Source organism: Fringilla coelebs (assembly GCF_963513975.1).
Source record: "Fringilla coelebs genome assembly, chromosome: 1".
NCBI lineage: Eukaryota > Metazoa > Chordata > Aves > Passeriformes > Fringillidae > Fringilla > Fringilla coelebs.
This window is the reverse complement of record NC_140028.1, coordinates 102,304,285-102,568,765: the sequence shown is the minus strand read 5'-3', so window position 1 is coordinate 102,568,765 and position 264,481 is coordinate 102,304,285. Positions and strand designations below refer to the sequence as shown.

The window sequence follows — 264,481 nt, the reverse complement described above, 5'->3', positions numbered from 1 at the left end:
TTCTGCTTTCTCTAGAGTGTCAGAACCTTTTCCTTAAATTCTATTTTACTTTAATTGTACCTTAAAAACTATGAATACCATGGGGGAGCTATGCCTGCCTAGAAGGGCGAGCATGATTTCATAGACGTCTCTCTATCCTTTCCCATATTTTTAGCTCCCCTGGCTCACCTGTGAGTCACAGCAGACAGGCAATTGTGGGCCCAGGCACAGTTTTCTTAGTGTCACAATCAATTCAAGGAGCTCAGCGACTGCCACCAGTCAGGCCGGTTCATTTCCTTACACAGAGGTTCCAATTGTCAGTGATGGAGAAAGATGGGGATGCCAACTCAGTGATCAGAATCCAATTTTTTTGTGGGATACAAACACTTATATACTATTTTAGGGAGACTAGTAATGTGTACTACAATGATTAGGTTAAAATCATATACACACACTTATGCATATAACAATGTCTCTCGCTTGCAGAATTTAATGGAATTTGCTTTTTCCAGTAAACCTGTCTGATTGAATCTTCCTGCAATCTATGTCTAATTTTCAAAGTTCCATTTGCTTTTGCCAAGGCATCCTGTTATCAAATCTCTTATGTTTACCAGGTCCAAAGTCCATTTTCTATCTTGTGTCCCAATATCCCAATACTCCATGGATCCCAACTATATTCTGTTGATTCTCTCCAGCTGGTCTTCTGGGTGGTGAGCGTCCTCCCGTTATAGGTAATTAATGAGAAAGACAAATTAATAATAATAAGGAAAGATTTTATATCCGTGACCGAAAATATGGTCCTTGATAGCCATTGTCAAAGAGACAGCGTCGAGCGTAGGATTGGAGCTGGGTGAACCTCAGTCTGACCTCTATTGCATCAGACCTCCCTCTGTTCACCGAATGCTGTCTCCTACAGGACTGGTTTTATACAGTTTTTTCTGCCTGAGGCAGAGGTGCCCCTATTCTTTTGTTACTCTGCATATGCATGAAGTCTTTTCTCTGTGCAGGGCTGGACAATGCTATTTCTGGGAGGTGGCAAATGTTGATTGAGTTATGGGAACCTGGTATTCAGATGTATGTTCCTGATGACTCCAGTTATCTTGATTGAAGATACTTATCAAGTGTTCATCACTCCTGGGTGTTCCCAGATAGTCCCGGGAAAGGCCAATCTCTGCCCCAGCCACGTCCTTTTGCTTGCTAATTAGGCTTTCTTTCCTTGCTGCCATCTGGAGTTTCACAATTTTGATGGGCAATCTGTCTCCTGAGTGCCAGTGGTCTTAGGCTTTTGAATTTTTGTTACATACACAATTTTATTTACAATTTTGTTTCTTATATATTTCATATAAGCACAAATTATCTCACGCCACATATTACACCCCCAAAAAGGATACAATCCAGTGGATTAATATATGCTTGGCTGGGTGGGAACTCCCAGGTACCTCCCCTGGGGGGAGTGTAGTTTGACACAGTCTCTTGCAGTGGATTCTGGGTGGGTTGCATCCCTTTGCATCATATGCAGTGCTGTGGTGCATGGCCTCAGAAATAAGTCTGGGGGGGACTTTGATGGATTATGATCCAAGTTGATCTCCTCAGTTGCCTGTCAAAGTCGATCTCCTCAGTTGCCTGTCACATGAATGTCCTGTGGATGAGGCCTGTGGGGCTGGGAGTTTCACAGCTGGGCTGGTTTGTGCACAGGAAGATGGATGTTCATGCCTCTGACCAGAGGTTACACCACACCGCAAAGCCTCTTCCTCCCTCCTCAGTTGGGGGAAGTCTGTGTAAACCTGGTCTCTGCGGGCTGTGGTATCCCCACATCAAAGCCAGCCAGGGATGATTTTCTGCTAAATTTGTCTTTCTTGTGGATGCATTCCTTTTCCTCAGCCTTGTTTGTTTCTCCCTATACCTGAGATGATTGAACAATAGCATCTGGTGAAAAATGAGTATTTTATGACTAGCTTTTCACAAATATAAAAATAATATTATATGTGTTATGTTAGAAAGTTATGCTGTGTTAATTTTCTTAAGTAGTGTTTTAAATACAGTTTAAGGTTATAACATAATGTTAAAATAGAAACTATGCTATGTAAGATACTTCTTTTAAAGAGAGGACTCACACCGAGATAGCAGCCACAGGGCACCTAAATCTTTCAGAGAAAAAGAATTTATTGCTCCCTTATCAGAAGAAACTAACTTCTTCCCACCTCGCTCCACCCTGAAGATACTGTTAGGATTCAGAGGAAGAAGTTGGCACTGACCAGACAGAATCCTTTGTTTAAATGGAATTTATGCATCATGTATGAGGTGTATGAATATGCAACAGAATATTGCTTTTAAGGGTTAATGCTCTGTTAACATGTGTCCTTTTTCGGGCTTATTTTGCCCAGAAAGAGGTACCTGGACTGTTTGTAACTCTTAGTTTTTATTGTCTCATATTGTCCTAAATCCTAATTGTCCAAATTTTTATTACTCTAATTATATTACCATTTTTATAACCATTTTATTGCTGTTAAGCTTTTAAAATTCTAAAAACAAGTGTGGTGTTTTCCACAATCCCCTTAATCTTATTTGCTTATCTCACAGTCCAAAGTTTGAGTCAGTCCCTCCCACTTCAAGGAGGGATCGGCTTCTGTGATTGTCTTTACAAAGTTTTTGCTATAATGGATGAAATCCCTTCATAACAATGTTTAAGACATAAACCATTCCAGTCACTCACAGAGAACAAATACACTTTTTTTCCCCCGTGTTTGCACAAAGCCATTACAATTTCACACAGCAAAAGGACAACAGTTTTATGTATCTAGATCTATCAATTAGTGCTTGCATTCAGGACATATGAAAGTAACAGATCTGTAAGAGCACCACTTTCAGATTAGAAATTTGTAGTCATTTAAGATAATATCTGGGTATTGCTATATTGTTGCTTGAGTATTGGCATACTCAATTCCCTATTCCTTATACTTTTCAATGAAATGTTTTGCAGGGAGATGTTTCTCACCCTCCCTTTTCTAGCTCCCAGGATTAACTACAAATTTTGCCACCCACTGAATAGGGTGGAGTATCCAGTTGAAGAAACCAAAGGCTTCAAGCTTGAAATTCCTTTCATGTCTGATCTACTTCAATAAGAGGCCCATAAGGGCACTTCTAAATAAAGAAGAATAATTTGTCTTTCAGTTGAAAATGGAGAATACTGCATTGTCACCATCATATTTTCTGAAAAATCCTTTGCCCAGGATTTCTTCTCCTGGGAAGCTGAGATGCCTCAGAGGAAAATGAAAACAATATTATCTCATTTGCTTCTCCTGTGTTTTGCTGCTTTGGAATGTGGTTGGAGATTGTTTATCCAACATATGAATGGTTTTAACTTAATGATCAATCACAGTCAGGCTGTGTTGGGACTCTGGAAGAGAGAGTCACAAGATTCATTAGTATCTTGTTAAGCCTTCTGTAAGTATCCTTTCTCTATTCTTTAGCATAGTTTTAGTACAGCATTCTTTAATATCATATAGTAACATATAATAATAAATTAGCCTTCTAAGAACACGGAGTCAGATTCTCAATTCTTCGTCCTGGGGACCCCGAAAATACCACTCTTCATCACCTCTCCTGAACTATAACAGAATCACAGTTATTATTCAGTATTGATTAGCACACATAATATTTGGCTTTCTTGAAGTGCTTTATAAACAAATGTGTGGTAGGTCTGATGGCATGCCCATAAAACAAACACAAGTGATTGTACAGGTGAGTAAAGTAAGTTCTGGAAACCTCAAGATATTGCACAGCAGCTTAGTGATGGCAATGGAATTGAAGTGTGGACTATTTGATACTGTTCTCAGATTTATAATCCTTTACCTAGAAGACACTTATGTAACTCTGTAAATCCACAATGAAAATAGATGCTTCCCTTGTTGCATTTTCATGCTATTTTATCATTTCTAGGAGCTCACCTGTACATAAGGATGACATGCTTCCTTTTTATTCTCCCCCTTGTCTACAAAGAAATACTGCAAATGGAGAATCTTGAGATGTGAAAATCTTTGACTTGGAAAACATATTTAAAAGGAAGCAATTACCGAACTGCTCAGAATGCTCTAGGTATGTGACTCTGTGTTTTGGTATCAAGACAAATTTCATGAGAAAACTCCCTGGAATGAGCATCTCTAAAGAGAAAGGACTTTATTAACTCCCTTTTACTCTGTCATAGAGAAAAATTGATACCAGCATGTGGGGGGGAAAAAAACCAAACCAACAAAACAACCAACTGTTTATTAACAAAAAAAAAGAAACAAAAAACAAAAAACAAAAAACAAAAAAAAACCCAACAAAAAACAAAAAAAAAAAAAAAAAGAGAGAGAGAGGAGAGAGAGAGGGAGGGAGTGCCTGCAAGGCACAGAAAAGGATTTCGATTTCAAAACCTTAACCCCCACCCCCCACCAGACTTCATGGCCATGAGGCAAAGAAAGATGGTGGCTGCCCCTCTGTCTCAGGGAAGGAGAGGAAAGAGTTCACAAAGCAGCTGGGAACCTGATGGATTTCTGGCATGGGTCTCCTCCTTGCAGCAGGCAAAGTCAATAGAGTTTGATGTCCTTTTTCGTGTTGGTTCAGCTTCTCGGAGGTCTTGGGTTTAGGCCAGCTGCCCCCTGGCTAGCTGCCCAAATGGACTGAAGGTAAAAAAAAGAGCCAACCTGAAAACAAGAAAAACCAACCAAACAAACAAAAAAATCAACAAAACAAACAAAAGGCCATTGAGAGGATTTGCTGGTAAAAAGCCTCCAGGCCAGGGCAAGAAAAAATACCAGAAGCTCCTTGCCTAAACTGACAAAACCTAATCCAGCGAAGGACAATCTGTGCTGCACCTGACCACACTGGGGCAGGAGAGTTTGAACACAGGGGTTCTCAGACTCCGGCAACTGGCTCATCTTAAAGCCACAGCAGCCAATTTCTGGGCATAAAGCAGATGATTAGGGAATAGAGTATCATCATAAAATTACCCCAAGACATTACCCACCTTCATCTTTTACCATGCACTATTTCAAATTAAATTAAAATTCTAATAGTCAAACTGATCTCTCTCGGAGTTTGCTCATTTTGTCACTTTGATTCCATACTCCTTTCTCACACATTGTCTTTCTCTGCTTATACAGAAAATGCCAGAGATATCAGGTTAAAAATCAGGTACAGCGCACAGAATAGTTATGTTTAATTGTTAATATAGAATATAACATCTTGATTTTCTAATATAAAATGTTACTTATTGATGAGTTCACCTATTAAAATGGAATACATAATTTCGAAGTAGCAAGGTTCCAACAATTTAAAATAAACTCTGATGGCTGCAATTGAAGTATTGCGATTACATTTACACAAGAAAAATAAACACTTAAAAAAACCCTTATCACCACAAAACAGTGAGGAGTCTTCACACAAGTATTTCCTCTGGTAATTTCCTTCAAACCGCTTGAACTTTTCCATGACTCTTGAAGGGGAAGGTGGCTTAACTTAAGGGTTTCAATTACACAGTTACCAAATTTGAATTATTCTATCAGATTATTCTATTATGAAAAACTAGGCTCACCTCAACTTGTCCTGCAGCACCAATTCATTTGCAACAGCAGCTTTGGGAGATAAGACAAAACAGATGCCATGTTGATCAGGATTATCTCAGTATTAAACTGTATTCAGTATATTTGGGTCAGACAGAGGCCATAATCAGAAAGTTCAGCTCTAGAAAGATACTAAAAATTTTACAAGTTTTTTTAGTACTACAACATAGACTAAGCTAGCCAGGCATAAAAAGAATAAAACAACTGTGTTTTATTGCTCTGTCTGGCTAAATAAAATGATTTCTGGCAATTTCTTTTTATACTTTCATTACTGTTAAGTCCTTATGAAACCAGGAACCATATTGGGAGCGTCTCAACTCTGATTTAGCAGGAATTTGCATGCAGCCAAAGAAACTCAGAATTATGATGGAAGTCACTGCTCACTGAAGAATTTACAGTATGATTTCTACTCTTGTGATTCTTATCTATTAAACATGTGATACTACTTCCTCACAAAAATGCTACACTGAATTATTTACCAGAGATTAAGACCAGACATTCTCAAGCAGGGAGGCCTGCTGTGGCTTCTTGAATCAAAATATGCAGAACTCATGGACACACCAAGATGTAGTTCTGTCTCCTACCAGTAATGACTAGAATAGTCTTTGAATGGTCTCTGATATACAAATGTAAAGTGTTATTTATTGTTCTTCTATTATCCTGCCTTATTCAGTTCATCCCTGTAACTATTCAAAATAGTTACTAATGTTATTACTGTGCCATGTAACTCCCTAGACCCCTGTTCACCTCATTCTTCAATATAAAGTGCCACAACCCAAAGCACAAAGATAATATTGCTGTTGGCACACCAAGAGAAAAAGATTATTATTATGGTGAGAAAAAATGTTGCTAACAGTTAAAATTTCATGATCATACTATAAATATGCCCTGAAATTCTTAAAAGGAAGGCATAACTTCCTTTTGGCTCTGTTCAGGAAGAAATTTAAGTCTTCAGATGCTCTCATAATGCATTAACCAGCATCATGTATTGTAATGAGGGGGAGAGCGCGTCTGAGACAGAGACGAACCCCCGGGTCTTCATGCGACAGCAGTGTTTTTTATTGTTCTTGCCTTCCTTAAATAGGAAGATATGAATCTCCCAGAGCTCATTGGTCTGGCTGAAATACCACCCAGCTCCTGTGCCAGTGAGATGTCTGCAGCTTAGGGTGAAATGTGATAGGGTGAAGTCCCTGTATGTATTTAAATCCAGTTTATCATAGCTCAAACCAGGGGCTGGTTTATGGAACCAGGCTGGGTTTTGTATTTGTAACCAAATTAATTTCCTAGTTCAAGCTAGCTTGTAGTGTAACAATGTATTATATAATTCTTGTTCAAAATGTATCCTAATGGAAGCACTAGAAATGTATCTGCATTGTTTTCTCCTCTTCCTCCACGTACTAAAAACTGGTTTATTTATGTTTATCTATATAGGCACAATACCAAGTATCACACATTCACTAATTTTATTATTCAAAGTATTTTTCTGGATAATTTGTTCTTTATAGTCTAGCAGGCCAGACTTTTGCTAGTCCATTGGAAACAAATAAGCAAATAACATACTGCCTTGCTTCTTGCCAACTGCTGTCAAAACCTTTTAATTTCTTACAGGTATGAACAATGTCATAAAGTCTCATTGGGTAATACAGTACCTGAAAACTCTGTGGGGCTTGGGGTCTTCTGGTATAATCCATTTACCATGCGCTCAAGCAGGAGCCATGTGGGAGTGTTACCAATGGACAGTGCATCCACAGGGATTGAAGAACAGCCCCACAATTTGCCAGTGGTATGTTGCAGAGGCACTTTAAATAGTGAGAGAACAATTTCCAGGGGCATGCTGTTATCATTATATGGATGACATCCTAATAGCAATACCAACCAAAGGAGGCCTTTAATAAATATGGCCAGAATTGACGCAGGCACTGCAAAATTGTGGCTTACAAATTGCACCAGAGAAGATACAACAAAAACCACCATGGAAATACCTGGGAGTCAAAATATTAGATCAAACCATACAACTGCAAAAACTTCAGTTTTCAATGAAAATTCAGACTTTAAATGATGCACAAAAACTTTTGGGTACCATTAATTGTGTAAGACCTTATTTAGGATTAACCACCCCACAACTGGCACCTTTATTTAAAGTCCTTAAAGGTGGCCCTGAGTTAACCTCATCAAGAAAATTTATGCCGGAGGCAAAAACTGTGGTTGAATTAGTAAAATGGGCCATAACAAACAGACAAGTGTATCAGATATGCCCAAAGGTTTGTGTTACAGTATTTGTTGTTATTGCTGATTTACATCCGACAGGTATCATTGGACAATGATACAGTGGTCAGACCCATTACTTATTCTGGAATGGGTTTTTATACCATATCAACCTTAAAAGACAGCACCTTCCCTATTTGATTTAATTGCTCAATTAATTATTAAGTGTCACCAAAGATGTATACAATTAAATGCCAAAGATCCTGCAAAAATTATTATACCTGTTGCACGGGAATATTTTGAATGGTGCTTTGCAAACAGCACAGCACTGCAAAGTGCTTTACAAAATTACTCAGGACAAATCACCTACCACCTACCTAGTCATAAGCTGTGCAATTAAGTGGGTCCATTGCATTGTCACTGAGACCAGTACACCATTGGAAGGTCTCACTGTCTTTACTGATAGTTCTGGGAAAATAGGGAAAGCCATTGTGACCTGGAAGGAGGACAAGGGGTGGCAAACACTTGAAGGTCATGATACTGGACCACTCCAATTGCTGGAGTTACATGCTATCACTATGGCTTTCCAACCGTTTCCTCCTACTTCCTTAAATATTGTAACTGATTCTGCCTATGTCGCAGATAGACAACACAAAGATTAGACCAAGCTTTACTGGAAGAAAATAATAATGCTGCACTATTTGAACTGTTGAAAGGTTTGTGGCATACAATCAAAGTCAGAACATGTCCTTATTATATTTTACACATTTGGAGTCATACTAATTTGCCTGGTTTTATAGCAGAGGGTAATGCTCAGGCTGATTGGATAGCTAGCCCTGCCTGGACAGCACCTCAACCAGATATGCTGACACAGGCAAGAGCATCCCACAGCTTTTTTCATCAAGGTGTTAGAGCATTACAAGGGCAATTCTTACTGACTTACTTGGCACTTCTTAAAACTCTGGAGTGTGTTTCGCCACACTGCTATTCCTCATTCCCCTATAAGACAGGCCACTGTTGAGTGTGCCCATGGCGCCTTAAAGTGAATATTTTAAAAACAAAAGGAGAGAATATGTGGTGAAACCCTACAGAGTAGGGTAATGTATTGGTTTGAAAAGATAGGTGTCTCTTAAGGAAGACAGTAGCCTCCTTTGAAATGGAAAATGTAAACTCTTTCTCTCTAAATTTTTATAATTTTGAAATTAAGAGGCTCTCAGACAAAGATATGGGAATAGGAATAACAGTCTTTTACTAGGAAAATTAAAAATATAAATGCAGTAGTACAAACCAAAAAAAAAAAAAAAACCCACTGACAGAGTCAGAGTATGACCTGACACCCTGTTGGTCAGGCTGTCAGTAGCAATCCGATTAAATGATGGCTGCAGTCCTCCTGGAGTGAGAAGTGTGGTTTTGTTGAAGCAGTGATGTTATAAAAAGGTGTAATTTTCTTCTGAAAGTCCAGTGGTGGTGTAGATGGGCCTGGTCTTCCTCTGGGAATCCAGTGGAGAAGAAAACTGCTCCTCTGAAAATCTAATGGGAAAAGGCTGTCTCTGGTGTTGTAAATCTCAGATTATATCTAGGTAGGAATGCTTGGGTGGAGCATCTCACAATGGAATGATGTAATTTTATTAGTCATGCAGTAAGACTCAATGGCCATTAACAGAACATATTTCCTGGAGAGAGGATTGGTTGTTGAAGAGATAAAGAAAACTGCTCAATTAACAGAAGATCTTTTCTAACAGATGGCAAATAGAATACTCATCCTTAGCTACATCTTTCAACTTAAAACAGGCAACTAAGGCATTTTACGCTTTAAATCACTTAACAGTACCTGCTAATTCTCAGAATCCTGTCATTTAAAATCATTTGTTATCAATGCAATCTTCTAGTGATGGTCAGTCACCCAAACCTAAGGTATTGGTAAAGAACCTCCTTACCAATAAATGGGAAGGTCCCTAGGACATTGTCACTCTGGGGCGTCGGCATGCCTGCATTTCCACAGAGGTTGGCATCCAACAGGTGCCTGCTTGGTGTGTGCATCCTGCTCTACGCCCTGCTCAAGATCACACCCAACAATGTCTCCCTGACAATCCCGCAGCAGATGTTGTAGAGCAGTAATTGGAACGACACTTTCACACCACTGTAGGAAGATGTGGGACCAGCGGAATGACAGTCTACCTCTACCTCTAACTTAGTCTCAAGAAAACAGACATTTTGGGAACAAAACTGGACTTGTACCTTTCAATGGAAATCAACCAGCAAAGTGTTACCTGTAACCGTTTTTAAGGTTTGACAATTTGAAAATAATTTATGTGTTTGTAAATTGTTACCCATAGTAGTTTTTAAGTTTTAACAGTTTTCTAAGAAAGTTGGTGTTTGTCATAATTGGATTTTGGTTGTGAAGGGTTTGCAGCATACCACCCTGTGAAGCTGTTCCTGATGGCTCCCGGATTATATCATCATGATTGTTCTGTACATTGTGCTGTGCTTGTCACCCTGTCTGCAAGGGCCCTGCAGAAGATGGCAGACACTGCCTTTGTATTTAAAAACAAAAAGAGGGAACTGTCACAGCTAACAGCTGGCCTGGAGCCTTACAGTTTTAATTAATCCCAATTATAATTTTATAACTGAAAGGTAAGTGATTAAATAATTACCTTAATTATATAACTTGACTGGTCTGGGCTATTGGGGAGCAAGTCTAGGCTGATGGGGACACGGGCAGCCATTGGCCATTTAGCTGGGTGGCAACTAACTTAGCCAATTAGAAATAACTGACTTATAGTGGACTTTCAAAGCTATATAAGGCGAACAGCTCTCAATAAGTTGGCCATTGTTGCATGAATACGAAGTTTTGTATCATTGCTTCTGTCTCAACTGCAATGGGGCCTTTTTTCTTCTTTTTTAAGAAAGGTGTGTTTGTTTTTTGAGTAACAACATTTAGATGGAAAGACACTTTTTTCCTGTTCTAGGTTATACTGCAGATATTACTTCTACTCTTATCAACAACAAATTATGAGAAACACAACAAGTATTATGTAGTTCAAATCAATTAACCCATTAAGTTGCATTAACCCATACTTCTATGTTTAGAAAGCAGTTTTTGTCCTACTGGTTACTCTTGGTACAATTTTTTACAAGCAACCCAGCCAAATGTTCTTCCCATAACATAAAAAGTAGACAAATTAGATGCAGAACTGGTTTTTCTAAAAATAAGCATGGCTGTCTTGCTTAACAGGAATTGAGAACTATAATATTGCCTTCAGGAAACAGGCAAAGCTTGAAAAGTCAGTACACATCTTACTTATATTGGTCTGGTGTCTATTTGATTTTTTTCTCAGAAGTTTTGATGTAAAGCAGCAAAGCAGACATGGAGAGTTAGGAGAATACCGTCTTCGAAGAAATAACAACCTAACAAAAATAAATGGTTATGTAAGCAATTGCTTGTCATTAGACACTGGGACATGTTTTAGATTCTGCTCAGCCTCTATCAGTTTTAATACCTAATTTATTAGCATATGATGTTCTAGTTTATATATTTTGCATGTATCTTTATTTTATACATAAAATCAAAAGTTACAATTTCAGTGGGTGATTTGAAGGACTTTTGAATTTGTGATTAACCCATTCTGTTATTTACAAATCCTCAAAGTTTTTGTTGTCAGTCTTAAGTGATTAAATAAACTGATGTCTGTAACAAAGTAACAAAGCTAAGTTGTTGAATAGAAGCTTAAGATGTGCTTCCACGTATAGCTTTGCTCAGAAAAACTCTTATAAAAACAGCATTAAAAAGGATCCCTATTTATTTTGCCTTGATTCTGACATCACATATGCTTTCTGTAGTCATGTGGAGAGATGGGATTTGGGTTTTTTTGGGTGTTGTTTGGAGTTTTTTTGGTGAATGAGCAGGTATTTTTTTGTTTTTTTTTTTTTTTTACAGAGAATACTGCCCGACATACAAAACCAGCCTTGGCTCCTTTAATCACTCAGCATAATTTCTTGCTCCCATCTCACTTCCTGTAACAAATGTCCTCCCTTACAAAACACTATCCTCATTACAGCTGTGTAATCCCATTTTTTAAAAGTATGACTTGGGTGACATCTGTCAAAGTTGAGCTCTGTTGCAACCGTCTCTCAAGTGGATGCTTATAAACCAGTCTGCACAATCCAATTTGTGTGTGCTCTCCCTCACTTTTTAAACTGAGCTAGTCGGAACAGTACGTGTTCAAAATATTCAGGCATGAATCATCACAAAAGTTACCCTGTCTCTCCTTTCAAATTCTACAGAAGTGTTAAACAAGACTGTCATGTTGCGTTTCAGAATAAAATCATGTCAGGAAGTAGAATTGTCCAGTATATACTTAGAGTGACATCTTGTTTTTATAGTGCTTTTAGCTTTGTCCAGACTAGAAAGAGTTGAAGACAGATTCTTCCACTTGTCTAATCTATAGCCTTCTTTATTCTCTTTCAATTGGTTTGACTTTTGCTAATATAATTTGAGAAGTCTCACAGAACTGCATAGGTATTACGCATAGGTAAAATTTAGGATGTCCCTTAACAATCATGACTATTTGCAAGATTATCTTAATAAACCCTGAAAAGGCCAAACAAAGTCTCAGAAACTGAATATAATATTTTTTTGCTCATTCATCAAATACAGAGTTCTACAATATTAGTTTTAGATCAGAACTACACATTACATACAGAAATATAAATATTTTCTTTTTGCTTCTGGCTCAAAAAGGTTGAGCTGCTATCACCCTCAGAAAATTCAACACAAAAAATTCAACTCAAAAAATTCAACACATAAAGATAAATTTGCTACAAAATCTAATTAAGGAAGTATGTTCAATCTCTAAAATGCAATGTATATTCAAAGAGTATTATCAATTTAATTTAGTTGAATTAATTTGTTTAAATGTTTAAATTATTTATTCACTTTTCACTTTGACCAATATGAAAGTTACAACTAGATATTTGGAGTCTTCTGGTAGCTCCATTAATTTCATTGAAAGAAAGATCTACATATTGTCATAAGATTACAGGTGGATATGCTGTATTAAAACTCTATATAAAGTAAATTACTTAATTAAAGACAAATTTAATCCTGCAATATTTTACAGGTAAGTAAGACATGGTTTAAACTGTATTTAAATTATTTTTTAATTATATGTTTTTAGTTAAATTAATGAATTTGTGAACTTTTCACATTTTTCTTCTCCCTCATTGATTCCTAATGCTTGAATTCTATCAGCTCTTCATTTCTCTAAATGTTCTAAATTCTAAATTCCCTAAAATGTTAAAAATATAAACTTACCTTTAAAAAATCCCACAAAAATCCAAGAAACATTTGTATAGCATGATAGCTCTAAAATTTCAAGTGTTTTAGCTATTATCTTCTCTAATATGACCTGCAAAGCTGGTTTTGCATCTGGGGTGCACATGCCTTATAGACAAATATTACTTCATTCCCAGCCTTCTGATTTTCAGTTCAGCAAATAAAATTATTAAACTAAATCTGCCTATTTGGAATGGACAGTTTTTCTCAGGAGTGCTAATCATCCTCAGCAGCCCTTGACTGAAGAGGCAGCAACTGCTCAGGAGCTGGTGATTAAGCATAAAAAAGAAGGTACAAGGTTACCATTGACTCTGTAAGCAATAAACAGATTGGACAATCTGAAAAGTACAGTTCAGGCCCTGAAATTTAGAATTTAAATTTCAGTGTCCTTTTGGTTCTTCACTTTAACAGTACTTGTGTGAAGGAAAATCCACCTTCTCATTCAAATGATGACATAAATTAGTGTTAGACATAGACCAACAGAGAAGTGAACTAAAGCTGCAAGCAGCAGCATAGTTGCAACTCTAATGCAAAAGAAGCATCTCTCTCTATCTGGCTGTCAGTTATTCCACTTGGTTATTTAAAAAATACATTACACAGCATCAGCTTTGTTGCTGGAGAAAATGAAGGTTTAAAGAAAACTATTTTTGCCATATGAAGAATCTATGCATTTGAGATTTTGGAGAGCACTGTAAAGGAGTGGTTGCTTCACGTAGGAAGAAAAATAGGAGCATTTAAATTTTTATTATATTTTCTAAAAAATGCCAAAAAATCCATAGTAGATATGTCTCAGTTATGAAGAATTTCTTTATCTCTGCATACCTGATGGGAACACTGCAATAGTGAAGATAAATTGGGTTGTGGGGACATCAGGCACAGAAGAATTATGATAAATGTTCATTAGATTTTAGTGTGTTATAAAAATATTAATCTATCAAAAATTTGTATTTAAACATTTCATTCTAATGACATTCCTAAAATTTAAAATATAATGGGAGTCAGAAAAGTGGCAAAGAAAAATGCATACATGCGGAAAGATCCACGTTTACTCACACAACCCAGTGACTGCTTTTAAGTTTTACAAACTCAACAAAACTATGTAAGAGCAAGTGATTTCCTCAGTGAGGCCTGTATGCCATCAGTAAATTAATTAACATTTACACAATCTCTCTTCAGGATATATAGCACACATAAGATAGATAGACTGGACTTCAGATTGAGTTTTCAAGAAGGATCTTAGCATAGGAAATTATCAGCACTTCTATATAGACCAAACAGAACATAAAGACATCTGGAAGTATGTCTATCAGGTCTGTAAGGATGATGGCACTTGGGTGTCTAGCTGGAATGGAAAAGTTTTATGTAAAAATTAGATATACTGCTGTGTAGAGTATAAACATCTACAAATTTTAAAATAAAACTTTAATTTTAGAAATATTATTTTAGAATATTGTTTCATATTTTTCTAAAAAATCTTCATCCACAAGTCTTGTTAAGATATTTAATAATTTACCTTTATCTAAATGGGATGATCAAATAATGCATCTTCCCCGTAATTCTTAATAAGCAGTTGATATTGGAACACTGTTCAGAAATTCCAGTTCTTAAAATTTTACTGTATAATCATGATGTTGGAGGTTAGGTTTTTTTTTCTTTCTTTTTTCTTTCAAGGATTTTTTTCCCATTTGTTGCCTAAGAGATGATAACAACAGTACTTAAGAGAGACAAAAGATGTAGTAGACGAGGAGGAGGAAGAGTGCAGTGTGCTATGGAGCTGGTGGGCTTTCTCTTTGGAAGTGCAGAGATACCATGAGATTTTGGCTGAGGGGTAAAGGCTCAGCTCCTCACTCTCTCGCTCTTGGGAGCAGGGGAGGAGATGGTGCTGTTGCTGCTGTGGAGAGAATTCCCTGCCACTGTGGAGTTCCATCCTTTACTGCTTCTTCCTTACGGTGAGTGAGCCTTTGGTCCTAAGAGCGACCATTGAAGGGAGACCTTATTAACACCAGCTCACCGTCTACACAGGTGCCCCAGAGGAAAACCTAGGACCCCAATCCCTTCCCCTCCTCCACCAAGAGAGTGTCTCACAGCTGTTGGTGGGAGCTCAGCTGCTGCTGTCCAGTCCAGTCTTTTCTGCTGCTGCTTTGGGTTTTTTGCTACTCTTTGAGACCCCATGTCTTCCCAAACACCCAAGGCTCCTGCTATGGTTGCAGAGTTTCTGCTACATTTTGTTTGCCACCCCGGGATCTGTTTGCTTCTGCCATTCCATCTTGCTGCTCTGAGGTACCCGCTACACCCATTTTGCCATCTGGAGGGGCCCTGGGCCCAGCCACCTCCCTTGAGTTTTCAAAGGAAGCCCCTTTCTCTCCTTTCTCTCCTTTCTCTCTCCTCCCCGGCAGCGCGGCCATCAGACACCGCAGAGGCGGCGGGGCTCGTGCCACAGCGCCCCCTGCAGCCGCGGGGGAATCATCGCACCCGCCCCGCCCGGCCGGGAGCCAGCAGCGCCCCTGCCGGCTGTGAGCGGCACTGCACCGAGGGGAGAGCGCCGCAGCTGAGAGAAGGCTCTTAGTGGGTTCTGTTCTGTTTGTTCTTGCTGCTGTTGTAGTTGTTTTTTTGCCTAGTTATCTATCTATCTATCTATCTATCTATCTATCTATCTATCTATCTATCTATCTTTATGTATATACACACACACACTAGTAAAGAGCTGCTATTCCTTTTCCCATAGCTTTTCCTGACAGACCTTTAATGTCAAAATTATAATAATTTTGAGGGGAAGGGGATCACATTTTCCATTCCAAGGGAGATTCCCACCTTCCTTGGCAGACACCTGTCTTTCAAAATGAGACTCATGGATACTGATCCATAGCAATTTTAAAAAAAAATCCTAAAACCACATTCTAAATATAAATCACATTATTCTAGTGCTTACCTTGTTTCTGAAAGACTTTAAAATACCCCAAATACAGAAATAAACGAACATACACACAAAAAAATTGCCAAAACAGTGAAAATCTAGAATATCAAGAACATTCTGTTTTCAATTGTTTGGTCAATTAAATAATCTGTGTTAAAATGGAAGTTTTCTAAAAAAGATTGCATCTACTTTGTTGTCTAGATTTTTTTGGCAAACATTGGAACACATTTTTTTTAGTTAGCTCTACCCACAGCTATGCAACACCAACTAAATTCTTTTCCTGCTGAGGAAGCAATGAATTGGAACTGAATGGAAACTCATGTAGTTCTACTGCTAGAGAGCATCCCCATCAAAATTCACATATATGTACATAATTCCTACTGTGCCCTACAGATTTTCCTAGTGCTAAAGCAAATCAGATAAAAGGAAAAACTAAACCTCACTCATTCTGCAGTGCCTAGTGTTATGAGTAGAAAAGTTGCTCATTTTTTTAAAAAGGTTGCAGACTTCACAAGTTACACCAATTGCTGCCAGGGTGGAGTTCTAACTCTGTTGTCAATGGTTTCATGTTGTAATCAGGTGTTGTTAACAGTTTTTCGTTAACTACCTGTTGTTGATGGTTGGAAATCCCATTTTGTCCCCCCTTTGTCGAGTACCACCCTGCTGCTTCCCGGAGGATGGCACCCCCAGGGACAGTGAGGAGGAGGGGACAACCGGGCTGCAATGCAAATGACGAAACCCCTCACCAAACCTAGCAGGAAAAACCTCTAAAAACAACGAGCCAACAGGGAATTAAGAGATCAAAGTGATGTCTAGTGAGGAACAGAATCCAGTGTCCACTGAGACCCTTTTTACCTTTCATCCTAACCTAAAAGATGTCAGCTAGAAAAAGAATCCCGAATGTCAAACTAAAAAAGCAGGAATCTCCTGGTGCTCTGGTGAGAACGGATGCCCCAGCTCTGCCTGCAGACCAGCAGGCAAATCTGCACTTTTCCTCTTCCTCCATGCCACTCCTGGAAGCAACGGCAGCATGAGCATGGACCCGTCGGTTCTTCCCCCCTGAACTGATTTTTAATAAAGGCATTAAAAAGGAGAAAGGTCTCCCGCCCTGTTTATTTCACTTAGCACTATCAGAAAATTTGTAGTCTCTAATAACAGCTATGAAATGTGCATATGCCTGCAAAAAAAAAGATGAGAATTTTGAACACTTTTTTTCTTCCCACAATCTGGTGAATGTTATATGTATGCAAAAACGGTACATGGAAAGTCTGACAATAGTCCCTCTATATTCCAATAAATTCTGTGTAAGATTAGAAGGATTTTGTAGAGATATTCTAATAATTTCTGAGCTAAAAAATTGGGGGAGAGAAGATCACATACAAAAGGTCACCTAAAATAAGGCATCTTTTGTGCTTCTTTTCCTCTTGAAATTTTAAAAATCATATCAATGCTGGGATTGAAAATACTTATTTTATATGTATTTGTGGCTGTATCTAATGACAGAAACGTATCTTTAGTAGAAATTAAACTCTTAAAAAAAGGTGATGGAGGACAAGACTGAAAGGGCCTGGCAGAATCTCCTGTACGCACACCCAATAATTGTTTTGAAAAGCAAAACAAATAAAAAAGCAAGACTTTCTCCCTATGTTACAAAAGCAGTTTACACTTACTTTCCAGTGTAGACATAAAAAGTTGATTTTCCACCTGTCACAGGGGAGTATTACAATGTAGCAATGGGGAATAAAGACACACAGACCCCTTGTGCATAGAAGGAAATTGCTTTATTGTAGAAAATGTGAGAACTCAGCACATCGCTCCAGATGTCCAGAGCTACCAAGAGAACCCTTGAGGGGCTCAGAAGTCTTAGAATGTTGCCAAAAGCACTTGGTAGCTTGACTTTGATCCCTCTAGGGATGTGCCACCTGCATATGAAGATATGAGAATCACTAAGGTTTAAACAGTGTAAAAACAGTATATTTACAAGGTGAAACACAAGTTTTAAAGTTTTAGTACAAAGAAGTTATGAAGACAAGATTGAAGAAATTAGGTCTATCTCATAGTTCTTCTTTCTTCTTCTTGTCACCCATTTTCTATGCGATGTAAGCACTTGTAGATAAATTCTCAGTGAAAGTACACTTGTTAACAAAGGTGAAAAGTATTGAAGATAAAAAGTAAATATGATTTACGTAGTTTTTACTATAAAAAGACACGACTGCCCTGTGGGCGGCCAGAGTGCCTTTAGATGCCTTGCTGGTCAGATCCCAGCTAGGCAGAAAGAAAACTTTGTAGATAAGAAATAATAAACAACCTTGAAGACCGAAAATCAGAAAGTCCAGTCTCGTCCTTTGAAGCCCAATCTCAAACGAACCCATCTCATGCGTGTCTAAGCAGAGACAGACAACAGCCGACCCAGACCAGAAAACACCTCCTTACATACCTTTAGCTCCCACTGGACATAGGTAGAACCTAACAGAAGGGCACCCATTGGCTGCTTAGCTGCAGTGCTGCTGCTCCATGCATCTCACCTCGCTCAGTGCTGCTGTTCCATCCATCAGCTTCCTGCTCACATGCTGTCCATGCCTCTCTCCCCACAACTGCCTCTCATCCCTCAGCTGACCTCTAGCCACCCAGCCTGCTGCTGTGCTCTCCCACAGGGCTTTCCGGTAAACAGAACCATTATCACCTTTTAACAAACACAACTCCATATCCCACATCTGGCTCCTTTTTTTTTCAAGTAACAGTGATAATAGTAACCGTAACAACTTCTCAAAAACTGCAACATTCGCCTATAACATAGCAACTGCATCAGAATGGTGTGACAAAACGTTGCACACACTGTGATGGAACCAACTGCCTCTCACATGCAGTCTTTTCCATCTCATCCTGATGTAAAAATTGAGGACATATAGAGCTTTTAGCTAGCTTGGTGTCTGTTAACTAGAGGCAACAAAAATATCCCCCATACCTAGCTAGATCTTATAATTAAAAAAAAAAAGCATTGCGTGTGTTGAACTATCAGAATGAAGGAGCATTTCGTAAATGTGCTGAATTTAAGAGGTGGCTTTATTTTCAGTCTTGTGGCTCCTAATATAATTTGGGGGGAAAAGAAGAAGCCAAATATGGTTCTAGATAGGAAAGGTCTCTTTTTGTTTGGTTTGTTTGTTTGTTTTTTGTTTTGGTTTGTTTGTTTTTACAGAAAGCTGTTCTTATTCTCTTATTCTGAGGGATTGAACACAGTGTACTATGGAAATAATTACCACTATATGTCCAGATGGGGCTTGCCCGGGCTTGTCTGGCCTTTGCTGCTTGGCCGAAAGGCAGCAACTGCAGTGTTCACCCAGAGATGCCTCTGGCTGTTGGAAGCTGCAGCTTGCCCTAGGGACATGCCCAGACAGGCAAAGCTCCGGTTTTACCCCTGTGCAGATGTTTTAAGGCAAAATGGTGAAGGAAAGGAGTGGATTCTGCTATAGAGTTCGATCCAGAATTTATTCCAATGGCAGGCTTCTGAATCCCGTAACAGCTTCTAACAGAATCCGAACCATGTGGTTGCTAGCTCTTTTAACCCTGAGGAGAAGAGGAGGGCAGGGCTAGGGATCCCACCAGCCAGGTGCAAGGTGGGCAGGTCTCAGGTGCAAGGGACAACTGTGTGGGCCAATGGCCCCCAGGGATACAGGGCATCTTTTGAACTCTGCCAATCACTCAATGTCCCTCCGGAATGCCAGAGCCAGACAGCACCAGCAGGGGTGGGGAGAAGGAAGGTGACTGGCACCTGGGAAAAGACAGGTCTACCTGAGACCAACTATGACATCACACTGCTACAGTGTGCAGGGGCAGTTTTAGCTTCTGGGGCTAGTTGTCAAAGCAAATGCAGATGGGGGTTTCTTCTCCACACTTTAGTAGGACCTAGGTGCATTGAAGATGTCATAGTCTTTTCAGTGGGATGCAATGTTGACCTAATCACTGCTTAGTTTTTAAATACTGCCCACTATGCATAATACCACTCTCTTGGGCATCCAAAATTGCTATCTACTCCAAACTTGCAAAGACTACACAAGAGAACTCAGGGATCTCTGACTCCATGGCTTATGTATAAGGGGCTTCACAATCTCTCAATGAAAGTTTGTATGACTATTGGACACAGCACTAGAGGCACCAAAATGCATATTTGACAAAATTTGCAAAATGTGAAAATACTATGAAACATCATAAACACAAATTAGAGATAAACTATTATTTAGAAACCAAGAAGCTTGAACACAACCATTCCTGCATAGTTGTTATCGTTTTTAATCTTTTGTAAACCTGTGTGGGACTCAACTCTGTAAAGAAAAAATGCTTATTAATATGCTTTAAAGAGGAAAATTCTAAATGGGATACAACATTGGCAGCATATGAGGAATTAGTTATGATGGTAAGCAGTTCCTGTGAAAATAACGGAAAGGCGCAGCAGTCAACTCTAAAATTTGCACAGAAGCATCTTTTAATATTAATACTCTCTTATGCTACAGAGTCACCTCCATGCTAAACTACTGCAGCTTTGTTGGTTTTGCTGGATGTGTCTGTAGAAACAGTTGGTCTGTCCACAGGGGTCAGGCTGCAGTCGCGTTTTGCATACAAGAGGAGGTTACCCCCCTCCAGCCCTTTGCTGAGGAGGGGGGTAAATTCCCTTTTAAAACAACCCCTGGCCCACGTGTCTGAAACTTAGAGGTCCTGGCAGCAAGCAGCACCAGAGTGCATGAGCAGTGCAGAAAAGTGCCACAGAATACGGTCCAGAAGAGCAGCTACAGGAACGCTTTTAAGATGAAGTACACAAACACAGTGGCACGCACCACATCATAACCCTGCAGGCAGCAGTGCCTCAATGTTGTAGAAGGCTTGCTTCAGCTGTGGCAGTGATACTCTTGTACCACATTGGCCTTGCCACCATTGTCAGCCAATGCCATCCATGTGCCGAACTATGTGAGTGCACGCTGCAGGACTCTGCTAAAAGCCGAACCTGCTCTGCTGCTCATCCAGCGACAGCTGTGGCATGGCAGTGCCCATGTCTCCACCTGGGACACTTCCACTTGCTCCAGTAATACCTGCACAACCCAGATCTAGCGCATAACACAGAGCAGATCAGTTCGTCCCATCTAGGAATGCCTGTAGCTCCTCCATGGCTGCCTCTGTCCCTGCACGGGCCCAACGCCTGCAACCACGTGAGCCGGCGCGGCTCTGCCCCAGTCCACTCTGTCCTGGCGCGGTGTCCCATGGGGTGCACATGTGGCCGCCTGGGGCCTGCTGTCCCCTGTGCTGTGCCAGCCCCAGCGGGAACGCAGCTGCCTGCCCACCGCTCCTGCACTGCCGAGCCCCGAGGAGCTGCGTCGGGACCCGTGTCCAGAGCCATGGCAGGACCTACAACGCCAGCCATGGCAGGCACCAGGGACAGCCCACAGCGGCGGTGTCGTGGCAGCAAGGCGCCACTGAAGCAGCTGGCCACTGGGCTTTCTTGCTCCCTGGCTTGGGAACGCCACCCACCCACAGCTACGGCAAGCAGGAACCCGGCAGCCATGAACCCAGCTGCTGAGCAGAACACCCACTTGGTGGGATGGCTGGAGCTGCTGTGCTCGAGGGCATGTGGGGGCCCGGGCCGCGACTATTTCTGCAAGCTGGGCACTGGCTCAGCACATTAACGACCGCTAGGCTGCCTTCTGTCATCACAGCTTCTCTGCTTTCTTGCATATGCTGGACTACACTGTCGCCATTTTGGGCTGTTTTGGTGGGCTTCATCAGCAGAGCGTGGGCTCTGCCATTTTGGGACGAAAGCGAACTGGCTGCTTGCTCTTGGCACAGGAATTTCATGTAAAGAGACCAACCGCAGAGGGATTTCCATCAGGGTAAGACAATTTTGCAGAGTATGGGTTAATCTTTGGGTTGGATATGGGTTCTGGTGGTGCTGAGGGCTTGGGGGAATTGGCTTCTGAAGCTACAAAAGGGCCAACATTCAAGCTGTTTTCTTTAATGGCTGCCATGATTGTTCTCCATGTGGCGAGAAGCTTGTACCTTCAATATCCCCGTCCCTGGCAGTATCAAAAAGTCTCTTTGGTACTCCCTGCCAGGCTCCTACTTTTAGAGGACCATTGAAGGGAAAGTCTTCAACGTGATTAGACACCCAGCCCAGCAAGTTGCTCAGTTTCACATCAGCTGTATTAATTGTCCGCTGGTGCAGGAGCTGTTTTATTTTGCTCAAGTTCCTCCTTTGTTCCAGGTATTTTTCTCCTCCCATATTTGCTCCCACTGGTCTACTCACTTGACATGTGAGGTGCGTGCACTTTTAATTCTTGGGTTCTTTCCCAAACTCTTCCCAGATCCTTCCTTGGACTCTTCCTGGCTGGCCAATTCCTTGACTTCAGTGTGAGCTGCTACCAGAATGGTACCTATACTGTACCACCTCTAAATGTCCTAGTTCTGGCAAGCATTTGTAGCAATGGGGAACAAAGACAGATGGACCCCCTTGTGCATACAAAGGAAATCGCTTTATTGTAGAAAACACCTCCCTTACACACCTTTAGCTTCCACTGGACATAACCACATGCTGTCCATGCCTCTCTCCCCACAACTGCCTCTCATCCTTCAGCTGACCTCTAACCGCCCAGCCCGCTGCTGTGCCCTCCCACAGGGCTTTCTGGTAAACAGAACCATTATCACCTTTTAACAAACACAACTCCATATCCCACATTATAACACACTTTTTATGGGAAAGGGTGAACAAACAATTACTAACAATACATGGAATCTCCAAAAGAGGATCTACTACATCTGGGGAGGAAAAATAAAAAAATAAAGTATGTTAAATTGTGTCAAATGAATTGCTGAGTGATGGTACCTGAACTGAGGAGATGGAAACTACTGGAAAGGAAGGACACAAAATAGAAATGACAGAAACAATTTGATGAGGTTGTCAGAATTTCTTAAAATGCTCTTAAATAAATGAGTCTTCATCAGTAAACCAATCTACCAGTTAAATTAACACCTGGAAGTTATTCTTTCCACAAAGAGAGGGTGGCAGGGATGAGAGAGAAAGAAAAATAGGGAGGACACAGAAGGGAAAATACAGATTGACATCAGAAATTAAGTTACGCTGTGATCCTAAATGTATGCCAACACTAATACATTCTTAATCAGAAAGTGCAATAATCATAAAGCAAAAGATTTAAATTAGAAATGCTAGAGTGTGGGACCAAAACACCAGATATTCCGAGCTGCACAAAGATGAAACATTGCAGAGGTAAATATATTTTTTTCTCTCGTAGAAGTTGTTACAGTGACAAAATCTTTTAAAACTGTACACATATTATTGTAGGAAGTTGACATTGTTGAAAGTATTCAATTTAACTGATTTACAGATTCATCCTAGAAATAATTTCTTAGGTGACAATCACTCTGAAAATGACTAAGTAAGAGTCCACCCATGGAATGCCTTAATTGAACAATAAACAGTTTTATAGAGAGATTTCCAGAGAAAAGGGAGACAGTAAATCAGCAAGTTCAATTACATATGGTAAGGAATCTTTATTAACCTACTGTATAAAACAACAACAGTGAAGAGAAAAAAATAGTCAAAGGCAGTTCCAGTGACACTTCATTCATTCATTTACTTATTTTTAGCTGAAACTCATTATTAATAGAGCAAACTTTAGACTAGCTTTAGTAATAATTTAAGCAAGGCACATTCATAAATAATTGATCATTTTGTAACTGCAGTCATTACATAGTAAAAACTCAAACATAACTTTCATTTTCTGGCTTCTAATTTAAGATTTATAATGAAACATGTTTAGCAATTCATTAAAAATGCTGAACTAAGAATTGCTACTGTGCTATCCTGTACCACTGCCTGTTTTAACTGCACTGTACACTTTTCAGTCAAGTAAACAATTGCTCTTTCAAGTGACAAAAATGCATGCCTGCTCTCAAGGAGATATGCATTTTACTGCATCATTAAAGAAAAATGTGCAGTCTGTGATATCAAAACACTAGCAGTATGAAAAAATCAACACTTCATTGTTGAATGTACAAATGTACAAATGATTGAAAAAATTCCTCTTTAACAGGAATACATTAATAGAGATCCCATAAAGACCTGGGACATGCCACATTTCAGAAAGCTGTCCACAAACCCTCTACTCAGGAATGAACAAAAGACTCCTCCCACCAGCTAGGACAAACCAAAACAGCCCAAGATGCTTTTAATGATGATTCCCTACAAAGAGAATCTCTCAGCAGGCGAGTCCTTCTGCAAGAATAAATGTCAAATAAAAATGAAGGCTTTAAGCTAGTACTTCTTCTGGTCTTTTCTATAGATGGTCCATGAGAAACTTTTTACTTCACCTCCCTCCAGTGAGATCATCCTCTATTACTACAGAAATTTATGTGATGTTAAAAATAAGGATGGTGAGGCTATACTCTATGATCAGATGAGGAAAAAGCCTGAGAGAGTGTACGTTTTTCACACAGAAAATTTTAAAATACTAATGAAACACAAGAAATGTGTTATACATCTGCTTTAATAGATCTAAATCACTTGCATATCCCTTTTTCTTTACTTTGTGCACATCCACTTAAGCTTTAGTAAGACATTTGAACTCTGTCTGTGCATGTTTTTGAGTCTTATCTATATGCTTGTCATTTTAACAGTTGCTTTTTCATTTCCATGTGATTTCCAACATACAAAATGCCATCTCCTCTAATTATCTCTACACTCTTAAGAGACACCCTGCACTTATCTACAGAGGTGTTGGAAAGCAAACTACTACCAGTGTGATCCCAAATCTATCTCACAGCAGAATCTCATCAATTTTCATGACTGTTTGTGTATAAACCACAATATGGTACAGTAACGGTACAGAAATTTCTTTTTTACTTGTATTTTTTCCTTAGGGATTATGCCGTATTTAAATTTTGATATTACAGAAGTCTGGTCGTGTTTAGGCCAGTCTAAGCGAAGGTGCCAATGTTTGCAAACGATTTTTCTCATAAACCTTGTCTGATACCTATGCAGTAAATTTTCCGAAACGCTCTTGTGCCATGTGGAAGCGGTGGAAACCGGGCATACAAACAAGCACGGCGACTCCCAGCGGCCCGGCCGAGGCTGATGCAGGCGAGGCGCGCTGCCGTTCTTTAGCGGCGGCCACGGTCTCCCGGAGCTCTCGCATGCCCGTTCCCTGGGGAAGGCCGATCAATAAAAATAAGCCCTAGCTAAACCCGGGAACGAAGAACAAAGCAGGCGGTGTCACACCTACCTCTACCCACCACAGCACTGAGTCAGCCGACCTGCCCGATGGTAAGGGGGGGGGCGAGGCGGAGAGCGGGCACTGCAGTACGACACACTACAGAGAACGACGCTCCCTCCCTTCGCTGCCTGCTGAGGAAAGGAGACCAGGGCGAGAGGAGGGCGCTGCTCCTTCGGATCGTCTCCTCGCCTTCCCTGGGCTGAAAGTCCGCCACAGGGCGCAATGACCCACGCCGGCCCAGAACCCGAGTAGTCCATCAGCCGCCGGGAAGGCGGCCAGGACCCTGGCAGCGCAGCCGGGCGGGGCGGGGCGACGCGCGGCCCCGCCCACCACTGCTCACCGAGGCCCCGCCCACCACTGCTCACCGCGGCCCCGCAGCCGCGCCCGCTCTGCGCACGCGGGCGTACCGCCCTCCCGCCCTCTCCTCCGCGGCGCCTGCGCGCTTCGCCCCCTGGCCTGTGTAGGGGCCGGGCGAGTGCGGTGGCTGTCGGTGCCAGCGTGGGTCGCGGTGTCTGCTGTGCTTCGGCTGTCGGGCGCTCTCTCTCTCTCACTCTGCTCAGCGCCGGCCCCTTCTTCCTTCCGCAGGGCCCTGCAGGCGGTTTGAAATTTACCGCAGTCTCTCACCCGAGTTCTCGATGTGGCCGTAAGCGCCTGGCGCTGAAGGGGAGGAGGCAAGAGTGCGGGGCGGGGAAGAGGAGGGCGGCCTGGAGCGGAGCGGCTTGTCTGCCTGCAGCTCCGGTTCTCCCAGCCCCTCACGGGGAACGGTTGGTAGGGGATGGTGGAGAGGGTTAAGTGAGTTAGCAGTTCCCTTGTGGCGGCCCGTGGACGGTCCGTGTGTGGCGGGCACTGTGGTTGCCCTAGGGCGGCTTTTGCCACTCGTTCCCTATCTCTGGGCGTAGGGAGTGAGGGAAGGAAGGAGCCTGAAGTGATTCCGGGATCCTCGGGCCCCTCACACCCCTGGAAACGGTGGAGGGAAGAGTGAAACAATTCCCCCCTCCCTCCTGAGGCGTCCCGGTTGTGCGGCAGGCTGGCCCGCAGGTAAGACTCCCTGGGGCCCAGGCAGGGTAAGGGCGAGGGCCGGGAGGAGGAAGGGTGTCATAGACACAAAACTCAGGCGACGAAGCGGGGCGGGAACCCGGTTCTTCAGGTTTGGAGGAGCGGCTCAGCCGGAACTCGTTGGTCGGCGAGCAGAAGGAGAAGCTTAGGGCGGCGGTGTGCGGCGTGTGGCCCTTCCCTTCCCCTTCCGTGTGGCCGCTGTCGGCTTGGTGCGGGCGGACCAGGGGAAGCCGTGCCCGGCCTGGCCCGAGCCCTTCCGGCGGGCTGCTGCTGCTCGCCGGGAGCGATCCCTCCTCCTGGTCCGCGGGAAGCTGCCGTGCGCCCCTTGGGGGCTGAGTGGAAACGGCGAAACGAGGGAAAAAGGAAGGTGTGCTGAAATCACAGCGGTGTGTATTTCGGTGCTTTTCTCTACTTCCTCGGAGCACGTTACCACGGCTTCGATGGTACCGGAACAGTAGGGCGTGCCCCCTCTTCAGCGAGCTGCGTTGGGAGTCGGTCTCTCTTGCTGATGCTTAGTCGTTTGGTTTTTTTTAAATTTATTTTGGAGCACGCTGTTTTATTTTTAGCATACCCTGTTGCTATAATTATAAAGACGTTGTTGAGGGTGATAAAAGAGATGAGCACGTTTATGAGTTTGGGAGGAGCCCGAAAACAGCTCCGGACTGTGATCTGCTCAATGTGTTTTAAGTGATTTTTCGGTTTAAATCCTAGCGTGACTCTTTGAAGGGCAGTGTTATGTATTTCACTGATAATAAAAATATTTTGTAGATTAAGTAGTACTGTGTTGACTTTATATGATATACTCAGTGATTTTTGCATTTTAAAGAGACCTTACAGGCATTTTTTGCTTAAAATGACGAAGGTGTAGGATCAATTTTCTCCCTTCAAAGTATCATTATTGGGGTGAAACATCTCTAGAGATGTGGGGCAGGAGGTTTGCTACCAAGTGTAAATATTAAATCAATGTTTGTCTGAGCTCTTTAAGCGTTCATTGTGTCTTGATTGTGAAATGAGGTAATTAAATGTACTGCGGCCCAGAAACAGTTACCCTCTTATATACATCTGATTCCTTGGTTAATGTAATTGCTTAGTAATGATGTAAGAATAGATAAAAGGTGCTTTAGCAGTACAAAATTGTTTGATGTACATGACATAATTTTCCTATTGTTCCCTGTTACTTGGGTTTGGAGGTATTTAGCTTACTGGGAAGTCAGTCTTACCTGAACTGAATTCTTGGCTGTAACTGGAAACTTGTGAATAGAAGACGGTTGTGTGAAATGTGTCAGGTGTAGCTTGTTGACCTAAATACCAGTATTTCTTGTGAATTGACTCCAGAGGAGATTTTTTTAAAGTCTCATTCTCTCAGAAGATGGCACGGTATTTTAATACATGTAAACTTTCAGAAAGTGCTGTTTAGACTCTGTGTAGTAGGGATCTGTAGAGTTTATTGAGGTCTAGATTTTCACATAGCACACAAGTTGGCATGTGCATGTACCAAAAAAACCTAGATCAGTATCATACATAATTGAATAGCTCTGGTATATAATGTAAGCAGAGGATAAGAAATAACGAATAGATTTGATACTGTGTTGTTGTTTATAAGATCCTAATGTGAAGATGTGTGGTGATAGTAATGACTTAGTGTAGTCCAGTAGCATTACAAAAAAATGCTATAACTACTTTCTGAGAAAATAATTAAATTTTATTATCTTAATATCTGGAAACTAGGTAATGTGTAATTGTAGGTAAAGGACAGTTTGTGTTTATGCATTATGTGCCCTGCAAAATAGTTTATGTAAATAACACTGTCTGCTTGTGAAGGTGATATTAAAGTTCACATTTCCTTGAGCTAAGATAGCAGTGTTAGATCTGCTTTAAGGGAAGAGGTGAAGGGGTATTTACAAAAGAAAGGTCAGGTGGACATAAGTGTTTCTAAGCCTACTGACTTCGCTACCATAGCAGAGAACTAGTCAACAGGAATGATGTCAGCTGGTAGTTTCCTTCAACTGCTGTTTCTTCTAAGGGGTACCCAGGACAATTTCTTTCCTTTGCTGCAGTAGCTTTTCTTCATTGTAAGCTTTATGCTGTAACTGTAGCACAAGTAGGAAAGAGTGTAGGAGTGTAATAAATTGGTGGGGGAAAAATATTTTAAATAGTTGCAGCTTGTTACAGCATGTGGGTTGTTAACATGGGGCACTCCATTTAATTTAAAAAAAGTGGAGCCTCAATATAGCAGCAGTGTTTGGTTTTTTAATGAGCAATGAATAATTCTTTTCCAAAATGACAGAAAGGATACTTATTTTGAAAAAGCTGACAGTATAAAAATGATGGTTGCTTCATTTTAGAGTAAACACTTCTGGAAGATCCTTTTTTTTTTTTTTATTATGCATTTTCATAATTTTTTATTGTGCTCATTTTAGTGCTGTCATCCCCTTATGTTTTAAAGTTCCGTATGAATTCTTAGTTTATTCCTGGATCTTTAGCATTTGTAGTAGTACTGATTCTAGAAAAGTCAATCCGTGTTACACTGCTTTTCTGAAAGTTATATATGTTTTCTATTGTGCCCCTAGAGATCCTCTGGTGAGTCACCATTATAAGAGCTTTCCAGATGCTGCCTGTAACTGATGGTATTGTGTATGTAATGTACTTTTTGCAGTAATGGTATCTCCAGTTCCAGCTGTTGGCAACTGACTGGCAGAGAACTCAAACTTCATAAAACAAGTTGCCACCACTTGAAATTGCAGGACATTGTTTTGGTAATTTGCAAAGACTGTTGAAGGTCACCAAAGATATCTTGGTAGGTCTGGAGATGTCTTGTAGTTCTACAGGGTTGCAGGATGCCTTTAGTACATTGACTGTCGTGCAATGCTTTATGTGTGCTTCACAATGCTAGTCAGGCACTGTGACACTTCATGGATTCATCCGGCACTTGCAGACTCTTGCAAGCTGCATAATGGCTTTTTGATTGTTTAAACTGGGGACTTTCTGTTGGTCTCCAACTTCATAACACCAACAAATGGAGGGATTTCAACTCCCTCTAAGGAATTACAATTCTATTGTAAATACCATGAACTGGTAAGAAATTGTATTTCTCAGATTTTAAAATGGCAAGTAAACTGCAAATATACTGCATTAAGGGGGTGGATCATGCAGTTGTCTAAAGAGTAAGTTTTTTTCCTGAAAAAGCTGACATAAGCTTGTCCACTCAGAGCAGAAATTTTGTGCTAACAGTTTTTAAAGTGGGCCATGATTAGAGATGAACAGCTTCTTAAAACAGAAACACTATTCATCAGCTAGAATAACTTTGCCTCCAATATAGTGGTAAGCACTGTAATCTTTTGGCAGATTGTAATTATATGCTTTTCTCAGTCTTTGCATTTTCCCTTTATTGTTAGCCTCTTTCACTCATAGTAGCAGCTCTTTTTTCGCAATAGTTCTTGTTTCAGTTAATATTCTGAACAAGGTTATTCTGAATGAAAATTCCAAATGAGTCCATAAAATTATTGCTTTAAAACTCAATCTATTTCTTTATTAGTGCATAAAACCTAATATATTTCTCTCTCTTCCTACATGCCCCTTTGTTGGTCATGGTCGCCCTGTGATCATGCAGCCCTTTTTCTTGCATGAGTGGTTTTGGACCAATGGTCAAACATTAATTGCAAAGAGTACCCTTGTATGAGGTCTTTCTTCTGAAGAAGACTCTTGTGTCTATCTTGCATAATTTAAAATTTTTCTATGTCTATTTGCTTTGTATCCTTTGAAGTTTGCTTGAACAAAGATTGAAGATCAAGCAAACAAGATTGTGGTTTCCAATATGATTTTGCTCCTTCTCAATTATGAATGCAACTTTTGCATTCAGATTCTGTTTCTCAAAGACATTAGTTCTAGAACAGTGCTGTTCTTCTCTGTTGTTGAATCAATTATATAGAGATGGTGTCTACACAGGCGAATTTTTGTGATCTTGTAGTCTTGCTTGAAAGAAAAGGGGAAGTTTTGGTCTGTTATTTATAGCCTGTTCACACTAAGATATCTGGATCCTATGTATGTAATGCCAAGTATGTTGGCATACACCCAGGCATTTAGAACAGGTGGTGCCATTGGAGGAAGTGAGTGATAGGCCCTGAACTTGTACTGTAGCTTATTTTTTTTCTCTAAGACAAATCGAACGTTTTTCTAGGAAACGAAAAAGAAACAAGGAGAACCTTTTGTCAGAAGGTAAAATGAAGAACACTAGACAGCAAAGACTTGTGGAAGAGAAAAATGTATATATGCCTGAAGTGAAGACAAATAAGAGGGCATTTGAAGGATTTAATCTGAGGTCTTCTGTTTTGTTTAGACTTAGACACTTCCGTGTTTTGGAATGAAATGCCAGAGGATGTCACTTCATCAGTTGTGTAATACAATGTGTTACCATGCCTATAGAATTAGGCATGTAATATATGTGCCTCAGGAATTTTTAACTGTAAATGCAGCAGATATTATAGTGTTCTTTCCTTTTGTATCTATCTTTCAAACCATAAAAGACAATAGCAAATTGTTCTTTATCTGTTTTTGTTTTGGTGTTCTCTTTAGTTATTTTTTATGAAAATTCTAATGTGACGACGTGTATTAAATTCTTTATACCGTGCTGCAGCAAAATTCTTTATCCCATGCAGGAAAAGAACTTTTTGTGTAATCAGAAAGTTGTTGAAGTGAAACATCTCAAAAGTATTTCTGCATCTATGTGAAATATTGATATCTTATATTTTCCTGAGAAGTAACATAATGATATTTATAATATTAGACTAATAGCATATTAGCAATATATCTAGGTTTCTGTAGTACCAAACTTAATAACAAGAAATTAAATACTCTGACATACATCAGCCTAATTAAAAGTTAAATGGAATGGAAGAAATTGTGACAAGACCCTTGAAGAAATATTAAAACATCTAATTAAAGAAAACTTATATTGAGGTGTAGTTTCAAATTTGAGAACAATAATGAGTGTAGAACCATATATTTTATTTTAGGAAGATTCTTTGGAGGTCACCCTTTGCCCAAAGTATTGTCAATTAGAAAAGGTTTTCCAGAGCCTCGTCTAGTTAAGTTTTTACCATCTTCAGGGATGGACATTTCACAGCCTCTCTAGGCTGGTGTTTAACTGTTCTGTTCCTCAACTCCAGCATCCCCTATTTGCACGTGTTTTCTCCTGGAGATGTGGACACTCTAGATTTGTGTGTATCTGTGCTGTTCTATAATATGTGCTGTGCTATGTCCTGATGCATATGCCAGTGAGACCATACCTAACAAGCTCACATTCACACACTTAAGTGTGTACTGACCCTCCCTGTACTGACCACCTGCTAGCTGGAGTGCAGGATCTTGCATCCACTGGGGGGGATGCTGTATTGGTTTAGCCTGGACAGATATCATGCAGTCAGTGGGGTGACTTCTGACAGCATCAAACTGGGGGTTGACTGAAGCTGTTATTCCTCCAAAGTTACTGCTCAAATGTCACTGTTGATTTTGGTTTTATTTCCAAGAGGACTCCTTTACTTAAAACAAGTGCTTCTGTGTAATTTTCTAGTTTCTGCTTAATGCAACTGACAAGCCTCTTGCTCTGTAATGTGACCAGGTTTGAGTCTGTACCCTGTCAGACAGTTTTGCTTATTTGATTCATGCACACAGATTCCCATCTTCACATTTGTTATTATCCAGACCATTCTGTCAAGGGTGGGGCATGGCAAGCACCCACCACTCTCACCTGTGTCACTAAACGGCCCTAAAGTTTTCTGACTGTTTCTTGTGTTCCGATGTCTTTAGAATAGCCTTTCTCTTCGTCCTTATCAGCCTTTGCTTGTTTTGGCTTCAGCTGAGCTTTGATTTTCTTAATTCCTCCTTGTAGGCAAAGGTTTACCATCTGGGTAATCTGTCCTGTTCCGTCTTGTGTTTGGGCTCAGTCAGGGTTCCTGTGCTTGTTCTAGGTGAGAAGCATGGTAGGTCACTGGCAGGGATGCCACACTTGCCTTCCTCCACAGTGACTGAGATGTAGTGTTTTCCTCATTTAAAGCAGCATATCTAATTTTTATGAAATTACTACTCTGTAAATTAGTACTTACTGTAAACTGAACATAGGTATACTAAAATTAGCTATATTTTAGCTATAAACCATTACATTCCCCAAATCAGAGCATTTCATTGAGTCAACAAACCAAAGTTTGTTGTGTATTAGAAATGGTACGTTGTTTAGAGGATGTCAACAAATGCAGTTCAGGACTATGGTATGTGCAGTTATTCTGGTAAATACTTTTAAATGAAATATGGACTTTAATATGTCAATTAAAATAATTTTACACTTAGTGACTTTTAGTAGATAAATAAGATTTCTGTTCTTATTTGAACCTGTTTATTGTAAAAACATTTCGTGATTTTTCTTGTGGCTAGTGTATAACATTGTTAAAATCTTCTGTAGTATGGGTATTTTTATTTTGTGTTCATGCTACTTTTACTTTGAGCCCTGTCTGGTTTTAATATGTGAGGTCAGCCAATAAGAATTACTGAAAAAAGATGCAGATATTTTGAGACATTCAGAATGTGGACTGCAACTTGTAGTTCTGAGCTTAAACCTTTGCTACAGAGATCGCCAAACTTTGTGCATATATTTGTCTAAATTTACTTGAGCACAAGTCATAACTTTACTTGTTTGTTTTTAAGACTAAAAATACAGACTCTTACCAAATAGAACAGCAGTGGCAATATTGAGCAGATGAAGAATAGTAAAATACCTGTAAAATTTGAAGCAGAGTAGAAAAATCTTACTGCTTGCAAGGAAAAGAAAGCAGTAATAGTATAAAGTCATTAAAGGAAGGGTGATGAAAAGGTGTAGATGCTAAAATATAAGAGAAAAAAAAAGTTTGGGGTGCTACTTGGTGTCTTTTAGTGCCAGAAAATACCCCAATATATTTTGGATTTGTGATTGCTGTGTAAAAGTAATAAAGTAAAAACCCTGCTTGTATAAAAGTAGCTATCACTTTGGAGTTTTTTTCCTCCTTCCTTTTTGACTAAACTATAATCAATTACTGAGTCTTTGCTAGTTAGATCCAGTAAGAAAGGTAGTTCTTGTACCAGTTGAGTTTTAAAAGGATAGCCAATACTAGATACCTTTTAGATCTCTTCTTCCTGCAAATAGAAGTTTTTTATTATAACTAAGGTGTTTTCTCAGATCCTGTGTAGCATACTTACCTTGTCAAATCGCTGGACTACCACCAAATTCTAGTCTAACATTTTAGAGGATATGGATGTCTGGAAGTAGGATTTCTTTAGGATATTAAAAAAAATTATATAGTTGTCTTTTTTGAGGTTTTTTTTTGTGTGTGTGTGTGTGTAACATTTTTTGATTGTGTCTGTATGGGCTATGTTATGTTTTGTTGGTCATTTTTATATGCTTGCAAATCATAAGAGATTTCTGGTGGAAAAGTAAGGGTATATGATAGTAGTATGTTTCTTTCTTCATTTCCCAGTTTGAGAATCTTGTTAGGCAAAAGAGTGTTTTTTGTGTAAAGGCATCTATTCCTGCTATAGTAAAACTTTTGCTTTAGAGGACAGCAGTTCAGTTGCATGAGAGCAGCTGCATTAAAATGTAAGTCACATCTACCCACTAGGATACTTAGTAAAGTTTGTCTGCTGAGTCTTTTCTGTGTTGAGGGGAACTCTAATGATCATGCAAATTTAATTCTTGAACACTTTGTTGTCTGTAGGCGTTTTTTTTCAACATCTGTAACTTATTGGATATATCTTTTCAGGAGTTACATAAATTGACAGAGAATACACGCATTCTTTTTTGAGCCAGGAGCAGTTTACAGTTGTGCCTGACTTTGAAGCTATAGGTAAACTGATGAGTTCTGTTCAGTAGATATGTGCACCTTGAAGGATGCAATGATGTTCTGTAATGCTGCCATAAGCTTTTGTGATAAAGTTTTACCATTACATGCCAATTGCCCATAGATGTCTTGAGTATTATGTAGCTGAAGATTGGAATATTTACGACATTTTGGTGTGTAGGTTGGTTGATTGTTTTTAATTTCAGGTAATTATTAAAACTGAGCTTTGTCCTATCTGTGTTTTCAAATACAGATTCAGAGAATAAAAATGGGAACTCCTGGATCAGGACGGAAGAGAACTCCAGTGAAAGACAGATTTTCTGCAGAAGATGAAGCTCTAAGCAACATTGCCAGAGAGGTTTGCTCATTTTAAAGTGTCTTGAATTCAGAAATAGGGATTAAAGTAATCTCATTATCTAGAAAAAGTTAATTTTTTATAGATGTGCATTAAAAAGTGTAATTAGCCAAAAATATGACAATTAATATAAGAGAATTATTAATCAAAAAATCACATTAACTGAAATGTCAGCATAGTGAGATATTAGCTGTATGACTAGTGTAACATCATAGATTTACACTTGAGCCTAGCACCTATTTCTACAGATACTTACATGCTTAAAGATAAATGAAAAATACAGCTGCTATCTCAAGTGTGAAACTAAAAAACATACACATTTATCCTGTTACAGTGTGTAGTATTCTTAAGACGGTAAGTATAGTGTATTAGTATTGAATGGGTAGTAGTCACAAATAAATATATTTGTAATAGTATCTGTTTCAAATGTGAGAAGTCAAATTTTTTCCAAATAAGCCTTATATGTACCAGGAATTCCACCACCTAAAAAAAAGAGGGCTGGAGATAACCAGCAAAAAGTGCAATTAACAAGAAGTTGATACAAAGGGGAATTTTGTCCCATGCGATTCAGGCAGTTGGAATTTCAAGTCTTAGAGAAGTCTGTTTGGGCCAGAGTTTTTCTAGGTGGAAATGCTGTGACTAGGGAACAAAAGCATTAATACTGTTTGTATACAAGTGAATCCAGGTTCTTTGGGGCTACATTATCTACAAAGCTGCTTGCCCTAGCTGACATGAAGGAATGCAAAATGCAGATTTTAATTGGATTTGTAATGTAAATAGTTGTCTGTATATGTGTATGTAAGACAAAGTAGGTAGGTGATAGGTCTCTGAAGAGAAAGCTAATTTAGGCATTTTCAAGTGTAGCTATCATGGACTGTAGGCAAAATATATGCCTTGTCATAAAAAAAAATTAGTTGGTAACTTTTCAGAAAGCTATGTTCTCAGTCATGTTCTAGTTCTAATGGAAGATCTCATTCTATCAGCCAAGCCCTGTGTGGGACTCTGGATCATGTATGATCTCACTCATCAAGTTCCATCACTCATTTTTTGGTGAAAACAGTGAGTAAAAAAGAAAGAATATGGCCTTAAATTTCTTTCAGTATATGCATGCTTCCATAACATCAACTTGTCGTTTAACCTAGAAAAAGATCTCAATAGTAACAAGTAATACATAATATCTTACTTAAAATTACTGTTGGGTTTAGTTCTCTTACATCCCAGCTTTTTAGAAGACATTACTTACTGGAATTGAATTGTATCCTGTAATCCATGTGCCTTCTGTGGAAAATCTTCCTAAAGATGTTCTAGGTATTAAGGGATGGTAAACAGAATATGCAGAAACAAGAGGCTGCACTCAGGATGGTCTGTGTGGTGAAACTGCATAAAAGTGCTCTAGGATTGAGAGCTGTCACAAAATGGCACTAGGAAGTATTGGAATTTGTAATACAAAGAACTATAGTAAAGTGACTCTAATGTAGTGTATGACATTTCAAGGTGTTTTTTCTCTTAAAGTTGAGATTTCAGAAAGTGAAATCTGGGAAATCTCTTATTCTTTGTTACCACTTTTAATTTGATAAAATTGTGATTTCCTTGTTCTAAGGCATGTGTCAAAAAAAAAAAAAATCTTCCTTTTAGTACCAGTAAACATTGCTTTTTAGGAAATTTGCTTTAAAAAATTCTTTGGCACTGATCCACTAAGTTCATTTCCATGTAGTCATTTTTCTGCGCTGGTTGAATCTGATGTCATTTTATGTGAAAATATTTAATGGAAGATAAGGGCGCTATTGTAAGCAAGCATCTGAGGTATCTAGTCAGACTGCTTCCTCTTTGATATTTCTGTGATTTTTTTCATCTTCCCTTCACATCAGAAAACTTTTTTCTTTTGTTGGCTGTCCTCTCCCCGTTTATTTCTCGTACTTAACTTCCGTTACATAGAGAGCTTTTCCACATCTTTTTCTTGGTGTGACACTATGCACTGAGACAAGCATTTTTGCAATGTTTCTGTGTTACACAAATATGCTAAAACATCAATACTAGAGTGAATTTCTGCCCTATTCCAATAACTTTTGAGTTGCTAAACCTCTTTCTTAGGGGCCTACTTTTTATGCTATGATGTGTTATTTTTCTTGGTGTTGAATTTCCTTGCTCACTGGTACTGAGGAAGAGTAAAGGTGATGTACATATCCAGGGACAGGGATTTATCTGTGCATCCTTTCTTGGAAGCAATGCACTCTCCCTATTTCACAGTGTCTGAAGTAAGATCACTCGCAGTTGATCAGTTTGGCAGTCTTATCCTGGTACAACAGTTTATCATGCTGTGGCGGGTTTAGTTTTAATGCCAATTTTATGTGGTGGTTTTGGTTCGCCAATTTGAGATTTCTTGGCCAATGCACTAATTAATGTAGTGGGTTTAGTGCTGGCTAGACACCAGTGCACTTACTAGAATATACTTACTTATTTCCTTGTGAGATAGGATTAGGAGGAAGGCAGAGCAGGCTCAGAACTTTAAAAGGGTGTAAAAAAACCTTATATTTACAGAAATGAAAAGAACAATAATAAAAAAACCTTCAGAACACTTCTTCCCCCCCTCCCTAACACTTTCTTTACTACTGATAATGTAAAGAGACAAAACTTAAAACACACATGCTTTTTTCAAAAGCTGCAGGAGCAGGTCTAGATATATTGTCCATGCGTTCCCTGCAAGGAAATAACAGAACTGTGGGTTTAAAAGCACCCAACTACATTAAAATGGAGTAGTGACAAGTGTATTCTAATTTTGGCCAAGGTTAATTAGAAGTCAGCTTATCACTTAAAAGAAAAAAAAAAGCATATCTCCTGAAAATTTAGCATTCCTTTATATTACCTTTTGGTTCTTTCTCTAGCTTTTGTAATGGATTCTGAAAGTGTTAGCTTTCTAAGATTGACAAAGAATAAGTCACCTGGTGTAGAAGACAGTTTCATGTATCTTATGCAAAGTTTGAGCTTCCCAAAGTACAGGTGATGATTGTCTAGTGTAACTTCAGGCTCCTGGCAACATTATATTCTCATTTGTTAAACAAAAATACTTAAATGCTTGGAAATTGCCATGTAACGATATAAATGGAAATTGAGGTTCATATTTTCAAGGTTATGTTCACAGTCTACATTGAATACAGCTGATATGATCTCAAGATGTTTTCCCTGTGTTTTTGTTGCGGGGATTCTCTCCTTATTAAATTGTTTTGCGGACAGAATATCATTAGCTGAGTTGTGCATCACTGCTTCACTTGTCTGTATTTTCAGACAAATGGTTAATTTTAAATATTTAGCAGTAACCTGTCATCACCACCTTTTAGGATTGCATGAGACCTCTTTCTCCAAAACCAGTTTGGTTATGTGAGAACAGAGGTTTCAGCCACTTCTGTGTTGTTGCATTGCCTGTGGTTCATGCTCAGATACAATGAATATCATGGCAGAGTGATAAGAGTCTGACACATATCATCTCACAGTCCTCAACCTGCTTAAACAGGAGTTTGAAGGCACAATCAGGATTTACCATTCATAGTCTTTTTTTGGGTGTTACCATCAGCAACTCTTCCATTCTTCAGGGCTGTGTAACTAGGTCACGGAGAACTAGAGGTTGTGGACAAGCAGCATTGCAACAGTGTTCACTGGGTTTCTGCCTTATAGAATGCTGTCTCTGTGTTTTGGTTTGGTGGGTTTTTTCTCAGGAATTGTTCTTGTGGCTATTTTCGCTCTATAGCAAGAGCGTGGAAAACTCTTAAGGTGTTTTCTCATGGGAGAGAATAAAGATTAATTTTGATTTAAAATTCACTTTGTAGTAGCTCAACTGTGAGTAGAGTGCAGTTGTTCTTACTTTGCTAGAGATGTAATGTTACTGAATTGCCATGATAGAAAAAGCTGAGTTGAATATTTTTAAATGTTTGAGGGCTATATCATGAATTTAGAAACAGTTAACAACAGTCTTTTTCATATGAATCTATTTTAAGTTTAGTACATGCTTTACTCTTAATGTAAGTTCAGCTTCTGTTAAGAAAACAAGCAAAGTCCCAAAGAATTCCATCCTCATGGATATTGTCTTTGTAGATGCTAGGTGATTTTTAAATTTTATTTTGGTAAGAGGTCACTAAATATTTTTCAATTGGCTGTTTCTACCTTAGTATTAATTCAAAGCCTTGTTTGCTTTTGTTTTTAAAAGTGGTTAAGGATATTTTATAGGATATAAGATATTCTAGAGATTTTATAATATATATGTGAATCTGTACAATAAATGAAAGAAGAATGAGACATCAGAAATAAGGACTCTTAAACCTTTAAGTCATGTTAAAACGGAAGATTTTGTTGTTTGTAGGCAGCTGGGGCAAAGACATGAGAAGTAAGTGGAAAAGAGATTTCTGAGGAGCCATAAGAAATGTGCTTTTGGCACATAAGTGATGTTGTTCCCTTGATTTCGTGGAGATAAGGGCAAAAAGCATGGGAATGAGAGTATAGAAAAATTGAGCAAGAGAAGGAATCATAGTTGAGCTAAAAGTTGGAATTGAATGGGACCTTACAGATTGTCCAATTCCAAACCCCTGCCATGGGTTTTTTTTTTTTGTGTTTTTTTTTTTTTTTTTGTTTGTTTGCTTGATGAGTAAAGGGGAAATGATCTTGCTATATGTAGTTATCTATTAAGAATTACAGTGAATGTTTTTAAAATGCTCACCCTGGTGCTTAGCCAGAGCTGGCAGGGTGTCCTAGTGCCGTTCTGCACACCCGTGGCAGACAGGGAGTAGCGGGTCCTGCAGCAGGGGCAGTCAGCGCCCTTACCGCTGCCATCTGGTGGAGGAAGTAAAATGCTCCTCAACCGGACCTCCTGCGTTGGAAACTGCAGGACTGTGTATCCCTTGGCAGAGAGAGAAACGAGTTCTATGTAATATATATTATGCATTGGCCCATGATGACAAAATAATTCCAGTTTTTTCAGAGGTGAATAACACTTTAAGATAACCTATATTTTAACCTTATGAAGCTTTTATGCTGAATCCGAGCTAATTAATATTCTCCAGAATATAAAAATTAAAAATAAAATACTGTTGCTTTCTAGTGAATTCCTTCTTGCAGGCAAAGGAAGGAAAAAAAGCCTATCTACACTATGGAGATAGATGTTATGCTTCTCCTTGCTCAATATGGAGGGAAGCCTCTACCATATAAATTCTATGTTAATATCATACTGCTGGCCTGGGAAAAAACATGGTTGTTGCTATAAAGAGACTAAGAAAAATACATCAGAAAGGAGAGACTTAGTTAAAGTCTCCTCTTTCTTTTCTTCTCTCTTTCTTGCTGAAAATATTTTTGGTATAACTGAAGAACTACATGTTATCCTTGAAAGTTGAGCTAAGTTTTGAAAAGATTGTGGTAGAATACATATTTAAAAACAAAGATGAAAAAATTGAAGAAGTAGAGATGGCTTTTTAAATGACTATAAATAGCTTATAATAATTAGTTTTTAGGTGAAGATCAGGTAACTGACTGTGTCACCTCCTGGAAGAAGAAGATTGTGTTGCTACCTCTGTATTTACTAAATATATGCAATAAAATAAACCAATCAAAGTGAATACTGCTGTAAGGTGCTGCTTAACTGCTTGAAAACAGCCAGGATAATAATCTTCTAGAATGTAATGCTTTTTATGCAGGTACAAGAAAACAATGGGGGTTTTTTTGTTCATGTAATGGTTTTATGTATCTATTTTGAAATGAGGAATTCCAGAACTCAGTGGTGAACAGATTGCTTTGTCTTGTTACTTAGACCAGAGCTAATACCCAAAGAAATACAGGATTGGTTTTAAATCACAAATTTGTCCCAGAGTAGAAGGTAAATATGAATAATATGAGTGTTCATATTCAAAAGAGAATTGAGAGATTTAGTTATAAATTAATAATTTATTAATTAGTCCATTTTTCTTATCCAAGTAAATTCTCAAGGACCTTTTCCTTGTTTTCCTACCCAATTTCTTTTGTTACAAAGATCTCCTCTGTGGTCTTCTATGTCCTTTTTTGATCAATTCTCTGAATAAATTCCATGCTGATTTATTGTATCTTTACCTAACCGCTGTTTGCCCTCCAGATTTTATAACATTCTTTCCATTTAAGCCACTTGTGTAAGTGTACCAGGTTTAAATACCTCTTATCTTATTTCTTCAAGAAAATTCAGCTATCCCATTTCTTGTCTCTTGCTCTTAAGTATAGGGAAGGAAGCCTGAGAGCTGTCCTTTTAGTTAACTTGCCAAAGTTTTTTGTCTTTTTTGAGATTGTGTGCTTTTTACAGGAATCTAGTTGCTCAGGTTAAAAATTAATGTAATATTAAGCCATTTCTTAAAAAACAATCTAAAAATATAAGATTTTCTTTTTCTTCTATTTCTGGCACCCATTTAGTGACAAATTCACTTGTATTTTATCAAGGGTTTAGTAAATGATAAGAAATGGAGCTTTCCTTTTACTGTAGGAATTTAAAGTTAGGTCTCTGGGTGTACGACTAGGGGAGAGTGGTGAAATGTGAATTGATTTTTAACATGAATCAGTAAACCAATTAACTTTGTATCTTAACAGTATTGTCTTTGTATTAAATGTGTAACTTAACAGTAAAGCCTTGCCAGAGCATAAAGGCCAAATGCATGTATCTGCGCAATTTTATGGACAAAGCTAAACCCAAACTTATCAGCTCTTTGAGTCCTTTTTCTTTCTGTGCTGCATACTTGTCAGTGTGACAGTTTATATGTGACTGAGCAATAATGGGCTACAAATGGAAGTACTTCCTCTTGCATGGCAATTTCCTTTCTTTACTTGTGTGTTATCATCAGGTAGAAAGAAGAGTAGCTTTATGCTGCTCTGAAAAAAGATTACATCATGGCACTTAGGAGTGTTGACACAGCCTTGGAATTGTTTTATCTGCATATGCAAAATTCAGAAAAAATAGTCTTCATGAGTCATTTGGAGTTAAGACAAACTATTTTGAGTAATAAAACTATAGTGAGTCTGCCTTCTGTCTTGTCATTATGAAGTTTTGTGCCTGTAGTCTAATCATAATTTGAAGTTAACCTCCCAAGTTATATACCTGTTTCATTTTCCTGAAGCACAGTAAAACAGTTTTATAGGTTTCCAATGTTTTACATAAACATTTGCTGTGACAGTGGCAAGAGCAAGGAAAAACTCTATCCTTAATCAAAAGCAAAACTCGATTGGATTTTACATTTTAAGAACTTCTATAATTGGTTGGTTGTTAGGAGTTCTGAATTTTTAGCTGCTGCTGATTCTCAAAAAGCTTTAAATTAACATTACATAGACAACTAGACTCTTTGGTGGAAAACCTGTCTTCAGTGGTTTAATATTTAAAGAATTGGAGAGAATTTTTGTCAGCTCATTATTCAAACATGAAAAAACTGAGCTTGTGCTTTTTTCAAACTTTACTATATGGCAAAGTTTATTCCCTCATATTCCCAGGGCTGTTTAATACCTTTATCAATGACAAGTCAGTGGGATTGAGTGTGCCCTCAGCAAGTTTGCAGATCTGTGAAACCGAGTGGTGCAGTTGGCTCAACAGAAGGATGGGATGCCATCCAGGGCCACATGGACAGATTTGGGCCTATGAGAATCTCTTCAACAAGTCCAAATACAACATACTGCATGTCAGTGAGGGCAATTTCAGGTGTGAGTCCAGACTGAGAGTAGTTGTTGATGGCAACAGAGATGCTCAGAGGACTGAAGCACCTCACTTATGAAGACAGGCTGAGAGAGCTGGGATTGTTCAGCCTGGGGAAGAGATGTATTTGGGGAGATCTCACTGTGACCTTCCAGTACTTGAAACAGGCTTATGAAAAACAGAGAGAGTGAGTATTTTATGCAGGCAGATAGCGTTAGGACATAGGGGAATATATGATTCTAAACTAAGAGAGTAAGTTTAGATGTTAGGAGGAAATTCTTACTAGGGGAATGGTGAGTTCCTGCCACTGGAACAGGTTGGCTGGTGAAGTCGTGGATGTCCCATCCCTGGAACTGTTCAAGGCCAGGTTGGAAGGAGCACTGAGCAGCCTCCTTTAGTTGATGGCACCTGATCTGGGTTTTGGAACTAGATGATCTTTATCGTCCCTTCACACCCAAGCCATTCTGTGACTTATTTAATGATCATCTAATTCTTTCGACTAGTAATGCTATCTTTACAGAGTTAGGTGCATATTCTTTTTGAAATTTCATTCTTGATTACTTCCGTATTATGATGTTAAAATCTTAATGTGTATTTGTGAAGTGATTTGAGTACTCAAACCATGATTCAGAAAACTTTTTTTAAACTTTAATTGTTTTCCATCTGCTTGTAGGCAGAAGCCAGACTTGCAGCAAAACGGGCAGCTCGAGCTGAAGCAAGAGATATACGTATGAGAGAGCTGGAGCGACAGCAAAAAGAGGTAGTGTAACTCACCAGGAATTATTGCAAACCTTTACAAAATTTGTGAAGTATTGTATTTCTGCATGTCCGTAAGATTTTGTCTTTTAGCGTAATTCAGTTTTGTGCAAGTATTTTCAGCCTTAGAATTGGATTATACTGAAAGGATTCACAGTAAATACCTGTTGTCAAGATCTTTCTTTTTAAAAAATTATTTAAATGAGGTAATATTTACACATACAGTTGTGTGTTGCTCCACATGTTTCTCCTAAAAAAAGTTTGCATTTCTTGAGAAAAAAAATCCTAGAAACTAGGTTTTCAGCAGTCTGGTTATTGCATAGTTGTTGCATTTAATTCAGGTTTTGACACTGCATGTAAAACACTGAGAATTTATTATTTATCATGATTGCACTCAAATCCATGTAATGCTTATACTTGGTTGTTGAGGGGTTTTTACCTGTGGTAGTAAGTGAAATATGCAGAACATTTTTTTGCCTCAATTTTATATGGTTCTCATGTAACTCAAACCACAGTTTGAGTTTTTGAATTGCTATAATGTCTGCTACTATTTTGATTATTACATGGTAATTAATGTAGATCTCTGAGTTTCAATTTAGGAATGAAATCTTGTGTGGTGACTATAATTTATATTTTAAATGTTTTATTTGGTTTTCTTTTTACATTCTGTAGTTTTCTCAGCATTTATATGATAGAAAATGGGCTCATATCCAGAAATGGATGGTAGGCTAAAATCACCTGTTGTGCATGTTTTTGCCACTCAGAAGAACTAACAGGATTTTGGAGGACGTAATTTACTAATGGTTTGCTGTGTGTTATTTCAAAGTGTCTAATTATGTATTAAAAAAAAAAATATATATATATATATACAGACGTAAAAACTATATATGTATGTGGTTCAATTATATATGTACATAGTCCAGCCCTCCCGACTGACTGTTCCTTTGGGTCCTGTCACTGGTCACCACAGAAGAGATCAGTCCCTGCTTCTCTACTTCCCCTTGTGAGGATGCTCGATACTGCAATGAGGACTCCCCTCAGTCTCCTCCAGGCTGAACAGACAGGGTGACCTCAGCTGCTCCTTGTTCAGCTTCCCCTCCAGCCCCTTCACTACCTTGGTTGCCCTTTTTGGGGGGGTTCTCTAATAGTTTTGTATCTTATATTGTGCACCCAAAACTGCACACAGGACTCGAGGGTGCAGTAGTGCAGAGCAGAGTGGGACAATCCCTTCCCTTGCTCAGATGGGGATGTGGCACCTGATGTACCCAGGACACAGTGGGCCCTCCTGTCTGTGTGGGCACTGCTGACTCACATTCCACTTGCCATCAATCAGGACCCCATGGTGCTGCTCTCCAGTGTCTTGTTCCCCAGTCTGTCAGTACATCCTGGGTTGACCTATCCCAAGTGCAGAGCCCAGCACTTGCCCTTGTTAAACTTCATATATGTTGGTGGTTAGGATTTGTTCAATTTTTTTCTTTCTTAGGGTATTTTTCTCCCATTTGTTGCCTAAGAGACTGGAAGGATGGATATTTGAGAGAACCAAAGGGTGCAGCCTGCTGCAATCTCTTAGCTGGGGGGCCTTCTCTTAGGAAGTGCAGAGATACTGTGACAGTTTGGCTGGGGGGTGAGGGGCTGGGCTTGTCCCTTGCTCTCTCTCACTCTCGGAGGGTAGGCATTTGGGCTGCTGCTGCAGGGAGAATTTTTTGTCAACACAGAGTTATGTTGTGCACTGCTTTTGCTGGTAAGAGCAGCTATTGAACTGAGACCTTTTCAATATCCAATCTCACTGGAAGGGACCCTCACTATCTACTTGGGTGCTGCAGGGGAAAACCTGGGACTCTGATCGCCTCCCCCTTCTGGAGGGAGTGTCTCCTGGGTGCCTGCAGAAAGCCATCTGCCACTGCCCAGTGCTGCTGTTTTCTGCTGCTGCTTCTGGCTTTTTGCTACACTTTAACCCAGCCCCTGCCTGCTGGGATACTCTGTGGCCCCTGGCATGGCTCTGGACTTTTGCTACACTTTTTACCACTCCAGGTGTGCCTGCCTTCCAGCCTGTTGCTTCAAGGTTCCTACTGCAGTCTGTTTTACCATCCAGAGGGGCACCAGGGCCAGCTGCCTCCCATGAGTTTGTAAAGGAAGCCCCATTCTATCTCTCCTGCCAGCTGTGCCACCATTACCCTCCTGGAGAGAGGCAGCTGGGCTCACGCCGCAGCGCACCCTCCAGGTGCGTTGGACTCATCGCATTTGCCCTGCCTGGCCGGCAGCCAACAGGGCCCCAGCCAGATGTGACTGTAACTGCACTGAAGGGGAAAGTGCCCCAGCCAAGTGAAGGCTGTTACTGGGTTTCTGGTCCTGTTTGTTGTCGCTCCCACTCTTGTTGTTTGTTTGCCTTGTTTTATGTGTGTATACATACATATATATGTGTGTGTGTGTGTGTATGTATACACGCACACTAGTGAAGAACTGTTATTCTTTTTCCCATATCTTTGCCCTACAGCCCTGTAATGTCAAAGTTATAGTAATTTGGAAGGAAGGGGGTTGCATTTTCCATTCCAAGGGAGGTTCCCACCTTCCTTGGTAGGCACCTGTCTTTTAAACCAAGACAATATGGTTGGTGGTTGTTGCCCATCTCTCTGATTTGCCATGGTCTTGCTGTGGGACCTCCCTGCCCTCAAGCTCCTCCCATTTGGTGTCATCAGCAAACTTAATATTCCTTGAGTTTCTCATCCAAGTAATTTATAAGGAGACCTGGGCCTAAGATGAGCCTGTGGAATCCTACGAGTAACCTGGTGCCAGTTTGATGTCATCCCCTTCACTACAACCCTTTGTGCCCTGCATGTGAGCCAGTTGCTCATTCATCGTATAGCATTGTTATTCAGCTGTGTGCAGGCCACTTTGTCTAGAAGGATCCTGTGAGTGATGGTATCAAAAGCTTTACTGAAGTAAAAAAAGATACAATCTATGAACTTTCCTAGGTCACTTAGGTGGTTTACTCTGTTGTATAAAAAAAAGAGGTTTGACAAGCAGGAGTTTCCCCTCATGAAGCCATCCTGGCTGTGACCATAGAGTGAGTTTCACTCAGGTGTTTTTAAGTACCTCCTAGGATAGGATTTTCCATTATTTTATCCAGCACTGTAGTGAGACTGACTTAATTGCAAAGTTTCTTTAGAGGGTTCCTTTCGCAAGATTCATATGCCTCTCAAAAGGGTATATGGGAGATGTCAGGGGTTTTTCTGGCTTTTAGGGAAGTGTTCACTGTGGGAATGTTTTGAATCACCAAGATTTAAGTAATACATGCTGAGACTAGCCATCATTTCAAATAGTTAAAACTACAATGGCAGTTAATATCTGTTGAGAAATCCTAAGACTGTCATTAGAATTTTATTTGCAAAGTTGTATTCGCTCTTTATTGTCTCTTTGCCTATCTGATATTTGTGTATACCTTAGTTCTCATGTTCTCAAGATCAGCATAGTTTCTGTATTTCTTGGCAGAATGTACCTTTGAAGGTTTTTTTGCCTGAGATCAAGGGTTTTTAAACATGGTATTTGCGAGGAATCTCACTCAAAATTAATGCTACTCAGCTGAATGCCACCTTCCTTTTGCAGTCCTAAGGGATACATCTGCTGCAGGAGATTTCTAAACAGATGTGCGCCCCTTTCCTGGGTTGAGAGATGTAACCTCTGTATTGGATAACATGCATAATTCAAACTTGAACTTTTAGAAATCAAGCTTGAGATACCAGCAGCACCTATCTGTTTGCAATATGTACTGTAGTGCATAATCCTTTGACCTGAATATGCTGAACATTTAACGCAGGCTTTCTATTTTCTGATGGAAAGTCAAGAAGAGACTTGTTACCCAGCAATTAAGAGGAATCTTATATAAGTAGCAAACTTTCTTCTTGCCTGCTGCAGATGTTACTAAGAGATATTTGTCCATTTAGACCAGAGATACAAAGAATATTTAAAATTGGCAATGATCTAACTATATTGTGTTGAAAAGTTAAATAGCTTGAGCGTTCATTTTAAACCTCAAAACAAACGGTATAGAGAGGAAGACTAAACTGTCATTATGAAATGAACCTACACTCCCGCCATGGCAATTCTCTGGCAGAGTTTTAAATAGGCCTATTGAATACTGAATAGTTGTAAAATAGTTTTAAACAAATTAATGTATCCAGTGAAAAGGCAGATGATAACCATGTGACCATAAACAATAAGGAATCTAGTCTTTAGATACAGATCTATGATCTGGAGACAAAGCCTTTAATTCTATAAATAACTGGCTTGCAATCTTTAGAATAGTTCAGTATATTGAAAATTGTAGGAAATAGGCAAGTTAAGGAACAATTCCTACTTTTAGAACAGTGTTGTAGCCTCCAAATGGGATAGTCTTAAAATTGAGGTTATTCTTACCATGTTTTCATACTGTGAGGTGCTTATGGCATATGCAATATGTTTTGATTTTAAATTAGTTGTGGTTTGTGCCTTGCTTCTTTCACATATTCTCTTGTGTGAACCAAAATGAACATTTTCTCATCTTTAAACAGAAAAAAAAGATATTAAGGTGCCTTAGCTAGTTGCCATCACTCAGATTTTGAGTTTGGTTTATTATTTTCACTGTCACTGTATAGCAAACTAGCTGTCAAACTTAAAACTGGCCAATTTCCTTAAGAGACTTTGTTCCTCTAATAGAGAAAAAAATGCAAAATATATACGAGGCAGGTGAGAATAATTATTTCTCTTAGGGCTCAAATAACTTTGTAAATTACTTAAAATCTGAATGTACCAATTATATGGTACATTTCTTACTAGTTTACTTGAAATTTTGTAAAAGTTCTCTATTGTTACTTTTATGTCTTAATATATATAGTTTTGTGCTTTTTTTCTGCATTAATATATTAACCATAAGAAAGGCTAACTGACTACTGAACACTAAATATTAATTGTATTAACCTGCTTTACTTATATTCCCTAATGTGATACCTTGGCATACTTACCCAAATAAGGTGAAATGAGCTCTTCTGACTTTAGTGAGTTTACTTGCCACCATTTTCAAAAGTATTCAAAATGACACATAGCATTAGAAGTGCTAACAGCATGTTGCTCACTTTGGCTTCCTGGTATTCTGTCAGGGTTTTTATTTCTTCCTTATGAAATAACTCTGCATTTCTTCTTTCTCAGGAAGATGCAGAGAGAGCCAGATACTCTCACCAGTCCAATCAACATTCACATTTGGTTTGTGTTCAAACTGTATACTTTTTCTTTTTGATCACAGCCTTCAGAAACCAAACCAAAGGAAAAAAGGGTTTGGGTTCTGGTTTCTTTTTTAATGGAGAGGATGGCGCTTCAAGTCTGATAAGAATTTGCAGTTTTAGTCATTTTAAGTCATATATAATGTTTGAGTTCATCTGGTGTTTTATATCCATCAATGTTAAAAAGGTAGTTTATGTTTCAATCTTCCAGTCTTTCCTTGCACTTTGACCATTACTGTGTGTCTGTAGTATTTGTGAAAGAAAAGGTATCAGTACCTTAAGATACAATTTGAAGAAGAGTTTGGTATGATGCAAGATTTTCTTGAAGAAGGTGGGAATATATTATTCATTAATGGCAAAATATTTAGCCAAATGATGTAAGGTATCTCAAAGACTGCTAACAGAAATATTTTTTGTATAGGCTCTTTTGTAGCATCTTGAGCCATATATATATATTGCTAAAGAACAGTTTTACTGAGGTTATGGTAACATTTTCCTGGTCTTGGATCTGCCTAGAAATCAGCTGGTCATTGATCTGGGTATACAGGCCAGGAAAGGGAAAATTACTAAAATAAAAGGGTTGGTTTTATGTATTTTGGAAGTTGGAATGAGCTGTTTCTTTGTGTAACTTTAAAAAAAGGTTATTGTCACTTGCTAAGAGGTCTTTGCAGTTAAATGCAGTTTCTGATTTACTGAATTTTGTGTAATGTCGTGCATGCTCTAGTGTTAAGTGTTTCTGCAATTTGTCGCATATGTATTTTTACCAAATAATTTTGAACAGTAAATGCTTTATCAAGAAAACATGTAAAATATGCTATGTGCAACTCTTAGAAACTTGTGAGCTGGTATAGATTGACTCACATCTGCTCTTGTCTTGGCTGACATAGCAAATATGCTAAGATGGAGATTAAGTAATTGGCTGTTGTCTAAACAAGAGGGTTTGAATTGGGCAGATAACTAAGCTCATTTTTGGGGGGGTTTACTTAGAATTTTTTTGACTGCCTTGGTTGTTTTCTGTCATTTAGTGAAGAGTAATAGAATTAAATTTTAAAGTTTATTTAATATCTTAATGTATTTTTATAATTTCATTCTCAAGAGTTCCTCAGATGTCAGTGCATCTCACAGGAGCAGAGCAAGTACCTCCAAAAGGAGAGCTCTTGTGGTGTGTAACTTGGAATGAGCATGCTTTTTACTTAGTGTAATATGTTCACATTGTAACATTTTCTGTGTCTACTTACCAAAGCAGTAGTTTGGTGAAAGCATGCTTATAGAACATAGTATTAATGGAATTGCTGCAATGATTGATGTAATCAAGTACTTTGTGATAGCAAATGTGAGAGCTGAAAGAAAGAACACTTTCAGGTGTGAAGGGAATTAATCTCTTCCGTTGCTCTCTCCCAATGTCCCCAGTGAGAAATAAAATAAAATGGAAAAGGTTGTCCATCAGCCTTGATAGGTACATACGTGTTATTAAAAGTTACAACAGGAGACATTTTTCTCTTTTATGGTTTGATTTTAGAACAACAGACAAGGCTGAAATACAGAAACTTTGCCTTTTCAGTAATGGGTATTTCTTTATATTTGTGGTATTCCTAGTTTACCAAGTTAAACATTTTTTAGTAAACTTATACCTTTTTTAACTATTAACAGTTTAAGTTAATTGTCGAGATAAGTGTCTGAGTGATCTGTCTTCGTTCTCTGATAGCAAGGCTGCTTATTGGAGGTAATAGGGACAGAAATTGTTTTGAAAAAATAAATAGTTAAGTTGATTAAAACTGATCCAGGGATTTATGGGTCCTGTAGGTAATACTTTTAGTAACACACAAAGGACCATAGTCTATAAATTACATTTACAATATTAAAATATCATTTAATATATTGTTAATATTGGATGTGTTGGAACTATTGAGATAATATGAATACACTATGAAATAATATTAGCTATTTGGGCTATATTAACTTATAAATAAATATGTAATCTAAATCTGGGGAATTTCTGGTGTTAATTTGATGTCTAGAAGAAATTTTCAGATGTAACAATAGACAAAAATATTTTTTCTTGAAATCCTCTCATTACCCTTCATTTTGGAAATTATACTGGGCAATACTCCAGCATACTACTACTATATAATGTAATATTTTCAAACTACCTTCAGTTTTTTTTTCCATTGCCTTAGGTTGATATTAAATTTTATATATTATATTGTGCATTACCTACAGTCAGAATATCTGTGAAATTTTTAAATGAACAGGAAAAAAACAAACTTGCTGTGAAAATTTAAATTTTCTAAGTTGAAAAAAAGATGTATAAACTTCACAAATTTTGCTGAGTTACTGAGTGACAAGAAACATGGGACACTTGCTAAACTATTATTACAAAGCTGGTTTTATTTAGTGTTCTTAAGAGTTGCCTACTCTGGTAGACTCCCATTCTCTTTACAGATAGCTGGCCCTTTCATGACACTGTTCCTTCTTTTTCACACATTTGCTCCTCCTGAAAACACTTAATTCCTCTATTCCCACCTTTAATTCCTCCCTGATCACAAAATACTATTTCCCTTTCCTCCTGTAAAGTCTTTCATGCCCTTTACCCCACAGGCAGTGACCTTCCTGAGCCTGTAAGGTGCCATGGAAGGTCATTGCATCATGGTGAGTTGCACAGCTCAGGAGTGGGGCTGATGTTCCTTTAGAGTGCTTTGCCTGTGTGGAGATGAGCCTTTTCCTACATAACCTTGTAAATGTTGTCTCAGCTTAATGAAATCTACCATATAAGACTTGGCTTAATTATTTAAAATTATATTACTAAAATCACATTAAATATTTCACGTAGCATAGTGCTGTCCAAAATTTCTCATTTTTCATAAAATGGGATGTGGCTGGGGAAAAGGATTAATTTTTATTAAGTGGTCCAGACTCAGAAAGCACTTTAGATCTGGATAAATGGATATTCCTTCGTGTTTAAATTTTCATTATCAGTAGAATATGTTTTCTTGTAATTTTCTTGTAAGTTTTTTTTAGTGATTCTTTGAAATAAAAGGTATTTAATTTTTTTAACACTGTGATTTTCACTTTATTTCATTTTCTTTTACTTTAGTATGACAACACTAAGGATAGATCTGCAATATATTTGGTCCCTGTATTAATACTTTGCATCTCTTTGAAGGAAGACTGGTTTTGTGCTTTGTTTCTAAGGTGTAATGGTACTAAGTAGTAATTTTAAATTCTTGACTTTAAAAAGTATATAAATTTGTACTATCACATGTTCAGATGTAGAATAGTTATATAATTCTAACACTTTCTGTAGCCTACACGTGTAATATTTTTCAGGGAGAAAAGACACCTGTCTTACAGCAAGTAGTTTCTAGTATTGTTATTTCTAAACTTTGTAGTGAAGTGTCATACAGATTAGACTTGGAGGACATCCTTGGTGGAAAAAGGGTCTATGCATTTATTTGTATTCTACATTACCTCATAGAAACTTTAACTTAATCTAATGGAAAGTTATTTCAGTCCAAAGAATAAGCAGCTAGTTTGTTTATCTTTGCTTAAAAGACATCTGTCATATTTTTATGAAGTGATAGTAGATGGCATCATATTCTCAGTGGTATTATGCCACATAAAATCTGTGTTTCTTAAGAAGAGGCAAGCATCAAGTACCACCAAAAGGAATATTTAAGCAGGTTAAAAAGCTGTATTTATTTAAATAGCAGTGTTATCTGAATTAGCTAGTAGATAAGGAAGCACAATATAGTGCTTAAATTAGTCTGTATTGTTAAGCTTTTTTAATTTCTTTATTGTTTTAAATTCTTCCATGGGATGTCAGCTCTAGCTTTAAGCCAAGCCTATATTAATGAGAACAGGGTTGATTGTAGTTTCAATTGCCAGGTTTTTTTAACACAATGATAGAAGCATGGCTATCACACTTTTTTTCTAATTAGGTAGTTAGAATTTCCTGTGTTGTTTCTGCTTTAGGTCATAAAACCCTTAAATCCTTATGTCTGTCTTCTTTATATTTTAAGATTGAAGATGCTGTTATATAGTGGTATTAATTCTCTAAATTTCATTCTTAGAGCCATGCTTACAGTTAATCTCAAAGTTCAAAGGAGAAAGCTCTTTATTCCCATAAAGGTTTATTGGGTAGTTTTCTAGTTTAAGATTCCTTATAAATATACTAAGTGTGTAGCATCATGGATAAAATTGTTAGCTTCCTGACATTTGCATAAATGTTTCTAGGAAAAGAAACCCCTCATATTGATCAGATTCTGACCTCCAATTTGTGTTTGAAACTGTTTTCGTATCAGTGCAATACCATCAATTGAATCAGCTGAATAGAAATCTCGTTTTGCTGGAGGCCTGGAAAAGGCTCTTGGAACTATTTAAAGGTGGCACTTCTCTGGATTAAAGTTTATTCAGTTGGGATGGAGATATGTGTTCTATTACTCCCACTTTGTCCTCTATCAGATAGAAACATCTTAAATGTAGATGTTCAGCAGATTGAATTTGCCATAGACCTTGATGTTAATCCAGTGACTTTATTGAGAAAGGCATGAGGATTATTTTGATTTTGTAAAAACCATTCCAGAAAGTTTGGTGTTTAACATGTGAATATAGTGTCAATAAATGAAATATTTTGGATGTAATTTTCGGACAGTTTTTGGTACTGATGAGTTAGCAACTGCATTAGGGGTTGGGGGGGGGTCAGAACAGCAGTGGATGTTTGTGTTAAGGCTAGGCTGAAGTAATTTTGTGTTTACTTGCTATTGTATTACAGCATTTCTCCATGTGCTTTTGAAGGGCTATTTTCCTGTTCCTTTAGTTCCTAAACAAATGAGCAATATGAATATTTCTGCTTTCTGTTGCCTATTAAGATAAGAAATGCTTTATTCTGCAGGCACTACTTTTTGTCATGTTTTTATCTGCCTGGCTTTTCCTTTTTGTATGTGTGTATGAATTTTTGCCTCACATGTCAATATATATGCAATTTCTGTAGAGTCAAAACCCAACAGAAATAAGCTAAAATACAATTGCTAGACTTTTGGTATGTGCACTTGATGTAAAGAATAGTGGTAGGGTACAGGTTATGCTAGCGTCACATAAACATCCAGCCCCAATTCAGTTATTAGGGATTTCTGTCTGTCTCTCGCCCCAAAATGCTTTGATTCACAATGGTATCTAATGTAAAAAAGATAAAGTAAATAATTGTACTAATTATTAGCAAGTCTTTTCAATTATGATTTTCATGTACTTCTTGCTGCACTTGTCAAGCTTTTGGAATTTTTATTTTATTATGGAGGAAAAAATACCAAAATTATTTACTATTTTGTTTGAGCATGGCACTGGAAATACAGTTAATGCTGATATACAAAGTAAATAGCAGTTTTGAGGCTTTTATTATTTACTTGATTAAGAAAGTTAAATGGATTTTGGGTCAACATTAGGGAAAACTTAACAACATTCTGCACAAGGTCTAAGCTTGGGAACACTTGGGTAATGTTAAGATAAAACTTTTGTTTGCAAGATCTACAGATGCAACCTTTGTTTTCTCTCTTCTTTCTTTCCTCACCCCTCAGAGTGGAATTTACTATGATCAAAGAAATTATAGCAGCCTTGGAAATAGTAAACCAGTTCCTTCCTACCATGTTTGGGTTTGTCTCCTCTTTCTATATTAATTTAATTATTTATACAAAGTACATATATGTGGTTTTGCTTTCTTATGCCATATGACACTAACTTATCTCTCTGTGACACATGCAGTTATTACAGTTAAAAGTGGTAACAGTTGTATTTTTTGCTTGTAAGGGTTGTGTTTTATAAAATTAGTGTGTAACATGTGGATTACTCTGTTCTGCATGTGAGGTTTTAAATTTAAAATAACTTCTGTTTCATGATTCTATATGATATACAGAAAACAACTGGCCGCTGTGACAGTTGCTGTTTCAAATTTCTGTCTTTTAAAAACAACAAAAAAGTTAAGTGTTTAGCACTATTGCAGTACTTTTTTCCATTTTAATATAAATTATAAAATATTGATATATCATGAGATGAGTAATATCTTCCAGTACCTGCAGCTGTGGTCATGGCCAGGTTTAAATAACTATCTAGAGAAAACTGACATGTTATTTGAGAACTACTTAATTTCTTCACTCTCTTCCACAAATCTACTTGAAAAAATACTAGACTGGTTTGATAATGTTTAAATTGATTTCAAATAGGTTTTCTTGGAGGCTCTTCCACCCTTCCTGAAAGTTTCTGTCGACTATAGATAGATTAAAATTTAGTATTTAAGTCTTTAGGACTTTAGTGGAATATAGAATATAAATTTAAAAATGTATGTATGCAGACAAAGTATTTCTGACTTGTTCTGTTCTTCACATTATAGTCATCTTCTCTATACAGTGATCCAGTGGCACCAGCTAGGAGTTACAGGGTTAGTACAATGTAAAACAATATCTTATTTATCTTTAGATGTTTGAATGGCCCAATATAAATATAAAATTGCACTTTTCTTCATAGGTGTCTCCTTTAAACACTGGTTTGATAAGAAGTATCTGTTTGTTTTGTAAGCACCATATGCATAGTTGCCTTAAATTTGTGTTTTATGGCCATGAGGTTTGACAGTATTATATGTGCATTTAAAAAATATTTTTAGAGTTGTATTTTCTGTGTATAATTTTCTGGAGGCATTCAGTTTAATTTTCTTAATGTTGTTAAATTGCCTCTTTAAAGTATTTTAGTAGTTGCTGTTTTACTACTCTTTTTACAGACGAGCATAAAGGTGGTGAATGCAACTATGATGTTGAAGAACACTGGGATTAGAATAAGTTAATTCAAGCATACTAAATAACAAGTGCATGTATAAAACCAAACCAGTATTTTTAAAAGTTAAGCATTTGAATGGAAATCAGGAGATTACTGAAGTTTGCGGTAAATACATCTTGAATACTTTAAAATAGGATGCCATATTTAAATTTAACAAACATAAAAAAATGCAATAGCATGAAAACCTAATCTGCGTCTTTACTAAATCAAGACTAGCTAGTAATGCCATAAGAATGGCTAAGGTAGCTCTACAAAAAGTTGTCTTTAAAAACTGGCATGAACGTCTGAAACTTTAAGCTTTTTGCTGCTATAGTAGTTCAGCTCTCTTACTCTGCCATTTAGAGACATGCTAAACCTATGTAAAAAAACCGATCAAATATTATGTAGTATTTTTAATTAGTTAGTGAGATCTTCTTTTGCCCTTGGATTGCAAATAGATGATTTACCTTTTTTGACTTTGTGTATGCTCTCAAGAAAATGTAAAAGATTCAGTGAGAGCGCAGAACAGTGAAGACCGCTATTATGTATAACTCTGATACGTATATAATTCTAATTTCTGCTGGAGGTTTCTTCATAGGGAGGGGCAAAGCAGTATGAAACAGTAATTTTTTTTCTTTTTAAGTTGTATTTCTCAGAGCTGCTTTTATTATTCACTGCATAAATAGATTTCAGCCTTGCACCTTTAAACATAACTCTCTCAGGAGAATGTGCACGAGTAATTGTAAAATAAAACCACTAAGTGTACTGCATAGCTTCAGTTCCCACGATGTGTTAAAACTTCTGCAGGCTTCCGAGCAGTTAAAACCAAATTGCAATTTAAATATTTGATTTAATCATGCAGCTAGTTAAGATTAGTTTTTTTTTTAACTATTTGACTATTTTAAAGGGAATTCTTAGTGACCCATGGAAATAGACATGCCTCGAAGTAATAGTAAATGCTGCTGAGAATCTTAAAAAATTTTTTTTTTACACAAAAAGTTTGCTACTTACAGGAAATACATAAATAGGATAAGAGAGTGCATGACTGTGCATAGGAATTACAGCGTATGAGTGTGGCATGATAATGGCTGAGACTGGATATACATAGTACTTCTTTCTTTCTCAGGCCTTGTTTTGTGGTGCTGGATGACATAACTGAAATAGTGCTTGTACTCTTAGTGTAATAGGCCTCTGGTTGTTTCTTTCATTATCTTTGTTTTCTGCAGACTAAAATCTATGAAAGTTGTGAAAGTGTCCTTCATAACTTTTCTCTAGCCATCTGAATGCAGTTATTCTTCAAGAGCAAGCTCAGTCCGAAGTAGTCCTGTGGTGAGCATTCCTGTGCACGATTTGATGAATGCTTTGGTATTAACACATCAGCAGTTATGAGTATGTCCACTTGGGATCATTTCACTGACCAACACACAGATTTGATTTTTCCATTCCACATAAGAAGTTTTGATTTGTCAGAGATGTGATTTTTAGCAAGATGTAAATTTTTAGCAGTAAGACAGTAAACTGTAGAAGAAATTTGTTTTTCTAAATATCTTTTTAATGTTTGTAATAAACAACCAGTAACTGAAGTATAGCACCTTGTTGGGGTTACCACCGTATGTCATAGATGGGGCAAGCACATGAAACACACTACAGTACATGTGGAAAAGTCTTTCTTTTGGGGAAGAGGATTAATGGAAACTGTTATATCATGCAGTAAGAAGTTTGCTCATTTTTATGATAACCAGTATCCAAAATGATAAAAAAATTGTTTCTGGGTCTGTATTGTATTAAAAGTGTCATTCTAAATTTGGCTCTTTGAGCTGCAAAGTGATTTTAAAGAGTTTTATTTTGCTTCTGCCACAGAACAATTGTCTAAGTTTCATTGATATAGCTGCTCATTTGTCACACCACACAAAACAAGTTATCAGCGTTCTAGTATGGGCTAAATTGAAATGTTCAGTCCATTTTAAAATTTCTCATGTATTAGCAGTGTTATATGTACTAAACAAATAAAACCACATTTGTCGGAAACTAATGTTTTTAGCTACAAGACATATCAGAGTAAATTTTTGAGGGTGTAGGAAAACGATAATTTTGCTGTTGCTTTATGAAGTTTGTAAATGTAACTGGTATTGACATACATATATAGTCTCTTGCATTGTGAAAACGCTACTTGTCTCCTTAGACTTTCTTAACACTGAGATAATTTCTTTAAAGTATATTCCTTAAGATATATAGGAATATATATATAGAGAAGAATATATATATATACACACACGCATATAGAGGAATATATATATATATATATAAACATATGTGTGTGTATATAGATATATTTTTATTTAAAGGATCTCGCTATGTATATGTTATACCAGTCATGCCAAGGTACATTCACTCACACTAGTAAACTAGTAAATGCTTAATAGAGTTCAAAGCATTTGTTTAATGAAATAATCCTGAAAAACAGATGAGGTAAAAATCTTATGAATAATTTAACATTAATTTCCTACTGTTTCTATGGCTTGTATTTTGGTTTTACTCTGGATAATGCATTTGAAGTCAGCTTAGTTCTCTCTGAAAATCAGAAGAGCAAGTAGGAGAGATCTAAAAGGTAGAAAACGCTTGTGAGAAACTGTATGATGCTTCTCCATTTTAAAATTTATCAGTTTTGATGAACCCATTGGGAAAGATACTAGGACTACAAAAAGTATAGAAGGAGGGACAGCAAGGTTTATTAGGTATGTGGACCTCTCAACAGCAAAGAAAAGTGGATTTTGAATGACAGACCAATACTGTCATACATTGTAGCCTGAGTTGTTCTTTTGCTGTAATCATAATAAATAAGAAGAATTCTCTTCAGTATCTCTATACTTTGTGAAATGCAAGTGCAATAGGAAAGTTTAGCCAAATATCCAACTATCAAATTTACCTAGCTAGCTACATTTAATGAAAATTAAGATACTAGTTTATAGATGTGGCTGAAAAAAAACCTGGAAAATTTGTTGTCAGAGAAATAGAACATAACATAGAAGTGACAACAAATACAAATTCTGTAGTCCTAAAATAGCATAATCTGAGCCAGGTGTTCATCAGTAAACTGGTTTTTGCATACCAGTTATATATGTAACTTTTAGACATCTTACTAGCTTTTAATCGCATCCATCAAGTATAAAAATTTTTTTTTTTAATGGTGAGTTTTGAATAAGGACAATATATTTTCAAACTATTCATAGAAGGGTTTTCTTCCTATAATCACTTTCACTGTGAAGATTGTATCTAGTTATAACTTTCTGCCTTTTGAAGTACAATGTTATCAATAAGGTTATGATAAACCCACTCTTCCCATTTAATACTGTGTTTTACATGCATCATGTTTCTCAGTTGAGTATTTCACTTGAATTCCAATGGCAGATGTAATTGTCCTTAGATATATTTTGCCTTTTTTAACAAGAAATGTAGCACTAACATTTTTCTTCGCCTTTTTAGGTGCTAGTCTGACATACATCTTTGGGGAGTAACTTTGCCTTCTAGTGTAAGACGTCTTAAACTTAGCTATGACAAAAAGCCCAGATTATAGCTAGCACTGTTGGATTTGTGTTGATTTGAAAAAAGACAACATTTGTAGAGAAAAATATTTTTTCTTTATCAGTTTATATAATCTGTCTTTTATGATCTGCAAACTTTTTTTAATTTTTGTAGTTTGTGTTTGACCTTAAATTAATACTAAACCCTTTGGTATCTGATTTTGTGGTTTTTTTATATTACTCTAATTGAGGAAGATGAATCAATAATGTGTTCATTGTTTTTAGTGCAATAATGGAGATTTAAGGTAGGATTTTTGAGTTTTTAATAAACTTTTGTTCATTCAGTGGTGTCATCTTCAGTTCTCTTTCACCTTCTCCTTATCTTTTGAAGTTCTCTGATTTTTCTCATCAAAGTGAAACTACTGCTGATTATTTCAGTCGTTCCAACCACAGGGGAAGCATTGTTTCCGATGCAGATTTTGGCCAAGTTTTGAATAGTGTGAGTGTAATGCTTTTATTTACACTGTGGTGAATACAGCAAAACCATGGATTTTCTTTTCATACTCTGAAAGAGTAAATACTGTTAAAGCATTCTAAATTACTTAATTGCAAATTGGCTTATTATGGAGTTGGGGCTTTTTTTCATATAAAAATGTACTGAGTGAAATTTTAAAAAGGATGCTCCTTATTTTAAAGAAGATATTGCCTGTTGCTAGAAGCATGTGACAAGTGTAACACTTCACAATTTTGTGTGTGTGTGATAAGCTTAACAATCTTTTAAAGACCCAAATATTTTACATTTTTTACTTATGGAAAGTAACTGTGTTAGGGAGGTTTTTGTGTACTTTTGGAATACTATTACTTCTCCTAGCGACAAAAAGACTTAGAACTCTGCCCACATTAGTGCATTTTAGTGTTCCTTCATCCCATATGAGATTTTTTTCAGAATCCATTACTGAAGCACTCCTTGCTGGCTATGCACTTGTACAGAATCCCATGTCAATCAACAGATCATTTTATAGGAAAATTATCATGATGGTTTTCCTGTGCAGCTCCCTTTAGGCTGAACATTGTTTATACCAAACCTAGCCACCTTCTCTTTCTTAATGCCATAACTTCTAAAAATTCTTGTTACTTGTAGGCAAAACTTTTGTGTTTAATAGGATGGAGTACAAGGCAAACTTCTCTTCTTAGGTGTATCTTTTGAAGTAGCATTTAGGGTTAGGAGATACAGTAGTTAGGCCGAGAGGCTGTGTTTATTTAGTTGAGCAAAAGGAATGGTATGTGGCGATGAGCAGTGTGTAATTGCTTGCTTAGGTGAGAGCCAAAGTCTTTGTACCCTTGCCAAGCAGTGCAACAAGGGCCAGCAACCTCACAGTGCAGTTCAGGAGTTCAGACCAGACAATCCAAGAAGCTCCACAAGGACGTTATTGTTACAGTCTGCTAGGTTACAGCAAGGCTGCAGAGCCTCTGTGTTCAGGAGCTGGTGACACTTTGACAGATCAAACCACAGCTTTTTACTGTGGTTCTGCTTTCAGTGGGAGACTGAGCTAGACTACTCTCACAATCACTTTCTGTGACTTTGCATTTAGATGATATTTTAATACTGTTACAGTGCTGTATAAGTTGTAATAAGTCAAGTTTTTTATCATCTGTACATTCTCAAATCATGAGAGACTAATTATTTCTCCGGCTTAAACTTTATCACTTTTTTCCCCATAATAAAGCTGACTTTCTGAAATTAATGCTCTGCTAAAAGAAATGTAGAGGCTGAAAGGTAGTTATGCTGCCTTCTCAGTTGCTTGTGTTATCATCGTTATTTATTATTAGATTCAAAATTTATATTTTTATTTAGGTTAATCTAAATGTATCATTCAGATCAATACTGGTAACAAATATTTGCAATCTGTAATTTCAGTACATCATTGGAGGTAGTGAATTTGTCATGAAGAAGCAATGTTGCTTTTGTAGAAGCCGCAATAGGAGGAAAAGTCTTATAAAGTAGCGTTTGTTTCTTCTGTGATTGCAATAGACTTCCAAAACTATTTTCTCTGGCATAGAGAAAAACAGGTGTTCTTTGAGAAGCAGGATATGTGAGACACCATACTAAATACATGTCTAATCCCACTTACTTTGATTCGTAGAAATGTAGGAAATGTGGACATCTACAATACAATGTTGCAATAACAGTTTCCTGAGTAAGAAGGGAGTATGGTAGGTCTTCTCCTTAGTCTTCAGTAGATAAAATATGAATTTAAATTATTTTGTAGATTGCTTTTACTTAGTACGCTTCAGTTATAGGCTTTTACCTGAACCAGTTTTATTGTGATTTAATCACAGGTGACACTAAAGAGGTTGAACGTACAGATGTGTTTTCTGTTAACTGGGGCATTCACCCTGCTGTCACTGACTGCCTGAAGTGTACCTGCATGAAGCTTTGCATCTGTTATGCCATCTAGTATTGTAGTGATTACACTTGAAATTTAAATATTACTTGAAATATGTATTTAAATATACTTAAAATGTAAAAGAGTGTGTTTTGTTGCTCAGTACTGGTAATGACATTTAAAAAAACTTTAAAGAAAGGTTTCTGGCTTTTTTCTTTGCAAGCTTTTTTCTTTACATTTATTTTGCAATTGAGGTAAAAACTGTTTTTTAAACTAACTATTATTTTTCCTGTCTTGATCCTATGCTAACATCTGGAATTTTTGAAATGGTTTCATTTAAAAATATTTCTCAGTCTCTAAACAAAAGATGCCAATTCAGTAGTTCCTTATTATGAAAGGTAATCATGTTCCCTTTTCTCTTTCAGCTGGAAGAAAAGAGTGAAAAATCACATTCAGAAATGTTTTCAAGGGTAAGAATTTTTAATTTTCAGTACTTTTAAAATTATTTAAAGTCAGTGTTCACAAATTGCAAGTGTTGAAATAATTAAAGAGTATACATTCTGTGTATTCTTTGTAATTTTTGTCAGGGTTAGCTTGCAAAAATATTTTTAGATAAACTTTTTTATTGCTCAGATTAGGTGGTTTATGCCTTTTATTTCTTGAGGGAAAAAATTTATTCTTTAGTTTACTTTTGGCCAGTAATAATTTTCTATACTTTTTTTTTTTTTAATGTGAGAAATACTTACAAGGAAAGACTAAAATTTAGCAGTCTAAAGCTATAAAAATCTCTACGATAGCTTCTCATTGTAGGCTTTCTTCTGAATCTCGGATGGCAGAAGTTATAATAGTTAGTAATATTGTAAAAATAGGTAGTAATATTGTTATGTCTACAGTATTTCAGCACTATTAGCCATCTTATGAATATCTTCTGGATAGATGACTCAAAATTCTAATTTTCTGATACACTAAGTCATCAACAAGAAACCAAGATTTTACCAAGAAGAAACACAGGTGCTGGAAAATACTCAATGGAAAACACTGTCTGTAAACTAATATTGAGAAAAACCAGAGAGAAAACGGTTCTGTGACTTTGAAGAAAATTATGAAGAGTGTTATCAAGTATACCAGAAATAACCATATGATTCCTGACACAGTGTTTTTCCCTTTTTTAAGCCCTCATCTCGCAATTCAGTAAGTGCAGCTCCTCAGAGTGGCAACTCATCTAGGAGAGGAAGTGGAGATGCAAGTAGTTTGGTGGATCCAGATGCCTCCCTCAGTGAATTACGGGTGAATTGCATTTTTAGAGAATTTGGAGCTATATAGGAAGATTGTTTTTTAATACAGAACTTCTATTATAATAAAGAAAATGCTATGAGGATGTAATTTTCAATCATGAAGTATTTTTTTACTTTCTTAGTATTTTATGTTTGTTTGTTCATAATTATGGTTTAAGAGTTTAGCTTATTAAGATAAGACTTTATTTATGTCGAATTTCAAACAATTCTGTCTTATTTGAGATGTCCTGGAATTAGGGTTATAAACAAAACCTTAATTTCCGTCAAGTTGTTGTGAATTAATTTTAATTTCTGGGAATTATTGCAGGCGTTGTCATTTGACAGAAGTGCATGTAAACCTTTTAATGCTTTTTCAACTTTAAATTATTTCCCCATACTTCTTATGCAATGGTTCATTCCTATGTCCTGCAGGATATCTATGATCTTAAGGACCAGATACATGATGTAGAAGGGAGATACATGCAGGGACTTAAAGAATTAAAGGTATCAGGGCTCCTCCCAAGCATGCATTCTGAATGGGTGTTTTGCATAATGGAGTTGTCACCAATTTCATTAACATATAGTGGCTTCACTAACAAATTTTTAAATTTCTTTAAAGCATGTATCTAATTTTTAATGCATGAAGAGCATCTGCTTAAAATGTATGAGATTGCATGTTTATTATTTGATTACAGTTAGAAGAGTTAATACTTTTTAATGTTTTTATATATATAGGTGTTTTCTGATAAGATAATGAGGTGTTCAGTTTATATTTTTAGATGTTTGTTAGCAAATAAACAGATATACAAAAGGATAGGTATTAAATGAGGAACAAAGAAATGGGAGATAATTATGACGAAGAATTTAAGAATTAGTCCTCCATATTTCAGCAAATACTTCATATTATAAAGCAGAAACAAAATAATAATTTTGAAAGTTGTACTGCAATTAATTTCAGCAGGCATATTGCTTGCAGGAGAAAATTAATTTTGTTTTAATTTTTTGCCATTTAAAAAAAATTAATTTATGCTGGTTTATATTCCCATTATTTTCTCTAAATTGCAGATTGTTTTTTTCAGCATATAAGTGCTGAAAAAGTGCTAATAAGTGCTAATAAGTGCTATAAGGAAGCTTTCCTGTCTGGCAGTCCTGCATCCACTGTGGTAGTCGTATTCCCACCACCCCAGACTTTCACTGCTGGGAGCAAAACCTTCCAGTGAGTCAATGGGTGCTGCGCTAGACTGGCTACATGCACCATTCTCGCACTCAGTCAAGGTTTTCTTACAGGCTTGGCCACAGGTTTCCCATAACAGAGTCTCAGACATCTGATTTTTCTAAGTACTTTAATCAAGGCAGAGTCACACAGTACTAGCCTGAGATCAAGCTGGGTGCTGCCAAGAATGGACCCTGAACCAAGCAATCCATTTTATATCCACAGCCCATGCACTCAGGGGTGTGGGGTCTTCCTGCTGAGCCACTGGCTCCCGTTGTATCTCTGAGTGGCTGGTTACCCAGCTGGTGCCACAGGTTCCCATGCAGCTTGTTGTGTAAAGGGTCAGTGCCCGATCACTGCTCTTGCTGGAAGCTCCAGCCATTTTCCCCCACTGAGGATGCAATCTGCAGTTTGTACTGCAGCAGCACCCTAAGCCAACTACCTGTACTAGATGTAGTCTTCCACAGGAGATTTGTCTATATTTTGACTTGTTTAAACTAGTATGTATGCCTTTCTTTTTTACATTTTCACACAATTAACAGCGCAGTAAATTTAAAATAATCCTACTTTTCATTGTTTTGTATTGAAGGGATACAGAATTCAAAAAATTATGGGACTTGCAAATCTTTTCCATTGTCTAATTATGAATGGTTTCACATAAAAGTAAAGAGAACTTTTGATATGTTTTATATCCATATAGAGACTGAATTAAATGAATGCTTCTTGTATTAGAGCATGTAACAGTGATGTACTTATCAGCTTACTTGAATTTCTTCAATTTACCAATATATTAGATTATATAGTAAGGGGAAAATATGTAATATGAGCTGTTTAGTGTAGCAAAAGTTATTTCTTCTTTGAAGTATAACTTTACCTTTAAAGGAAACTTTAAACCTGATAACAATATTTTCAGATGAAATATGTTTTGGTTTAGTTATATTGGTTTATTTATATGAATATTAAAAGGACTTCAAAGAGTAGTAGATTACAGGATTATTAGACATAGGCATATGAGGCATAGATCAAGTGTAATGTGAAACTGCTTCATATGTTCAGAATGGATCTAACTCTGATTCTTTATGTGTTTGCCAGTATCTCATGATTACTGTTCTGATTCGTGGTTAATGGATTATTATTTCTTGTAATCCATTACAGTTACCAAAGAGCACAGTGTGCAATAGTAAGATCTTAATGTATGCTTGACTTTCAGAATTGACCTGCATTTTATGTTTTTGCTAATACTGAGTAATGTGTTCCTAGGTTAGTTCACATTTCATAGAGATACTTTTGGGAACCTTTTTTTTTTTTTTTAATTAGAAAGGTACTTTTTCTCAACTTATACTTGATCAGTTTTGTCTTGTGTATGTTACAGAAGAGTTACCAGGATACCTGCTTTACACTGCTTTAAATGTTTGGGTTGTTGGTTTGTTGTTTTTTTTCCAGTGTTGGACTAATGGGGATTTGTAATCACACTACCTTCTGAGCTCTCTGGTTGCCCTTATGCTGCTGAAAGTATGGGTTTTATCTGGCTACAAATATACTGGGTGTCAGTATAAACGGCAGGATGAACTCTAATGTTGCTAGTTCTGGTTTAGTTAGGTCTTCAAATCTTTTGCTGTCTCAGTTTGGTTGTTTTGTTGCTTCTTTATGTATTTCTTTGCATCAGCTGGAAAGGAATTCTGTTTCTTTCCTCAAAATTTTTTTTTTATGCTGTTAATCATCTTTTATGCTTGAATCATCTTGTTCTGCTGAGCAAGCTAATTTTGATAGCACTTTACTGATAAAGTCATGGGTGGAATTTCTTCATAGCTTTAGGTTATATGCAGAGTATTATGTGTTTTTATTCCATCTGCTTCATCCTTAAAAATCCTACAGCCTCCTTCAAGTGTTCAGAAATTATTTAAAATCAAACTGGAAGACTCCCATAAGCTACATGGAATTCTTGAACCATGGGGAACATGTGTAATACTTGAAAAGCAGACAGTTGCAAAGAAGTCTTTGCAATGTTTCAGTTTTTTTAACCCAACAGAGACTTAGACATAACTTAGCTTCTCTCTCAGAAGCAGGTTTCACTCTTTAGTATCCAAATCAATCTATTCCTCTTTTGTAACTGCAGATTCATCCTTCCCTGCCATTATTTTTTTAATTAATGACATTCTAATACAATGTTTTAAACCCCAACCTGGTCTTGTCTTTTAAAGTTGGAGTCCTGGAACACCATGGCATACAGTAAGGGGCTGAGACAAAGGGCTTTAATAAGTCTTGGAGTAGTGGTTGGCAGTATTGTTGCTGTTTTTAGCATGTCTGATGGGAGGCTGTGGAGAGCAGATGGCAGACTTCTTTGCAAGGGAAAGACAAAACAGACAAAAGTTGAGTTGTAGGAGCAGAAAATCTAATTGGAACTCAAGAAAAATAAGTTTTCACAAGGAAAGCAAACACTGGTGCAGGTCATCCAGCAAGTTTGACCATCTGCAGTCTAGATTTCTGGAGATACTTAAAATGGAGATGAGCTGTGAGCAGCCTGATCTCAATTGACCCTCCTTAGTTGGGAGATTGGACAGGCTGGCATTCAGAGATCTCTGCTGAACTAAATTACTACATGACCCCAGTCACCACATTCACAGAAATAATCAAATTGGACTTTTTCCCTAGTTGCATTTTTTTTGGTTACATTTCATACCTCCCTGTGAAATTACTATAGCATTCATTATAATCCTAATATTTCCTTTTTCTTTAACTCTAAACCGGATTATTCTTTGAAAGTCTTTAGATTTGCTAGCTCTAGCATTTTGTTTTTCCAATCTTTACAAGATTTGTTGTATTTACAGTATCACAAAAAGAAATGCTTTCTCTGGTTTTAATCTTCAGAATTACTTGCAGACGGTTATGTTTATATAATTTTTTTCTTTTTTCTTATCCTGAGTCATCTTTGCTGTTTGCTACTACTTCCTAGATTATAATGGTACTTGTCTGATATTTTCACAACTTACACTGTTTTGTTTCTTCTGATATGTAATTATTTTTTCTGGGGTTTCAAAAAATTGTATTTCTCCAACAGATTTCCAGAATTCAGTGAAATAAATATATGTGATTATGATAAAATTTAAAAGATAAAATACATACTCTAAGGACACCTTTCCGAAACTGGAGATTTACTATGTGGAATAGTGTGTGGGAATAGGGAATTTTTTTACTTTCTCATAGCAGAATATTGAACTGTGACTTGGTATTTCTAAAGAGAAGACATGACTATAATTCCAAAACAAAAATGATTGCATAATTTTACTGTTTAACAGATAGTGATCTTAAGTATTTTTTTAGAAAACTTAGATTGTTGCCACCTTCTCTCTTTAATATATTAGTTGTAGTGGTCTATTTTCTGGAAACCCATGCCTTTCCTGTGTTAGTGCTTCTACTGTCAAAATACAAATATTTTAAAATGGAGATAATGCTACTTATGCCTTCAAGGAACAGATTACATGAAGTACAAGGAGAGTTGTAGTAGGGCTTAGATCTACTTGGTCCAGGGATTGGCTTAATAGTTCTTTTCAATTCTAAAATTAGGACTCTGAAAATAATTTTTTATTATTTTTAAATCGTAGAATGTTAACGGGTTGGAATGGACCTTAAAGATCATGTAGTCACAACATCTATATAATGCATATTGAAATAAAGGCATGCTTAAAAGTGCCTGGAGTGATAGTTTTCTGAGTATTTAAATGGTTGACATTTGTTACAACTCTGGCAAAAAAACCCAACTATAACTAAAACATGGTAAATGGTAAATGAGGGAGATTTGTCTAAGAGGCTATAGCAAGGCATGTACACCTTTAGGCAGAGAACCAACTTACATGCTTTTAAAAAAAAATTAGTAAGTAAACCAAAGATAAAATACCTGTTGAAATAGCGAATCCTTTTTACTGGAATAATGTGGCTATCTTAAAGTTTTGAATCTAAGGTCATAGGGCACTACTTAAATAACAAGCATTAAGTTAAAGCTACTCTTGGAATTATTTTTGTGGTCTCTTTTACTGATTTAATTGTCCACGTTCTCTCTGTTAGCTTTATTTCCTCATTCTGAACTGTTTTCTCATGCATGCCTTAAGTAATGAAATTACTGCTAGATACATGGTATTCACTAGAATGTGAAGCTGTGATATTACTACTGTACCCCTGTGAGTTGCTGTGAATGTGGCAGAGTAGAAAATGCAAGTGGAATATTATCTTGTGTTTCTCATGCTTTTGTAATGATAACTTTTCATTGTTGTGTATGACCGAAGTTGAATAATGGAACTAAACTGTTACTTGGTATCTCTAAAGAATATAATTCATAAAAAAAGTGGTTGCATAATTTTAATGTCTAACATCTCATACTTTAACATTATGGTGGTATTTTAACATTGCAACAATGCATCAAAAAGGCTAATGTGAACTTTTCTGCTATCTGTAGGATTCGCTAGCTGAAGTTGAAGAGAAGTACAAGAAAGCTATGGTTTCCAATGCTCAACTAGACAACGAGAAAAACAACTTGATTTACCAAGTGGATACTTTAAAGGATGTTATTGAGGAGAAAGAAGAACAGATAGCAGAGTTCTATAGGGAGAATGAAGAGAAGTCAAAGGTATTTTTTTTCTAATTATAAAGTACAGAAATCTGGACTACTTAGTAAGAACAGTTGAAAATACTTAGAGTAGCTTTACTTGTTAGTATTGGGCTTAAGTCTTTATGGCATTTTTTCTCTATACAGTTTATTAAATAAAATCTTCTGTGTAGTAAGTGTCTGGACAATTTATTTAGACCACTTCAATGGTTTTTTAACTGCTTGGTAGGTATAATTTCTCAAATCCTTGCAGCAATTTCTTACATAACTCAAAATAAGTACAAATAATTGATTTCTTTAATGCAGGAATTGGAAAGACAGAAACACACCTGCAGTGTTCTGCAGCATAAACTGGATGAACTTAAAGAGGGCCTTCGACAGAGAGATGAATTGATAGAGGTATGCTCATATGAGTGGAGGATAGAACCTGTGCAAATAAATGTGGTGTAAGATTTGAATGGGAATCATACACAAAACAGGATTAAATTCTATCTTGCATTTTTAAGAAATAATTTATCTTGTTTTGGTGTGTAGAATTTAAGCTACTGATCCTCCTAAATTTATGAAGCTGAAAATGTCTCTGCAAGGTTTTCAGATGTATTACGTCTTGCAAAGCATTTAATTCTTGTGAGAAATTGTGGTTCTCTCATGAGTGTTCCTAGTATCTTTTCTTTGTTGTGAGGGCAGAATTAATATTTGTGTGGCCAAAATAATTTTCTGTAGCTAAAAGTTCTGGTGCATGGATAATACCAAATGTATTTGGTATTATTATCTATATTTGGTATTATTATCTATATTTGGTGGTATTATATATATTTGCCTTTCCCTAAAGTTTCCATTTCAGTTATTTCAGATTTTTGTGAGTATCAACAATTAAAGTTGCCATACTGAATATTTGTTTGCTTATCAGTCCAGAATAATACGGAGCAATACTGGTCAGCATGTTATAATGGGCCACAACCATGTTGCTGGGTGTGCAGTGTGTTCTTTTCCCCTCTCACCCGGTTCTTTTTCCCCTTTTCCCTTTTGTTTCTGGAAACAAACCCACCCACCCTGAAATCCCAGAGTTATTATCAGTCTTCATTTTAAAATGGTCCACAAAGATATATATATATGCGAATGTATATTGTCAGTGTATATTGGGTGTCCATTTCCCAATTATTTTAGTTGGAACTTGTAGTACAATTATTACATAATTTTCCCACTGTCTCTTCATTGCAGTAAAAATTTATTATCTTTAAGTATATAGGCCAAAGTCTCCTACTGTCATTTTCAGAAGCTGTGTAATAGTTCATTGATCCTTTATTTCTTCACTACATTCTTGTGCTTTCTAGGTGGTAGGTACTGTAACTCAAAATGGTTTCTGAAAAGTCCCAGTTCTGTTTAAGAAGTATTATGCTTTATGAACTGGAGTTGATATGACTTAACAGCAGAAGAAAAGGATTAAGATTATCCTAAGTATCGCATTTTGAGTTAGCATAAATGCTGACAAGCAAAAGCCCTAAAAATTTCTGTTGTGGCTCTGTTGCTTGCTCTTTTATCTTTGATTTTGCTGAGAATTAAAGAACAGCTTTGCATGTTCTTGTTTGGGGTTTTGGTGGGCTTTAAGTATATGAACCAGGAATGTAGATTCATGTATATGAACCAAAACAGTAGATTTTTCTGGAGTGTTTACTTTCATAGGATGTAGCATGTGTCAAATAGTCATAAATACATTCAGTCCCTTTGAAAATTTGACCTGTATTTACCACCTATTGTGTCTTTTCCCCATCTATTAACACTTACAGAAAATCTAGCTGAAACCATGTAGCTTTTTGCAGAAAGACATTGTCTTCTGTTCCCAGATGTAAAAGCAAGTTTGCTCCTTAAGAAGGAAAAAAATTGTCTCTAGCCCTTAAAATTCTTATGTCATCATCATAGCTAAGCATTTAATTATGCTTGCAGGGGAAGCAACAAAATGCAGTGATAGCTAAAAAAGTAGGAGTACACTTGATACATATTCATATAGTATCAGAAAGTAGTCTGCAATTGTCTTTTGCTTCGTGGATGTTTGATTCAAACTCCTTTCTTTATACTGTCAAGAAGATTATTTTATTTTGTAAAAAATTAATAAAATCAGTTGTTAACAATAATATTCAGTTCCAAAAAAGATTTGAAGGTATCTGGAAAGTACAGCAGGGTAATTGTTTCTATCCACAGACTGCAGTGGGAACAGTCACTAAAGAAAAATAACTCTAGCTACAGTAAGTTTTCCCAACAGCAGTGATAGAACAGAATTAAATACCATTCTCTTGCATGATTTAACGAGAAATACATTGCATTAAACTACACACTGTTTCTGTAACTTCATGCTCATAAACTCTTTAGTTGACTTTTATTACTTAGTTTTCTTTATCTGTTTTAATGTTTGGGATTTCTTTTTCCATTTCCTTACTTCTCTTTCCTCTTTTATTCTTCCCTCATCCTATTTACCACAGGCGAATCAACGTATGCAGGAGAATATAGACTCCATAACCAAAGAAGTGTTTGATCTTCAGGAGACAATTAATTGGAAAGATAAAAAAATAGGGGTATGAATGAAATGTGGGAGGAAAGCTTTTTTTTTTTAAATTTAGAAGTAGATGGATGCCCTCTACACCCCAAGGAATTCTGTGTACTCCACAGAAATTAAGGCCACTCCAAACTTAAATGAATAAAATGTGTTGCAGTCTTTCTCTTCTTCAGAAAATGAGCCACACTTTAGTTGAATAATGATCAGAAATACTAATTAAATCTGTAACATCAACTGTTACACATACAAATTTACAATTTTTTTGCAAAATTTTTGATGGCGCGCCTAGCGGTAAAACACATGATCTTTAATTGACTTCTACAACCAACTTGGCATTCCTGTATTGCACTTCTGAACCTTGTATAATTGGTTAGCTTGGATGCAATACTGAACCAAGCTGGTTTTCTGATATGACACATGAAATACTTTGAGTGTTGAGAATTGTAATTGAAACAATGGTTGTAGGTGACCTTTTGAGGAGCATCTGTAAGGTTCCTGTGTAGGAAGGAGGGTGGTACAGAAAGAACTGTGCTGGTACTATGCAGCTAGTGTAGGTCAGGCAGGGTTTGTCAGCTTTGCTTCTGGGCAGACAGAAGTCACACAACTGAGTCAGCCTGGCCATCGGTGATGACTACATGTCTTTGAACTTGTGGCTGTTCTGGAACACAAGTAGATTGCCTGGTGGCAATAGGAAGTTGGAAAGTCTTTGAAAAGGAATTGTCTCCCTCTTGACAGCTCAGGGGTCATTTCTCTCTACCTGAATTTTATACCAAATTTCAATATATGCAGATTTCTTTGAAAATTGTTTCATTTCCTTTAAAGGTGGCCTTTTAACTGGTGGTGGCCAGTTCAAAAACTGTGCTGTCTTACTTTTTTTCATTTTTCAGTCTTTCTCTTCCATCATAAAAAAATTTCATGATTCTAAAGTTTTCTGAACATTCTTCTGAAAGCTTTATATCTTTAATTTACCTTGTCCTTTCCATACTTAGTTCTCACACTTGTGGATTGGACTGTCTCAATTTGTGAAATATTTTTGTGCTCTTTCAAATACATTGCCAGAATCAGCACGAGTATATCTGATAGTCAAATATCCCTACTAGCCAGAATGACAAGAAAGATAGATATATTTTCCTTTAGCCAAAATTGCCATGCAAATTTGTGTTCTTGTAAACACCATAACTGGTTATTTTTCTAGTTAGATTTTTTTTTAATTCTCAGAATTGAACTGTTTTAGAGAAGAAAATGTAAAAATGCTGCTCTTTTCTTTCTCATATCTATAAATATTTACATACTTTTCTTAGCTCACAGTCTTTGAGCGTTTCTCCCTCCGACTGCTAATTTTTACTCTATTCTAGCTTTAGATATCTCTGGGAGGCTTCACAATGTAGTTTATAACTAAATTGTAACCGAAATTTACAATGTATATATGACATTTTAGCTGCTTCAGAAAAAGAAAGGTGGGCAAACAACAAAATAGCACAAGTTTGTTTTACACCTGCCTTCTTATGTTGTCCTGTTTCTACAGTGCTTGAAATTTGTGGTTATATTTGATCTTAAATTAGATCAGTTTGAGGATACTGAGTTACAGCGTTGGGTTATATTCCTGAAATATACAGTTATTCCACTGTTTAGTGGCTCCAAATTTTCATTTAGTAATGGCAGCTCTGAGTTTGGTATTAAAGTTACAAAGGCTTGTGAAATATTTAGAAAAAAGGATTCCAAACATCTCTGGATTCTGGCATATTATCAGATTTTGCTCATATAAGTATGCTAAAATCTGTTTGAGAACTTCGTTGTCCTGATTTCTGTTTCCTGCCCCAGCAGAAGAATTGCAGTAGTAGATTTTGTGCAAAATCTGTGTCATATTAAATTAAACCCTGAGTGTAAAACCACTAGGATTTTTACTGGTTTTGAATAATGATTACTTAGATCTACATAGGTAGAAATACATAGTTGTATCCTCCCCCAAGAGAATTTTCTGATTTCCAACACTTGTGTTATTAGGGGGCAAGGATAGAAAATATGTTTGGGGAAGGTCAATATCTTCACTGTCAAGTACACACAATCTGTGTCTGTGGTTCTGGGCCGCTGTGTCCATTCTCTCAAGTGGTGAGCTTACTTCCCCTTTCATCTCTTCCACTGTTCTTCAGAAATTAAAAAGATGCACGTGTCTTTTAAGTAGAGCGCAAAATTATGTAATGATTAAGGTTCTTCATGCTATTTATAATGTAGTTAGAGTTCTAGTGTGTGCTAAGAAATAAAAGGATATCTTACAAATTTTTAAATTAAGATGTCAGCTACTGTTTTGACACATGTTGAATTGCCTTTATTTTAAATGTTACATTTACATGTGAATAAATCAAGTGCAACAGCGCTTGTCAAAATTTTCTGTTGAAACAGTAATGCTTTAAAATATTGCTCTAGTATACAGATTCTCAATTATTATTAAAATTCAGCATACTGAAGTTACATGAGGCAAGTACAGCACAAATGTATACATTTCTTTCATAGTATCAGTCCATTCCTACATATTCATGCATAGCATAAAGTTTAGTTGGATCATTTTCTTGGCCAAAATGTGTGTATACTTTGTCACTTGCTGTATGGTGAGGATTTTTTTTAATGCATGCAGTGTTGTATGCTGCTTGGTCAAGTAGAAGTGTCCAACTAACTGCCAGGTAACCTCTCCAGCTTAGTTAGGCAAACCTATCTACACCCATATTGCACTTCTAGCTGCCATACTTTTTTGTGCTAAAATAGTGCTGCTAGTGTTTGCTGCTCTTTTTTTTCTCTAAAACTGACTGCTTTGGGTTTAGTAAATGGTGTTGTAACCCTTAAGCAACTGGTAAACTAGTATTCATGAGTGGATACATTCAAGGTCTTCCATGACGTATGATTTCTACTTCTGTACCTTATAAAAGGCAGAGACATTAGTTCAATAGATGTAATGTTTTAGGATCTTTGCCATTTGAGTTTCAGCAAATTTTATTTTTTGCTGCAGAGTGCCTGTGTGAAGAAGAATCACTTACTCTTTTGGTACTCAATTTAGTTTATCAAAATTTAAGAAAAAATAGAATTCACTGAATAAAAAAAACTCTCAAAACATCTAAGACTTGTCTGAAAAACCAAAGTAATAACAAATGCAGTAGGAAGTTAGATATGCAACTTGTAGGAGGCAGTTATCAGAGATGTATGTTACTACATATTTAAAAAGCGCTTTTAATTTCTTTACTTGTATTGAGCTATTTGCATTTACTTGTAGAAAATCTTTCTGCTGTCTGTCATATGCTTTTTCTCTGTGCCATTCTTTTTCTTGCTATCTGCCTGAGCCCAGGCCCTAGAAAGACAGAAAGATTACTTTGACTGCATTAAGAATGAGCGAGATGAGCTCAGAGAGGAGTTGGCTGACCTGAAGGAAACAATGAAGAGAGGACAGGTATGTTTGTAGTAGTTACTTTACAGTAACAAATCCAGGAATGGGGCATGAAATCAAGGTCAGTAAAAAGGAGGAAGAATGGTTACTATTCTTGTGCACTCTGGAAACCTGACCTTAGTGTAGGACAAATGGTCCATATCATTGGAATTGTTTCGCTGAACTTGTAAAGCTCTTTAAAATCTTATCTGTTGATTTGTATTTTAGCACTTCTGTTGTATGACTAGTTTTTTTTTTTGTTTTGTTTTGAATTTTTAGAAACATGGATTAGTTATAATTCCAGATGGCACACCAAATGGTGATCTAAACCATGAATCAGTGGTTGGTACAATAACAGTTGTATCACAGGAAGCTGCTCAGGTCTTGGAATCTGCAGGAGAAGGACCACTAGGTAAAAGTATCCTAGCATACTTTATAGAGTTTTTGAGGGCTTTGTTCCTCTTGTTCATAGTGGGTGATAATTACATTTGCAGATGCAAGCACCTGTGATGCTTCTGAAATATATGCTTACACTACTTTCAGGATTGATTTTAATTTTTTGTTTGTTCTGAGTAAAAAGACAGATGTGTCTATTGAGTAAGAAAAAATATGTGCTTAGATGTTTGAAACTGATTAGTTCTCTTAGTCCAGTTCCTGTTTTAATACTGACAGAAAACGTCTTGCTTAAAAGCGTTGTTTTTTGGATTAGTATGTTTTCCATTGTGTTTCATGAAAACAATTCTTTAGAAGTATACATAATCAATGAAAGAACATCAAATGCAGTCTTCCATCGCATTCATTAGACAAAGAAGTTTTAAAAGCATTCAAAAAATGACAGGGACAACAGACACACTAATTAGGGATTTCAGGGTTAAGTTACTTTAACTTGCTTTTATCTTTAGGTTGAGCAAGTTATTGTATGCAAGGTCAATCCACTATGAAACTCTGTTAACATCTAGAAAAAAAATCTCTATGTAATTGAATTATATTTGTACATAATTTATAATAGTTACCTATTTTTATATTAACAGAAATTAGACTTGACACATATTTCTGCTCAGGGGGGAATACAAATGTTATTATGCTTCATTTCTGTCAAAGTTACAATATTTAAGGGAGCTGCTCTAGTCTTAGCACAGTGTTACTTGATTGTAGTTATAGCTTGTAGTCATTACTGATCTTTTGACTAAGTAGAGATATTTGCTGAACTCTTTTGCTATTTGATAAACTCTGAAGTCTTGCTTTTAGAATTGTTATACTAATAAACAGTGTGAATGAAGTATTTTTCCCTTTTTTCTGCTATTAACTGAAGTTTGTTGTGTTATTAGTGAGATACCAAAGTTGTGCTGTCCCAGTGCTATTAACGTTGATGAGCATTTAATTTGGAATGGAACAAAAAGTTATGAAAAACACATTCTTAGTTACAGATTTCTCTGATTTTTAATTGGGTTCTTTTTTTTTTAGATATCAGGCTACGAAAACTGGCTGGAGAAAAGGAGGAATTACTGTCCCAGGTAAAATAAGTTACTCATTTCAGAAGTATATCTTTGTGTATCATTTTGCAGACTATTTATATATAAGTAATAAACAACTGTTAAGCACAAAGGTGCTTAATCAGATATGTGAGCACTAAAGCAAAATGAAATAGTCAAGTTTTTACCTCACTGACTATCAGGAATTAGCAGTTCCTCTTGCTGTTGTCCTTATCCATAGGACTTTGATCTCGGTTGGTAAAGAAACTTCATTTTACAATCTGGTTAGCTGAAATCTAACTTGTTCCTAACTTTACTATTAGTGCATATCCTTAAAGCTCTTTCTTTTTTCTTTTCTTTTATCTGCATAATTGTCTTATGCAGAAATATTAAAGTCAGTACAATTACACTCTTATAAGCTCAAGTGTCATGCTCTTCAAAATTGCTGAGTGATACTATTTCATTGATCATTTTGGTAACTCAGAGAAAATTACTATTAAAATAATGGTGTTTAAATACAGCTCTGTTTTGAGAAGAAAAGACTCAAGCAAACATAAAGCCATTGAGCAATTATTAAGAAGAGTACAGTTTTTGCTCTTTTAGTTGAAGACATTGTAAATTTAAACCATTGTTATCAACATTTGGGTTTGCTGTGAATGAACCTTAATTATAGTATAGATACTTTTTTGGACTGTCAATAAATTATGGTATTAAATATATATAGATATGCAAGCACATATTTTTCACTGTGTAATTTAAAAAGCATATATTTGATCATATATTTGATTTGTATCATGAATGGGGGTTTTGAAAGTTAACTCACATACTGCTAATCTGTAGAATAATATTTGTATAAGTGTCCAAAAAATAGCTCCTACTTCTTTCATAATGTCCATACGCAGGGCACATAGCTGAGAAATCTATGTTCCCTGACTACTGGAAAAACTGAGAGACAGCTGCTGTAGCATGAAATGGAACTATTAAAGACTAACGTGCACTACAGACTTGCCTAGGACCATTGTTTCCAGGTGGAGTATGAGAGAGGACCCTCTGAAAAAGCCATGGATTATTGTCTGTAAACTCACTAGGATAGTTTTCAATATCTTGGTGTGTGTTTAGAGGGGAAAGATACACAGTAGAAGAAATCCATAAACGGAATTTAATGCCATCTCCTCTTCTGAAAACAGAGCTGTTAGTTACAAGGTGGTCCTGCACTGTGCAGATATCCCTGCAGTACTGACTGTACTGGTGGGCTTGGGTTGTGCATTGACATGCAGAGGGCACTTGCCCAGTGATGGGGATGGACGTCTACAGCCACAGACCTCAGAGACTGACTCCCCTGCATCGCTCTGCTATTCTTGTTTACAGAACCTTCTCAGCCAGTGGCATCTCAGGTCTACTCTGCCTTTTTACCATTGAACACAACTACTGAACTTCTGGGAGTCTTTTTTTCATAAAGAAACGCTTCCTTTTGCAGGTTAGAAAACTGAAGATGCAGTTAGAAGAAGAACGACAGAAATACTCTAAAAGTGATAGCATGAATCCAGATACAATAGACTTGGAGAATGGCTCTGACTTGCAGCTAATTGAAATGCAAAGTAGGTATATGGTTACTGGTCAAAGTTATTCTTCTTGTAGAGAGGACTTCCGATTCCTCTTGTTGTGCATTAGTGGTATTGTGAGTGACTATATTGTTGAGCAGATAGGTTTTTGTTGATCTATGTCCTTGCATGGAATTCTCACTGCAGAATACCTTAAAAATCTGCCTCTTTCAGTGTTGAAGAACAACATTTTGGGAAGTTATTTTTCAGTTGATAACCTTGCCTAGAGTGGGTGACACTACGTGGATACAATTTTTAGACAACAGAATTTCAGATAAGATTTTTAAAAAATACATATTCTATCGGATGATTTTGTTCAATCTTTGATATAGAAACCTAATCTAGAAGACTACTGTCCTGAAGCAAAACATGAAAATTTATTTAACTTAATATTTAGTGTTGCTTCATAGAAGCATAAGAAGCTTTTCATTTCAAGCAAGTTATTCAGCTGAAAACTTGTTTGACAGACTGTCATTTAGTATGCTTGTGTTAATGAACATGAACAAAGCACTGGCAATGTGAGGGCCCAAATGCAACACCAAAGTAATTTGCAAAGCTCCTTAGTTTGTCAGTCAGGCTCAAGCCTTGTGCTCCTTATTCAAATATTATTACAGATGTCTAAGCTGAATGCTGCTGAATATTCGGTCTGGCATTTTGCAGCGTGTGTTGATTCTGTTCTCTAAGGAATTAGTTTGCTGATCTAAACATGTGTTTTAAAAGGTGTGTATCTCATTGGTGCGTCTGAAATTTAACGCACACTTTATAGAGACAGTAGTTGTGTTCTCTAAATAAAAGAAAATTATTCCTTTCCATACTCTTGTAGATTGCTGAAAGAACATTTACCTCTTTGTGATCCTGGATATGGGCTTCTCAATAAAATGGTCTTTTTAATGAATTTTAATTAAAAGGGAAGCTGTTACTTTTGAGAGTTGCTTTGACTAATATATTCATGTCAATTTTTGTCTAGGAGATGCCAACAGACAAATTAGTGAATACAAATTTAAACTTTCAAAAGCTGAACAAGATATAACTACTTTGGAACAAAATGTAAGTGTTTTTTTTCATGTTTGTTATTACACTGCACACTTTTGCAATACTTTTTAAAAAAAAAACTATAAAAGCATATTTCATAATTTGATATACTGTTTGGTATTTAGTTTGCATAGAATGACACCACATTTTTTCCATATTTCCTGCAATTAAGTACCTGTGCACTGCAATTATATACCTATGCACAGCCTAACCATAGGATAAAATCTTACGGTGCTGAGCTATAAAACCATGTTATTGACTTACAAAATGTGATTGTTTTCATAGATGTATAACTCTCACATCAGAGAGTAAATTTTGGATCTTCCAGAGTACAACTTTCCTACAAGTCATTAAGTTACATAATTTGGTTTTCTTGAACTAGTAGCTTCAGTTCTTCTTTATAATCTGCCATACTTTTGTATTTTTAGGAACTTAATTACAGCTTATTACCTAAAAAAATAAATGAAAGACTGTAATTTAAATTGCAGATGCATATCTTTTCTCTTTTGCACAGATTCAGTCTAGTAGCCTATCATGTGGATTTAGGGGTAGCAGGGAGCTGTACATAGAACAATCCATCCAGTGGGTTTTAACATCGGCAGGTTGCAATCTGGATTTGTCTCAAGTCCTCTCCTTACTGCTGAACTCTGTGCTTGGGCTCAAGACCTCTTTCATCATGTCCTGATAACAGTCTGCTTTTTATTTTGCATCTTTTCATACAGTTTCTGCTTTTCAACTTTGCACTTTCATTTTTAATCCCATGTGTTTCCCAATTCTTGATTTTTTTTGTATTCCAATTCTTCTCTCTCTGCTTAGTTCTTTAACCTTCTGTGTCTTCTCAGCTGTGTCCTTAAAAGAGCAGCTGGTGGCAGGTAACTCCAGGTGAAACACCTGAGTATATTCCTTTTGTCTTGTTTGGGTTTACAGATTGGACGACTTGAGGGACAGGTTGCAAGGTATAAAAGTGCAGCAGAAAATGCAGAAAAAGTAGAAGATGAACTCAAAGCTGAAAAAAGGAAGCTTCAGCGAGAGGTAACTGACTTGGTTTCCTTTACAGCTGTATGTTCCTTTCTGTCTTAAGCTGCTCTGATTTTTTGTTATCTTCGATTACATCTTTTAATTGTTTTTTTAAGATGACCTTCAAGTCTCAATATGACATTCAGAAGACATCTAGCATGTTAAAGTAATGCTAACTACGATTCAATGCTGTACTTCCTTGAAAGGAAGCATCTAAGTAGTATTTTTTTCTAAATGTGATAACTTGTAATATTTTAAAGTAGTCCTTCTACAAAATATTGCTAGAGAGATGAATGGTCCCTATGTCAAGTGACAGCCTGGGAATTTTCCAGCTTGGATCTCACAGGGTTCTGGGCAGAAGCTGTATTTAACTGAGCTGTTGATCATTCTTGCTTAAGAGCTGCTGCATCACTAGCATGATGCCTGCTACCTATGATGGGAATATGTATCTGTATGCAAGTAATAATGGTGGAGAGTACTTTACCTTTTTCTAGGTAAATTGCTTTAATGTAATGGGAGGTTGCAGGCACCTAGTTCTAGAATGAATACACTTCATGTTTCAGTTGCTTCACAGTTATTTTTGACAGTTTCATTCTGTTTCATCTACCTGCAATAATGGAAATTATATCTTAACTTCTGTGGCAGTCTTAGGAAACATAATACTTTTCTTCCTCTTATCAAGCTTGAGAATAGCACAAAGTCCAAATAAACTAGAGTGATAATAACTTTTTTTCATTTTATAGTTAAGAACAGCACTGGATAAGATAGAAGAAATGGAGATGACCAATAGCCATTTAATGAAAAGGCTGGAGAAGATGAAGGCAAATAGGACTGCGCTTTTATCTCAACAGTGAAATGGAAATTGAAAATACAATGCACTGCTCCTTGAATAACTAGTCCCTAGCTTGTTTATAAATACAGACTTTCAGTGGCACAAACTATTTGAACACTGAGCTGTTCACTGGTGGTTTAGTTTCATAATTAAATGACATACTTTTTGTAATTTATGAGAGAATGAAATGTAGTTTGAATTCCCATGTGAATGACAGCAGTTTTTCAGTAGTGTTTGATTCTAGAGTCAAAGATGGAGCACAATGCTGTATGTTTTTACAACTGTGGAATCAAGTTTACTCACGATCTCTTTTGGCTGCTTTAATGATGCTTGATGCTCAGAGACAGCTGCATGAATTCAAGACACTGTTATGAAACTAACATATACTTGCCTAAGACATCACACAGCACAAGTGCCTTTTATCTGGTGCAATTTAGTCTTCATTGTTGAAATAACCTTTGAAACCAGAAAGCATTTTATTTTAAGATACATTTGGGGTATTCCCTAAACTTTATACATTTTGAAAATACATTTTTTAAAATATTTAAATTTATAAGAGAAAATAGGGACTGTATATAAAGATCAGCTTTTTTTGCATGGGCACATCTGACTTCTGTGTAATTTTGTCAAATACTAGCCCCTGATACTCTTAGCATTAAGAGCAGAAATTTAAAAACTGAAGTTGTACGCCATCAAATTCTGTCATCTGCTTAAGTGCAAATTGAAATTTTTTGGGGGGAAGAAGGGGGTGAGAAATGTGGCTAAGGAGTTTATTAAACGGACACTTTACTGACCAAAACTGGATGTTTTGTGTTTTCTTTTGAATACAGAGATGCTAACAGGACAGAGCAAAATCTGTAGAATAGTAAGATCTGATCTTCATGTTCTTAACAAGTATATTTCTGCCTTTGAAAGAGTGAGCTTGAATTATTTTTCTTAACGTAGTCTGCTACTGTTTGACAGCACTGCCATGGAGCAGAGAAGCTGCACAAGGAAGAAGGTATTTTCTGGAATGGTGTGGTTTTTTGTCTGTGGCATACTCCCTGTAGACAGTGAATACTGTTAAGAACTTTGACTCTTTGAGCTGGCACATCACAAGTAGGACATCAGTAGCACCTGCAGTGGCAATTCTGAAGTGTTTGAAGTGGCACTGCCCCTGTGTTGAACTTTTCATGAGGCCAAAAGGCGCCTTGGTCTGAGAAGAATCACTCTTTTGGACTTGCAGCAGATATTTTCTGCGTTGAAATTGCTACTTTTCTGGGAGTATTTCTCAAAGCAAGGCAGGTTTCAGGACCTTTCCAATCCTGAGAGTTAATACCTTTGCTTCACCAGAGCGGTTTTCAAGAGCCATTCTTGACAATGCAAAACTAAAGCTTTCTGTCTCTGGATGTCTTCTGGACTTTGAAAATAAAATTCCTTCCCCATTGAGATATCTTGTAAGTAGCAGATCTACTTAGGCCTGTTTATTAAATAGGAGACACACTTCGGTGATCACATTGATCATTGTCTGTGCTGTTAACTCTTTGCTTTTTGTTGTGTACTTGCTCAGTAGAAATTCTTAACTCTTGATTAGTTCTTAATGAGGTATTCTGAAGATAAATGGATACTTTGGGGGTTTTCAGAATGTACAAAACTCTGCTAAAACCTTATTTGGTTAATTCACTTTTCATTCACTTCCTCTAAACCACCCCATTGAAGCTGGACATTTTATGGCACAGGGAAAACTGCAGCTTCAATATGAAACTGTGAGAGTCAGATAAGAACTTTTTCTGGGGTAAAGCATCAGTACATTCTTATTTAAAATCAAGATTTACAGTAGTTTTTTTAAAGAAAAGTTATTAACAGTTCTGTTAGCAGGGGCATATTAACTGAAGAGATTCCAAAGTTCTTGCAACCAGAAAATTAAAACAAATGCAACAAAATATCCAGAACAAGATTCCCAATGAGAGGTACCAGGAAAAGCAATAAGAAGGGAGGAAAAAAAGGCATTATTTTTTTGTCTTGATACAGTAAAGGCATAAAAAAAAAATTGTAAGTAATTATGAGTGACAATTGGCTAGAAATATGGAAAGCTTTTTAAAATTTATTTTTACCAAAGCACAATTTATTTAATCAGAACTGCAGAACTAGTGTATCTGTGATGAGCAAATGAATAGAATGGGACAGTACCAGTATTGTTGGAGACCACACATTGCTTGTTGGCCAAATAAAAGACAAGCATTAGGTGTAATTATGGAAAGCTTATGGAAGAAGTTACTATATTTGATCAGTTCAGCTGGGGTTTAGTTGAGGAAAAAAGGGTAGGTTGTGTTTAATTTTATTACTCAGGTAATTTTATTGGTGGTTGCAAGGTGACAGGATTAATTTTTGGTGGCTCGTGGATGTAGTGTTATACCAAATTACTGGTCACAAAAAGGCATGAGGTTAGTAAAGGTAGGCATAAAGATAACTAACATTGCATAATACAATTTTTTGGTTTATTGAGGGCATGTTTTTTTTAACACTCAGCATGGTTTGTCCTTCCCTCAAGTTTATGTGGTTTTATTTGGTCTGTGGAGGGCTCCTAGGGCTCCGTGAAAGATTTGCTAAGTGTGTTATTAGGAGGCAGACAGCAGCACCAAAAAGGTATGTGCTTGAGTGGCAGTTCAGGGGTACTGAAGTAGCCACTCCAGTTTGAAACAACAATGTTCATTTTTTGATGCTTAAAAATTAAAAAAATAAAAGATAATTTTTGGTTGCTTAACGCCCATCCAATTCCAATGAAGGCACAATTTTTTTGTGTGGAAAGGACACAAAAAATTATCCTAGAGGAAGGAGATCAAAAGCTTGGAAAAGGATAAAAAATACTCTGCTTACAAAAAAAAATATTTTTTGACAGCAAATAAACATCACCACTACCAAACTGATAGGCTCAGTAATGCTGTTTTGCTGTGATGAAGTGCTGGCACTTTGGGGAGAGAAACCAGAAAATGGTCAGTTGGAGAAGGCTCCTGTCCAGCCTTGCCCATTTGTAGTGCCTGGCCATGTTAGTGGCCATGCTCAGAACTGCACCCAAACCTACCAATCAGTTCTCCATTCTGAAAGAGAACAGGATGGCAGGACTAGTGCCCAGGAGATCAACATCCTCACACCTGCAAGGGTGAGGGGAAGCAAGTGTGCCCATTACTGTCTTTTACTACCCACTATGCTACCCATGCAGTGAGGCCAGGTACCCACCTTAAGAGACCTCCTGCTGGAAGAGAAGCTGATCCCAGATGATGTTCTCATCCATCTTGAAGGAAGTGTACCTGCCAGAGTGGCACTGGCAGTGAATCCATTCTGCAGACAGTCACAACACTTCCCAATGCAGTCCAGGTACCAACTAGAATCTTCCTTCAGAAAACAAATAACGAATGCATGAAAATAAATTAAAACCAAAAACCTGGAACCAGTTACAAGGTAAAATGTTGTCACTGTATCACAGGCCTGAGGAAGACTCAACCATTATCTTCAAGGAATAAACCTCCCCACAGGTGGGGAAAGAACTTACCTTTGCCTTTTCCAGCCCCTCTGCAAAGGCCTGGAAAGCAAGCCTGCTGCTGCATGGATTCAGAACTCCTGCCTCTGCTACCCCCAGGGGTTGAGGTTTTTGTCAGACTTCCCCTATCCCATGCCAGGGTGGGTGGTGAAAACTGTCAGCAAGGCTAGGAACTAGCTCCCCTTACACAGCACTCATGCCCTCCCCTAAAAAAAAACCCAAACAAACCTGGCGACTGGCTGAAAAATTAATCCTGCCTCACCACAGCAAAGCAGGAAACCTCCAGTGCTCACCCAGGCCAGACTATGCAATGCCTGGGACCAGGAGCATTCCCTCTCTCACTAGGTGTAGACTGGACCTTGATTTTAACTAGGTGTAGACTGTCCTCAAGGAAGGTGCTGCAACCACAGTCCAATTAGCTTCGCCCTGCTGGTGGCCCAGCCAAGGATGGCTGTGCTGCAGGATGCCACAGTTTTACTCCAGGTTGCAGGAAGACCATCAAGTCAGGGATCTGCAGTGGGGATATTTCCCCTTTTTCTGGTCTGTGGAAACTTCACTGGACTGCCATTCTCAAATACCATGGAAAGTGCTTCACCACTTCTTCTGCAGCTTCCCCCAGGACTAGCAGAAGCATCTCATCGGCTGTGATCCCTATTCTGGGCTACGTTTGCAGAGAAAGAGTCTGATTTTCTTGGCTTCTTAATGCCATGAGATGTGTAGAGCTGTTACTTGCTGGATCCTGCTGTGCAGAAGGATGGATCTTTGCTATCTCTTGGAGTAGGTGAATGTCCTGTAGCCATGAATGGTTGAAAAGGTCTTCCAATGATGGCCTGTCCAAGGGACAAATTTGACAAGGTGCTGGCACTCTGGGGAGAGCAATCAAAAAGCTGCTGGACAGTGATCCCCTCTTTTCAAGGGTCTGCAGTGCCCAGGCTGTGCCCAAACCTCCCAATCTCTGTTTTGGAGAGCAGGATGGTAGGACATGTGCCAGCTCCTCCAGCTAACCATGGGAAGTCAATCTCCATAGTTGCAAGAAGAGGATGCTCATATACCACCTGTAATCTCCTAACACTTTTATTCCTCCTGTGATGCAAACCAGGTATCAGCTCAAGACACCCATGGCAGGAAGAAGATAATGGCCCAGAATAATGTCCTCATCTCTGTTTAAGGGATAGAACCTGCAGACCATGTCATAGGGAGCAGACTGCCCAGGGACCAGATCATCACTGTATGTCCATGGTAGCAGAGGAAGATTATTCTCCCCTCAGGTGGGCTGTACACCTGCTTTCCTGTGAGACACAGATGGAATTCATCAGGTGCACACTGCCCTTGCCTGGCATCCCTGAGGATGTGGGGACTGCACTGGTGGAACACAGTGTCACCTGCTGCCTTCTTGCCAGCACCTGACTCTTGTTGACAAACTTTAGGTTGTAAAAGAAAGCCCCTGATGCTGAGAGGGCAGAGTGAGCCCCAAGAAGGCCCAACCTTATGCAAGGAAAATGCCTATACAGGAGCAGGGAAAACACTGCCTTTTATCTGTCCCCACTCCTGCCTTGGTCAAGAAAAATATCATAGGCCAAGGCAGAAGAGGGGGGGTAGAGCATCACAAGCCCTTCCATGCCTGCTAATTAAAGTTGCCAGCACGAAGTTTTGCAAACACACCTTTGCTAACCTCCACAGGTTGTTTTTGTTGGGCTGGCTCCCATTCTACAAAATCCATCCTCACCCACCCTCCATGAAAAAAGCAACCTGAAGAATAATTTCCACCCCAGCAAAGGCTGCCCTTTTGTGCCTGACCAGGCCCTAGTGTGGGCTCACCTGAAAACTAGGTGCATAGCATGTCCTTTAGATTTGTGCTGCAATGAAGTTGATCAGCTTCACTTCACTGGTGGCCAGGTTGAGGATGATGTTCTCAGCCTTGACGTTGCACGCAGTGCAGGCCCTTGTGGCTGATGTGGGGAGAGCCATTAGGGTTACAGGCCTGTGGTTTTCAGGATCTTCCTTCCAGCCCTTATTGTAGATAGGTGTCATATTTGCCAGCTTTCTGTCACCTGGGACGTCCCCAGTTATCCAGGACTTCTATAAATGATTGACATTGGTTTGGTGAGCTCTTCCACCAGCTCCCTCAGTGTCACAGTGGGCGGATGGGAGTGCCACAACCTTCCCGAAGAAGTGTCTTGAAAAAGGGCACATCTGTACTCACACCGAGTGATTTTATTTTTCCTGTGATACAGGCAATGCAGAAGGAGAGACAGGGTCTTTGTGTGGGGTTCCAAGGAGAGCTTTATTGAGCATCTTCCTCAAAGGGATCCAGGGACAAAGAGCCACTCCAGCAGGGAAAGCAGGAGTTTATATATAGATTTTGAGAGGTGGGGCAGAACACCAGGGCCAATGGGATGAGGGCACAGGTGTGGAGTGAGGGCTAAGGGCCAATAGGATGCATTGAATCTGTTGCAGCAAGACATGCTGGGAGAAGCCTTTTTCCTCGCCCTAACAACAGTAGTTATTGCTTGAGGGGTTTTCCCTCCAGGGGAGAGTTGTGGGCTCTCTCTCCCTGTTGGCCCACCAGCCTCCACACCTCAGTACCCTTGAGTGGATTTCATCTGGTTCCATAGACTCCCGAATGCCTAAGTGGCATACCAGGTCGCTGACCATTACCTCCTGAATTGTGGGCGATTCATTCTGCTCCTGCCCTTCTTCTGTTCCTTCTTCCAGCTTGAGGGGCAGGGTACCTGGAGAACAATGGATATTGCTATTAAAGACTGAGAGAAAAAAGGTATCAAGTATCTCATCCTTTTTAACCATGTTGCCTCCTACATCCAGTAAGGGAGGGAGATTCTCCTTAGCCCTTCTTTGTTGCTGGTGTATTTGTGAAAACATCTTTTGTAGTCTTTTATGACAGAAGCCAGATTAAGTTCTACTTGGGCTTTGACCCTTCTAATTTTCTTCCTGTGTCCTTGTACTCTTCATGAGTTGTTGAGCCATCTTCCTGAGTTCCAGCCAATGCTCTTTTTTTCAGCCAGGTCAGTATTTTTTTTCATGGCTTATCTTTCAGTACATGGGGGATAGCCTGGTCTTGTGCCTTTAAGGTTTCTTTCTGGAAAAATATTCAGCCTTTCTGGACCCCTTTGCTTTTTCAGGATTGCCTTCCAATGGACTATGCCAACCAGTGTCCCAAACTGGCTGAAGTCTGCTCTCTAGAAGTCCAAGGGAGCATTTATCCTGGTCCTTTTCCTTACTTCTCCAAATAACGAAAACTCTATATCATTTTATGATCACTGTGCACAAAGTGGTCTCCAACTGTCACATCACCCACCAGTCCTTCACTGTTTAGAAACAGCAGAGACTTATCCAGTTGGCTCACTTACCATCTTCTTGTAGAAATAATATTTGTTATTTTTCATTTTAGAAATGTCTGATGTAACGATGATTGACCAGTAGGGATGGACTTTCCTATCATGTTCAAAGTGGCGCTTTCATTGCTTTTAAGGGATTTGGAGTGTCTAGGACCACTTGATTCTGACTTTTTTGTGTCTCTCAGGTCTACTTTATATCAGGATTGGTATTTTCTGTTGAAGCTGGTAGTAAATGCATTAGGAAGTACAGTGGAGAGCTGACGGTGAATCTTCTATAGCTTGAGGGGTTGCTTTAAGGGTACTCTGCCAGGTTCTATAGTCCAGTCTGGGCATGGGGCAGCCAGTGCACTCCTTTCCTCCTCTGTTGTGTCTGTGTAAGCACCTGTGCGCAAGGCCCTAACAAAAGGAATTTACAGTGGTTCATGTACCCTGAGTTAGACGCATGGGAGAAACACCAACCAGCTATTCTCAAAAGGTCAAAACAGGACAAAAGTTTACTGGCAAACTGTTTTTCGTCAGGGAATTTAGGCAAAAGATTTTGTACAACATCCAATCAACATTAAACACTGCTCAAAGCATTAATTTGGCCCCTTCGATTTAGCAGATTTTAAACCCGTTCAATGTTAAGTTACTCAAAATGTTTCAAGAAGAGGGAATTAGAAAGCAGAAAGACAGGACATATATAGAAAAGCATACATATGAAAGATCTAGAAAAGCCAACTCCTGCATTCCAGCAGCATTCAGATACAGACTCCAAGAGGAAGGTGTGCACTGGCCTCATTTCATACCTTAAAAACCTCTTGTCCTTCCTGGGCCTTCCCCACAGGTGGAACTTCTGTCATTTGACCACTCAGAAGCTGGGTTAGGCAAGAGTGGAGCACTGCCTCCTGTGTCCTGATGACTGGCAGACACTGGAGCTAGGATACAGGCTCTAGGGGTAGGGGGTGAAGGGCAGTTCACTGTCTTCCCAGGGCAAGGTCTGACCTACCCTGCCTTCCCCCCCATGCATCCCAAAATACCTTGACACATCAATCTTTTCAGTGTATTAGCTAGCCTGTCAGCTCTGACTTGGCTATCCAGCTAGAGCAGAAAATCAGTTGTCACAGTGACAAATGTGGTTTGAGAAAAAGAAGCTGGATTCTGCCATGATTTGGTGCTGGTATGGCTTGCTATGAAGACTGGGAGCTCTCAAAAACTCTGCTTTGAGGCATGGCCCAGGGGGTATTTTAAGGATGGAGCGTTGCAGCAGAGAGCTTCCCTGCTTTGTTCTAATGGGCTTGATGCATTTGTCCCTGATAAAATGTAACTTCAAATCACCAAGGAAGTACCCTCTATTTGTGATTTGACACTGTTAATACTGCAGTAGGTGATGTGTCAGAGGAATGTCTATTAAACTGTTTTAAGGATGTATAGCACTGGCTGGTTTTTATTTGTCTGTCTGCTACTTTTTGAAATGGTGTCCTGGTTTAGGGCAAATTTGGGAGAAAACCTCCAAAGGAGGCCCCTCCAGAAAGCAAACCCACACAGCCCCTCACCCTGAACCGGTTCAGGAAAGATTTCTCAGAGAGAAGTGGAAAGAACCTGTTTATTTAACAGGCACAGCACCCCCCAGCACACAAAATGAGCAATACCAGATGACACCACTCTTTCACCACTCTGAAAAAGATGGCAAATTCAGAAAGTCTCTTTGGGGAGTGGTCACTCTGTTATTGGTCCCTCTGGTGCTGGGAATGGCTGCTGCAGCCACAAGGCACAAACTCTTGGTGTTTCCCAGGTTCCAGTCCAGAGTACATTTGAGTGGTTCCAAGAAAGGGAAAGAGAAACAGTCCAGGAAAAATTTGGACTGCCTAGCTAAACTAACTAACAAGCAGAAGCAAAAGCAAGAGCAAAGTGAAAGCAAGCACAAAAAGCAAAAGCTGCACTATGTACTGCCCTGTCTCTGTGTCCCACCAACTGTTGGGGGAGTGAGCAGACTGATAACTGAAAACAAAACAAAACAAAGCTTCACTCTTCAGAGCCAGTCTTGAAGGCACAGAAGATAATATCCAGCATAAACAGAATTTACGACTGATACAAGCATCATAACGTCACCCTAGGACAAGTGGCTTCATCCAGGCTCTCTTTTCTGCACATGTTCTGTGACTGCAGGATGAACTCAGCCAGCTCATTCTAAGTTAGTAGCTTGCAGGCAAGCTCCCACTTGGTAGCGGTGGTTATGCCACTTCCATGGCTGTGGTTTCATCTATAAACACAGCAAGAAATTCTTCTGGGAACATCCTTAATTAATAAAGCTACTGTCCTATAAGAAAATTGTAAGATAACTCAAATGAGCAAATCAAAAAGAAGAATCTCACCTATTAAGATGGTCTGTCCAGCATGATGCATATGGATCAGAGGCCTGTTCAAAGCTACAGCACCCAGTGTTCCTGCCGTCTCAAGTGATGTAAGATTGCCTATAATATACTTTCCTTATAGTGTTCGTTTTAGTAAATAACACTTCTAATTATAGTTTAGGGAGCCTGAGTATCTCTGTCTCTGAATTGTTACATGCTAGCACCTTCTCATGCGAAACAGAGTGTTTATCCTATAGATAAGGAGGCTATAGCTGGAGTATTTTTCAATTTGAAATTAGGAGTCTACAGTTAGAATTCTATACATCTAACTTCTAATCATACTTGCAGTCTATTTTAGGTACCCTCCACAATGTATTAAAATAGAGTAAGTTCATGCTGTCAAGAGCATTTATCCTGTGGAATTCAGAGGGTCTCATTTTATCAGGAGGATCGAGGCAACACCTTAATAATTAAGGTAATATCTTTGAAAGATAAAAGTCTGCTAAGGAAAGCAGAAACCCTTCTGGAAGAGAAGGAAGAGTCCTCCCTCCAAATTATTGTAACTTTGAAATTATGGGCATTAAAGACAAAAGTATAGAAAAAGGAATAACAATTCTTTACTAGAAAATAGACTAGAACAGAACGCACAACAACACAGTAGCAGAAGTTTTCAAGGCGCTGAGCATTTTGCTCTCTGGGAGTGGTTCCGATTGCCGCCGGGCCCGTGCGGGAGGCAGAGCCGGGGTGCCCGGCCCGGCCGGCGGCAGCACTGGGACGGGAGCGCGGAGCTGCCCGCGGGGCGCGGCTGGCGCCGGCACGGGGCGATACCGGGGGTGCTCTGGCTTTCCAAAGTTACTGCAAACTCAGGCTGGTGGCGGGGGTTCTTAATGCTGGCCGCTGCCGAAAACTCTGAGTCCGCCGGGGGAAAGAATGCTCTCGCCAGCAGCGAGCGCAGGCAGGGGAGCCGGTGGAACGCGAGCTGAGCGGCTGTAGAGAAAAGGAGCCGGTGAGACTGCACGGCTCCCGGCGGCACACCGTGCGACAGCTCCCGGTCTCAGAGCGGAAGAAAAAAAAAAACCCACCAGCTAAAAAAACCCTGCCAAACCCCTATTCCTTTCGTCAAAAGGATTTCGTAAGTATGCCAGGGTTATCAGCCACCTCCCTTAAACTTTATCACCGATCATCCATCCCCGAGGAGCTTCTTCCCGCTTCTTCACGATGGCAATGGGAAAAATTCTCTAAAAAGCCTAAACTCATAATAGGTAATAATGTAGTAGGAGGTCCATTATATCTGTTGTTGTTTTCATTTCAGTAGTCCACTAACACTTTTTTGTGAAGCAGAGAACACTCTTAGTCAAAAGTGATTGCAGAGTGACAAATATGAGAACAAAAGGTATTGTGAGATGAAGCCCCAGCTTCTCATCACTGTGAGTCCCTTACAGTACCCAGCTCCCAGAACCCTGACACCTATACCCAATATATTTTAACTGTGGAGTTAGTGGTCCACTGTGGAGTTAGTGGCAGGGCTTGCTACCTCCTTGCCTCCCAGCAGAGAGCACTCTCTGGGTAGATGAGAAATGTGGTGAGGGCTCATCAGAAGGGAAAACACAGCCAGACATCAATGCTGAAATGAAAAGTATCAGGAACACAAAAGACCAAAGATCCATTCTCCAGAGAGGCTTCTCCATAACGTGAGAGTTATGCTGGACAGAAGTCCTGTGTCAGTCTGAAAGCCAGGGAATGTGACTAGAAGCTCTCTTTTAGCTTAGCTCCTTGGTCTGAGCACTTGCTTTGGCACACTTCACTCTCAGACAACCAATTTTCCTTCTGAAGTACATAGGACAGGCACTTGGACTGTATTCCAGGCTGTGCACCTAGATCCTGAGCACCTAACCCAGGTACCTAGGGTTTGCACTTCCCCTAGTCACCCCCCCAGAAGTAAATATTGTACCAGAGAGCCATCTGCAGAGCAGAGACAGGGGATCAACTGTGGTCTGACACCCCTGGGGTGAAAACATTCAGCCAAGTTGCTTTTACACATGTTCCAAGGCTGTGCTTTGTCTCTACATTTGCAGACTGTTAAATTTCTTATTTCTTTGTCTTGAATAATCCACATATTAACCCAAAGTAATGCCCATTGAACTTACTGGGATGTGGTGTTGTAGGTTAACCAGACAACATTTTCCCCAGAGATTCATGGCAGGAATGGTTATGGAATTTGCTGTGAGGTAATTTTTTAAAAAGCCCATATTGCAGGAAGAAGCAGCTGTCCTTAACACTTCTGTGTTTGATGAATACATGGCTTGAACAGCTTTCAGTGAAGCATTGTAGAGGTAGGACCTCTACAATAGAAACGTGGCCCCTTTCAAACATGCAGCAGCTATTTGTGTCTTATTGCATGTCCTCTGTGGTCCTGTCCTTAGCTGGAAGGGATACATGATCAGGTTTCCCTTCTTTTTGTAGCAGTGATTGGTGAGTTGCAGTCAGGAATATTGTGCCTTCAGCTTTGGAAGAACCACTGGACACTAAATGTATCCTTTGTCACCTTTTAGAGTTATAAAAGTTGATATTTTTCACAGTTTAGTTGATGCATTACCAGCTTCTAAGTGTTTTTTTTTTTTTTTGACAGCACTATCTCATACCTTAATCATATTCACTTTGATAGTTCACCAAGGTTTCTTAGTACTCTTAATGGTGTTGGGTATAAGGAAAAGCAAAACTATTGTTCCGAGTCCTGTGGAGAGCTGATCTGCCAGGAGTCTGAGCTGTCTCTCTTGCTATGCTCTTGGAGATGCTAGTTATTTGACTCCTGAAACCTGACAGCCCTTTGCTTGGTGACCCAGGATTTCACTGGAAGACCTTTGCTGAAGGAAAGATTTTTATTCCTGCCAAATCTTTCATTCAGAAAGCACATTCAGAATGAATGTGCTGTCTGGCTGTTGCTCTGTCCTTAAATTTGCCCAAAGGAGCGTGTCAGAGTTTAGACAATGGTCTTTCCCAAAGCTTACTGAAGGACGTGCATTTTTTTCCCAAGAAGTAGAAGCCTGCAGAAATAGAATTGTCAGCCTGGGGCAGAAGTATTCATAAGCTTTCATGGCCTTTGTAAGCCCATGTGCAAATTCTGTGTATTTTCCCTTGCACTGATGGGTTTGCTTGCATTTATTTTGCAAACTTATGTGAAGACGAGCAGGTATGCTCGGTACCTATTCAAGATATTAATTGTGTATTCAAGATAGATGTTAAAAGCTTTCTCAAGAGGAATTAGAACTTGATGAAACAGCAAGAAACCTTGCAGTGTCTTGGTGTAAGGGTCTTAAAGCTCTGCCTTGGGGTGACGAGACATCAGGACGATGAAGAGTATAATGCTGTGCAGTACCAGTGCACTGCAAATTAAGGTCTGTTTTTGGCACAGAAAATGGAAGGGGAAAAACGTGGTTTACCATAGGACAGGTCATGAATTAAATAATCTACTTAATGGTCAAGATGCTGAGGCTCCAGATACAGTCAGTCTTTCCTGCGTGGAGATTTTTGAAATTTTATGCAGTGGCATGATCCCTGGGAATACTGTAGACTAAAAAGCTAATGACTCAAAAGGAAAAATATGTATTTTAGTTGAACATAATCAGTGATCTGGTTTTGATTGCTGGTTTAATAAGGCCTCCTGGTGGAAACAGTGCTTTCACCAAAAAAGCAAATTGAAAGTGCAGGACATAAGCTGTTCACATTTTTAAGATGAGACCCAGCTTTTTGTTGTGGGTACAGCAGTCAAACTTGAAGATTCAGAAAGTTTTGAAAAACTGTACGTTAATTTTGTAAGTGTTCTCCTTTTGTTCCTATATGTGTGACTGTACTTGAAGGTAGGAATGTTTCTGATTCTCCCTCCTTCTACTCCTTATTTTCTTCTCTGTCCACATGCATGAGCAGAACAAACTGCTGTTCATTACAGTTTAACCAGGTTAATGTTGTATGTGAATTCAGGTATCATTCCTCATATTCCATGTGGTGGCCTGTGACCACCATTGTTCTGACGTCGAGAAGCTGCTGCTTGGGCACTTTCTTTCTGCTGGTCTGCTGTAGCTGTCAACTAAAAAGTGTTGGTTCATTCATCTTTTATGGGTATGAGAAGTGAAATTACATATATATGAATATGTATATGTATATGAAAGTACATGAAAGGTTAGAGACTTAGAGACTTCATAATGAGACTTAAATGTGAAGGGACGAGATATGTAGTCTTGGTTGCTGATTAATCATTCTCCTAGTAGGAAATTCAAAATTGTTCTGGAAGAAGTTTATTCCTACTGTTATTTTACAATTTGAGCCTCAAAATGATTGCTAGTTATGCTATTCTAGAAGTGGAAAGGAAAAATCTCCCTGAGATTTTACTAATAATCAGGGAGATGATTAGTAAAGTTACTAATTCATCAAGCCACATTCCTGCAAGGCAGAGCCTCATGCAGGAGCTGTCCCTGGACACATAGTCCTGTGACCATCTAAGCTTTTTTGGGGGAGCCCTCTGAGCCTCAGTCACAGCAGAGACCTGTATCTTTTTGTAGTGCATTTTGGTTCTGTGTAATTTCCTCATTTTGGGAAATGCTTCATTTATTTTCAGGATTATCTTGCTCAATGCATTCACTTTTCCACAAATGGCAAATCTCCAAGTGGCATAAGAATGAGATTTTCTTTAGAAGCTGAAGCTTCTGATTTGAAATCTTCTGGTGCTCTTCTGGAACAGTGGGTCACCTTTCCTTTTGAGCCCCCCCATTTTCACATATTTGAGACCCCTACCACATATTTGTTGGTTTGAATCTCATTTTTATTAATCTACACTTCTGTAAAAGAAAATCTTTGGGACAAGTTATTGGGATTTGCTAGTGAAGCTGCTAAGAGAGTTTATTAATTAGAAAACAAACAGAATGATTCCCATATGCTGTAGGATCTCACAACGAGGCATCTTCTTGACATGTGTGTATTAGGTTGCCTCCCCATTGGTGTGAAAATACTTGTCCAAAATGTATTCTGTGGTTCCTGAGGTTAATCTCAGGAACTAGGAAGTTACTGGAAATTGTGTTCTCCTTGTGTTCTTATGAGAAAACTGGTAATGAAAAAAGTAGAAGTTATCTGTTGTAGAACTATATTTAATGACAGTTTGGACTCATTAGTTAAAACTTGACAAGTACTTGTTAATTTTCATTTGATTTATTTCCCTGTAACTACCTATAGGTGCAGAGATACAATTGCTTGGACTATTCCTCTGAGGTTTTTTGTGTTCTCATTACTTTCTAAGTGTATGTTGCTTCTCTAGCAGTTTCAAAAATCCCAAACTGAATAGTCTACAATTTGAATGTCTCTTAAAATTTATTAGTGTTGGTACCTAGTATCAACAGATATTAGCTCTTGGCAGACTGCAATCATCCTTATGTAGATCTTTCTCATTTACAGCTACATGAGAGAAGAATGCATGAGAGGGTTTCTGTATCACCTGCTGTAGGTTTTTTGATTGTTGAGAAGTCATTATTCTCACGCATGTGTAAGTAATTGTACCATATAGGACACAAAATTATTGTAACACGATAAAGAATATGCAAATAAATTAATCTGTGCTGATGACTTCTTTGTACTCTCATGGCAAAAGTTTATTGTGTTCTATCTTCTTTTCTTCTTTTCTGGAAGCACCAGATTGCCTGTAACCTTTTCTGTAGTATTTGCATTAATTCTGCAGCTCTATAACAGTAGAGCCCTGTAGTAGTGCTCATACTCCTAGAATCTTGAAATCACTGAGAATTAGTTGTGTAAGATAAGTACTTGAGAAGTCATGTCTTTCAAGCTTTAGCAAAGTCCCAACAAGAGAAGTTTACACTTAATAGATAACATCTAACCCTGTCCTGCACTTAGGACTGCAAGTCCTGCAGATGTCCCGCAGCACTGAGTTGCTGGGGCAGCAATGTTCCCTATGTATCACAAACATGCAGTTAGACCAGGGTGTATCACACAGGGAGTTTCACCGTGGCATTCACAAGTCACTTAGGCATGTGGTTTTCGAAACTTTTTATTCGTATTAAAAGGAAATGGTTTAGAAGCTTACTGTGTTAAAAGGCTGTGGTCTAACTGTCCTCAGCTAATCATCCATTCTCATCACAGCCCACCTCCTCTGAACCAGTTGTGACTGGTTCAGTTTATAGGGTTTTTCCACTACAGAACCAAACCTTCCTGTAAACAAACGCCCCAGCACCCAGAAGCCTTAAAAATCTACTTTTCCTCTTATTTGTGCTAAATAAATAAGAATTAAAATCTTAGTAGGAGCTGTTTATGTTTGCATAAACAAACTTAAGGCACATGTGAGCTGTTGGAAGGTGTAAAACCTGCAACCAAGTATTTGAAAAACCTCTGAAACTGAGAGGTGACGATTTAGGGTTGCATGTAGGCAAGGAGTTTCCTGTGTTTTCTCTCTGTTTTTCTGAACTGCATGGACAATATCTTTCAGTTTTGTGTAGGAGACACAAAGGGTGGATTTGGGAATCGTATAGAGATCTTGGCTCCTAATGCAGTCAAACACTTGTCTAGCAGAGACAGAGGAGATCCATGTAATATCCAGGTAAAATCTATGATGCTACTGAAATCTACAGTTACTGCATTCCAAAAATTCCTTTGTAGCTGTTTTTTTTTCATTTTGATTGGAACCAAACCTTAATAAATAATAGCATGGGATGCCAGGTATTTCTCAGAGTTTAACTGAAAACTACAAATCACAACTTTCTTCACATTGAAGAGCAACACGACATTGAAGGCAGTAATTAGTTGCTTTGGCTTTAATATTCAGATTCTAACATAGCTTGTAAGGAACGCCATTAGTAAAACAGCTGTGGTTGTGAGAACTCAGCCTTGTATGTTTTCTTTCCCTTATGACGGCATGAGCCCTAGGAGGTAGTCCTGTTGTAACAACATTTTGTACATGCCCTTGGCATGGCTTAGCTGTCTTACAAAGATTAGCTTTCTGTTTTATAAGAGAAAAGATGTAACAAACTAGCATTCATTGTTCCATGTCAAAGTGTTCCTACTAACGCATTGAAATGCAGAAAAGTGATGTTTTAAGGACCTTTGATTTCCTGAGAAATTTATATGAACAGAGAAATTAATCAGGTTTTCTAGACATCTTTGTGTACAGGCTCTGGAAATGCTGGAGAACAAAAACAGGCCTCATAAAGACAGCTGGAGGAAAGCTTTTATTGCTATCATCATTACAGACACAGTGAATGTAAATGCTGCAGGGGTTTATCTCCAAAACCTAGGGCAGTGTTGTGCCCAAAACCAAGCAAGTGATTTATCCCAATATGTCTACTTCCTATTTTTCCACATAAATTTGAAAGGAATTGATGTGTGGAACTGGGAGATTAGGAGTTCAAAGTCTCTGAGAATTTTTCCTCCTTTGTGAAAATAGGAGCTTCATATTTGCAGTTTTGTTCAGTTTAAAAAGGTGCCTTTAAACAAGGTCATGCTCATGATCATCGTGATAGTTTTCTTCTTTTTAAATTACAACGTGCAGATTTTCAACTGGTGTCACTGGTGGATTTCTTCAATTTCTGCACGTGTGCACCTTAGAATTGCTTTATTCTCGTCTGACTTCTTAATTCAAAATTCTTTTCTTCACTTTTAAAGTTTTGTTTAATTGTCTATTACAGCATACCACTTCAGAATAATTAATTCCTGACTTGTTGGATACATGAGAGTTGCAACAAGTCACTGAAACTAAAAATTAACCAAACCTGTGAATTTACTGCACAGGAATGCTCCTAATTAAGCCTTAAATGCAGTGACAAAACACATCTGTGCTTTATATGTCAAAAGCCCTGTCACAGCCCCAAGCTTCTGGATGCTTATCTACGTCTGACATGGCTACCTTCCTCATTCTGCAATATGGACTTGCATTATTCCTATTGCCTATCTTTATTCAATATTCAGAAAAAATTAAGAAAACCAGGCTGATATAGAAACACTAGCAGTAAAGCAAAATGAGCCTTTATGCACTAATACCAGAAAATTATTTTGGAATTTTTTTTTTTTGCTGTTACATCTAACACCAAGAGCAGGAGATTCTATATGGATAAGCATACTGCAAAGTAAATTGAAGATCAATTTGTAGCCCTTTCTTAAAACAGCATTTATGCTTTCTTTCTTTGGCGCTTGGTTAAAGCCCACATTCTGTAGATGAAGGAGAGTATGATAATATTGTACATGGAGCTCTTCAGAAGCAGGAAGATGTATACTAAATATGCTGTCCTGTGCATTAACTGATCTGTAACAAATAGAAGAGAGAAAAGTCTTGTTCAATGCCAACATTGTATAGCATCCTAAAAAATTTATAGAAATGGAACAATACAGTCAGTTTTCTGCTGCAATTACCTTGACACCAGTGCACAGCATAAACACATACAAAATCTGTTCTGTTGTTCAAATGGGTTTGCATTGCTAAGGAGTTCTAGACCTAGCGGGCTTCTAAGCGCTAAACTGACTCTCAGTGCCACTGGGTTACACTTCCTTGTAAAGACAATAGCATAACTGTAGTGCTTCCAGCACTTAGTACAATGTTTGTTTAAATCCTTTTGTGTTGTATTTATTGAAGATAACTGCTCATGATTCTTGCTAAATATCATTCTGTGGGAACCCAGGACATTCCAGCAACATGTAACCCAAGACCATTCAAGCCAAAAAAAAATTATTTGTCCAAAATTCTGGGCAATTGCTAGTCTGATGTAGCATCAGCTGAAGTGTTTAACTACTCCAAGTGTTTAAAAACTTGGTGGTGCTTAATGCAGGCTAATAATCTAGCAGCTCAAACAGCATCTGTAACATCTTAAAGCTACCTGATAAAGTAGGAGAGCCCCTTATAAGAAGTTACTTCAGAGTAGTGCTGAAAGGTTTTTGAGTTGCCAACCCCAGACTTGAAAGACTTCCTGCATACTACTAAGAAAGATAATTTTGGTGATGTTCAGATCATATGTAGCAATATCTAACTCTTGCATGACATGAATCACTTTCCCACATTTTAACACATTAAATTACCTCTATTAAAAACTGTTCTGCAGTCCTCTTCCTGAACAGTCTTCACAGAAGCTATTGGAAAGAGAGTTTAAATGCCCCAGTTAGGCTTTTCTTCAATTTTAAGAAACATTAATTGACAAATAGGGGGAAAAAGAGGCTGTACAGGAAGAAGGCTGGGAAAATAGGAAGTTAGTATTAAATCAAAAAATGGAGCCTTAAGATGGGTCTGCAAAGCAGATATTCACAAGATACTCATTTGCAGAGAGAATTTGAAGAGGACAAATCCTTGAAGAAGTGGTTGGGTATTTGTTGCTATAAGTGGGAGAAGTGTCTTTGCCCTTTCAGGAATGTGTCCATTAGGCTGTTCCTTAGCTAAGTCTCTTTTATATGGAACAGGAGTCAGTTTGACCACCTGTCCTTGTCAGTGAATAAGCTGAAGTCCATTTGCCTTCAACCTACTGTTCTCAGAAATGAAGAATAATTTACGTTGGAAGAGACTTCAGTTAATATGTTAATATTTTAGTGGTTGTTCAACAAAAAAGAATAATATTGAGGAGTGTATGATCTTAACTTTCCCTACTGGGAATCTTGGTGCCTTTTTTTTTCTCTAAAATACATCCTTTTTGTTCTTGAAGCAAATTAGAGTTTGTTCTTGGTTATGTTGTTTGTATGCATTGATTCAAACATTTAAGACATTTATATTGCTTCTCTAAATACATCCTCCAACTAAATAGGCTTAAAGTATATTTTTGTCAGAATATATTTTGAAGGTTGAAACATAATTGTTGTTTATGGCCATGCTCTCACACACTGGAGTTAGGTTAATTTACAGCAAGTTAAGCAGAAATGGGTATGGAGAGAAGATTAATCTAAACCAATTTAGACCACTTTTCTTATAGATGATTTAAACAATTTTCATATATAAATGTTTAAGTTAATTTTTCTTTAAAGTTGCATTGTCTTTCAGATTTGGCTTTGCATAATCAATCTTTCCACAATTAAAAACAAAATCTTATTTTAATACATGGCTATTAACTTACTGTTTCTGGATTGTGGGTAGGTAATATTTTTAAACTTGTTCTCAGTAACCTCATTTTTAGCTTAGTTTTTTATAGCTGTGACTAATGTCAGGGGGTCTCAGAGGGACTTAGACCTGCAAGCTATGAGAGGTGATACTGTTTTCAGAAGCTTCTGTAATATGGAAAGTAATAGACATGTTTCAGGGCAGATCTGTTGGACCTGTGCTATTTTACATCTGATGAGGTTCACTACTTTAAAATAACTATTATTTTTCTGTTACAATGGGATGCTTACTTGGGGACCATAACACAGGCTGAGTTACTTTTCCTGGGAAAACTTCTGGTCGTTTCTCCAATTATGTATTTTAGCTATTGTGCCTAGGAGCACAGATGTCTTCATCAATAATAGAAGGCATTATTACTGTAATTGTAAAGAAAAATTATGTTTATAATAGTACACCAAAATAGATTTTTAACACATGGAATTTACCTTGTGTTGGCAGTGAAGTACTTTTCTCTTCATGCTCATATTTGCAGTAGTAGTTCTTGTCTTCACTTTCTGCTGGCACAGTTAACCAACTGGCAATCGAGTATTCATCCTCTTTTGTGGACTGCCAAGGGTCACCTTTTACTACGTTGTTTGTTACCTCCTTTTCGTCTTCAGTCCATGTCACCCTAATAACTTCTGGGTAGAATTTCTCAATTAAGCAAACATACGTTGTCTGATTTTTAAGCTTTTTCTGCAGGATTTCGGAGCTTTTTGGGGGAGAACTTCCTTTTTCTGGATGGTTATTGATGAAGAAAATTAACAAAACAGAGAGTTGGAAGATTAGTAGTGTACAGCCAATAAATACACAGCCAAAATTAAAAATTCTGAAGAGCAACAAAAGAAATGCCTTATTAACAAATATTAATATGCTTGTAACAAATGTAAATGCTCTTTTGAGAAACATTAAGAAACTGAAATACTGTTGAATATGTCAAAAGCTGTTAATGTCACTTAAAACTGAGTTAGAAATCTTCAGGCGGCTACACGAGTGCCTATATCCCACAACTTTCCAAGCAGTACTGCTGCCAGAAAGTGTATTTGACTGCTCAAGTCTCTGACAATTATTGAATAGTAGTAATATTTCCTGAACAAGCTTCATTTATTCAAGAAGAGGAATTTATTATTGCTTTACAATATTTATGCAAAAACAAATACATTAAAATTTTGTCTACAGAATAATAAATACAGACCACCTACCTTTAAAATCTTAGCAGTCTTATGACCCCAGTATAAGTCCCCACTGCTATATAATGAACATCTGCTACATCTATTAATTTTTTTAAAGCCAATATTAATTTTGTGATATTTTTTGGGGTGTGAGGGAAGGGAAGATAACAATGATTGCTCTGGTTTTAAGGCATTCCATGTATTTGCCAGGTGAAGATTTTTATCAAGACAGGAAAATGGAATCACAAAATGCCCTAGACACCAAAGGTTGGCAATGCTATTCTGCCATACTAGATCTGTTTAAATTTGTCATTCTGATTTTTTAAGATTTTCTAAGCCTTCTGATGTTCGCATTCTTGTAACAAACTTTCTCACACACTTTCTGTAAATAACTCATTGATTTGCATTCTTTTATGGAGGAGGAGAAATCTGATGGACTGTTGGTTTGTCCAGTGTCACTGGAGAGGTGGCATGCTCACCCTCTAATCCACTGTCACTTTTAGAAAACTATAAATGTTAGAGTCAAAAAATAAACTTTCCTTTTTCACCTTAAGAACAACAGTGTGTGAGCTTGTGTTGTCTCGTGTCCTATAGTGACAATGATTGAATTAAAACATGTGAAAATTTAAAACTAAACTAAACTAAAGCAGAAGAACATGCTATAGCAGGATAACATTGTCACACCTCAACAGTATATCTAGCCAGACTTATCTGCACAGATGTTGCACTTTGGGAAAAATGCTCAGTATGAATATAGATTAATATATTTAAAATTAAAAGTGAGCTGTTTTCACAAGCTTATTTGACCTAATCTCCATTTCATTTGCCATTCTGGATTAAGCCTGGATGCTCCCTGGATTAGGAGGAGACAAAATCATCCAGATTTTGTCCCCACTGAGATGACATTTTGATATTATTTAAGTGGATAGTAAATTTAAGGGTCCGATTTAGGTAAATGTCAACTTCTGCAGTGAGTGCATAGGCAGTGCTCACAGGCAATCATTTCTGCCTATGCTTAACTACAAGTGAAGGCTGAATACAGTTTTCAAAACTGACTTTTGTTATGTAGAAAGTACTGCTTAAGACTATTTTTTAAGGCAGCAGAGACATTTTAGGTGTTCCCTTATCCCACTTTTTTTCTTGAATTCCTATGTAAGTCTCTGCCACTGAATTTGAGCAAGTAGATGCATGGGGTTTAAGTCACTGTCTGACTGATTGATGCAAATTTAATGCATTAGGAGAAAATACATTACTATAAAATGCATTTTTGCCAAAAAGCTCTCACTTTTCTTTAAATGATCTGGCTGTTCTAGAAAAATCTTCTACATTGCATTCTCCCTGATACAACTTACTGATCCTTTGAAGTATTTCAAACTTGGTGCTTAAAGAGAAAGATTACCTACCTACCTACCTACCTACCTACCTACCTACCTACCTACCTACCTACCTACCTACCTACCTACCTACCTACCTTCCTTCAAAAGGGTGTCTACCTTCCATATATTAAGAATTTCCTTCATTTTAGAGATGCCATTAAAATGACAACATGGACTAAGTTATGTTGGACCAGAAATAAAGTTGATGACAACTTTATAGTTCTCTAACATTAATTTAGGAGTTAATTTTATCTTCTTTATGCATCAGTCCTCCCAAGGATGAAAAATTAAAGTAATTTCTAAAGGTATCTATTTGTTCCGGAATCGTATATATGTTCACAAGATCATGAAGTAGCTCTTGTCTGAGTGATATTGCACTCGGCAAAGCTTCATGAATATTTTAGAGGTTTCTTTTATATTTTCAAAGTTTAGTAAGTTGTTCTAGCTAATTTCAGTATATATAATAGCTTAGTTTGACATTATTCTCTTACGATATCAAGTTTAAAGGGAGAGGCAAGAGAGATTCTTCCAACTGCTAGTTCATCCTGCTCAATTCAGAGACTTCTGTTATGATGGAATAATTTCCACCTCTGGAATTGCCAATGTCATTCCATTTACTGTAAAAACACCCTCGGTGTGTAGCTTACACGAAACACCTAAATCATACCACAATACTGAGGAAACACATTGCTTGAATAATTGCTGCTGTGTGCATGCACTGAAGTGTCTCATGGACATATATGGATGGCAGTGGAGAACTGAAAGAATTGTTTTGCATCTATCTATCATCTATCTATCTATCTATCTATCTAATCTTTTTATGTGAGAAAAAAATCTTCGTATGCATGTTTGTGAAAAGAAAAGGATGAAAACTTGTAGAATTGGCTGTAGGTTTTGATGTATTTTCAGGCTGATCTGCAAAGTCTTTGAAGTCAGCAAGATAGGTGACACTGGCTTTTCTAGGCAAAGTATCTGATCCTTTCTGGACAATTTTCAAGTATTGAATTTGTGCTCCTCTGTCAGTTCTGATTTAGTTAAACATTGAAAAATGTTGTGGTTTACCTTGTTAAACCGTTTTCTAAGGCAGGTTTTAAGGTTTTTTTACACATAAAATATAGGTATGACCGGATATTTCTTAAGCTAACATTTGTCTTTTCTCTCGTGCAACAATGCAACGAGGCTGTAAAACACTGTTCAAACTAAATACTGGAGTTAGGTTCATAACCAATGAGCTATTTTAAGAAATAAGCTCAAAATATATGTTTATATAGATTAGCTGTCAAAACTTTTCTTAATGAAACTCCTCTACAGTTTCTTTATAAGTGCCTATAAATGAGATTTATAAATAAAGTCACCGTGTTCTTAAACTGAAATTTTAATTGTCACTACTTGGATGATCCTACAAAATGGAGTAATTTTGTACTGACACTCAAAGCTCTTCTGTTCCACTCCAAGCCAGTGGGACCTGAAGGCACTCAGCATACTCAGCTCATAAGCAGCATTCTCGTCCTACTTAACAGCGACTTCGGGGATTATAGCTGGTAACGATACAGTATAGTCCTGACCTATGGTGAGCCTTTCCAGATACCTTAAAGAGCTGCCAGCTGTCAGCCTTCTTTCCAAAGCTTTCCCATTGCAAAACTTTTAAAAACATAAGAATGAAAAACTTACTGGAGACAATGAGTTTTGTGCCAGAACCAAATACCAAATTCCCTCCCACACTGGTACATTCCTTTACAGAAACGGCTGTGTGAAGGATGGGATGACATACAAAGGAACCTGGACAAGTTCAGGAAGTGGGTCCATGGGAATTTCATTATGTTTAACAAGACCAAGTGCAAGGTGCTCCACCTGCATTGGAGCAAGCCCTGGTATCAACACAGGCTGAGGGATGAACAGATTGAGAGCAGCCCTGCTGAGAAGGACCTGAGGGAGTTGGTGGATGAGAGGCTGGATATGACCTAGCCATGTGCCCTTGCAGCCCAGAAAGCCAAATGTGTCCTGGGCTGCATCAAAAACAACACAACCATGGCAAGGGAGGGGATTCTGCCCCTCTACTTTGCCCTGATGAGACCTCTCCTGGAGCACTGAGTCCAGCTCTGGAGTCCCCAGCACAGGACAGATATTGACCTGTTGGAACAAGTCCAGAGGAGGCCAACACATTGATCAGACCTCTCCTATGAGGAAAGGCTGAGAGAATAGTATTGTTCAGCCTGGAGAAGAGAAGGCTTTGGGTTGCCTAATTGCTCCCTTCCAGTACCTGAAGGCCTACAAGAAAGATGGAGAGAAACTTTTTTACAAGACCATGTAGTGACAGGATGAGGGGGAACGCTTCACACTGAAAGAGAGTAGTGTTAGATTAGATTTTAGGAAGAAATTATTTACGGTGAAGGTGGTGAGGCACTGTAACAGAGTGTCTAGAAAAGCTGGGGATGCTCCATCTCTGGAAGTATCTAAGACCAGGTTGGATGGAGCTCTGAGCAACCTCATCTAGTAGAAAGTGTCCCTGGCCACAGCACTGGGGTTTAAACTAAATTATCTTTAAGGTCTCTTTCAACCCAAGCCATTCTATGATTTTGGCCAGATTTAACAACTATAATATGAACAACAAGATTCTCTTGATTTGGCTTTGTGAATGTAGAATATTTGGATTCAATCTCAGCTAATGTTGCTATTCACAAAGACCCTTATCTTAAAATAATGAAGAAATGGAGGAAACCAGGATTTAAGTTCTCAAATGTGAAGTAACTACAGCCCTTTTACTCTATTAATGGGTCAAAAGCCTTGGGCTCATAACGACAAAATCCTCCAGAATTATAGTGATGATTGAAAAGAATTTATTTTAAACTGTATATAGGAAAAGCATGGCAACTACCTGATTAGGTAGGTAAGGGTTTTCACTAAAACCAACATGCTTATCATGCCACAGATAGTTCCAGTGAATTATTGGTATGATTTACTTAGTCCTTCTGGCGTAAATCATTATAACAATCTTTGCTTGATATGTTAATATAGGTTTATGTATTAACCAGGCTTAAAACTCTTGGTAGCACTTCTTCCTCTGTCTTGTATTTGTTTAGTTGTTCACTTCAGGATTATGGCATTTAAAGCACATGTGGGAAGTGAGAAAAAATATTTTTGTCTGCTAATTTCCATTAATATGAATATCTCTGCAAGAAAGGCAAAAAAAGGATCACTTCTTCATTAAGCAATTATTAAGCAGTGATTCACCATAATTAATACTGAATAATTAATTAATTTGTTAAGCAGTTATTAAGTAATGAGAAGAACATTTGGAGGTACTAATTTCTTTCTAATGCCAAAGTGCTGTGTACGGGACAAAATACTTATGAACAAGTTATTTTTTTCTAGCCTAATCCAAAAAGATTTTTTGCAATGCTCATTGCATACTGCTCTTTGTATCTGTATTAGAAAAAGGTTTTCTTTTTTCATGCTTAAGTCTCAACTGCTTGATTCACTGCTAATTCCTTCAGTACAGCTGGAGGAATGAGGTCTCTGAAAATTATTACAGACCATTTTTCACCAGATTTCTAGGAGAACTATGATCAAAACTGGCTTGAAACAGGTTCTTTTTCGGCATGTTTCTTATCCTAACCCACTGCATTACAAATACCTCAAGGACGAATGTAGGAATGGTGAGCTGGGAAGGAAAATCCTGCACAAGGAATGGTGATGACTGAGGTTCTAAGTGGGTTGAGTAACCTCTAAGATAGTATAATATTCATCTATATGATCACTCCAAGCCCCTACAGCTTATTGTATGAACAATATACATACAACTTACCTGTGACAATGAGTTTTGTACCTGAGCCAAACACCTTGTTGTAATAACCGATCACAGTGAATAAAGCCTTTACAATAACAGTGCAGCTCAGTTGTGTTTGCATGGCTATGTACTACTCTTTAAAGAAAATCAGATTTGCTGTATAATCAATTTTTAGATGCTAGGAAAGTGAAAAAGGAGCAGTCACCCAAAATAAACTAAAGCTCAAAAAAATGGAAAAAATGGGGAATTTTTGGAGGGCATATAAGTTGTTAAATGAAAGGAATTCATCTCAACTAATTTGAGCCTTCTGAAGGTTTAGGTGGACAGTGCAGATGGAGCACCTTGGCTCCATCTCTGCATTCTGGAAACAGGCAGCGTCAACCTATGATTTATTTGATGAGATGTTGATAAAGTAATTATACACCCCCATAAGATCAGACCCAGAGCTGGTGAACATTATATAGAGATCTGAGGAGCATGAGACTATTGACCAATATTTTTGTTACCAGTAACATGAAGCAAAACTGCATTGATTGGAATCAAAATTCCCACTAAGAAGATACACCATTTTCAGCTGGTCAAAATTAGACCAATTATTTTCATCTCAGATGCTTAGCTGAGCCAAATTACAGGCAAGTATCACGGCACCTAGGTTTTACTTGAAGCAAAATATTTTGAATAGTAGCAATAACTGATAATAAGCAGTTTCTACAAAAGCTAGGAAGAGAGAGCAGCCTTTCAACTCTGCCTATCTTAAAAGGTGCAACTTAGTGTTCAGGGCATATCTGAGATAACTCTCATTTGCATTCATAGTCAGATACAGTCCAAAAAAAAAAAGTTTACCTTTTCATAGAATATGTGTAACACAGAGGTTAGACATATTATTTTCAGAATGAATTAGGAATATCACAAAGGTCAAATGTACATACCTAGAGATAAAAAACATTTTTCTGTTCTCCAAATGCTGTCTTTCCCATATTCAAATTAATTTTTACATAGAAAATCATAATGGGATAAGTTATAGGTCCCTGCTGCAATAGCTGTTGTGTTTCCTCCATTTAATTCATAAATACAGAACAGTTACATTGTGTTCTGCAAATGCAAATGGAAATGCCGTTTAAGGGGGAAATCCTGGAAAGTATTCAGAACAGTTAGAATTAGAGAGATTTAAAATAGCAGAGCACTTCATGCCAGCCAATATCTAGTGGTATTAAAAAGCATTTCAGAAATAGTCAAGTTTTACATTTGGTACTTACTTGAAACTCTAAGTTCAGTTCCACTGCCAAATATTTTGATGTCGTGATCCCACAGTCTTATAATGCTTATCAATATCTCCTGCACTGCATTTTTCTTGCATAGTCTACAGAAAAAGTCTCTCTGGTTTAGAGGCTGGAGATAAATCTGAGTGCTATAGCTGGATTTTCAATATTGACTAGAGTGCCATTTCTAGAAATACCTTAATTTTTGTAGCAAGTAAAAAGTTCTGAAAATTTTTGGTCAGAGGCATGGATAGAAAACATTTTAAATTTCTCTGCAATTCTCCCCAGCAGTTTGCAATTTGAATTAATTATAGCCACCTTGATAATGTCATATAGTTTCTGAGTAACATACTGTTGGCATTGCTATATACTTATACTGAAAACAGCATTCATCCTTTTGATTGCATAGCTTCACAACAATTAAAAATAATACAAATACAAAAGTAAACCAGTTGCTTTCAGTATGGCCAGAACTAGAAATATATTACACTTAGGGAATTTTTCTTCCCAATCAATTTAGACAAGACCACTTCTGTCAATAAGAAACTTTCTCATTTCTCACATGCTGCTCTGGGAATTAACTTTCAAGCAGTTCACTTTTGTTTCCTAGAACAGGATGCAACCATCCCAATATTTAAATCTACCTACCCAAATGGGGTACAAACAAACAAATATGATTTAACAGGGAGAAAATAATTTTCCTCACAGTCTTTCATTTTTGATTGTCTGAGAACTTGAATGATTATCTGAAAATCTGTTCAATGATGATGGTACTTACCAGAGACAATCAGCTTTGTTCCGTTGCCAAAGTATTTGATCCAGGTGCTCCACACTATGTTTTGACTTTACAATAAGCCTGCATGCTCTCTTGATATGTCATTGATGAAGAAAATCCCAATTTTTCCCAGTCATCCATGGGAGTCTGCATGAAGACCCAGTCCTTGGCTGCTGGGAGGTCATCAGGAATTTCAGATGTGCATCTGGATATTCTGCTGATAGCTAATGTCCTTCAGAAAAAAATCTCTTTCCTGTTAGATAATCCTTCCACTTAATGTCTTAGAACTAGATTATGAATTTTCTTTGATTTTAGACAGTAAATAAGAACACAGAGTTCTGCATGTGAAAAAACGATGTACCTTCAGGTGAAAATCCTGCTCTTTACCTGCAGTTACATGATATCAAGTACTACTAGCATGGAGTTAATTTTGATTGTTGGAACACAAAGAGAGAAAGGAGGGAGAGCCAGCACCAAAAGCATTGTGAAAGTGCTTGTGTGCTGCATGCTGTCCCAAGTAGGTGGTTATTGTCTGCCCATCTCTTGGAATCACTCCAGGCTTTGCTACAGCAACCCACTGGCAACTTTTTACACAATAACTGGTGGGAAAAGGAGGCTTTTCCTTGAGGGTTTTTTTTTTATAAAACAGCCCAAGATAACATCAGAGGAGTCACTACTACTGTCAATCAAACAGCCTGCATGCTTAGTTTGGCATTTAAAATAAACTGAGTTAGAGTTTACTTCTGGGATCTCTTGTAGCATACTGACTGCAAAATTATGTTGAGAAATTACTATTTGTGGTGAGAGAGAGGAACTAGAGGGTGAAGGTCTCTCAGCTGATGTAGGTGTAAAAAATGCCAGTGGTCTACTTTGAAATCTTCTGAACAAACATCCTAATCACAACCACAAATCAAGAGCAGGAATGATATAGACAGAAGGACACTGACTGGTGTTTTTCCTGCCACGTCCTGAGACATGCAGTGAAGGAAACGACCTATCTCAGATCTGGCCAGACAGGGTTCATTTTTGCAGTAGACAGGAGAGTGCATGGCTAGGACACTCAAGCTACTCTACATCACCTCACCTTATTGCTGGATGTGGGGGAAGGAAGTCTCTTCTTGGGGAGAAGGGCTTCCTTCTGGTCAAGTACATGTGGCAGAGTAAGCATTTGGGTAATACTGGTTCTGGGCTGGAGGGAGCAGTCAGCTAACAACAGTTTGAAGCAATCACATGGAACTGTTTTGTATGTTGCACACTTCATCAGTAACATTGTTGCTGTTATTGTTTGGTTTTTATCTCATTGCTGTTTCCGGTAAATAGCTCTTATCTCAACCCATGATTTTCACCTTCTGCGCCTTCAATTCTACTCTCAAGCCCTCCACAAGGGAGTAGGGGGAGCAAGAAAGTAGAATGTGGTTTGAAGAACATAATAGCACTACACTGGGGAGTACCATTCCTAAGCCATGACAGCCTTACTTGGTGTTCAAACTGAGTATGAAATGTTGAGATAACAACAGGTCTGTCCAGAGATGGTTAAAACCAAATTTCATCCAGGCATTTATTATATAAAGCATGGAGCCATTGGTTACAATTTTGCTTGCTCTGTTCACATGGTTGTGGTACCTAACCCTGTATATATTCCTTTGTGCGCTCCTCGCAGGGCTCTTTCTCAGAGCAGGGAGAAGGACAAGGGTTGCTTTGCTGATGTATTGGGAGGTATTAGCTAATGACATGACAACATTAAAGTCAATGAGGAACATTTGGGATGTGTATTCAGTGTTGCTCTCCTACCCTTACCTTGGGCACAGCCTTTGGGGGTCTATTAATAATCATAGCCAGTCTGTGGAACGAAGAGGAGAGGATGATTTTCCCAAGATTTTCACCCCCTTTTCCTTCTTCAGGCCTGTTACAACATCTTTTGAGAATTTTGAATTTCTCTTGAGTGTTAAAGAAAGCATGTTCTTGTTGCAAAGTCTGCCAGATCCCCTCAGTGTGGCCCACACCATGTTTAGAGTCAGGACAGAGATATATAGGGAGGTTATTCAGAGATCTAACTTGAGAGTGGATAGTCATGAGTGCCATGAAAGGTAGGAGATAATGGGCCAGCTTTGAAGGATTACTGTTCCAATGTTTTCAAAGTTCACCCCTGACATCTACAGTTTTGGTGTTGAGTGAGATGAAGGTTTTGCTCTAAGGTTGCAGGAGAAATCCCCTTAGTTATGGTGAGCAAAAACTCACCCCAGTTGTTCCCTGGGAATTCATACATAAAATGATTACTAGAAAGTTCTTTGTTCCTCCTATTGTTATTGGGTTTTATTTGCTGCATTGACATTAATTTTCCTAACCCCAGTTTGTGATTGGTCCCTCATATTCCGCCCCTAACCTATCCTATATATATATATATCACTGATCCTACCCTGACCCTAGCCTTTTTAGTGCACCCTATACCCTGTTTTCAGTCTCTGCTCTTTGCCGGTTTTGCTGATTAAAACTATCTCTTATTTTCAGGTCACTAAATCAGGCCCCCTCTATTTATTTGCCATGTGGACTTACTCCGAATAGTCCTGAGGTGACACTCGGACCTGCCATCCGGGCCTGGTGTGCCACGCTGCAGGATGCTGGCAGAGGTGTAACACACTGCCATGTGCCCTGCCTACTCTTTACTGGACATAGTTCAATACCAGGCAGCACGCTTAGGGGCAAGAGGAGGAAAACAGACCAACAGGCACTGTGGCCGCTCAAACTGCAGCTGAATGAGAGGAACAACCCATGCTAGTACAGAAGAAATCCAAGACAAAATCAGTTTGTTTAGTGAGGGATGAAGAATAGGACCCTGTAGTGGTTTGTTAATTTTAGATTTCACTAATTTTGAGATTTTCTGGTTAATGCACTAAGGAGTGTGGTGGGTTTAGTGTTGACTAATCACTAATGCACTCACTTGTTGTGAGATAGGATTAGGAGAAAAGCAAAGCAGGCTCAAAACTTTAAAAAAGGATAAAGAAAAATGTATTAACAGTAATTAAGAGTAATAAGAATCAGAGCAAAACCTTCAGAACACTTCTCTTCCTCTCACAACCTTTTCTTTCTTGCTGACAGTGTTAAGAAAAAAAATTTAAAATTTCAGTCAGCTTACCACCTCTAGAATAGTCTTTCTTCAGTTTATTTAGGGAGATAAGTCCCTCTCGTTAAGTCATAGAGACTTCCCTAGAAGAAAAACAGTTCTCTCATAGCTCTCATGAATAGCAGCCACTTGGGGAAATTTGTAATTGTGAACTCTCTCTCATCTTTTATGAGCTTTTTTCACAGTTGTGTTTCTGGCTATGGGGTACTGATGAACTGTTTAAAGGTAAAAGGTCTCATTATCTATCTCTAAAATCATCTTTATCTTTAGGAACAGAGATCTTGTTTTCTTCTTGAGGGCACAGGACAACTCTTCTCTGTTCAAATTTCTCATAGGATCACAGCTACTTTAGCATCTGCTTGCTTTAGTATGGAAGCTTTTGCTCAATTTGAACATCTCTCTATACCTTTATGTGTTATAGGGGAAAAGAGTCTTTCTCTACAGCTTTTTAAGAGGATTTCAGCCCCAAGATTAAGGCATCTTCTCATCCCTCCCATCTGGGACTTGACTTCCTCTTCACTAACTTTAATGTTTTTATGTTGCTGTTTTACATACTTGCATCTTGTTCTTTTTTTTACTCAAGAGAGGATTAAAGCACTGAAAGAGTTAATATCTCGCTTGACGTTTGTATACAGTCACCTAAACTACGACTAGAAGGGCAGCTAAAATTTAATCAGTCAGTCTAAAACTCAACTAAAGCAGCAACACACCAAAAAAGGAGGGAGGGGGTGTATAGCTTCTCTTTCCCCCTGCGCAACAGTTATACTAGTAGAATCTTATCTGAGCCGTCTAGTCCCAGGCTGCTCCTGGAAGTTAACAGACTCAGCTCAACCCCAGGCTAGTAGCAAGATGTTAGAAATCGCAAGCATAGCCTGACCCCTGGCACTCCCTCCCTGACCAGGGGAGGAGTGGATAAAAAGCCAGTGAGTGCCGGGGGGAGAAAGGTTCTAAGACAGGGGCCAGGGCATGTTACCTCTTTACCGACCAGAAGAGAAAGAAAGTTTTTCCAAAATTTTCCGTATTTAACATGTGTTTTTCACAGAGGTGTGTACAGCCTCCCAGTAGTTCTGGAGACTGTCAGTTACACAAAAGCTTTTACATCACATCTATAGATGCCTCTCATGCAAAACCACTACAGGTGCTCACAACAGGAGGAAGAGGCAAGGCCAGAGATTAGCACTAGTCCCTATCCCAGGTGTGCTGTGAGATATGTGAAGAGATTTCAGCTGCCAGTCAGGAGAGCCCCGGGTGACCTTCTTGCTCTGATGCTGGGAAGCCATGGCCCACAGCATAAAAGTAGATGGTAGTGAAGCCAAGCAGCTGAGATCCTTGTTCGGAAGTCCAAGCATTGGCAAGAGGACAGAAACTTTCAGCCTCTGAGGGTGACTCCTGTCAAGTGGAAGGGAAAGGATTCTTTCATTCTCTCAAAGATGATCCAACAGGGTAGCCAAGTAGGTGGAATACCATGGAAAAAGGTATCCAGTACCTGGGCGAATTAGCTGTACTGAAGGTAATCTTCAGGGATTCAAATAACAAGCAGTGCCTTGTCCAGTGTACACAATGTATATGGCAGAAGTTTGTACGGAGCTTGCCATCCTCGCACACCAACCCTTTGAAATCGTTTTCACTGATGTCAATGAAAGGAGAAGAAACACTGCTTGAGGTGATTACCTAACTCTGACAATATCTTCATATTTTTTCCTCCCTACTGACTTAAGCCTTGGCTGTGGAAACATTGCCCAAGACTCCAGACAGACTCAAAAGATTCAAGCATGTTTGAGAGGAAATGTCTGATGTTCTGCCAGTATGAACCACAGTCTCTTCTACTGGGAGCATGCAGCTCCCTGCTCAAGAGAGAGGTACATAGCACAAGGTAACCTAGAGGTGGTTTTACTTGTATGACTACAGAGAGGACATGAGGAAGCACCTCTGCCCTAGCAGCACAAGTACATGAGTATGCTGGTTTAAAAACCAGCACAGCTGGAAAACTAAACCCCATTTAAGCTTCTCTTTCCCCCACAGCATATAGTTACTGTTAATTTTTCTTATTTTATTCATGTTTTTTTCTCAAGTAAATTGTTCTGAACTCAGAATCTCTGCTTTTACTCTCTCACCTTAGTGAGGAATACCATTCCTAAACCATGACAATCCTATTTGTTTTAACATTAAATGGATGAAGAAGATGGTTATAAGCAGCACATCACCAGCTCTGGTAGGTAAGAGATTGCAAATCTCTAATTTGAGCTGGTGTGTGTGTAATTTTGTGGTAACTGAATTAGGGTAGACAGGGTATACAGTTTTTCCAACAGCTTACAGTTGCTTACATGTACAGCAGGGAATATTACATGGCGAAACTTTTTCTCAAAAGTGCTAGGCAGTGGCAAGCATATAATTCCCGCCATGGAGATATGTCCTTCAGCACACTGTATTTCTTTTCTGCGTACTCTTTCCCATGGAGAAAGGTGGCCAGACTAGAACATTACTGCTTCCCTGTTTGTTCCCCTAAAGACCACCAGAATTATGCCATGGCTGTATAAAAGCACAAAAGGAGCAGGTAGTAAGTGTCCAGTATTTATGTGCTAAGTGTTAAGGCAGTGAAGATTTCCTTTGCCCTTAAAATAGTAGGTGTGTGTTGAAGACAGGACTGCTAATGATAAACCAGACTTTGAGAAGGACATCTATGCGGGGTTACCCACTCTTTTGGAGTAGCAGAAAAAGGCTGGGCTTTTCAGTAGCTCACTCAAATGCAGTGAGAAGACTGGTGGAGTGGCACAGTTACAACCTTGTGGTTCAGATGTTGCGGGTGTTTTTTTTTGCCTTGATGATTCTTGTGTTTCTATCACAGTGAGGATTCCAGTGGGCACAGTAGTAAGTAGCAGCATCATCTGGAATTACATCTTTTATTGTAAGAACACATTGCTTCTGGACAGAACTTGTCTCAGTCATGTATCTGTTTGCTTGAAAGCCACTTTCAACGGTAACTTTGCCTCCTGAAACAAACAGAAGCCTCTCTGGAGCTTCACCCTCTTTCTGCTTATACCAGTGTATGACGATGTCCTCAAAATTTGCCTCTAATGTTTGAATTTCACATGTCATCCGTGCACTTTTTTGGAACTTGGTGATGGATATAGGACTCTGCATGGGAATTTCCTGTGTAAATCCATCTAGGAAAGAGAAGAGGATAAATTATGTAATTAGCTGGAATTCAGGGATTTGGAAAGATGCCTGTTACGGATGCAAAGCCATAGGTGCCTGTGAGGAAAGGTAGGAAAATAAGGAAGTACTTACAAGAGCAAGAGGCTATGGCCACAAACACCACGAGCAGCAGCATGTTTGCTTGTCACGCTTTGCTCTCATTGAGATTTAGAGGCGGAAGAAAGGTACTCCAAATGGAAACCGGTTTGTACGGAAGGAGGAAGTGGCTCTCTTGAACGGTCTTCAGTGGTGAACCTTCTGTGTGCAAGCAGATGGGGTGTCTTTGCAGAAAAACCTCTCCAGACTGTCAAATATTAAAATTGGTAAAAAGGCTGTAGTCCTGTCTGCTTTTTAAGTAAATATGGGAAATAATGATAAAATCCAAGGATTGTGGTGGCCCTATAAAACCCAGTCAAAGTGACTGAGAAAAGGTTGCCACCAAGAGCATGTCCAGATATGTATAGTGGAGTGAAGGTTTCAGCCTCGTTACCCTGGGGGGCAGTGATTGCATACCTCACCTGAGGGGTGCAGAGAGATGCACAGTGTCAGAGCAGGTGAAGATTGCTTTTTGCTGCTTCATCTTAGTCACCTTGATGCAAGGTGCAGAAGTGCCCTGGGTGTCCTGAGCTGGTACTGCCCTCCACCAAAGCTGAAGACCATCAACCTGCAATGACTGCAGAAGCTCAACTGTTGGGACTTGCCTTTGCTTTGGTTTGGGGTGCGGGAGGAAATGCACAGCCACAGGATTTCAGTTTCATAGCTTAGCTGAGATGCAAACAATTCTTGGAAAAAAGGCTGGAAAATAAAAGAGAACAGCTGTTGGAACAGCCATTGCAGAGAGACGTCTTGATGAGTGGGTTTGATGCTGTGGGGTCTCCCCTGGGACTGGTGAGCCCAGCTGATCCTCCCCCACCAAAGGCTATATCTTTCTTGCTTCAAACTTTTCATCTGGTCACAGGGGTCTGGGATACCTGAAGGCCATTTTATGGGTAAATGCGGAGGCAAAGGAAATACTGGGTACCTCAGGTTTTTCCATGTCATACATCACCAGTTTCCCTGCCCCATCCAGCAGCTTTCCCCAGTGTTTCTTTTGCTGCTGCTGTATTTGTAAAATCCTTTCTTGTTCCCCTTTACCTCATTTGCCAAATTAAATTCTAGCTGGTTTATTGCTTTCTTAAGTCCATTCCTGCATGGTTGAACAGCAGCTCAACATTCCTCCTGGATGACTTGCCCCTAATTCCACCTGTTTTATACTTAATTTTTATGCCTGATTAAAGTCAGCAGCTGTTTGCTCACTCTTGAGATACTACGGCTGCCTCTACTTGGTTTTCTAGATGTCAGACTGGACCTTTCTTGGACTTGGAGAAGATTCTTGGATATCAACTAGCATTCCTGGACACTTTTCTTCAGGGTTGTATTCCATGTGGTGTTTCCAAGCAGATCTCTGAAGAACTTTAAAAGTCTACTCTCCTGAAGTCCAGGGCTGAGGTCCAGCCTTTTGCCCTGCTGCCTTCTCTCAGGAGTCTGAATGCCACTGGCTCATAGTTACTGCAGCCAAAGCTGCCCTTACCTTTCCATCCACAACAAGGTCCTTACTGGCTGCCCAATCACCCATGTCAGGAAGTTGCTGCCAACTCACTCCTGAAACCTCCTGGACTGGTTGTGAGGAATTCTCAGATACCACAATACAACAACAAAAGGCAGGCTGGCTGAAGTTATCATCGGAGATCACATGTACTACAAACTATTTTTCAAATGGTTGAGGAAGACAGAAACATCCATAGCAAGATGGTATACACTCAAGTCACATAGAAACTTTAGCAAAAAATCTTCAGAGCCTGTAGAACTATAAATCCATCACTGTGGAGGCATTTGTGCTCATTTTTAAAAGATACTGAACACGTGCACTCCAATTCAGAAAATATGAGACAAAAAAGTATTTCAGTGTTTTGACCTAGCTTTCAGGAAAACGCCAGCTTTCCTGGAACTAGTCTTTGATTGTAGAATCTGATTTCTAAAACTCAGTACACTTAACCCAAAGGCTCTAAGAGTCTTTGCTTGTCTAAGGCATAGCTTGTGGCTGAGGATTTCAATTTATGCCTTGAACATAACAAATGAGGAATTGTGACGATAAAATTAGGTTTTCTGCACTGTTGTAGGACTTTTTAGTGACTGAGATGCAAAGGAAGGCAAAAGAAAAACATGAAGGAGGATGTGCAAGATCAGCTGGTCTTCCCCCCTTCTTTCCTATTCGTGTTTTTTTTTTCCAAGAGAAAATACTGAGGGATGAAGAAATATTGCTCTGCTTGCAGAAACAGAGAAGAGAAATCTGTAACTCACACACAGAGACTGTGTTCACTGTCAGGTGAGTGCTTTCAGTAAAATCTAGCCTTCATTTTAGGAGCAATGTTTCATTTATTTATCTTAAAGTGACAGAAAGGCTTCACTTTCTGGATATAGCGGATAAATCTGAGCACAGAAATTATATATTGATTGTCAACATCAGATATTTAACACTTGTCATAAGACTTTGTTTTTCTCTCCTGCTGCAGAAAATCATGAAAGGGGTGGAATAAGGAAGTATTTGAATTCTTAGCAGAGTTTCACAGCTTGTGGTTCAGAGTGTAAAGAGTCTTTTTGTAAGGCTTATCTTTGCCAAACTAATGCTGTGGTACTCGATACCAGTATGCACAGTAATACATGCCAGAATCCCTCGGGGTTAAAGGATATATCTCAAGATCATATTTGGGCCGAGTAGGATCAGTCTGAACCCGAAATCTGTTTCCATCATTGCTGTCCTCAAAAACAGGTGTCCCTCCAGACTCGTACAGTATCCTCTTTGGCGGCTGTCCGGGAAGCTGCTTGTACCAGTGCACAATGTTCTTCTCTCCCAGTTCACATGACAGGCTGGCAGACATGCCCTTCGTCTTGTTCTGCATCTTTAGGGTTTGCACTGGCACTGACTGCATGTCTACACCTGGAAGTGAAAGCAGAGAAATTGCATGAGGGGAGAAACTCCTGGAGTTTGGAACAAGGCTTATGTTCACTGTAGAGAGGAAGGAGAAGAGGAAAAAGGTCTTACATGGACCAAAGGACCAAAATGAAGTTGCAAGAAGGACTGGAAACAGCAACATATTGCCTGTGCAGATTAGACCTGAAAATGAAATAAATAGAAATGTTATAAAGTGCTTCAGGTGGACAAACCATCAAATGACTGTGAGGAGGAAATTACTCATTCTGCACATCCAATGGTCGTTCTTCAACACACTACCACAGAGGGTGTTAAATTTACTGACAAGCTAAACCATGGTAGGAGCAGCATAAAAAATACTCAATCTGAAGAAAACATCATCTATCTACTACTAGACTTATGTCAGAATTACCTACTGAGCACACTCAAGTTGTTCAGCCTGACCCTTCCCAAGAATGTCGTCCTCTCCTCAGAGACTGCAAAGCTGTCCCAAAAGAATGTTCCACCTTTCCTTAGAACTTTGAAGAGTCACAGAATAACAAAATGCTTTGGTTTGGGAGGGACCTTAAAGATCATTGAGCTCTCACCTCTACCCCATGTGCAGGGATGTCATCCTCTAGGTCAGATTGCTCAGGGCTGCATCCAGCCTGGCCTTGAACACATCACAAGGGATGGAACGTCTAGATCTTTTCTGGGTTGTCTGTTCTAGTGCCTCAAGACTCTCAGAATAAAGAATTTCTTGCTAACATCTACTCAAAAACTCTTTCAGTTTAAAACTCTTCCCCCGTCTTCTATCACCATCTACCCATGTAAAGATTTATTTTTCATAAGTGCCCTTTAGATACTGGAAGGCTTCAACAAGGTCTCCCCCAAGCATTTTTGTGTCCAGGCGGAACAGCCCCAACTAAGCCTTAACTAGGCCTGTCACAAGTAGTGTCTGGCAGGGTTCCATACTGGATCCAAATTGTTTAACTTGTTCGTCAATGACTAGGGGGAAGGGGGAGATGACTCCTCAGTTCACTGACAGCATGAAGCTGGGAGGAGTGACTGATACCCCAGAGGGCTGTGCAGCCCTTCAGAGGGATCTTGACAGGATGGAGAGATGGTCAGACTACTTCCCACCTGAGGGCATCTGCCTAAACAGCGTGACAAATGGTGGGAATTGTACAGTGTTGGTTTAAGCAGGCATGGAATTCATGAGGCTGGCTGAGTACTACATGAGCTGGGCTCTGTGCTGCCCTTACATCTGGCTGGAGCAAGGTCTCACAACCAAAGGATGCCTGGGGCGGAGTGGAGGTCTCACAACACAGGAGGTGTTATTTCAGTGAGGCACAAAAAGCACTTGTGCCTATGCACCACCCCTTGTCCTCACCCTCCCTTCACCCTGAAAGGGGAGCTGCGTTGTAAATCTGGTCTGATGAGAAGAAAAGGCACACAAAAACTCTCCGGAAAAGACCAGACAACAAAGGCTGCGTCAGACATTGGAGGGGGACCAAACTGTTTATTTTACCTTTTGTGTTAATAAATTCTGGTCAAAAGTGACACTCTAATTGACATATTTAACTTTCATGCTCCTTGGAATGCAAATGAAGAAGAATATGTAACATATGTAGGACCAATGTAATAGATGTATGACCCATATTTAACATATTGAAATTTCATGCTCCTTGGATTGCAAATGAAGAAAAACATGTAATATATGTATGACCCCATCTACAGCATGCGATTGTTCCATCTCATTGGAAAGGGCCAAAAATTTATAGTGTAAAATGGGGGGGGCTGGGGGCAGCGTTGGGGGTTGGGTTTTTCTTTCCTTGTTCCTTGTTTTTTTTCCCATTGAGCCGCTAAGAAGCACTGACGGCTGGGCGCTTGAGAGGCGGCAACTCCTCTGTTTTTCGGGGAGTTTCTCGCAAAGGGACAGAGAACAGAGGCAGGTAAAAAGACAAAGGCTGGGGCAGCTGGGAACTCTCTCTCGCTCTGTGTTTTGGAGGAGGATGGTTGGACCTGCAGCTTGAAAAAGGAATTCGCTGCCGCCGCCACAACCCAGCCGGGAGCTTCCTTTCTTCTGCTGCTGGGACGTCCCACAGTTTCCAGCTACCGCTGCAGAGCTCCTGGTACATCTTGTCCATCACGCCAGGATCTCTGCTGATTGCGGCCGCCCCAGCTCGCTGTTCCCAGAACTCCTGCGGCACACGGGCCCGGACGATCGCCAGGCGGATTTGTGAGGCGCAGCCGTGCGGGGGAGCGGCGCATGCGCCCTGCGCACGGCAGCCAGCAGCGCCCCCTGCCGGCCGGGAGCGCGGCGGCACCGAGCGGGGCGGGCCGCGGGCTGCTGCCAGAGCCTTCTGGGCCTGCTCCTCATGGGTGCTGTAATTGCTGCGGTTTGTTTGCCCTGTTGTGCATATTTGTAAAGAACTGTCATTCTAATTCCCACATCTTCGCCTCAGAGCCCCTTATTTTCAAAATTATAATAATTCGGAGGGAGGGGGTTTCCGTTCCTGTCTTCCCTAGCGGACACCTGTCTTTCGAACCAAGACAGGCAGAAAGAAGTTTTGCCTGCTTCAGCTTGATCTATATACTGTGTCTCTCCTCCTCTCCTGAGGGGAAGGATTTGCACCTCCCCTGAGGTGCTAACCTGAGGGGTTAGCTTTGCACCTCCAACTGCATAGGAACAGGCCTAGGAATACGTAATTGTATTTGTCCATCTATGTATCTTAGAAATAAGAGGCAGCTGTTAATTTCACTGTGCATCAAGAATTACAGATACAGAAAATGCCGTGTAAACATTTGGCTGCGCTGACTAGCCATGACACATTTCTTCAGAAGATCTTTGTATTTCTGTTGCATGAAATAAGGAGCTCCTCTGGCAGTCGTGTGGTTGGACCTCTGTGCAAGGGCCTGCCCTCCTTGGTAATGGGGTTGTAGGTCCAAATAGGAAAAATACAGCTGGTGGCCCTATTACAAGACAGCCTCAATGGCTGTCCCAAAACCAAAGTGAAGCATGCATTTCTACCAGAAAGCATGCATTTCTACCAGACAGTTATTTGCTGCCCCTTGCTTTTTCTTGTACTTTCCCCGATTTCAAAGGCTGAAAATGTGCCCTGCAAAGACTCCATAGCAAATGGTCTCCTGGGCAGCAGCCATCATATGTAATGCTCTTTCCTGAGAAAAAAATTCACATTTTCTGACCCAAAAGATAAAATCCTCTGGATCTTTTCTAGGACTTCGTCAATAGCACTGTACACAAATAAATCTCATGTTACAACTCGTACAGAAAGTTAATATTCTTCTGTTATCCTTGTGATAAATATATGAGTTTGTGTCAGGTGCTATAGTACGGATATATCTACAATGAAAGAACAAAAAAAAACTCACATGGACGGAGGTTGTCAATACCCTTGCCACATGAACTTTCACTGCAGCTCTCCTCAGAGCTGACTGAGCTGTGCTGTGTCATCATTTCTATATGTTCCCAGGTTTAATCTAGAGCTTGTCCTTGTAAATGGTCTTCATAACTCTTTCTTGGAACAGTCTTTTCAGGTGTTGCCCAGTGTAATATCCTTGCCTATGAAAGTCGTCATCATAACCACTAAGCTGGAAGTTACTACTGATAAGTATCACCTGTATCTTCACCATCACCTCTATTTGAAGCCTCTCTTTGAAGGCTAGATCTTAAATGCAAATATCCTTCTCCTATGCTCCCTCCCCAATATTTCTTTGTTTTTATTTTCTCAGACTATATTTGGGAAAGTACCTGTATTGTTAAGAGATTATCTGTGTTACTATATAATTTAGTTGGGATGCCATCACCCACAGGAGTGCTCATTTTCCCCAGCACAGAGCAGTATACCACCTAAGTTGTAGCACATCTTTGCTTTTCTTCTTGTTTAATATTCATGTAAACATAGTCAGCATAAACATGTTGGGGTGTTTTAGAGGTAGGAAAGTACAATTGTGATTTTCTGTGTTTGACAGAAGGCCTACCCCTCAGGGCACAGGAAGCTTTCTGTACTGGCTGCCTGTCACTTGTTAGTTCTGTGGAAATGCCAGTAGGCAATCTAGGTAACCTACATCATTTGGGTTAATGTCATTGATGGTGAAAGTGCAGACATTTGTACCTTTCTTTGAAGAATACTTGTTGCTATAGGAATTGTCATCATAAGAAACTGTACTGGCTCCAATAAACAGAATCCATTCTGGAGCCTTGGCAGGTATGTGTCAGTACCAATGTATATATGCATACTGGAAGTCAGGAATACTCTTGGCTATACAGTCCATTGACCTATGAGACCAGGCTGCAGCCAGGGCCAGGAGAGGAAGCAGCAGTATCCTGAGTGCTCTTGCTTGTGTCTGCCTTCAGGAGGAAGTTTACAGCGCTCCCAGCAGGGGCAGAGCACAGCAGCTCAGGAAAGAAAATTATCACTTGGGCCTTTGGAGAGCTTGTCCTGGCAGGTGTTGTCTGAGATAACGCAGCCTGATGGAACCCTGCTAAATTAACAGTCAGATTATGGCTTTACACAAGCAGCACAAACCTCTCCCTCTCTCCCTCCCTTCTGCTCCAATTACCGTAACTCATCTACAAAGTAATTCTGTAGTCTGAAGCAAATTTTACCACTGCTTTTAGACTAGTTGGAAGCTTCTAAACAATGCCCGGACTTTTCCTTGGTCTTTTGGACCAAGGAAATGGACTTTTCGTCAGGTTGGCTGCCAATAAAACATAAAAAAATAAAACTCACCTCATGGAGCGAAATGAATTGGAGGGGTGTGAAGTTACTGCTCATGACACAGATTGAATATTGAAGACCAGGAAAATACACAGCAGACATTTGGGAGCTCAAAAGCAGGACTGTTGAGTTTGTGACTGTTTCTTGTCACAGGTAAGGTGAGATGCTATACCTCAGAGTGGCTTCTCCAAATGCTGGAAAGAATCACAATGCAAAGAAGCACAAATGCTTTACAACCCCCATAGGCCTAGTTTAAAATAAGGACAATTAGGTCAAGCAAAATATAAAAATTATTTTGTGCAATTCAAAATAATTTTTCAGATACAAGGTCCCTTCTAGTTTCCCTGGAAAGAAAATGAAACCAATTCCCCTTTTCCTCTTGTTGTCATGTCATTTTACTTGTTAGCCAGCTTTTTTTTTTCAAGCATTTTTACACAGGTCCAGTGACTGTTGTCGTACAGTTGCACTAGGAATCTGATCTTTCAATCTCCTGTGAAATGCAGCCAGTGCCCCAGTGCTCAGTGTGCTCTGAAGACACCATACTGGTGATTGGCAGTACTGGGTCCTTTGGGATAGGAACACAATGGTCCTGTGACTTATCTATGACTATATCTATATGCCCATAAACAGAAAGAGCTGAAATAACTCAAAGGAATGTCTTTCTCCTTGCAAAAATAAAAACATCTATTCTATAGTTACAGTCTTGCTATGTAGGATGAGAAACCCCACTGAAGTAAATTAGGACAGTTGTGTTTTAACCTAAATGAAAATTTGATCAACTCCAAGAAGAAAACAAAGAGAAAATGAAACCAGATTCTCAAGTGACAAAGAAGTAAAAAATGGGTATATTGCATCTGCAGTCTTGATTGGTACTTCAATTTTATTTTCACTTCTAACTTTCTATTCTGCCACACAAATGATAGAAGAGAGGTTTTATTCCAAAGATGTAGCTTGAAGGGTAGTGAGAATAGAAAGATTTTGTCTGCCTTTAGCAGGACCCCGCTTTTAGCCAAACTTACCATCTTATAAACCCACTCAGAGGCAATCCATCCTGCCCCCCAAAAAATGCCCTTTTTGTTGGCAAAGTGAAATAACAGGTCTGCTGGTACTGGCTGAAGTGTGCATCTGCAAAGCTCAGCAGCATCTTTTGTATCTGGCTGTCTGTGCAATCTGATTCAAAGCTTTTGATCTTTTGGGGAAAGTAGGGTGGCAGTGTTCCTACATGTTATCAAACACTTCAGGTTCTTATTTGGAAGGTAGAACATGTCTTTGTGCAGGTCCCTTGTGGCTTTCTGCTACTGTGCATTCCAACTAGCACAGTAGTACGTGGCAGAGTCTTGCAACGTTACTTTGCTCACTGTCAGGGTGCAGACAGATTTGCTGGGATCCTTCTCAACAGTAAACTTCCCCTCATCAGACTGGTTTTCAAGGAAAAACCTAGAAAACATGTAGGCAATACGCTTGGGAGGTGCATTGACCCTCTTTTGGTACCAGTGAATAAAAACGTTGCTAAAATCATGACTGGAGACAGAGCAATTGATTAGCGCTGTTTTGCCTTCTGGCTTGGTGATGGATATAGGGGTTTGCTGCAAGTCTTGTGCAGAGCCACCTGTGGTAATAAAAGAGAAAAAATAGAGAAGCTGTGAGAACATCTCTTTTTCCACTGGTGACTGTGCAGGCAGCAGGATGAGCAGGGCACATACAATTACAAGAAAAAATAGTTGCCAGGAAGAAAGTGCTCAGCAACCACATCACCACTGCTCTTCTTAGGGCTTCCTTACAGGCACAGGGTCAGGGTCAGCCTCAAGAGGGGGTGAAGCAGATCTGAGTGGCTGAAAAATATCCAATGCCGCTGTGCCAGCTACAGGTCAAATAATTATGCATGAGCCATTTCCTTTTGCTTAACTCTCAAACAGAAGGGAAAAAAACAAAGAGGCAACTTCTCCCCCTGCCCCAAAGCCAAGCCCAAAAACCACTCATCTCCAAAACCCATCCTTGTAAAAAGAGAGCTCACTACTAAGAAAAACTTCTTTTTTTTCCTCCTTTTTTATTTCCACAGGGAATTTGCCTGGATGATGAGTAGAGTCACCTTTTTTTCCTTTGCTTGTTGTACTGTGAGCCCTGCTCTTCAAGATATATTTGCCAGATAAGGTACTAGACAAGATCAGCTTAATTTCTTACCTCTCTTACAGACTGAGGTTATGTAGGATGATTTTTCATCCCATGATGATACGTCCAAAATGTTTCTTTTAACAATTTGTCCTATTTAGTTTGAACAGTGAACATCAAATAGGATCCTGTAATACAGCTTCTACCAGAAATCCCTCTTCCTACAGTCATCTTTTGGAGTTATCCATTACAGCAAAAAAAAGTCCCAGTGTTTTCAAACTCTTACTGATGACTCCAATAATTAAAATATCACAAATATCTGTCAAAAGTATGCCCAACCAGCAAACATCTTTCATTACCTGGCTGGTTTTCACATTACTCAATAGGTGGGATTTCTCTCTGCCTATCAATGCCACTATCTTCATAGCCAGGCTTTTCCCATGGTCTTGTTACCCTTACAAATTTCAGCAGGCTGAAATTTAAGTTTAGCTCTCTAGCTTAAATGGAGATGTTTTGTCGTATAAACTTATATCAGTAGTAATATACTCATTTTCATGTTCTTATGTTTTGAAATCAGCAAAAGACCCCTTTTTAGAACATGCTTTTTATGCATCTAGTGTAGTTTACTATCTGATTTTTTAATCAAAACAGTGATTAAAATTATTCAACAGGTGATTGGTCCTTCCAAAGCCAAATACAGCACATGGGTCTAAGTATTCATATATCAGCTGGCATTAATCAAACAGACCAGAAAAAAAGTCCCTACTGAGATCTGAAAACCTGCTAATGAGCAGCTGTCATACATGGCTATCTGTCATCTCCACTGCTTCCTCATCGAGATAATCTGAAAAAATGTATCATCACAGTTTACCAATACTGTTGCTATTGGGGTTCTTTGTTTTTAAAGTAGAAACAAATTGCTTACACAAGATATAATTGTCCCAGGATAATGAAGTAATTCCCACACTTCCATACTTCCTAATTCAGCTCCCAAATTTATTTGTGTTTCACATTCAAAGTTCAAGGGGTCTTCCTATGTGTCTGCTAAGAGTGTGTATTTAAGTCCCTTGTTTCTGTAAATATGTCTTGTTTGTACTTGACTTTTATTTGATAAATATACCACAGCTTAGCATCTTCTCCCAGCTGCTTATTAATTGTGTGGGTTACCTCACATCATTAACAGCCTTAGAGGGAGGAGTCAACAACCTAGGGAGGGACAGACAACATAGTAGGAAGTAGGATACTTTGTACTAAACTAGTGAATGATACCTCTAACTCTTGGAAAGACTGTGCCTGTATTGAATTGCTCTGGAGTAGCAAGAGGGGGCTGCAGCAGACAGTGCTATGTGGCTCCTATAATAGCCCCTTGGAAATCACAGGTCCCTTCTGTCTCCTGTCCAGGTCTTTAACTGGAGATAGTTTGGGAAAGACTCTCAGTTACATGTGGGTTTCTCTCATAAGGACTCCCCAGCATTTACTTTGCCTTTCCAATTCACACCTGGACATCCTTTTCTTTTTCCATTTCTCTGGGTTTTGCATCTGTAAAGTTGTTTTTCCTGGGGTAAAACTTGGAAACTGCCACGGGACATGTAAACGCAGCAATTTTATCCAAAATTCCCTCTTTCCCCTTTGTCATTTAGGATTGCTTTTCACCCTTCCTCCTTTCCCAAATCTTGGATATCCCCAGTTCCCTTTCAAGCACTTCCTGACATTTCTGGCTGCTGTTTTCCCATGTCTAGACAAAGAAGCTGGGACGTCTCCATGCAAAAAGTTCATGTCATTTCTTGATCATTCTTCTGCAAACACATTACAGCTGCAGTAAATGACAGAGGTTGAGGGAATTGTTGTGGGTGCAGTCCCACACCATGCAGTGAGTGATAACACTTGCTGAGTTGGTTGTCCAGCTCATGCACTGGCAGCATGCAGGCCTCTGTGTGGGTAGATACTTCTTTTGGAGGAAATCTATGATTCCAATTAATATCAGACCCAGAAAGGGTGATACAGACCAATCTCTGTCTATGTAGAGGAGGTCCCAGGTGACATTTGGTACCAGTGAATGTAGGTAAACTGTGACCACCGGTTACTTTGCAGTTAAACTTGGCAGTGTCCTCTGGGAGTGACTGGGCTGTGTGATGGAGGCTGGCTCCTAGTAAAGGGCTGGTAAAGGGCCCAGAACACACCTGAAGGGAGAGCACAGAAATGCAGCAGTGGTGAAGTTCCATTAAGAAATCCCCATTGCATCCTCAAGGAGAATCCTTGAATAACAGGGAGCCCATCCACGAGTAAGAGAGTTTAACATTTACTCTGTGCTTGTGCTGGTAAAGACAGAGGGTGCTGCACCATAGAAGGAGGAAGAGAAATGCAAAAGCTTTTCTCCACTTTTTGGCTTATATTGCTTACATTTCTCAACCATCACACAGGGTAATCAAGGTATTTGTGCACAAGTTATCTGCCAAGTGTTATTTGAACTTGAGACTTGGGTAATAGGACATTGTGGATACTAAAATATACAAGTAGGCTGGGTGACAATGGAAGTGTGATATAAACCCAAGAAGAAATATATTCTGACACCCTTAAGAATAGCTAATAAATACCATATACTTACAAGACCAGAGACAAGATTGGAAGGTTTTAAAGACGCCTGTAATTTTATCTTCTTCTTCTGTGGCTTCTGAGAAAAGGAAGTTCGGAGATACTGAGATCAGCATCTCTGGGTTGAACTGTGCTGAGATAAAAACCCCCCAGATATATACCTTGCCCCCTCAAAAAAATCAAATTAATTGGTGAAGAGACAAGTGATTTTTAAATCATGTCAGCCTAATTTCCTGTTAAAAAAGAGGCACAGAGGCACGTGTTGATGTGAAAACTTGATGATGTCATTCACAAATGCTGCCTGTGCCTGGAAGACTCTAACCAAAACAAGTCACTATGCTGTTGTTTTGCCTGTTAGGCACCTGCATATTTCTCTTCTTTGCCTCTCTCTGCCAGTTTATGGCAACTTCTGAGCTCCCTCATGGCTCTTCTGGATAATAACAGAGAATTGACTGAGGGACAAATTTTTGAGAGCTGGGAAGCACCCACAGAGATCTTACAGGGCAGAGATGTGCTTTATACTCCTGGCATTCAACCAGCAAACCTTCCCAAAGCCAAACTGGCTACATGTACCTTTGTATGAGCACATCCTCCTCCTTGTGCTCTGTCCTTTGCTTGTTGCACTGCCCAAGATTGTGAGTGCTCAGACATCTATGTATTTAGACAGCTAGCCTAGGCATTTTTTAACATACTTAACATGCTTGCAGGTTAGTCTGATATTGTGTGATGACATAACAGTGATAAGGCGTTCAGTGTACCAGCATATGAGTAGGAGTTCATAAATAAAAATAAGACAACGTCCTTTTACCCTGAGAGCAATACTTTGTGCCCAGGGTCTTATCTTTCTTCACAATACCACTTCACTCCTTCCTGTGCATACTTCCTCTCATCATGGGCAGAGAGAGCACAGCTCCAGGTGGCTAATACTGATGTCTTAAGTTTTAGCTTTCATATTTTTCAGATTCTGAGCTGCCTATGGGTGTAACTCTTAGCATCATATTAAGTGTTAGTAGGCTCTCTTCACAGGGTAGGTAGACAAAACAATCCTTTTCCAGCTTGAGACCGAGGACAACTGTTACAACCTTCAAGCCAAAAGGTACACACAACGGGGAACTGAAGAAGAGGCAAACAAGGAGGATGGGACTTCATAACCTGAAGCTATAATTGGACAACTAACTCCAATATGCAAATGGAGCAAAACTTAGAAATGTGTGAGACCTTGTGACCGGTCATCCATTTTGTGACCATTTTTGATCCATCTTGGGTGTAGCCCTTGCCAGGCTTTTGTACTGCCCAAGGTATATCCTTTAAGGCCTTTCAATACATACCTACTCTATTCCTTTAGCTCTGTCTAGTCCCTGTTCCAGGTTCAGCCTCTCAAGGCATCAATACTCCTCCCATTTTATCTTATAAAGCATAAAATGATAAGCAACATGCTTTCACCCCACCCTATTTAATCTCCTGCACCACCCAGTGTCTGGGACATAATCAGTGAACACATCAGTTATGTTTTAGTGAGAAGTGATACAGTTTTGACAAACCAAGGTGTTTTTACAATTTTACAGTAAAACAATGGTGGAGGAGGGTCATACACACTATGCAGCTGTGGTCTCATCAGACCATGTGTTGAATAGGGATGTTTCTCCAGACATCTCCCTCCTTCTGAGGAAGGGCTTAACGATCTGGCTCTTTCCTCCCTACTGGCACAGGCATGCCCATGAACAACCTAGTGAAAGAGCTGGCTGCAGCTCTCTTCACAGAGAGCAGCAGGCACAAGTTTCCCAGGATTTTTCCTGGGGAAGGCTGTGAAAAAGCTCAGAGAGAGAAGAAAAACAATTCTTATCTTAACCTCCGCATCTATTGTTGTGCACATGTGGAATGTGTTATAGGGATTGTTTACCAAAAGGTAGTTTCCTAATTGGACACTGGTGATGGTGGTTTTGATTGATTGACCAGTTAGGTCAAAGCTGTGTCATGACTTAAGGGTCACGGGTTTTTCTTTAGTACAGTATTAGTGTAGTATGTAGTATAGTATAGTATAGCTTAATAATGCAATTGTTCAGCTTTCTGTGATCATGGAGTCAAGGCTCATTATTCCCTGCACTGGGGACACCTTGCCACAATAAAAGAGCCATGCTGGAGCCTGACCTCAGCCCTCTCTCCCTCTCTGCCTACTCCCAGGTCAGTTGCAAAATCTCGGACTTGTAGAGGTGGAGAAGGCTGCAGTGAGCTCAGCTGGGCTGGATGATACCCTGCCAGAAACTTCTCTGTGTTGAAGTGCCACACTTGAAAAAAAAGAGTAATTCTGTACCCTTTCTCTAGTCTTCATCTGTTTTGCTTATTGACTGGGAGCATAACTCCCCAGAGGTAGGGATGGTTTCACAGATATTACTTCTGAAGCACCAAACACAGCAGTGGACCCACTGCTCACTCACAGACAGAACCATGACAGCAAACACAATAACTGAATTAAGTTCCTGTTAAATGCTCCTTTTATGACATGGGGGATTTTGTTTAAGATAGCTGGTTCTCTGTTTTGTTTGGAAAGCAGTGTGGTTCCTGCCTGGAGTACTACTAATGAGATTGTCTCTAGCAGCCTAATGAGAAAGGTTCTGATTGAACAAAAAGAAAACCCTATTTTCATTGAATGATAAAATCAATAGGAGAGCAAAGTTTGGATCTTTTCAGGACTAAGGCAAAATATCTGATCAGTGCAGGCACTACTTACTCACTTGGATGTAGGAAAAATATTACACCTTAAAGCATATGAAAAGGTGTGCCAAAAGCATATGCACATATCTCTAGCCACATTCATAGTTACAGGCAAAGACATCCTGTGTTAACCTGGGCACATTAACAGCCATGAGCAATCATGATTATAGTATGACTGCCAGCTTCTCCATCAGCACTGAAAGCAAAGATATTTAATTCTATCCTCTTCAAAGTGAGTACAAACCACTGCAGTCTTCAAGCATTCAAACTGTATGAAAGAAAAGACTCAGTTTGGAAATCTGTCATGTTAATAAAACTATCACAGCATTTGCTAAGGTGTCACCCCCTGCATCTACCTTTAGTCATTGCATTTTGTGACCATTTGGTAACAGATTCAAAGCAACTGACCACAAAAATAAATCTTTCAGTAGTTTCACAGGGTATGAGGGTTTGTTCAAAAGGTCATTTCTAAAGAGTAAAATCTTTGAATAGATGAAGAAAAGTTATGTAAAGCAGATGTTGTTTTCATCTGATCATTCATGATGAGAACATAATTACATTAAACTTCAAACTCATTCCCCTGCCATTTTATTAGGGAGAGTTTTAAGTCTGTCACAAAAATTGAATGAAGTTGCAAATCATTAAACCTGCTAAGCTCTGCTCAAAGTGTTTAACACTGGAAACCAAGTTACTTCATCAATCCATTCATTACTATGCTGATAGAACTTCCTGCCCACTACCTACCATTTCCAGGGTTGATGGAGACCAAAGAGAACTGCTGCCAGGCCTGACAACTCTAAGGGAAGCCATCTGGAAATACGTTTCTAGAATTTCATCTTCTTACCAGTCTCAGCATCAGTGTTTTTCTTAGCTTGGAGAGGCCAGGATGGCTGGAATGGCTGTCAGGACAGCAGCACTGAGGCTCCAGCATGGAGGTTGTGAGCTAGGAGGAAATGGGGGTACATGGTTGTGGAGCTGCCAAAATGAGGCTGCTGATGATAGGATGATGATAGGTTTTGTTGAGCACAAGACTCGCACAGGCATCCAGAGAGGCATCCCTTTGGGGAACCAGCCCCTAAGGATATTTTTGGGGGGGTCTCTTCTGGCTTCTTTGCCCCTTCTTGATATTTCCATCCTTTGTATAAAGTGCCCTTGGGCACTTTAGCATATTTTAAATATTCCTGGGACTTTCTGCAATGGCAGGGCATGTTACATAATCCTGAAAGATAACTTTTCTTGGTTGTTTTAAAATACTTTCCTGCAACTAATAATTTAGCTACTTACTTAATCACAGGTAGAATATAAAACTATTTAAAGCAGCAGTAGCATGTAAAATTATTTTTCCTCTTAAACCACCATTGTCACTTTGAATCGAACCAGCTGAACAAATTATTTGGTGCAGATTTACCATGTTTGGTAAATATCCTTGAATTTCATACATGTTTCAACATGTATGAAATTCAAGGATATGTTGCTCTAATTACTTGAGCTGCAGCTTGATAAAGTAGTTTTCTGTCTTTGTTTGCCTGCAGATTGAAGAAGCCAGTTAGCATGCATAAAACTGTTTTTTTTTTTTCTGGTATGGCACTAAATTTGCTGTATGTGGCTGCAGACATTAGCCAACTTCAGATGAGAGATATTAATGAAACAAACTCATAGTGGAAGATTAACCCAAATGACAGTTTATTTGGCCAATGCAAATTCTAGCATCTACTACCCTCTGCTGGGTATAAAGGAGTAAAATTCTCAGAAGCCCTTTGTGAGAAGCTGTGCAATCCATAGGCATGGATGGATGCCAAGAATTCCTACTCTAAGATTTTTAAGCAAAACTATTTAACATCTATCTTTTAAATTTGCATGAGTTCTTTTTAGGTGGACAGGAGTGGGATATTCTTTCTTGGGCTAGGAGATACCTAAAGATCCTCAGTATTTGCACAGCCTCTCATGTGAAACATCTTACAGACTTAAAATACAGTGTTCTGATTCTCTGCCAAAGACTATTGGCAACCTCCACTTTTGTGTGTATTTCTATAACACCATGGGAGTTACAGAACCCTGACAGGTCTGTCAGATTTTAGCCATTCAGAGAATTTTGCATGACCTTGTGTAGTGGAGGCTGGCTGGATGCCAGGTACCCACCAAATCTGGTCTCTCACTCCCCTCCACAATCTGGACAGGGGAGAGAAAATTTAACAAAAAATTTTAACAAAATTTATTCCATTTATCTCATGGCTTGAGATAACAACAGGGAGAGATCATTCACTGAATAGAGCAATGGACAAAACAGACTCAACGTAGAGATTTGGATTAAATTTATTACTAAATAAAATCAGACCAGGATAATGAGAAGTAAAATAAAACATTAAAAACACCTTCCCCCTACCCTCCCTCCCTCCCTGCTCTACCTCCTTCCCCAGTGGGGCAGGAAGACAGAGAATAGGGGTTATGGTTGGTTCACTCACTGCTCAGGGAGAGGAGTCCTTCCTGCGCTCTACAGTGGGTCCCTCCCACAGGAGACAGCTCTTTAAGAACTTCTCCAGCATGAGTCCAACTCATGAGCAGCAGCTCCCTGTGAACTGCTGTAATGTGAGCCCATCCCACAGGCAACAGTCCTTGCAAACTTCTACAGTGCGGGCCACTCTTCCATAGTGTGCAGTTCTGGAAGGACAGGCTACTCCAGAGTGGGCTTCTCCCTCCATGGGTCTCCCACGGAGTCACAGCCTCCTCTCAGGCATCCACCTGCTCTGGCATGGGTTCCTCCATGGGCTGCAGGTAGATCTCTCCATCCCCTTGGTCCTCCATGGGCTGCAGGGCATGGCTGCTTCACCATGGTCTGCACCACAGTATGCAGTAGAATCCCAGTTTTGGTGCCTGGAGCACCTCCTCCCCCTCCTTCTCCACTGACCTTGGTGTCTGCAGAGTTTTTCCTCTCCCATACTGTCACCCCTCTCTTCTCTGGCCACAATTAACAACTGTGCAATAACTTTTCTCTTTTCTTCTTAAATCTATAATTACAGAGACATCACCACCATTTCCAACTGGCCCAGTCTTGACTAGCAGCACGTCCCTCTTTGGAGCCACCAGGGATTGGCTCTGCCAAACATGAAGGAAGCTTCCAGAAGCTTCTCACAGAAGGCCCTGCTACTAAAAACCAGGCCATGCAACCCCCATACACATCATAATTTTGCAATTATGTGTTAACCTGCACAGTTAATTCTTCAAAATTATATGTTTTGTTTCTTTTTTCATTCACTGACATACAGCCAAATTCTTCCTTCCATTGCAGGTCGTTTAAGTTAAAAATCTTTAATACAGAAATGTTGACTTTCTTATGAATTAAGTTTGAAAAGCTGGACTATCTTAACCTTCTCCTTTGCAGCATGTATCTTGGAAGTGTAATAATTTAAGTATATAACTACTAACCTTTCCAGTGCGTTGATGTTCTTGGTACAATTATACCTTGTACCTGAAGCAGTCTGTCTAGGCAAATATAAAGGCACTATTAGTGACCGGGGCTTTATCTGATTTACACCAAAGCCTACACTCTGATAGCACCAAAAGAAACCCCAGCCTCTTTTCTCCTCTGAAACCAGGCTGAGGACATAGAGGATTTTGCATTTGTGGACTGTCTTCAGCAGATATGAGTACTATTGCCTCTTGAAGACTCAAGTTTTGGTGGCTACACAGTACTTTGTTATCTGCACTGCATTTAGTGCCTTTGGCTGGATAAAAAGCCAGCATACACACAGAGTGGTACTTCTGCTACTGTCTGGATATTTTCTTTCATGAAGGTTTCCTTTAACTGCTATTTAGCATCTGATATGCAGTACAACCCTCTTATGGATAATTTCAGCTTTTGCAAATTAATGCTAATAAGGAGGTCTTCCTGTTGGTTACAGGAGAAACCATTTGGAAAGTTGTGCATTTTTCCCTGTGTGATGCTTCTGTGCTGATTAAGCAGGCCAGAGTGAAAAGAGGGAAAGATATAGTTGAGATGCTGGCAGAGACAAGATGCACAAAGCATCAGAGCTGAAATCACATCGATGAAGACTGTTGGGACAAAAAGGTTAAAAGTCAAAGAATGGTGAAGATGGTAGATTCCTTCAAGTGAACTTGCAGCTGGGAAAAGTTAGATATTTCAAATCTACTTTAAAAACTGACAATAAAAATAGAATTTTGTACTTTAAACAGCAAACTGTGGTGGGTTTGAGGCTCCTGTGGTACTTATACCTGCTACTTGCCTGCCCAGAGCTGAGGCAACAACCTTGTAAAGTGTTCTTCAATCAATGGTTGCTCCTTCCCAACCCCATCCATCTAAAGTACCCATCATAGTGGCTTTCTTTTGATGCCTTTTTCTCTCTGTCAGCAAGACATTACAAAATTTTTGTTAAGAATGAGCTTAATGATACTTTGATTTATTTAACATCTCTCTGACATTAGGGCATCAGTAATCAGATCATCCTGAAATTGAACACCATGCTATTTGAGTAGGACTGTACACCTCAGCCTCCCCTCCTTCTTCTGTGGCAGGGACAGGTGCATCTAGTGAAGAGATGAAGCAAGATAGGGAGAGGAGGAGGAGAGAAAGGACAGAAACTTTGCTACTTTGCTCAGTTTATGCAGTTTTCATTATTCAGGAAAAGTTGTAAACCAGATAGATGAGCTGCAAATACACAATTTATTTGTTTACTCACACAACATGTTCCTCTATCTTCAGTTACTTTGTCTTTCTTTATAGACCATACAATGAATAATCAGTCTGCAGGATCAAGAGATTGGATCCCTAAATCTTTCAAGGGTTTATTTTATGTAGAATTATAAATCACACCTGCTTAAAAAGGTTAGTAGTGTATGCTCTCTTAGGCATAAATAAGCTTTTAGAGAAACCAAGAAACAATTGAGTTTTACAATCATTCTGAAAGTACAAAATTCAGTAATTTGCCAAATGCAACACTGTGTAAATAAAAAAAAAATCCAAGTAAAGGGAGAAATAATTTTGGGGTTATATAATTTCAGATGGAGTGTAACTCCAGTTAATGCAGTGTAACACAAGTGTATCATGTACAGCAGTACATAGTGGAAAGTATTTCCCTTGCTTGTCCTAGAATAAAGTATTGTAGATCACAGAGAAATACACTTACTGCACAGGACTCACCTCATCAGCTGCAGATATAAGAGTGTATCCTCCTAGTATATGGAATTTTGCAAACAATAATTTTCCTCATCCTTTCTGCAAGACACTTGTGGCTCTGGGTTGTGTATATGAGATGTGAAGACATACTCAATGTCAGAATGGAATGCCATATACACAGTAACCTGCGGCATTTAAATGACACAACATGAGCAATACCACACCTTTTGGAACATTACCAGTACATCTTGTTGCCAACAAATGATGACAGTACCATGAAAGCTCTTTGCTGTAGACCAGAGATCTTTCCTATCTATGTACAATCTTAAGTGTACTTGAAAACCCTCTGTGATTCTGTCCCATTGTGCTGTACCAAGGAGAATAGCAGAGTCAAGACCAAGGGTGTTTGATGTCAATACTTCTAAAACCAAGAGGGATCCTAATAATAGTAACTGCATATAATGGACACCTGGTAAAAGAATACATTTGGCTGATCATAGTAATGCTTTGGTCTGGTCATAATGACTTTAGGATTGGGACTGTCACACACAATGATCTCACTTGACAGTAGGTCCCTTTCAAAGAGGCGGTGACATGGTGCCCACAGGGAAACTGACACTCCATTGTACAGTGCTGGGCTTTTCCAGTGATATGTAGAGCAGCCATTACTGAAATGCAAGTGTTGAGATGCAGTTAAGCAAGAAACTTAAGCAAGAATGTTATCACAAGTATCACTGTAAACCAAGTGTAATAGGTTATTTTGACCACCTCAAAATGGTGTGCTGAAGTCTGGAATCTATCGTAACGAGAAAACCAAAAGTTTTCTACAAGTTTTGTCCTTGGAGAGATTCTCGGCCCTAGATCAAACCTGTTGAAGGAATGAACAGAAAACCAGAGTGCTTTCCTGTAACCTCCTTAGACTCACTGGATATTTCAAATCCAAAATCCCAGCTATCACAACTGAGCCATCCAGCTTCTTCACAAAACACAGCTATCATTAGACTTACCTTTGAAACCTACTGAGAGAGACCCTGAAAAAGAGAAAAATCAACTCTTCTCTTCTTCATGAGGCACAAACCCCCTATTTCTTTAACTGAGATTTAGCAAATTAGGAATGGAGTAGAAACAGATATTGTTTGCATATGAGATGACAAATGTTTAATGAAAAATAACTGAATTCCTAGGAAAAGATAGATATTCCTAAATATTTGCAGTTTCCATGCCTCGGCAAACACAATGGAACAGAATTATAGAAAACTTACTTTCCACATGAAAAAAGCGGACAAGTGAAAAATCAATAAGAGACAGAGATCTTCAGCTGAGTGATGGTTAAATACAGACAAACTCCCTTTCTTACTGGACACATATTAGCGGTGGTCACAGTCGGGAACAGGAAGAGCAGCAGAGAGACGTGCTGAGCTGGGGTTCAGACCTTTTGGAACTCTAGTCACAACTTGGGTTGAGAACAAAAATTTAAAGCTTGCACCTGTTATGCTATATTCCTTTGGAAAAAGAGGTATTAAATTAAGATTACTTTATATGATACATTGTATAAATTATATGGACTTCTTCCAAAACTTGAAAAGTACCACAGAAGAAACAGCTTCTTTGGACCAAATGTTTATTTTTAATGACACAGCACTGGAAAACATAAGTTACAGATGACTTTTTGATACAGGATATATATATATCTTACTTTAAAAGGTTCTGTGAAAGTATGCTGCATAAATACATCTACTGAAAATATATTGTGTTTATTTTTTCTCAGAGATTAGTTCTGTTTCTTTTTGAAAATGTATCCAGCCAATTAAATAAAAAAGTATAGATTAGCATCATAACAACTCCTCCCTCCAGGTTATCTCATTTTAACTACTGCAGCTGGAAGAGGAGACCGAGCCATGCCTTCTCAAAGGTTAGCGGCTTTGAACATGATGTTATTCATCATCTAAGAATGAAAATTTCACATTACAAACACAGATATTGTATCATGTTTTGGCAATGGAGTAGTTAGTTTTGCTTTGAGCAAAACTGTTTCCTGGAATGCCAGACAATGAAAAAGCAATTCATGTACTGGATGATACTACACAGCCAAAGAGCTACAATGAAGTTGTGAAAATGCATATAGCCATATGCACTTATATATACACATATAAGCTCTTGTGTATATATATTATGCATGTCCAAAAATAACACTGAAAAACGTTGCAGTAGTTAACTATCTTTTTAACACATGGAACTTGTAATAGTTTGACCTTATAACTACAGGATAATTAATTAAATCTTCTGCAGTGCAACGGAATACAATACACTTAGTGCAGAGAAGTTAAGGTTTTGGTATTGAGGAAGCTAATTTCAGATTTCTTGGGAAAGGATCAAATACAGGATCACCATAGCTCTGACAAAGCACAAACAAACCTGTCGCCACATACTCGTGAACAAATAAGGACATTTCATTTTTATCTGGTTTTTTTTTTTTTCCCATGTACTGTTTCAGAAATTACAGCTTAACTGTTTCCATTCATGCTCATTTGATATGTTTCAAGTAGCTTTGTCTGGCACCAGTCTGTAAACCATTAACAGCTTAAACAACAAAAAGGTGGGCTCCTGTGTTTCAAAGAGGTTAAAAACCTACTGACTGAGCTTCATACTACATTTGTCTGCCTGGGAGAACTACTCCAGATGGCGTGTGAAGTTCTCTGGGAAAAGTCCTTTATAACTATTTGCATCTCTGTACTGAAGCCACTCGGATTCCTTAATGCCAGTCAACCAGCCAGCCTCCTGCAAAGAAAAAGACAGAGTCTCTTAAATTTTAGGTCTCCCATTCCTCACTATGATCTTCAGATCTGAAGATAAGTCAGGTCTGAAGATTCAGAATAATTCAGAATAACATAGCTAAAGGATTTGGTGTTTTGGTTAAAAAGCTGCCTCTAATTTTGCACAGACCATTTTCTCTGTTCTACCAGACTACAATTTTGTGAGACCAAGTGACTGCAAGTGCATGATACAGCCTTTAGCCCATCTAGGTGAGGGAAGAATAGTCCTGAATCCTAATTTTTTTCCTCTGTGATATTTTTTCTCTCATTCATGTATCAACAGTCAGAAGAAAACACAGTTCTTCCAGTCTCAGGAGTTACTATCTCTAGAAAATATGTAATTCTTTTTCAAAAAACTCCTGGAAACCTAAACCAGGACTTGATAAGCAAAATATCAACAAATCACCAGCTGTCCAAGCAAACAAAAAAGAGATTTCTTATTGGAAAGTACTGGATTCTCTCAAGTGTGATAAATTCTACCTAGAATAAAATAATTTGATATTTTAAAAAATGACCAATCTACTCTCATCTCACTAAGAAACTCTGTATCTTTTTCCTTTAAAGAAAAGGAACTGAAGCAAAGCCATGGCAAACAGAACTTCTAATGTTGTCATATTATTATTGAACAGATCATCACATACACCATCAAATTATGATTGTGGAGTGGCTGTGTGTGCTGGTGGGGGCTCTCTGCCCCAAATAAGCATCATTAAAGTAGATTCAGCTTATCTGTGACATTGACTGTGTACATTTTAGTGAGGCATGTGGAATACCTAAGAGATAGAGGAACAGCAGCTCTTTAGCATAGGCAGTATAGACTGTAGAAAGGAATACACAGTTTTACTGGATAATAACTTCAACACAAGTCTAATGGAAAAAGCCACTGGGTAGGACTGCTTTGCTTCAAATGGAGGTTGATGTTACCAGGTGTATTGGAATTAGGGCTTTAGAGAGGTCATTTTTGAAGGAGAATAAAAAATAACAAAGATAAACCTTTATAAAAATCAACAAAGTACCTGGCAAAAGACAAAAGTATTGAGCTTTATGGTGATGTTAAACATGAAGGGGAAATATGTAATGTGCAATAAATATATGAGAAGAATGGCTTCAGAAACACGAATACATAAAGGTTTACTTTCTCCATCACTGCACACAATTTACTTCAATTAGTGCTAATGGGAATTTCAGTGCACACCAGAAGAATTACATTTCATGGACTCACCAAGCATTATCGTGTATTTAACACCTAATATCCTAGCAAAAGACAGACTAAAGTTAGAGACCATATTTTGCTATCCTTAGAGTAGTGTCCTATTCTGCAAACACTGACAGTGAAATCAATTGAACTTCCCATGAGGTAAGACAGCAAAATTTAAGTAGGATAATAGATTTCATTCCAATAAAAAGAGTTCCATATCTGCTGTAGTGTAAATATTTTGTTCTGAAATAAGTAAAAAAAATCCACTTACAAAAGCCAAGAATTCATACCTTGAATTAAAGAAAGCACAGCTGAGAGGACTGATAATTACCTAACTTTGAACAGAATCAACCAGCAAAACAATTTCAAACACAGTTCTCAGGGCTCATATATGCTTAGGGCATAGTATTGAGGCCTATTTTAAGATATATTCTTCTTTCAGAGCAGTAGTCTTGGCTACCTGATCAGGCAGGATCCAGTCCCCCACTTCTCAACCCCCAAATCAACTGGGAGACTTCTTACCAACACAACAGGCACTAACAGATGCCCATGGAATGGCTGGTGCTAATAATGTACAGTACAGTCTTCTCTTTTAAAGCAGCAGCCAAAATCAACATACTTCACTGCAATTCAATTTAACATATGGAATAGAATTGTTTAAAAATTCACCTGAAATGCAATGTTAAAACAAAATTAGATACCCTAAATTAAAGTATTGTTTAATTCAGATTCAGGCTTCTGAGGGGCAAAGTTATCTTTAACAGAGGCATCTAAAACAGAGCACCATCTCTATACCTTTAGGCTATAGAACACCCCAATTTGTGTGCATTCTCTGTGGGTGAATTAGCATTATTTCTACAAATCACACATAAAAACTGAACATTTAGGAAGCATGTAATCAATTCTACTGGAATGCTGACAAGACAATGTTACAGAGTTTGTAGGTCATCCTCTGCATGAAATCTTTGTGTACCTGTGTGTCAGTATAAAATACAATGTAGCACAAAAAAGCCCTAAAAAATAGGCAGAGGTCAGATTCTGCTAATAACATGTATCTGTGACTTCAGGAATAGTCAACTGTGCCATTTAGTCTCAAATGAAACTACATACAGAGGCATAAGTAAAATCTTAGTGGTTTCTTACAGTAACATAATTTTGAATACACATTTCCATTAACTATAACCTGAAAGAAAAAAAGTTGAGGCAAAGAAAAATGTCAACAAAAGCAAGAACCATGTTTTTACCTGATCAGCTGTGGTCTCAGAAGGAATCACTAGCACAACATCTCCTCGTTTTAAATTAAGCTCATCACTGTTAGCTGCCTCAAAATCATGTAGAACTTCAACCTAAAGAAAAAAACACCACTCATATAGATGTGATCTAAATGAAGACATTTTCTCAACAAAATCACCTGTTAAATCTGGACTGAAAAAAAATTTCATCTTTATGTAAATATATGACTATAGATAAGTACATTCAAATTGTCATAGAATCATGGAATGCTAACAGGTTGTAATGGACCTTAAAGGTCATCGAGTCCCAACCTCCCCTGCCATGGGCAGGGACACTTTCCTCTACACCAGGTTGTTCAAGGCCTTATCTAACTTGGCTTTGAAGGCTGCCAGGGCTGGGGCATCCACAACCAACTCCCTGGGCAACCCGTTCCACTGTCTCAACACTCTCCCAGTAAAAATTTCTTCCTAATATCTAATCCAAATTTTCCCTCTTTCAATTTGTACCCATTACTCCTTGTCCTACAAGGAAATACAGTTCCTGATGAAGAGTCCCTGTAGCTTCCCTGTAGGTCCCCTTCAGATCCTGGAAGGTTGCCATGAGTTCTGCATGGAGCCTTCCCTTCTCCAGGCTGAACAGACCCAGTTTCCTCAGCCTGTGTTCGAGGTGGCACTGTTTCAGTCCTCTTATCAACCTTGGCCCTCCTCTGGATTTCTTCCAACAATTCCATATCCTTCTTATGCTGAGGACATCAGAACTGTATGCAGCACTCCAGGTGGAATCTCACAATAACAGAACCACCTCCTTTGATCTGGCATAAATTGGTAAGAAAGGCACTGATTCATGTCAGTTTTTTATGCATTTCCTTAGAAACAGGGACAACTTAAGGATAGTTTCCTTTCCTGAGACTATCAGAAGAAATTGAGATCCTTCCCCAAGATTACAAGATCTCAAGGACAGATGATAATGCAACATTCCACAAGTCCTGCCTCTTGGACAAGGTCTGACACTGATTTTTCCCATGTAAGGAACTTCCTTCCATTCTCCATTATCATTACAAGATCTGTGAGAGGGGTGGCAGGATTTTACAAATGAAATTGAGAAATATTCTTAGGAACTTTATATTCTCTCATTCTCTTGTTGTGGCCATTGCTGTATTACCCTTCTTGTGAACATCTATAAACAATTGAGTCAGATTTGTAGTACCTGTTGCAATAGATGATCAAAGAGGTGAGTAATGGGAATTCTGCTTAATGATTGCCTTGGAACTCCCACTTACCAACAGATGGGTATGCCCATAATATGCCCAAAATTATCTGCCTTTCAAAGGGGTGAGCATTCAAACATTGGCAAGATCAGCATGTCATTGTAAACAGACCATTTTAAGAAAATGGTTTTATCTCCTTAAAAGACAGCTAGTCTAATTTTCTCAACACACAGACAGCTCCATGATAACTCTGCAATTATGAAAGAAAGTGGCATTGGGAACCAGATTGAAAGCATATATTCTGCTTCTCCTTCTCTATGTCTGACCCTAGAGAGTGGGATGAAAAAGTTTACCTTTACCCTAGTGTTATCCACAAAGTTTGCAGAAAATATTGAGCAATGAGAATAGACCAAAAAGGAACAGCATACTTAGAGAGTGCTATGGGACTAATTAGTCTGAACTATGCAAATTATAGTAGGAAGCATGTAAAGTTCATCCATCCTCAAGGAGCTTTTCTGCTGCTCAGTGATTCTCAATGAAAAGTATTTTCAAAGAACCTTGTGAACCAGGAAACCCCGGGGGCTTTGCCAGCCAAGGAAAGAACTTTCTTATGCCTCATTACATTTTTCTGTTTGATTACCCTAATAGTTTATATTATTACTAAAGTTACTGAATGACATTTTGGCTTCATTACCATTAATTGTAGCCACGGGTTTCAATAGAATCAGTACTTCCACTAAACAGATTTTCAGGCCAGAAAAAAGGCCATTTTTAAAATGATCATAGAATCATAGAATGCTTTGGGTTTGCAAGAGACCTTAGAGATCAAATATATTGTTAGCATATCAGATATATAATTAGCATATATCAACAATATTCTGATTAACTATGTAGCAGTGAAGTTTTAATCCATATATTAATTTTCAGCAGTCGTTTGGTGAGATTCAAGTGTTTTTGTACCTCAGTGAATCTTACAGCTACATAAGGATATGCACAGCAACAAGCATGCAGAAAATGTCTTCTGAGACTTTACTTATGAAGCAACAACACAATATTACACTTGTAGTTGCATGTATTTGTGTGTGCATGTGGCTGATAAACTAAGAATCCTTTGGCCCCAAGAAATCGTGACACTACCTGTGCAGACAGGACACATCCACAGAAGCTAGGGATATCTAAAAGAAGAATGGAGAAGCAGACCTTATAGAGAAAACCAGGTGGCATTGCTGAAGCTGCATCTTCTGCTGGAACAGACTGATCCTGAGAAAGTACAGGCTGGATTTCTTCAGCAGGTTTCTGATCATTTCCAGATTGGGAAGTTTCACTGAGAGAAGCATCAGTGACCTGAGCGCCCATCTCTGTTGTGCCATCTTTGGACTCATTCATGATGACTTCGTGTTCTCCCTCCCCCTCGTTGTTTGATGCTGGATCTATTACTACTTCAGGGATGCTGCTGACCTTTTCCTGGGGAAAAAAACCCAAAAAACAACCCACCCAAAGAAAAGGAATACAAAACTATTTAGTACTTTATTTCAAGCAGGAAAACACTATTGATTGTTTATTGCACAGGGCATATATGGGGATGAGAATTTCTTTTTTTTTTCTCTGCTATGAATTCTTAAGCCAGAAAACACTATTTGTGCAAGAATGTCAAGGAATAATCCCCTCCCTTTTATCACTGCTTCCCTTAGTCCTCCTAAACCTACTTTACACATTATTGCACTAAAAAATAAAAATTCTCTGTAGGTAGCTTGGGCTTCATTTTCAGCCTTCCTGGAAATTACTAGACCTTTTTCCTTCACTCTGCTCTTTAGTTTCAGCAGGTTTGAGTGAAGCCAGTAGTTCCAGTAATCACTGTACTGTTTTTTATTTGGAAATTGAAGTCAGCAGGTTAATAGTGATAGAAGGTGATGAAAGAAGGAAATACGACCTATTTATTTGACTGAAGGGATCTCTCCTGATTTACAACAATGTAACAGAGAAAGCAAAAAAGAGCAAAAAAAAAAGCAAAAAAAAAATCAGCATCTGACCAATCATGCATCCCAGTAAAAAGCATTTAACAAAACTTGTTGTAGCACCCAACCTGAAAAAAACATGTTCACAGATCCTCTTCCAAACCATCTTATCCTGGAGCACAGATGAAATAGAATATGCAATGAAATCAGGTGGTAACTGGCTGCCCAGCTATAGGGTCTGCTGTAGCAGGTGCTTGCCAGCTCCTCAGAGGTTGCAGAGGAAAAGGCAGTAGGCCAGATATGGATACATGGCTTGACCACCGTGACTTACAGGAAACAAAGTAATGCTATTGATAGGACATAATGCCAGGATATAAGAAAAATCTAGTTGTTTCTCTCTCTATTTCTCCAGAAAGCCCTGTCATGTTATGTTATCTCCACAGAGGAGCACAGAGAGACAACAGTGGGGGATAGCCCAACAATATGATGTCCATGCTGCTCACAGGGCCATGAGAGGGCCATCAAGTCCCATCTCCACCAGCCTAGGGGAGTACAGAGACACAAAGGCAGGTACAACACAACATAAAGTAGGGACTAAGAAGAAAGGACACCCTGTGTGAGACCTTCCTAGGGCCATCCCAAGAGAACTTCAATCTTGCTACTGGTTGAACCTGTACTGGTTGAACCTGGGGGCATAGAGCTGCAGTAGCCTTGCCTCTCTCGGGCTGTTCAGTCTGTCCTCATTCCCCTAACACACTCTCCCATGCACTGACAAGAGTTACCTGAGACATATCAGCCTCTTTTTCCTCTCGCGGAGGTTTGTCACCTTCAGCAACATCCTCCTGCTCAGTGGTGGCAGCTCCTGCTGCCACAGCTGCACTGTCTTCTGATGCTGCAGTCCTCTCACCAACAGGTACCACCTAAAAACAACAGAAGGCAGGGACCTTTCAGGATATGAGTTACAGATACTTGCTGGAGAGAACATGGGCCAGCCTCTGCTCTGTGACCCCCCTGTGTGATGCTGACCTATGGTCTTGAGTTCACTGGTGTTCCTCTTGATTTATGGAGAAGAGTAGTGCTGAGGACAAGCTTGTTCAGAAAAAACTGATTAAAAGGTGGGAGAGAGACATTTATGAAACCTCACCAGGCAATATTTAGCAGAGTCCTCAGGTGTTATGAGTGGAGTAACTGTTTGTCAAAGCTATTTTCATTCCTTTGTCTTCCAGCTGTGTTGTGGAAGAAATTTTCCACTGATTTCTGCAGAGGAGGAGGAGCTTGCAAACTGTCTAGGGGTCCACTGTCTAGGACCCTGCTAATGGAGTCTGCTCTTAGGAAGAGCCTTCAAGCCTTCTCTAGCTAGTCACCTACCTCACTACAGACCTTGCCTGGCTTCAAAAAGCTTGTAATCCTAACTTACACATTCCTTTCTAACAGAGAGACTTACAAATCAGTTCATGTCAGGAAAAGTAAATGTATTCTACTTCTAGGTAAGTATCAGAAAAAAATTACCCACAAAGATCTACAGTGATGTCAGCATAAAAAGATGCATAAAAGCCTATTCAGTCTGGCTGTGACTGAATAATTTCTGATCAGTCTGTGTTAAGAAGTTAATGCACGATTTATTCCAACTCATGAAAAGCACATAGAAAAGTACCTGCCTACTACTAGATCAATGTTTCATCCTTCATCCAGCAGGAACCGTTACTTGTTGCTGTGGGTAACTCAAAAGGTTATTGTATTCCCTATCTGCTCCCCAAATTGTTACTGTCTCTTTAAGAGCCTGCAGCTGGAAAAACTAGGGCAGGATGCTGTCGTGGGCATTGTTACAGTCTGCCCTAGCAGGCAGGTTGTCTCCCCCTTGCTGCATGGGTTTTACTTTGCTAGTTTCTTGGTCTTTGCTTAAGCAGAGGCTTTTCCCTTTTTGGGTTCTCTTTTTGTATTTTTGTCTTCTTCCTTGTCTTGGAGAGACTGAAGTTGGAGGCCTTAAGCTGCCTTGGGATGAATTCCACAGGTGCTCACTTGCAGTCAAGGTATTGCGCCGAGAGTAGCGGAGCAGCCCTGGCTCTGGCCCAGGCTGTTGTCAGCCGTGAGCGGCCCTGGCCCGATTGCTTTGCCCGGCCCTGCCTGCCCTGCTGTCTCCTGCTGTCAGAAGGGCACTGACCCCAGAGGGGCTGTCGGGTCTTCATCTACCACTGGAATTGCTCCATGAGCCTTCCTGGGAGGGATCGGATCCCATCTTGTTCCTTTGTCTTCCCTATGCAGTTTTCCCAGTCGGGTGCTATCTCAGGAAAGGGTGTTTCCTGGCGTTTTGGATCTCTCTTTGTTCTCATGGGTTCATAAGATTTAGCTATTTTGTATCTAGCAGTTATTTATTGTTAGCTTTTGCCTATTGCTGTTTCATTTATTAGTAAACTGTTATTTTTCACTTGTATCTACTCATATTTGTTCCTTAGTGATGGAAAGGGATTGGTTGAACCTAAAAAGGGAGGTAACTCATTCCAGAGTTCTCCTTTTAAACTATCTTAAACCAAGACACTTGTAATTCATGCATTCTCCTAACACTTGCTTACAGTAGCATATTAGGTATATACTTAAAATAGATTGATCTTAAGGTTTGGACTGCTGAAGGTAAATGACAAAACTCATTGTTTTAATCTAATTAACTTCAAGACAGAAGTTTTACCTTACAGCAGATGGCTCAAGGATAAAGAAAAAACACTGAAGGAAAACTCTTTTTGAGGTACCAATGTCAATGTTAGCAGTAATTTCTCTGATCTCCAGTGAACAGTCTGATGCTATTTATTTCTTCAGTTTGATCTTTCCCCTGTGGATGAAGCTAACTTCACTACCTGAACTCAGCAACTGTTCAAGGGCACAGTTCAGGCATTATTTAGCAACATTAAATATCCACCACTACTCCTATTTGCTGCTATTAATTGATGTGATAAAGAAATCCTCCTGGAATCCATGAAGACAGAAGATATTGTATGGATTTATAGAAACCACTGGGGAACTTAAATTTTAATTGAAACTGCTGCTCCTGAAACAGGCTCTACTGTAAGAGGAAATAACATCAACAGAGAAGCTCAGATGTTGACATTTTCTCCTATAAGGCATGCAAGTCTGCCACTCATATAGTATTACCAATTTTAGCAGTCTTGGTCCAAGAAGATACACAAATAAATGATGAATGTTAAAGTCCTGGAAGAGGCTAGTAGGAAAGAGTGGGAATAAAGTGCACATCAGATTGATTTGACACCGTGCATTTCTAAGAGCATGCTGCAGAAATTGGTTTTGCTGTCTATTCTGATTAAGATCAACAACTTCTTTTCTGCCTATTGGATTTCTATGGACCATTTTATTTTACTAAGGAGGAGAATACTAATTTACATTAATTGGCTCAAAAATGCCCTGCAGTGAAAGAGTGACACTCTCACAGCATGCAGTCATGAGTCACTAAATGTATACCACAGTTCACAATCACAATCATTTTTCTTGTGTCTTAGAGTACAAAACCATTAAAAGCTAGGTGATTAAAAAAAGCTTTTATAAAAAGGCATGAGGTAGCACAGAATGATCCTCACTATCAGCCTCAAATATCTGATTAGTTCAGGAAAAAAAAAAGAGCAGGAGGTTGAATTCATAACCAGCTGTGCTGAACCACATCCTTGCAGATTCAGCTACTTGTATTACCCTACTTCACACTGAAACCAATCCTACAAATCTCTTTTATATAGGTAATTAATAACAATAGGCAGTCTAATAGTGCTCCAAATTAGCTATCTCTAGCTGTCCAAATTTCAAATTATTGAAATTACACCAAGCACAAAGGGCAAAAGAAAAAGGATCATCCAGTATAAGAGGGGTGCGATAGAACCACTCAACTGTTTTAATCACACAGATGTGAATTTTTCTTTAGCCAGGATGCAGCTTATCCACACAGCTGTACTCTCATAACATTACTGTCAGCTCAACACAATGCCACAGATTCAGCAGTAACAATAATGAGCCCAGGAAGAGAAGGGGTACCAAGCCTGTTGCTGGGGTCTGTCAGAGGGGCTCCCTCAGATACACTCGTCTTCCAGAGGTGAAGTTCTTGCCCCAATGGCTGGATTTAGAACAGGAATGGGTAATTTTTATGACAGCTGGTTATAATCACAGCCAAGCTATCTAATGTCAAGAGAGACCAATCATCAAGCTTTAGGGAATGCATCAGTTGCAAAGTCTTGGAAAATTCTGAAGCAGTACTGAATAATTTGTTATGCAAATTACAGAGTATCAAAGGGACCAGCTCCATTAACAGTCAAATACTGGCTTAGCAAATAACTTAATCTCTCATGGCAGCTCTTCTGCATACAGGAATACTATTTTAAACAGAACACAGGCAAATTCACTCTCAGAGAGTGAACAAGTAGTATTAGAATAAACTATGAGGCATTTCTTGCATATTTCTTCTTGAACCAGACTTGTTGGGAGCGACAAGGCAATGCTCGAGGAACAACACAACACTCTCTTGCACTGAGTCCACACCAAGCTGGGCTTGATCTACCACTCCCAGTCTGCACTTTCTTCCAGTGCAATTCCACTGGCTTCCATGTGGATGTGGCAGTGCTGCTGAGGAATACAGCACCAGTGAATCCCAAATTCACTTCCAAGTGACACTGGTATGCCCTACAGACACAGATAAATCCTTGGCTCTAGCAGACCTAATGCAGTTTTACAGCAGGACAACGAACCTAAGCCTGGACAGCTGAACTTAGCACGTTCTGAAACCAGTTCATTACCTTTTTGTATATATCATGGCACCAAAATGAGTAACAACAAAAAAAGCAGATTGCTAGCATCTTGAGATACAAATCCTAAGTGATTAATAACTAGGAGTTATTTCCCAGTCCCTGTTACTATTCCTGAGTTTAATATGCAGCCAATCCTCTTGTGCTGCCCTCGGTGCACGTTTGAACACATTGTAGTTTCACTTCAGTATACAAGGATTCAGAGTAAGTACTTTTATCACCCCTAAGGAAATATAAGCAATATGCAATCATTCAAGTCCACATATGCACAGCCTAAAGTATGCCACTGAGCTTTTAATTTGCTTTGTAATTTGATTTTAACTGTATCTAATAATGCCAGATTATATTTTAGCAAACTAACTCATAACGTGGTTATTTCCAAGTATCTGTTTTAGCTCAGGGCGTATTGTGCTAGGAGAAATAAATTATTAACCACAGGGTTTTTTTAATAAAGAAATTTACAGAAAGGCTAGATAAACAAATATACAGAAATTTGTAGAAGCTACTGGGAATCTATGCAGCGTATTTCCAAATACCAATAGTAACAGCATTATACCTCCTTTAGCCATGGAGCTGCTTTGTTTGCTGCCTGAAATATTTATCACTCTATACTGCTGCAACAGGCAGCTTCTAAGATAAATCCCACATTGAATGAGAAGTGATATGTTAGAATATATGCCATGGGTGCAGATACATCTGTGCAGTGTTAGACTTAGATACCACAGCTAGGTCGCAGTTGCATGGTATTGGCTGCCTACTGATGACATACAAACGACAAATTTTTTACCATGGTTGAAAATATTAAAGCACAATAATACTCGAGTCTATTCATATGTACCTCGCTTTCCTTCTCGGCAGCTCCAGTCTCCTTATCTCCTACCTCGACATTCTCCTGTATAAAAAGGAAATATGGTCATCACCTTACACATGCTGAAGCAATGGCTGCAGAGAAATTGGTATTAATCAAGCTAATGGGAGCATGCCATGTATGGATGCAATGATATGAATGGATAAATGAGCTAGTATATACCATCGAGCAGAAAGATACTGCCCCATATACTCTGAAGTAGAAGTACTTATGTGCTAAAACAAACCCTTTACATATGTTGTCATCATCCCACTGGAACTGTTAAAGACAATTTTACTTCTACTACTAGTATTCTCATAACAGGACCAGCTTTGAAGAATGTTTAGTAAGGAACCTTGCAGTCTCCACCAAATTTCTGTCACCAGTGACTCAAACTGTTTCCATTATCACCTGCTGCTGCTTCTGTAATTCACTAGGGCCTCCATGTAAACTTCATAAAATACTACTTCCACTCATGTTGGACTGCAGCTCATTTAAAGGGGCTGTTCAAAAGATGTGGGTCACAAAGTTTGGATTTTTTTTTCCATTTTTTTTAGAATCACACATATTCAGTGGTACATGCAGCAGGTGCCTGACATTAAAAAAATTAGACATCAGTGGTTTTCCAAACCTGACAGCCATTTAGGTGTTCAAATGATTGAATGCACTGACCAGTAACAAGCTCCTCCCAGAGAGTACTTGTTACCAACACCAGGTCCTTTTCTACAAAAGGTCAACAGTCAAAACCACTAAAATTCAGGTGGAATAGTTGGAAGTGCTTTTTTAGCTGGTCAGGTTTGACTCTCTGCAGACATGGCTATTTCTAAAGATATTCTCCTAAGCAAAACCAAGTCAGAGCCCCATTATGGAAATCAATTTTGCTAATAAATTTTGACACACCTCGGTCAGATTTTTCTACAGAGCTGTAAGGGTGAAAAGAAGTTATGCAAGCATACTTGGGGGCATGGTATATTGGAGTGTGTGCTTTGGCAGTCAGAAGCCAGGAAACCTCACATACTCAGGCTCCAGCTACCTGCCTTCACACACAACTGTCATGCCAAAATTTCTTAAAGTTTCAGCTGAAATGGTTGCATATTTCTTTTTTAATAAAAGAATGGTGAGTTACATGCATTACATACATTCATATTACTCTTTTTTTTCTCTACTCCAACCTAGCATTGCTTGCAGTCAGTCTTAAGCCCCAAACATACCCAGATGCCAGGATAGGGCAGCTGCTGACAGTAGTGTTGCCAAAGAAACCTCTTACAGCTTTATCCCTGTTAAAATTGCAATGTTATATCACCTTTTAAAAAAATTATTAATTCCTTTTTTTTCTTAAGTTGCCAAGCCTCTGCTATGTGGTCTTCAATTTTATAGTAAGTTTGAGGAGGCTGTAGAGGGTCTTAAATATAAAAACCCAAGTATCAGCAGCAAAATATAAATATTTCACACTCTAGTAATGTATGGATGCACAGAACCACCCAGAGAAATATTTTTTTTTCTAGAGCAGAGCAAACTGTTGCCCATAAAAGCATTATGCCCAACTGCAAGTCAGTACACAGATGACTTCCCTAACTGTACTATTATAAAGTGCTGAATTTCTGCCAGCAGCTGTATTTACAATTTGCCTTCAGAAATTAGTATGATCTTGCACTTCAAAGTCAGGAATGTGTCAGCCTTTTTGATTTTCTTAGTAATTCCCTGGCAATATTCTCTAGTAAGAATCCCATCAGCCCAGCTTTGGGTATCTTTGCGGAATGATTTAATATACACACATGCATATTTTTAAATAAGAACTGTTTTCTTATTAACTAAAAGCAAAATTTTGGTTGGAAAGGTGAAAGTAAGGAGAGCTTCTTTTATTTCCCAAGGCAAGAGGTTTCCTGAAACTAATTTGACTATTGTGTACTAGTCACTTTAGTAGCATTTTGCTTTTCTGATTAGCTGGAAGTTGGGATTTTGTGGATAATGGAGTTTGAGAAGAGAGGCATGATAAACTGTATTACTTTTAGAGCACAAAGCCCTAGAAAAAAGGATGAATGGAATAACATTAGGAAACTAACACCCTGGTTCCAGAGAGAAAAATCTGCTTCTGGAAACTTCAACAGAAAGACACTATTCTAGATCAGTTCTCTCCTGTACAAGAGAGCCATATATTTTTAATAGCCTTATGCTCCTATTTTTCACCTGCACTTAGCTTCATGCTCAGAATTGGGGCACAGCTGACTGCTCTTCTGTATCTAACCATTGTATTGCTCTCACAAACTACACATTCCACCATTTGGGCACTGTGAATGCCACCTAAAGTGGGATAGAACCCTAATTAGAGACGCTTGGTTGCAGGCTGTCCTGTGGCCTCTGCTGTACTCACTCTGTCTGCAAAGAGCTTATCAGAAGGTAGCTTCACGTATGCTTATATATTACTCTGAAAGCCACAACATTTAGCTGAGCGTCTGACTGCTTTAATGGGAGAACATCAGAGTCCAGGCAGGCATCAGACCCAAAGCACTGAGAAGCTTTTTCCAAACTAATAAGTGCTGTGGAAGTAGAAAAGTTGATCTCAAGCATTATGTCTCACGTGCAGGAAAAAAAGAAAGGGAAATAGCAACATTTCATAAGCATTCGCTTTATTATGATGTCCTCATGACATCTTTGCTTGAATGTGAAAAATTGATGTGGTGAGAGGGGCAGTATTATTTGAAAAAGAAAGACGCCAGTGTTTAAGGCATTATATCCTTCAGACTATCCTTTGGATTTATAGTTGCCTTTCTATGTGGAGAATTCCATGCATAAACTGTTTACCATGGTTAACTTTTCTTCTGTTGGCACACATGGTCATCCTGTCTCTTTAATTACCATTTTATCCTCTACCCAGAAAGGATCAACCGTTGAGAGCTACTAATAAAAACTTTATTTGTTCTACGGCACTGGAAATCTGAAGGACCAAGACAAAGATATGTACAGATCCTGGGTAACAGTTCTGATGAGCCCTTCTAATGAAGTTTTGCCACTCTTGATCAGGCAGACTATGAAACAGCAAGTAACTGAATCCAAAATGCCCAGATGGACAAGTAGTACCTTATCCCCTGGACCATTCTATCCATAATTTAAATGAACACCCTACCAGACAATTTACTGTGAAGTTCCTATAATGAGGGATCTATGCCATAAATTTTCTGGGTTCATGGGATGTGACCACAAACTTACCACAGAAAAACTCAACTGAGGACTGGCTGCCACTCAAAACTGGAAGCAATTAAACTCAATAAAAGATTCCCAATTAATATTTTACAATTCTACTTTTAAATGAAACTGTCACTCATAAAGCAAATGAATGTAGAAGTGCTGCAGGGAAATTTCATGTTTTCATCTTTTGCAGTTCAGTGTACTTTTCCTTAGCTTTGACCATATTTGCTATTAATCCTAATCTTCAAAACTCTTCTTTGCAAGTCTTGGAAAACCCCCTCTAAAATAAAAACCTTTCAGAAACAAATGCAGTCACTCCATTTCAGGCATTTTAAAAACCAACACTTTGGGTTTTATCCCAAATTAGTAAGGACAACATGATTTTCAATTAGCAACAAAACAAACCTAATCAAAACTGTTTAACTTCTATTTATTGCCTATGCTCCTCCTCTTGGATTGCTCTTAAATCATCTCTCTCTTGCATTGTTTATCTCTGCCTCTCTTCCAATAGCTGTGCACTTCTGTGACTCAGTCAGAGCAGCTGACAACAAACCACGGACCCAGAACTCCTCAGCAGCAAAATGGATCAACTGAAAAGGTCATGCCAGCCAGCAAGCAAATGCATGGTACTGCAGACAGAGACTGTTTAAGATGTGCAACAGGCTTCAGAGTATAGCTTTGTCTTAGTGCAGATCAAAAGTATTTGCATTTGGAAAAATTGGGAACTTCTTTTACTTTTTTTTTTTTCCAAAATAAAACCACTTTTCTGGCTTCATTAATATCTGTTCTTCCACATTATTCCCCGCCATGCACTCATGGAAAGAGAAGAGCTCCAGATCAATGACCAATTTCCCGTTTCTTCTCTCTCCACCTTCTCTCCCACTTTCTTTATTCCAAACCATCACATTTACATGAGGCATTTTTATCAACAGTCTGACAAAACAATGTGCCTTAGACAGGTGGTAATTTAGTTTTTTGCCTTCCTATAGAGTTGACAATAGGAATTGAAAACACATAGAAGGGGAGAGCCTGGTCTACACAGACCATGAAGCTTTCTTCATTTAGTTATGTTAGTAGAAGGAGATGATCCTGAAATAATTTCCTCCAGTGTGAATCATGGAACCAAGCAAAAGTGAATTAAAATATGAAAAAAATACTCAAAATTCATGCAAGTGTAATCAGAACTAAACCTGAATGTAGTTCTGGGGAAGACACTGTGATCGCTTCCTTCCATAGGTCCAACGCTGCTAGATACCCCCAGAGTAAGGCTGGACAGAGCCAGGAATTATCTGCCCTTTCCCCCAGAATCCTGCAGAACAGCCCATCTAGTCCTGCCCAACTTTCCTCACACAATAAATTCTTTTTCCTGTTAGGAAGAGCTCAGTAGCTTGATATCTGATAATTAGATATCTATCCATGTTCTCTCCTGCCACATTTATAGGTGCATCTACAGATACTTCCCCTTTCTTCAGCTAATTTGCATCTACATTAGCTTAATATTGATATCCATATGGGAGTTATCAAGGGCTTACTGAAAACCACTTAATTTTATGGTCATTTGGATATCATCCTCCCTGCTTAGCAGCCGAAGACACACAGGGTCTCCCCCAAGTCCAAGTGCAGCACAGCAAGCTCAAACCTTCTTTTCTAAGAATACTTATAAAACCAAACTATGCTTGATAGACAAAGAGCATAGTTATATATCTTCCACCAGCTTCTGTGGCAGAGGAACTGACACACAAAACAACCCCTTTTTCCCATCCAGTTTTTCAGTATTAATCTTCATATTCTACCAGCAACTCATTAGAGCCTCTGAACATGTTGCTGTCTTCAGGAAAGCATGAAAGATGTCAGACTACAAAAACAGATGCAGTTTTCCTCCAGGGTTTCTTAGCCTGTGGGTATCATCCACCACCAAGACCTTCTGACACTGGTGTGTTGGATAAAAAGAATATGCACTGAGATACCTGTATAAAAAGGGATGCTAGTCAGCAGGAAAACTCCATGCCTACTGTCTCAGAACACCTCTTAATTTTCAGTGATATTGGATGCCTTGCTTTGTTTCTCATGCAGAGCTGTAATTTCTTCTTCATCTCCTGAATTCTGACATATAAAAAGTCTCCCAACTGATGTTCAGTGTCCTCTCTTTGGCTCACAACTGGCTTCTAAAACTGTGAGCCTTGCAGACCTACTACAATAGCTTTTTAATGGAATTTTCCTGCTCTTATAAGGACCATACAAGATATACATTATCCTAGTGCTTGAAATGAAATGAGAAAATTGCTAATAATGCAATTTTAAAAAGGCATCAATTCTTTCCCATTCTGAAGTTCATCTGACATCAAACAACTTGTGAAACCACAACCACTCAGCCAAACTTGAGTCTAAGATGCCCAGCATAAGAGGAATGACATTTTAGGGCTGAAAGGGGCACATGCTGGAGAGGCATGCTGTGCCACAGAGAAACTATCCATGGAGGATGACAGTGGAAAGGATGGCTAAAATGCAGCAAGCACATTCACCAAAACAAAAAGTGGCTCCGATGAGGCCTGGGAGGTGGCATGGAGGACAGATCACTCACCACAGCCTGCTCTGCTGGCTCAGCAGGGATGGCCTCCTTTTCTACAACAGCAGCAGCAGCAGGGATTTCCTCAACCTTAGGTTCCCCAGGTGGAGTTTCTTCAGCCTCAGTCTTCTGTTATTGATGTTTAAGTAGTTAGTGGAAAAATTGTTGAGGAGCATATGATGTTGGAGAGGAAGAGGGAGAAAGGGAACTGTGCCTGGCACAGTGTTGCTTCAAGCTCAGTCCCCAACAAAAGACAGCACGTAAAGGGCATTTTCATCATCAGTGTTCCCTATGTAAAATGAGCCAGTCCTACATGCCTCCCTCACAAGGAAAGCTTCCTGAGTTATAGTGAGAGGCAATGGAAGTGGGGGAAAAGCACCCAGTTTGCTCAAAAATGCTCCAGAAACTGCTGGCAAGGCCAGAAATTGAAACTGGCACACATGTGTACCAACCCTAGTCTTCAAACATGAGTTTTAAAAATTACCTCCTCCTCCCTGGTTCTGTCTGTTCTCAGACAATATACCCTCCTCCAGTGAGGGTAAGAAGCAATAAACAGAGAGTGAGACTCAAACAGTTTTTATATGCACAAACAATGACTGATTGAATACCAGCAATGAATTCAAGCAATCACCTCTGTTTTCTTATTAAAATGCGTTCTCTCTTGAGCTCTTAATCACCTACAAGGCACTCATTTATCAACCTACTATTGCGGATTTCCACCCTTTTAAATTCTGGCCTCAGGTTGTTTTCCAACAAGAGGATCTATAAAATATCACCAGCCTTGCAACATATTCAGTCTTGTGGCAAAACAGCTCACAGCAGAAGAGTGATCTCCAATACAGACATTACTCTACAAATACATGCACCTAACAAGAGGAGAGCTCCAAGCTGCGCTCAGCAGATTTGATTTATAAAGATGGCTGACTCAACCAGATTATCATAAGCCAAACTGATTAATTTGCCATGAACAAATTGCTCAGCATAATATGAAGCTCAAAAGCAATTGCTTTGCAGTTGATAACACGTTGCTGGCTAGAATGTGGTATCTCCTGTGATAAAGAGACAGCTTCTATGAAATTCTTTAACATCTTAAAGACCTTCTCCTCCTCATATTTTTCAGGGAAAAAAACCCCATAGCCTCTCAATTCTTTGCATATACTCCTTAAGCAGGCTGATTTTTAAGGAAGTACAGAGAAGTCTGCCGGACAAAGATCACATTAAATAACATTAAATATCACCCTGCTGCTATTAAGTAACTATAGCACTCACCCAGCAATGCTGTTATTCTCATCCCTGCTCCAGGCTAAGCAAAGACTGTAAGAGAAGCTAAGAAACTGCCCAGGTATGATCACCTCTGAGAAGATTGTGCCCTCATTAAAAGTAGACTGTGTCCACTATTGATATGGTGGTGAGTCGATAAAATTACAGCAGTTTTGGAGATATGTATCAGCTCCTTGCTGTACACTGGACCATAGTACTCATTCTACTAATTTCTTAAATGCAATAAACGAACAAACTGTTTGACTACACCTTTATAAAATAAACATACCTTACAATGTTCTGGTTTTCTTTTCTTTTGCTCTGTGCTATCCTTGCGAAAGATTGTTTCAGTGAATATGGATTTACAACTACAATGATATCACCAGCTCTTCCAAATGGAAGACTTGCATAAGATGTGATTTAAAGGGCAGAAAACAAAAACAAAACAAAACAACAACAACAACAAAAACAAACAAACAAAAAACCCCCCAAAACCAACCAACCAACAAAAAAAAACCTCCCAAAAAAACCAACTTACCAAAGGCTCTTCCACATTCTCATTTGATTGCACTGTAAATGCAGAGATATCCTAGACATAGAAATGAAAAAGAATAATGTAAAAATATTTGAGACAGTATATTTGCAGGTGTCCATCAAAGACCTGATTTTTTAATGGTTTACTCAGATAAAATCACTACGTACATTTACATAGAATAAGATGGCAAATTAATGGAACTTAAATTATATTTATATTTATTTAGGTTATCTGAGTACTATTAATATTAAAACCATTATTTTATCAGTTTTATATTCAATGTTTCTAAACCATCATTTTTCACCTCACTAAAAGTAGTGAATACATGTGATTCACACCCTTCATTAAATAAATGTGATTTACAAGGACTTCATTTAAGGTGCAATGCACTTCTAAGTTGTAGAACTCTGAATTAGTACATTACACATTGCTGTGCCTGCAGAGTAAGGTACTTCCCTCTTGATCATGGGCTTTTATTTTAATAATAACTATAGCAATTACAAATACAAAATTTTACCTGTGCTAAGTAGAAAAATGGAGGTGTTTCCCAACATCTTGCTCACTCAGAAGCAATTAATTTGCATAATATTGCTGGGCCAAATTATTTTTCTACCACAGAGGAGAGAGAAAATACGTATTTTCTCCAGATAAAAATTTTGCCTTAATTATCAGATCCTTGTGCTTTGCCCCTTCCATCTGGATCCTTTACTACACTAAATGTCCTGGAAATAGAACAGTTAATCATAGGAAGATTCATTTCCATCCTTGTATAAGCTGAGCCATTTTGGGTACTTTTAAAATTTGGTGTACAGGGTGTGCTGTGGTTGAGTCAGTCTCTAAGAGAATGCTGGAAAAAAATGAGGCTCTAGGTATTCCACCTGAAATTTGGGATCTTAATACAGCCCAGGAATCTGAAAGCATAAACACGGTGTGTTTATGTGCTGTATCTCTGTGATGCATACCACAGACTCACCATCAGCACCATAGCAGATAAATACCTTAGGTTAAACTTTGAGAGTAAAATGTATCTGAAGTGAAAATGAAGAAAAAATAAAACTCACTACATATTTACACAGAGAGGTACTGAAAATAGGTGAAACTGAAAATGTGCTTAACAGGATTTTGGGATTGTGAGAAAAATAATCCACAAAAGAGCACAATAAAACAGCTGGACTAGCCATTTTAGGAGAAAACAGCTGTCCCACTAAGGCAGTCAGATGTTTTTCTTTAAAATCAGTCAGGCCAAGAGTCTTAAGGGTATTAGAATCTTTCTAGCAACATCTAAGAATTTCTGACAACAGACAAGGTCTGTTTGAGACAATATGATGTTTCAATGCAGCTTGTCTGTAGGACAGATTTCCTGAATTTTTATAGCCAGTTCTAGTGCCATCCTAATAGCACAGAAAAAATATTATCTCAAAATCTGTTTATTTCTTACCTGCGCAAATCCATTAAATGCTATGGTGGATGCCTAAGTAGAAGTGAAGATCAGAACAAATTATCATTTGTTTACTAAATCTGAACATGAGTTAAAACATTTTTATTTGCGAAATAAAAATGTAGGCCAGACATAAAAAAAAAAAGAACAAAAAAGAAAAAATAAAAAAATATAAAATTAAGGGTAAGGCAGCAAGAAATTTTTACAACAGTGGTATTTGGTAACAGACATCACAGGCTTAAAGAAAATGACAAAAAGAAAAAACAGCATACCTTAAATATTTTTTTAAACAATAATTAAAAAAAAAAAAAAGACCAGGCATATTTAAAGATCTACAGATAAAACCAAAAAGCTGCCAGACACAATTTGTCTTCACAGTTCAATGTTTCATTCACCATTTTGAAATGCATTTTTGTCAGCCTGCTTGAAGGGCTGAAGGGCACCATACCATGAAGAGCTGCATGGCAATTTTTCAAAAAAACAATAGCATGGACTTAGGAAGGGCAGTAGGAAACACACAAATGGAATGTTTATAAACAACAAGCTTATGCATGGCCTAAGGAACTCTTTGTCTAGACTACACTACACACTGGGGTAGGTACCTCTTCTTTATCAGCCTCAATTTCCTGGTACAACAATCCATATCTCCGGTTAGCAATTTCATCTTCAGATAAATCTGAGTTGTTGGTCTCATTGTCTTTAGGACTAGTTGAACTCTCGGTGCTAGCATTTCTGGAATTTCCCGTTTGAAACAGAGACAAGGGTCTAGCTATCTCCTTGCTCGGTCCAGGATTGCTAATGCCTGCCTGCTCCCTAGGCAAATCTTGTTTTACTAGTGTCTCCTGAATTATGTGGCCTGTGCTTGCATCAACTTCCCCCCAGCTGTTATCAGTACCTCCTAGATCTTCTGTAGACCATTTATTACTAATGCCTAACCAAACATTTTCCATGTTACCTTCCTCTGAGTTTTGCTGCGTGGGAAAAAAGGGCCAATTATCCAGTCCATTGGCTTGGCTATCTGACAGACTAGAAAAACCCCAGGAATCATTAGTAACGGAGGGATCCCAGTTTGCCAGCCAGGGCTCTGTTTCCAAGGCTTCAGGGACACCACTGCTAATCACTTCATTGACTGCTGTTGCTGTGCTATCTGTCACTCGGTCATCTGCATTATCTCGGCAAGGATTATCACAGCTTGTGCTAGCAGCATCAGCTGCCTTAGGCAGCAATGCCCACTGTTCTTCAGCAGCAGCTTGACCTTTAGTATCAGTACTACCATTTGGAAGGTGGCTGATGCTATTATCTTCAGTTCCTTTACCAGACTCTTCTGCACTGAATAATTCAGCATCACATAGATCACTTCCAGTATCTGGAGGGTACTTGCCTGTGTGGTCTAGTTCAACATGTGCCCTCGTGTTTATACACTCCATGGATGTACTCTGTCCAGTACCACTGTCAGTTTGACCTAAGGCCTCCTCAAATGTATTTTCATGGTCCTCATCCGAGATACCAAGGACTCCCTCAGGTTCAGAGCCAGTGCTTTCTATAGTCTTACAGTTGTATGCCCCTATTTTGTCCCTACTTTCCAGCCCTGTGCTCAATGATGGTATTTCTCTATCCATCTCCTCAATGACATTGACCTGTTTGAGTTCTTCTTCTGTAGAGTTTTCTAGGTTACCACCACTAGCTCGCCCAGTATCCCCATAATTATCTTCAAATTCATGTAAATTTTCTATCTCTGTGCTGACTAAAATGTCAAGATCTGATTTTGCTAAACCGTTATGAAATTCTGCCTCACTGTTTTCTTTGGTTTCACAACTTTGCTCTTCCAGTTCCTCTGTACCTTCTACCTCCTTGTAGTTAGCTCCAGTCTCTACCTTTTCATTTGGCTTGACACCTGCCCACTCGTCTTCCTCACGCTCTTCCTCTGCCTTTTGCACATCACATGGGAGTGGTTCATCCAACAAGCTATCAGTTCCCAGGATGGGTGCCTCAAAACTGGTTACATTCTCTAAAGGCTGATTGGTCACCACATCTTTCCACACGACACTTTTGGCATCCAACTGGTCCTCCAGTGAAGTCCTCTGGTTTTCGCTTACAGAAGCTGGCCCTGGTGCAGCATCCTCCTGCTCACCTACTGCAGGCCAAACATTAGCAGGCAGAGTACCCGTGGATTCGCTTGAGGTTTGCTCTGCCCTGGGGAAAAGCAAAGAACTGCCTGCAGTAATTTCCTGGCTGATACTGGGTGTGCTAACATCTAGGCCCCAGTTGAGTGAACCTAGATCAGTTTGAGATCTGTTAGTATCTTCTGATGACCCACTGTTTGGGGTTTCCTCCATGATCAGGTTACACAAGGAAAGACTTTTTGAAGAATCAGGCTTTAAGCAGACAGAAAAGCAAAGAAAAAACACAAGATGAAAAAGATAAAGGCGGACTTGATGAAAAAACACAACATTTATATTTTACAAGAGCAATTTTAATCTAAAGAATGAAGTGACTACGTTAAGCAATTTTAGGAAAAGCTATGTGATTTGCAACATCTGAAGGCAATAAATTGTAATGCAAAAGAGCAGCACTGATGCACAAAACCAGAAAACTACGTATTACACCACAGTGATTAAAGAAGTCTCTAGAGTGGTTGTCATTTTGGGGGAAGGTTTGCTTACCGGCTGCACCAATTCGCTGCTTGTCTGTATAGAACGAAGTCATACACATAAAACACAGAAAAGAAGAACATGATTTACTTTGAAACAGCAGCAGTTCATTAATTAGCAGCTCTCTAACCAGATGTGGTCACAAAATCAGAGTGGGGAAGGAGCAGGGAGTCCTTTCCCACCACTCCACCCAAGACTAATTCCAGGCCTGTGAATTTCAAATCTCTGAATTGCATTATAATAAAAGTTCTTAATGTATGTTGAATATTGATCACCTCTTGCTTTCCCCTGTGAGTCACTGACATTTTTATTTCAAATGTTTAGCTATGAGGTACACGGGCATTTTTTAAAAATAGAGCAAAGAGGAAAAAAATTATAATACAGAATAAATACATAATATTAAAAAGCTATAAATAAAACTGCACAAAAAGAAGACATAATAAAGCTATCTAAGTTTAGAGCAATACATTCTCAACATTTCTAGGCTATTTAATGTAGTCCAGATGTTTGCAGCCTTGAAATTTTGGCTAGCCTACATACATGACTGTTTTTATCAAGCTTTATTTAACCTCACTCAATATAAGGACATACACATTTAATGTACATCATACGTGGAATGTGAAAAAAAACTGTGCTGTGAGTCTGAATACATGACAAGCATAAACAGATGTCTGTGCTGGCTGAAGCTACAAAAGGTCAAACACGGACATACCAGGCTCCATGTCAAATCAGCCTAGCTAACCCCATTACATAGAGTCAAAAGAATGCTCACAAAAATGGGTTGTTTTCTTCCTGCAGATCATTTAATGTGATTTGGCACCAGGAGGAAGAAGGAAGGATTCATTCGGTTTCTGATAGCAGCAGTTTCTTTTGTGAGTAACTCCAGTTCACTGTATGCCCACAAAGACAAATTCTAAATTCTGTCTTTACTCCTAGTTTTGAGAAAATGGTTGTCCACTGGGTTAATGGACACTGTCAGGTATTTAAAACAAGTGACTTATATCCATTATTACCTTCTAATAGCTGTACTTTGAGCATATTAAAAGCAACACACTTAGCGGCAGTGATTGTGAATCTTTTAGCCTACATTTCTGACATCATTTACGTTTTGTAGGCTAAGCAACAGAGATTATTTTTTGTTGTTGTTAGTTTTAAAAGATACCCAGTGGCTTCATATTCTTGAAAGAGCTTTTTCATGGTCTGTGAATTCTTTATCTCTGCTTTTGGTGAAAGAACTGTAAATCTGAGTTTAAGTTACAAAATCAGAGGCACAGAAATACTACTAAGTATGTCAGGCTTACCGTCCATAGGTCCCATGGCAATGTCTGGAAAAAGTAGCGAAAAAAAGAGCTGGTCAGAAAAATACCATTCCAGAACAGTATATCCAACATGCCACATAGCAATGCCCATTAAATGAGAAGAGAGAACTTATTTATAAGCATACATATTTAGTACATACATATTTTATATATTAGCACATGTCAATGTGTGTGTGTCTCTATGTATCTGCATAATACTTTTGGGTATAAAGGATGGGAAGTATGCAATGCATTGTGGTATTTCCCACTTCAAAGTAGCTGTTGCTTTCCAGCAAACTCACATTGCTGTGTGCATGAGTAATGGCCAGGTTTGGAGCTGGGGACTGAGTGACTTCCAGTAGGTATACACGCCTCTGCAAGGTGTCAGCTTTAAAGAGCTTATAAAGTTGGGGTTTTCTAGCCAGTTAAAAATGACACAGATATCCACCGAGAATTAGTGGCCTTCCTCACAACACTGACACTAGAAAGGAAAATGGCATACTATTTGGGAAAGGAAATAAGAAAGCTGACCAATATTTCTTCTTCTTGTCAAGTCTGTTAATTAATGCTAGTGACCTCTCAACAGAAGAACTAAAGAGAAAAATGAAAGAAAAGCAGCAGACTTCATGCCAACTATTTATAGCCCACCACATGAGAGGGAATTCTGCTGGTTCGTATCAAAAGAAAAGAGAACCAGACAGGTTTAGGAAGGTCCTTTCTAATGCAGCCATAGAAACAGAAAAACAACTGAAGGAAGGAGAGACCAGGGCTCACCTACTGTGGTTGGATCACCCTGGCAGAGCAGTGGAGGGAGGTAAATAATTAAATTAACAGCAGACAAGTCATGCCAGGCATTCCAAGGAATCATGCACAGATGACTACTCCTGTCTTCATACTTCTACTTCAGCTGTTTGCTGAATGGAAAATATCCATGACTGAAGCAAAAAACTATACACATATGGAAATACCAAATAAGGCTCTCTCCTTAATCTCCCTGCAAGCACAAGGCTCTCCAGCCACAGGTTTCATTTTCTCTATACTGCCATAGTAATGACCCTGTCAACTCCAGGGAAAACAAGACCCAGACTGCAGGGCTGTCTTCCCTTCTAAAATCATGGTGTTCTGACTCATCCACAGCTCTTGTAGATGTGGGCCATTCTTTCTCATATGCCTTTGTTCTGCAGAAAGGTGAAAGGAGTGAGTAAAGGTGCTCAGTGTATTCTTCCTATGCCCCTAGATAAAAAGTTACTATGTTTCTTTTTTAATACAAATTTTCCACACAAAATTCTATTCTGTATTTCATGGCATAGTTGAATATAAAATAACTGTTTTTCACTAAAGTAATAAACTTTTCTACAATCTGTACAATACAATATCAGAACAAATATGCTCTGTCATAAAAGTTAAGTATCTTTTGTTTAATGATACAACTGCTCTAATCAGCATTATTATAAAACAAGCTGAAAGAGTAGTTAGCAAAGTCCCACTCAGTCTTTTCTGTCACTGCTGAATGCTATGGAATGTCATTTGCCTTCCCCTTCCTTTTCTCTGTTTAAAGGGAGAAAAAACATAACAAGTAAAATGCAAAAAGCTTTTCCTAGAATGGAACACAAAGCTTTTGCTAGAATAGAATCTTTTGCTGGAATGGAACTTCTCATAGCAAATCTCAATGAAAAATTCAGCTAATGTTCAGTGTTGACAGTGCCTTCTTTTTCTGACGGCATATACCTTGTCAAAGATCACTATAGATCTCATTACATAACTAGGGCTTCACACTGAATAAGAAATCAATTAACTGAGGTAGAGATCAGCAGAGAATCAGGACCATCTCAGCTTTAAAGCTTCTTGTCTTCTCAATCCTTTCCCAGTGCTGCATTTCTGAACAGCTGATAAGTCTTCTCATGTCTCACAGAGAAAGCCAGATTAATGATAGGTCTTGCTAACAGTGTATTAACGTTGTTTCTTTGTGTACAAAACAGGGATACAGACACACTGGCCGTGAGATCTTCCCTATTTTGCTACCTGCCCTCTGGGCAGTGAGGGTGAATTCTAGATTTCAAAATAGCATGTCCTGTAGGATAAGCCAATGAATATCAGCAACTTGATATATTAGCATTTTTTTTTAAATTTTAGTTTTCTTTTTTTTTTCATATTGCTGCAAAAAGCTACCATTACAAATATTAATATTGAATGTAGACTTTCAATAACACAACATTCTACAAGAAAACACCCTATTCCATACTCTAATTTTCCTTGAGGTTAGGTCTAAAGTAGATCAATAGCAAAGCCACTCAGATCGTACCACTGCTTGATACAGAAACTCCATCACAGTAAAGCAACTGCATGCTGACTCCATGTGGCCTAGGTCCTCTAAAGGCATCTTTCCAGACATGAAGAATCAAAGTCAGATCAGAAAAGTTGTCAGAAAAACAAGCCCTGGAGAATAATACTGTTTACACTAAGAGTTATTCTAACAATGGAAAGTAATAGCATGCTAAAGTCAAGGTCAAGGTACCAGCAACCATTCTCATCAGCAGACATCTTATTTTACCACCTAACAATTTCCTCTCCTTCCAGTACATCATCAAGTATATGATTATTGATGGGGAAGACAGAAGGCTGACTTGTGCTTCTCAGGAAGATAGAGTTTTTCAGATACTTCTTATTAATACATGAGGCAAACCTTTTCTACCAAACACAGTATATTGCATTCCTATGCGTTGACTATGTCAAGGCAAAGAGATACCTGAGACATGGGTGAATGACTAACTCCTGTTGACACAGCTTCTGGCTTGAAAGGGTCGAAGTCCAAATCCAGTAATGATTCCTCTTTCTTAGCTTCAGGTACTTCATTCTTTAAGAAGAGAAATATAACTCTTGAAAAACTTATCTTTTAAAAGCTGCCCTGTACAGTAAAATATTAAAATGATGAAGAAAAAAAACCCAAAACACCCCACAGATTTACTAGCTGTGGTGCACACCAGAAGGGGAGGAAGCTCTGAAGATTTTCCTGAGGTTGGTATAAGTTTTACTTTTATGAGATTCACTCTTATGATGTCTTTGGTTTCTCTGTAGTAGAGCTTTGTCTTTTCAGGCTAAACAGTCACAGTCTTTTCAAAGAAGCGCTGAGTGTGCATCACTTGATGGTGAAGGCCCTTTTAAAGTGCTTTGAGACACACATCAAAGCTAAAAACTACATGAATGACACCCAATGTCCATACATCCTAATAAGTTAGTCTCTTCCCAAACACAAACATTAGTAAAAAGCCAATATGGAAGGATCTGAATGCATTTGAATTAAGTTTTAATTCATGTATACCAATTTACAATTAATGCTGTCTTTAGCTCTAAACTTTAGGAAATATCTGATAGTAAGATACTGGAAGGTTGCCCAGTAAGTTTGCCCAGAGTAGTCATGGATGTTCCATCCCTAAAAGTCTTCAGAGCCAAGTTGGATGGGGCTTTGAGCAACCTGGTCTTGTGAGAGCTATCCCTGTCCATGGCAGGGGGGATGGAACTAGATGATCTTTAAGGCCTCTTTCAACCAAAAACATTTTATGATTCTATGATATGGTCTTATTAAACTTGATTACCATGGTTGAGTCTTTTTGGTTTGCAATTAATAAATTCGCCAAGGCCTTTGAGGTCACTATAAAAATATATACACATATATATGTTCAATGGGCTATAGGTCTTTTCTGCTATAAATTAACCTGAAAAAACTATCAGTGTGTTTCAACATAAAATTCTAATTAGTGTGAAACCATAGCTGAGATTTAATTATCATTAATTGTAAATATTCTAGGCAAGGATCTTGGTCTTGCTAACAAGGCTAGTACTGCCTACTGCTAGTTGTTCAGTTAAACAGTGAGAGAGCTTGTATGACTGGGCAAGTCTACTGCAATATGGCACGTATAAACCCAGCAAAACTAGGAGATAAAGATGATGACAATGATAGTAAAATGAGCAAAGACTTTCTGTTATTAAAACATTTAAGAGTATAAACGTTTCAAATTACTGTTACTGTTGGTAAACAGATGTTCAAAGTTAGGTAATTAATGGCTTCCATTATGCCACAAAACACCTTAACTCTCTGTGTCACCTGCAAACATGGTCAAAAGAGCTACTCAGCTCCCATGTTAGGAATGACAGAATGACCTAGAACTCTTCAGTCTGTAACAGGTGCTAGGCGTTATGTCTATACCAGTGTGAGAGGCACAGGGGTTTGGCTACTCCCTGATTCTTCAGGGAGGCAGGAAAGCAGTTGGCAACAAAGTTCATGAGGGCAAATGTAAAATAAAGAAGTAGTGCTGCTCCATGTGGCACAGGGTCCAGCAGGGGACCTTCTCAGCTTCAGGTAGTGTGAATGTGAAAAATGTACAAATGCTGAAAGAGCGAATAAATTTGTGGCAAAGTAGTCTGCTGAGGCTTACTAAATTGGTAGAAATCATGTTAAGCAAGCCCCAGAGCAGCAAAAGAATGGAGGCTAAGAGACTCTAGTAGAAGAGGGTGTCAGGAGTACCAACATTGCTTGCCTTGATTTATCTTCTTTCTTTGGCATTCCGGCATCACTGGTGATGACGGATAACTGGTCTGATACACTGAAGCCAGCATTATAGTCTCACACTTTAAAAAGTCAAACCTACCACTCCGACCAGTAACCAACATTACATTTATTCTCTCATGCCTTCCATCGAGTGTATCTAGATTTTATCACATATGCTCTTGAGACACTAATACTCATATGGTCGTGAAACAACAGCATTTGCTGACATATAATCAGAACTGGATAGAGACATAAAAGATGTCTTCTTTCACTGTGGTTTTAGAATCAAGTTGCTACCTTTGAGGACTGAATAGAATTAAGAGGAGTCTTACTTAGGCCATAGACCAGATAAGGTATTGAAAGTCACAGGGTACTGATCACTGATAGCAAAGTTACCCATGCCCCTCAGACCAAAATGAAGAGAACACTGAACTTTAGTGACAAAGCCCCAAATAAACATACAGAGTACCTAAGATACCACATTACCACGATATGCAGGCGAAACAGGAACCTCAGGAAATCCCTCAATAAGGGACAAAGCTATGACAGGAAGGTCTGCCAAATATACTGTATTTATTCCACCAGAGCATAATGAAGCATGAATAAATTAAACATTTGAAAGGGGTAGCTGTGGCAGAAGCAAGGCTGTACCTCTCAGAGGTATGTACAAGGAATGAAGAAGACACAAGAAACCTTCAAGGACTACCATAACTGTTACCCTCTCGCTGTACACAGTCTGTACAAGCCTTAAAATAGCCTTAGCAGTTATGGACCATTCACTTTAGAACTGTCAGGCACTCAGACACATTATGTATCTGTAGGGGTCATATAAAGGCCTACAATGTCCAATTTAGTAACTGGACAGTAGGGAGAAATGTGATGTGAAGAAAAGGAGAAATTAAGCAATGAACACACATTTCTGAATGATCCTTTCATCTGGTCAACCAGATATTTCATCTTCTCACCTCCTTCTTTCACTAGACAGTAATTAAGTCCATTTTTGACAATGAAAAACCTGGATGTGTAAGACTATGTTGAATCAGTGCACAAATATTCAACAGCATCAAGCAGAACTGTCTTTCACCATCTTGCACTAAAGCAGCGAATGCATCAGTACTGCTTAGTAAAGAAGGAGGAACAACAACAATTACAGGATATTTGTGTTTCAAGAAATAAAAGTTTGGCCTGTTTGTAATTCCCTCCAAAACACTGTACTAAAGCAGCAAAGCTCTTCTCATCAGTGTGTTGGTTTTGTGCCTCTGCAAGAGCAGTGTCTTTGACACCAGTGGGAAGTCCCTTGGGAAGTCCTGCAGGCTCTGCAGGCCTAATAGCTTTCTCCATACTCCTCAACAAGGGCTTTGGGAGTTTAGGAGGAGCCCTAAACATCAAGAGGAGTAAGTCTCTATTTCCTATGGATTTCATGCTATATATTTTCCTTAACTGGTTCACATACCCTAGGATACAAAACCTATGCATCATACTATTTGGGTATGTCTGTACATACTCAGAGATCTCAAATATAGTAAAGATGCTTTAGTGATGCAGGTGGGTTTTGTGGATGCAGAAGTGCAAATGATTGATGAGAAGGTGGCCACGGAATAGCTTAGGATACTCCCTGGTCATTGAGACTGGGGAGGAGGGAAGGACATAAATCACTTACTAAAGGGAGATCCACTTTCCTTGAGAGACAAGGAAAATATTTCAGTTCTCAGAAGCATTATTATTTATTATGCCATTCCATTTCTATGCCAATTTCTCACAGAAAAGGTTATACGGATTCTGGAAATGTGACTTACACTAATTTAAAGCCTTATTCTGATGTCATCTCTTAATGGAAAAGCAAACCAGTTTCATTTCTGCTTCCCTGGATGGCCTGATGTATGCATGTTAGATACAGTATTTAATGCAAGGGGCCATATCTAGCACAGGTTACACCAACTCTTACCAGTGATTTCAAGGCTCATGCTCCTACAGTAATTGATTCCTATGAAGGCAGGATACAGTGATGCAAAAGACATCTCCCTTCAGAAAGAGTGCCTACCAGCAGCTGCATTCTGCGAGTAGCCTTTAAGTCTTTATTTGTATGAAGACTTAACTATAAATAAATCCTTTCCAAATAGATCTCTATACACAGCAATGCCTGTTTCTCCCTACCATAAGAAAACAAAGCATCACATGTTCAAATTGTATAAAATACATTTTTCATTGCTATGCCTTTGTTCTCCTGTGTTGTCAAATGAGTTAGAAGAAGCCAATGATTCAAATGAAAACAGACATTCCTAAACATTCTGCATAAGCTTCAGGTCTACATACTTCTCTCCAACCTACCAGATGCAGGCTCGGATTTCAGAGTTGCAGTTACCATGAAAGAAAGGGTCCATTATTGAAAAAAAATTGTAATCATTATATTATATAAATATATATAACTATATAAAAGCTGAATACAAATTTTATGGAGTAATTTTGCACAATTCTGGCTTTTCTGTTTATTATGCGCAACTTAAAAATATCATAATAATAAGATTAAATTAATCTTGAACCCTTCTCTGCTGTGCAGCTACTGTTTCTATGAGCAAAGCCAAGTGAATGAAAAATCCAGCTGGTTTTTCTAACTGCAAAAACCAGGCAAGTTTCATTTTTTAAAAATCACTCAACAGAAAAATGGAATACTTTTAAATGAAGGAAACTGAAGAGATTTTGATGAAGGAAACAGAAGTAATGAAGGATCTTTGTAAAGTTCCACTTGAGATGTTTAGCATTAAAAAAAAGCATCGTAGATCAACTCTCAGCTAGTAATGCAACCTGGATGCATTTAAATCTCAAACATGACTGCATCACAGTATTTTCAATCAGACCTCTCAGGAAATTGCTCTTTTTTTCAATATGTTAGCAGTGTTAGCCCTTTTGAGTGACTATGTGTGACCTATTCAAAGGCAAAACTCCATATGTGTAACTCTTTCATGATAAAAGAAAGTGTTAATTGTGCCTCTGCCTTGTACCTTAACCCTCCTCCTCCCTCCCCATGAAGATCAGCCCCCAGGGCACTATCTTGGAGAACTCAGGGTGCTTACATGGCTGGACCCTACACAATTCACTGAAGCTTACCTGTGATGGGGTTGTCACATTGATTTCTGGGACAAAGTTGTCGTCAAATAAGTTAATGATGTTCTCCTGTTGCAACTCCTTCGTGGGTGTGAGTTTAGGCAGTGGTGGGACTGGCGGACCTTTCCTCAGCTAGGCAGACAGCAAAAATGTCACAGACTAGTTCAGGGATGAAAGAAAATCTTTAAGCTAGACCTAAACAAATTGTCTTAAGTTTTTACTTTTTATTACTGGCTGCTTCACCCTAAATAAACCATGGGAATAAGCCTTGTATTGAATGGAACTGTTTAGCTGTTCACCACCAAGTACTTGGAAATAAACATGGGAAGAGCAAAACAACCCTATGTTTCAAAGCATTGAAACTCAAGGTTTCAGATTTGATACAAAAGCAACTCTTGCTTATTTTTGTTCTGCTGCAACAGGCACACAGTGCAAGAAGCTAGCTCTTCTATGCGGCCCGTAGCTGGAAGGGTGATACTGCACAGAAACAATGCCCCTGCAGCTTTTTGGCTTCTTGAGTTCATTTGTGTTTAGCTTTGGGATTTTGTCACTGCCCACCAGTTGCTAGCCTTAGAGTGTACTTAATGCTAAGACCATATCATCTCTGGGACCTATAGCACTTCAAACGTGCCTAGTTCACTATTCCTCCTGCTCTCCACAGATTCACGTAACTATGACAAACTATTTGCTTGGAATAATACCAAAGAGTATTGGATAATTTTTAAATCTATCAAAAATCCAAGAAAATAAATCTACAAAGAAAATCCTCAGGTGGTATAGTGATACAACACCATTGGCACCAATGAGGCTGAGTCCCACCAGCTGAATACTCAGGCAGTGAGTTGTCACATTTTGGGAGACCAGAGAAAATAAGCATGCTCACTAGATACAAAATTAATTTTCTTTTGATGTGCAGACAGCATAGAAACAGCAATCAGCACAGAAGCTATCCCAAATCCAAAAACATCCCAAACATCAACACAAGTCTTTGATATGCACATGAAGTATCATACACAACTCATGCTACAGATGGAACTGATGAATGAATTCTTATTTTACCAATACTAGTGAGAATAGAAGTTGCTCCATTGATTACAACAGTGTCAAACTTCCCAATCAGTGTTTAAAACAACCAATAAGACTAACTATCAGTAATTAGCAGAGCAGTATTTCAACTAGCTTTATTTTTCATTGTTTTAGAGATTGGCCAGATCAGTGATACTCACTGGCTAATTTTTCCCAAGGTAAGCATAAATTTGAAGATGAATGAAGAGCAGAAATATATAATGTACAAAAATTCACAAGGAATAGGCTTTTCAATCTGTCATTGCTGGTATATGGGACCTTAGAGACAATGCAACTTTTTAAGAAGTATTTTGCTTTGTCACCGCAAGTCTCACCAATTCACCAGTCACCTAACATTTTCTTCATTCCCCTAATATAAAAAACCATTTTCTATTCATGTTGTGACTCAGGGATGAACAACTGATGAACAGAACAGATGGCAACAGAACCAGTAGCCTCCCAGCCAGTACTCCCAGCCACCACTCAGTCACAGCCTAGATGAAAAATCCACCACGTGCATCATCTCAGCTATCTCTCACTGCACAACAGGCCAGGTCCCTCTGCTAGGTATCTCCTTACCTGTGTAGGTGACTTAGGTCGGGCTGGTGCCGGAGACGCTGGTGCCAGCATATGATTGGGACTAGCAGTAGGGCTGGGTAGGGGAGAGACCTCCTCTGGTGGAGACGGTGTTTTTGCAAAGCGCAGAGGACCTGAATCACTAGACAGAAGCATAGGAATGGCAAGGACATATATATCTTGCTGACTTATTGCCTTGCAACAGTTGAACTGCATCCCTGATGTAATCTCAGTGACCGTAAAAGAGAGTACACATTGGAGATGAATGAAGCCATTATATAGTGACTAAAACTAAAACTGCAATTAAAGACAATTAAAATTCAGGATCAAAAGAAGTTTTAATTTTGAATTATCTTAATTTTTGGAACATTTCTTTACCTGATCATTGTAACTTGAAGAAAACAAGAGTACCTGCATTTTTTCAGATTCTGTACTTGAAATACCTCTTCACTTATAAATTTATAACTATTATAAAATGTGAAATGGATTTACTGTCTTTATTTCACACGCTTCTTGGAACAGAACACTCTGAAGATAAAAAACCCACAGGAAGGCATAACAATGAATACTGCAAATAATTTTAAAAGCTCAGCAACTTCAGAAAGGTTTCAATAAAACAGAACACAGTCAAAATTATTATAAAGATATCTCTATTTAGAAGGACAAATTGCAACAATTATAAACAAGCAGCAGTCTAGTGACTTCAACAGAGCTCTGCTTATACTAAGAAAAGATCTGATGGAGTCACAGAAAGCATCTGCACTTCCCATGAAAGGACCTGGTGCAAACACTGAGAAAATATTCAGCTACCTAGATATGCCTAAAGCTTGCGATGAGGGAGACTATGAACTACAGTACTCAACAACCACAGTACTCAGCAGAAGCAACTTGTACACACCCTCAGGGAGAGCAGAAGCACTACCTGATTGAGATCACAGCATAAACATGATCCTAATGCTAACACAAGAAAAACTGTTCTTTGAAAGGAAAAACTCAGCTCACACTCACCACCTCTTTCTGTGGAAATATTAAAAGAGAAAAAAATAAGCAGTCATTAACAAATTCATGTTCCAGGGTACAATCTTTGCCTTCAGGACAGAGTATTGAGTAGCACACAAGTTCTTAAGATGTCTCTTTTTATGCAGTTCTTTAAAAGAAAGATTAGATGTTGTACTCGTCTCGTATCAACTTCTCATGCATCTTAAAAGGAAAGCTATTTTATCTCATGAAGACCCACTCAGGAGTCTTCTAGAGTATCATCACTAATAAGGGAAGTCAAAATCTATCCAGATTTTCACACAAGGCTCTGCAAACAGGACAGCAAAAGACAGTAACAAAGGAACTGAAAAAACTGATTTTTCAGAAAGCTTTTTTAAAGTAAGTTCACACTACATTAAATGACATCTAGTAATTTGCAGCATAAACAATTTTGTTGCATAATTCTTATTCTCCCAATGATGGAATGAATAATTCAGTGGGAATGAGCATGTTCATGTTGGACATAGTCTAAAAGACACAGGTAGATAAAATACCTGCTGTTTACAAAATGCACTTGAAATCTTCCAACACTACATTATTTTACATCGCACAAAAGTGATTTAAAAATCCTTTATGGGAACATAGTCCAAATTGTGAGTCCATCCTAAATGAACCAAAGTTAACAGCTCCAAAGGCAATATGCAATATACCAGCATGGACTATCACTGAAATAATCTAAAATACAAATTCTAGTGATGTGCTTACAAAGCAGTTCTGAATTTTGTGTTATGTCAGAAGTTTTGGATTTCCTTCTTTGTTCTTCCAAAGTGAGATTAAAACAAATGGAGGAATATCTTCCATATTTTTGAGGCAGACGTTTTGTTATTTGGTTAGTTTTAAATGTTGCTAATCCACCTCCATCTTGAGGGCAAATTAGCAGTAGCTATGTGAGGAAACAATTTAATTCTTATTTATGCCTCAACATTATCTGGCTTATGCGTTATAAACCGATTTTCTGACATTGGGTGGAAAATTTCTATATGGGCTGAGCAGTAAGACGTGCAGAAGGCGGCTAGCACACACGAGGGGGTAGAGACCGCTGACATTGCAGTCCGTAAGCAGGCAACCCCTTTAAAGAACGGAGACTTCTTCCGACAGACGACCAGGACACACCTTCCACCACCGCGCTGCAAGAGCCTCCCTCGGCAGGCGGGGAATCCCCGCTGAGCAGTGCGAATTCCCCTGAGGAGCCAAAGGCCGTCCCACAGGGAGCGGGCTGTGCAGGGAGCCTGAGCACATTATAGCGTTTAACCGCGCTCCAAGCACACCCCGCTGTCCCACATCCTGAGCCGAGGGGCGCCGCTAGAGGCTTGCTCGATCGGCCCGTGCCCCCTTCTTCTTCCCTGACTCCCCGCCCTGTGCTCATCTGTCGCATCCACTCTTCCAAGCGCCGCCGCCCCCCCGCAGCAGCCCGCCCTCCGCGCCGCCCCAGGGCTCGCTCCCCGCCTCCCACCGCCCCTCCACTGCGGCCATGGCAGCCGCGCTCTCGCGAGAGCTGCGCAGCCGCCCCGGCAGGGAGCGCGGGCCCCACCTGCCGGTGGGTGCCGGCGGTGCAGCGCGGGGCTCTGGCGGCCGCCTTACTGCTGGCCCCTTTTTCCTTCTGTCTTTTCCCTTCTCTGCTTAACTTTCTGTCACTCTCCAGGAGGGACACATATCCTTCTTTATCATTAAATAGTGCTCAGATATAATAATCGCCTCGTTTGTGCTTGATTTTGTCCAATAAATCCGTTAAAAAGAATCTCCTAGAGTAGGATGTGAAAAGCTATAAAACATTGTTCAGATTGCTTCTGACTAGCTGGGATTAAATGGAAGTTCAGGCTTTATATATTAACTCTAAATATCATTGTGTCTTTATAAGTCTCGCTGTTTTACATTTCAGCCTTTTCTGCACATCAGTATTAGAAATAAAATTACGGCAGAAAGGCTACATTTGTTCAAAGTACAGAAAGTACATTTCTGGTGCCAGTACAGAAATACTGTACTGGCATCCACTGACCTTTAGAAAGCACCATCTGATTTTAAATTCCTTTTGGTTTTGTGCTTTAAAACAAGATTTTGCATGGAAGTCTTTAAAAATACGGTATTTTGTGACATTCTCTTTATTTCAGCTTTTTTTTGCTTTTATGATGTACCCTCAGATCTTTACTTTTCCCTGAAAGTAGAAGAGATAAAAGCTGACGTTCAAAGTTTGGGATTCTCACCTAATGATAGGAGCTAAAAACATATCTCATTATTTCAAGGCTTTAAACAAGTTATGAGAGTTAGCAACATAGCTGTAAACTAAGCATCTAAGAATAAAAGAGCTATACACTTGGTGCAAATTGATGTAACAGTCTACAATGAACTTGGCTAAATTGAAACTGCCTTCATTCTTTTTTGTTTTTGAAAGGACTTTCTAGAAAAATAGTCAGTGCGGAAGGAAGCTTTGCATATTTAGTACCGGTGAGAAGAATTTCATCCCAGATACCTTCATCTACCATCCTGAACAAATGATGCTTGTTACCATGTGTAGGTGTTACACATGGTGTAGGTGATTACTACCTATGTTGAAACCCACAAAGCCTACAGCAATGCAATTCATTAAGAAGAAGAAGAAGAAGAAGAAGAAGAAGAAGAAGATTCACCTTGGTGCCCCTTGAATGGTGAAGGCCTTGTCTGCATGCTGATCCCCCAGCTTTGTCATCACTTCATATAGTTTGTGACATAACTGTGAAAACAAAACAGTTGCCTGAATTTATGTGAACAACTACAGTCATGACTAAAAGGACATGATTAAAATGATAAATCTGGTTTGATAAATGATAACTTGATAACTTTATGTTACAGTATAATCACCTTCCAAAAATTCTCAGTGCCACAAAAACCTAAACAGAAGCCCATCAAAATCCATAAAATCAAAGATAATAGCAGTTCTTAAAAAACACGAGCTGTTCTTTAGAGAACAAGTTCATAAGTATAGCTCTGATGAAGGAGGTCATCTGAAGTTTAAAGCAGCATGGGCAACCAAGAAGATCCATGTTTTCCCCTGAAAAATCTAATCCAGATTTTCACAGATCTTCAGTAAAGTGAGTTTTCAAAAAAATTTTGGCTCTAATTTGAAGGTTGCTATAGATAATACACTCCTATTTAGCCAGGTACATTCACAAGATCCTCAGTGAAACTGCTTGATTTGCCTAACAGTCACTGATAAAATATTGCATTGCTGACAATGCATATAGCAGACTTGAAGGGAATGCTGACATGTTTTTTTTTCTACTGATTAAAGCAAAGAGGTGCTTAGCAATTGGACACAGCAAAAATACTGAAGGCAACAGTAAATTATAAAAATAGAAAGTGATTTTAGTGCTACAACTAATAATGCACTGCAGTCCAAAATTCTAGGGGCTGCTCTTTCCTTAAGGACAGAACAAATATGGCAAGTAGAAATTAATATTACGATTATAACACAAATCTGGATCTATGGCAAATTCTCATGTGTGCCTCTGCTAGATTTTTACTATAAGGTATTTTTTATCTGTCATGCATATCATTATCCATTATACATGAGATAGTCAGTTTTACTCACTAATGCTATTTCCTTGTGAAACTTGGCTTCAAGGCTGGATACATTTTTGAAGGTGTTCACATAGAAGCCAATCCGCCTACGAAGGATGGCACAAAGAAAGGAAAAAGAGAATAAAAGGTATGTGTGGGAGGGGCACAAAGGCAGATTAATTAACTGTTTTCTGGACTACAAACAACATTCATGAATATTACTCCCAGCAAAGCAAATGATGAAATGTCAAAATTTCAGACTAATTTGTCATGATTATCTCCATTAGTGTTAAGATATGTGGTTCACACCATCCAGTCAACCAAGTGGAGACTACATCAGATGTCTTCAGCTTTTTCTAAAGAGTGGAAAAGGATGGTCTCAACTACAGCACAAGCACAGGGAAGGCAAGATGCTCTGGGCTTCCATCTCCCGCCAGACTGCACACAACCATTTCTTGAAAAGAGAAAGGTACCATTCCAGCATTGTGAGCCCCTGTGCCCAAATTTTATCACAGCATCAAGGGGATCCAGTTGCATCTTGGGTCAGCTTTAATGTATACAGCTCAGTACAACCCAGCCGTGGGCATCCCAAGCTCAGCTCTGAAACACATGCACATGTATATTAAAGAAAAGAATTTAATATAGACTAGACATTTCTGTGCATGTTGTCAAGAATCTGCTTACTTGGGGTGAATTATTACATACGTCTCCATTTCAAAAGCAGAAGCTGGTTTTTTACATTTTGTTTTATTCTTTTTCCTATTTAAAACTTCCAGGTATAATTTCTCCCAACTTTGATTTACAAAAATTGTCTTTGGAATAAGAATAAGCTTGAAAAATGTCAACTCAATAGATAATTTTCTTCCTGAAGAATTTTACTAACTAAAATAAAGGACTCTGAAAGCAATTGCTTACTAAATTATGTGTATTGCTCAAATTAAATTGTACCTTTCCCTGAGACTAGCTACTGCTTCTTTATACAAAATTTACTGAAGTAAGGGGGCCCTCACTCTAAGTCATTCATATGCAGTTTTACTTTTAGTAGGCCCATAAAACAAATATCCCTAAGTGCTAAGAAGGTTTACACTGAAATAGGCAGAAACACAGCAAGGAAATCCTCTGTTGGTCTGAAATAACCAGGATTTAATTTAGAAGGCAGAGAAGACAAAGGATACTTCACATTTTCACTCTAAATTGTCATTGTTAAAGAACATAACACACTAATGAGATGCTTATTTTTCTACTTCTTTTGCTCTCCCATTCATATTGTCTGCATTTTCTGTATAAACACAATTAATGATTAAACATCTTGACTGAATGACCTATGCCGTCAAATCATTTAACATCACAACCATTTAACATCAGTGCAGAACTATAAAATGTGTCTTCTGGTGTAGTTATAATAAAAAATGACCTACAAGTAGATCCAAATCACCACAGACTACTCTGTGCTCTAGCACAATTATTTACTCACTAAATGGGAATCTTTTTGCATCTAAGAATGAAGACATGCTAATGAATCTTAAGTGCCAAAATACATTGAAAAAAATAAGCATAAATACACTTAGATCACATACATTTTTGGAGCACTTGCATACATTTTTCCTTTTAATATTTCAGAATGAAAAGGAGTGGAATGGATTCAGGATGGAATCTTCAAGAATCCAGCAATCCATTTTCTGCCAGCACATTAAAATCCCTTGATTCCCTTTCCTTACTCCCCATTTAAAGCCTTGCAAACAGTATCTCTCTAGGCTTACCGTGACCACAGCGATGGCAACTCTTCTTGCAAGTCAGTGTTAAACTCTTCAAACACTTTCTGCGCCTTTTGAAATTCTTCTTCTGCCTAAACCAAAATGAAAAAGATGACTTCTAAAATCGCTATGACATAACTAAACCAAAATTATTTTTGTGTTGTTTTCTTTTAAAAAGAAAAGGGTCTTTTAAAATTTTTATTAACAAAGGATGTTACTCTGTCTTACACCATCGAGGCCAATACAGGATTTGCTGTCCCCTCAGTCTCATCAAGAGAGCAAGTTAGCTCCCAAACAGGACTCCTTAGTGAAAGAGGCTGAGCCTATCCCATGAACCAAAGTACTCAATACACATTTTTGCTTAGAGTTATCATTATTTCTAAGGGAGTAAAAGGAAGAGAAATTTTGTGCTCTGTCTCTGTACACAAAAAAATACCACCCAGTCTCCCCAAGTCTTCTGCCAGCATGTTTCTGGTTGTGGTACCTTGGTGATTCTGCCCTCATCTTTTCTTTTTGAGCTCTGCAGGGCTTCTAGATGATGCCTTGCACTGTCGTAGTCCACTAGCTTTCTGCTTCGTTTTGCAATGCGAGTCTGTACAGGGAGAGAAATGAAAGTAAATATGAGGAGCAGTTTTTAAAAAGCCATTTTACTTATGTTGTTAATTTAGTTTTTGATATATTTTGATTCTTCCTTCTCTGTTGTTCATATATGAATTATTGTATCATGTAGAAGAAGCATGGAAATGGTAAAAATGACAAACGAATCACATTATTTTAAATAAGGAATCAATTTACTAATAGTTTGGAAAGGGTTTTCATGGGTATAGGGCTTACAGGCCTTAGAATTGAGGTATCAGTGTTACATAAGACTTTTCACATTCTCTAGAACCTGTTAAACTCATGGTAACACTATATTTTACCCTTACGTATAGTGTGAAAATTCAGCAATTAATGCATTTTTCCTAGAGTTGGAAAAATGCTAATATACACTTCTCTGTATAGTTGTTCTGACACACCAAAGTGTCAGAACAACTATACAGTGAACTCAGTGTCAGAACTCAGTGGAGTTCAAGATATAGATACAGATATAGATATAGATATACTTTGATATAGACTTTACAAAGCTATGCAATCCACATGCCGAGAGGCCATAATCACAGCTTGATTTAAAAGTGAGTTTAGGACTGTGTATCACTAATGTTGGTATTCTTAGATTGTTTTTTCTTTAGTCCTTGATGTAAATTACAAAGGGGATGACTGTGTGTTACCTGCTCAGTTATTAAACCCTCACAGAAAAAATCCAGTTATGCCCATACAGTCATATTCAAATATAAAACTATCTCCTTTCACCTATAGTGCTTCTTTATCCTCACACATTTCATTTATCAGTCATTTCTCTGGAGTGTACACTAGATGGGCATGTGGCAGATGCTAGAATCTGTATAACAGTCTCTTGTGATGTATATTACAAAATCTTTTTATAACTAATTAAAAGACAGGAACCATGGCTTAGATAAAAGATACTCATGAGTGCATCCATCTAGCCAATAACAGAAAGCCTGATTTGCATGTAATTTGTCTGGCATTTTTACAGTTGAAGAGCTAAATGTGTCCTTATTGAAATTGGTTAAAATTATCTCATACCAAAGAAACAGGAGCAGAAAAAAGCATAAAAGTTGCCTCTACAAAGGCTAATTTACTTCCATGTACTACTGCATGAAAAATATTTTTGTCCACTTGAAAATCAAAACTGCCTAATGTCAGGAATTTACTTATGGAACAATATCTTGTGCATTACAGGAGAGCATGACTTTCACCTCCCACCCTTTTAAATTTTTTATGCTTGTAGTCTAATTTTCAATTTATTTGGCGACTCAAGAGAACTTTAAAACTTGTCCTTTATAGAAAATCATTACTCTACTTTGATGTCAGGAAATTGTCCTAGATATGTATCCAGCGTTAACAATGACCCATCCACCAGTTTTTGATGGAAGTCTTCCCAAAGTTCATCACATTTCTGAAAAGGTAGAAAGGAGAAAAATGTACTTAGTACTTTAATGCCACTCTAAACATAGGAGAAATACAAAGGTAATTGGCAAAGATTCATCTTTCTGAAGTTTTAAAATGTTCTTTATGGAAATAAATCAGAGCATAAACATAAGGTGAATGAAAAGGAATACCTTGATATTGAAAGTTTAATTCACAACAAATTAATCTTAAACTTAATTATTAGTTTGTGTTTTCATTATTTCAAATACTAAGTGCTATGTGAAAATAAGGATGTCATGGATTCAAGGTGCTCCTTGGGGTTTCAGGTCCCTGAGGGTCAGTAACACAGAATCTGTATGTGGCATAGCTCTTGTGTCTAAGTATGTTCCCTGATGATGAACCTTGCTCACAGAGAAAGGAAGTACAACAAAAAAATAGAAGTGAAAATAAAGCGTCTTTCTATCTCATTCTTTTTGTGCCATTAAGGTACATTTGATGGAATGGCTGATGCAGACAAGAACTCTGCCTTGTGTTGCTGGAGAAGTGGAATGACATACAGGAAACATCTCAACATCAGCTGGCAAAATAAACAAAATCTGCACCCCTGCCACCCTCCTCTGCCCTGAAGGTACAGTGCTTTTCCCCCAGTTCCCTTTGGAGCTCTGGGCTAGTCACCAGGAGAAACCCCTGTAGTTTTCTGATTTTCATGAACATATTAATACAGCTCATTTGACAAGGACTCAATGGGTAAGATTCCTTATTACAAGCAAATCCTGTATGTATAGACATACAGCACTATGTATAGACATAGTGCTTGAGGTCCTGGATTCTCCACTGAACAAATCATTAGCACATGTTAAACATCCTGTTTCCCTCTTTCTTTGCACATTTCAAAAATCACTTACCATCCTTCCCTTTGATGGGAGGGAGGTTAATGGGTGTAAGCGCTGTCTTGCAGGGCTGTTATCCTCACTGATAAGTCTGAAAAACTGTCACATTTTGTCACAGTACAAGCTGGCTTGTACTGGGCAATTAACTTGGCTGTAAATAAGAAATCCAGCTGCTTCCGTAAACCGGCCCCTGGGATGACAGATAGGAACTTCAACCTCAATTACGTTCCATCCTAAACTGTAGACATCTCCCTGGTCCAGGAGCTGGGTGGTATCAAAGGTCAGATCAGATGGGGTTTTTCAAACCCCCTTCATAAAGAGTGGTTCATATAATAAATGGTCTCTATTGCGACATGGACATCAGAGTGTGTTGTCCCTGCCTCCGACCACTGACCCATGACACACGTGGCTGTCCTGTGTAATAGAAAACTATTCCCAAGAGTTTGTTTTATCATAACCTACTATATGGCATTTAGAAGTGCTGTGTGATGCCAGCTTTCGGTTCATTCATTTCCTACTCTAACAGAGTCCCTAATGAATGATTAGAATCTATTAAACATGTTTAAAAGAAATACCTAATTTATTAACACAGAATATAATCACAGTGGTCTACAAAGCATCACAGCAAGCAACTGCCAGTCTTTGTATCTTGCTGATACATATTTTGAACAAATTAAAATAATGGAGATTCTGAAAGCTGATGGACTCAAACAATATTGCTGAAGGATTCTTTAGGCCATCATCTTTCCTACCATACAGAAGAAGGTCTTTTAAGGGGATCACTTTTGGAATGATCATTTATAACCTAAACTGAGCAGATACATAATTATTTTTTACTTTAGGCTGAGCTCACAGGATTACAGAATCACAGAATTAACTAGGTTGGAAAAGATCTTTGAGATCATCAAGTCTAACCTATGACCTAACACCACCTTATCAATTACAACATGGCACTAAGTGCCACATGCAGTCTTTTCTGAAACACATCCAGAGATGGTACCACCACTTCCCTAGGCAGATGATTCCAATGCCAAATCACTCCTTCTGTGCAAAAATTCTTCTTAATGTCCAGCCTAAACTTCCCCTGACATAGTTTAAGGCTGTGTCCTCTTCTACTGTTGCTAGTTTCCTGGGAGAAAAGACTGACCCCCACATGGTTACAACCTCCTTTCAGGCAGTTGTAGAGAGTGAAAAGATCTCCCGAGCCTCCTTTTCTCCAGGCTAAACAACACAACCTCCCTCAGCTGCTTCTCACAGGACTTTTGTTCCAGACCTTTCACCAGCCTTGTCACCCTTCTCTGGGCATGTTGACATGATCCAGCACCTCAACATCCTTTCTAAATTGAAGGGCCCAGACCTGGACACAGCACTCAAGTTGTGGTGTCACCAGTGCTGAGAACAGGCAATCACTTCCCTGGTCCTGCTGGCCACACTATTGCTGATACAGGCCAGGATGCCATTGGCTTTCTTGGCCATTTGGACACACTGCTGCATCACTTTCAGTCTGCCATCAGTCAGTGCCCCCAGGTCCCTTTCTGCCTGGCCTCTGTCCAGCCTCTCTGTCCTCAGCCTGTAGTGCTGCAGGGGGTTGTTGTGGCCAAAGTGCAGGACCTGACTCTTTGTCTGGTTAAACCTCATATTGTTGGATTCAGCCCATTGATCCAGCCCATCCCAGTTGCTCCTGCAGAGCTCTCCTACCCTCCAGCAGATTGAGATTCACACCCAACTTGGTGTCATCTGCAAATTTGCTAATGGTAGACTCGATCCCCTCATCAGATCATCAGTAAAGATCTTAAGCAGGACTGGGCACATACACAGATCCCTGGGGGACACCGCTAGTGATGGGCCACCAACTGGAGACAGCACCATTCATCACCACTCTCTGGGCCTGGCCATCCAGCCAGTTCTTAACCCAGTGAAGAGTGCACTTGTCCAAGCCACGGGCTGCCAGCTTTTCCAGGATTATTCCATCGGAGACAGTGTCAAAGGCTTTGCTCAGTCCAAGTAGACAATATCCCCAGCCTTCCCCACATCCACCAGGTGGGTCACCTGGTCATAAAGAGATCTGGTTGGTTAGGCAGGGCCCGCCTCTCCTAAATTCATCTGTGGATGCCATGGGACAGAGAGAGAGAAACAGCAAGCGTTTCTCACAGCAGCTTGTGAGGACTTCCAAGAAGTTGTAAGGATGTGATAACTTGTTAGTATAAACAATCTGCAAGTGGTGTTTTTCTACTGTGTCTTTCTGTTCTTCTCAAGGACAGTGTATAAGAAAAGTGTTTTTGTTAACTAGCCAATCAAATAGAATGTATCTTATCACTCTATATAAACCATGCAGCTCTGTTGAATAAAACCTTCTTTTACTCTTTCTACAATACTGCCTCTTGCCTGTTCCTGTGTCATTCTCGGTGACACATCTGGCTGGGTCTGATGCCCAGGCCATCCCTGTAGGTCCTGTGTAATCACACTCAAGATGATCTGTTCCATAACAGTGACGGGCATCGATGTCAGGTCGAGAGATCTGTAGTTTCCTGGATCCTCCTTTCAGTCCTTACAGATGGGTATTACATTGGCCAGCTTCCAGTCATCTGGGACCTCCCAAATAACCAAGACTGATGATAAATGATGAAAAGGCAGTTTGGAAGTTGGGTGCTTTTAAAATAAAAACTCTTTGCAGCAGGGAGGTGTAGGAGAAGGCATCGATAGAGAAGAAAAGCAATCTGTACACTGCTCTGTATTCAGACTTACTGTTAACTGTATTATCAAGGAGGCCTTGCAAACTGAATCCCAGGTGATTAAAAATTTCATCGACAACCATTTGCACTTTCTTCTCACCACCGTCACATTTGCTGACAGACTTCCCCCAAAACTGAGGCTCTTTAAGCAGGCAATTCAGAGCACCTCAAGGTAAATTCCTGCTGTGTTGTCTAAAAAAGCCTATTCTTCTCTAATTACTGGAGGAAGGTAAAAAGCAAAAATAAATAGTGTCCTGAACTCAAATTTGCCTTTAAATTCCATATTCTTCTCAGAGAGAGGTGAGTGTCTTATAAGATATCCTGTTTAGTACCACTGGCTCTACAGTTGTTGCACAGCACAAAAGGATAAGCAGCTTTGATATTTTTTTAACATTCTTTTGAGCTGACAATCCTGACTATAAAATTGCATGTAAGATACCTTTGTACAAACTTGTCAGTCAGATGCTGTCAGGACCAATTCTGCTCACATTGAGTAATCTCAGTGGGAGCTTTTATCAGCTAGTTCATACAACAGACATTGCAAGTGCTGCATCTGGCCAGCAGGAGCTGCATTTCACAGCTGCATTCCATAATTTATAATGCTGAGAAAACAGGATTTAACATGACATGAAGGATTAAGGTCAATTTTGGATGCACACTTCTCCTCAACAGCTCAAATTAATCCATTTGCATCCAAAATACTTTTTCCCTCTTTCCATACATCTTACCTCTCCAATCATTTTTACATCTTCACGTCCATACCAGTCTGGCTCATACACTTCATGGAGAGACTCAGTAAGCTTCTTTGAGGCATCTTGCATTCCTGCAGTTAGATAAAAAGAGGAATATGTAAGTCAAAACTACAAGAAATAGTTGCTAAATATCTTTCTTTTCAGCCACATGTAGCCACTATGCTCTTCCCTCTGGCAAATTTAGAAAAGAGATACCTGAACTTGGGGACAGCACTGTAATGGATGTGGTTTTTTGAAGAGTCTTGTATGGTCACCCAGTAGGTTTAGAAGTTTGTGGAGCCCAGTGCCTATTTATGTTTGCAACAGGGTGGTGCATGCAGAGTGTGAAGCCAAACCGATTAGTCACTATTGGAGCTCTTGCTTTGACAGGTGGAACAAGAACAGGGATTACTGATGCTTATCACTCTGGTTTAAATGTAAAATAGCTTCAGTGACATTATGAGAAAGGGCCTAAATCTTTCTTCAGTGAGATCAGTTTGACTGCAATGAATAAATAAACACCCTCAGTGAAGGCATTGGGGTTTGCATTTTGATACAGCATGAATCCATTAGATTCTGAATATGGTTCTGAATCCAGTGAAACCAAACTCATCTCACCTAACATTCTAAGAGTTCAGAATAAGTAATTTTAAAATGACAACTTGTATTTCAACTTCTTTGGAAAATCTCAATACTTGAATTTCTTACTTAGCATTTTCCTTAAAAAAGCACATTTTTCTTTCCAGTCAAAATCTGTTTGCTATCTTGAAAATATCTCTAAATATGATCTTCAGATTTAATTGCTCAGTAAATTAATTTAGGAATAACATCAATATTTTTGTTTTCTGCACATAGAAACATTCACAAGTAGAAAAGGAAAACTAATTTGAAACTTGAATGTGTAGAAGACCAGACTTGATCTAGTCAGTTGCTATTCCATCATGCACTCCCAAAACCCATGCTGTTAATATGAGAATAAAATAAATACAGGGATGCACACTTAAAAGAAAATAGTAGTCTATGGAATGGACAGGATAGAAAACAGATACTAAAAAAGCTGAAAGAACATGCTAGTTCTGTGTCCTTCAGTACAAAAGAGAGAATGGCATGGGGGAGAACAAGTACAAAGGAAATACTGGTGTTTAGAGGGTACAAGCTTTCACGCTTCAATCAAAAGATACTGAGCCAAAACAGAATATCTGATCTCTTCAGAAATTGTCTTGGGGGTGGTTTTTAATGACAGAGCTCATCTTAGACTATTAGGATAGCACAAGAATTAAGATGTATTTCTTCCTTTTCTCCTTCGTGGTTAATTCTTAGGATGATGTATCTCCAGCTAAGTGTTCTCCTGAATAAAAAGGACTTTTTTTTTTTTTTTTTTTTTGCCTTAGAAGTTACCAAATTACAGAAAAATACACATGATCTTCATGTATATTTTCAGCCAGGACTCATCTAAAATCTCTAATGTCACTGCAAATTAATCAACTCAAGAGATAAGGCAAAACCAATAGAGTATCTCTTTGCTTAAGAAGGTTGCTTCTCTCCAATCAGGGTGAACATACAAACCAGGAGGGTTTGTTCATCCCTGCTCACATTTGATCCTTTCTGATACCTGAACTTCTACCCTTAAGCACTCTGAGTGTAAACCTGTGGCAGAGATTCCTGCAGCAGGCAGGCTAGCATAGGAATCCCTCCTGCAGCTTGCACTCAGCTTGGTCACAGACCATGTTGACACCTTTTCCTAGCCTTTCTTTCTTAAGTACTACAGGACTCAGGCATATATCTGCTTAAGAGAATAAATAAAATGCACCTAATGTGCCAGGCTTGAGTTATATCAAAACTGCACCAACTTTTAAACTTTTTTTCTGTTCTGAGAATTGCATAATCCTTCATTCCACCACATTCCTGTAAAAAACACCAGTCAAGTCCAGCTGCAGTGTCAGGCAAGTGGGCAGTGAAGTATTTGGCTTTTTTACTCAGGGGCTTCAATCTGAAACTTCCAGGCTATCATCCATCCTACTCCCTCTGACTGCATCTATACCAGGTTTACTGCAATACACCAAATGAGGAAAAAGGTAAATACCAATCCAGTGAATTCCCATTCTTTTTCATACCTCTAGATATAAACTTACAGTGTCCAATGACTTTTTGTTTGGCAGGTTTTCACATAGAGTTTTTCCTTACACACTGATACCTTTTATGCATTATTCAGCACTAAATTTAAGAGGATTAGTGTCTTAGTCATAGACTGCAGGCTCTCTCTTGACTGTTTTTAACTGCTATCACTGAGAAAGATAAATTGTAAGTCATTAAAGTACTAAGAAATATGCAAAGTACTAAGAAATGTGAAAATAATTGTTATTGCTGATGAACTGTTTGAAATTTATATTTACTATCAATAGTTTCATTCAATAGTATTTGTTGGTAATTGGGTCCTTTATTTAATAGCTAGAAGTGCCAAAATATTTGAGTCACTTAGGAAAAATGTTGCTAAATCATCCAGTTACTGAAGATTGAGCTTGTCAGATTATATGATCCCTATTTCTATGGGAAAGAGTCCCTGTCCCTGGAACCTCCAAAAAATTCTAGAGGCCTCCTTGTGATAGGGATCCTGGGGGTGGCAGTGCAGAGACATTCCCATTGAGCGCACCAGAGAATGGGGAGGGTAGGAGACTCTTTACCATCACAGTTCCAATGTATTCAAGCTCTCATGGAGAATGAGACAGACCTGGAAAGCATGTTGGCTGTAAAACTCATATACTGTGGGGTCTCCTCACTCCCCTGCAGGGTAATCTAGCCTGAATGATGGAGAAATTTCCATTTTCCTGATGGGGTGAAACATATTGGTCTGGCTCTTAATATTACTTATGTGGTTCTTCAGGGAAATGACCTGCCCTGCCATAAGGGTTGTATTTGTTATTGCTAGTAATCCATTAGAGTTTCCACTGGAACAAGTCAATAATTTCATTATTCATGAATAAATTTTGCAGAAAGATGATGAATAGTTTTATGGCTTTTAAGAAATTACATGACTGATTTTAAGATTTCTGTGTCTGAAGGATATGTGCAGTTCTGTCAGCCACAGACTGACAACTAGGCAACAGAACTGCTTACAGACTGAAAAATCTCCCCTCCCCTTACTGTACACCAGTTATTCTTTTCACTACATTAAGCCCCCTGAAGTGTATGATGCTTTCTTTTCCTCATGCAGGACTACTTGTTACCTCTGTCACCTTGCCAGCTGCATGAAGATCCAGGCTTATTCTTCCCCATCTGCACTGGTACTTGCAAAGCGCTTGGGGTAGAGAATGGGTGACTGATTTAGGGTTTCTGTAACAATTGGCCCATAAAACCATTAAAGTCCCTCACAGCTCTCAAAAGCTTAAAAAATAAATCATGAAGTATAAAACCCAGATACATATTGCCAAGGAGACTGGAAGACACACAAGACTGAGGCATGAGTTGACTAAAGCTATGGGGGATAGCACACAGTCTCATCAGTACAAACACCACTGATACACAGCAGACATTAAACTATCCTGCAGGTGAAATAAAACGTCACATAAAAGCCATTCACAAGTTCCACAGCTTTATGGCATGGTTCCTCTGAGTCCCTGAATAACCAACAAGAAAGACCATAGTCCATCTAAGACTAAAAAACTAAGAGGCGTCAGTGATCAAGAGAAGGAGTCTGAATACAGCAAAAATTCTTTTAAGAATGTGTGATAATAAACCTCAAATTGTGAAGTATATTAAAATGAAGGGATAGTGGGTCATAATAAGGCTTAATTTACTCTTCCTTGCTTAAATCTCTATTGTGTCTACATCTGGAGTCCACAGCACAAGAAAGATGTAGACCTGTTAGAGTAGGTCCAGAGAAGGCAATAAGGGTGTTCAGAGAAATGGAGAACCTCTCCTACAATGACAGACTGAGACAGCTGGGATTGTTCAGCCTGGAGATAGGGCCCTGAAGAGACTTCCTTTTGGCTTGTCAGTACTTAATGGGAGCTTATTGAAAAAGAGGGAGAGCAACTTTTTACACAGGTGGACAGTGGTAGGACAAAGGGGAATGAATGGTTTGAAACTAGAAGAGGAGAGATTTAGATCAGATGTCAGGAGGAAATCCTTTACTCAGAGGGTAGTGAAACACTGGAACAGGTAGCCCAAAAAAGTGGATGACCCATCCTTGGAAGTGTTCAAGGTCAGGTTGGATGGGGATCTGAGTAACCTGGTCCAGCGAGTGGCATCCCTGACTATGGCAGGGGGATTTCAACTAGATAATATATAAGGTCCCTTCCAACCCAAACCATTCTATGATTCTATGAAATCATATCTGGATTTGTACTTCCTACTTCCAATATCAAGTCACTCAGAAGTTATGCAGTAAAATGAAACTTACTACTGAAGTTAAAATCCCAAAACCCTTTAAAATGCACTGCTTCTCTGATACATCCAAGAGTATTAGGATGTCAAGTGCATTATTTTCCAATAATTCCAATATATGTGGTTATATGATTGACCTTTTTTCCTGCAAAATGAGCCCCTGATGACAGAATGACTCCAAGTCTCTGACATCTTTGGTGCAAAAATCCCACTCAAGTTCCTAAATATGAGGGTTACCATGTTTTTGCGCATATATACCTCAAAAATCTTTAAATTATAGCAGTCGTTCAAAGAATTGCAACAAAGACACTGTAGCAGGTGCTTCAATCATCCAAAATCTGGTCTTTGGCACTACTGACCTAGTCATTTTTGAGGAAGCCTCAGCCAGAGCTGTGTATTGTGCTCTACTATCTCCAGTTGTGTCCTCACGCCACAGCAGCAATGTGTGCCAACATGTATGCCAAGGACACCCACTGCTGGCTTGTTGTCTTTGACATTTTTAAGGCTCTCATGAGTGCTTCTGACTGGATCTTTTTTAAGACATGTAGATAATAAGGTGCTAGCAAACACTTCTCTTTCTGACTAAGAATTTCAGTCCAAATTACTTAAAGGCAGCAACAAGAAAACAATGCTTAACAGAAAAGCTTTGATAAAGAGGCAAAACTAAAACAATGGAGAATTTTACACCAAGATAAACACAAAACTTGGTGAAAAAAGTAGTCCATTAGAGTAGAGAGCAAAAGTACCATGAGTGTAGAGTACTAGCAAAAGAAGAGAAGGGTGGAGAAAGAAAATGAAACAGAGAGGAGTGTTATCACCAATAAAGAAATCAAGGCAGCATGTAAACAGTCAGTTTACATGACAGATAAGACATCTAGCAAACAAACAGCATCATCCTACTGCTTCTGAATAACCACCATACAATGTATGTGGGGAAGAGTAAAAACTGTGAAAGCAAAATTAGCATTCAGTGTGTTCCCTGCAAAAGACCGATGCTATAATTTCCTCTAAGAACATTAGCGCAAATTTGTCTGGTATAGAATTTTCCTTGGGCAGCCCATCAAGAAAAAAATAAATGGTCAAAGACAGTAAGCTACTGCTTTGCTTCCCATTTTATAATTTGCATCAAAAAGAGCTTTCTTATTTGCCTGTGAACAGCTGATGATTTTACTATGACAGTGAGTTTCAGGGATATTAATACTCATGTGCAAAATTTTCCCTACTGGACAGGAGCTGGGCAAAAAATATACACACACATACATATTTATCATATATTTGTATTTATATCAAGAAGCTACTGTCTCTCAATCAGTCACCAACTCTTATTCCTTTTCCTTTAGCCTCCAGTTCCTCCAAAGAGCGGTGGCATGAGAAAGAAAACACTTTGCATTCAGTGCTCTGTTGAGTGTGCTGGATTTACAAATGCTAGTAGGATTTAAATGACTGTTTACGTGTCTCTGATATTTAAGCACTGGTTAGTGACTTCTGTTACTTAGATTTTCAATGCAGTATCAAGAGACATCACATTGACTTTTGAACTTTAAAAAAATGGATTAAGCAGCCAGAAATAGATGAGAAATCACATTATCACAGGGAGTGTGGTTTTGGAGGAAGCTCGTCATCCAACTAGCAATAACCTGGAAATGTTACGTTTGTGGAGATCAAGCAATCCCTTGCCTTGCATGAGATACTTCATATTCTAGCATTTGCTAGGTGTGTAGACTTTGTGGGTGATAAAAATGCATGCAACATGAGAATCTGGGGAGTGGCAGATGCACACAAATGTAATATGTAATATAAAGTAATTAATGCTTAAGGGGAAAAATATATAAAATAAAAATTGTAAAATGGATTTCACATCCAATGAGCCTCTGACCATGGACAACCTGGAGACAGATTACCACACTGGAATTACAAAACTCCTGGTGGCAGCATAAGAAGAATGCCCCGTTAATTAATAAAAGAACGTGGGTGGTGCAGAGATGGGCTTCTCCTGGAACCATCAGGGAACCCCCAAGGACAATCAGCACTTGGTAGATACCATCAATCAAGATAACCAAAGTCACCAAGAAACATACATCTGAACACACAACTTCCCCTGACATGATCAGTGCCTGCCACTAGTCAGGAAACAGCAATTGTCCAGCTCTGCACAGTGAAAGAAACCATCAAACATATGCAGGGTTATAAAGGCACCTCTGCCTCAGGCATAAAAAGCTGTATAAAACCAGCCCTGTCGGAGAGGAGACGGCGTTCATGAACAGAGGGAGGTCCGATGCGATAGAGGTTGGATCTAGGTTCACCCAGCTCCTATCCCAGACTTGACCCTGTCTCTTTGACTGTGGTTTTTGAGGACTGTATTTTGGTCACAAAAATAAAATCTTTCGCATTTAATTATTTGGCTTTCTTGTGCATCATTTATAACACAGAGGACAGTCGAGGATGCAATACATGACTCTACATTGAAGGTACAGAATCCCTAGCATTAGGTTAAAGAGAATCTTACTTGTATTTGTCTTTGTATAGCTTAAACAAGCTTACTTGTCTCAATTTTTAAAAAAAGTTTTCTTTATGAAAGCAAGGTATAAAACATAAAAATCACCTTTAATGGCTGCTAAATATCCTCTCAGTTCTCTCTGTAGTCTGGAACCCTCTGCCTGAAAAAGAAGAAAAAAAAAGCATGGAAGTGAAAACACATGTCAGTTATGTTTAATGCCTTGAAACATGCATGCAGTATGTCTAACAACAACTAAAAGCAATTTCAGGATGCATATAATTAATAGTGTCACATGTTGCAAGCATGCATATAAAAAGGAGCCCTGGCAAAGGAGGTTTGCATAGCATACTCTCTAGGCTAGAATTTCTGGGTTTATTTTATCAATCATCTGTACAGGGAAGAACTCTACCCAAAGAAAGACAGGTGTATTTTACAGACAAGGTGCAGTTAAAGTCAGATGGGCCTATGGCCTAAACTGAAACACAAAGTAGTTTAATCAAAACTGGTGAACTCCACTGGAAACCACTCAAATGAGGCCAGTCTAGACCTGAAGAAAGTTCTACCCTCACACAAGTTGTTTACTATATTTGCAAACAATTTCCCAAGTATTCTAAAATTGTAACATTTTGCAAGCAAATAACTATTAAAATATAATAATGTTACCTACTTTGTGTTGCTTGATTAGTGCATCTGGCAATCTACTGTGAAATCTAGACTCTTTCTTTGGCAAATACATCAAAATTATCTTTCTTCCTCTTATACCAACAACCTTCTCAGAACAGAGGAAACAATGCATTTTGGTACTTCATCTCTGACTGTACCACAAGTTGGACTTCACAGTTCCTAGGAGTTGCAAAGAAACCTGTGCTACACACAACTTATTGCTAAAAAGATGCTGTCCAGGACACCTTCAATAGCCTGAAAATATTTGAAAGAGTCCACATTTGCCAGTTTCTGATATTTTTCAAGTAATTTATTTAAGAAGTTGGAAACTACAGGAGTATCAGCTTGCAGTCACATTTTCTCGCATACAGCTACACCATATGGAAATATCAGAAGCAAAATATGACTGATGGCTTCAAAATATAACTGACTGCTTTGGAGTTTCATATTTTCCATGTGAAAAACAGAATCTAAAGGGTGCATGTGAATAAGGTGAATACTTTAGAAGGCAGACGGTATAAGCTGTTATAACTCCTCTAAACTCAAAGGATGTCTGATATCAGTAAAGGATTTGCCATCAGCAACTTCAATGCTCGGAGGATTCAGACACAGATGATCATAAGAAATTCAGTTTGATAGGGGCTATCTGATGCTTAAAATTCATTATAGCTTCAGCCATGTTAAGTCAAAATTGTGGTTCTGAAAAAATACTTGTCTCACCAGTACATAGAATACAATGCAGGTCACACCCACTAAACTCACTTATTTCAGCTTCTTGAGGGGAACTGTAGGCCTTTAGAATGGGATCATCAGCAGCCCCCACCCCCATCTCTCAAATTGTAGTGCACTTTAAGAAGAGAGAAACTGTTTAACCTCCTGGAAATATGAAAGATTTTTTTAGATAGGCCCCCCTGTGTGGGCCTAGAAAGCTGACTGAATTCAGTTTATTGATTCAACAAACAGAAGCTTGCTTTTATACCAACTTAATCTGAAACAAGTCATGCACAGCTCTCAAATCCATTAATCGACTGAAGTCTGAGCACAGGAATAGACCCACCAAGGTGGTATCCGAAAAGCTGCTGGGTAACAGCAGGTATGAAGGAGCAACCAGCCCACTACCCATTCTCTGGTTTGGGACCATATTTGATGCTCCAAGGAAAGGCAACATCTTCCCCTGCTCTGGAATCAAAGCTGCCTATCAAAACAAGGGCCAGACAAGTGCAGGGTGAGTACCAGTGGATTTAACCTCAGATTTAATTACTTATAGAACAACAGAAAGTTCTCGAGTTGTAGCTTGATGTTGTGTCCTTTAAGAAAATATTATGCATACATTTATGCATAATACTTTTGTGTTTAAATACTTTTAATTAGTACACTTTAATACTTTTAGCAAAAGATACTACTCTAAAGTGTCATTACAACACAGTTTTTCATGATACATAACACAACAGAAGCTAACTTCATTCTGTGCTCAAGTGGTAGGCATGGGAATTTCAGAAGGTGTCTGTTTTCCATGGACCAAGGCATTAAGTCATCAGTGCTTCCACGGAGGAAAGGACATTGTACCCAGGAGCAAATTTCTTGATCTCATGTCTGAGGAGGAGGATCAGCAAATACTTGGCAGAAACTAGATGGAAGTTGCCCCTTCATGCACGCCAGTCTCCTCCTCTGAGGATCCCTTGTACTGTGAGAAGTCACATGAAGGCACAGTAGTTATCTTTTAATTTCATACCTTCTTTGGCCTGAGCTATTGTGGTAAAAATGGAAGGTACAGAAACTTGGTTCTTCATCATGTTCCAGCTGAATAGGTGACCATATAGTAACAATTTTTAGTTACTAAAAAATCTCTGGTGTTCTGGGAGCAGCAAACCACAGCTGGAAGGGTGAGAGCCTCCTTAGCTGATTTCATGTCCAGTTTTATTCATACATATGATGTTTTGTCACTAGGACTAAGCAGCACACCACAAATGTCAGGGAAACACATTGCTCAAACACTATGTTTATAACTATACTGCTGCACAGCTTTACAACTCCTCCCCTAAACCACTATTAGATCTGTTGTGCTTGGTTAGCGCTGTGCGTCATCAGGAGCTGCTGTTCCGGGAAATGTGTAAGGAAAAGTCAAAGTAGTAAAACATTATATAAATATTTTGCCATATGTGCTGTTATGAGTTCTGACACTTTATTCAAAATAATAATTTTAATATGGATCTCCCTCAGTGTAGGTTATTAACAAGCCACAAACACCTGAAATATCTAAACATGACAGAGTCATAGGACTTTTCCCTCATTATCAATTGTGTGATGTGATGCTGAAAAATCCATGGGCAAGGGCCAGTTCCTACTAAATTTGAGAAATATTCTCTCAGTTTCAATGGCAATAAAATTAGACCTTTCTAAAAATACCAGAAAAAAAAAAAATCAGCATCAAAAGCCTTCAGCCCTGCAAATTCTGAAAAATGTGCATCTGGTCTACACATTTTCTATAGTAAACTCATTATTAGTGAGGACAGATATACTTTTGTCACAAACAGATTAATGAAAATTCACACGGTGAAAATACTGCATTGCTGACTATGTGCATCTTGCAAACTCTTACATAGAGGTTTTAAAAAGTACTTTTTAAAAGACTGTCATATATTTAATGTTGTCCCTTTTCAGTGTTTACTGGTACACTCCTTCTCCTTCCTGGTCTATCAAATGAAAACATCCAGTGGCTCTGAAACCACTACTCCAAGTACCTTCATTAAAGCCATGAATTTTGTTAAATGAGATGCAGCTTCTTGAGGGAGAATGAAAGGTAGCTGTCCTTTCACCAATGTTGTATCCCTCTGAAATGAAGTTTCCCAAGACAGTGGTGATGCTTCCTTCATAATTTCATAATTTCTTTCATTTATTCTACATAAGTCAGGAAAATGAGTCAGAGTTTCATAAGAGATAAGAAACTCCAGAGGAAAGTGTTAATAGCAAACTTTTTACAACCAGATTGTTTGATAACACTATGCATGTTCTCCCAGACTCCAGCACCAAAAATCAGTGCTCTTAGCTCACCTGATCAAGCTCAGTACACAAATCACCAAAAATCTAGTATGTAATCCTGTTTAACTTTACATAAGAGCAAGGGAGGCATGCCAACAACCCAAACCAACATCCATTTTTGGGAAAGTCAACACAGCTCTTCACAACAATGTCCTAAATAATAGTTTGTTGCTTTGAACAACGTAGTTTATCACCTTTCTACTCTCTGGTCTCATCATACAGTCAGTATTATATAGCTGGTAAAGACACATGCACTCAGTGAGATATGAAGGTTCAGTTTATTAGACCTTTTCAGTACTACTGATTCTTGGGTATGTTTAGTTTCAGTTTTCTTATAAATTTGTAGCATTCAAGCATATCTTAGCACTGGAAGTAAGAAAAAGAACAACACTGTTGGCTGTGAGACTAACAAGACCTAAAAAAGTTAATGATGAAAACTAAAACCCCATAGTTTCTGTCTAACCAGCTCTTGCTTCCTGATGGATTAGGAAATCTGTTGCATCCACTCAGAAATTAAAGACCACCTTGCCTCCACAAAAGTTGTAACTGGATGTCCTGTTTGCGAGGATCACGAATTTACAGCTTTCCAGTCAGAACAGAAGAATTTGATTTTTCTATCATGTCACATACAGGATGTAAACACAATACATCTTTCCAGGGAAGGTCAGCACATGAATGACATACAAAACCCAAATAAATCACTCCAATTTAGTGAGAGGCAAGAGGATTAAAAATATTGAAATTGGAGCATAGGGTAATTAATAACAAATATAATAATAATAACAACAACAATTAAAATTACAATTATTAATGCAGCTCTAATTAATGCCTGAATTCTGTCACTCTATTGTTAAGACATCAGAGAAATAGCTGAAAAGAAAACATTTTCTGTATCATCTGGAAGATATTCCTTATTGTAATGTTTTGCTACTTGTCACAGTGTTGAGCAGTGCTGTCTCTTGTTCATAAACACTTTAGGTACTATTTACTGCTAGGTCTTTTACAGAACCATGTAGTATGAATGAAAATAGCTATTAAATTAAGAGAAGCTTAACATAATATCAGGCTACTTGGACAAATCTGTAATTCAATATAAAATCTATCTTCTTTCCAGAGTACTCTATTTTACCATTTATCAATGTCTTGGTTTAAAACACAGGTGTCTGCAAAGGAAGCTGGGAACCTCCCTTGCAATGGAGAATATGACCCCCTTCCCTCTGAATTCTTAGAATTTTGAAATTAAGGGGCTTTCGGGCAAAGACATGAGAAAAGAAATAACAGTTCTTTACTATGTAGTGCTATGCACTATGGATGTATATGGATAACAAGGCAACAGTGGGAGTGACGACAAACAGAACAGAACCCACTAAGAGCCTTCTCTCGGCTGCGGCGCTCTCCCCTCGGTGCAGTGCCGCTCACAGCCGGCAGGGGCGCTGCTGGCTCCCGGCCGGGCGGGGCGGGTGCGATGATTCCCCCGCGGCTGCAGGGGGCGCTGTGGCGCAGCCCCACTGCCTCTCTCCACACGGAAATGGCGCACGCAGCCGGAAGAAAGGGACGGAGCGTGGGCTTCCCTTCCAAACTCACTCCGCCGATCTCTCTGCCCCCTCTGGATAGCAAAGGGAGCTGTAGCAGGAACCTCAGAGTGGCAAGCTGGAACAGCAGGGATGAGCAAGATTCCAGAGTAGGAAAGGAGATGTATCAGCAGCTCCGCAGCTGTAGCTGGAACTGTAGGGCCTTCCGCCAGGCAAGGGGTTGTGGGGCCATGGCAGGAGAAGCAGGACAGGGCTGGGCTCCCGTGGTGGCAGCAAACTCCGACCCCCACCAGTAAGCAGGAACTCGACGGTCCTCCTCCAAAGCCGAGGCTAAGACAGCTAGGAGCTGCGCCCAGCCCCATTTTCCCCAGCCCAATTCTTGTGGTATCTCTGACCCTCCAAGAGAAATCTCCCAGTTGAGAGGGTAGCCAGCCGCACCCTTCCTGTGGCAACTCCTTTTGTCTCTCTTAAGTATCAGTCATGATGGTTTCTTAGTGAGAGATGGGACAAAATTTCATGAGAGAAAGAAACAAAATCCTAAACCCCAACAATCAGGTTCCTTATAGTCTCTAGAATTGTTTCCCAAATTCTGGCATCTTTTTCTTAAAAAATTCTGGCATCTTTTTTCTTTTTAAGCTCTAATATTTGAAATATTTATCTAGTGCCTCACTTGAAAAAATTTGGTTTGCAACCTTCTCTGGAAATACTGAGGCTTTAGGCATAACAGTATCTTCCAGAAGAGCACCAAATTTGTGACCCAGCCACTAAGAAGGCTCAAAAATAAGATTTTTGTTCTTCTTGCTTCTTTTTAAGTCGCATGTTGAATTGAAGTAAACTGCATCAAGTGAAACAGGCTTCTCAGATGATTTACACTAATTCAAAAAAAACAACCAACTCTAAAGGCAAGAACCAGGGAGCTCTGCCTTGTGTTAGTAGCAATGCCCAGTAGGCAGGTGAGAAAGCTCTGTGCCTTCAGAGACACTAAACCAACACTTTTACTGAACCATTTCTGTTTCAGATGAGGACTGAACAGAAAAATATGTGGCACTCACCTTAAGTGAAATTCCAACCTTCCCTCACAACTAAACCTCCCTCTCCCTAACCATTCTACCTTCACAGTTACTACCTTCACATCATCCTTTAAGTATACTCATGGCCTCATAGTAGGGCCCAAAATAATGGTTTTAATTAAAAATTGGGGTCTGCAGAGGAAGCAAGAATCTACAAGTCCATGGTTAAAAGTAACGTATACACATTTCATGTCAAGCTAGACTTCCTGAACATCTACTTGTGCCTCTCTTTATGCCTATAGCTGCATAGCCATAACAACATTTGTAAATAATGTACATAAGCTATGTATTAACAGATCAGGTAGAAAACTGCCCAGAACTGTTTGCTGTGAACTGCATCATGTTCAGTCCATGTCTTAGATCTCTGAGCTGGGCTGTTAACTATCCCCACGGACAGTTATCCCAAAGGGGTCCTGAAGAAACATATACAGGTCTCCTTGAAAAATAGCCAGAAATAACTTTAAACATTCAACTGCACTGGGGAGAAAACAGTACAGTTATTAAAGCTGCCGAGGCATAATAGTTTATATCCAAGGGGCAATCAAAACTCACACAGTGTGACAATGGTTTGGACTCTGAATTTGGAGCAATCAATGGTCAGAATCAAGAAAAAAAACCATAAAAAAAACATTGCATCAGTTGCTCTCTCTTTTTATACTGAGGAATCAGTTGAAATACATCTGAGCTGTCCATGCAGAGATAATTTTGTAGCATAAAACAGAGGGCCTCACCTTCCTGAATATCTTGCCTGATTGGAAATTAATGAGGTTGAGATGAGATTTAATGGTACTCTATATTTCTTCTTATCTTGGGAAAAACGGCCCTTAAGACATAAGATAATTACTAAATACACATTTCAGGATGGAATGGAATCAGCAGAGAAATCCCTCCCATGGTCTTAAAATACAATGTACCTTTCTATGGATTGCATATATGCATTGTATAGAGTGTATTTGACTTAGAGATCATCCAGTATCTGAAGTACACTTCCAGTTTACTCCAAATGCTTGTCAGACTCAGTCTCTCTGAATGTAAAGACTTATTGGCTCACAGAAAATAACCCTCTCCCTCTAGTCTAAATTGTGTTTTTCAACATGTCTAGTCTAAATTGTGTTTTTCTACTTTGGAATGCTAGAAACACTTGATATCACTTTTATTTATCAAAGGAGCCTCGTATGGACAGAATAGTACTGAACACATAATAGTTGCAGCTTAATAAGTACCAAGAATCCCCTTCACTTTAGTATTAGAGTCTACAGACAACCAAGAAAATTTGAGTATCAGCTAAGGAGAAAGAGTGTCACCCATTCAGAGTAATTTTTAGGTTTGCACTTTTTGTTTACTACCTGGATTCTTTAATCCATCTCAACACCGTGTACAAGACCTTTAAAATGAGGGGGGTCTAAATGGGGGACATAAGATAGGTTTAAAGATGGTCAGACAGATATATGAGATAATTCCTAGAGAAAATAAGATTTTGAAAAACATAGATTGAATTTAGTGTTGTTATTTGTAATACATATTGAAGCTCCCTTTCTCGATCATGTCCTTCATCCAACTCTATATTAAGACACGTATCACTGTCTACATGAGTTGGGTATCTGTTCTTGTCATAGAACCAATGTAGATGTCTTAAGAGCAACTGTGGAGTCCGGAAAGCAATTAAGAAAATCCAATAGTCAAAACCATTCACTCTAGTATACTTATCTAGTGGTGTTTGTGATACATCCACAAATAGCAAACACAGCTGGTCCTTAGAGACCTACCAGCTTTGCTGAACAGCAGCTGGAAACCAGGGAGGGCACACTAGGGCCTTGCAAGTGGCAACAGATGCCAACATTTAGACAACTAACCCAGAACCCACACAACAGTTGGTGGGGTTTGTACCAGGAACCACAAAACCACAAGTGACCCCAGTGGAGGGTATGCCCTCACTGATGAGTGCCATCCTGCAGGGTCTGGGACAGGTGGGCAGAGACAGGGACAGAGGTTTCACTGACAACCCACAGCCTGGTGAGGGATTGAACCAGGATTTGTCTGAGAGATCCAGATGAGAGCAGTAGGTGATGCAGCTGAAACATGGGTTCCCTAGGCATGGGAATGAGTCTATGGTGTAACTTATGCCAAGGGCTGAGCTAAAATGGGACTCCTGGGTCCACATGCAGGATTAGCGGACCCAGACAGGGCTGATCAGAGACATTAAAGCCCACAGATGTCCCCAGGAAACTGATGGGGTTTTGCCTTGCCCTCCCAGACCCTGCTGCCCAGTTGAGCGCAAGCATCAAGGGAATACCCAACTCCTGGAAACACAGACACCCATGTTCAGATATTGCAATCTGGAACTGGATCAGTCTCCAGGCACAAGGTTCAGCTGCCAAAACCCATGTGTCTGTTGCAGCTGGAGATGCCACATGGTACTCAAGATAGCAGGTATAATATGGGACTGTGGTCAAAGCCATATGTCTTTTTCTGAAGCAATATCTGGGGGCCAGGTGGGACACTGTGAGGCACATCTGGCACCTATATGTAGGTGATGAATCTCATCTTGGGTATCTTAATTCTTGAGTAAGTTTTAAAAAATCAGTGGCGCAGCTGTTGCAAAAAAAAAGCACTTTAGAAAATGATAATTACCTCACAAACCAAGTCTTAGACAATGTCTTGACACAGCTGTAAGGCAGCCAAGCATGCTTGTGTGAAAGAAGATTTTGACAGGATAAGCCTTTTCAGGAACCATAACAATTACACCCAATGAGCAGCTCTTACTACTAGGTGCACATTTAGTAAAACAGTCCACAGAAGCAGGTTCTGATCACTCAACAACAGTAAGATAAGGTTCTTCTTTTTCACCTAATTCTATAAACTATCAACAACAGCCTTTGACATTTTGGTTTTTTTCTGACAACATGCCATGGGAAGCTGCTTTTGTAGTAGCAATTGTTATATCTCCTGTGTGTACATATAAAGTACATAATATTTATGGGCTTAAGCACTAAAATATTTTTTAACTGTAGTATGTAAAGTAAAAGAAGTCTCATAACTACATGTAGAAAAATAAAGAGAGGCAAATATGCATAAACATGAAATAGAATGTTGCTCTCCTAGAACAATAACGTGTGACTTTTAATGACTGGTGAGTCATTAAAATATACATGGGGATAAAGGTAATTGCTACTGTAAAAAAAAGAACATGTAAGATGCAATTGCTTGAAAAACAGAATACAGATGGAATTTCTGGTAAATCCTTTGCCTTTGATGATAATTTCACAATAGAAATGAGGGACTTAAGCAGAAATTCTCTTCTTTTCCCCCTCATTCTGAACTTCAGAGTCGATTAAGAGGCTGAGCATATTTACAATTAGCTGTGCAGAGATAAATGTTTAAATCTCAAGAAATTTCTTACAATAAAATGAAAATCTGTGTCATACTGTCATATATGAATTTATATGTTCCACAAGCTTTGATTTAGTGGGAATTTTCAGTTTACAGCTTAAGTGGAAGATGAAAACCAGCTGTATTCTTTGTTTAAAATCTAAATGTTTTTCTGTTGTCATCAGCTGCAGGAGCTTAATGATTTTGATAGAGAAAGTCCTGGGACTCTGCAAAGCAACTGTGCTCTGTTCTCTCTGGACATGGGATGACTCAGTTTCTCCACAGTGATTCATCTGGGTAATTCAACTCTGGGTTGTCAAGTCCAGAAGAGGCTCTTACCAACTGTATTCAGAAAGAGATGGGAATGGATGACTTGGGAATCTAAATTACTATTTTCTCCAGATAGATCTGCTGCACTGCATTGGTTTTGCATGGCCTGGTTTTTGGCAGCCAGAGGTAGCTTCAGTGAGAAGCTGCTAGAAGCTTTCACTATGTCCAGCAGAGCCGATCCCTGATGCCTCTGAAGACGGACATGCTGCTGGCCAAGGCTGGGCCAATGAGAGATGTTGGTAATGCCTCTGTGATAACGTATTTAAGGAAAAAATGTTTAGAAAGTGTGCATGCACAGGTTTTTCCTAGCCAGAAAAGAGGAGGTGAGAACATGTGAAGGAAACAACGTGGAGACACCAAAGTCAGTGGAGAAGGAGGGGCAGAAGGTGCTCCAGACGCTGGAGCTGAGATTCCTCTGCAGGCCACGGTGAAGACATGGTGAAGCAGCCGTGCCCCTGCAGCCCATGGGGGTCCATGGGGGGTGCAGAGATCCACCCACAGCCCATGGGGGAGGCGCTCACACTGGAGCAGGTGGATGCCTGGAGGAGGCTGTGATCCAGTGGGAGACACGGTGGAGAGAGGTGGGCCCCTGATTCCAGGCTGGAGCAGCCTGTCCTTGGAGAACTGCCCTCCATGGAAGAGTGGCCAACACCACAGCAGCTTTGGGGGGACTGTCCGCCCATGGGAAGGAGTCTAGTTGCAGTAGTTTTGGAAAGACTGCTGCTCATGAGATTTGGAGCCATGCTGGAGAAGTTCACAGAGAACTGCCTCCCATGAGAAGGGACCCCATGGTGTAGCAGGGGAAGGACTCCTCTCCCTGAGTAGTGGAGGAAAACCTCAGGTGACAAACTGACCAAAACCCTCAGCTCCCTGTCTCCCTGTGCTGTCAGTGGGAAGGAGGGAGGGGCTGGGGGGAAAAGGTGTTTTTAAGGGCTTATTTTACTTCTCATTTTCCTCCTTTGACTCTGATAGTAATAAATTCCCTTTGTACCTTTAAGCTCAGCCTGTTCTGCTCTTGGAGTGTTTTCTCCTGGTCCTTATCTCAACACATGAAGCTTTCATTAAATTTTTCTCTCCTCTGCCCAACTGTTGCAAGGGAGGGTAAGTGAGTGGCTTTTGTGGGCGCCTGGTCTTTAGCCAGTATCAAACCATGACATGCTATCCTTACAAATAGCCTTCTTCTGAGTTTGGTACAAACCCACCATCTAATCTACTATTCAGGCAAAGATTTCAGGTTTTCAATTTTCTGTTTCCTGGATAATGAGCACTATGCTCTTTCCTTTATCCTTTCAGTGGGCTGAACTGGGAGTCCTCATTTATAATCTTTGGAGAGCAGTAATAAAAAGATTATTCCATACTTAAGGCTAGTTGACCTCTCAAGGGTTGCATGCTCAGTAATGCAGGCAAACAAGATAGACCATTTTCACAGTTTTCAGCATACCAGGATCCCCAGGGCACACACAGCACCAGCTGCAACAAAGAACTTGCAAAGAGACATAGAACTGAAGTGATAGTGCTCCTCAGAATGAACTGACGGTGGGTGAGGTGGCCAGGGAACAGACAAATCATTGGTAAGTGAGATTGCAAGAAAAAAAGTAAAGCTTGGACCTCCTCTCAAACTTCCTCTGCCACGGCCTTGTTAGGTCAGTGACCATCACTGGGACAAATCATCCTGGAGGAAACTGAAGAAGATGGCACAGCCTCTAACAGGGTTGCTCTTGCAAGCTTCCTGAATGGCCCACAGCAACAGTTTGGTGAGCTTCAGCACAGAGACACTTCCACCAGATTGCCTTTTTACTTTATATCTAGATACTCTAATATCTAGAATTTGACTTTTCTTTATCTAAAGCCTCTAGAGTTGCAGAATGAACTTGAAAGCAGGACTGAATGTAAACCAAGAAGAGATGGCTGCCTGAGTTTACAGAAGACAGCAGTTCTGCATGGTATTAATCAGTACGAGTGATAATTCAGACACACATTGTAATGCTTCGTATCTTTGCATTGCTATTAAATTGCAGATCAAAGCATGGACAAACTTAGAAAATTTAAGCTATTTCTATGCTTATTATTGGTGAACATCGCAGAAATAGTGCTTTTGCAGCATTTTCCCTGCTGTATTTGAAGAACTGAGCACAACAGAACTTCTTGAAAGCACAGTAAGCATGTGTGACTAGTTCAGTAAATAGAGTCTCTCTCATTTGGTGTGTCACACACCTAGTCTAATCTGCATGCGACTGTCATGACAACTGTAGTAGTTCCCTTTGCAGTCACCCCTCCCTACCCAATTCTCTCTCTGGTCCCAACTCACATTCGTATTTAGGATTTAGCATCATGCAGTTCCTGCAGAGTCCTTTACTGTTTATTACTGCCTCTATGTTCATCAAAGAATGAGGAAATAAAAAGAAAGTAATGCTAATATCCTCCTTAGATCTAAGCAAGATTTTCAGCTTAAAACAATCATTACAGAAAATTCTTGGTAAAGGTCAGAAAAAACCCAATACTTGAGATATCATTTTGCTTAAAAGGATCTTTTTCCTTCTTTCCTCTCTTTTTTGTCTCAGAATTTTGAACTAAAAGAGAAAAGTACCACAAATTCAGTTTCTTCATGGATATGCTCCATTTGCTCCTACACTGAAGAAACCCCTCAGAGATATACTGTATTTCTACAAACACAGTTACTAGCTGTGAAACAGCTGAGATACGGACAACAAGGATAAGCAACAACATTGAATAATCAAAAGGTTAAGTCAAGAAGACTTGGAAAAGTGGAAAGGGAAGAAAAGGGAAAATATAGCATCTCTGTAGGGTTTCAAAACTTCTATTAAATCCCACCATCTTCCCGACCTCAAGAAATTTGAGGAAAGAACTACCCATCTCAGAGATACAGATTCTTTTACTTCCCAGTATTCTTCTCTCGGGTGGAAAGGAAAGCTCAATAGCTTTTGAAACCTTCCTCTCTTCTACACTGAGAGGAAAATAAAGGCGACGTGACAATAAGATACAGAAGAGTTAATAAGCCTTCTAGCAGTCAGGATGCAGCCTTTGTGTTTACATGGAAAGGAGGAAAGTGCATTCGGTAGAATAGGACTGATTCAGAGGAGAAACTGCAAACACTGACATGAGCCAAATTTTAGATTGTGTAAAATGTGTGGGAGTAGTTCTCACTCTCCAGTTCCTTTCTATAGGAGCTCTAAATAACAGCTCACAAAGACGACAGATATGTCAGTTCATACTTATGTAACAAGACTATTTTCTTGGTGGTATTACCACAGTTCATGGGAGATATTAATTTGTGCTAGAAAGGTACTATGTAATAAATTGTAATTCATCACCTCAGAGCCAAAAAGTCTGTCCAATGAAGCAACAAGTAATTGGGGTTAGAATTTAGGATTGCACTGGGAGTGGATCATAAACTCCTTGGAGCACCTGTGGTTTCCTGTGTGGTGTTTATAACACTAAGAGTAATTAAGCATTGCTGCCTAGTTATGATTCATCAGCACTGCCACCACAGACCTCAGCACCCATGGGGAACTTCACACATGCAGTCCAAAATGATTAATCCGCTCAGTCTTAAAAACCAGCATTATTATATAGCACTGATGAAAGTAATCCACAAAATGAAACCATGTAAATACTTCTCTTCCTTTGTAACAAAGCTGCATTTAGTTGAGGTTGGGTTCTGTTCTTAATTACTGGTGAAAATGCACTGTCACTGATCTCAAGCAGTTTAAGCATGATGATGTTACATATGACAACAATCATCCTTTTATTTTCAGACCATATTTCAGCACTTTGCATGGACAAATACAGCTGTTATCTCTGTATGAAAACTGCAAAACAAAATTTTGTACCCACGAAAGAATAGAATCTTACCTGTTCCCTGCAACACCTTCAAAAACAGCAAGTTAAATATATTGCATTCTTAAGACACAAGTGAAGAAAGTGAAAAACTGACCTCTTGCCGTTTGAAATTTTGAACATATTCTTCAAACTGTTCATCTTTAGTTTCATCTGCTTTTCCTAGTTTTTGAAGAACCTATAGTGAAAGGAATAAGGAATAATTTAGTATTTATGACACAAATCAAAACATCTGCTACTTTTAACATTCTGTTCTTGCAGTTAGACATAAATAGCATTTTACTTTTGGGAGTGTTTTGTCCTCTAAAATTTCCAAAATTCACACAAGAAACTATTCTGTCAAAAAAAAAAAAAAAAAGAAAAAAAAGAGAAAAAAAATGAAAGCAGGAGTGTGGTGTGTGTGTGTGTGTGTTTGTGTGTGTGAAAATATACTTCCAAGTATGGAGTCCTTGGGGGAATGGTTCTTGTTTTTTCAAAGCAAGAAAGAATGAGAGGATTCTGCTGGCACTACAAATTGTCCTCCAGTTCAGACAAAGAAAGAAAAAAACCTAATCAGGTTTTTCTTCTCATTACATTGAACAGTATTAGCATTATTCTTATCTGCATGATTTTCAACATGAAGTCATAAAAATTAAAGAACTGCAAGGCTGATGCCTATTTAAAACATAGCATTCATTTTGCTCCCCTCATTAATTCATAAGTAGATCGTCATCCACTAGATAATAAGCATGCTACAATAATTCAGCAATAAAGGCTATTCAATCAGCAATCTCAAAAGTAATTTGACACAGCTACACTTTGCACTGCATTTAACCACAATAAATGCATTCTATTATTAAATTCCATTACTATTCATTCATTATAATACTGAAGACTTAAACAGAGCTGCAAACAGAGCTTCACCCTACTTTTAAAGCAATACCCAAATCTTTACAGAGTACTTGCTTATAGGAGCGAACCATCCCACAAATTGATTGCTCTCCCATTACAAATTGATCAAACAATCTATTTGCACAGTTTATAACAAAACCAAACAAATTAAAGCAAAACCAAAACAAAACCCAGAAGCCCCACAAAACTGAAACAGTAGCAATTAGCAGATGCTATGAATACACATATAAACATTATAACCTATTCTTCTCAAAACAAAGACTGTACAGCTCCAGTACTACCATATTCTTTCTCAGACTACCTTCTTCTCCCAAGTCCAGCCAGCCTCACAGCATAAAATCAGGCTGCACAAAGGGGTGATGAGCATTGCTACTGTGGAAACCAGAGGTCAAGATAATAATGAAGGTGATGCAATGCCACCTGTGGACATGGTTTTGACATAACTACAGCAGAAAGACTGAAATAATGATATCAGAGAAGAAAAAAAGATATAGACTAGCCTTTTGCTGCCAATAGCTATGTTCATTTTCTGGCACATGTGGGCATTTTTAATTGCTTTTAAGACAGTTGACTAGTCCCAAAAGCCTCCTACACTCTTATCATCAACCTCTTCATAAAATATTAAGAAGTCACACAAAGCATTATAAAGAGAAATCATTTAACATTTTAAATCATCATAGGCCTTCACATTGCTCCTTGTCACCACTGAGCCAAACAGGCTGCCTACAACTGCGGCACAGTTCTGATCTGCACCAGGGGGCTTTCTGAAAATCCAATGTTTTTTTCAAAGAGGTGGTGGCCAGGTAAGCCTCCTGACCACGGCAATGCATTCAAACCACATTTGAAGCAAGAAGCATGTTAACTGTAGTATGAGCATTCATAACATAGATAACAAACTACAGCATCAAAAGTTGTCATGATAGACTCTTTTTCATATCAATGGCACACATCCACATTTTCAAATGTGCACTCAGGCCCAATAGTGCAAGGCTCAGAAGGAAACAACCTCCCACAGCACCTACCTCCTATGGTTTGGGGTTTTTTTATCCTGTCTCAAACTTTCCATTTACATACAGATCTTTAGCTGAATCAAGATGCAGTGTTACAATTTAGCCTCTACAAACAGCAACCCTAATCTTAATACAGATAATTTATAACATAGTTTCTCAATTTTCCCAATGCAAATCAGAGCTATATATACGTCATATGGTTGGATCTAAAAGTTCCAAGCCAGAGACTAAAGGAATTTACCCTCATAGAAGTCCTGCAGCTCATGCCAGGTACATAGATAACTGGAGTTCACTTACTCTTTTGCTAAAAGCAATCCTAATCCCATCCCCACAATTCCCTATAGAGACGGTGGAGCAGACTGGGGCTAAAGTAAACTATTCCTCATAGGTTCTTCTAGATCCCACCCATATAACTCCATGGACTAATGAATGTGTAGCTCAGCCTTTTACAGCCAACATATTCACAAGTTTACCATTGGTAGTCTAAAGAGAAAAGTGGCCAGGTTGACACTTGTAGAAACTGATCTACCTTTCAGCTCTTGTTTGTGCATTTCTGTCTCAAAGTGGAAGTCGCTTGTCAATAGAAGTCTATAGTTTATAGTTTATTTTTGCTCATTTAGGTCAGCACCTATAGGGTGTTTTTGGGGTAGGGCTAAAGCTGGATGAAGGCTTGTCTGCCTTACATGTGGGTTACTCTAACTCCACCACCCCCACCTCATGGACAGGCTGAAATAAATTTTAAGCATCTTGTTCATTTTGTTCTGTGGAATATCTGGGTTAAAGTCAGGGTTTGGTCTATGGCTAAGGTTAGGAAACGGCACGTAGCACTAGGTTTAGAAAAACAGAAAATAGACTTGAAACACACAGGTCATTGGAAAGCATCAAATGGTTCTTAATGGTAAAGGCTGCACTCAGAAGCAGCAAGTGCTTAACCTCCTTCTTAAGCCTCATTTTGACCACCCTGCTAGACAAAAGTAACAGGAATAGCTCAGTCCATTTATTGGTGGCCCATGCGGACAGGTGAAGGGTAGATGGATTGTGTTTCACAGAGGACTTGGGGGGCTCTATGCCATGCTAAAGAATGGAAATCTGGACTGATAAGTGGCTAATATTTTACTTTAGGCCCAAATGGTAAGTAATCCATATTATGGATTTGAATTCAGGTTAGTAGGGGAAAAAAAAAAAAAAGCAGAGGAAAAGATCTTGAACATGTGGTGGCCTGAAGGGCTTGAGTGAATCTAGAACTTGGTGAAGGCAAGTGGCTAGCATTTTTTTTTCTAAGTATACCCATACAGAGAAATAAAATTTGAGGTTGAGAACATCTATCAGTGTGTATGAAAGGTCTGTATCATTTACAATAAAATAAATTTTAAAAATTAAAGAAATGGACACAAACTGAATCTCAATAAATGTTCTTTATTCAAGTTTTTTGTAATCTTCTGAAGACTGTATAAAATGGTTGATGAATATGTTCACCCTAATAAAATAAAACGGGATAAAAGCTACCTCATTTCATATCATTAAAATAACTCAGCTATCACTAAGCTTTCTCTTAAAATGACAGAGAAAGATTTTTTTAAAAGTATCTAAAATGAGTGTCAGTGTTCATCCAGCATGTTGCTAAGAATACATAACTAAATAGTTAAGTCCAATTAGCATTGAGAATGAAGTAAAAGCTAAATTTAATACAAATTAAATTTAGATATGGTCAAGTAAAAACATGTAGAGAGGAATTGCCAGGGAATGTGGTACTGACATAAGATATGGGAGATTCTACACTAGGACACAAAATTTGAGTAAGAACAACAATTATGTCTGATGTAATTTATAAATGTCATCAAGAGTACTTCCATTTGGGGTTGCTGAATCTTCAAAAAAACTTTCAGGTGATGTAAGATTAAACAATATGCCTTTAGTTTTTTAAGTGCCTTTATTTACTGTATAATATATTCGGTTTTATGAGGATCTTGAATTCAACTGAGCAATTTTAGAATAATTGTAATGTGAATGTTGTTAAGTGCGTGCAACATACTGAAGAAACTAATATACTGAAATAAACTACAAATTAGCTTGAGAAAGCTTGATTACACTGAAAACTCTTGTCTTGAGGCAAGAATGAGAGTGTTTCACTACTTACTGAGACTACCACTCTGAGAGGCCTAGCCATCAACTCCTAAAAAGTTTTTAAGACTATGGCAATTCAAGGAAAGAAAAAAAAAAGAAGAAAAAACCCCAAAGCTGAAACTGATTCTTTGATGTAAGCTGTGGGCACCCAGGAGCTGCCTCAAGGGCAGCTCAGCTTCTTGCAGGGCAGCAGCAGGGTGGACAGGAACTGACCTCATCAGACGTCCCAGGATACATCACCCCCAGGCATACATCAGCATTCTTAAAGAACAACCAACATGTTTAAAACCACTCAGGGCAGGAAGATTTGACTGCTCATACAGAGCTACCCAGGAGAAGACTTCATCAGAAATTCACAGGATCATTAAAATACTGAAAAAATTAAGCTAAGCTAATTTGCCAAAAGCAGTACAATTTAGGGCATAACAGAATAACCCCAGAAAAGCGAGACAAACTCTTATGGGAGTTCAAAACCATTGTCATAGACTCTCTGTCCAAATTTTTTAAAGAACAGTAAAGTGCTCTGGATCTCAAGAAATGCAGACTCATGCATCTGTAACACTGTTCCACAACAGTTTTACGACACTATTCCACACCACTTTTTTTTAACCTAATACCATACTCTTCTACAACCTGCAAAAGAAATACTAGGGCTGCATGACTAGTATGTGTAATTTTCCAGAGGGGTTTCAAGATGGTACTTCTGGGCAGAAATTGGTTAAAATGAAAACCAAGGAGAAATAATTTTAGAGTTATCCTAGTGCAAAACATCATATGGATATCAGCAAATGCTCAAAAAATTTAAAGAAGTATTTGGCCAATATAAAATAGAAGCTTTGAAAGGAGCTTCTTATGATACACAACAATGCTTATCTGGCATTTTAAAAAAACAGAAACACAATGGGTTAAGTTTGAAGTAAGCATGACTGTATTTTAAATTAACCAACTACGAAGTAGTATACGTCAACTCATAAAGCATGGCCCTGTTATAAATACATGGCCCTGTTATAAATAACTATGTAGTTATTATCTTTTGCTATTATTAGCTTTTGTAAATTATTTTGATATAGTACAGTTAGCAATCTATTTTCAACTGCTTTTGATATTGTATAATTTGTCAGCCTTTTATGGTTAATACACTAATCCCTGTGAAGACTGTATATCTTAGTGTGATAAATATATATTATAGTTTAAACTTTTGCAAAATATTAAAATAGAGGATATGTACTGTGTATTATAACATTAACTTTTTCAGAAGCAATTGTATTTGTGAAGTAATAATGAATGCCTTAATTTTTGTAACTAACTGACAACAGTGAAATAGCTAATGTTGATTGAAAGAACTTGTAAAGATAGCTAGAATGTCTGTATGGTAAGATAACATGGAACAAACTAGGCAAATAACACCCAAAGAGCAAAAAGGAATCAACCACTGACCCTTTAGCTATCAATAACTGTCAAACCTCAGACCAGGGGGCCTTGTGAGGAAATAAAATAAGACTCTCAAAATCACATCTGCATTGTGCCATGTACTCTAAGAAGATAAGGTCAGGGGTCAAACTAAGATACAGAATTCCCGGAACATGTAAACTCAAAGGAACATTTGAATTTGTATAATCTTCATTAATATGCATTTGACCAATGCAATAAGGAAGTACATAGGAAGAGTTGTTATAGTTAATGGTGTGCTTCTGGCAGCTTGCTGAGCACCCCAGTGCTGGATACTGGCCCTTTAATACTTTATTAAACTTTCAAAAATTTTAAAGAGTGAGCCTTGTTTCTCACAGACCCAAGCTTACCCCAGCCTGACAGTAATTCCAGACAGACAAAAAAACTCCACCCCACCAATCATCTTGCCACAAGCCAGCCATCTCCTCTCACCAAAAAACCCTACACAAGCACCACAAACACCTCCATGTTTAAGAAGACAATTATTTTCAATCAGTGGGATGTTATACAAAGTGTCCAATATCACAAAACTATAAAACAGTGTCAAAGTAGGAATGTTAAGCATGGTCCATGATTCCCAGCTGGTATTTAAGAAGTGTAGGAACCAAGTTTAAGAAAACGTCCTTGCTCCAGAAATAAAAGATATCTAGGAAGAGAACATAAAAAGTATTAACCCCAGTACAGAAATAATTTCAAAACTTATTTACCGACCCTCACTCAAGCATGACAGCAGGGTGTAAAACACAAGAAACAGAATACTCAAGAGTCATTGAAGCCACACAAGATTCCGACCTCCTCACAGTCAGCACATGGGATGCTGAAGTGAAAACAGGGAGAATCATTACAAAGATGCTGCTTAGTTGTTCTGCTGCAAAGAGGGGCAGGAAGAGACAGTGCAGTAGATTACAGATATGAAAGTATTAAGCTTATGGACCTGTTTGTTTAGTCCAGCTAATAATAAGCCTCCTCTCCAAAGTGGTAACATTCATATCTAACTACTCAAGATTTAGTTGGGTGGCATTTAGTTACAAAACCAGTCTTTTTCTCTCATGATGCCTCCATTTCACTTCAGCACTGAATCTCAAAATATGGTCAGTTGAAGAAGACCGGCATTAAAATATTTTTCAGTTCTGTTACATTGTAGGATTAAAAATGGGATGGATTTTCATTATTAGAAAAATAGTAAGATTTTTTAAAAACCTGTTCATTTTTTCTCTAGTGCTGAACATGCCCAGTAAGTATAAATTACCATTTTATGACAGAGTTAAGATTCCTGTGTCTGAAATAGCATAGTGTATTGTGCAGTTTCAGTTCTGCTATGAATATTTTGATTTCTGCACAGGTTTAATGCAACAAGCTCAATGGCTTTTCTTCTCTAAGTGGCTGACTGAATTTCATACTCTCCATACTATACAGTCACACTCTTTCCAAAAACACAGCCTTGCCCTTGTATTCCTGCTCCTATTTCACCATTGCATTCCTGCAAAAACAAGAGCTGACAGTGAAATGTTTGCTGAACCCTCTGTTCTCATTAGTATCAGCTGCAAAGTAGTGGAAAAAAATCCCTTTGCCATTGACAGACTCTCAAAAGCCTGAAAACCTGATTAATACAGAACACTGAGCATTTTCCTACGAAACTTTTACCAAAGAAAATGCAGAAAGACACTACAATAAAGCTCTTCACTTATAATCAATTACTTTGTGAGGTGCTGGTTTCTGTTAGTGATCTTATTAAATGACTGAACATAGCTCAGGTTTCCAGATCAGCTTTAGGCCATCTGTGTTTGCCAGTTCTTTTTTCTGTACATGCTGGCACTACTACTGACATGCAGAACAACTGAATATTCATCAAATTACAGAAAATTTTCACTGTCCTGTATTATTACTGTACTGATAATGGTTCCCCAGACCTCTCCTAGACCTTCTCTTACACTGGGCACAATAATGCTAATTTGTCCACCATTAACAGTTGAATTTTATTGCTCAGGTTTGACACAGTGGATCATGTCCTAGAAGAAAGGCCATCACAGTAAACTGCATTTGGGAATGTATCATTTAGTGGCATAATGCAGCTCCACAATTGCTATCCTAATGTATAACATAGGCAATTTCTGCTGTACAAAGTTAAAGAGAAGTCGTATCCTGAACTGCATGAATGCATGAAATATGGCCCAAGTAATGAAAGAGGGAAGCTGCTAGGTACCAGGCACTCTCCAGTATGGAAGAGCATAAGACAACTCTACTGGTCAGACTAATTGTCCATGTAATATGGATCTAACCTCTAACAAACCTCTTTCCAAACCCCCTCAAAAGAAGATGACTAGGGAAGATACATGACAACTGTACAGTGATGCTACTTCAGAACCTTCTCCTAACCTACTCTCTCTCACTAAAACTGAACTTCAATGAATTGATGTTGTCTCTTCACATTTATAGATGGCTATTGTTCAGCATTAAGTGTGACCCTAAGAGGTCCAGCAGTAAAACTTAGCTGGGCAGTAGAAATACAAGGAGACTGAAGGATGAGCTTTTAAGTTTACAAAGGCCTCATTTTGCTCATGAGAAGGGAAGGAATACTAACAGCTATGTCAGTATACTGTTAGGGACTTCTGCTTTTCTCTTGAGAACTTCACAAGACTTAATGCTATGTGGTCCCACGTGATAAGATGGCTCATCAGATACTCTCTGTCTGTATTCTGAACAGGGCTTATCTCCAATGGATGTGAAAACCCATACAGGTTCAAACAATAAAGAAGCAGTTCCCTAGACTGTGTGTGAGGCTAGCCTATATAACAGAGGACAGCATCAAGGTAGAGATGCTGGAAGAATGCATGGCAGGTGATTTTCATAAATTGTAGCTTAAACAGGAAAACAAAATGGAAAGAACAATAAACAACATAGATCAAGAGAGAGAGAGAAAAAAAAAGTGAGAAATCAAACAAGGAATTAAGTGGGAGTGAAACAATTATGAGAGAACAGACACCAAGCTGAAAACAAAGAATCAACTTTGAGAAATCACTGATTTTATTCATTGCCTTCCCACGGTCATCTCAGATCACACAGGATATCTCAAACACCTCTGTGCAGGTGGCAAACATGACATGGGATGGGAGGATGGGAGCTTGAGGTAAGGCAGGATATAACTCAAGCAGCCTATGTGTGGGTTGCTGAAGTGAGCTATTAATAGCATAGCAACACCTATGCTCCTCAAACTTTTGAGTTTTCTGTTTCCTCACAAAATTGCTTAATACAATAATAGTGCATTTTTTGACCACTTTACCATTGGGCAAAAAAAGTACAGAAAAGGCAAGGAACTTCTACACCAAGTTCAGAGAACTATAATCATATGGCAAAATCTGATTATTCTAGACTAGCATTTTAGCCTCTGGGCCATCCTCCTGTGAATAACAGTACAGAAATCTGCTGTGTTTAGAATATCTGCACTAGAACAATACAGAAGAGAAAGAATGAGACAAAAAGGAATCTTAAAAAACTGCAAAGACAATCTCTTTGCCTTTCTCTGCTTATATGAATTGCTCTCATACTTCTTGAAAAGATTGATTACTTCTTAGGATTGAACAAGGTCAAAATTTAACTGTCGGAATAATAAGCAGTGATATCCTCGGCTGCATTTTTATGTCCTTTACTGCATCTCAAATAAAGCAAAACATTACTCTGCTGAATTTAAAAAAAATAAATAAAAAAATACTGTCATCTGTTGTGTCTGCCTGTACTTACTAATGTAGCTGAAAAGTAACTGGATAGCTTTCTAAAAGTGACCAGTGTGTCTCAGCCTTTGGCGTACTAGCTGTGCACTCAGATTCACACTCTCATTACTTCTTATTTCGCTCCCTCTTACCAGTTCCTCCGCTTTCTTACTACCCTTTAGTTTGTCCTCTACCCTTACTGTTGAGCAGACACTTTCCGTAAAACTGCTTCCTCCAAAAAACATCAACAATAGAAGAAATGCTTTATTCACTGCCTTTGATAGCATTTCAGTTTGTTCATGTGAATTTAATATACCTGATCTACTATCTTTTGAGCTGCAAGCTTTTCAAAGCAAGAGACTATCTGAACTTCTGCCCCTTATAGCACTGAAGACAAGGGGACCATCCTCTCAACTTTTTTGAAGATCCTACCAAAACCCATTAATTATAATTTAACTTCTGATGGCTATATTTACCTGGTGACCAGCTATTTCTTTTGCTGTCTATTTACTTGATACTTCTAGTCCTTAGGAATGAGGGAAAAAAAGGCTTAAGCAGCCACTTGATAAACTTTCTTCCACCATATTTCCAAGGAATAAAAAGCACAGAATCAAATACAAAATAATTGCCATTGACAAAACTTTAATTTGAAACTTTTCAAATTAGATTTGGATTGTTATTTAAAAATTCAGTTGCTTATATAGAACTTCTTAAAAATATGCTTCTGAGATCTTGTCAGAGGAACATAAAAATCACGTACAAAAACACTTAGCACAAAAAACTTTTTAAGCTGGAAGCAGCCACAATGCAATAAACAATTCATTCTCCTGTACAGAACGGCCACTAAGGCTCATTCTTGAGCAAGTCAACTAAGACAGTTTATTGTACCAAGGTCATCTGCAGTGATACCTAACAGACAGTGTGGTAATTCTAAATTAAAATTTCTTTTTCTGAGCAAAGAAGAGATAGACAAAAGTTTCTAATTTATCTGTAGCTACCACAGTTACATTTCTTAATCAAACATTCAAATTCGACCTAGAAAAAGACAACTTTGTCCTTTACAGACTGTGTCTCTAGATTTATCACAGAAATGTGTTGTTCTTGGCTGTGGGCAGTTAAAAAAAAATCAAACAAAAAGCTTTTCAGTCACATGGCCAAATAAAAAGATCTCATTCAATAATTCAATATAACAGACCTTCAAGTGCACATGGATCCTCCCACTGCTTAGTTCCACAGGATATATATAGCAGAGTCTCATTTGTTCAGCTCCGATACCATTTCAGAGGATAACAGAATTTAAGGAAACTAGGCTTTCATTTTCAATAGTGATGCTTTTCAGGCTACTTCCCCTTTTCTCAGTTCCAAGATTTGTGAAAATATTTCCTATTGCTCTTGGTTAAACTAAAACAGAACCAATTTTTAATAAAATAGATGGATTTTGGTACTAAGGAGGTAAGAAACATTCCTGGCAAAATATGTCCTTTCAGTAGAATGATATAAAGTTGGTAAGTCTTATTGATAGTGTTATATGTAGCTCTTGATTACTTCTCATCACAGAAGGCAGACAGAGGTAATTTATGAATTACAACAATTTCTTCAATGTAGAAGAAGAACCAGATAAAATTCTTAAGGAAATTTTCAGAACGGCTGGGAAAAATTATAAAATATATATTTTGATTTGATATAATACATTTTTCTAATGATTTCCTGTAAGACTATAATTAAACACAAAATTACATTACATCAGTAACTATGCAGAAATGATGCCAACTAGAGACAAGATTATAGCCATTCATGACATGGGTAAATTAACAGACCTCACTTATTTCTCACCTCACAGTGTCAATGAGCTAACAGGTTAATTTATTTTCCTTCCACTTACATCACTATTTCTACAGGACAGGCTACCAGTGGTTTTTTTTGTCTTCTCAGTTTGGCTTCTGAATTAGTCCATATGCTCAAAGCAGCAATTCAGATGCCTGATCTTGACTGCCTCCTCCAGTCTGATCTGTGACATTTCCACAGATACTTCTTGGAAAGGAATTGGCTGAGGCTAGAAAGAGACACCCACATTTGATCCAGCATGCACTGAAGTGAAGATGCTGCCCACCCAGAGGCTCCTTCATGTTCAGCAAGGATGGAATTTCTCTCTGCAGACTCAGGTCAACCTTCATAACAGAATTGATATAATGGAGTACTAGGGAAACAAAACCAAATGTTTCCAGCATGGTTTGGTAGCTTGCCAACAACATATTTCACCACCTGTTAAGACAATCTCATATTATACCACATATAGCAATGCAGTAAATGAAGGTATCTTTGTCTAGTGCTTTGCGAAACATTTTCCAGGCTGATGCTCATTTGTTGAGGAATTTATTGTTTCTTCACAGATCATGAAAATATTGCACATTAAATATCAGTGATGTACCTGACATGGCAAAAGTTGCTGATGAGGTACTTTTTACCACTGGGATGCTTGAAAACTTCCTCCTCTTTCCTCATCTGAAGGAAAGCAGTGACACTGATGGAACACTTCCAGATAAATACATTCTTCTATAGATGGAGTGATAAATAAGTCTTTTTCAAAATATTTAACTCCCAAAAGCATGAAAATTTAGATAGAACATATATACTTGGTTCAGATAATCTAACAACTTGGGAAACCTTTGAAGCCAGCCAGGTCTTTCTTCCTTTTTTAAAAATAGCTTTGTCAGAAATGCATTGATCCAAAAGAGATTTATTTCAGACTTATTGGAAGAATTTGTGAAGGCATAGTCTCCTAACAATCACAAATTTCCCAAGATCATCTCCATAAAGAAATAACTAAACTGGCATTATGTGCTAGCTAGCCAGGCATTTCTGAAGAAAGTTACCATATTTCCTTCCCATTGCTTTTCAGAATTATTCAGCATTTTTGCATTATTGAAGGTCAAACATTGTAATGTTAAAATATTCTAAGGCTGCTCAGCTAACATAGTATATTTCTACTTTTCTTGTTAAGTTCTATTAAGAATAAGCTTGCCTGTTCTTAGGAGTTTATGTGTATCATTTCTTCATGCTGACCCCAGGTCATGAACTTTTAGTTATCAAAAAGGAAAAAAAGCACTGAAGTGATGCTGAGATCATCAAGGACTACCAGCAGTAGAGGTGCCAGTGCTCCAGCTTTGACATTTGAGACACTGTAGACAAGCAGGACTTCATCCATGGAGCTTGGGGAATGAAACTCCAGAATTAGCCTTCAGAGCTGCTGAACATGGAAGTAGATGCTCAGATCAGCATCATGCACAGTACATATAGGGTCCCCTTTTTAGAGAAGTCTTTTCTTTGCTAAGGCAACATCAGTCCCCTTCTACTCAATGTGCTGCTGTGAAAACAATGCATTTGAGAGCTCTCTAACAGTCACACTTTCCAGGCAAAAAGAGGTCCAGAAAAGGAGCCTATCTGCCAATGATGGAAAATAAATGGTAGGAGGAACACTGTTTTACTGCAAGAGAAGCAATGTTCTTCTGAGGATACTGTTGATCTGGAGCAACATTCTGATACCTTATTAAGACAAACAGCAAGTCAGAGGAATATACCACAGTGAGAGCAAGATTAAAAAGGAGAAAAATTCAGGTTCTGGACAAAAACCATTTTAAATACAAAAAGAGGACTAGGACAGGTAAGAAAAAAATATCACAAATTCAGTTAGGTGTAAGGAAATTTGGAAAACATCACTTCCATAATTGAGAGAAAAGAAAATAACAGTGGGATGCTGTGGCCTTATAGCCTGTTAGTGCAGTCACCAAGGCATGCTGGAGAGACAGCAGCAGCAAAGACAAGCCTTAGCAACCCTTATCAACAAGTCTGGTACTGCAAGTCCTGTTACACTCTTCAAAAGCAAACTCTGTCCACTGACACTGAAGCTATGTGTCAATGAGCAGCTCAATAGAAATCTCTCACCACACATAAGATGGAAGGAAATTGGCACATGCTAGAGACTTGGAAAGTCACTGGGAATGTGGTACATAGTGAATTCAGCTGCAGGGAAGAGAACGCTAAGTGGATAATCATTTGTACATTAAGTGTCATGGAACAGCATGGGAGCATGGCAAAAAATTCCAGTCTTTCTCTTGTTCTCGTGTCCTACATCCCGTGGCAAAAAATTGGAAAAAATGATGGCCATTCTTTTTTAAACAGTGTTGTCATTTCTGCCTTCGGTCAATGCTTTTCTATACTAGCCAAATGCTCTGACTTCAACCTTCCATTGTGGCCAAGTTTATTTATGTTCAACTCTTTTCTTGGCTTTTGTCTAGACTCTTTCCAGCTTCTCTTATAATAATATGCCTAAAACTGCTCGATACATTTTAAAATCAGAGGTAGAAAGAAATGTGTTAAGCACTGAAAATCAGCTTACATGTGAAAATGGATCAGAAAGTGCTGCCTGACCTGAAAAAAAATATTAAACTACAGCAGTTTGATATTCAGGACTAAATCCTATGAAAAAAACCACTGCACATGTCTAATGAAAAAGTTACACATTCCTCAGTGTCTTGTTCATTTGGAGCTCAAATATACAGTCAGTCTAAATACCACTATCCACCATGACCCCCAGAATAAATAACAGCTGTCCAAGCACCTTTAAGAATCACTTCAGGATTGTTTTATAACACCCTAATTTCTGGAGGAGAAAACTGAGGTACAGGAATTGATTAAGCAGCTGTGCCAGCCTTTAATTAATTGTGCCATATACCAAAGGGACAGCTTTAATGTAGATGTTGTGCATCAACACTGTGCTAAACAACTACTGAGCGACACAAAGAACTAAAAAAGCAAATATAACAAATATATTAAAAGGTCCATATCCCATTTATTTCACTCAAGTAATTAAATTTGTGGATCTGAATGTGTGAGAAAGAGAAGCAGGATTAGCTTCTTTACCACTCCCCAAAATAAACCGATACATATGGCAACTACTACCTAATATTATCTATCATACCTACTTTAACTGTCATATTACATGTAGCAAAAAGTTAAAATTTAAAGATACTGGTTCAAAGACAACTTAATCAAAGCTTACTGGAAATTCTCTAAGTGTAAAGTCTGATTTTATTTTTTTCTTTGGCTCTGAAACTTTCAGCTGTGTAAAATAGCTCCTGCAGCAAGTAATTTCAGAACAAAGACATATTTTAAGTGATTTTTATTAAATTCTGTCATAAAAGATGATTTTCACATAATGAACTATAATGACTTTAAAAGGCAAGTAGAACTGTAGGCATTTATAAATATAAATTCAACTTCTGGCAGCTAATAAAAGATTAGAAACGCACCACAGTCATAGCATTCTGTTCATTTATGTAAATATAAATGAGTTTTTCTAGGAATACAGAAGTACCCCACAGGCGCTGAAAACTGTTAGGAGCACTAGGAAACTCATGATATTTTTAGGTGACTTAAAAAACCTACTGGTTTTGTTATTTTGACATATAGATACATTGTTTCTGACTAACAAAGATGACTGACTTCATGCACTGTAAGAGCACAGAAGCAGGTTTAATAAAATAACTGAAGCTGCAGGGATAAATTGTCTGTCTGGAGGTATTTATCTCAGGTAGCTTCTGGACTCTCTTGACCAAGGAGATGAACCATGTAGAGAGAAATGGTGTTTGGGCCTCAACCCATGTGCAGCAGAATCAAAGTCTGCCAGTCTTGTAGGAGGGACGTCTAGAAAATCAAGTCTTACACCAAAGACTTCATAGTATTCACATTCAGGGTGAATATTCTGATTATCAGATACCTCATGCTGTTGCAAGTTAAGAGGAAAATTAACAACTTTATACAAAAGGAAGGAAACTTCCTTCTAAAACCCACAAAACACAAACTGAAACAAGATAAGAGGCATTGATCACGGGACCATGGGATATTCTTTGCAAATCCTGTCTATGTGAGGAAAAAAGGTCCTCTAGGTATTTGCAGTGATACAGTTGCTCACTCTGGAGGCAGTTTACATTCTTAAGATCATAGATCAGAGATCTCAAAAAGTTGTCAGGCCAGCTCTTTCCTCATGAGGTAAAGGTGCAAAGTGTTGGATTTAATTTTCTCCAATTAACTAATTGCTCATGAAATGAAACTATTGCAGCAGTACTCTGACACCCAGTTTCCTTCAAAATGAGCAGCATTTGGTGCCTTTCTGCAAAGACTGCATCTTCTCAGCAAAACAACAGGTACTTTAGATAGCTAAAAGTTTGCAAACTTTAGAATGGGGTCATTGCACAGATATCAAACAGTGAACTTTCATAGTTTACAGCAAGTCCCTGTTCTAGATCAAGCTGCTGGGATCACCCCTGCTCTGACCTTGCATGTAGGATGGTCTCTGTAATCACAAGGCTATAAATCTGCAAAGACTGGACTGTTGCAAAGGATGTTTATAAGGTCTTCAGAAGGAACAGGTGAGGAAGGAGAGGTGGATGGCTCTGTAGATTAGGAAGAGCTTTGACTGGATAGAGCTCAAGGACAGTAAGGATAATATTGAGTGTCCCTGGGTAAGAATCAGGGAGAAGTCCAGCAAGGAAGACATCCTAAGGGGAGTCTGTTATAGACCACCCAACCAGGATGAAGAGGCAGATGAAGCATTTTATAAACAGCTGGCTGAAATTTCACTATCACTAGCCCTAGTTCTGTTGGGAGGTTGCAGAAAGTTCCTGGATTGTGTGGAAGATAACTTCCTGGTAAGTGAACCTAACAAGGGGTGGTGCTCTGCTAAACCAGAGAAGATGGCTGGTGACAAATGTGGTGGTTGGAGGTGTCTTGGGCACAGTGGCTATGAAATGATGCTTTTTCATTCTCTGTGAAGTAAGGAAGGGGTCAACAAAACCTCTACCTTGGTCTTCCAGAGGGCAGATTTCAAACTGTTCAGGACACTGAGATTCCCTAGTGAAACAGCCTTTAAAACAAAGGGATCCAGGAAGGTTGGACATAAGAAAAACATTGTAGAGGTGCAGGAGCAAGCTGTGTCTATGTGCCAAAAGGCAAACTCTCAGGGAAGACTGGCCTGCCTGGATAGGGAGCTTTTGCTGGAACTCAGGAAAAAAAAAGGCAAAAGGGCAGGCAAGTTAGAAGACTACAAGGATGTCATTAGGTCATGCAGAGAAGAAATTAAAAAGGTAAAAGCTCAGCTAGAACTCATTCTGGCCACTGCTGTGAAAGATTTTTAAAAAATGTTTTTTTAAAATACATTAACAACAAAGTGATGGCCAAGAAAAATCTCCATCCTTTATTGTATGCATAGTGGAATATTGTAATCAAGGATAAAGCTGAGGCACTTAATGCCTCTGTTTGCCTCAGGCTTCAACGGGAAGATGGGTTATCAGCCAGCTCCCTGAGCTGGTAGACAGGGACAGGAGCAGAACAGACCGCCTGTAATCCAGGAGGAATTAGAAAAGTGACCTGCTGTGCCACTTAGATACTCAGAATCTAAAGGGCTGGATGAAATCCACCTGAAGATACTGAAGGAGCTGACAGAAGAGCTTGCCAAGACACTCTCCACCCTTTGTCACAGTCCTGTTTAACCAGGGAGGTTCCAGATGTTTGGAGATTAACCAATGTGATGCCCACCTACAAGAAGGGTCTGAAGGAGGATCCAGGGAACTACAGGCCTGTCAGCCTGACCTTGTGTCTGGGAAGGTTATGGAACAGATCTTGAATGCGATCACACCACACAGGCAGGACAACCGGGGAGCAGGTCCGGTTTAGCCCAGGTGTAGGAAAGGCAGGTCCTGCCTTACCGACCTGATCTCCTTTTATGACAGGTGACCTGCCTGGTGGATCAAGAGAAGGCTGTGGGAGTACCTGGACTACAGCAAGTATTGTAGCAGTCTGTCTCTCACAGCACACTCCTGGAGAAGCTGACAGCCCATGGCTTGGACAGGAGCACTCGGTGCTGAGTTAAGAACTGGCTGGATGGCCGGACCCAGAGAGTGGTGGTGAATGGTGCTGGCTCCAGCTGGGGCCAGTCACCAGCAGTTCCCAAAGACTCAGAATTTAGGCCAATCCTGTTTAATATCTTTGTCAATGATTTGGATGAGGGGATTGACTGCACCATCTGTAAATTTGCAGATGGCACTAAACTGGGCAGCAGTGTTGATCTGCAGAGGGACATGGACAGGCTGGATAGAGAAAGCTAATTCAACAATATGAGCTTCAACAAGGCCAAGTACTGGGTCCTGCACTTGGGTCATAACAACCCCCTGCAGCACTACAGGCTGGGGACAGAGTGGCTGAAAAGCTCCCTGAGGGGAAAGGACTTGGGAGATGCTGCTCGACAGCAATTGAACATGACCCAGCAGAGTGCCCAGGCAGTCAAGAAGACCAACAGCATCCTGACCTGTATCAGCAATAGTGTGGCTAGCAGGACCAGGGTAGTGATTGTCCCCCCGTACCTGGCATGGGTGAGGCTGAGCCTTGAGTACTGTGTCCAGTTCTGGGCCTCTTGCTTCAAGAAAAGACATTGAGATGCTGGAGAGAGTCTGGAGAAAGGCAATGGAGCTGATTAAGGGTTTAGAGAGTAAGTCACATGAGGAGCGGCTGAGAGAGCTGGGGTTGTTTAGCCTGGAGAAGAAAGACTGACACTTCCTTTTACAATGCTAAGAGCTCCATTCGTACTGAAATCGGAACTTTGACATTAAGGAAACGTAACTTCATGAAGTACCACACGAAAACCTCATCTGACTCCATTAATAAATTAAAATGTGGGAAAAGCTTTATTTAATACACATTATAAACTGAAGGAATCAGCTGTTAGTAAATGTAATTTTAGAGATGTAATTCCCTAATTCTTAATAATAATCACAGAGCTAGGAGACAGAGAACTTGACTCACGATCAAATTTGTTGTGATATGAAATAGAAACACACATTAAAATCTGATCCTTCTTTTAGACTTTATGCTGCTGAGTGATAAACCTTTAGGACAAGACTAGACTTTTATATCAGTACTGCTGGTCTATTTATGCCCCCCTCCATGTAATTTCAATGTGACTCACACTAGTGTAGTCCACGCAATGCTCTTGACTGCTATGATTCCTACAGGCCTGCAGGCAGATCCATGAAAATAAGGGCAGGTGGTTATGTGAGATATTCCCAAATTGTGACAGTATTAAGGCAATTAAAGCTGAAAACATGCACCCTAAAGGAAAGGTTGCCTGAATAATGACACTATTCCTCTAAGCATAGTCCTTGCCAAGTTACTCCTATGCTCCTCTTTATAGAAACCCAGGGTTATACATCAAAAGCTGATAGAATGCAAAGTAATAAAATGACAGATTTATTGCTTGTAGCTTTGTGTCTTTTAATAACTTTTATCTTTTTGTTTTCCTTGCGAGAGGAATTTTATGAACAAGATACCTACTAAGGTTGATAACTACAATGGAAATTCTGGATGCTGCAAGAAATCATGTTAGCTGTTTGGTAGATGTTTGGCTATTGCTTTCTCAAATTTAAATTAATCTCAGCATCTCAGCAGATTGTTAGGAGGCAATCAGAGATGTTTCTCTATAAAAGCAGCAAAACTAAATCTTGATAATCTCAGGTTGACAGCACATTTTTTGCAGCAGTGAGAATAAAATGTTTCTGTGAGAATAAAATGGTAGTTGTATTCTACCTTTCTTAACTTTGTCCTTCTCTTCCTGTGCTCATCCACTGTCAGCAGCACTATGGACTGTGATACATTAGCCACATCTTTCAAAAGGAAGTTGCATTTCAGTAGTGCCTGAAATGCATAAAGCACTGCAGCCCTTACAGACAGTAAAACAATATAAATGCAATGCTAGTGATTTATGTAAAACTGTGTAATTAAGTGCTAGTACCTGTGATTAACAGGGCTACAAATACTAGTCCTAATGCTTTCTCTTCCCATAACTAACTAAATTGTTTCTAAATCTGCTCTGAATTTAGGATGAAATGACATTATTTAAGTTTTTCAGATTCAAAGTGGCATGCTGATGGAGAACTTCTCATTCTAACCTTCAGCTACTTATACTTTTGTTTCAGAATAAATATGCATATGTGAATGCCTGAAGATCTCTCTCAGTGTCACAGTGGCAGACTGCTGGGAAAAATCACTGCACATGGATTACAAAGCTGGTCTAAATATAAACATTTCAGGGTCATGTTTGGGTAAGAAAAAAATAGACAGTTTTTCCACAGTGATACTGTGGTAGTATTCCTTATGAATATGGGCAAGGAATATTTTTCCTTACCAGCTATGAAAGCAGCATTTGAAAGTATATGAAATCTATTAAAAATCACAGACCAGAACAAGAATTTCTCAACCCCTTGAAAGAGACGGGGAAGAATACAGCTTGAGTGTTCAGAAATCATATAAATAGACAGACTTGTACTGCTCAAAGCAATAGCCTTCTAAAAACCAACTATCCTTAACAGGAGTCAAGCTTTGTCAATCAAAAAAAATTTTTTTTTTTTTTTAAATCTTAAAAGCAACTTCCTACATCCACCAGGCTTTCCACAGAGAGAAAAAACACTGACAGTTTCACTAAAAGGTTATGTTGCTGCTGCAGGCAACGCTGGGCACCGCTCTGGGCTCTGCATTCACATGACATAAGTCAGAGGCAGCTTTGTGGAGCACAAATCGCTGTGGATTCAGCGCCTTACGTAACAGCATCAAGTGACCTTTCCATTGCTACCTGCTCCCCTCACCCTGCTGAGCAGGAGCCCTCATCACAGCAGCCACAGTCAAGTATTAATAGCACATAGAAAATCCATAGAAAGGATCAGTGGAATGCAGAGAGATCCCAGGAGTTGCTGCTTTCCCCCAGGCCCCTCTCCCCTGTTTTCCCCTTTTTTGCGCTTTTGTGTCTTTTTTCCTTTCTCTTTTCTCTCTTTTTTTCTTTTACTGTTTTTTTTCTTTGCTTCTTTTGGGAAAAGACATGTGTAAATAAGAACAATTTACTGTAGAATTTGGGTTCCAAAATCAAGCACTCTACATCCAGACCACCTAGACTAAATTACCTGTCTCAGATTCAGCCTAAGCACGGTACCCAGATGGGCACTTTCTTGTGAGAAGTGGCTCTTGTGCTGTCCTACATCCTGTAGTATGACTCTTGTGCTGTTCAGGAGCAGTTGGAAAGTGCTGGGCAAATTCCAGAATATGATAACCCCTAGGAAATCTACTAGCCTCTGGTCAGAGAAGATTTTTCCAACAATTCCGCACCTTCCCTTCCTAGTATGCAGTTCATGCTCAACAATATTGTGCTTTGGAGTTCTTTGGAGTTCTTTTTTTCAGAAGGAAAAAAGTAGTTAAGAATATTTTGTTTCATAGTAGTGAGTCTGTTTATTTCAACAAAGAACAAAACCAAACAAACAAAAAACAAAACTCCCAAACCAAGCCAAACGAAACCAACAAACAAACAAAAAAAGAAAAAAAAAACCAAACCAAACCAAACCAAACAAAACAAAACAAAAAAAAAAACAAAAAAGCACCAAACCCAAAAATGCAAAAAGGGAAAAAATCCCTCTGGGGAATACTGTTTAAACTTAAAAGAAAATACAAAACTCCAGCAAATGTATTTTTAGCACAGAGTGGACCCTGCAAAACTTCACCTCTACATCAGGACAACTTGGAACGCCATCATTATTACATTTAAGGGGTATCATAAGAGAATCAATCAATCAATAAATCAAGTGAGCAAAGAGATTAGGAATATGAATGCAACTCTGCCTACATGGTAATTTAGAGAAGAATTTGAAGCAGCGGCAGGGGAATTTACCCTCTTACAGGATAGAAAGTCCAGGAAGGAGTAGAGAGATTAAGTGAAAGAATGAAATATATTTTCCTCAATATGTCATAAAACGTTGAGCTTTAACTTTCCATCACTTTACCTCATCTAATTTCTGCCCAAACAACCATGCAATCACTGCCAGATAATTTCAATGCAATTATTTCTCCTGTGAGCAGATTTTACATTATAAAAAGATGCCAGTAGAGTAAAGACACCAACAGAAAGAGATGAGGACTGAAACATAATCAGACACTTACATAGCCATACTTCTGTGACTTGAAGTTAAGTCGCATTAATAAATATTTAGACATTAAACTGGAAGGTAGCTTAATGTCTAATAATTGACAGAAAAACTTGACCTTCAGATAAACTGGAACCCTTTACCTGTCCAAAAGGTGTAACATGTTCTGCCAGTTTTCTCTGTTGTGAGGTGAATTAATACTCAAAAGGATTTTTCTATCAGTTTCAATCCAGAACATACTTCAGTAAGACTTACTGTGGATAACTAGCTATGAAGAAAGTGAATAGTCTGTGAACAGAGATTTTTCTCAAGGTTTAATCTGAAATAACAGAGCCATCCTAAACATTCACCTTCAAGAAACTTATTATCTGAGGAATTTTATTTCCTTTTCACCATATCATTCCAAACTACAAAACTGGAAACACATACACAGCTTTCAAATAGTTGCAGAACCTTAGAAATAGCTGTGATATGACAGGTAATGAACATTCAGCTCTCAGAGTTCACTTTTTAACTTGCCTAATTTAAAGGAAATAGATATTTCTCAAAAGAGTCACAAGATGTCCACGTCCGGAGAATATCTTGTGCCCTATACACAGCAAGGGATAGGGCAGGAGAAACTCTATCTTGCCCCTTGTTCACCAACAGCACTGTCATTTCTTCCAAGCTTGCAGGACCTAGATCTCCTTTTGCAGTCAAAGTTTCTCCTTTCTCTTTTTGCAAAGTACTGCAGTTCACATAGATCAGATATAAATACGCTGCTACATATCAAGAAATTTACAATCTTAAAAAGACCCCTTAAGCCCAAGGATAGGACAACTTTCATTAAGTGAGAGAGACATGATGGATATGGTACTGTCCTGAAGTACCAACTCACACTGCTTTATTATTGTGTGTTATAATCTTTTTCCATTGGATTCTGAGAGATTGATCTTTGTATGATGCACAGAGGTCATTACAATGACATATACAAATCCTAACTGTAATTTGGGGTGAGAGCTGAGTAATTCAGGAATGACATTCTTTTGAGAACAACAAATCGATTCAGTCAACCAATATAATATAGTTTTGCAATCTACAAAAAACTGAGCAAGAGTCCATAATGAAGAATAATCAGGATTCCCCAATTCAGTGCTGGATATTATTTTCTTTCCTATCTACAAGGCTTACACTTTTGAAGTCCACTTTTATTTAAATCGACCTTTTAGTCAGTAAATGCAGCTTCCATGGGATTAAAACCCATTATAATAAAGGACTTCCTTACTTAGAACAATTTCCAATGCCTTTCAAGAAGCATGTCTAATGTTGGCCTTTAAAATATAATTATTATACCTCATTTTATTAGAATTGCTGTGCCAATAGGGAACTGCATTATATTTTACATTAAAATTCCCCATAGACTTCAAAAGATAAATTCTGATTGAAAAGTCTATTTTATCACCAATGAGTATGACAAGAACTTAATTTCTATAGTTTGGGTTGTGTATATCAATATACTAGTCCTGGAAAGTTTGGTGCTTTTGTTTTCTTGTTTGGTTTTGCCTTTTTTTAAATTTTAAATTGAGACAGGTTACATTGAGAAATATGATGAAAGACTTTGAAAGACTTTCTAGAATTTCTTTCTTGTTCAGATTAGTTCAAATTGATGAGCTTTTCACATGTAGAGGGAGAAAAGAGATACAGGAGAATGTTACTGGAAAACCGAAAACACATCTGGACATACAGTGAGACCTCTATTATGTATTCTCAACATTTACTGGGTAATTTACAGGACTCTTCTTGTAGACCCCAGGTTAGAAGAGTCTTCTGATACATATGTAGTAGTTGAGCTGGTATCATAACAGTGCATCTTAATTTTCTTTATCTTTTCTTTAGATAATCACTTCCCAGATGATACTATAGTCTCTGATAAGAAGATGTAAGTCAAATGTACTCTTGAAAAGGAAATTTTGTTTGATTGAAGCATCTTTTCAGTTGTTTTTCTTTCTTGAAAAATAAGAGGGCTTTTTGTAAATAAACATATTTTCCACAACCATGCTCAGCCAGTGTTTGCTGCTCTGGTTCAGCTCCTCTGCACCAAGCTGTTCTGCTGACTCACCGTGTCCCTGGGCAAGGTGAGTCCCCTCACTGCCAGCTCAGGAAAAGGCTGAGTATGGAAATGGAAATTTACTCACTGTCACTGATTATGGAATCTGTGGGAAGGAGGATGCTGTCAGGAAGAAAATTTATGGGCAGCTGAGCTCAGCTGGAAGCCCTCTCTGAAGGTTACCTGGATCTTAGTTACATTTAGGAAAGCATAGGGGAGCACAAATACATACATATAGTGAGAGCCTCTGTGCACAATGGTATACCAGTGACTCACAGGGTGAAATATTCCCACTGATTTTTGTCAAGAACACAAGAGCATTTTCTTCCTGAAAAAAGGTACTGGCTGTACTGCTAGCAATATGTAGCATTCAATTGATAGTCATCTGTAAACTGAGCCCTTGGTTTTCTTATAAAATAAATCCACTGATTTCTGCCATTGGAAAGACTAGATTGCTGCAGAAAATTACAATAAAATTTATATAATTTTTCTTTAATTGCTTATAAATTGATATTTCAATTGTCCTGCTGTCATTGTGGTTTGACTTAGAGGATTGGAAGCTGTTGCAGCAAAGGAAGGAGGCAGATATAGGGGCTAAATGAATTTCTGGTGACTGATCAAAAAGCGCACATGCAAGGGTGCACAGAGACACCAGACTTGGGTGGGTTTTTGTAACTCTGCTAGAGCCGAAGCTCCATCCTGACTAATGAAATCCTTCTCCAGCTCTGGTGGGCTTGCTTCACGGCTATGCAGCTCTCTGAAACATAGTTTTGGTATCACTGCATTGAGTTTATTTTACTACACAGGCACACGTGGTTACAATTTTGGTTAAATGCTAGCAATAGAAGCACTTATAGAAAGCAGTGGCAAGTGTAAAAAAAAAAAGGCAAATGTAACCAGGTACAAAAAGTCCTTCAGAAATTTTCTGTTAAAACAGGCTTTAAGGAAACTATGATGACTGGGGTTTTAGCAAAGTAACCTTTGCTAACTCAGAAAATTATATTTCAAGGAGCCCTTAACAATACACCACACCAATTGTTTCTGTGAATCACGACTTTATTTGTTAGAAGTCTTATTGACGACAAACAGGTAGTATACAAGGTTACATCAGGATTTTCTGTCCTCTTATAAATACTCCTATGCAAGAGTAAAATACTGCATCAAGCTCCTAAAGATAATGTGAGAAAAAACGGAAACTAGTCAGCATTTCTCAGAGAAAGCAACTGTCACCCTCCCAAATTAAACATGCATACAGATATTAATCAGTGATGGGTAAGGGATGTGTAGTTCTGCTCTCTGCCCCTTTCTCTCCATCTACAGCTCCACTAGCAGTTTCCCTTGAAGCATTCCCTTTAGGTTTTGTTATAGATGAATAATGAGATGGTTGGCTCTTGCAATTAAGAGATAGATATTATGTGTATGTTAAGAGAAGTTTTGTAGATGTATAGTGATGCTATTGTAATATGTACTTCCATAGTCCTCTTTCCCCTCCCCCTTGTAACAGCCTTGGTAGTCAGGGCATTTGGGGAGGGCTGGCTTGTTACCAGGAGGCACAGCATAACAACAGCTGTAAGAAATTAATCTTCACCAATGGACAGCAGAGAAAGAGTTGACTGACAACACTTTGGGAGGGGCTTAGGGTGTAAAAGGCAGAGCATCCATTTTATAAATGAGCACGTGGCTGCTGATAAGGGAGATTCCCAGTGCTGTAATTTTTCCTTATTCAGTCCTTTGTTGTATTTTTGTTAAGGTTTAATAAACTTTTTAAAAAACCTTTGAAATTTTAGAAGTCAGTGTTGTTTCTCACAGGTTTTCACTTTTAATCCTTGTTTTACCCTTTTATTTTGTATCAGCATTCCCAGGATTTCTTGGGACCTTAGTCCAACTCTTCTTCCTTTCTCTCCAAAGAAGTTGTTTTCTCAGCTTCTTTTCCTTTCACCTACTTTGAATTACCTCTTCTTTTAGGATAAGTGCTCTTGACCTCCAACTAAAAATCTACTGCACAATCTACCTTGGTACTACTTCTTAGATCCCTTACTTCAATTAACCAAAAGCTCCTCTCACGATCAGAGACACAACTTTTTAGCTCTTAATTACACATCCAGCTCAATAAACATATCCAGTTTAATTACAGTATATTTTTTCCCACTGGTAATTTATTCTTAATAAGTATTTAAAAGCTGCATGACTAGCTAAACTATTTATTTTTAAAATTTATTTATAAAAAATTATTGTCTGTTTATAGCAAGCGAGGGACCATGGAATAGAACAGAGAGATATTCAATTTGGAGGTTAGCGAACCTGAATGAAAAATAACTGACGATCTTTTTCAAAAGTGCACTAGAGCAATAACTACTTTACAATCAGTTCTAAGACACAAAAGATCAAGAAAATCAGAATAAATTCAGAAATATTCATTATTTCCACATGAATAATTCCTTCAGCTGTAGCTAGACATGTGCTCACGCTTTGATATCATCTCCTGCTACATGGAGACCTCCCTGTGCAATCACAGCGGCCCTAGCCAGCCTCTCATGACTGAGAATCACTCCCATACTGATGCAAGAGTTAAACAGTTTCATATTACTAAGGCCTCTCTTGGGAATAAGTCACAAGAGTCTTTTCAGGAATAGCCTGCTACTGTTTGATCCAGTTAACTGTAAGGAGCAAATCTGGCTTTAGTGCTTTTCTTGCTGTGCATCTCTCACCACACAGTGGAACAACAAAGAAGTTTTTGGGAAGGACAGTGAAGACAACTCTAAAAGAAAAAGCTTCAGCATCAATCTACCCCCAGTATTGATCAACACATTTGATTCTTAATAGAATCAAATAATAACTGCCTGATCTGGGAATTGCATTACAAACTGCGGTGAAAACTTTGTCCAAGAATGGGTTTGCATTATTTTTCATTTCCTGCACCATTCCTTTTTTTTTTCCTCCATCTTTGAAGTAGAGGATATGAATACAAGAATCAAAGCTTCAGGGTCTTTATCTGAACTTAGCAGACCTCAGAATGATCAAGGCACAATGCTTTCAAATTCTTGGTAGCAATATACAGCTTCTATTCTTTATTAACAAGTTATGAAGCACTAATTGCTAATTATTCACATGAAATGTTTATTAGCAGTGTATAAATCAGTCAGGAGGAGTTTAGAAAAAGTAAATAATAATAAATTTTAAAAACCGTTTCATTTAACTTATCTGTTTTCCTGGCTTATCTCAACATTTTACTACCTCACTGCTAAATAACCTAAGTTGCTTCTCAAAAATTCCTTTAAATACAACCTCAAATCCAAGTAAACACAGAGGAATATTTAAATCTATTTAAAAGCGAATTTAAAAATATTGCTGTTTGTTAGTAAGGTGAATAGTTTGTCTATACATTAGCCTTTCACATACTGTATTTTTATAAATATTTTTCATGTAATTACATCTAGGGGGTGTTATAAATAAGAAGCTTGACTAGGCCAATATTCAAGCAACAATCAATTTATTAATTAATTATGGTAAAGTATGAGCAAAACAGCGCTGGGTACAGTGGAGGCAGTTTTCCCTCTGACTGCACACTGATATTTGGGCTTACAGGTATTTATACGGGTACTCAGAAGCTTTCTCAGCAGTTTCTATTTCTACTTGTTTACATCACAATTCTATACACTATTGTGATTTAGTTTTTCTCAGGATGTGTCCCAAAAAAAGAAGTTCCCCAGATGGTGGTGGCAGCCTCCGAGATGTTGGTCCAGTTTCCGCAAGAACAATGACGAATCCCATCTGGTGAAGTCCAGCTCCCCAGATGAGGGTCCCCCTTGTTATCACAAGGACTATCAGTGATGTCCAGCTTCCCTTGAAGTTGTAAATCCTTCAGAGGATGTCCCTCTTCCTTTCTCAAGCTGTTTGTCTCAGTTTTGTTAAGGAGTGAGATAAGCACATTTCCTTTCTATACATTCCAAAGCTATAGTTTCAAGGACACAATCAATATTCCAAAATGATACCTAAAAAGGTTACTGTTACAGCACTCTTTAAGGCCTGACTACAAGCAAAGAGCAACATCCCAAATGCTGTAATTCAAATGCTCCTAAATTAATCCTGCAAACACAGGCTAGGTTCAGAGGCCTTCTTCCATGCTTCACTTTCCTCAGTTATTATTAGAATTTGCAATCGTCCCATGGTTGGTGTCCATACACATTTCCCTTCTGTGCCAGACACAAAACACAGCTCTGTATTTCACAGGGGCAAGTGATCAGTCTTTTCTGAGAAATGCAGGTATGGTTTCCTGGCAACTTTCTACCTTCATGTAAGCTAAAATTTACCAACAAACCCAACAGGAACACAGCATGGTGAGAGGAGTGTCTCACAGGGCAATGCACATATGTTGTAGGTAACCCAAAATGTTATATTCCATATCTATCTGTGCCCAAAAATCATTTTTGTCTCTTTAATACCCTGTTGCTGAAAATTGAAAATGGGGCAGGGGAGGGGTGGTGTTCCACGCTCTCTAAAAGTGGAGGCACCTGGGCAGAATCTCTCGGGTCGCCTCTGGTTTCTTCTTGCCTCTGCTGGCAACAGCAGCACGGCGAGCAGAAGCTGCGTGGCAACCAAACCCCTGTGTCAGAGTGCGCTTGGCTGACAGCGTCTGCCGCACCCCGCGGAGCACACGGCACTGGCCGCGCCGAGTCTGGGGCACCCGGCCGGCTGCTTCTCCTTGGCTGCCGACAGTAAGGCCAACTCCTAGCCAGTCCTAGTCCCCAGCTGAGCTCCAGGCACTAGAGAGTGCCAGTCACATTTGCCGATTGAATTGCCGCTGCTGGTGGTCACTTGCAAAGGTCGCAATCTTGGAAGTATTCATGCTATAAGTAAATATGTGTATGTATAAAACATTACATGAATCCACCGCGTGCCCTTGACCACTCCAGCTGGGAGCATAGTCCCATTCCTATTCAATCAGTTCCCGGAACATGCTAAAGATAATATCAAGTCCTTAGCTTAAGAATGAAGCCTTCCTGGGCCATGAACATCTTCCTTGAGATGATTCAGCCTTTCAGGAGAAACAATGCCGTGAATAGATTACATCAGTCATCCCGAAGCACCGGCACCACCCGAGTACATGTGAAAGAAAGCTATACAGACATCGAGGCTTTCCTTTTGCATATGAAGAAACACAGGGGACATCCTGTTATTCAGGCCTCAGGGAAAATATTGGGGATATAAGCAGACTGTATGAGACGGTCGGGGTGAGCCTCCAGGGAAACGCTGGCCTCTGTCAGTCGGATCCAGGTTCACCCAGCGCCAAATTCTGGAATTGATGCTGTCTTGGCTGTGGCGGATTTTTGACAATTTGTAATTAATATAAAAAAATCTTAGTCAATTTTTTTAAATTTGGCTGCGGATTCAATCATTTATAACAGAAGGTAGAGATACTGCAGCATTTAAAGTTTCTTTTAGTTCCCACAGTGTTTGGGAGATTTAAATTTAGCAGTTTTGTATACAGCAATTATTTACTGTTATTTTTTTGCCTGCTGCTGTTTCTGTTGCTTAAAGTGTTACTCTTTTCACTTATATCTACTGGGATTTTGTTTCCCCTTATTGGTGGAAAGGGATTGGTTTGAAAAATAGGGGGAGAACTCATTGTAGAGTGTTTGTTCCCCTTGGACTTTCTTAAACCAAGACAACATCAGAATCCAAAGTTTTGAGGCGGCATGGAAGAGAGGGTACGGAAGACAGACTTGTGACTCAAATTTATATACTTTCAGATAATAGTTTTGCTTTATAGGAATTTATGGAGGATGTGAGCCAACACTAAAAACGTAAGCCTTTTCTCATCAGTGATGGATTATACTAAGCAGAATATATGGGCAGCTGTGTTACTCCACTCTTATGAACTTTAGCAAACCTAGAGAGGCAGCAGCTGGGGTCTCATCACCATAGCACAGTGGGTTCCCAGACGCTGGTAAAGAGAGCTGGATACCACCATGCACACAGCAGATAACCCCAAAAGCCCTAGTTAACATGCTCTTCCAGTGCAGATGCTACCTCCAAAGAAACCTAGAGACAAAATCACTGCTTTATCATAAAACTCACTGAACAATATTTTAAGAGCCTTAGGAAAAACAATCAAACTGAAATGCAATCCCAAACAGGTATTAGGAACACATTCCTGAAATAGCAGGCTTGGACTCCAGTGTTTGGTAGACACATACCAGCAAAGACCCCTTTGGATATGTGAGGATATCGAAGAAAAGACTGCCATGAAATCATTTGAATACAATTTTACAAATTGTATTTCCAGCCTACTAGAAATGCTTTGACACATACAGAACCCTGGATGGTTTTAAGCTTCTGGAAAAAAATTGATGACAAGGTGCCAGATAATACAACTTCAGGATGCCAGGTGGAAAGAACACGCAAAATGAGGAGACAGATTATAGGAGGTGATACTTTCCTCTTCTGTTTAACTCCACCAGCTTTAGTCTTTGTGTTTTACACCTCTGATTTCAGGCGCAGGAGAACCACAGAGCTCCAGACAAAGCCATACTGCTCACTCAGCGCTGATTCAAGAGTGTGTATCTGTACGTTAAATGCATCCCACCAATGAATTGTTATTCCTGCTTATTTTCCATTGGAGTCTGAATAATCTTGCTTAAAAACATAAAGAAAATCCACATGAATCAAATCAATAAAGACCTGGGCATTTGAAGAGAGGCATACAAAATTCTTCAAACTAGTGGAAAATGAAATAACAAATATCGTTAAAGATAGTTGTTTCAAGATTACAAGATTTTCTTCCTATGAACTCTTTCAATCTGACTCACTTCCCTTTGACATTTACAAGAAGGGGGAGAATGTGGTAAATACTGTAAACTACAGTGAAAATTAACACTATCAATTATATTTCACTTCAGAAAATATATATACAATAACATAAGACTCACAGTGTTTTTATACAAACTACTGCTCAAGGCATAGTTGTTCCAATCTTGTTTACTATTTCCACCTGACTTCTATCATGGCACTTTTATTCAACTCCTTTTCCCATTCAGGAGGAGGTCAACAGGGTTACAGGAATGCTGGGAAAATATAAATAACAAGGAGCTGTGAAATAAACCTCATTTGTAAGGGGCCTGACTTAGCAAGAAATACTGGGGTCAGCAAGCAAGCATACCTAGTCCTTAAGTACTCTGGTACTGGGAAAACGTGCTAGTTTAATGTCTAGCGCATGTTTTCTATTTAAGATCACAGCCATTTAACAGCTTTCAACATGGGGTTGTCAGCTGCATAGGGTGGTCCCCCATAACCACATCACACCAGTGTGCTTTACTGAAGCAGCATAGATATGTCAGAGCAGCATGAGACTCATTACAGGCATGTATTTAGTATTCCATCACAAGCTTTTCCTCAGTTTATTCCATGGTCTTTATTCCATGGTCTTTACAACAAAGACAATATTTATTCAATAAATACCTCACTCCAGTGGCTATGTCTATAGCTTAGGCATTTAGGTTAATCCTGTTACTGATGCCCACACACTTCTCTCTGGGAATTACACATTCACTGAAATTAAAATATGCTCCCTGGATTCAGACATCATAATCAAAGCTTGAGAGCAAAGCTGTGAGCAATCAACACATAAAATCCTTCCAGCCTTGGCAGAAGACAATAGTGCTCAATTCAATAAATAATTCATGCTCAAAATAAATAATTAAGGGCTATATTGTGCTTTGAGACAGAGTCCTATCCTTGGAGTAGTTCACAGATAAACCACCAAGCCTGGCACCTTCTGCAGCCTCCAAGGACTATCAGAGCAGGGCAAGCTGATAACAGGCTCCAAGAAGTCCTTTTCTCCTCATTATTGGTGTGAAAGCTAGAATCTCACCCACAGTCCAGACACTGCAAACAAACAGCCATTAGAAGTGTCACACTGCTCTGTGAAAAAGAAACCAAGTGTATGCCACCTGCAAACTACTGAGGCTGATTGTAACTGAAGACAGCACTTCTAGAAAATGATATCTTAAGGTTGGAAATTTCCATTTGGATCCTACCACTTCCCCCCCTGAATAAACCTTGACAACATTATTATGCCATGTCACAGCAGATCAAGGTGTGTTACATGTCCTCTAGCTTTGTATGTGACAAGTAGTGAGAGATACCATTATTGCCCAACTGAGCAAAATTTAGGGAGAAATAAGTGTTATTTAATAAGTGTTACAGTCTGTCTCTAAATGACAAAAATATCATAAATGACAGAGTTTGTTTTATCCCTCTCCCCTCTATGAGAGCCAGGGAAGATACAGCCTCCTTGTGGATGCTCAAAAATCCAATCTAGCAGGAACGAGCATCACAGCCAAGGAAGAAAGAGTTCAGCAAAAATCAAAGAACTTGAAAACTGTTTAAAAATATTTCCCTTCAGGCATTAGCAATTCCAATGGCTCACATTTTGCCTAAAACTAACAAAAATTTAATTTTGTTCATAAATGAATTCATGCCAGCATTCAGATTCAAGATTGTGCAAGATAAATATTTATAAACTGGCTTTTGCAACTTGCAATATTGTAAAACAGACCTTCATTAGCAAACCATGACAGTGCTTTAGAGAATGAAAAATCTGAAGTTTAAGAAGATAGAGAAATCCACTTTTCATTATTATAGGATTTTCTCTATTTTCTATATTAAATCCATCAAATGCACAAAATGGTTCATGATATGAATGAACTTCAATTTTATTTCAGTCTCAAACTGATGAGATTTAATTCCTTCCCATTTAAAATCACCTCAGTGAATACAATCCTTGAGCCACAACTTATGGACCAAAATTTCAACTTTTTGTGAAGATTAAATTTTATGCATAGAGTTCCCATGGGTTGAATGGATAATGAGCTGTCTTCTGAAAGACCCATTAGCTTGTAAAAAGTGTACAATCAGGATGCCAAACATTGGGGAGGATAGGTCTGTCATTTTTATTCTGGCTTAGAAATTGCTTCTGTAAGAAAACCAGAAGACTTCTGAGAAAACACCATAACCAGAAATACTATTTATTAAATGAAAATAAATGAAACTCACTGTGACAGGAGACACAAATTTTACAGTGCTCCAAAGGGAGTAAAGATCATGTGCAACTGTGCCTCTTAGAAACAGCAAAGAATCAACACTCAACATAGAGAAACTCCCTTACCAATATCCCTATTGCTCCAATAGCACGTTAGGTTGGAGACACACAGGACTCACCTGTAGTCACTGACAAACAGCCTGGTTCATTGTTTCGAACCTCTTTTTAGGGGGTTCTAAATTCCCATGCCTGCACAACTGATTGGTTGGGGTCTCTGCACTGCCCAGCTCTCTGGCCAGTGATGCACCTGCATTCAGGATTGAATGGGATTGGCTGAGTTTCCCTGTTTGAATTCAAATCTATCCTATCATTGCTCACCCAGGGACTTGTTTACTACTGAACTAGGCGAGCCAAATTGGATTTCTGTTTAGTGCCAGATTTATCTGTCCAGAAACAAGCAAGCCAGAACTGCTCTATTTGCTATGACAAATAGAGCAATTCCTTTTTCAGTCAAGGTCTTTTGTACAAGTGGACTCACTGGACTCTTGGGTGGTGCAAATGAAGGTTTTCTTGCAGGCTGAACTTTGGCATAATCCATGACAACACAGACTAATCAACTGGAACAAGAGACACAAGCCCACTGGAAAGGAAGCTTCAGTATTTCTGGTGACTGTGAGACCCCAGAGGTCCAATAACTTCCCCAGAAAATGTTTTCACATGCATTAAAAGCTACAATGCCGCTTTGATCCCACGTACATGAGGATGCATTTCTTCAGGCTTTGCTATTACCACATCACACACTACTAAGCAATAATTAATACACAATTTGATTTTTCTCCCCTGGTATGTAAGTATAAATACACATATGTGTGTATATATGTGTGTATATAAACATCTGAAGTATGTGCAGAACTGGGGAGCCACTGGTGCAAGGCTACCATCTGTGGCATTATGACAGAACCTACTACTGTGCCTGAACTAAATGGGTTTTTTTGTCCTACTGATACCATTTTGCTTTTTTCCCTGCTTGGTCAAAAGCTGTATTTTCAGGCAATTTTCCCTTCCCAGGGAAAACTACTTATATTTTAACGAAATTTTGAGACATTGTATCTGGTAGCACATAGCTCACTTTTGTTTCATGTCATCTAGGAGGCAGGTATGTTGCTTTGAAGAAAATAAAATAGCAGGCTGCCAGAGCACACTGATCTTACCTTGCCTCACAACACCTTTTCCAACAGAGAACAATACTGATATTTCAAGAAAAATAATGAAATAAGTAAAAAAATTATTCTCTTAAACAAAACATACAATCACAGAGAATTCAAAGATTTTGACCCACTTCCCAAATTTTCTCCTGAACTGAGACAGAGTCCAGTAGTATCTGCCATCCCTCATGTATGTCCACTAGCCTGATTTTCTTGCCACTGGCAAATATGAACAATCTGATTTTTGCTACTAATACGCTTTTTATACTTTATATTATGTAGTAGGTTACAGCATTTAGAGAGACTCACTTTGGAAGAGGTTCTGATCTACCTTCCTATATGAGACCTTGATCCATCTTGACAGACTGTAAGAAAGGTTTGGTCTTCTAAATTAAATAGTATAAAGATGTGAAAAGACTTATGTTTAAACTACCTTTACTGCTCTCTGAGTTTTCCCTTCAGTTCAAGATTAATTTGTACCTCAAAATCATATGGAATTATAGACCTAAAGATATAACTTTTTTCCATATGTCTGCACTGAAACAGGAAACAAATATCCATACCAACTCTGACACCCTGGCCAGGCCTATTCTATAAAACACAAGTAAATAAAACACAATCTAAATATTTCATGCCCATTTCAGTGCTTTGTTATCATTAAGGGCAACATTTTTTTTTCTAATAAGCAGGCCAAATCTTTCTTCACAGTAAGCTCTTTACACCTTGTCCTTCAGCCAGATGAAGACAGTTGATCACCACTATCTTTAAAAGCAAGCAAAAGCAAGTAGTTTCACACTTGAGACTTACCACATCTGCACTTGGTATTTTCCATTCTAAGACAACTCAATATCCTCAACCCTTTACTATGTATCATTTTTCTCTCTCAACATTTCTGCACATCTTCTGTGTATTTTCAAAGAATTGTTGCCAAAAGCTATACAAAGGACAACAGCTGAGATGTCAATATCTCTGGCTTGAATAATTTATCTCCTATATTTCCACAAACATTTCTCCACTAGCTTTTGGACATGACAAAGTGAAATTCTTCCTTGGCGTCACCATGTACTGTTGTTGGCTTTGGTTCATTTTTACTGAATTTGACTTTGTTGGCTCTGTTTGCAAGATTACTTTGGATTCTATTCCATCCTCCATTCTGCCTTGGGAAACCTGCAGCAGTGTGAAGTCAGTCAAACAGATTGCTTATTCCATCAAGGACTGAAAGCTGCAGAGCCAAGCTGGCATGATGTTGGAGATATCAGCCAGATGTTAGCCAGAGACAGATCTATCTGCATCTTATCAGAAGTGACAACGTTTGCACCAAGCTTTTCTTTACACACAGATGTCCTCTTTGATCCTGCTCACTCTCCCCTCCTTAAAACAATGTTTTTCTGATATCCCTGAGTTTACCCACCTCCCTGTAATGCAGCTGATGTTCTCTTTACAATTCAGTAACCAACACTCATTCTTTTAGGCCTCCATTTCACAGGTACAGGATGTAAATATTGTTTCTTTCAGTGAGCTTTTGCATTCACAGCAAACACAAATTCTTGGTCAGTTGTTTTGAGATATGTTCAATAGTTCTATACACAGGTGGCTTTCAAAGACACTGAAGTGATATTCAGACTCCATTCTCCTATATTACCCCACCTATCCCTTGTAACTCATAACTGGAGGCAATTTAAAGTCATCTTCTGAGTATTCATGCCAAAAGTGCTCTAGAAGAAGCATGTGTATTTGCCCAAGATACTATATACCATACCAAAGCTATATGCCATCGAGCCCAGCATACATTAAAAGCTTTGTTCAATTCATAATGTTGCAACTCAACATTTGGTTAATCTTTTTTTTTTTTTTTTTCCTGCTTGAAACTCCCTATTCATATCTACACTTTTTTATTAACTTCCCTCAAAGTTGTACCTGGATTCCTCTATAGGGCAGCTGTGATGGGCAAGCCTCCTGCCTGAACACTACTCAGAACCCTTTCCTAATCCAAGCACTCTGAAGTTTCATTGGAAGTGTCAGACAACTGTAAAGACCGAGGAGTGAACCAAGTTGCAAAGGAAACACAGAATTATTTTTCTTTTTAATGTAAGACAAATAATCAATAGGGGCAGAATCGCAGACCCTGTTTTACAAAATTACATAAGACAGCAAAGAAAGGAGAGCTACCTATATTTTGAAGTAGGCCTTTTTTGAGCTTTTACTTCTTACCTAACAATATCTCTTACTTGAAAAGATCAGCAGCCTTTACCTGAAACTTTCTGACTTAAAAGGGAAAAATAACATTTTTGTTAGTTTTGAAAATAGATGTTATTGTGGACTTATATAAATTATGCTGTTGAAGTATTTTGTTTAATGCATAGAAGTTAAATGGAAGATTAACTTCCAGTAGAAATGTTTAATTAAAGTTAGAAAAATTAAATACCTGACTTTATGCTGGAGACTCAGATGTTTTAAATAAGGGTTAGGGTTAGGCTCACAGAATAGTGAGAAGTAAAATTAGTTTGTTGATTTTGCTGTGAATTAATAGTATAATGAATATAATTTCAGGACAGGATGAAATGAATTGAAAAAAATATTCTCAATGCTTTATGCATTAAGGGCATTTTTCATTTGAAAAAACTGTTTGTTCTCAACTTCTAAAATTGTTTCAGTGGGAAAAGGTGTACCACCCATAATAATTTTGTAGTCCTCACAGTATATCCCACTTGTAGAATATTCTATTTACTTTGTCACTGTGCTGTGATTTGAAATTGCAATTAAAAATAAAAAAAAATTTGCACATCTCAAAAGATGACCTGCAGAATGCTAGAAAAATAGGGATTGGAATTGGGGGGGGAAAAAGTGGTAACAAAGATGGAAGTCTTTTTAAAGCTGGTGACATCTAAAGACTTTCTGACATGTCTGCCCTGTAAGGGCAAAATTGCTGACACTAGCTTTTTATCATGTGAGCTGTGTACGGTTAACAATTTTCTGTTACCTCTTTTGTTCTGTCTGCAGAGAAAAACATTGACCCCAATGAAAAATGCATGCAAGCACACAATATCAAAGGCATTTTTTGATTGTCACTGGAATCAACCTGAGCTTTTCATATGAAACTTCACCGAAGGATTGACGGCGCTACTCAAGAGAGGAATAAAAACATTGTTTTTTGAGGTGCCCTAGCCTTATGGGTCTCGTGCCCACTCTTTCCCATCCATGCATTTTGAGGGTGGAGAAAAAACGTAAGATAAAGATGACATGCCCAAGAAAAGCCAGTTGTATGCTATGTACTCTTTTATGCTTTGATCAAAGGGACAAAAACATATTGCATGCTCTCAATATTTCAAAATATTCCAGTAGTTTTAACAAATCTTTGAAACTGTTTCAAAGATAATGTATAGCCATTTCATTTGCTAACATTCTGAAGGTGAAAGGATGCCACTGACTACTTAAATGCAGATCTCCAGACGTCTATGCTGCAGCAGAAGAGAGCTTTGCCAGCAGATTTACAGTTGGTCTCGCTTTTGGCATTCAATATGTTAACTGCATATTAAACACTAAAAAGAACAGAAATTGCAAAGTACATGCTGCTTGCAAAGTCAGTAAAAAAAATTAGGTAAAGAACATATGGCGGTCTGTCTTGCGCTTTAGAGTATCTGTTTGGTCAGGAAAATAAACTAAACCAAAATAAAATAAAAGTAAAATAGAACTGAGAGCAAAATACATTGCAAAATCCTGAATATATTAAAAATTTAGACATGTAAATAGTTAAAAATCTATCAAGGTTTATTAAACATGAAGTCATACTATCTGTCAAAAGGGAAAAGTGAAAGGGGAAGTATAAGCCTTCTAATGCCCTTGGCATGTGTTTGCTCTGGCATCAAGATCCTCTTAAAACCTCAGGTATTGTGAGCCATAAAGTCTTGGTTCAGCCAAACTCTTCAGATTGCACTTAGCTTTAAACTCATCAGACGTGAGCATAAATAGTTTTGGTTTTTTTTAGTATTTTCATTTATTACTTCTAATTTGAAGCAAAGCACATCTTATTAAGGCTATGCTTGGGATCCCTATAAGAAACCAGACTAATATGAATTTTTGCTGCCTCAAATTCATCCTTGATCATGGACTGGAGCCCTTCCTGAGAATGGCCCTTTCTAGAGAAGACTTCTCTATAAGAGACAGCAGCTATATCAATAGCAGCTAGAGTCCCCTGTACGACAATTTTAAGTAGCATTCCCTCCTTAGACAGCTGAAGTTACATGCAATCCACTGCCATATTGTAAAATATAATCAGTCACGTATCAAGTACCATGGCAACTGCACTAAATATTGTAAATTCCTTGTCAACAAAGAAGAGCCAGTGAAGAGATGGTCCAGAGTCCACATGGGTAAGATGAAAATAATGCAAGTAGTGGTAGTCACACATGAAAGATGGATAAAAATGTTTCCAAAATCTTTACTCAGATCTGACTTTGTGAATTACTCTGAAACAATTAATTTTTTTGTTTGGATGCCTACTTTTTGCATTTCTTTTTTTTTTCATCTGATGCTTTTAGAATCAGTGCCTGCCCCAAATAACTGAACATCTTAGTCTATCTCTGAAGGCAGCAAGATTCTTAGAAATTAGGTAGGCAGGTCATATGTATAATGATACATGCTGTATTTACCTCTGTGATGCTTAAATAAATTTTCAACAAGACTCCACATGTCTGTGGGACTCTCCCAGGGCACAGAAGCTGCTGCAGCAAGAACATTACACTTAATGTAGGTAAAGTCACTAGCAGTCAGCCAGGTTTTCACCTGTGTAAGATAACCAGCATAAAGCCAATGAAGCCACCAGGCTGACATGAGCTTTCAGCATCTGAGAATACATCCCTTTATTTCCACTTCAGGTTGCACCATGTTACCTTCAAATTATTAATTTCGATATATAACATACACAGGAAATGTTTCCATAGCAGAAATCTAGCATCACAGCAGGTAAGGGCAAGATCTAAAGAAACAATCTTACTGGGTCCAGAGTTCCCAGGAAGGAAAGTATGTGCTCCTGAATTGAATACATCAATACAGCTTACACTTATCAATCAGCCATACAGTACACACAGAAAAAAAAATCAAGCCTAAAATTACTCCCACTTCAAATAAAAAGTAAAATATCTCTAGCTCTCCATATAAAATATGTCTTTGTGGAAAATAAGTCTGTGTAGGGAGAGCCTTTTTTCCCTGCTGTGGGAAACAATAACATTTCCACCTGGTATATCATATGTGCAAGGATGTTACTTCTTGTGATTGGACTTTTCAGAAACCTCATGAGACCATAGACATTGCAAAGATGATAGGTACTGCAAATACCTTGAAGTAATTCCTAGGTTTTAATGTCCTGGAGTGACTTTGTGATGCTTGTATCATCGTTTTCTCACAAATTTGCCCTAAACCAGGACACTTAGTCAGTGTGCAAAGCAGGGTCCCAGAATTTCCTGACCCACTCCATATGGTCCCTCTACTAATTTGTCCTGCAGGCTGACTACAAAGGGGATCTGGGTCTGAATCCTGACCTTCTCCACAGAGGCATTGCTATTTCCTTGCCTCTCAACAGAACTGTTCATGAAGCCATTAATAAAGAAGGACCAACTCAGGCCCTGATTAAGCAAAAGCTGTTGCTGACATGAATTGACATGTTAAAAAACAAGCAAACAAACAGCCCAACAAAAAACCCAACAGAAAATAAAAGAACAGCAACAAAAAAAATAGACAAACCCACAAAGTGTGACAGCTGAATTAATTTCTGTTATCTCAAAATTATTCCAGAGAACTGGCATACCTGAGCCAAAAGCTGACAAAGGGGCAGCACAGACCCTGAGTTTCATGTAGGCATTTCTGGGATCCTTCTCAGTAAGTCAGCCCAAAAACAATGAATGACAAAGAGGTAGTGAGGTACCCAGTAACTTTTTCCCTCATCCATATTTGTCTCTCCTTACTCTAAGTTCTTCCAATCAAGGAAAACTGCTGCTTCCAATCAATGATCCCACTGCTGAGGATCGTGCCCTGATAATCACGTGCTGCCTTGCAAGGACAAAACTCAGAACTACAGCGTAGATATTGGTCAATGGCAACAGTTCCCCTTCACTGTTTGGAGGTCATGAGCTTGAACTGAGAGTACTGTTGCTTCCACTTCTGGGTTACCCAATGAAAAAAAGGCATGGGAAAACTAGAAGGAAGCCAGCAGAAGACTACTGAAATGCTCAGTAGGCTGGAGCAGAACATTGGGCATGGGAAGGGAGCTGGGCTTCTTCAACCAGGAAAAGACAAAGATAAGGGAAGGAAACCTGCTTTTTATTTTCAAATACCTAGTAGCCATTATAGAGAACAACCCAAGCCCTACTCAGAGGCTCACAAGAGAAGGGGATAGAGCAATAATCATAAGCTGCAACAAAGGAAATTTTGAGCAGATATGAGGGGATAAAACAAATCACCATGAGATAGTGAAATATTGCAGAGACTCCTCAGAGAGGATGGGCAACCTCCAACCTTGGAGATAGTGAAGACACAACTGGACACAGCTGTTAGCAACCTACCGAAGCTTTGAGATTGTCCCTGCTCCGAGTTGGAGGTGGATGATCCACTGATCTTGTCCAACATACTTTATTCTACATACTACTCTGTTTTGAAGTAAAGGATCACTTGATTGTCTTAATTAAAATAAGAGGAAGAGGCAGGAATTGGAAGGGGGACTGTACAGTGATTGAGGAATGCACTGAGAAATGCTCATCAAGGGGAAAGGAGAAGAAACTAATTGCTCTCATTTTTAAAAAGCCCATGTAAGGTCATTTTATTTTGTAATATTAAAAATTCCAACATTACTTTTTTTTCCCCTTCATATATGAAAAAACCAGCATGTACACTGTCCTTTATTGAATCTTGTGACAATGCTGGGAGGTTTTGTGGGTTTTCTATTGCTTTTAATTGAACAAATCAACATAAACAGTTTACATTTATCCTGAAAAAAAGCAAAGGAGGGGAAAAAAGACTTTTACCAGTCTTTTAGGCTGGTACCTGTTTGGGACTAGCCTACATATTGCACACATTCAGCCATGGCTCAAGGGAAGTCGAACAGATAAAATAAGGTGTTGATGTGCACTAGAAGGAAAGGGAGCAGTCAAACTACATGGTAAAAACAGGCAAGGAAAAATTAGCGAGATTAAAACCAGTGACAGACAGCCCCAGACTGATCTATTAAGCCTTCTGTATTTGTGCAAAGGTGGTTGTTGTAAGGGGAGCAAGAAAAAGGCTGGAACAAGTGAACCCCTGCAAAACATTGGCACAAGTTAGTGTCAGGCATCTCCCTGCTAGTGGATGCAGTAGTTTGCAGCTTTACTCAAATTTGCTGAAGGAGTTATAATTAGCTACAAAATCCAAAGTATCAGCAAATTAAAAGTATTGATTTATGCAGGCCATGGGTAGGTGAAACAGAGAAGGTCAACCAAGAAATTTATGATGCCAGAATAAATTTACTGCCAGCATAGCCAGGTAAACTCTCTCAAAGCAACGAGAAACCCCAGCTTATACCTGCTTAAGATGCCACAACGTCTTCTTACATCCTCAAAGTAAAAATTCCTCTTGCCTCAGTATATATGTATACACACTACTACACCTGTAAGTGTGATTTTCACAAGTGTGATTTTCAGAAAGCTATACAATGAGCTACAATTTAAATCCAAGCCCATGCAGAGCCAGTACAGAGCATATATGTAGTATTAAATCTTGTGTTAGCACAGTGAACTGGATTATATTTAACCTGCAGAGCTTCACCCTTCTACAAATAAAACTGGCATGAGTAGAATCAGATCTTTAAAAGCAATAGGTTACTACTATAGCAATTTGATATCAAGTTAATCACAATTTGCAATAGGCATGAATCCTAACATACTATGATGGATGTAATTGACATTTCTTAATACATGGCTCTGATCTGAATTCTTTAAAAATAAAAAAGGTTTTGCATTGAAACAACTTAAAACATTAAAAAAGGCAAATGGAATAAATGGAGCCTTAGTGGAAAGCTGGTCGACACTGTTTTTTGCACATTTCTCCCTGCTATATGTAGATGGTAATAATCCACATAGTTCCATATATTTCCATAAGATCACTGATAGAGTAAAATACCTCTTAGTATAAGTATGAATCACAAGCACACAAATCAATGAAGGATTGTCCCCCAGATTTACCAAATACAAGTCAACCACTGCCTTTTCTTTTGAGGGGTGAGGAAGGAAGAGCTCTATCACTCCCATGTTTGTCAGAGACCAAAATCCCAGTCAGATTTCCAGATGAGAGTACAGGAATTTTCTCATGTCTCTGATAAAATTAGCTACTGAAGACATTATGGACCAAGCAACAATACAAACTCACATATCTAGGTTTAGGGAGAAAAAAGGTTTTGAAATTATTATGCCCTTTAGTATAGCTCAGGTTTACATACCATTACTCTAGAATAGACGTACTCTTCTGAAAAATATGACACACTAATTGTAAATCTTACCAATTTTGTCTTTTTATCTAATACAGCTATAAAATATTTTATGTCAAACACATCAAACAGTGTTGATTTTTATACGTGTTTGAACCACCAGTCCTCTCTTCCTTATTTTTTAGAGCATCGAAAGACACTAAGACACTTTCCCTTTAATTTTAAACAGGTAGCCCCACTAAAAATATATGGGGGCACTGGCCTTTGTTAACCATTCTGTCACTTTAGTTCTGTATCAGCAGTATCTTGTGGGTATCATACACAGGGTCTTCATTATGTAGTAAATTATAAGTGCTTTAAGGCTGAGTTCTTTAATTCTCATAGCATCAAACAGCTATCCAGCCATCTGTTTGGATTCCATTTATATTAAATATGAGTGTGCTTACTCTCCATATTGGCATAAAATTATGTGAAAGACTTTTATTTTATCATAGTACCTAAGTAATATGGAAAATGTCATTGTAGAGGATGTGAAATATTTTACTAAAACTTTAGATAGGAGTTGTATTTTGTTGTGGGATGACCTACAAAGAAAAGTCTATGTATGTCCCATCCAGGACAGAAAGAACCTCAAGCAAATGTGGTAAAAGCAGGGAACTTACCTGATGGTGGCTTTTTATCTTACCATATATTGCTTGTCTAACAGCTTCCCATTGTAACCAACATCCCTTGGCAGAGCAGTGCTCAGTTAGTTTCCCAATGATTCCAGTGACAACTCTCACTTCAGTGGATGCACAGTCTGACCATGTGTCAGTATCAAGTGTTTGACTTTTGGGTGTCCCAGATTTGTAACTGTTAACAATGTAGTTGTTGTGCATCAAACTAGACTGGCCCTTAAGTCTTTGTGCACAAAAGCATCAGGTAAGGGATAAGAAAATTATGCGCTCTCAACAACTTACTTTTCTAATACCATAAGGACTAACTGTGTTCAGGGTGCAGATCTGGGTGAACACAAGTGTAACCCACTGTCCTGCAGTGCACAGAGATATACACCTGCTTAGGCATGGCACTTTCCATCCTTCACAGGACCCTCCACCAAATGAAGGCTTGGAGAACACCTGTTTCACTAGGGGAGGCACTGGATGGAGATAACATGCAGACAACAGAGCATGCTTTCCCTGAGGAACCTAAACCTGTACTCTTTGTGTCTCCCCAGAGTGATGATTTCTAGATAACTGAAGGGTATAATGTGGAAACTCCAAATCACAATTGAGTAGGTGCTAGCAGCACAGAAAGGTGTGCTCATGACTAAGGAACTAACTTACCAACAACTTGAAATTAAATGAGAAAGGCAATGAGAACTGAGCTCTGTTGAAAGTCCTAAAACTTACTGTATTTTTAACACTTCTATTAGTACAGCAAGTAATTTTGGTGTGATTGGAAACATCCTGTTCACTACTGGTATAGCTAAAGCTGGTTTAGATGTAGACATAACCTGTTGGTATGTGATGGTATACATATCTTAGGGTAGAAATGAGTTTTGACACTTTCAGAAAGCATTTCTACCACACTTTGCTATTTTCACTTTTTTCACAAGACTTAACAAAAAAAGACAGAGATTCATCACAAGCCACCAGAGGTGATCTTGATTTTTTTGTTCAACACGTAATGATAACACCCCCTCTGAAGAACTGAAAATATCCTGTGCTTCAGAGTGAGAGAGGAGGAATAGCAAGTGCTTGGCATTTGAGACTGACTTCACACTGCCTTCTCTTTTAATCCATTCAATGTGCAAAAAATTCCAAGATGCATTAATATGTAATAAAATTTGCTTGATTGGTGACTGCTTATATTCAAGTAAGGAATCTTTCTGCATAAAAGAGTGCAAAAAATATCCTTTGAGTCAGAGAAGGGAAAAGTCTGAGTCAGGTTGATATGACTACTTCGAATCCCACTAACACTCCTGATAACAGATGCTACTGAGCAATCCAACACCAGTATTCATGGTAAGCCTTTGGCAGGGTGGGCTTCTGATGGGCATTAGCAAAACAATATTGGTGTGAGTACTTTGAGACAAACTGGAAATGGGATACTAGAGGGAAAAAATTGTTTATTGCTCAAAAAAACAGGGCCTTCAGAGAAGTGACTTAGCAATCTCAATACTGCACAGTGCCTCTTTTAAAATACCATTTTTCATGGGGTATACTTTCTGTATTTCTTTTCCAGATAAACACTGCCTACAGAAAAGAGCCCTCACTATAGAAACCAGCATGATCCAAGTTGAAATGCTGAGAAAAACACACTGTACTCCAGTTTGCATTTGTCCTGCAGTGTGTAAACATGTGATCTTGATCCAAAATATTTTTCAGTCCATATTTGAACCATATGTGATGGAACTTTTTCCTTTCCATCTTCTTTCATAAAGTGCCAAGTCATGACTTTTGGAAGAGTGACTAGTATAGGAGTTAAGATGCCATTCAAATGGCATGTGTGTGTTTGCCACCTAAGGCTTGCCTGAATTTCTTCCTGATTTGCTTCACAGCTTGGCTGTCAAATCAATGTAGATTCTCTCAGCCAGCTGCTGAATTACTGTTTATTTTTACCCTAATATGAAACTTTGTATAAGAGATGGTGGCACTATGCTTACAACAACTATGTTCTTGGACTGATACTACAGGAAAGCATAATGCCAGGGTGGTGTTAAGAATAAAACCCTGTTCAGCTCTGCAAAATATCAGTGAGGTTCATCTTCTCTGAAACAGGCTTTTCAGACCTGGGAAGCACAAATCTCATATGAGGGATTTTTTTTTTCTTTTTTTGTAGTGCAAGAATAGGGAGCAGGAGTAAGTTGAAAATCCCTGGGATACAAACAGCACCTTGACTTCACTGAGTCTGGAGTGACAGCACTGCTGGGCTAAGCCTTAAGGCTACGAGTTGGGTGAAGTTCCTGTGTGAACTCAGTTGGAGGTCCTGATAAAAACAAAGCATATGAATGTAGCCCATTGCAGGCTCCTTCAGCTTGCACATTTGCAGTTCTCAGAGTGCCTAATTACTGTCTTAATTACTCGACAACTTGGCTCTCCATTTCACCTTTTCTGACTTTTACTTTTTCTCCAGATACTCAGCACTGCCTGTGTGAGGTGCTGTCACTTTATTCCCAGCTTTCCCCCCATACAGGGAGGACCTTGGTTAGCCCTGCAGACCCTGAGGGAATAGAGCCCTGTTCCAGCAGCACCATCTGTCCCTCCTCTCATGCACAAAAGGAGACAAATAAAACAAAATGATCACAGTATTCTTTCATAGCCTACAACGTTTGGAGGCTCAGCACTGATTTTTAAACAATCTGAAGTGTCAACTGGGCTCACCTATCAAGTAAGAGAAGTCAAATAATTTTCTAAATGGCTTTGGTGGTTATGCCTGCAACAACTTGTTTGGTGACATGTACAAGAGAAAGGGAAAGAGCAAGCAGTAAGGAAAGGATGACAGAAGAAGAGAAAGAGAGAGATAAGGAAGGAAAAGGGAAGTTTACAAACAAAGATACAACTTTCCTGATACTAACTCTGCCTGCACATTTTGGCTGAGAATTAAATAGAACAATGTTTGGAGAGGTACTATCAATAAAATCACATTTTGGCAGTTTGCAAGACTGTCACATCATAAGGAGTATTTTCATTTCTTTACTAATCAATCCAGAAGCCATTAAAGAATAGAGAAGGAGGTCTCTGCTATTTTTTAAAATCAAAGAAATTTTCTTGCACTGTTAGATTTCCACATTTCTTTAAATCCAAATTCCATGTTTCCAATTCACAACACATCTCCAAAAGCGCTGCTTGTTTTTGGCCTTCAGCTAACCATGGACACTAACCTTATTCTGTTGTGCTTGTTTTCCACTCACTGCTTCACATGGTATGAATCCACTCCTTTACCATCTCCTGAATGCGTCCTGCAGTGACCATGCTGTGGCAGCAGCAGCCAACCATGCCTTGCCTGTCTTCAGTTACTACTGTGCACTTTTCTCCCGATAAGTTTCTCTCCTGAGCAAAATGAACCATGGAAATGCCTGCCCTAAGCCTGCCCCAGACCAATCTGCCTCTAGACTAAGCCATACTCTTGTGCCTCTCTTCTGCCTTTCATCTACAGCCTCTGTCTCCCCTGTGATAAGAATTTTGTTAGTACAGATTTGAAAAACATGAGGCAGTCAATTAAATTATTTCCCTTCTGATGACCCTCATTAACCACTCCTTAGAATTTTTACAGGACTAAAATTTTTCCTATAGTTAAAATTACTGGCAACGTTATTTTGAAAAAAAAAAAAAAATTCATACTCTCCAGATCCATTTCAGCAGCTTCTCTTCTGTACTTAAAAAGTTCATTCAAACTGCAGAGGGTGGCTTTATCAGTGTGGAAAGATAACACCCACAGAAACTAACAAGGATTTAGGTTACAATAGCAAGTTGAAAAACAGGAAGCCTAGTTTAAATATAAGCAACAGCATCCACACACAGATCTGTGCAGGTTTAAAAGGAGTACAATATCTTAATTTATTCCTCTGCATGTCCTACATGCAAATAAGTCTTTAAACCTTTTCCTGGATCTAAAAACTAATACATGCATTTTATGTGAAAAATCAGGGTCATTTTCCAAATCTCAAAGACTGATTATTCTCCACAGGAAATAGACCGCCTATATTTAATCAAGCTTCTTCTCTGTATGCAGTGTTTCATCTCCTTCTACTTCATGCTAAATATGTATTAACCCTTGTACATGTGGGTCCTTTAACTGGGCTTTGGTGAGCTATAAAGCATGAATCATCAGTATAAATAACTTTCTCATGGCATTACAGACCACCACCTACCTCTGCTACAGACTGCTAACCCCAGTACTTCCGTAAAGACACAACTAAATGCTTACCAATGATCACAATCTAGAAAGAAAATTCAGATTATCTGTGTTCTTTAGCAACTTCTATTTTCTCAAACCTCTACTTCATTAAAAATAAAACATCAACCTAACTCCTAGCATGTTTTTCAATTTGTCCTGGGAAAAGCAGAATAGTCAGTGTCTTATAGTCAGTGTCTTTCAAGCATATGCAGGTTCATATGTACATATTCTCCTCTCTCATATCATAGATAAAGAGGATAGACTGCAGTTCACAGATTGTAGCATTGGCCTCTGTATCACAAATCACAGATTTAGCAATATTGTGGGTAAAGAAGTGGGGTTAGAAAGTGAGAAAGCTGAGATTTCAAGGGAGCATCAAAGGAATTAATATGCTACAGAAACAGGGAAAACAAAGCAGAGGATCTTATCTGGGGGAAAGCAGGAGCTGTTTGTCAGAAAAGAAGTGGTAAGAAAAAGAAGGGACAACAATAAGTAGTAGTAGCAGGGCACTAGGAGTTTGAGCCCAGAGCCTAGAAGTGTGGTACAGTCTGACTTTTTTGTCACCCTGCCCACTGAAAGGCCTCTGAGCATTCCCACTACCCTATCAACATTCTGAGAAATTGTCTATGCAGAATTTCACCAACTAAGTGCTTGTCCACACCATTATTCACTTGTAATTGCTTTTGTCCTCAATTCTGCAGAATCTCCCACGTGCTAATGTCCTACAAATAATGAAGAATAATTTTTGAGACAACAGAAAGAAAGGCAGAATCACCAGGAAGAGGAGCAGGGTATTTCCTGCTAAGCTTTCTCATAATACAAGCAGAAATGTGTTCCATGTGTCCTTATGGCAGCCTAAGTTTTATTATGCCCTCTTAAACAGATTAATAAACTCCAATTAGCAGAGACTCAACATGACCAAATATGACACAATTGCTTTCCTGAGCTGGTCATTGGTTTATCATTCTGACAACTGCTGACTAACTAGCTACTCATTCAGTCTGGAATAAATGATTTTGTGGTCAAGAACAGCAAAGATTGAGTGTCCCACAGCACTGATGCTGATACCACAGAACATTTAGGGAAGAGTGACCCAGCACTTGAAACACTCTGAATTGGAGGCTCCTAGCAGCTGAGTGTGCAGCAGAGCCCAATGAACTAAACCAAACTGCTGCTCCTTAGAGAAAATGCCCTCTGTACTGAAACAGCACAGCCACCTTCTACTCCTTCTCCCCACACACTGCAACCCCTGAGGCGAGTGAGAGCACTGGCACAGCAGGCAGTAACTGCTGCCTGATCACGGTCTGGGAGGAGGTGGATCCCCCTGTGTATATTTTAGGCAAGTGAAAAATCCCCCTGGCATCTTCAGGCGAGTTCAGGGAGCTACAATCCTATTCATATAGGCAACAGCAAAAAATGTGTTAAAGGGCGTTTTTCACCCTGTATTTTTGCTTTCTCCCAAGGTCAGTATACTGTCCATCATCCCACACTGGCTTGACAAGCCATTTAGAGACGCTCCCCACAGCCTGGACAGGTGTGTGGCAGGAAAGATGAGCACAGGCACACTGCTCTCCCCTCCATGCTCACCCCCACCTTATACCTAGCCTGCTTTTCTCTGCCATTTATCTCCACTGAAATATCCTGCTATGACAGATGCTGGCCAGTTTTCTCCACTGTTCCTCCTAGCCAGTGCATAAAACTTGGGCCACTGAGGTGAAAAGCAACTTGTATTCTCCTTTCCTGCCCTCATCTACTGCTCTCTCACCCACTGCCATCTACAACAACTGGTTGCACCAGAGCTCAGAGCACATCCTAAAAGGCAGACACTGGTGATCAATCCAGACCAGGAATTCCAGCAATTTCCAGATACACAGGTTATCACCACCTCTGCATTTCTCCTCTATGTGCCCATAAAGCCTCACTCTTAATAGTGTCACAACAGAAAGGCAGCATGCACAGTAGAGTGTCTGCAGATCGCTGACAGCTATCATGGGGCAGTCCTTGTCAGAAACGTTGTCTTAGATGATACAACAATACCAAACAGATGCTCTGCTAGATGGGCAAGATGTAGTGAAGAGGGCAGCCCAGAACCAAATCCAATGATTTAGTAGATTCTAAAAAATTTGGCTCTATTTTTAAGAGAGGATTTAAGTGAAATCTAGAGAGAACAGTAGAGGAAGGGACCCATGCTAAAGAACTAAAAAGGAAATGGGAAAGAATAAGAGAGAAAAGAAAGTGATGAAATTGTCAAGGCAGAACAGATGAGGCCACCTTGATACTAATAATGCTTCAGCCAATGAATACAGAGCTGTGGATCCCCTTAACACTTAAGAATCAGCACTTGCTTGTCTTGTGGAAACTGAGTGACAGTGAGAAAGAGTGTGCTATGCAACAACTTACAGTGGTTAATACTACATATATGGGGAAAACTGGGAAAGGAGAAACAGATTACCCTTACAAAGGTTACAAAGTAGGGAAAATATCATATGAGAGCCCCACAGGAAGGAGCCCTGCAGGTTTTCTTTCCCTTTTCTTCCATGCTACTCACCCAGATAACCAAAATCTACCTCTACCTTTTAACCTGTACATTAGAAACTAAAAGAGATGAAAGCAATCAATATTTAAATAAGAGCTACTGCTTCACCTGATTGAAAGAGTCATGTGATAAGTCCAGTTAGATCAGAGGGAATGCTGACAAAAGATGAAAAACACTTCTAAATTTTGAGGCAAGAAGAAAGAACACATTCCTCTACAACAAGGAAACTTGGACAGCAAAAAAAGACATTTACATTCTATGAGAAGAGAACTTTCTGACTGCAGGTGCCTAAGCGAAGGTACATATCAATTTAGGGAACCTGCAAAATCTCCACCAAACTTAAAAAGGCTGGCAAGCAAACCATTCTTGAGGAATAATTTTAAGTACAGTTGAGCCCACTTTTGTTTAGTAGGATGGGCCAGATGACCACTTGCACTCCATTTTTTCTATAATTTCTATTTTAAAAAAGAGAATTTTTAAAAAAGGAAATTCAAGTTTTCATTATACTTGAACCTGAGGATAGAAAAATGTCATCTGCCTAGTTTAGACCATACTATCCAGATGAGAAATTATTGACTTATTATTGGTTTTGTTTATAAACTCAGAGATTAAGAATTAGCTCTTCAGAGGTGGAATTGCCTCATCATTGTGTGTGCTTGTGCCAGCAGGGCCCTACATTCAAGGACTGTCATAATACTGACATGACCTCAGTACAATACATTTTACCATATCTGTGTGGCCAACATTTTAAATCATTAGACAGTAGTTTCTGTTATGAACCTGAGGCTGCTAGAACCATGTCACCACATTGCAAGCAGGTCAGCACAGCTCTAATAGATGTAGCATGCCTTTCTACCACATACTTGTCTCCTGCCTCAGAGCAGATATTATTAGTTACAGAACAGAACTTGTACAGAACCACAAAATTCCCTTCCAGATGGAAGTTTACTGTTTCCTTCATAGAATCTCCTCCTTTACAACCCTTGTAATGCCACCAAAGTCCCCACAAACTGGAGTATGTACTGGTTTAAGTTTCAGATGAAACCACATATATTACTGACTTAGAAGTTAAACATCAAAAACACATTAGCTTGATTTTCAGAAGCTACACAAGAAATGCCCAGGAACAAACCTTACAGAAACTGAGTTTCAGAAATGTTGTGACAGCACCAGGTGGGTTTATTATGAGATAGTGTCAAACACTGGAAGAGACCTCTTGGAGAGGTGGTCAATGAACCCATGTCTATGAGTGTTGAAAAGGCATTTGGACAGCGCCCTTAAGGCCAAGCTTTCACTTTTGGTCAGCCCTGAAGTGGTCAGGTAGTGGGACTGGATGATTACTGTAGGTCTGTTTAAATTGAACTATTTTATTCTACTCAAATCTATCTTCTCCTACCTGCTCCTTTCTCTCCCAGTACACACTGGGGAAATCTCTGAAGACAATTCTTCCCAGCCCTGCACTTGCAGAAGGCACTGAATACCCATGACCGTCTCCCAGCCTAGGCACTGGCTCTGTCACCTTGTGGGAAGGAGGTGTGTATCTTCTGAGAGGGGTCAGGGCTGTGGATCGTCTCAACACAAAGGGACCATCTGCACAAATTTGCATAAAAGCAAGTGGCATGTGTTTTTTTGAAATTCATGAGTGCTAAGCTGAGATAGGTTTTCACAGGATGGCAAACCACCACATCACTGACACCAGCGAGGCTCAAAGATCAAGCCTTCAGTCTGGTATAGGATGTGCTTCTCATCTAAATGGTTGCAAATGTCTCAAGAGCTGAGCAATACCTGTTGATCTTCTGGTGGATTGTTTTTCCTCACTTTGTATTCATTTTCAGAGTTGTCTGAGCTGTTTCCCTTACAAAAACATGCCAAAACACAAGAGCCTGAGGACAGCAGCACTCCCTCAGAGGGAAGGTCCATCTGGCCCAGTACTCTGTCTCCAAAGTGTCCCACCACCAGTGTCTGAAGAAGAGCACAGGAGCACTGAAGTTTAGTCTTGACAGGGTCCTGGTGGTGCTCACAGGCCTCAGTGGCTGGGACTGGCCTGCCCTGGGACCCCCAGCCCCTCCACCCCCTGCCAAGGGCGCAGGGACGTGTCCCACCTCTGCCTGGGACCTTCAGTCCCTGCCTGAGCCCTGCTGAGGGTGTGCCCATCTCTGCCCCTGTCTGCTGGGTGGGCCGGGGACCTGCACTGCAGAGCTGCTCTCAGACCTGGTCAGACCTGGTCATGCAGAGCTCTGGGCTCAACATGGCCCAACTGCTCTGTCCTGCACTCACCTTGAGTCATATGATGGGGAGACTGTTATTTGTGTGAAGTTCCAGGGAGTTTCTGCTCCAAAAACATATTCAAGGACACATAGCACACAGGTTACAACTGGAAGCAGAATATTATTTCAATTTTTATTTTCTCCATTTGTTTCAGAGCTGATGCTCACAAGCACTAACACAACATGCATGTGTAGCCAGGAGCAAGCTGATGCATTTCTTACTTGAAAATCCATCCTTTGTAGTCTGGAAAAGGCAAATGACAGAGCTACAGAAAGCAGCAGCAGGCAGATAGGTCAGAAGAAAAGATGTGTGGTACCATGAAGTATCTTCCAAAGTATGACACATATCAATGATGGGCACATTGCAATCTTGCCTTCCAAAACTTGCTTCATTGCTGTCCTCCCCAGCCAGGGCAGGGATGCATGAAAAGCGCTCTTGTGCCTGCCCTGTGCTCATGTTGCAGGCAGAAAACCTGAGAAGTGTCAGGTCTGGATGGGGAAGCAAGCTGGAACCTTTCCAAGCACGAGCTGTTTTGAACAAGCAAGAATCCCTTGGAAAACAGAGCCAAGGGAAGAGCAGAGCTCAGCCCCACTCCAAGCTTGCAAGGGGCAAGAGGGCCAGAGAGAGCCGTGGTGCCTTGGAGGTGTGAGGGCAGCAGGCAAGAATGAGTCGCAGAGGAGAAGCCCTGACAGGGGGCTGTGCCCAGTGCTACAGGAGGACAAGAAGCAACCCCCAGGCCACCCTTGGGGCCCACCCTGGGAGTCTGGAAAGCTTCCTGCCCACAGCTGCAGGGCATGACAGGCCATCTTCATGGGGCATGAACAGCAGGCAGCAACCAAGCTGAAGGAGAACTGAACAGTGGTCATGCTCAGTGCTGCAGAGGAAGGCAACCCCACGTCTCCCCCTTCCCCCCATGAGCCAGTGCCAATCTGACCCAAGGGAAAATTCTCTCCTGATGCTATTGCTGGTAATCAGCTATTCCCTAAGCATGTGAGCAAGGCCTCACTCCTCATCCCACAATCTAGTCATGCCTTCCAGGATATGCCTAAACCCTTTTCTCCCTCAACCTGGAGCTTCCAAGAGTGGCCAGATGTCCTCAGCCTGATCAGCCTGAGGGTCAAGAATCCTGGCAGGGCACCAGTGGATGTTAAAAAGCCCTAGGACCCCGGACAATCTCTCTGCATCCCATTTCTTTCAGCAGCTGCCCCTGGCTCCACAAGGGGCTGAGGACAGAGCTGTGCAGAGCTCCTCAAGAAGGTGTTCACTTGAACTTATTAGTGCTATCCAGCTGAATAGGCCAGACAGCTTCAGGCACCTACAGGGCCTGGCGGTTCTTCTCCTCTGAAGAGCGTGCATGCGTTCCCCAAGGGCTGAGTGCCACTGGCAGCTGGCCTTGCCTCCAGTGTTCCACCCCTAGCCTCCTCCAAGTAATTCTACTGCCTCCTCAGGGACTTTCTTTTGGATGTCTGTGGGCTGGCTCCAGGCCAGCTTTGACAGTGGAACGAGGGAGAATGCTCCCTTTTGTCCTGCATTGCTGCACTGCAGGCGATGACACTGTGACATGAGGGTGTCCCCTGTGCACAGCCTTGCCTGTCACAGACCAGCCACCACCCCTCCACCCAGCACTCTTTGCTCAAAGGCCACCCATAAGAGCTTTCTCTGTGATGGAACTAATGTCCATGTTGCCACCTTGGGTTGTCCAATTCTCAGAGGACAATGAGTGCAGGAACACCAACTTTCCATTTATGGACATTGAAATTGAAAGGGACCAATTGTTATCAGCTGAATATTAATAAGTCCATTGGGCTTGATGGGATTCACCCCAGAGTACTGTGGGCAACTGCAGCAGACATTACAACACAACCACTCTCAATCATCTACAAAAGGTCTTAGGAGGCCTCAGCAACTAAAAATTAGCCCAGGTTACACCAGTTTCCAAGAAAGGCAAGAGAGAAGACCAAGGAAACTACAGACACATTAGTCTAACCTCAGTACCTGGAAAAAATCATGGAGAAAATCACACTTGGTTTTATTAAAAGACATTTGAAAAACAAGGCAATCATCAGACACAGACAACATGGGTTCATGAAGGGAAAGTCCTGTTTCATTTAATAACCTTCTACAATGAGGTCATCGGCCTGGATGAAATGAAGACACTGGATTTAAACTCCCCCGTTTTAATGGGGTTTAGAAAGGCTTTTGATGCTGTCCCTCAAAGCCTCCTTCCAGACAAGTTTTCCAACAGTGGGATGACCAGATATGCAGTGCACTGGGTGAAGAATTAGTTGAAGAGCAGGGCTCAAATTATTGCAGCAAACAGGACATCTGCCTGGTGACCAGTTCCCAGTGGTGTTCCTCAGGGCTCAGGCCAAGAGGCAGCTCTGTTCAGACTCTTTATCAGTGATCTGGAGGCTGCAGTTGAAAGTGCAGATACTTAGGGGGATGATACCAAACTGGGAAGTGCTGCTGACTCTCCCATGGGACAAGAGGCTTTGCCTTGCAGAGGGATCTGGATTGATTGGAGTATTGAGCAGTCACCAATGATATGAGGCTGAGCAAGACCAACCAAATGCTGGACTCTGCACCTGCATGGAGTAATTCCAGGCACAAGTCTGAACTGGGGGAGGAGTGGCTGGAGAGCAGCCCTGCAGAAGGGGGTTTGGGGGTGCTGGTTGGCAGGAAGCTCAATGGGATCAGCAGTGTGTGTGCCCTGGCAGCCAAGGGGGCAAACCTCATCCTGGGATGCATCAAACACAGCATCACCAGCCAGCCAAGAGAGCTGATTATGCCGCTGAATTCAGCACTGGTGCAGCCTCACCTCCAGTACTGCGTGCAGGTCTGCGCCCCTCTATTAAAAAAGGATTAAAAAAGGTCCTTGAGCATGTCCTGAGAAGGGCACCAAAGCAGGGCAAAGGGCTGGCAGGAATGTGCTCTGGGGAGCACTGAGGGCACTGGGCTTGTCTGGTTTGGAGAGGAGGAGGCTGAGGGGTGATCTCACTGCTCCCTACAGCTTCCTTGGGAGGGAGGAGGAAAGGGAAATGCTGAGCCCTTCTTTCTCTCCCAGTGTCAGGACACGTGGGGAATGGCTCCAAGTTGTGCCCATCGGGGGAAGTTCAGACTTGACATGAAGAAACATTTCATGACTCCAAGGGTGGCCAAAACATTAAGTAGGCTTCCTAGAGAGGTAGCTGATGCCTCCCCCAGCCATTGAAGAGGCATTTGGACAGTGCCCTTAAAGCCATACTTCAATTTTGGTCAGCCTGGAAATGGTCAGACACTGGGACTAGATGGTCATTGTAGGTCTCTTCCAGCTCTTCTATTCTATTCAATTAGAGTGGCTGGGTTTGTCTTAGGTTGCAATGCAAGTTGTAACCAAAAGTATGTATTCTATTACCATCTGTTAAAACCAGGTGGGACAGTGTTCTTTATCTCTTCCATGACACATCCTCCCTACAGGGGGATATCTTCTCTTAATGGGCCATTGAACCTCGCTGCATGACTGATAAAATTACATCATTGCATTGCGAGATGCTCCACCCAGGGGGAGGAGCATTCCTACCTGGATATAATCTGAGATTTGGAACACCACAGTCAGCCTTCTCCTACTGGATTCCCGGAGGAAGACCAGATCCATCTACACCACCACTGGATCTTCAGAGGGAAACTACACCCTTTGACAGACCGATGTGGGTCTGCTTCAACAGACCCACATTGGTCACTCCAGGAGGACTGCAGCCTCCATTTAATCAGACTACTACCAACACCCTGACCAACCCAGGTCAGGTTGTATACTGACTCTGACAGTGTTTTTGTACTACTGCATTTTCTTTTAATTTTCCTGTTAAATTGTAGTTCTTTGCTTTCAAACCAGCACAGGGTTATAGAAGAGAGGACAAGGAGATAACTAGTGTTAAACACTGGGTTATCAGCTTAAATGGAATTTTCCAAGAGAAACCTAGGGATACAAATTCAGCCTTTTCATTCAAGTAACCTTGTCCTTAGAATTGACTCAACCTTGGTTACCAAAACATCTACTCTGGTTTCATTTTAAACACACTGGCATTTCATTAATTTTTATGGCTGGGATGTAGTCTCCTAAATCAATCTGGTCCTTTTAAAACTTTAATCCAGTTTGTTCAGCTGACTTTTGGCAGATTTTAACAGATGCTGCAAGCTCAGCATGTCCCCACTTCCTGCATTTTGGGGCAAAAGTAATTGAAGAAATGTGATGACCAGAGGATTTTAATGGATGGCACACTCATTGATTCAAAATCAGGGTGCCAGGGCACATATGCTAGCACATAAAGCACCATCACCTGGATGATGTGAAAAATAGAGTGGCCAATTATTATTTCCATATAACTATAATATGTCTATATGTTTCTATACACCTCTAATAAGTCTAATGCAAGACTGAGATCTGCCCAATATGAGATTTTGCAGTTATCTTTTGTCATATAGTGACTAGACACAGACACTACCTACACTGTACAACTAAAATTTCTCCTAGACAGCAAGAAACTGAAGATAATGGTGGCATTATTAGAAAAATAGTTTACATAAATCAGAGAATCGCAGAATAAAGTGAATTCAAAGAGACCCACAAAGATCGAGTCCAATTCTCAGATCTGCACAGGACCATCCCCAAGAGTCACATCACGTGCCCAAGAGCATTGTCCAAACACTTCTTGAACTTTGCCAGGCTTGGTGCTGTGAGTACTTCCCTGGGGAGCCTGCTCCAGTGCCCAACCACCACCCTCTGGGGAAGAACCTTTTTCTAGCATCCAACCTACACCTCCCCTGACACAACTTCAGGTCAGGTCCTGTCACTGGTCACCACGAGTGAAAAGATCAGTGTCTGCCCTTCTCTCTTCTCTGCCCTAGACTACTGTAAGATCTCCCCTCAGTCTCCTCTTCTCCAGGCTGAAGAGACCAAGTGACCTCATCCACTCCTCATACTTGAAGCTTCCCCTCAAGGACCTCCATGACCTTTGTTAACTCTCTTTTAGGGTGTTCTCTAATAGCTTAATATCTTTCTTATATTGTGACACCCAAAACTGCACACAGGACTCGAGGTGAAGCTGCAGCAGTGCAGAGCAAAGGGGACAATCCCCTGCCTTGCCCAGCTGGTGATGTGGTGCCTGATGTACCCAGGACACGCTTGGCTCTCCTGGCTGCCGGGGCACTGCTGACTCACATTGAGCTTCTGGTCGACTAGGACTTCCAGGTCCCCTTCTTCTGGGCTGCTTTCCAGCTTCTTGCTCCCCAGTCTGTCCATACATCCAGGGTTGTCCTATCCCAGGTGCAGAATCTGGCACTTTATGAACTTCTGAACTTCATATGGTCGGGGATTGCCCAGCCTTCCCATTTGTCCAGTTCTCTCTTCAGGGCTCTCTGCCTTCATGGGAGTCAACAGCTCCTCCCAAGTTTTCTAGCACCTGCAAACTTGCTTAGCATCCCTTATAGACCTACGTCCAGGTTATTTTGAAGATGTTGAAGAGCACTGGGCTGAGGATGAAGCCGTGAGGAACCCCACTAGTGACAGCTCACCAGTCTGATGTCACCCCAATGAGTGTACCACTTTGATAGCAACCTGTGGGACAGTTGCTCACCTACTGCACAATGTGTTTATCCAGCTGTGGGCTGGACATTTTATCCAGTAGGATCCTGTGAGAGACAGTATCAAAAGCTTTACTGAAATCCAAAATGAAGGTCTATGTTTTAGAGCCACTCCATATTTTTAATACATATGTTGCATCAATAAGTAATAAAAAGCAATGCAAAAATGCTTTATAAAAGCGATATATAAGAACACATTCAGTAAACTGAAGGTGCACAAATCCAATATAAGCATCAAGATAAAAACAACTCAAGGTATTTAAAATCTCTTTAAGCCAGTGTGATATTACACACCTGTCACAATGCCATCCTATTCACACCATCAAGAATCAGAATCAGACAAATCATACATTTTAAACTCCTAGACAAAATTTACTTGTTGTCATCAAGTACCCAAAACAAATAAACAAAACTCAGTCATTCCCATTTGGGGCCTGTTTTTTTTGGGGGGGGGGGGGTGTTTGTTTGTTTGTTTTTGAGTAAAGTTTCAGCAAAAATAACGAAGGAATTTATGTTGCGTAGACATATATGAACTCAAAGCTAATCAGAAATGTAGACATGAAACAGCACACATGCACAGCTCATGCAATAACAACACATGGGCCAGGAAGGAGGAGGCAAGTATCCAGAGCTACATGGTGACCTACTCTATGTCAGAACACTGGTACTATGACTGTGTAAGGCCACTAATAGCTTGTAAATAACCCTGTAAATAAGCAACTTGTAGGCCACTGACATAAGAAATTACCACCACAGATACTATAAGGAAGCCAAAATTGCCAGATGCCTGACTGATACATGAAAATCAAACCAGACAATTTTCCCCCTTGTTAGCATGGTTGATCACCAAAGTGGAGGTGGAACAGACCATCTGTCAGAGCCAAACAGCATCTCTGATTTGCACCCAAGGCACCCATCAGACTCAAGGCACCTGTCCTGGGGCTGCTGCATGAACAGTCTTTGGAAAGCACAGGGTATCTCAGGTATTCACATTAAAGTGTTCTCTCTAGTATGCCCACACATTTCTGCAAGCAGGACCCCCACATTGCAACAGACACAGCTTGAAGCCGTAAACGTGATTACAACTTGCACCACTGCTTTTCCAGATGGTTAATCATAGCCATACTGACAAAGACACAAGAAAACAAACAGTATTTTTAGGCTTCAACTCCAACTCTGAACTCAAGCCAATTCAACTCACACCATAAAGTCATCAGATCTCTCCAAACTATTAAAGAGGATTTACATGTTCTACCTGAAAACAGTTACAGTCCAAACCTGCAGGAATGGAAACACATAATGACTTTGGTGTTGAAAAGTCTAGTACTTTATCACCTGGTGAGCTAGACAGGAGTATTTGAAAGGGAAAATTAATCACTAGTCTGTGACAGCTTGAACTATTAAATTCTTAAATAATGATGCAATTATGTATAAGACTTATTAATCGCTGCATTTTTTTTCTGCTGCTGGAGCCCCAAAGAATTCAATGTGTGGCCAAAAAGAAAGTGTGGATTTATAGGCAGTAAAGTATAAGAAATATGCTCATAAAATAATCTTTCTTAATTCACAAGAGCCCTATTCCCTAAGCTGCATAACAATACAGGATATATGCTAGAGGGGTATAAATGTTTTATTAACCCTCAAAAGAGAGGACTTGCAACACGTACTGACAACTATGTCTGCAAAACTCATGCTGGCAACATCTTTATTGCAGACTGTACTAACAGCAGACCCAGCGGCTACACATAGTCATACACAAATGCTTTTCTGTTGGGCCTAATATCTGTATCTATGACCCTGTTTTGAGACACCCAACAGCTACACAGGAGCTATTTGTGCGAACCATCTATACCTATCAGCTTTCATTAATGAAGATGAACAAAATAAACGGTGGCCCATAAGGCCCTCGTCTTTGGTCAGGAACTCCTGCAAATTCCCCCCGACTTGGCCCGTTGTTCATTTCCAGGCTACAATAACGCTAGAATCGGCACCGACTTTCCTAAGCAGCGCAAGCTATCATCTGCAGAACGTTTCGACCAGCCTCATGACATCCCGAGGAGCTCCCCAAACCCGCAGCAGCCGCTGAAGTAGGCGCGGGCTGCGCCAGTACCCCGGCCCCCGCGGGCTCCTGTCATCACACGCAGCGGTGTCTGTCACGCCGCGGCTGCAGCAAGGCGGATCGCCGCAGCCGGGGATGAGCCGGCGCGGATATTAAAGGAAAGGCAATCCTCTTAGGAGGGCTGGCGGTGAGGCGAGGCGAGGCGAACCGAATCCGCGTTCCCCGCGCGGGCCGGGGCAGGACGCGGCCACGCCGGGCGCGGAGCGGCGCCTCCCCCGCGGGCAGCCCCGCGCCGCCCCAGGGCCAGGGAGCGGCGGCCGCCCGGGGCCTGCGGCAGGTGCCGCCGGCAGCGCCCGCAGCGCCGCAGCCCCGCGCCCGGGGAGCGAGCGGCCGGCGGGGCCGGGGCAGCGCGGTGAAATGAAATGGGTCAGTTACGTAACGGGGCCGGCGGCCCCCGCCCGGAGCCCCGCGGGCACGGAGAGGGGAAGCCGCAGCGGCGGGCGCCGGGGGCGAGCGGAGCCGCATCCTCTCGTGGACCCCGGGCACCACCGCCGCACTCTTCATCCCCATCCGCCCCTCCCCAGCAGTTCCCCCGCCCCGGAGCGCACCTTCTCCTGGGCGCGGTTGAGGCGTTTCTGGACGTTTTTGGCGAAGATGCCGGTCTTCATGTCGGCCATGGCTGTGGCGGGGATTGGGAGGGTGGGGAGAGAAGGCGGGCGAGGCAGACCCCGGCAGCTACGAGCGGCAGCGGCGAGGCAGGAATGGAGGGATGGAGAGGAGGAGGAGGAAGAGGAGGAGGAGGGCTTTAAAGACACAGCAGGGAGAGGCGTGGCCACCGCCGCCGCCTCAGGTGAGCCGCGGGCCCCCCGCCTTCGTCCGTCGCCGGCCCCCGGGGAAGCGGCTGTCGGGACCTTGCAGGGCGGGTAGCGGTAAGATGAGGCAATTCCTCTAGATAATAAAACATATCCCGAGGGGTAATGGGGATCATGATTTCTAGAAGCACAGCTGATAGCTGTGTCCACTACTGGCACAAGCCTCCTGGTACAGCCGGAGAACCTTAGGCACCTACCTACTCCCCTAGAAGTTTCCACCAAGTCAGAGTCACTCCCCGGCCCAAGCTTCTTTAACACTTTTCACTGGTTTGGGGGCTGCACCATCACGTGCAGTAAATGGGTGCTGCGGTTGAGGGACCTGCACCCCCCAGCTCATCCTGGACTGGGCTTCCTGGCACAGGCATCAGCTATTCTGGGGTTACC

General features: G+C 39.2%; 2 protein-coding genes across 14 annotated transcripts; one reads left to right on the top strand and one right to left on the bottom strand.

The window, feature by feature from the left end:
- The first annotated feature begins 25,741 nt into the window (after nt 1-25,741).
- On the top strand, nt 25,742-80,874 carry LRRFIP2 (LRR binding FLII interacting protein 2). 12 transcript variants are annotated; one of them, XM_084215847.1, is made up of 24 exons: nt 25,742-25,951; nt 26,208-26,346; nt 34,480-34,584; nt 42,933-43,019; nt 43,688-43,738; nt 48,197-48,250; nt 49,364-49,429; nt 53,838-53,912; nt 54,647-54,694; nt 56,341-56,394; nt 58,978-59,085; nt 61,399-61,443; nt 62,147-62,260; nt 62,680-62,751; nt 67,911-68,081; nt 68,367-68,459; nt 70,538-70,630; nt 73,946-74,047; nt 74,303-74,435; nt 75,488-75,537; nt 76,973-77,093; nt 78,064-78,143; nt 79,056-79,160; nt 79,889-80,873. In XM_084215847.1, the coding sequence occupies exons 3-24, from the start codon at nt 34,495-34,497 to the stop codon at nt 79,997-79,999; spliced, it is 1,923 nt and encodes a 640-aa protein (XP_084071973.1). In that variant the 5' UTR covers nt 25,742-25,951; nt 26,208-26,346; nt 34,480-34,494; the 3' UTR covers nt 80,000-80,873. The 12 variants fall into 12 exon arrangements, with proteins under 12 accessions (XP_084071973.1, XP_084071969.1, XP_084071978.1 ...); XM_084215843.1 differs by having other exon boundaries at nt 25,742-26,346; XM_084215850.1 differs by lacking the exon at nt 26,208-26,346 and having other exon boundaries at nt 25,938-25,951.
- A 56,005-nt stretch (nt 80,875-136,879) lies between these two features.
- Nucleotides 136,880-263,902, bottom strand: AMPH (amphiphysin; the record flags this gene model as incomplete). 2 transcript variants are annotated; one of them, XM_084209945.1, is made up of 22 exons in its annotated part: nt 136,880-136,987; nt 139,465-139,566; nt 141,861-142,124; nt 143,398-143,535; nt 148,247-148,300; nt 154,023-154,136; nt 155,806-155,856; nt 157,241-157,273; nt 159,904-159,927; nt 161,193-161,216; nt 163,936-164,043; nt 168,841-168,969; nt 170,482-170,620; nt 174,141-174,223; nt 175,082-175,157; nt 176,811-176,896; nt 177,289-177,396; nt 178,726-178,821; nt 183,144-183,238; nt 190,132-190,186; nt 203,985-204,065; nt 263,834-263,902. In XM_084209945.1, the coding sequence occupies 22 exons, from the start codon at nt 263,900-263,902 to the stop codon at nt 136,880-136,882; spliced, it is 2,037 nt and encodes a 678-aa protein (XP_084066071.1). The 2 variants fall into 2 exon arrangements, with proteins under 2 accessions (XP_084066071.1, XP_084066072.1); XM_084209946.1 differs by having other exon boundaries at nt 154,023-154,133.
- Nucleotides 263,903-264,481: the final 579 nt, after the last annotated feature.

Bases quoted from the DNA above. Each gene is read 5' to 3' on its own strand.
- LRRFIP2 (XM_084215847.1), top strand. From the start codon at position 34,495: ATGGGAACTCCTGGATCAGGACGGAAGAGAACTCCAGTGAAAGACAGA. The intron at 74,048-74,302 runs GTATGTTTGTAG...TTGAATTTTTAG, and splicing joins AAACAATGAAGAGAGGACAG to AAACATGGATTAGTTATAAT. The intron at 77,094-78,063 runs GTAGGTATATGG...ATTTTTGTCTAG, and splicing joins GCAGCTAATTGAAATGCAAA to GAGATGCCAACAGACAAATT.